The following is a 288,358-nucleotide window of genomic DNA, read 5'->3' on the forward strand; positions in this document are numbered from 1 at the left end:
GATTCTCTCGTACTTTCGTGCCTCCCAAACTCTTAGCCAAAAGCAGCCCATCGGCAAAACTGCAGGGTTCTCCTCGGCCCTCATCAAAGAACACTGCCAACATTCAAAGACAACTTCATTGCGCCAGACGATCAACAAACAATGTCTTTTTGACTCTCTGCTCCTTCAACAATGCAATACACTCTGAACAAACTTCAACAATACCGGTCAGCCTGAAGCTGCCGCTGCAAACAACAACCGTCACGAGACCAAGCGTCACAGACCTTACTTGACACACACAAAGCCTTTACTGCAAACCACAAATTGAGAACCTTTTTCCTCGGGTACCATTCTGTATGGGCGTCACTTTCACGAGTCACATCAGCTAGAGCAGCTTTCCCCGACAGACTACTGCGTTCAATAAATGGGCACGACTCGTATTTACATTTTTTTCACATGCAGAGCCTCAACAATAGCATTCATAAAAATAAACAAACAGAGCATCAAAATAAAAACTCTGGCTCCGTATGAATGTTAGTCCAGCCGCATGTGTTTCAACAAGAACAAAATAATTAATGATTTTACACGTGCAATGTTCAATTTTTGAATCACACCTTTGCTTCGCTTGACAAAGCTTAGTTAATTAGGAAAATGCTGATGTGCACGAGATCCAAATTGCATTAGAAACTTGCTTGAACATGCTTATCGTGTGAAACGAGAAAACACAATTAAACATGACACGATTCATAATTGCTATCAACTGTTCTGAAAGCTGTGTTATAGCACTTATGTCCTTAGTGACATCGATTCTGAATTACAATTTCGTTTTAGACCGTATGATAGAGCTGCCACATGATACTCGGGGGAAAGTCGGTAAATACAGAGCCAATCACAGGGGCACATAAGTGCACCGTCATCCCTGACTAGGAGACGTTCTAGGCTTAGCAACGTCGAAAGAGCCATCCTACGAGGAACCCCACCTCGCGCGTGCCTACAAGGGCCTGTGACGCCGGGTCGCCGTGCCTTCCTTTGAAAAAACTTGACCTACACACCTCTGTCTCTCTCTCACACCTCTCACTCTGTCCTATATCACCGGGCATCATTGACTGGCACGTTTTCCAGTGGCTCGTAACGACTCCAGGGCTCACAAAGATACTGACGTGACATTTTCAACCGTTGTCGGTCTCTTGTGAAGCAGGTCCGCACTGTCCCGAATAAGATCAACCCCACTGGTTCGCAGTCATGATTGCTCCTACCAACCGGTTTCAGCACAGCTGATACGAATGAGCCTCTACACTTTCGCAAAGCGACCAAATCGGCGCACACCTGAAGCAACACGTGCAGCACCCTTTTCAAGATTCTTAACGACTAATGACATCATAGCTGATATTTATTGCTGCACAGTGTTGAAAAATTTTCCTTCGTGCCACGATGTTTCACATTCAGAAGCCAAGTTTTCCTCAAAATTAAGATGTCTAGAATGTTTCCCGACCTTAGCTGCCTAGTGTTGTCCTTTCACACGCAAGAAACATGCAGCAGAGTCGCTACAACTTTGAAAACGCTCGTCCCTATATTTTTTCGACGTCTTCGGGGTGCCCGTGCACAGTACATCTTTCGGGACCATTCAAGACCACCCAGCTACCCCCGAGCAGCGATTCTCAAACGTGCATCTGCTGACCCTCCAAGCACTTTTAACTTGCGCAGCAAAGAGCCCGAGATGGCAAACTTTCAAGGCTAGAAACGCCCTACTGACACACTCCTCATGCCATTCCGGTAAGTCCACATGATTTCAGAGCAACTTTATGGAGCCACATGCACATTCCACATAAATTCCATTAAGTTTCCACAATGTAATGGACAACATATGGAATTATCGGAATGCATATGGAACTTCTCAATAGAGATAACGAGAGTGACAGCTGTACAAATTAGGGATCGGTTTGTATTCTATACACTGCCTTCTGACGTTTCCAAAAGTATCTCTTTTAAGAACGGCAGATAATTTGACACATTCCTTATAGGCTACTTAATCTGAACACTTAGCAAAATAAAGTAATGCAGAGCACCCCAAGCAACTCCCATGCATAAGTCGGTATGATACTTTTATTTTATCCAAACAACATAGATAATAACTTTAGATGAATTCTCCACACTATTCTTGCATTGGACTTATTTTGTACAGCTATTTTGCTCTTTCAAAATTTTTGAACCTTGGGATGTGTCCTTTTAGCTAAGCAATACATATTGTGATGCCTTTCTGCTTTGTGTGGCCTTCAAATCAGTCCAGCGTGGTCTTTCCTAAAGGTGTGAGCATAGTGTGTAAGCTGATGTTAAGTGCTTACTTTTTAAACGTCCTGCCATCACTTTTCAATGCTGCACGCAGGATCTTGAGCACAAGCACATCAAAAAACGCTGTCCTGGGTCGCAAATGCCACATTTCGGCAGCACAGGATCATCGAATACGCAACGCGACCAAGGCCTCGACAAACAAGCAATGACTGCTAGGATCTTGAGAGTTCTAGACGACACACTGATAACTTTGCACAGAAGCCGGTCAGCCCTGGAGCCATGACGTGCCACCGAATATTCAACTCTCTTTAAAACCTTCGATTCTCCACACTTCTTTCTCTCACTTGGAGTCATCACAAACCCTGTCTCGCCAATGCTCCCAAAGTCACGCATCCCTCCTCGCCATCTAAACTCACTCGCTCCCATTCTCTCGGCTGTGCTTCGTATGAGCGTCGCCTCCACAGGCGTGAGACCGCACGGCAGCGCAACATCACCGGGACGTCAGCCGTGCGTCACTCATTCATTGCGGACGGCCAGAGCCCGCTATCACTTTTTTAGGAGCTCATTGCAGTTCGCACAGGAAGCATTGGCAAGGGGGAACAGCGAGAAACAAAAAAACAAAAAATAAAGTACAAAACAACAGATGATGACAGTCTTAGAAAAATGAGAACAGTAAATATAATGAAAAAGAAAGGCGAGCTAAGACGCATTTTTTCCCCCTCACGTCGCCGGTAGAATTCGCCGACGACAGCGAGAACTGAAGGGCCGGCTTGGGGACCATCAGTTGTCAAAGCTTGCCGGACTTTGACAGCACCATGTGGCCTTTTGTGACGATGCCGACCGTCGTCTGCCGGTGCCGGGCAGCCCTCGATGACACGGGCCGCCAGACCTCTGTGCCCAACATGCGACAACGTGAAACGACCTCCGAAAACAGCCGGACGACCCTCGCCGATGCAGGTGCGACGATTCGCCGACGAGTGGCCTTTTGGTAATGCGAACTGGCCTCTCAAACTACACACACACACACACACACACAAACCAGCCCAGGGCGATGCCAACTGGTCACCGTCAACCACAGTCTTCCTCCTCCATGCAACCACCACCAGTCTTCTCTCTCGTCCTCCCCATCCCCACTTCCCATTTTCTCAAAAAAAGTTCTTGTCCCCTAAGTCTTCCGAGCTCTTCTCTCCCCCAACCCCATTTTTTATCACCGGCATTATTTTGTCAAAAGTCCTCGCAGCTGTCCGCCGTGGGGCATGCTAGGAAGGACCATCAAGGGGCTGCACCAAGGACGGGACCGCCGCGTGGCTCTGCAGTCGTGCCCCATCGTGGAGAGATGCCGCAACGGTCGTGCTCACCCTGGTCGGCCGATCGGTTGGTCGTCGGTGTGCCGATGCTGAAAGGCCGTGGGGCGGCTCTAAGGCGATGCGGCGTGTCAGGGACTGCGACAGTGTCAGGGACTGCGACAGTGTCGCCGCCACCCCTGGGGCGCCGCCGGAGGGAAGGGTGGGCGGTGGCTGCCTGGGAGGGCGGTCGGGCGACGGCTCTCATTTGCCACCCTCGGCGGCCGACTTCTCCGTCAGCTCCTTCATCTTCTCGACATAGTCTGAGAAGGAGTCCCTGAAGCGCGACCACGACTTCTCTGGAATGGTGATGGCCGCCCGGAAATTGTTCTTCACCTGCAATGACATCACAATTACGACACAGCCTTTTGTTTGCTTCATGACTGCGGCAGAGCATGTAGAATGAAGACACAGGAGGAAGAGACAGAATGGCCCCTTCAATAACAAAGCACCACTTTTGGCACAAGAAGATGCGCAGTAAGGGGAAAAACGCACAAAATGAAAACAGCAGTGCAAACGCCACTTTGCAATGCAATTCTGTACCCGTTTTATGACAGAACACAACAACAAGGACCATCAAGAGGCCGCAAGAGAATGTTACAAGAGAATAAGGAGGAGTCAAGAACTACCAAGTCAAAGCGAAGTGCCTCGAAAGTACGCATCTCATCTCGATCATCTGCTCGGGGACATAACGAATTCAATAATGTCTTTAACGCATGGAGAAATGTAGAGTTACTAAAACTGATTCGCAATAGTATTTGGGGAAATTGTCTTTTGAAAGATTTGAATTGAAGGAAACGATGACCTCAGCAATTTATTTGTGTTAATGTCTTATCTAGTTGCTAGGTGGCATTGCAACTCCACAAGACCTTTTGTGGTAACCCTCGTGGCAATTTTTGCAAACTGTCGGCGTAAGAGTGGATAAAGCAAGGCCGATTGCAGGCGAATTCTCTTCTCTGGCCACAACGCTTATGCCTCAATCCAATCCAAGTCACCTAGAAAGTACTCTATATCTGTCCTATCAAACGAAAAATTGGCCCCGTATCTGCATGTAATCTGCAAATGTCGTCGAAAGACAATAGTCTTGCGTGTGGAGAGAGTGAACAATTAATTTGTTGTTCTACCCAAGAAAATCGGTGAATGGTATTTTGGAGGCGCTGCATTAGAGTGCTTCGAGCGTGCAGCGGAGGCGAACGAGCGCGTCAAGTCACGTCACACTTGAGACATGAGGGCCACCTGGCAGTCTTCTTGCAAAACGAAGCGCATGGCTCTGAGACAGGAGTGCGCGCCCGTCTCAGAGGTGATAAGGTGAGGAACGCAAGGCGATGGGTAGGTGCCACCAACATCGCGTCTTAGCAAAGCGTTGGAAATACTAACCTTTACGTGTAAGCGTTGCGTGGTCAGTGCAGCGTGATAAGCGCTACGTTCTTTAAAATTACTTATGTATGCATTTTCCAGTAAACGATGCACATGTAGAATATATACGTGTTGTTATGGTGCCCCAGACTTGCACAATAATTGCTTATTATCTGACAAGTGCACAAGTATGAACGCTAAACCTTGAGCAACATTGGTGGGCGCTGCGGATGGGGTCAGCCGTTTCAAGTACCCGGTGCCGTTAAGAGTGAATAAACAGACAAATGTACAGACAGACAGACCAAAATTTTTGCGTCGAAGGTCCCCAAGAAAGACTATCATCTTTAAAAGGGTGTCTCTGTCTGTTCTCTTCCAAGCAGATGACAAAATGATTGACAGCACTGCCTTTTACGGTTGCTGTTCTCACTTGCGATCAATGCACAAGCCTCAATGAATGCCATGCTGAGTGACAGAATGCTTTATCACAAAATACGCACAAGATTGCGCCCACGAAGGTTTCCACACCAACTTGCCATGCATTTTATACAACCTGATGGTGCCATCTAAGGCTTTTGTAGTAGTAGTAGTAGTAGTAGTAGTAGTAGTAGTAGTAGTAGTAGTAGTAGTAGTAGTAGTAGTAGTAGTAGTAGTAGTCTTTTATTTAGCCACAATTTACAGGCCGAGCATTTCGACCGCCTGTGCGACCAGTCGACGCTGTTCTTCTTCCCCTTCGGCCCTGATCCAGTTGAGCCAGGAGGTGATGGAAAGGGATGGGAGAGGGTAATAGCTGGATTGCTGAGCAGTTGGGCAGTAAAACAGGCAGTGTGACAGGTTGGCATATAGGGAGGGGCAATTAGGACAGCAGGAGTTAGACCTATATTTATGAAGAAAATGGCGAGAGGGGATTATCAGGCAATTCCTTTGGATGTGCCGTAGAGTTCGAGCCTCGAGCGCAGTGAGTGATGGGTGAGGGGGAGGGTAAAGACGCTTGTCGAGCCGGAGCTGGAGATATACCTCCTTGATAGTGTCACGCAAGGAGATCTGCCCATCGTTATTCGCAGAGCTCTCACTGTCTTCCGAAAGTGTGGGCCAGGGAATGAACGGTGCCCGGTGCAATATATCGCGGACAAGCTGATGAGCTAGCTCATTGCCGTTAATACCTGAATGTCCAGCAACCCAGCGGAGGAAGACAGTAGAGGGTTAAAGAGCGGAGGCCGCTCGCTTGACCGCCTGTTGAAGAGCAGGGGGCAACGTGTTGTTCTGTATGTGACAGATGGCAGCGTGCGAGTCGGAGTAAATTGTGTACTGGGGGAAAGAAGGGAGTGAGGAAAATGACTGCATGGCGTGGACCATGGAAAGGACCTTGAGCGAAAGTACATTTGGCGGGTGCAAGTATGGCCCACTGGTGTGCGTGTCAGGTGCCGAAAGGTGTGGATGGTAGATAACGTAGCCACACGAGCCCCGAGGAGCCATGTATGAGGCATCCGTGTAGACAACTCCCTGTGTAGAGAGAGGAGGAGAATGATGATGTGCCGCCGCACGGCGCCGGCCGGCGTGAAGAACGAAAGACATATTGGATGGGTGGGGAAGGATGCGAAGGTTAGAAGCAGCGGTGCTAGCGGCAGAAGGCAAGGTGGGATTGGAAACGGGAATGTGAGGGATACCGGCTTGGGCCAATAGCCATTGTACCTTGACGAGTGAGAGAAAGACGGGCAATTTGAGAGTCGTGGTGCAGAGAAATAAGAGAACGTAATGGATCGAAGAGGCCTGTGGCGAAGAGCTTAGTGGTAGAGGTAGTGACAGGGAGGTTTAGAGCTGCCTTCCTCGTAGAGGCCTAATAGAGCTCTTTCGAGTGTGTTGAGTTGGATTTGGGTGAATTGAACATAGGGTACAAAGTACAAGAACTTGTTAAGGGCGAGCGCATGTGCATCCCGGCACGCATTAACCTCGTGGAGCCCCGACTGCTGAGTGACAACGCGTCGCAGGAGGTGATGTAGCGTGATGTAGGGCCTGCACGTTTTTTGTCGCGTGCAAAGGGAAGCCAAGAACTTTGCATTGCTGAACAGTGGGGATGAGAGAGCTAGAAAGATGTAGGGAGATGAGGGTGTTGTGGGAGCGCTGGTACGCAGACCGGTTTAGCAAAAGTAGTTCACATTTCTCCGGTGCAGGAGACAGGCCAGCAATAGCGAGAAAAAAAGCTATAAGGTCCAGGCCACGTTGCAAAGTATCCTGCACATGGCCGGGACATCCAGACGTACACCAAAGAGTGATGTCATCTGCATAAAAAATATGGTGGAGGTCAGGTATTCGGGACAGTTGGGAGACAAGGGGGGCCATAGCCATATTAAATAGAGTAGGGGATAGTACGGCACCTTGAGGAGTGCCGCGGGTGAGGGAGTGTGGGTTAGAGAAATGAGTATCGACTCTAAAGCGAGCAATTCGATTTGAAAGAAAGGATCGGATGTATAAATACATGCGGGAGCCACATGATAGGGAGGAGAGCTGAGAGAGTATCTGGTCATGACTCACGCCATCGAATGCCTTCCGTACATCGACGGTTACAAGCGCATGGATCTGACTGCGAGAAGGTGAAAGAAAAGTATGCTGAAGAATAGGGAACATGTCCTGTGCACATACGTGGCGTCGGAAGCCAATAAGAGAAGGAGGGAAAAACTCTTTCGCCTAAATAAAATCAGACAGTCGAGTCAAGGCTATTTGCTCAAGAGTCTTGCCAACGCATGACGTCAAAGAGATAGGGCGAAGGTTAGAGAGAGATGGAGGCTTGCCCGGCTTCGGAATCATGCAAATTAGAGAGGATATCCAAGAGCTTGGCAGGCAGCCGCTGTTCCATGCTTCGTTGAATGTGTGTAAGAGAAATTCCTTCGCGTTGTCGGGAAGATTACGTAGTGTAGTATACGTTATCTCATCCTCACCGGGAGCCGAGTGGGTAGATTGAGTGGCTAAGGCAGCTTCCAGCACCCTGAGCATGAATGGGCGGTCCAGGTTTGGGTTAGCTTCGCCCCAGTAATCTGGGTAGGAAAGTGTGAAGGGGGGTGGGAGATACAGAGATTTTAAATTGTCAAAAACATCAGATGGATTCCCTTGAGTGAGAGCTTTAGCTAGAGTAGGAGCAACGGCAGGCTTGGTACTTAAGAGAGACCTAAATAGAGACCATGTAGAGCGCGAGTGCAGTGCAAAGTCAAGGCTGTCACACAGCGTGTTCCAAAGAGAGTGCTCGAGGGAAGTGCCGTAAGCGATAATTTCAGCCCGCAGACTATCAATGCGGGAGGAAAGTTGGACGTTGTGTGGCTGGGAGCCGAGAGAGCGTTTCAAATGTTGATGACGTCGCATTAAACGGAGGAAGTGAGGATCGGTGTCATGAATGGGGAGTTGAAAACGAGTGCGGCGACTACGGGATGTTATTGCTGTGGAGATCCGCGACGTCCAGTCATCATGAGTTTTAAAGGAGTCAGACAAAAGGTTATAACAGAATGCTTCCCAGTCAGTGTGAGCGACTCGTTTCCGCCTGTTGTGGGAAAGAGGGGTGGTGATGTGTATGAGAAAGTGATCACTGAAAAGGTTTTCAGTGGACATCTGCCAGTGAAAAAGAAGGGAACTCTGAGAAAAAGTGAGATCAGGTGCAGTGGAGCGCTGTGAAACAGTGCCCGCTCGAGTAGGGGTGTCAGGGGTATTTAAGAAGGGTGAGATGGCATTCCTGGGCGAGGCAGTGGAGAAGGCAACCTGGTTTGAGTGTTCAGGGGTAACACGAGAGCCTATAGGAGCATTAAAGTCACCCCCAAGGAGGATATGGGTGGTCGATGGAAGGGAGTGCAGGAATTCGCCAAGAGCACTAAACAAAGAGGGCGTGACAGGGGGGTTGTAAAAGGACATCAGAGCGAGAAAAATACGAGTAGATGGTTCGTAATAGACCACACCAATTAAATATTTCAGGAGGGGGGAGGGTACGTCTAGTGGTTGAACAAGAACGTCATTGCGTACATAAATGGACGCAAGTGGCGTTCCTGTCGTAGCGTGATATGCACAGCAGCCCGGGACGGCAAGGGCCGTCCAAGTCTTCTGTATAAGGAGAAAATGTGGTAATGTGGGGCAGGTGAGAAGATATTGGTGGAGATGGGTCCTATTATGACGACAGTTGAGGCAGTTACACAGCAAAATATCGAGGTCCTTTTCACGCGCCATCTAGGTCTTTGAAGTAGAGGAAGCACCTGCACGTGCGCGTTCCTTCTTTTTTTTTTTTTGCCGGGGGAAGCGACTCTTGCAGGGAGTTAAGCATATAGGTGAAATATTCCAGTTGCTTAGATTGGGTTTCGAGGGTCGTAAGAATTCAGACAATGGAATTTTCCAGCTGAACCAAACGAGCGTGATGCGCAGTGGTGGTGGTTTCGACCATGTCGGCCAATTTGGTTACATGGGAGCTGGAGGTCGGGGCGGTGAGTGTGGTGGGCTGCTTATTTAGCTCCGTGAGTTGATAGGTAAGAGACGATGTGGTAGTTGCGAGTGTCTGCATCAATGCGAGTATTTTCTGTTGTAGCTCATCTGATATGCGCTGTTGCGCACGCTGGTTGCGCTCCAACATAGCCAGTCGCAGATCGAAGGAGCGGCTCTCGTTACTCAAGGATGGTGAAGGTGTGTTTGATAAAGAAGTGCACATGGGAGGCGTGCCCTTAACCTTAGCGACGTATGAGCCCAGGGGGGATGCTGAGGGAGGTGAAATGAACTTATGCGCTGACGAGGAGGGCGCCGAAGGCTGAGTGGCTCGGCGCATGGCTGTGCGACGGAGAAAAGCTGCTTTAGCGCAATCGCGTTGCTTAGCTAGAAAGTAGGGGCAGGTGGAGTAGAGAGATGAGTGGGTGTTGACCTGGCAATGAATGCACCAGGGTTGGGCGCAAACGTTAGCATTGACATCTGCTGGTAGAGGAGACGCACAGCGGCGGCACTTGGCCGGAACGCTGTGTTGGGGGCATTGATGAGCACGGTGCCCTATAGCAAGGCACCGAGTGCAAGTAAGGGGCTTAGGTTTATGCAGACGGCATCGGAAAGAGACGCGTTTAAAATACACAAAGCGAGGGATGACGGTTCCAGCAAATGTTATGATGACGGATTCAGTGGAGCCCATCATACGTGCAACGAGTATGTAAAAAAAAAAGGATTCGAGGTCATGCAAGAGCTGAGATGGTGTGAAGTGACAACCGACATTTTGTACGACGCCGAGACATGTTATTGGAGAACTGGGGGCATAGGGCTTAATAGTGATCGGCTTACCATTAAGTTCCAGACTTGTAAGGGACAGTAGGAGATGGGCAGTGAGAGGTGAGTGCGTTTTTAGAAGCACAAGGCTTTGAGCAGGTTTGGCTTGAAGGGTGACCTCCACACTGGTCTTGGGAGAGAGACTTGCGACGGCTATGATGGTAAAAAGCAGGTCATAGAAAGACAGTTTCGGCGTGAGTGTTCCGGGTGAAAGTTGGATTCCGACGGTGATGAGCTCGGAGCGAGGGCGGGCAGTCGAGGCAGGTTTTCGATTGGCACTAACCGTGTTCCAGCTGCCTTCAGGAGATGGCGTATTGTCTTCGTTGACCTGCGACGCCGTGAAGTCCATTTCCGTCGATGAGTCGTCAGCTGAAGTGATGGAAGGCAAAACTTCGGCGATGAAAGGAACGATGCTCGTCGAAGCGCGCTTGTCGACAGACTCGGAATTCCCAATGGGTAGGCCAGACGCAGATACGGTGGGAAGAGTAGCAGGCGTGGTTGATTGCAACGCCAACGCTGCATTACGGCTCTCGGGCTCCGGTTTTTGTGTTGCTATCAAGCTGGGAGTAGCAGAGACGCCACCAACGTTGCACGTTGCTGGACAGTGCACGCTGTTGAAAAACGCTGCCTGTTGCTGTATTGTTGTCGGCGGAGGGCTGGTGACATTGTCAGATGTTGACAGCAGAGGCACGGCTGTATCAGCGGTACGACCAGAGGAGGCTGGGCTTACCGACAGGGCGTCAGTTGTCGTTGGTGTCAAGTGCTGGGCGGCACGCTGCATCGCGGAGGTGCAGGTGCGGCGCCGCGCCACTTTGTACTTTTGAAGGGGCCTGGAGGGCAAGCCTGGGGTCGAACCGGGGCCCGGATGGTGTCCGCATGTCCCAAAAGTCTTCTAGAAGGAATAGTGAGTTTGTCCAGACACGGGCGAGGCCCGGTAACTAGCCAAGAACGCGTGAAAGCGGAGCACTGTATGCAGCCAGTCAAACGAAATGGCGTCACCTGGTGGTCCCTTTGTAGTACACGGTCAAAGGGAATTCGTTCTGCTGTATTCTACCGGGGTCACAGACTTCACGCGGCAAATTCAAAGAAATCCGACTGAGCTCATTCGGCCAATCTACTAAAAAAAGTACATTGAAATTGCTTACATTCCACTGACAGACTGCTTTTGAGGTTTCGGTGTGAAAGTCTATGATGAAATCTCCAACTCCACATTTTTATCCCAATAAAGAGCCTAGTTAATGGCAGTAGAGTTGCCAAAGAATTGATACCTCTTGTCTTGCCCACCTACAGGCTGAATTATATAAACTTGCCCCTTGGCCTTTTTAAGAGAAACGTACAGCAACTCCACTAATGCGATACCTGAAGATCTTCATAGCACGATCACCCACCGATTCCCATTCGTGCTCCATTTACCAGACTGCCGATAGCGTCAGCGTTTGAGGTAAGCATGCAGGGTTTCCTTCGCACGACCAGAATTGGTTGGGCAGATTCGCAAGCTCAGTGTGTGACATGTGCGCTACCTTGTGCTGAACTTTATAGACTTAACAGCTACAGATTTCAGTGGCAGCATTGTCGTACGCACGAAACCTGACGCTAGCACTGGAAAGAATTGATAAACGCGGCCTCCAAAGGAGCGTTGGTCACTTGCTCATTCGTAGGCGCAGTCTTCCAATAACGAACGCTCTCTCAATCATGGGCTCAGTGGTGGTTAGCTGTTCCCAACATGGAAGTCCGATATTTTAACGGCGAGATTCATTTTGATAGATTGATATGTGGAGTTTAACGTCCCAAAACCACCATACGATTTTGAGAGACGCAGGCGCGACTCAATTTATGTTGTCGCATTTCATTGTTGCCTGCACATGGACACACGACCTCTCGCTCCAGCACCAGGACGCGAGTCCTAGGGCACAATGCCAAATAAAAAGAAGTAGTAGTGCAGGCATGCACACGCCAAGCTTTGCTCGCCCCCATTTTCCCAATAAGGAAAGGCCTCCTTAAAAGGGCACTGACACAAAATTTCATGACCAAAATAGCCTGCCGAATCGAATTCCATGAACATGTATATACCGTATTTACTCGATTCTACTGCGCCCTCGATTATGACGCGCACCCGGTTTCCATGACGAAAAAAAAAAAAAAAAAGCAAGACATCGATTGCAACGCGCACCCATTTTTCTCGTTCGCCCGCACAATCACACCACTCGGGAAAACGACTCCTTTCGGGAGCGTCTTCCTTTTAAATATGAGGTACGGGGGAAGCTTGTGCCTATCTGACGTCCAACAGAGCATTGCCGTCACTCTAGTTTTACCATGGCCCGATGTCAGCACGCGAACTTGCTTTGCCCCCTTCTTCTCGCCAGTTGTGGTGCCAGGCATGTCGAAGTAAAGAGGCGTCTGATCGGCATTTCCGATTTGTCCAAGCAGGTAGCCGTTGTTGTGCCGCAAGTTTAGGACGAACCTGTGAAAACTGTGAAGCTTTCCTTCGTACTCCTCCGGCAACTTTTGGCATATACCCGTTCGCCTTCCAAGGGAAAAGCCTTTCCTCTTCATACAGTTAGCCAGCACCTGCTCGCTTTAAACTGGCTCGGCATTAGCCCCTTTTCTAAGGCTAACTGCATAGCCTGCACTTGGAGCAGTTCTGTCGTCACGAGCCGCTGTGCCGCTCGCTGCTCAAGCACATACTCGCCGAGCAGCTCTTCAATTTGCAGAAACCAACCCTTCTGTGGTCCACTGAAGCCTTTACGTGAATATTTGTTGTCGACAATATTCTGCTTTTGTTTCCGCCAGTCCCGCATGCACATTTCTGGAACTCCGAACGACAGCGATGTGGCCAGATTTCCGTCCGTTTCGGCACACGCGATGACTTTTCTTTTAAAAGCGGCATCGTGGTGCACTCGTCGAGTTTTCAGAGTCGGCCCTTCCATGCCGTCGATGCTAATGCACTACCAGATGACGAACTCCACAGCACACGTACGAAGTGCCGCACATGAGAAATACAGGCACAAATGGCCAACGTGCCATGCCAACGCACGTAGGGCCATTTTGGAAATGCCAATAGCAATACAATGACCGTATTCATTTTTTTATCGTACTCGATTCTAACGTGCATGTGATTTATGAACTCGCTTAACCGGAAAAAAGGTGCGCGTTAGATTCGAGTAATCACCGTACCACGTGCGAAATAACGTGAAGGTATTTTACAGGAATTTGGAAGTTTTTATGGAGAATCAAGCAGTCCCCCTCAACGGTGACCCACGGCGACCCCCTTACTTCCCCCAAATCACCACGCTGTAGTCAATACAAGAAGTTATGATAAGCTCAAAGCTGCTATTTTTTTCTCTTTGCTGTGTTTCCTCCAGCAGACTTCTACATGGCGGCTGCATGCGAGTTTGGGGCCACGGCGCACGCATTCAAAGTTTTATGTTTGGCGACACTGCTGTCCTGTTGCCTGTTCAAACGGACTTCTTGACGCACAATGTGAAGAAATGCGTCGCAGTTCTGTGTGCTGACGTGGCTGAGCGTTGCACCCGATGAGTAGTGATAGTTGCACCCGGCGGCTTGTCATTTTTGTTTGGAGCTCTCTCCAATCAAAAGTAAGCCCAATTGGTAATGAGGAGCCTGTACCTAATCATTTGTCGTGCACTGAACCGAATGATGTGCTGTGTTATGACTAACAGGGCCCTGGTACCACATTGCAGCAAAAAAATGAGAGGTCATTATTGTGTGTCAGCGCCCTTTAACATTATTCGGCTGCCAGGCAAGCCGACAGCTCTTTAAATTGGCTCGCACTCTCTGCCTCTCATTCTGGTCCACAAGCGTGCAGAGTATTGAAACATCAGCGATAATGAAAAAATGCCTGCGTGTGTTCCAATCTGAGCTACCCGCAAGCTAGGCTACACTGTATTTCAAATAAACCCTCTGTTACTTGTTTTAACGCAAGGAGATACGTGCTTTCCCTCAAGTGGCACCGAAGCTCGTCCGAACAGCGACCCTCGTCAATGATTTTAAGGTAATCGAGTTTCTGCCTACCGCAATCATTGCCTGCTCACCGAAGAGCCCAAGCACGGAAACACTCAAGCTCAAGCGCAAAGCCCAGATATTGCAGTTAATGTTTCTTATCAATAACAATTGAACCAATGCTTGGTCCAGACGACTTTACAAAAGAGCAGCTCGGCCTCCTCAGTAAATCCCTCAATCACCCTTGCATTGGCTGGATCGCTACTGACTCTCGACGTCTTCCACTACTATTTACTGGGAAAGCTCAAGCAAAGTTTGAGCAGGTGGTGAACCGTAAGGATAGAGCCACAGCAACATATGCGGTGCTCACAACATCGTAGACATTCCTCTTTAAACCACTCCGATCTCAAAGACAAAAAAGTGGTTTCCTTCTCATTTTCACTACCCTTCCTGCAGGTGCAATCTTCTCCTTGTAACTCATTTCTTCCTGAATCACGCAAACAATGTCTCCGTTAAGCGTTGGGACTATTGGAATTCCGCGCTTTTTGGCTTCATGCTCCCATCTTCACTTGAGACGTCAGGAACACACAAAGAGAGTGAAACCAATCAATCATGGGCTTATGTGTGAAAAGGCAGAACGGGCATGCGACCACACGGCAAAGCAGGGTCACAGACAGTTCGCTACTGATATTCCTTATTATGGACCAATCAAGCACTTATTTTCTTGAGACTTCATGTGAACAGACTGGTGGCACTCCAAATCGTGCCAAGAAGACGAAATGCTAGAATTTCACGCTCATGCTTTGTGTTGTCGGCGGTTGTTTAGGGACCCTTTAAAAATCACCAAACTGTACACCACTGGCTATGGCAGTCGAACCCATGCTATTCACATGCCAACTAACTCATTGTTCAACTTCTGTAAATTGACAATATAAAGTTTGCACGCCAACTATCATTGTGGACACCTTATCCGGAAACAATTCAACGAGATGAGCAACATTAATGGCGGGCTCATTGACGTGGACAAGTTTGCCTATCTACGTTGGGTCTTGACTGACGATGTGGCACGGGCTATTGCAAGAATTCCATCAACTGCAAGCTGCTACTGTGAAGCTTTGGACATTATAAAACAGTGCTTTGCCAATGAAGAGACAGAGTTCAGACTCGCAAGCAGCAACTCATTTACATGCAACCAGTCCAATTCTCAAATGACCTTCGACGACTTCGCTGCCTCAATGACACTGTACAATGCCAGACAGGTGCCCTCGAGACTCTTAGTCCTGGCAGCTTCCTCAGCCCGCTCGACAGCCCAAAGTTGATCTTCAAGGGCAGAGCTTCACAATGCATTTTCCAAGCACACACACCAGTGATTGCTAGAGGCTGCATTCCCATCGCTATTTGTTATCCCTTGACATTTCCATATTGTCAACAGATGCGAGACCTCTACGCTGGTGTGTCTGACCCCGATTTTACAAGTTCTGCAATGGTCCTCTTATCGCCGGGAACAATGCTAAAAAAAGCCATCAAAGAACAAATACTCTTAAACCTTATTATAACAAAGTTGCATCTTCCATGAAAATAACTTTGCTATATCCGAATACTCGTTATAAAGGTTTATTCCTAACACTGTATTTATTGCAAGACCATTTTTATTTACTTCGTTACAACAGGTATGTCATTATATCCAGGTTCGTTATATTGAGGTCTGAGTGTAAGATGAAAAAGATGACGATTTGGATGATCGTTTTGTGCCACTGTTTCAGGGTGATGTGCCCACATTCTCTTCAGTAAACAAACTGTACTATCACCTTTTGTATGTGCCTCTTCGCATAACATTATGTGCTCTTGAGTGGATCTAAAATCACAGTCCTGGCATTAATCTGTCTTGCTTATGTTAGAGTATATGAGGTGCAAGATTGCAGCATTCAGATAAGTTCCAATCAGTAACTGCTGCCAGTCGACAGGCGTGTTTAGCCCCCACCTCAGCCAAAGTAAAAGTAAAAAAGCAGTTTGTCTTCATTTCTTGTCCGCTTTTTTTTTCTTTGTCTATGTACGAATGCGAGCTGCCCCGAGTACTGTACCCCGTAGTACAATGCGCTAGAAGAGACCAAGAGCTTAAGTGTCACCAGAACTGATTTGACAGGCAAGGGCCCCTTTGCACCATGAATCTGACAATGTGTGCATTCATTAAAGCAAACTACACTTTTCTATAAAAATACCTTGAACAAGCTAATCACTGTTTGACCTATGCTGCAATCAAAAACTGCTGTGACAGTCCTCAAAAAAAGTGGACACATTTTTTTTTTTTTTTTGCAAAAAAAAGTAGCCACTGCAGCCCAGAGCTTTTTGAGATGCTGAGCAAATGTGCTGATGTCATCTTTTGTATGGCGCGTCATCTGCAACAACTGCACCGTTAAAGCGTGCACCGTTAAAGATACAGGACGCAGCTGTTTGTCATTATGACAGATGTTGTAACCCAGCTGCGGAACTTTTATCGTCCCTAACTTAGTTGAACCTCAGGTAGATAAATAGCGCTGTCACAAGTCAGATCAGTCAGTGGTGGCAACCTTTCGCCGCAGCGCAGCGCAACTCTGCTGCAGCTGCCAAAGATGCCATGGTTCGTTGCCACTTCAACACTTTCGGAGCGCTGGCGTAGCGAAGTAAGATAAACGTTTCTTTTGTGTATTCTAAGCCTCCTGCGGCAACAACCACTGAAAAAATTAGGAAACAGTTGACAATAACGTCGGTCCTTGGCAATCACAAAGTTTTACCAAATTGAAAAACTACTTAAACATCCCTTTAAGCCGGCAGGAGAGCCAGTAGCATGGAATGTTGCACACACAAAAGTGGTGTCTTTGAGAAACCCCTTGGCAAGCCACTCACCTCTGAGATACGCATGTAGATGCCTCGGGTATTCTGCCCAATGTCGAAATAAAACGTCTTGTTTTCTACACGCATGTGGCGCCCTTCAGGTAGTTCCCCTTTGAAAGCTGCGAGAGAGAATAAACAACAGAAACCCAGATCACTACTGGCTTTGATAGTGCAGCAGCACATGTAGATGACCTATGGTCGAGTCCTTACTCGTGTGCAAACACAGATCGCAAAACGGGGACAAATAAGAATCAAGCATTTCTGGGCGCCACCCATCTTTGACGCAAATAGTCAAAATAGATCGTCTGCGGCTCGGAGATGTAACAATCGTGTCACTGGCGTAGCAGAGAGAGGGACTCGACACTGCCTCCCGCAATCATATTTTTTTTTTGTATGTGCATATACAGTCGAACCCCGCTACAACGAAACTGACAGGGCACGAAAAAAATTTCATTGAAGCGAAAATTTCATTGTTGTGAAACCGAAAAAAATATAGCTGATCTGAGCTAGCGAAACAAAGGAATGTTTATTCTCAAAATTCAAAAAAATGTCCGCTGCTTTCTATTCTTTCCCAGCAGTGTCACGACATGATTTTCACCCATGCATAGTGAGGCCATGGTGAAAAGCATGCTGAAACAACGCCTAAAACTGCTTTTGTGAACGAACCGAATAGTTGCATTAACACCTTAACACCAGCAGCTGTCTGTCGTCAAAAGTATCTGACAACGCCGAGATGGAGGCAGGGTATCGTGGAGCGGCGACTTTTGCATTATTCTATGCCATCCTTATCATCCATCACTCGCGGCTAGCTGATTTTGTTGATAATACGGGCAAACAGCCACTCTGATTAGTTACCACACTGGCCAAGCCCGAACATAATGATAAGCATTGGAATTGGAAAAGGCATCGTGCTGCGGTTGCACCCAGCAGCTGCAACAGTTTATTCCTTCCTCCAAGAGCTACGAGAAGGAAACCATGCACTGAGCGATTGATCTTCAGCTCTGGATCGTCTGCGGCTCAAAAGCAAGCCAGTGGCAAAACAAAAGCAAGGCAGTCTCATTGCCATCGCTATCGAGCAATGGCGGCGCTCATGCTTGCTGAATGACGGCAGTATAGCGGTGGCTTCTGGTGGTGCCAATGTGTGTTTCAGACTTCGTTGACGCATTTTCAGGCTCTGAAAATGCATCTAAATGTTAAAGATTGGGTTTACAGCACAGCAACAAGTATCTGAGCCTGGAATCATATCATAAAATTTCGTTAGAAGAAAAAGTGTTTGTTGTGGCGACAATATTTACGCATTGACTCCTATGGACGGCTGACGGGGAATCGTGAATTTTTTGTTGTAGCAGAAATTTCAATCAAACGGCATTCGTTTTAGTGGAATTCTACTGTTCATGTACAAACACAAATGCACACGTAAACCTACGTAAAGTATAGTTTAACTGCCCCCTTCAAAAATTTCCGGCTATGCTATTGAATGGCCTGCATGCCATAATAATTCACAAGCCATGAACAGTAAGTAAGGTCACACTGCTGTAAAGATGCCAAAAAAGAAATAGTTTTGAAATGAAAGCTTATTTTCAAAGCATTACCTACAGTATAGTGCAGAAATATATACAGACACCTTTGACAAAAGACGCATACGGCTAAAGAGAGTATGTGTCCTAAATTGAAGTTTAAAACAAAAGCAGACAACTTGGGACACAAGGTGATACCGCATTCTGCAAAACACAAGCGTAAACTTGTCAGCACGTGTGCCTCACAGGCGTGCATTCTTGTCACCAGCACGAGATATGCTGGCAGATATGCTCGATTTTGGTAGCACCATGACGCTATCATCTACAATACAAAGGTCATATACGTTTTCTTTCGTTTCAAATGTAGCAATCGCGTGCCTAGTCGAGAATGAGACTGAAGATTCTCGCAAGTTAATTACAGTGCCATTAGCTCGCAATAAATCCATGCCGATAATCAAGTCTCTTGAGCATTCCAGCAGCACAATAAAACTGGCGACATACGCGAAACCACGTATTCCGATTCTTGCTGTGCATATTCCAGTAGGGTCGACGAGGTGCCCTCCTGCTGTGCGAACTTGTGGTTCAGTCCGAGAAGTCAGCACTTTCTTCAGTATTTTAGAAAGTTCATTATTCATCACTGAATAATCTGCGCCTATATCTAGCAGTCCGATGACTTTGTAGCCGTCAACGAACACATGCAAATCGGAAGCAACGTCACTATTGAAGCACCGGTTTCTGAGTCAGTCGTCGTTCAGAGTCAGCAATGGAGGTTTTTTTGCATTAGTGTCGACAGCGGCCTTGCCTCGACAGGTTGCTGACTCTAGTTTTCCCGACGCAGGCTTGTGGAACGAGACCTTGGGGATCTTGCTGGAGGTCGGGGGCTAGGCGACCTATACCTCCCCGTTGTTGTTGCACAAGGTTGGTGTTGTTGAAAGCCACTTGAACATTGACGACCTGACAGGTATTTTTCAATTTCGAATGGACGTTCACCATTTCGTGGTCGAGGTGCATCGACAGGAAAACCACGTAGTTCTGCCTGGCGGTAGAGGCACGTTCGGTAGAGATGACCAGCCTCCCCACAGTGGTAACAAAGCGGTATCCTGTCAGGAGTGCGCCAGACATCGCTCTTCCTTAGTCTCTCCTCTGGTGTTGGCTGCAGGGCGCTCGGCGGCATCCGGTACTGCATAGGTGTAGCCGCCACGACGTCCACACATCCTGGAGGTCCTCATAGTAGCACATCGACATACATCATTCTCGTCTTCTGTTGTAGTGGCGGCTCTGGCTGTGCGTTGCTTGAAGGTTCACGTACCACCTGCCTGAGCTCCTCACGGATCACATCGGCTAGAGACGAAATCATTGGAGTGTTCTGGTCAAGGCGCTGCTTCTGGAGCTCTTCTCACAAAACAGACCACACCGGCTCGCGTAGTGCTTCCATGCCGTTATTGAAGACTGGTGGCAACATGTCCAAGGAAGTGATAATCACATCCCGGTTGTATAACCTTGCTCGCTGTTGTAGCGTTCTTTCCATTGTAGTCGCCTCGGAACGAAACTCGGCGACGGTGTGCGGCGGGCTTCAAATTAGTCCGGCAAAGAGTTCTTGCTTAACGCCTCGCATCAGATGACGCAGCTTCCTGTCTTCGCTCATATTTGAATCCGCTCGGCAGAATAGGCCAGACATGTGTTCCGCATACATGGCGACAGTTTCATTCTTTCGCTGAGTTTTTGTCTGGAGCGCAGCTTCAGCTCTCTCTTTGCGGTCTGTGTTCAGGAAAGCAGCGAGCAGCTCCCGTCAAAAGCCATCTCACGACCGGAAGGTAGCTTCGTGGTTTTTGTACCGTGATCGTGCGCTATCTTCCAGCGCGAAGCAAACACTTCCACGTTTGCGCTCTTCCCCATATCCGTTAGCCTTTGCGACACGTTCAAAGTGTTCAAGCCAGTCCTCTGCGTCCTCGTAGCTTTCGCCGTGGAGAGGCTTTGGTAGCATTGGCTGGTTCACTACAATGTTGGCTGGAGTGACCTGAGCTGTCATGTCGGTTGCGTACCCGGTCACAGCCGTTGAGGTTCCAAGGGAAGTCGATAAAGGTGAAAATTCAGGACTCTCACCACATAGGCGTCGACTGCAGCGCTGATGAACAGGCGTCAGCTCGTTGGGTCCAAATCGCTGTGGTTCCGGACTGTGCTCAGTCACACGAGAAGGGCTTGGCTTCGCACCCAGCACTTCCACGAGATTTGTAACGCACGGTTCAATGAACACTTTTAATAAGCTAACGTGGGCAGGGTGAACTTGAGCCCGAGAATAATAACACAGCTGGAACGAAATCTTTTGGTTGTCTCGAGCATTCACTTCTGCCTCTTCCTCCACGTTCTTCTTTTTTCCAACACGGGTCGCGCACAGCTGTGCCCCGCAGGCTCGTGTGTCGCAAAACATCTGGAGGGCACAAGTATCAGCTAGCGCGCGTAACTTTAAGTCACATTGTGTCAATATGTAGTTTGTTGTACCCCTTTTGCTGCACAGATTACACCCTACAGAAAGCAATGTGAATGATGTAACAGTAAGGCTAGCCCAGCTTACTGCTCCGGCAACAGATTCCTCTACTGAAATCTGCATTTGCAGAATCTTCATTATCCTAGTAAAAGATATTCCACTGCAGTCTCGTTACCAAAACTTTATTAACAGGAACTGTACTATCCTGGCAGTAGAGACTTCGTTATATATTCACCATTAACAGAATCTCGGTTACTACAGCAACGGAGATTTGGAAAGTAATCATATGACATTCCAGCTGCCATGTTCCATGCATCAGTTGTGAAAAAAAAATCTCTGACAAAGCATTTTTCACATATTTTTTTCTTACACAAGCCGGCAAGCAGCAGCGTTAAGCATCACAAAAAAATTATCAGGGTAACCATGCTGCGAAATTCAAGCAAAATCAAAGCAGTGGTTAGCCTGATACTTGAAGTACGAGCGCGTGACTTTAACAGGGATTTAGTAAGGAAAGTACGAGCGCATACTACCAACTGAAACCTTACTCTGAATGCATTGACACATGTATTGAAAGATAAATATGTTCTGTAGTAACATATAATGACAGAACGTAGCAATAAACATACAAGTGAGGAGAAATAGAAAAATAACCACCTCGCCTGTTGATAAGGAGCTCGGGTTCTTGGAAAGGCTTTGGCAAGGTGCGGCACTTATTTTTTATTTCACAGCATTTGTATTTTCGCTGGATGTTATTGCGGAACATTCACCTGTTTACATATATAGGTCAGTGCTTTCTGAATATACCTCCAGCTGGTAGCACGCATTTGTTTTTGTCATCCTCCGTCTCTGTTAAAGTCACGCACTTATATTTTAAGTACCACGAACCACTGGTTTGCCCTATCGGTTATATTGACAGTGGTCAGCTTTACTTTATAGTAACCTCTCCAGTTTTACGTGTCTAAGCCATGACACAATTATGAGGCATGCATCTGGTAAAGGGTCCTTGGTTATTTCAACCGCCTGAGGTTCTTTAACATTTCAACATCATGCAATATGTGGGCCTCCAGCATTTCACCTCCACTGAAATGAAACCCGTGTTTTATGGTTCACCAGCCGAGCACCGTAACTACCGAGCCAGAGCGGCAAAGAACACTCCTGTTCTTTATTCATGTTTCAAAGCAGCGACGGCCCGAAAACACCTGTGCATTCTCTGAAGCGCACATTTCGGAAGGTGAACGCAAATTATCCACTCTGGTCTCACGGTAACCTCCTAACACTGAAACAAATCGAGGGCTGGGCTCGACGACATAAGTCCAGCCAGGGTAGTCGTATTACAGTTAAGTCCAGCCAGGGTAGTCGTGTTACGGTTCTCAAGTTGAATTTGAATGGCAGAGTCGGAGGAGCAAGCTTTTCTGCTTCTTTTGGAGCAAGTGTACTCCAGTGGCAAAGCGAGGGAGGGAGTCGAGTGTTCAAACGATGGTGGCCAGCATGGGAAAATTGGCAAATCGTACAGCATTGCTTTCACTGCTCTATAGCAACCATTCCGACTCTGAGAACTCCAGAGAACAAGTGATTCATCAGATAATGACAGTGACACCAAAACTGTCACGTACGAGAAGGAATTTGACAGAATTCAACAGAGGAATAGAATTACTAGATGCAAAATATTCTGAGCGACTCGACCACTTCCACTTTTTCCTTGCTCCCATGCTTGCTATGGAGGCAAGGATTTGGAGGCATTGCTCTGCGCCAGGGTCGAGCGCTCGCTCACAGAATCCATTGACTGTTCCAACTCTGCCGCTGAAATTCCACATCAGGTACGCTTCTAAATGGCGTAATTGCCTCCATGCCATGAAAATGTTATCGTTATAACCTTTAATTGCTATAAGGGTTGCACAAAAAAAGCAAAAAGTAGGGAAAGCTGGCTGCTCTCAGAAAACTATATCAAACTGGATATATACGAGGTCTGTTAGAAAAGTATTCAACTTTTTTTTTTTTTTACTTTCGTGCGCACGCGTGAATTTTTTCCCACGTGCCAATAGCGTCAGTTTCTGGGGTGCAGCGTTTGAGTGAGGTAGTGCACAGTGCTTTGGCCGGTTTTCCATTGCAAGAAATATGACGGACTGACTGGAGCAGTGCTACTGCATCGAATTTCGCCAGAAACTAAGGGAGAGCCGAGTGGAAACCACTCAAAAGAACAAGACGGCTTTCGGTGACGTCGCTATGAGTTTCACACAGGTTAAGGAGTGGTACAACCAGTTTAAAAATGGTCGCACATCGATGGAGAGTGATGCCACGCTCCGGTAAGCCATCAAAATACCAAAATGACCAGGTCACTGCCGAAGTAAACGCTGTGGTGATGCGGGACCGTTGTGTGACTATCCGGGAAATTGCGGAAAAGGTGGACATCAGCACTTTCTCTGCAAATTCCATTATGAGTGAAGATTCGGCCATGAAGAGTGTTGCGGCGAAATTCGTGCCAAAACTGCTCAAGGTAGAGCAAATGCAGTCTCACAGGACATGTTCAACTTCACAATCAGTGACCTTACCTTCACTAACACCATTATTACTGACGACGAGTCTTGTGTGTGCGGGTACGACCCGGAAACCAAATCCCAGCCGTCACAGTGGAAGCATTTCACGTCATAAAAAATAAATGCCCGCCAAGTGCGCAGCAACGTCAAAGTGATGCCGAGTGCTTTCTTTGACTCCGACTGTGTAGTGCACCACGAGTACGCACCACAGGGTCAAACAATCACCAAAGAGCACTACAGGGATGCCCTCTACCGCCTATGTGATACTGTGCGGTGCAAGAGACCTTAGTTGTGGTCAACGGGAAATTGGTCCATCCATGATGACTCCTGTAGTTCAACAGGCTCCTTACTCTCCTGATATGGCCCCTGCGACTTCTGGCTGATTTCCAAACTCAAGAGGACATTGAAAAGAGAGTGCTTTTGGACAAGGGAGGACATTATGGCTGCAACGACTGCTGAGCTAAACTCCACTCCGAAAGTGATCTTCTCAGAATGCTTACAACAATGGCAGCACCACTGGGAGAAGTGTGTGGAGTGCCAAGGGCACTACTTTGAAGGGGATTAGGTTTCCAACGCTCCAATTATGCCAGTTTTTTTTTTCTTCCACCAGAGGTTGGATACTTTTCTAACAGGCCTCCTATACCGACACACATCACGATAAGGATAAGAAAGCTGCTGATTTTTTTGACAAGCTTGAAAATTTGGACGCTTCCGTGAGATCGCCAAAAGCCCCAGAGAGCCACTGTGTGACAAGGCCTGAAGTTTCGGACTCTGAGACTGCAAAGTGTCAATTTTTTACACGAATTTCACGCCTGAAAGTAATTTAACAGCGCCGTATCAATTTTTATAAGCCAGCTTTGCTTCAATGTCATAACGCTGCTCAGTGAAGCATAACAATAATCCGTAGGGATGCTGGGGTACATAGGAGTTGTGGTAATGTGTTCAGCAGCTCAAATTCCTTGTTTTATTCTTTCCTTTCGAGGATTTCACGTTCCATGATCTCTCAGAATGGACACCCAACAGGCATAATTCATTGTTATAACTGATAGCGTGGCGTGCGGGCATTGCTGTAATTGGGTTACATTACCACAGAAAATATAGAAATGCCGATGCTGTAGCGACTTTTCTTGGTTATAACCAGCATATATTGTTAAAAATGGGATTGTTATAAGTGGGCTAGACTATTTTTAGGGGGCTGGAGATGTGGTGACAAAAGTGAGGCTGTGCTAGGCGTCAGGAAAAGGCGTGTGGTAGACACGAGGTAATCAGCTGTGGGTATAAGAACGGGGGTTTGCGTGCTCGTTGCTCTTTCCGAACACGAGCACTACTTCTCGTACACCCAAGAAATTCCTTCCCCGCGAAGAGTTGGCTTGGCATGAGAGCACGTCCCTGTATCGACGGCTTTCACTGCGTGGAATTGGCTCATCTCTTTCAAGACGAAACTCTTAGATGCCTCATCAAATGTAAAAACTGACTGGCATTTCGCTTCAGCAGGTGTCGTCAGTGTCAAGACAAGAGATGCGAAAAATCACCGTCACGTCAAAATTATGCCACCGTGTGACAGCATCATAATGTCGCAAGTCGCTAAAATTTATAACATCATTATGACAAAGAAGCTGACTGGGCTAGTTGGTCGTGCATACTTGAGGTTAAGGGACAGGGAGCTCTGCTTATTGAAGTGCAGTAATTGTTGATGCTCTTGGTGGTTTTTCATCTTTGCATCAGTTTTCCTGTGAGTTTTCTTCACTGCGGCTGTACATGACTGCCAGGTGCGCAGGCTCGGTTCAACGCAGTAAAGGCGAGACCACACTTACGAGGTGCAATTGATCGAGTGGATCTAAAGACGCGGCCGACACACAGATCACTACGACAAGCGTGTGAATACAAACGCGGGAAACTCACCTCCGTCGTCCGTGCCAAACTCTTCTAGTAAGTCCGTGAGCGCGTCGCGGAACTCGATCATACCCTGTGCAGGGATGGCGATTTGGGACCTAGGACCACCTCGTGCTATCGTCTGGGACACCTGCGGAGATTTTTTTTTTTTTTTGTCAAGTTCATTTCCAAAGACTGTTGGACGACATCTCAGTCGTAACTGCATAGGGAACAACAACAGGCATGTACATGACAAAAAAAAAATACGACAAGGTAAGCAGGACAGGAATCATTGATGACATAATTATTACAGACAATAGATTGGCTAAACAAGCATTATTTGTGATATTGAGAAAGTGATATCACCTACGGTATGAAAAAAAAATACTGCAAAATGCATTCTAAAGGAGGATGACGGCATTAGAAAAATACTGGCATATTATACTCTCCTAAAAGGTGTTTCGTGCATTCTTCAAAACTTTCAACGGCAGTTGAACGCAACCGAGATAGACCCAGGTAGACGACACCTCTCGTTTGCAATTTTTTAGAAAAAAAATGCAACCATGCATTTCAAGATATGCATTTAGAGTTGAAAACTCAAGACTGCTTGAACTAACATTTCTGGTCTACCTGAAAACAAGGTCGAGTGTGGTCTCCATAATGAATCGTGATCATGATAACGAGAAATATTGGCTTAATAAAAAGTTTTCGGCATAGAGAGAGTTTAGAACAAGAGGCTCCTATTCTCAATCCGAGAGATTTACAAAAAGCACACAGGAGAGGTAAGAAAATAAGTGAGTGCTGTCCAGTTCTAACTTCCATTTTATATAATGCCATGCAACACTATTAGCGCACCAAAACAAAAGTGACAGCACCAATCGGGAACATCCAACTCGCTCATCAAAGGTGAAAGCGTGTGCAGCCTTTTCGCCTCACTCATCCATCATACTCATTTGCCCTCTCGCCTCTACCTCATTCCTTGTATAAGAGTACACAGCGTGGGAAACATTTTCGGGACATAGAAGAAGCCATAGCTCAAATCAAACTCCTCCTGAACTCTCAAAACGAACAGCTAAATACTGCAGCATTACAGGCTAGCCAGAAGAATTTATTTGCCAGCTCACTCCAGCCTGACTAGGGCAGAGGCAGTAACCCTCAGCCAGCCAGCCGCAAACGAACACCTGCATTCATGGTACACTACTGCACCGCGTCTCAGCAGTAGAATACTCATACATCTGCAAGTCCTTCGACATTCCGGACACCCTATTCCATATGGTGTGGGGATGCAGACAAAACCCTGGAACCAGTGCACTGACCAAAGAGCAGTGGGAGGCCAAGTCATGGGACCCAGGCCTGAAGGATCAGCGAAGTCTGGCTCGAAAAGTGCGGGAGATGGCGAAGGCTCACCACTACCTGGAATAAGGAGGCTGCCCACGTTGGGCGGACAGTGCGCTTGCTCAAAATAAAAGTTTATTCTCTCTCTCTCTTTCACACGGGCCTGCGGCAATGCATCGTTGGCAGGGAGATGGGGCATTGGGAGAAGGTTATGCAGTGAAATAACAAATTTCTGCTAAAATTTTGCCCTATTGTCTTTTTTTTTACTGATGCCAATAGTACAAGCTCCATGAAAGCCTGCCCTCGATCATGCACCTGCTTTAAGACCTTTCAAACTTAGTCATGTTAGCTGCTTCCTGCTCAAACCATAAGAGTGCTCTTTCTCAGCTATCGTAAATACTATGCACGTTAAAGGCGCCTTGCAACACTTTTTAGCATGGACAAAAAACACTGTCGATCAATCTGTAATCCACACTCCAGATATACATGCAAGCCAAATATTACAACGCAGCATGTGGCACCTAACTGTCAACTAATTCTCAAAGCCAGCCCGAAATTGCTCCCTCTTCTCTCTACAAATGATGCTGCAAACCCAAATCCCCACGCCATGGTCAAAGTGTGCAGCCATTGGCTGATTGCGGCATAGTTACAGTGGCTGCCGCTGCATGCCGCCCCGTGCCTGCGTCCGTGCTCGTCATCACACCTGAAGGTAAGACGCATTTTTGAAGAAAAATAAAAATAAATGCTCATGGCCATAACACGCTGATGAAGGGGCATCACATCTTCCGCACTCCTTGTCGTCCTTGCCACGCGGAGCTTACAGGGCGCTTGCGGGTACAAAAAGGAGAAAGAAAGCACTTGAAGCGTGCGGCCAACCCCTCAAACTGTGCTTGTAGTTGACGTATTCTGAAGATTTTTGCGACAGTCAATTCATGAGGCAATGAGCTCTTTTAATGAAGCCATTCGACGATAACTCTGAAAAGTGTTGCAGGGCCTCTTTAACAAGTGCTCCTAGCACACAAGATCAAGGCCTGTCATTTTGAACCACTGCCCTTTATAAATTCAATACTTTTTTTTTTCTCATTAGGGCTGCAGGTGTATTTCGAGAGATTTATGGCCATGCCTGTACAACTGGAAAAATTGCCAAAACTTCGAGAGTCTTCACTACAGACCGAAAGAGTTGGAAGGTATGCTTCTCGATATTACCAGCCACTGGCATAGGCGGTGTGAGTGTCGTCACTAGGCTTGCGCAAATAGTGAATGTTTGGTTTGAAGCAAATTCAAATCAAATGGTGATTCGGTTCAAATCATTTAGAATCGAACTCGAATAGTATATTGTAGCAAATAAAGGAGGTAGAAGGAATATGGGCACAAGCAACGGCCATCGCCGCTGGCTCGTTCAGTTGTTCAAATACCTTCGATGTAGCCAGACGTCTGGGTCCAGTTCTCTCCTCGGCATTTTCTACACTTTGTTCTAGTGCTAAAACCCACCAGATCGTCTGGTTGTCGACTCTCACCCAACGATCAACTCCACACCAAGCGCCCCTTTGTCTGAGCAGCCATCTTGCAACATATCTCAATGCGTGATACCCTGCTGAGAGGCTCCAGGAGGTACTCGCCCTAATCATGGCGAAGAACTCCAAGCTAATTTTTCTGGAGAATGAGATCCTAGCCCGCTTTCACTTTGAGGAGCTGGAAGTGGACCTGGCTACCACCGACAAGCACTTGAAGAAAGTCATCTGCGCTGAAATGAGACTTCGCCGTGCAGCCAAGCCCTCGCCCGAATTCTGGACTCTCCTCACTTCGCGTTCCAGCTGGCCACGACTTTTCTTTTGACCAGTCTCTCAATCCTTCTCACGTCAGTGTTGCGGTGGGTCGCAACTTCGCTTTCAACCAGCCTCACAACTCCTCTCCCATCAACATTGCAGCAGGCTGAGACTTCGCCTCCAACCGACCTCCCCACTCCAACGCCAACTACAACACCAACGAGTTTCGGGTGCACGGTGAAAGACCTGTAACTTTCCACGTGACCCATGGTGTTTCGATGCAAGGACTCGATCACAATGTACACCGTAGAGAGGCCGATGGCCAAGGGAAACCCCAAGTGCACCATTCGCATCGACTACGGACCCGGTTTCCCACAGCCTGAGCTACAGCTTGCCAAAGCGGTCTTATTTCAGAAACCAAGAGAGCGAGAGCATGCACGGTTCATTCCACAGTACAGTGTGCCTCCAAGACTTGTCCCAGAAGCAACAGTAGGCAAAACTCTACTTCAACAATACATGCTCCTCAAGCCTGATCCTAGCAGTAGGATCTAGAGTTTGTCTTCCTTCAAGCCCAAGCAAGGCGACCATCGGAACGGCGAGCAGCTGTACCACAACAAGCAGCACTCAACAGGGTACATGCACCCCATGACCGTGTTTGACGCTGCCGAATACCACAAGAAGATGGCGCCTAACACTAGAGACATGCGCTGAATCAACAATTGCTACACTGCACAGCTCTAGCACTGTGCCTCGTGCATCACGCAGGAAACCGGCGGAAACGAGGACTTTGGCAAAGTGGGACACACAGTGGTAGACAAGTCGTCGGTAGACCCGGGAGATGATATCTCCTAATACGCAGCCATGGCTCAGAATCTTGCACCCAAAAATGTCAGCGCAATGTACGTTACAGTTCGCAACGCCGCGCGGGACGAACACTACCAGCAACAGAGCACGTGGGTGAATAACTGCTGCCTGCGAACGCTGACCAGATTCCCGTCCTTGGCGAGGTCATCGCGCGACGAAGCCAGGATGGTTCGGCATCGACCTCGTCGAGCAAGGAAGAAGAATCGTCAACGACCTTGGAGTCTTCATGCAGATTGAATGCACCTGCGAGCCTGGCACACACTCAGGACTAACTGGCACCAAAAGTGATCGAGCGGGATACGTTCGAGCAGGACCTGCAGAAGCTTGACATGAAACGCCAACAAGATCTTGAGCACCACGCGGATTACCAGGAAACCTTGCGAGTCTACAAGAGCAGGCTAAAGTCAGACTCTTTCTACGCGCAAAGGCCACCAGCACGAGTTTTTGCATTGTGTCATGGGAACCAGCAGCGCCAAGCAGGGAAGCAAGTGAAGCGGGCCACAGGATCAAAAGCTAACGGTAACACAAAACGTTACTGTGAAGTCTTCTGGAGACCTGAGTGAGAACAGCCACCTCCCCAAGCTTGAACATTACAGGCAGCAGCTTCCATTGTTGCATGATAACCCCTGCTGACAGACTCGCTCAAAGTGTACGCAACTTTGCTGGCTGTGGGAATGTTGCAAATAAAGGTGGAAGAAGGGTTCTGGGCAAGAGCAACAGCCACGGGTGCTGGCTCGCTCAGTTGTTTTAATATCTTCGATGTAGCCAGACATTTATGTGCAGTTCTTCCCTTCCCGTTTGCTACAATATATATCACATAATATGAAGAAATATCTACACATTTCTGATGACCCAACTAATCTCCACAATGTATTTTAAAATTGAAACAAGGCATATGCTGTAACGTTCACGGTGCTTGCCACATTCTACGTTGAGGCCTTCAGATGAGATTGGCATGCTTGCTATGTTATTTTGTTTTCTTTCCTGCCACCCTCCGATTAGCTGTGCAGCGTTGAAAAACACGTTGCAGAATGAATAAACTGGAATTTGTTTTCCAGGCACAGCATGCATCCATCTGTTCCTTGGGCTGGCGGTTGTCCAGCTGCCAAGTAAATAACATCGCAAATGGCAATATTTTCGGTTCAAGGAAAGTGCGAACTACTTTAAATTGTAGCATGATTTGGCTTTTGGTAGAATGTAAGTGACAACCTGTAAAAAATGTTACATTTTACATTAACGCTACACTTCGAGCTTATAAGGCAGCACAACAAACTTCAAAACTTAAAAAATGATGAATTGTTGAGGTCGTCATATATTCGTTTAAACTTGAAGTGGGGCTCCATGACAGTGTGGATTTCACCTCGTATAGGTGTTTTCACAGCTTAGCAACCTTATGCTGCATTGAAACTATTTTTGCAGAAACATAAATGCAAACTAATGCTCACTTCAACAGGTGTTTTTATGGCTTAACATATCTCCACTGCAGCAAAACCACCTTTACAGGGGCTACATGCAGACCAATATGCATTTATTCATTCATTTTGAATACTTTGAAATTTCTACAAACTTAAATTCAAATCAAAGTGAATCCGAATACCATAATATTTGCCAGATATTCACACAAGCCCAGTCATCACACCTCGAATTGATTGTATGCGTATAAACGCACCATCACACGCTCAGAAAAGGTTTTCTGGCTGGTGGCACCAGCCGAACTCACCCTTAGAAATCGCCCCCTGGAGTTTTCCTTGAGATCCAGGTAGTAGCGCCTATTGTCCTTAATCATTATCTCACTTTTCAACTTGCCATCCTCAGGCAGGTTCTCTGGATTGGGGGGACCTGCAAGACAAACACAGCTGCAATGACTCTTGCCAATCGGAAACTTGAGACATGTACAATGCTCGCAGATTCAAACGCGACAACAAAACTCTCTGCACAACAACTGGTATCTCTCAAAACAGCCACATTATATGGCGACGAATCTAGTCTCTAGAGGCAATATTGGCTCTGATCTATGCATTAGTGTCAAAATTGTGTCGACATGACCCAAAATGAAGAAGGTGGACACGGAAGTATGCGCATTACTTAGCCCTAAATTGTCCCACTTCAATCCGCACGTACTGTACACTGCGCTCACACAAATAGTCTATGCACGTTTGAAACTGAGTGCTGTCAGTAAGAGCATGGTAACAATAACGCCAGTACACACATTTGCTGCATTCTCTCATCTATTTACATGCTTTACATACTTTTCACCCTATTTTATTTTAAGGCACGGAAAAAGAAATGCAAACACTATGGAGGACACGGTACAGAGGGCCGCTAATTACTGATTTATTTGCAGAAATCCGCATACATATATATCCTTGTCAGCGCATGTGCAGAGAACATGTTCACATCGACAGTGGACCAATAGTGCGTGCTCAATGAACATTTCCTCACATTTAAATAGCACTGCAGGTGTGTCACTAACACACACGTCACTTTTTATACTGATATCAAACGCTTTCATCAGTTCTCTGGCTGTTTTGTCTTTATTTCTGATGATAACCCGCACGTCAGAAAAGTGGGGTCCACAAGAACTTGATGGGCAGTTTCTGACTCGCTTAGGCAAATTTGGACTCTTCTTATCTTGCTCCCCTTCTTGCTCATGCTCCCTGATACACTCAAACATCTGCCAGTTTTACCTATGTAGGAGTCTTACCTATGTCTAGTCTATATAGCACATGATACTACATGCTGCTCTGATGATTAGGGGGGATGATGACGACAATGTTTATCATGCTTTTCCATTTTTCGCTGCACATGTATTGACGACACCAGAGGGTCACATTCTACTTCTCACTTAAGACACACTAAAGAGAGAAAGAAACGACTTGGTTTAGCTAGACAAACTGCACTCTCAAAACTCTAGTACCATATGCTTCACCATCATAAGATCATTATTAGCGGAGAAATTCAAGGTTGTAGTTTCCTTATTAAATCTTGTGCTGAAATCTCTGTGCATTTGTCAAAATTTTCAGAATGTGTTTTTTGTATTTTTGCAATATTGGCTCAACAAAATTTTCTGAAAGTTTGTATGCTAGGTCCACGGCACCTAGAGATGACAATGGACCTTGTTTTTATTGATTAGAAGCTACATAGGACCCAGTAGATGGCTTCAACGTCTATGACGTCACAGCGTTTGGTGCCGAAATCTCAAGGTGGTGTCGCCGCCCGCATTTCCTTCTCCCATGTTTCCTCGCTTACCAAGCGTCATGCCGCGGTAAGAGTGGCGTTTTCGAGATTGTGAAATTGTCCTTTAGATGAATAACTGTTTTCCTCTTTAATGTCCCTTTAAACGTTTCTTAAAGCTTAAGTAAGGTCGTGAGCATAGCGTTTCCTACAATGTATACTAGAGAGAACTCTGGCACACCAATCATTCAGCCACCACAGAAGTGACGAGCAATGCACAAATTTGCCTAATCTTCATGCTTGCAGCTTCGAGTGTGCTTGTGGCTTTGTTTATTGTTGTCTTTTGGCTGTTGTTCTGAATAAAAGAACGACTGAATGTGAGCCGATTCGACTCAGTTGACTTATAAGGGTCAAAGTGGTGAAGGAAGAAGTGAACGTATACATTACAATTGCGCCTCATAACATCTCCTATAGTTCTCTTGGCACCACTGTCTTAGTTCTCAATAATATTTTGTCTAACAAAAAAACAATCCCCTAAGTTTACACTTCTTTCCTTCATTCATAGCGAGTGTCTCGTTCTGGCAGACTCAATGCTTTGAGGTGGTATGCAAGGGACAATTGGTCGGCTGCCATCTCGTATTAAGATCCTGTACTACGTCACGCCAAACACGCAAGAGAAAGTGTTCCACAACCACCGCCTTGGCAACAGGTGGTGCTAGCTGATGTTCCCACATTTAAATGCACGTATACATATACTCTATAAATTGGACGGGTGAGGGGGGGAATGACGGCCATCGTAGCTCAGTGGTAGAGCATCAGACGCATTATTCGAAGGATGCAGGTTCAGATCCTGCCGGTGGCAAGTCATCTTTTCGTCCACTTTTCTTTGTTCACATTTACATTACAACTGCTCCTAATAACGTCCTCTATACCTCTCTTGGCATCTTTCTCTGTTATTTCTCATTAATCAAAGTGGTGAAGTGGGATAGCTCAACTTTTGCTGAACTTTGCCTCGCAACAAAGCAACTGTGAGACACACGAAGCCAAATGGAGCCATAAGAATGAAGCTTTGACAAATCTATACCACCATTTCTGAACTGGCTGAAGTGGTACGTGTTGCAGCTAATGCCAGATTTCCCTCTAGTGCATTATTATTAGGAAACTCAACGGTCATTAGTACAACGGCACGCCTTCCTTCTGCACCTCTGTCAAAGTGCAAACTAATCAAGTCCCATCTCTCATGAAAAAAAAAAGCACCGTTATATCAATTGCCCGTTACTACATGGTAACAGTAGCAAGGCCATTTCTTAGTTACTAAGTTGTATCTGAAAATTTGGTATACCGAGGAGGTGTACCTTCATTCTCGTGAAACACAAAGATAATCAAAATAGAGAGGGGAGCCAGACTCACCCAGGGAAGCGTACAGCTCACTGAAGGATGTCAGGTGGTCCCGGAACTCAGCCGCTGTTGACATGGCGAGGAGGAGACGACTTTTCCTACCCACTACCCCGACCTGCAACACATTTCAACAACATGCGCCATTAATGACAAATAGTAATGAACAAAGTTATTGCCAGCTCAAACATAAATTTTTAAGATATCAGAAAGATTTACATAGAGACAAGAAGAGCATCCTACTACTCAATTCAGTCCTCAAGTCAAATATACATGCTTTCATAACATTGACAACTACCAAGTTGTTTTGAAACTTCTAAGACAACTTCGATTTGGCAACTGCATGTGTTTGAACCCGAAACTGAGGTGCAAGTATGATACATTACACAGTGCCTCGAAACAAGTGCTTAAATTTATTTTTTTTCCTTAAGCTGTGAATGAATAGAAGGGACCACCAGATATTATAGTGAAGCAGACATCCTTACGCGATTTCCCAAAAAAAAATCGGAACTGAAATAAGTAATATTTAATAGTTGTATTTGTATGAACTGGATTACACTAGGCACACGCATTATCACATCAACTAACATATTCATCTGTATAAGAATCTATCACGGACTAATCATCAACAAATTGTTCGAGGTGCTGGACTAGTGCTGTTTACTTTGCAGTTTTCGGCTCTCCAAGTAGTCAGGCTCTGCATGGCAGCCCATATAAGAAAGTGCCTCACTTAGAGTGACATTATCAGTTGTGGGCATCTGTGTGTGTCGGCAATGTAGACCAAAGTAAATGTCCTTTTTCTGTATTACTTGGAAAGCAATACTGACGCATTATTTCTCCTTTGCCACTTGCAGCTCGTTTGCTTCAACGTCATGTAATGAATTTAAGGAAACAGGAGAGCTCTTCTGAAACTATCCAGTGGACATGACCACTTTGGCCTGATGCTGTCAAAGCATGTTCAGTAACAGCAAAAGCCGAAAGACATGACATAATCGTGAAGGTGATTTAAGCAGCAGGCCACATTAAACCTAATTAGAGAGCTAACACAACCACAAAATCAGAGTTAATAGAAGGCCGCTGAGATTCCCTAAGGGGAGGCTGAGTTAACTGTATTGAAATGCCCTCTGTGCCACTTAAATTTGTCAAATGTTGTGGAAGCTTCAGGACGTCAAAACGACATCAAGGAAGAACAACTGGTAACAGGGCACATGGCTCGTAAAGCTACGGCCGGTACAGAGTAGACAAAATGAATAGTTCACTAAAATTTAAAATAAACAGTCCACAAAAATTTTAAGTGAACAGTTCACGTAGAGCTCCTCTGAATACTCTGCCAGAGTAAAAAGTTACGAAGTAGCCCTGGCTTGGTGAGAAAACACATCCTGCAGATAGCTAGCACTGCTACGAACATCTCGGCCAAATCTTGCCACCGTGCATGCCAAAGAGAGTTCACAAAAAGCTGAGAGCAAATTCATCATATTATCAGGCACCTTCTTTTAATACAGAGGCTTACCCTCTTTTGAGCTACCAGCGCCTGCTGTTTGATGTCAAACAACAGAAAGCATGTTATTGGCTAAAACCTGACAAATCAAAAGCAGAGTTTGGATCAGACGCGCATCGTGCCATGGGGTGACACCACCTGTTGGCACTATGCTCCACAGTCTGCTAACATTAAACAGTGAGCCACACACCCGCACAAAAATAACAACGGGAAAGAGCGATCGCGTCTCACCGTGCACGCTCAAGGTCACAATGCACGCTGATTGTAACTGCGTATCCCCCAGGCATCCCTCCCTGCCTTGACTTCGAGCATGCTCATCGGGATGTTTGAAAAAAGAGAGCAATTAGAGTGCCCAACAAATCTCAGTAAATTCAGTAAATGTAGGTGGATTGCGGAAACTTTTTTTTCAGCAATCAACTTGTTAGGTAATGAACTCCGATACTGAGGTCCTTTGCTCATTGATTGCAAATGTGGTTGATGACCTCTTTAAGTGAAGCACATGGCTGATAAACTTGGTCTTTTACTGTATAATTGGCTATATTAACGTTTTTATTATACTTACTTTATTACTGCCTCGAACCCACTAATCATATCGCCTATTTGACACCAGCGGCCTCAAAGGACATTTCTGCATAACGACTGCATTTAAATTATATTTTCTTTAATGTCGTCATCAAGGAATGGACTAGCACACATGAAACCATCATTGCATAGTGCTACTCATACAAGAAAGTACTCATGCAGTTATACAATAAAAGATCATTAATTCAAGTTTTATGGGACTGTAAAAAATGTCTGAATTTGAAATAATCTGAAAGACAATCAATAAAACAATGAATACATAAATCTGGCACTTGCATAGGAAGAGAGCAGAGTAAGAACTGCAATTCTCGTCATTCAATATGTGACTGTGGCTCAAGACCTCTGCATCTTCAGTCGAAACATGCTCTAATCCCTTCATTCGCACCCCTGCCAGCAACTCCACCCCACACATGTGACCACAATTTTTTTGCCGAAAAAGTGGCCGGCAACCGATAGTTCATCCCAACGTAGCAAGCGAATTTTATGCCACTATGCAGATTGCAGCAAAAGCTCTTCATCTTCAACAATGTACATCGTATTTGAGTTTCGTAACATTGCACGCACGCTGCCCAATGCTGACATGTGCTACTGAAAGCTGCATCCATAGCAGATGAAATGCACGGGCGCTGAAGACAAGAACATGGCGTCCACGCAATTACAAAGGCATACCCATGCCCTACGTTTAGTGTTGAAACGAAACTGCTGAACACTGCACCTGATGTTGAAAAAACCTGGCTCGCTAATGCTCAATCACAGATGGCAACTATGCACTTCTGAAGGGACGAGGCAAAAATCAAACTACTGCTCGTCGCAGCTTTGACCCTAATCACCATGGACACAACCACAGATAGTGCCTACACAGCCGCGTGTGTCAAGAAAAATTGAAAATGAAACAAGTTTGCTGCAACCAACTCAAGTTCTGGTTGCCAGAAACGCAATTGTGGCAAAATTGTGGAGTTCAGTTTTGCTTTTCTAAAAACCCGCGACTGTTTCAGTTGTCCACGAAAGATGTTCTTGAGCCTTTGCGTAACACACTTGTCACTCTTTGTGCACGTCACAACCTAAAGACCATCGAAATCAACGACGTTGTGGCCAAATATCCCCGAATGAGCCGGAAGCTTGATGCCACTAAACAATAGATATTCTTGCTGGGACAAAAGAACACGCCTGAATTATCCAGTTTTTCTAATTATTACATCTCGAATTACCCACTTTTGGTGAACTAACAGCACACTTACCATTGAGAACATTAACACACAACCTACATTGCTTTATTCTTTTTATGTGTACGTTTTATGTGCGTACATTTTAAGATGCCTCTTTATGATTGTTCAGAAGTTTGAACTTTTTTTTTTTTCTTGTGACGTGTTTACTGCTTGTGCCACCCCCATCCCTCTTGTAATGCCCCACGAGGGACCCTTAAGGGGCCCATATATCATGACTATGATAATGATGAAACCACTCGCAATAAAATAGTCACTTAATATTGCAAAAAGCAGAGTTTATAATAATATTTAATACCCCAAAAAGACACTGTATATGAGAGACACTGTAGTGGAGGCCTCTGGATATTTGGACCACCTTAGGTTCTTTAATGTGCACTTAAAAATAAGTTACATGAGCCTCAAGAATTGTTGTCTTCATCAAAAATGTGGCCACCATGGCCGAAATTTGATCCCACAGAGTATGTACGATTAAAATATTATGCTGCTTTGATGCACTGAAAAAGTGCTGCCATCTTTATACAGCAAATAAAAGAACACAAAAGAACACCAAGAACACTAAATTAAAGGATCACTTGTATACGAGGAGATGTCGTTCAATGCACTCTATGAATAATCATCGCCGATACTAATTACCCATCATGAAATGACTGTCAACGATCGCTTTGTGTTGTCTGGTTTTGATTATGTGTCTTTCCCTGTCCTAATCCTGTCTTCTAACATTTTTTAAGCGCATGCAATTACACACACCTTGTCATTTCCTGCACAATTATCAATTTGTGCCACGTTTTTGATTTCATACAAGAATTGAGGTTACATGTATGCCTTTACAACATTATAAAATATGAGCCATTCTCGGTTTCATTACATCACACTCCACAATGCAACACGAAAAACCAAACCAAACTCAATTAATAAAAATCACCTAGGGCAAATTATTGGTACAGTATACTGAAGCAAATATCTTGGATGGCATTCTACATTAAAGCAGGAATGTTTGATAATCAATGTTTTACGATTGTTCATTAGTGAGTTTGTATTCACTGCAAAGCGATGTACTCTTGTTTTGAATTTTTCCTCCACCCCCCCCCCCTTTTTTTTTTTTTTTCAAATGAACATTCCAATAGCCAGTTTGTGTGTATTTTTCTCTCATCTGCTCTTCCGGCCATTAGCAATTATTTTCCACAGTTGTAGTTGATTTTCTTGCATTTTCATATAACAGTCTCACATACATACTTTTTTTTTAACAGGCACTGTACCAGCCAATTGCCATGGGACTTAACAGTTTGCATATAACAATCAAAATTAAATGTACTTATAACAAAAATTCAGGAGCTCCTCCGCCAAAGCCGTATTCACACGACAGACAAAATTGCGATTTGAGCCTGCGGATTGCGCACGAGGACACAATATGAGAGCCGTTTCCGCATCCCAGCTTCGGTCAGCGCGGAGCGGTTCGTGAAACGGAGGCCCAAATCACAGTCGGGATACTCTGAGACTAATGCTGAAATCTTCGTTTGTAGCATGAATTCTCCCGTCATTTGACTGCGGAAAGATCTGAAACACGTCACAAGTCAAATGACCGATTTTTCCGTGATCACGTTCGTCATGTTATAAGGGGCTAAAGCTTTAAGGCCTAGGCTACAAGAGCAAGCGAAGGTGGGCGTGGAGCTGCCCAACCTACCAGTTTTCTTTCCTCCTTTCTTTTTTTCTTTTGCATTGTGCAATGCTCCCTCCCAATATAAGCATTCAGTTTTATCATAGGTAGCAGCAATCTCTGGAAGGCCGTTTTCAAGTTGAATCAGCAAGGCGTATTTCATACTCTTTCTGGCATTCCTAATGAATCCTCAAGACTGGCCCAACGGAAGGACCGTAACACTATCACAGAAATTGAATTTTCTCGAGGTGGGAATTTTTCATAAATGTTAAATTTCAGATATCGACCTAATGCATTTTCCGTCGTATCCCTTTCAGTCCATCAAAACGACGTATTGCAATCAAGCACTTGTAGCAGGTCTAACTGATTGATTTTAAACTGACTTTCATATCATCGGCAGAACACATTTGTGTGCGTCAGTTCAATTCCCATCGGGCAACTAACTGTGGGTGCATGGCCTAGCGGCAAAGGCACTTGCTCTTGGGAGGGTTCCCACCCCAGCCCCAGGAACAAGATTTCTTACCTTCATTTGTTTATTTATTTTTATTTACAATACTGCCAGCCTCTCGTACCTTAGCAAGTGGGTGGTATGTGCAATTAGTATTATGAATATTCATCATTTTAACCATTCAGCAATAAAAAAATAGAGTATCGTCAACTCTGCACTTTGTACATAGGCAATTTGCACTACACGATAAATAATCCAAATATACAAGTGCATATAAAACGGCTACTTAAACATTATAAGCGGCATCTAGGACTACATGCACAAGGTACAAGTAAATGCTGGATGTATAACTGATGGTACCAGCAATGTGAACACACCAGATTTTTTTCAATTGTGAGAGGCGTTAACATGTTCTATTTTGTACACTGATTGCAACCAGAAAAATGGAATATTTAGGCACATAACTATTGTATTTATACACTACTAAAGTGCTTTAGTTATATTCATTATCTTTCTGGTGCCTGGCGGCTGTAGGTGAGGAAGGTTTTACACCAAAAGCTGTTATGAGATCACTTTTTGGGTCACGCACAGTCGCTGCTGTCCGCCGCCACCGCCAGTGTCCGTAACCACATTGTGCAAAAGTAGAAAGAAAACCTTGCACCAATGACACAGTGGGGCTTGAACCCGGCTTCGCTGAGTGCCAACCCAATATTCTGCCACTGAGTTACGCCGGTGCTTGTAACTTGTCAAACTTGCCTTAGGCAGGCATAAACTAGCACCAATGGCACAATGGGGCTTTAGCCCAGGTCCGCTGGGTGCCAGCCCAGTATCCTACCACTGAGCTACACCGGTGCTTGTGACTTGTTGTCAAACTTGCCTTAGGCAGGCTTGATGTCGGGAAAGCAATCGCGTTAATATCACTTATAAAGCATTCTACAACAGCGACAGAACAACCAGTCGTCACACGATGCGAATAGCGTAGCGAGTGGGCCGTCCAATGCTCCAAATCATCACAAATGCTTGTTCTTGTTCCCTTATTAACTGTGGCGCATACCCACTTCAGCCATAATTCCTCACCGTCGTCAGCCACTGCATGAACAATTGGCACGATATTCCTTGCAAGTGTTTATCAGATACCACGCTTCTAAGAACGACGAAAAATAGCATAGCGAATGCCGGTCTACTACCCCAAAGTTTATTATTAATGCCCTAGTGGGTACCAAGCAAGTGTGCTTGCAGTAGTTACCCAAAGAGTGTTTTGAAAAGGCTCTGAAAGGCCGCTCTTCTAGCTTTCGCTCTGACTGTGCAGCGCCTACCGTGCAAGCCTGGCTTTTTTTTTTTTTTTCCAAACACTGCCAGGTTCACAAGCCAGTCGGTACAACAGGCTTCGCCTGAAAAATTGTGAACTGCACATCGCTAGTAGAGACGTGGCCAAGGGCGCGCGTACAGAACGTACCTGTTGCACCTCGGCCACCTTGATGAAGCGGCCCCGGCGGTTCTGCTTGACGTCCAGGTAAAACCTCTTGGACTGGATCTGGAGCATCTTGGTGGCCAGCTCCTGCTCGCCCTGCGACATGAGCTGTCCTCCTGCAAAGAAAATAATTCATCAGTCATTCATAGACAGAACTGCACATAACTTAATTACAGCTCTAGAGACAATTCAAAACTCTGCTGCACATTTTATACTCACTCATTATTGTTGCTTAGCAACTGCCATAAAATCAAACCTTTCTCTCCCGTCATTGTTAGAAAAGTGTCTCACATTGCTTTATTTTATAAAATGTCCCAACCTCCAGCACTACTCAACTGCCTCATCTCTCGACCGTTTTATGTATCCCAGCCTGATGACTATGTCACAAAGTCAGATTTGTTTTATGTGGTACAACAATGTACAAGAGCAATGGAGAGAAACTCAAACAGCGCGGTGCGCTGTCTTCCTGACGCTGTGACCTAGAAGGCAATAAAGAGATGCTGGCACGGTCGTTGATTTTATCATGAATTACAGCAGTCACCTTTTCTTATAATCCAGTCAAGAAGCACTTGAAAAGAAATGCGAAACTGCAGGCAATGTCGATGCGAAACTGTACTTGTTTACTTCTATCACCTGCTGTACTTCTACCAATCATTTTTGCTAGACAACTCATGTGGCACGAATAACATGCCTGGCGATAGACTAGACATTTAATAATCATGAGCAGCTCCGAAATGCAATAGGTAGAATTGTGTGCTCGGGCTCTATTCATTCTGTTGCTTCTACTTATTTTTCTTTTTTTTTTCTTGGGCTTTGACACTTTTAACATCACCGCTCTGTAATGCCTCTGGTCCTGAGACGAATCTCTTTTTTGTGAGAAAGAAGCTTCCCGCTAGGATTACACACAGCAGTGATAAGTTGGCAACTTTCGGCTTTTAGAAATGAGTGACTGTCCAGGTTGTATATTATTCTCATCTACTTTAAAATTTCCATATCACATGTTCAAATCAAGAAAATTTGAGTAAGTTTGATGCTGCAGTTTTGATGCTGCACGCAATTGTCATTGTCATGCTGCACGCAATTGAATAAGTTTGATGCTGCACGCAATTGTCACACATGGCCAGGACTTCAAAGAATATTATCGGATGAATATGCAAACCCACGTAATTTTTTACTGTATGTTAACTCTAACACATCACTGATAAATAAATGCACATGTCCGTGACATGTCTCTTTGAACAGCCACAGGATGTTAAAACAACATATACTATGAACATCCAGTTTGGCGTCCAGGAAACAGCCACACAAGACAGATTTTTGCAGTATGCCCCACGGCTATCCATGTTGAATATCCGACCAGCCAAACATTTGGACACATAGTGGACATTTGACAGTTATCCATGGCTACTTGGATATCTGTCAATTTATAACAGTGTGTCGCCAGCACAACACGACGGCTGAGGAGCACCACGCACAGGCATTTCAGAGAGCACCACACTCGCCCGCATTGATATCGGACCATAAGAATACTCTAATTGATTCCTCAAGCACTTCTGCTGCGTACCATTGGCTGGTATTATATTTTCGTCCACACTGAAACACAGAACACGTGCAAGAGTGTTGGCAATGTCACCATCCATGAGCGTGCACAGCTTGGACACAAAGTTTCGCTGTGACACCGTCGGGTGTACGAATGAATCGAAACCACAAACATGGCAAAATGGGGCCTGTTCCTGTTAACCCTTTCATGACCGCCGATAAGTAGAGTCACAAGAGACTTCGCAGCAAAATGATTAATGACAACTGCATGTGTCATCAATGAAAACTTGTCCCACATGAAACCAATGAAGACTACACTCGTCATTCTTGTGTTTCTTGATGACAGATAGCCACATTTGCTGTGTTGGGCCATCAGTGCCTTGATTGCAACTTTTCACTCCATTGCCATGCAGTGAAGACACCTTTGAGTTTACATTCTTTACTCAATTAGTGAAATGAAGGCACACCACCGAATTGAAAGAATGGTGCTATTTTAATCACAAAAAGTTCTACTGGCTAAAAGGAAAACAAATTTTGAGTAATATTGACAAACTCTTCTTTCTGAATGGATAATAGTATCATTTCGCCCAATAAGGCATATTTAATATTGAAGTGAGTGTGCTCTTGAGGAAGCGTTTTTTCAGGAGTGAAAATATCCTGTCACTATTTGTTACTTTGCTTTACAGTTATGCAGTGAACAGAGTTAGCCACCAGCGCATCAATAGAGGTGGTAGTTCGTTATACAATCCACGTCATATGTTTGCTCTGTAAGTTAATGAAATTCAAAACCTCGACAAAAAGACACGAGGCCCTGTCCCTGGATGCTACTCTGGTCGCTGTCAAATCCAACTTTTGACACGGCGCATGCGACTTTCCCTTAGCAAGAATGTTTTGAAAAGCTTCAATCAGGCCTACATGTACTTTTGGATCTGAAAGGTCTTTGTCCTGGCCTTTCCGGTTAATTAATTGCACAGGATCACCTAACAAAGGTCTGTAGGCTCCGCAGAAAAATTGCGGAGGGCAGAACAGGAACATGTAAAAAAGGCGGATTTGGCATATTATCAAATTCACCATTTCATTAACTCAGATTGGCTCAAAATGCTGCCATTACATTTGATAGTAAGACGTAATTGATAGTGCCCAGAAATGAACGTTCCACACTTCTTATCTGGGCTTTTACATCTCAAAACCACAATATGATTATGAAGGATGCAGAGCTAGAACACTTGCTACAAATTCTGCTTTGCTACAAATTCTGCTGTAATGATGGGCACAACACTTGGAAGGCGAAGAGAAAACGACCACTGCTAGCAATCTACTGCTTATAATTTAAACCGGGCAGCGAGTGAAGGGAGCTTACCTTCCGTATACAACACGACCATGGTTTCCACTAATTGCAGAAGACCTAAGCATAATCTCAAAGCTTGTCTCTCGAGGACTATGAGAGGATGAAGCTTATAGGCCAGAGCTCTGGCATATAAAATGCGCTTGAATTTAAGCATTGGGCAAACATCCATGCAGTGCGAGCGTCCTATTTACTCCCTTTGCCTCCTTGTCTCGGTTATGACTTCCCAGCGATTTCCTAACCTTCGGCCATGCTGGACGTTTCTAGTGCATCCTCTCTCCCTCTTTTCTTTCTATCCTTGTGTATCTGTGTACACATACCTAATAATAATAACAACAATGACTTCAACCAGTGGGGTCATCGAAAACGCCTTCAATTTCAATACGCTCGAGTAGGCAGGCTTTGAGGAAAGACAACCTGCTGCCGAATCGTCCATGCATAATGGTCACAGATTTTTCATTTCGTGGCATCACTCCTTGACGACCGCTCACCTGTGTCCAATGGACGAAAGTGAAAAATTTTCATGAAGGCGCCAATGTGCACATACGTGATCTCTAGTGCGTCTGATAGAAAGGCTTCGGGCGAGATCAAACAAACAATGCGTTCACTTTGGTTGATACAGCGTACACGAGAGGGGACGGCAGAGAATGAGAAATACAGGACAGGCACTGACAGGTTCGATGGTTGGTTGGTTGGTTCCTCAACACCTTGGCGCAACCCACTTAGGGGGATAGGCCATGAATGGGATGGCGCCTTGCTTTTTAAATTGATTCATTTTTTGAAAGGAAGGGTTCGATTAATAAGGTAATATAGGTAATAATATAAAGGTGTTAGGTTCCTAAACAAACAAAAAAAACCATGAAAAGAAAAATGGAGCAGGCAAGCTTCGAGGGCAATATGTTTCCTATTCTTCGTCCTCCTCTCGTGTGCGCTGTATCAACCAAGATGAACGCATACAAACTTGTTGCAGCTTTCATTCTTATACAAACAATGCTTGTCCAGCAATAGGATACCCTTTTTAAAGCACCTATAAAAATGTCGATTAATCAACAAATGAAAAACAATTAATCGATTATATTTAAAAATGATACACGATTGATCGATTAAAAATTTAATCGACCGTTTTTGACAGCGATGCTGGCGGAGTCACTTGATTTCGGCGTAGCGACGAAGGCACCGCAGTGCACTGACGCCAGAAGATCGGATGGATGGATCATGGAGGACGGAATGGGATGAATGGACCGAATGCTGCCACCGCAGCATCAGCGTCGAGCCGCTGTGCAAGACTGAACAAATGGCGAAGAGAGAGAAAAAAGAAAGAAAGCAGTGCACCGTCAGCGGGGAAGAGGCTGTCAACGACCAGTATAGCGACCGCGTCGGCCTCAGAGGAAAGGTCAAGCGACACATTCGAGTGACATGGGGAAGAGCGGTGAAGTGCGAGCACGCTCCCCAACTGCATCGGCTGGCCGTTGCGCGCTGCTGTAGCGCAGCTGTTCAGCCCTTCGGAAAAAGCGCCGCAAAACTAGTACATAAACGTGAAAGGCGAGCCGGAATTTAAAATTGAATACATCTAAGCTTTTTCGCGCTAATAGCGCGACAGGATCATGAAGTACGTCGTAGCAAAAATGGGACGCACTTTGAAAAAGGTGCTGTGAGGGTCACTTTTTTTTTTTGCGTCGAATGAAAGGCCAAGTCTTGCAGGAACGTAAAAAGTGTAAAAAGTCTAAAACACGGGTACAAAGAGGCAGTGACGACACCACGTGTGTTCTTGTGTCCGTGTTGCCAGCCCTGACTTTTATAATGAACGCTTGACTAGTTCAGCTCTCTTGCACCCTGAAATGTCAATCACGGTGTGTTCTGTTTTTTAAGCCACAGCCTCACTTCTTACTGTATCCCGAAATTATGAAACGGTTCTCGTCCCGCACACGCGCAGTGCCGTGAACGCGCAAGATGTCGTGACGTTTGCAAGGCCGCTCAGCTCCATCGGTGACGCACAAAGCGTCCACCTCGTTTCGGTCCCTGACGTCATTACGACATGCCACACTAAAAACACTGGCGCATGAAGTCCCCACGATTGGTGCGCCATGATCAGATCGACTTTAAATAACAAAATAAAATATTGTCACGTACGTGGTTGTAGCGGTGAAGAATACTGCAGCAAGAGCGGGTAATACGTAACTTTTTATGTAAGCGAAGTCGTGCGCGGTAAAATTTTAATTTTTTGAAATAAAAGCGATAGACGTTGTACACTGATAGCGGCGAGAGGTGTCGTCGGGTAATCGGTGGAACGCGTCGTTTTCTACGCACCAACTATCGAAACCTTCCAGAGCTATCGCTGGTGGGCGTGTAAGCTCTGGAATAAACGTGATTATTCGCATCTCGCGCGTAATACACACTATCCACGCGCAAAGATGACAGACACAAGCTTATCAAACATTGCGGTGCCATATGCGTCGAGCTTTGATAACAGTCTCGTGTGTGTGAAAACGAAAAGTTACCGGATGAATACAGCTAACATTACAGTACGCGGAAGCAAGCGACACGCGATGCGATAACGGCGGAGTTCACGGAGCCTAATATACCCGACTCAAAACCACAAACAACCTTAATACTGGCGCTTTGCAGTCGCTCGGGAAGCTTTGAGCCACGTGCAAGCCCCGTTTAATTTGTATGGCTCCTCTAGTAGATTGGCCGCTTTTCCTGCGCTTTGCAAGTCTCCGTACAAGCACTCGGGCAGCCCCGCCACGGTCGTTTGCGCCTCGGGTTTGGCTTTGCTTCGTGAAGCCCTAAAGGCCTGACCTCATGCATTCGTTGCAGCGCGCGCCTTTTCGATGCATGCGGCGCCGCGCCCTGGGAGAGGGCACGCCGCCAGCTGACGCGTTGTAACGCGGACGTGTGGTTCAGGCTCAAGTTCGTCGCAATTGCCAAGCACAATGAGTAAACAAAAAAATGAAGCGAGAATCAAACCCAGGCACGCCGTGTGGCGACCCCGACCATTCTATAGAATACCACAAAACCACGCGCTTTTTTTTTTGTCCTCGATGTGTTTGCGGTTGTACGCCACGCAAACGGGGTCAATAGAATCATTACTAGACGCAACGGAAACAGCTAGCCCACACCTACCTTAGAACAGTAGGCGAACAACATGTTCCGACGTAATCTGGTAGATGTGCAGAAAGCAATGCGAAGAAAGCGACAACTTGCCGCGGCAAGCTGTCAAGGGCCTTGCTACACACGAGCTTCATCTCTGGCTGCCTCAAGCGCGCGCAAAGACCTTCGTGCGCTCGAAAGGTATTCGCGAAAGTGACCTTGACACTGGCTCTATCGAAGGGCCTTCAAATGAGTGAGATCTCAATTCTCCCTGACCGAATCAAAGTCCCTGAAGCCGGAACAAAATACTGTTTGTTTCCTCCGAGAAAATGAACTAGCAATATTCATAATATCTGACGTTTTACGCCCCAGAACCATGATATAAGAGACGCCGTAGAGGAGGACTCCGCAAATTTCGACCAGCTGGTGCTCTTGCACCGACATCGCACTGTACGCAGGGGCCTCTAGCATATCACCTCCAACGAAATGCGACTGCCACAAGCGTGGTCAAACCCGCAACGTTCGGGTCAGCAGCCGAACACCGTAAGTACTGCTCCACCGTGCCGGCCCAGAAAAAAAAATAAAGAAAACCAACACCCAAACACAGGGGCGGAAAGAAACGCTGCACTGCCACCGCGCGCTGGTCTGCACAGCGGTGGCTGCCCCCGGGGTTCGCCCCCGCAAGCCGAGCCACAGATCGATATTTCTGTCTCGGCGTCGCGACGGGGGCCTTGCACCGCGGGAAGGGGATGCGGAGGCTCCTTTCCCGAAATCCCCCTTTCCCCCGACGGGAAGGGCGTTTTCCGTCTGGGGTCACGACCTTCGCCGAGCCGGTTCCCACGACGACCGACGAGAGCCAGCCGGTGTGCGTGCGTGTCGCCTCCTCCTCTACCCCCCCCCCCCCCTCCCTTCCCGTCGCGCCCTGCGGAGAATGGAAGCGCGAAACAGCGTGGCAGCGAGGCGGCATACACTTAAGTAACATAACTTCTGATCGAAAGAGCGCTAACGCTCCTGCTATCTTATGAACAGCAATAAAAAACATGAACTGTTTCATTACGTTAGGGATAAATGTTGCATTGGGGAGAGGATGACACGTGGCGCACTTGCTTGTGGAAAGACCCGTGTTCTCGTGTTGCCCCTCCCCCTTCTTTTCTAAGCGATATTTTGTCGTGATATTGGCGAGTTTTTCTTTTTTTTATTTAAGTACACAAGCTCGCCCAGAAATAAACCTTCAGTTGAAGTAAAAGCCATGCTGTGTCTCATTTGCACCTTGCCATGCACGACGGAGTCGTGGACATCGCGCATCGCCGTGACGCCAGCGCCGATGGCTCAAAACGACGCGAAAGGGAGAGAGATGGGGGAGGAGCAGGCGACGGTGTTGCAATCCTGCGGCAGTGGTGCCAACGCTCGGGAGGACAACGGCCCGGACGCCGCCGGCAGAGCCCCCTCCCTCCCTCGTTTTCCACCGCGGGTCGTTCCGAAGCCCGGAGTTCGCGTGGGCCCCGGCCTCCGGCTGGAGGTTGCGACAGCTGGGGATTGCGACAGCTTCTTGCGCGCACGTCATAGGGCGCCCGAAGCAAAGTAGTCTCGTCTCGTCGAGAGACGCAAGGCAAAGAGAAGTGTACAAAAGCGACGATCGAGGAGTCACGCTGTTCTCGTCGCAAACAACTATCCCGCCGACGTTTTCTTTAGCAGCGGCGGATACGATTAATCTCGACTCGACGCACAGGAGTTCGGAGGACCAGCTTTTTGTTTTGTGGCATCGACCCCGGCTCGATCCGCTAGACGCGTCAGTCGACGAAAATGTCCAATGCGGTTCCGCAAAGAGCAAGACGTGCGTCGCTTGTACGGCTCAAGAGCCCTAACCACACGCATGCGTTACAACGCGCCAGCGCGTGACGCGTAGACTTGAGCCACGCCCTCTCCCCACAGAACAAGTGGGAAGGCGGGCGCGCGGCTACACGACGCTCCTCTCCCTTTTCCTCCGCAGGAAAAAAGAGCGCGTATTAAGAGAGGGTACACCAGGCGCTGTAACGCGCGCATGTGGTTAGGGCTTAACGCGTCATTGAGTTAAATGCGCCAACGCGATAACCCATACAGTAACGGCTTTCTCCGGTGTTGCGTGCCAAAACCGTGCCTACACTAGGGGAGACATGCCTACACTAGGGGAGAAGGGGGGAAGGATTCGTATTTATTTTGGCACCTTGACGTCTTCATTACTGCGCGAGGGCTCGTCTAGCAGAGCCCTCGGACTTATTCGCCTGCAAAAGACGTTTCTTAACTATGTTATGGCCAGTGCAGCATGCACACTACGTGTATTTGACAAAATGAACTGGAGCCAGAGAAAACAGTGCAAGCACTTCTCTTCGACGCCCACATTGTGAAGAATTATGCAAAGCATACTTGCACCACCTCAAATGGGTTTGCTCAGCTTTCTCGCGAGAAAGAACACACATTCAACACCTGCCACGCGATGACGTAAGAAGCTTAAGCATTATGTTACAATCTAATGACGAATCATAAAAAAGCACTAGCGACCTATGCTAGTATAAGTGGCCTGTTTCGAGTGGTGTAGAACAGGTCGACCATCTCGGGCGATAGCGACTCTATTGACCCTCTACTTAAATCTGATTAACACAAACTGATGTCAGTTTCATATGCTTATGCTGTACACTCAACAACCCCCTCCCCCCTCCACCCCCCCCTATTCCAAAATTGCGGCCGGGAGCCGTCCTCTTTCTTGAAATAATGGTCCAATTCATTCATTACGTCAATTCGTTTTTTTAATCTTTTCGTCCACATCGCAATGCGCAACTTATTCGAGGACTCGTACAGTAAGAAAAGCGGTGGGGTGGATGGGAAAAAGGGGTAGTTGAACAGCTCTAGTGGTCCATCTAGTTACACCGTATGCTAACGCTCCCTGACTTCCAGTTGGGAGGTCCAGTCGACAGTTCTTACTACGGCGAATCCGGCCTGAGTCAATGAATATATCAGAGAGAACACTTTTCTTAGGATCTCTATGAAATTGGCCAACTCCAGTGCGGGCTATACCAAAATACAAAAACAATATTTAACGTTGAGTGGAGCTACAAGATGGGCTTTATATATATATATATATATATATATATATATATATATATATATATATATATATATATGAGAGAGAGAGAGAGAGAGAGGGGGGGGTAAGAGTTGCCCCCCACCACACCACTGGCGAACTAGTTGATACGCCACTGAATATATTACATGACTGCACTACACATATATGCCTTATGACGCCCATCACGGATGTTTGGCCCATCAGAGGAAATAGACCGATTTAGTATCGGCCTCCGCAACACCCCTGCGGACGCAGCCTGCCAGCCGTTTCCTCGAACAGACGGCGAAAAAAAAAAAGAAGAAAACATGGCTGCACCCGTCGCCGTTTCTGCCCTCCGCTTCGAATTTATCAAGTCATTCGTGCGCAGTGTGACCCGAGAGTTACAACCCGATGCTTCGACGCGTCGCTTCGACAGCGATGTACTCGTGACTATATTCCACCAATGCAAAGAACCACTGTCGAATTCTCGGCGCGTTAGACTTATTCTAGCAGGCGTGGCTGAGCAGACAGATGACCTCGCAAATTAAAACAAAATGTACCCAATGCTTTGTCGTCAGCGTGAGATGGCACAAAACGATGACTCAATTCGACATTGATTGGTTGGTGTCATCGCAGTGGGCAAATAGCAAGCGAAGGTTCGGATCGAAGTCGGCGGTCGTGTCAGCAAGGACACTGCCCTTACGCTTTGTAACCACATTTAACGATACAGCAATTAAGTGCAAACGGCAATGGTCAGATGGAGTATATAAACAACTTTCATACCCTATCAAAAACCCAGCAACGACCTAGCAGCAACGTGCATCACCTAGCTAAGGCCTACAAACAACCTCGAAGCAACCGCACTATGGTCTTCAGAATCGCCCACCAGTTTCGCTCTTGAGCGGCTCACGGCAAGCATCACCATTTTTTTCTTTTCCTTTTTCGGACTTGGCCAACGTGTGGGGAAGGGGAAAGGAAAGGCTTGCCTTCCCTGAACAGAGAATAGAAAGCTGCGCATGCACACAACGACAAGCACACACAGGCATCACCACCGACACACAAACAACCACACGCAAGCAACCACGCACACACAAACAGTGGCACCACACACAAAACCCCAAGCACACGCAGACACAGCCACACACACACAACCACACGCACTCACACGCATACACACGCACAAACACACACACAATGAACACGGAGGGATACAGAAGCTTCGACACCGGCGAAAGATGACCCTTGCGCAGACTGAACGAGACGTTCGGCTGCGATCCCACGCTGCCGAAAACTACGCAATGGCGCGCGCTCCCGCCACGCTATAATTGCAGACACCGGAGAGCGACGTCCGACAGAGAGCGCGGTGCGGCGCCCGTCTGGCACCCGATCCTCAACAGGCACGGCGGTCACATGTTACGCACACGTACACCGCGAGATTTGCATCGCGAACTCAGCCGTCTGGCCTGCAGCCAACTAAACGCACCCGCGAGCCACTCGCATTCGCCGAGCCGGCACATTCCAGCTGGAACGCGCTTTTTTTTTTTTTTTCCCACAGCGAGAGCACGATCTCTTTGCCGGTAGCCAAGTACTGGGCTAGTTGGTTTGGCGTGATTGGAAAAAAAATGCGCTGCAATAACAAAGACAAAAGAAGTTAGGGAGGCCAACGTTAGAAAGTAGACACGACAAGCGCGAACTGTCAACTGGATTCATTCTTAAAAATAAAGCATGATGAAAAATGAAGAACTCGAAGAAAGGAATTATAATCATTTGATTACGATTGGGGCGACACAATCCTGTGAAACAGTCCTCATATTACACGCAGCAGAACGGGGTCTGCTAACGCCGCCAGAAATTGACTGTTATGCGGCAATACTGATGTTGCTATATAATGCGACTGAAGGGCTTCAATACTGTCCTGGCTGTCTCACTCAGTAGGACTGTCCACGTCGCTCTTCAGTGCGCATGGGTACGCCCACGCAGATTTCTGGCGGTAACGGCCACCAATGAACTCTGGTGTCGCAATACGAGAATAGCCGCCGACTGTTTACTCCCGGAATGCCGCCGACCCGTGTCAGGGAGCACTGAGAGGAACGTCATTGCTTCATTTCATGTTGGATTCGGTTCCGACATGGTTTTCTCCCAGATGCGACCGAGTGTGTATGAGAGCGGGGGGAGGGGGGGGGGGGGTCAAAACTTCGCCGAGAAGTGACCCCCACGCAGGCCATCGGCAGAAGGGGGGGGGGAGGAGTGGCCCTTCATAGAGTTACTGTAATGCTCCCTACGGGAGCATTAACAGTAATTCTAGCAACCCCTTCAGATAGATATACCGACGTGTGGACCTCCCCTCTCACATTACGACGCAGCACGGCTTTGCCGCCCCCAAGACAAAATCCTGCCGACGCCCATGGGTATAGATATTCATGTCTTCGCAAACTATGGTTATTCATATGCCCCCAGGATACTACGTTAAAAAGCAATTTCGAGCTTTTTTAGGAACGAAGCTGCTTATGGTCTAGGGCAGTCTATCCCTCCGGCGTAGCCAACACAGTATATCCACAGACAGACAGACAGACAGACAGACAGACAGACAGACAGACAGACAGACAGACATATATAGACAGACAGACATATATAGACAGACAGACAGACAGACAGACAGACATATATAGACAGACAGACAGACAGACAGACAGACAGACAGACAGACAGACAGACAGACAGACAGACAGACAGACATATATAGACAGACAGACAGACATATATAGACAGACAGACAGACAGACGGACAGACGGACGGACGGACGGACGGACGGACGCTTTGCCCTGTCATCATCATACACTACGTAAATATGCTGTGATTAGTTTATTTATTTATTAAAATATTTTCAGGAATGAGAAAAATTCATTACGTTAATTTCCACTACTTTTGGGTTTAGCAAAGACCACGGTTCTTTTTTTTTTTTGAGGGGGGGGGGGGCTTTTTGGTTTGACTATTCGCTCATGAGCTCGGCGGCATCTGGCAACAGTGGGGTAACATGGAATGTGCGAGGGGAATCCCCTCTTCTTTCCTTCCCCTGCCTCCCTCGCCACCCCCTCCAACCCGCCCCCTTTGTTACGTGTCGAGCGGGAGCACGGCGAGAAAACGGCGTGGTAGCTAACTAAACACCGGGCACCGTTTGCAGCAGCCGCGAAATCACGACGGCTCGTTCCGGTCTGAGAGGCTCAAAAGCGTGACAATGGACACTCCGAAACAAGAAAAAAAAAAGAACTTTTCAAGTTATCTTTACACACTCTATCCGCGATGTGAACACGCTGTCTGAACTCGACTTTGCGCCCATAGACTGTGCTCATGCTTTATACGCCCTATATTGTACACAGTGTTGATTCACCCGATGCATTCGTCAAGCCTTAATCGCCTTTTGTGACACGATAGTTAAACTGATTGACAGATTGATTTTTCTTATCTTTTGTGTGCATCTTGTGCATGACTACCATGATGTTGGGATATCCGGCTCTAACGTAACCTACTTTCACATATTTTAAATATATAAACAAAAAGAAATTAAGAGGAGCGTTTGCGTGTCGGCAACTGCTGCTTCTGAGGATGGCGCCCAACATTAAAGAAAAAAAAAATAACAATGACACGCTAGTGGGTTAGGAGCTGCAAATGCATGATGGACGTGCGCGTTTTGAAATATGAATGAAAAATAAAAGAATAAGCTGCACTTTCAGCTGCGGTGTTGTATCTTCATATTTCGTTTGCACATCTCACAGTGGTTCTGTAGCGGGGAGCACTTAAAATTGTCAGTCTGAGTCTACTAACATTTTTTTCTCAATTTGTGACGTCCACGCGTGATGACATTTCGCATCACTCGTATTTGACGCCACTGATACGGTGCACTCCAGTAAATTTACACATTGATAAATCATTTGAAGCGTTAGCCTTTGTAAATATGATACGAGGGTTAACCTGCGCGAAGCGAATGGGCGAAATGATCGATAAAATTAGGTAATATTTCATTCGGCAATAATTTTCATACTGCCCTAGAACAACAGGTCAAAAACGGGAACGCTGACACACAAAGAAAACGCAGAACGCTATACTTTCGGCTCAATCAGGCATCTATCTGGGCGACATTGTCTTCGGCTGCTACGTCGATGTGTTCTTGTTTTTTATGTGTGGACGTGGCCAGGAGACATCGTATGCGCCAACTAAACCGTTTTCATGCACATACGTCTATCGTGACACCATTTGTTTAGTTGTTCGAGACAGAAAACGCAATTAAGCCCAGTGTGGCGGCACTCGCACCCATCCGTAAAATAGTCTACACGCTAGCATCGGTCAACGCTTTTTTTCTTTTGTTTTTATTGCCCCCATACGAATCTACACACGAGCCGCTTCCGGACGCGGCGTTCCGGTCTGGCTGTCGGGCAGCGCCAGATGCAACTTTCTCAAGCACGACGCCAGACGATGGGAGGATGAGGAGGAGGAGGAGGAGGAGGAGGGGCTTTACGACGCCACCGGCCACGGCACGAAGAAAACAATAATTAGCGGCAGCCACGTGTGGTGACTAAGGCTCGCCGCGATTCGGCCCATATACTTACCCCGCTCGCATGCCTGGGCTTCGAGTGGCGCTGGCCAACACTACAGCGTACTGAACACACTCAAGTAGTACAGTCGGCCGAATCTTTGACTAGCATGACTAACGCTAACAGCTCATTCTGAACTTCAATACACTTTCCCGCGGGCACCAGTGTATTGCGGCGAAGGTGGCTTAAGCAGCGTTCTTTGCATGGGTTAGAGCACGGTGATTAGAACCAAGACCAAAAAATTTTCTAACCCCTACACTCCCCCCCCCCCCCCATTTTTTTTATTTCGTTAGGTGCCTCTTCAGCTCGCTTGCAAGGCGCGTTCAACCAGCTAAAGTAAGAACGGCGCGAGCCCGTTGGCCCGGCGACGGTACCGGAGATCTATCGCCAGGACAGTGGCCGAGACAACGCAACAGCGATACAAAAAACTTTTATGTGTCACTGCTAGGCAATCAAAGTGTTCGCTGGCAACGCCGGCGTTCGCAGCACAACCGAGCTTGTTCGCGCGAAGAAAACGCGGCATACGCTGTGTGGTTGTTCATTCGGCACGACGTTGACTATTTAATCAAGGCATGCACCAACTAGCCCAACAGCGAGTTCTACCATATAGCTTTTAAAATCATGCTGCAATTGATTTTTCAGGGCACACTTACGCTTACCGGTACATCTCCTACGCTTTCAGGGGCTTGACCTAATATATGTGACGCAAAAAAAAAAACGATACATGAAAAATTTCGTGTCAGCAACCCTTTAAAGCTTTATTCTGACAAATTGAATTATAGAACCGATGATATAGCCATCAGTCCAGATCCCCTGTGGTCCTTGCCAACTTTCCAGCACAATCAATCGGCTTCAGGCTTCGAGCAGCACAGCGCAGCCTGCTCCAATGTTGGCCTGTTGTTTATAGGCGCGCCACCATTGAGTGTTAGCCATTCCACGCAACATGGTAAAGCGTTGGATGTTGCCCGCATAGCGGGAGTTTGTTGTCGGATGTTGGCGGGTATATTCCGCTACAAGTAAAGTCCAATTTGGGTTTGTATTAGGTTGCAGCTGTCTGGAGGCAACCGATTGATTGCTCCCCACTGAGGCTACAGTGCAAACCATTCGTAGGGACAGCTCGTGAGGCGCCAACACCTCGGCAATAAAACACACCTGACCACGCTTCGCAGGAACGGTAGACGCGGACACGCGATACACGGCGTCAATACAGGCCTGAATGCTGCACCACCTGCCCCCCGACGATGCTAGTGCGCGCGCGCGCGCAGGTATGCAAGCACGCCGGCATCGCCAGCAGAGAGAGAGAGAGTCGCAGAAAAAAAAAATCGTGCTACCAGCGCTGCACCTTTCCCGCGAGACTCTTGAAAACGAATCACGCAATTGAGGAGGGGCCCCGCCCGTGTTGCACCGCTGAAACGTGTGCCAAGAGCCTCGTCAACTGGCACGGTGCACGCGATGCAGGCGAACCCTGAGAGGAAGGAAGAAACAAGCGGAAGGACAGAGGGGGGTTACAACCAGTTCTCACACCGGCTGACTACCGTGTACTGGGGAAGGGGGTAAGGGGCACTAAAAGATGATAGAAAGGAGATGTTACAAATAGAGGGGTGACAATGATTGATGATATGTGGGGGTTTAGGGAAAGAGAAGACAAATGACGGCGAAGGAGGAAAAACAAAATTAAAGAGAATACGACACTAAAATATAAGGTCGGTTGTCCGCAAAAAAGAAAAAAAAATGTAATAAAGCTTTCGAAGCCTTCTGGGCCGAGGATGGACTCGGCCACTGACCCAGAATTCTTTGTCCCGACAAAGGGCGATCATCTAGTCTATCGAGAGCTTCGGTAAGTTCTCGTCTCGACTCGTTGGAACGGGTGTACGCTCGCCCCGAAAATGGGGGATCATTTCTTCGCGGCTGCAGTTGCCGCACGCCGAGTTGGTGGCCATCCGAAATCAGAAAGAAGTATACGCGTTTTCGAAGACCACAACAAGCCACTGGTGGAACAGAAGAGCCCCCTCAGATGGAAACATTCCTCACGAAAGACGAAGCTTGAGGTCGGCATGCGAACTGCGTAGTACCGCCCATGGGAGAGGGCCAGCTGTGCTCGCAAATAGTCTAAGTATATAACAGACAACATGAAAAAAAAAGTTTTAATTTTTTTTTTTGAGGCTGGTGGCACACATGTGCAGAAAGGAAAGAGCCATTAAAGTGAAAAGCTTTTTCTTTACTCGCGTAAATTACTCATTTATCTTACCAAAAACACTTCCTGACAGAAGTCACTTGGCAAGCGAAAAAACGTGCAGAAAGGAAATTCAGGTGGAGACGCCACCTAAAAGATGGCGCACCAGTCGCCATGACGTCACAGATTTCGACGTCGTCTACTCCATGAGGTTCTAAGTAGTTCCTAAATAATGAAAATGAAGTGCACTGCATTCTGAAAGAGTCCGAGGAAATTTAGTTCAGGCAATGGGACGAAAACACGACGGGGGGAAAAAATAACTGAAACCTATGTCGTCACCATCGGAGTTTCCGGCGGGAAGTTCAAAAGTGAACCTTCTGACATTCACTTTTCTTTATCGTCCATCATAAAGCTACGGTGGTGAAATTAATAAATAGTAATATCCGGGGTTTTACGTCCTCAAACCACCATACGATTATCAGAGACGCCGTAGTCGATTGAGGGCCGCGGAAATTTCGACCATCTAGTGTTCTTAAAGGTGCACTCGCATAGCACAGAACGTGGGGGCCTTACCACTTCACCTTCCCCTAAGTGCGACCACCGCGGCAGCAATTAAACGTGCCACCTACGGATCAGCAGCCCAGCACGTCACGTATTCATCGTAGCGAGCCGGTGAAACTGATTTTACTAGACTTTTCAAGGCATAATCTATTGGTTTGATGTTAATTTATTGTTATTTCTTAGGGTCGTATTGAAACCGCAACGCACTCGGAATTACACCTCTGCTGACAATTTGCACAAGCGAAGTATCCAGAGTGCACTTTGTGTACACGATTGCGAGTTTTAGTGCTGCGCATGTGTAGAGTCCTTAACGCCGCTGAGTACGCAACAACGCCGCTGCGTTTCGCGTACAACTTCTGCTTGAGCACACTATGGTAAACGTACTTTTCTTATATTACTATTACTATTACACACTACTAAAACTCGCTACTGTAATAGTGATTCCGGGCTTGCCTGGTTTACACCGCCAGTAGGCGTCGTCTGTCCAGTCGCTCACGTTTAAGGTTACTTCCTGTTCCTCGGTATCCATGGCGACGCTACGAATACGCTAAAGAAATTGGAGACAAACTAAAGCTCCCTCCGATACACTCGAGGCCGCGCTCGTGCTTACGGGTCTGCGCAGTCGCAGGTGCACAATTAAAAAAAAAAAAGCTGGAAAGTGCCCTTTTATCGTCCGAAGCTCATTATGCGAACGTAATAATATTAGTATCGATAAGGTCCATTTGGGAACAAAACTTCAAGTGCGGCGTATAAGCGCGCGCATCTTGACGAACGGCACACAATAGAACGGTATATTTTGCATTTTTATTTCCTAAAGGCAATGAGCAAATGCACCTGCGGTTGTAAGGCGAACATCAAGCGAACACGCGCGTTCACTTGAAAACGAGAACATTTATTGTTCGAGCTGCTTTTTTTTTAATGCGTTGGCAGAAATTATCCACCCTAAACGACTCAATTCAAAGAGAAATTAAAATAAAGGAGGGATTTCTTTCTCTCGTGTTAATATGAATCACATATCCTTTCAAAATATTTAAAACAAACAGAACACTGGACTCTCGAAGCTCACTTCGCACAATTGTGAGCAACGTGAAACTGTAATTTTGTTTGTGCAGGCTTTAGGGATTACCGCAGAAGTATGCGCGCTAAGCTGCACTGCTAGCGACACCTGATCATGTGTAACGTTACCAGAGGTACTCTGGGCTAATGTTGCAGCGATTTACAAACTTACTTCAACTACGGATACAAAGCCTTTCCATTTTAATAACCATCAGTCGTCAGTGCTTTCATCTATTTGTGTCCGACGCAAATGAAAATTTCTGCTGACGTATATTTTTCCGCCTCCTTTTCTGGGAATCCAGTCAGTTGCCCTTAATGACCAGCGGATACCCTGCCCACGCGGTATACGTGCCCGGCCTTTATTTCTTATTCTTGATTTCAACTATGGTATCCTAAAACCCGTTTTTTTCCTGACCCACTCTCTTGTTGAGTGATTCTAGAAAGAGGAAGAAGGCACCTAATTTCTGTCAGCCCCTTGGGCGACACGGCGCAGTGCCTCCCCACTCTCTTTATATCTCTTGAGGTAACACCTATATCTCTCTTTATATCTCTTGGGGTAACACCTATCATTTCCTTTTCCATCGCTTGCAGCGGGGTAGACAGAAAATTAGGTGGACAGATGAGGTTGAAAAGTATACAGGTATAGCGGACAGCAGAAAGCACAGGATTGGGTTGATTGGCGGAACATGGGAGAAGCCTTTGTCCTGCAGTGGGCATAGTCAGGATGATGATGATGATTGTATATTTTTACAAAACGCCTCAATACGCTGCACTAGAAGGGAGAGGGGGTGGCTCCGCGGCTTCGGCAGGCACGGCGTACTTCGACCTACCGAGTGCGATCAACCACGGCCGCGCTCTAAACATGCGCAGGGAGGACGCTCATACCTTTGCACCAGCTGTGCTCTTACCGCTCAGTCGCCATCGAAGCCATAAGCGGCGCAAGTGTCATTTCGCTAGCTGCAGCGGTCCTATATGGTTTCACGTTACTACGGTTCCTTGAACGACCGATTAATGACCCACATAACCTCGTTGAAACGGGCAACCTTCTTTTAATCTCTGTGTGCATCGCAAAGGGTGTAAATGTCATCCTTCACCAAATAAAACCGAAGCGATGTCAAGGCTCAAAAAAATAGTGTCGGCCGCGAGAGATTGTTGACACCTTCCGCATTAAAGTAAGTGCGGTGACACGTGTGAGGCAAGGCCATCGGTGAGCTTGCGTAAACGTAAGATTGACTATGTCTCCACCAACCTGTAAAGTTTAACCACGCGTCTACGCACCTCGTTTATACATGCGTATTGCTGTCGATAAAATTTCAGTTAGTAGTCCACGCTCGTCTCATGGTGTCTTTCGTACGCGTCTTTTTTTTTTTGGGGGGGGGGGGGGGGATTTTATTCACAATCGAAACGAGATACAGAGAAATCATTGCTTATCTTGTCAACGTACAAAAGTAAAACCGGCTGGGGGGAGGGGGGATATGGTAAGAAGCGCAAACAGCGCAGCACACTGTCTTTTTTTTTTTTTTTGCACTCTGACCTTGGCAATAAAAAGACGCTAAAATATGGTTATTGAGTGTAGCATGGATGACCCGTGGTTGATTTTATTGAAAATAAATACGCCAAACCAGCAGAGAATGTACATGTTGCAACGTTTGCGTTTCTGTCCGTCCCCCCCGCTGCTTACATGTCACGTGACTCAGTCGTCCGTCATAACGTCCATCGCATGATTACCTTGGAAGATACACTATAGAGGGAAACGCTAAGTTGAGCGCTACATACTGAAAGAGCTGGACTATGTAATAACGAAGTCTCCAGTCCTGAGGGGAACAGAGCATTTTGCGGGGCAAAAAAAACGACGAAATTGAGAAATTGAAGAAGCACCATAGCTCTGTCATATATACTGCGTCAGCGCCTCAATGAACGATTGATTGATTGTTTGATATGTAGGTTTAAATCCCAAAACTACCATAAGACCATGAGAGACGTCGTAGTGGAGCGGAAATTTCGACCACCTGGAGTTCTTTAACGTGCACCCAAATCCGAGCACACGGGCCTACAGCATTTTTGCCTCCACCGAAAATACAGCCGCCGCCGCCGCCGGGATTCGATCCCGGGACCTGCGGCCTCAATGAACGACGTGAGATCTTCCATTATTTCTGATCACTCAAGTACAAATACGATACAAAATACAAAAGTTAGTAAAAAGTCACGTTACACTCTAACGAATCAGTATGGGCAGTCGACGTAACAAGTCGCACGACCTCGATGGGGCATCACGCCATCGCTGACGTCACAAGATGACATCACACGAAGTAATCGCACGAAATCTTCAAAACGGTCAAAGGCAGCGCCCGATCCCGGAGGCTGTGTAAAACAACTTTAGGTTCAGAAAGATTTCGTAGGCGGGATGATGACCTTCGAGTCCACTTTGGCCAATTTCACAAGAGACCCTGCGCGCAGAACGCGGCGATAAATCTGAACGCAGGTAAAAAAAAAAATTGTCTCCTTAACTGAGTACCCCGTCCGCCGCGGTGGTGCAGCAATTCGGTTCTCGACTGTTAACCCGAAGGTCGCGGGTTCGATTCGGCCGGCCACGGCGGACGTCTTTCTATGGCGACGAAAGCGCTAGAGGCCCGTGTATGCTGTTTAAGAAAACCCTATTGTCGGAATTGTCAAAGCCCTTCACTACGCAGTCCCTCGTATTCATATCGTGGTCTCGGGACGTGCGTTACGAAACTGACTCCCTCCTTCTAGGCGGCAGATGGCAGCGTACGCCGAAGACGAGCGCGGGAACAAAGACGGCGGTGCTTGGCTGCCCGTATGCACTACGCGAGAGTAGCGAAAAAAAAGGGGTGCATGCATGCACGCAGCAGCGATCGGCCTTGGCTGGGGTCGACCGTGAGACGAAAACACGCGCCACCTCATTCTCTCTCTCTCACTCGCGCGGGGCGACAACCACAGACACCGGAGGAACACCCGCCACAGTTATCGAGACACCGGTCACGTGACGTCTGGGCGCCGTCTGCTACCGCGAATGCAGACGAAAACTCGTTTGAATGCAACAAAGAGGAAATACCCGCGCAATGAGCTTAGCTTCGTCGAACGCCGACGTTGGCTTTTTTTTTTTTTAAGTTGAAGTTTGAAGTTTCCAGTCATTTTGACGTTACATCTATTGATACTTCTAGGGGCCCAACAGAATCGATAAAGGGCCCCTAACGGAATCATCATGCCGTTAGGGACAACATGATACTGTTAGGGACCCTTTGTTGTCTAGCACTGGGCTTGACAACATATCGGCGTTTCATTTAAAGCCTGTTGCTCCAGATATTTTAAAGGTATTAGGTGATATATCAAATGTCATTTTCGAACTTGGCACACTTCCGAAATCACTAATCACTAAGATCACTAAGTTAATCCCAGTACACAAAAAAAGGTGAAACGACAGATGTCCGTTATTATGGTCCATATCGATGTTGTCTTCCATCAGCAAACTTACTGAAAAATTATTTTTTAAACGTATTAACTAGTACCTCAACAAATGTCAGTTACTAAAATAAAGTCTTCTCAATTCGGTTTCCTTGCTGCTAGTTCTACGAATTTAGCATGGCTATCATTAACCGATTTCTTGAAGTCTTTCATCAACAACGGTAATTTCGCAGGGTCAATTTTTCTCGATTTCACGAAAGCCTTTGACACCATCAGTCAAAATATTTTATTTAGCAAATTAGAATCCTTAGGTATCACTGGTACATCCTTAACATTGATAAAATATTACCTACTTGATCGCGAACAATCAGTGCGCATAGGGGGCGTTAATTCTAGAGTTAAAATAATCAAGGGGTACCACAGGGCTCTATTCTAGGGCCCTTACTGTTCTGTATGTATAATAGTGATTTGCCTAACTGCCCTAATGATTCTAACGTTATTATTTATGTTGACGACAGGAGTATTTCCATGTGACCTGAATCGTTCACTACACTGATCAATAAGCTTAACAACTAACTGACTAATGTTGTTAAATGATGTCGTATGAACTTAATTTTAAGCTCACATAAACTCAGTTCATAATTTTTTAAAACCTCTCAAAAATGCTTTCTTTTATACCACAAGTGTCTACTGACCATCAATTCATCCCTGCATCTCATTGTGTGTGTTTTCTGGGCATAAAATAGACCCTTACTTGAAGTTCAACAATGATATACTTTACGTCAAACAAAAAAAACAAAATTTGGTATAAGATCACTCATGAAATCTCGTCTATTTTTTTTTTTTCACTTGAAGCCTTATTGTCTTCGTACTTTGCCTTCATACATAGTCACATCACCTATGACGTTAATTCATGGGGAAATACCTATAACACTCATCTTTCATCCATACAGCACATTCAGAACTAGGCCATTCGCATTATTACCAGCAGTTCATTTTATTCCAATGCTGGCCCACTCCTTCAGGCTAACTGCACTCTTAGTGTGTATGGCTTGTTTTATTTTCACTTAATCATATTGTTATTTAAACAATTAAACAAACGACTTGTGTTTGATTCAATCGATGCTAGATTACTAACACCAACAGCTCTAGGTTCGCCCAAATCACAACTTTACTTTACCTTAATGTAGCTATGGCAAAATGACATGCTCTTTCACGGTGATTAAATTTTGGAATTATTTGCCCTGCTCACTAAAGCCATTGTCATGGTTACATGCATTCAAACATGAACAATAAAAATTTATAATGTAAAAGTGTAAGTAATTAAAAATTAAGCTGTGTTTTCTCTACGTTTTGCTTATTCCACTTGAATAACTTATTATTATGTACTTGAATCGCATTGAGCGGGTTCTTTGTTATTTTGCTTATTCGTTGTAGTATTCTGGTGATTCCACTGTTATATTCCACTTAGGTTGTGTAATATTACGTGCTGTTATAATTAATAATTTTATTGTTACAGTTAACCTAGGGTCCCACCGCAGTCGCCCGACTTTGGGACCTTCATCTACATACTTCGAACTGCGATATCTGTATTTTGAATGAATAAACTGAAACAAACTGAAAAACACTAATTGATTGATATGTGGGGTTTAACGTCCCAAAACCACCATATGATTATGAGAGACGCCATAGTGGAAGGCTCCGGATATTTTGACCACCTGGGGTTCTTTAACGTGCACCCAAATCTGAGCACACGGGCCTACAACATTTCCGCCTCCATCGGAAATGCAGCCACCGCAGCCGGGATGAGATCCCGTGACCTGCGGGTCAGCAGCCGAGTACCTTAGCCACTAGACCACCGCGGCGGGGCAACTGAAAAACACCAAGTGGAAACAGTATTGGAAGAGGATAATTAGGAATTGCTATTTTCGTTTTGCATCAAATGAAAAAGAAGCAAGCCCTCATTAGCCTAGAAAGTGTATTGTTAAGCACACCCGCAAAAAAGTAATTACAATGTATTTTGAAAAGTTAGTTTCGGTTGCTATTGTATTCCATAGGCTACGACACGCTATCGCGCTTCTGCTTACATGCTCGCGCGGGATATCGTGATGTTCACACGGACGCTCCGCTTCGTAGTCACGATAATGACGCACAGGCGGACATTTTGGTACCTATATCGTCATCACAACCAACCATACTGAAGTCACCAGACTCGGGAAAGTGTAGGCTGACGTCACTACACCTGTCAATGTCGGCGGGTGCGCAATGCGAAAATCGACTTCGACGTCGGAACAAAACATCAGCATTTCATGGGCTTCACACTTGCTCCGGGCCGTGTCTTTTGTAAGCACGAGATTTGCACGGCAGAGTAAATTGGGCTTTGGAAATTGGGGGACAGAACCCCTTTAATCTTGCGCCTATGCACTGTCGCGTGGTTGCGACAAGAGAAAGGCGTGGTAACATCCTTTACAACTGGGCCATCGCCATTAAGGCAAATCTCGAACATTTTTTTTTTTATCTAGATATCTGTTGTCTTCAGGGCTTAATAAACCTCCCATGATTGGAAGGAGGACCTGCCCTCATATGGCAACGAGAGAGAGAGGGTTGGGGAGGGGTTACCATGGAGTATCCTATAAATACATTAGAAGGCATTTTGGCGCAAGGGCCTATCGGAGCTGTAATTCACGGCGTTTCAGTCAGCATGGGAATGATAGGTAGTAGACAAAATTTGTCTAGTCTTTGTTTTTTCGGCTCTCTCTGGCTTCGCATAGGCTCGGAGCTGCTTCGTCACGAATCGACAATAAAAAAAATCAGCAAATGTTCGGCGACTGCACTTCCCCACTTTGAACTTTTTTAGGCTGACCAATTGAAATCGGGTCACGAAGTTCACGAAAGTCCGTTCTTTTATTCGAAACAGAATCAAAGCGCAACAATAAACAAATCCGCAAGAGCGCTCGAAGCCCGCAAGCACGAACATTAGGCAAATCCGTGCACTACCCATCATTCTCACGGTGGCTGCGCGATCGCATCGAGTCGCTCTCTCGTTAACTGTATGAAACTCTAGGGCATTTGTGACAGTCAGCTTCGTCCCAGCTCTCGGCTATACAATCACAGTGCTATAGTGAAGCAAACTATCGCTAGAATCGATCAAGTGCTCACAAGTGTTATACTAATAAGCACGTTACAGTAACAATTTCTCCGCACAAAGCAATACTCTCAAGATATCAACCCACGCACTTGTCAAATTAGTACCGTGGTGCTACCATTCAAGCCAGGGGCAGGGTTTGGAAAGTGGGGAAGGCGCCTCTTAAAAAAAACAAAAAAAAACGGAAGGGGGCCCGAGCACACCATTTAAGCGCACCTCGAAGTTTCTGGCCCAAGCGGTAGTAAAGACCTCGCGTATTGCAGCACATTAACTAAAACTTAACAGAACTAAGTTCCCAGGTAAAGAAATGTAAGTGTATAATCAAACCCGAGTTACGCTCTGTCAAGTACCGCTCAGTCCCCCCCCACCCCCCATCACTTTCTGTTAACAAAGAAAGTGTATAAGGAGCCCGCAATGACGGCACGCAAGTGGGCATGCATGTCGCATGACATTACGTTTAAAGATGATGCATTTATCGGTTATCGGCTATATAAGCGCCGAGCCTGGACTTGCTTACACCACGATTATTTAAAAGGACAGTCTATTATCCTTCACTGCTTTTTCTGTTTTTTGTCTCAATAAAGTGAGTACCATCTGAAGTGTCTACAACCTTGCAGCGGTTTTTATGAAAAGTGTGTAGAAATTTTTAAAACAGAATTTTTTTATCTGCGTTTGGTTTCCTTCCATCGCTGAGATGAATGTCCACAACCCCAGAACACTTGTAGGTGAAGGCGATGGCAATCGGACTGCCGATGCAAGTCGAAAACTGGAACAGCGTACAGACTATGCAGGCTTCATCAAAATTTGTTTATTAATAAAACAAATACCTTAGGGGTCATTTAAGTCACGTACACACAATAATGTTGTTCTTATATATATGGGAGGCGGCGGACGCCATGCTTGCGTTTTTCCGCCGGTAGCAGGCAGACACGTATAGCCAAGCGAACACACCGCCGGCAGCGCCACCGGGCGCCTATTCGAAGACGTTAGAAAAACAAAGCAAACTACTGTTTCTGGCGCAACCTATAAGCCTTCCTCAAAAGCGTAAAATACAACTTCAAGCAGTAAATGTTTGTTTTTAAGCAAATTAAGTCTACCTGCGGGGATCTCTTGTCCTATAATAGGCTGACCACATCGCTGTTGGGTGACGCCAGCGGTCGTTTTTTTTTTTTTTTTGTCGACTTTCAACATCAAGTTAACATAATTCCTTTTTTTTTGTGAGACAAAAGTAGGCCCGTTACCGCCGATACAACAATCGATCTTCTCATTTGCGCCACCATCAGAACTTTTTTTTCCCGAATGTTAGACAGTCTCTTTAAGCGCTTTTGCGTTAATTTGGGCCGTCGAATCCACGTCGGTGTGGCTGCCAAAAACCTTTTCACGAAATCGACTGTCACCACCGGACCCCCTAGCAGGTGCTTCGCCCCCTCCTCGCCTCATCTCCTTGCTCTCATCCTTAAAACGTGCGCTGATACGCATCCATCTTCTTCCGAGAGACAGGTGAGTCCACCATGTTGTTGCACCCTGCAGCTGGCGTATGTATATCCGCCACACTGATGTCCACCGCGATTACGCTGCTCGGCTGCTGACCCAATAGTCGCGGGTCCGATCTCGGCGGCGGCGGTCGCACTTCGGCGGAGGCGGTATGCTATAGAGGCACGCGTATACACTGTGCGATGTCGGTGGACGTCGAGGAACACCAGTTGGATCGAAATTACCGCGAAGCCCCTAAACCAAGGCTTCCCTCATACATATATCGTGGTTTCTAGACGTCAACGAATTTAGGGGACCCGAGGCAGCATGACGCGCCCGAAAACATTGGCACAGCAATGCCTGAAACTGTTAAAAGAAACGAGGAAAAAAAGCTTTGCGTCTCCCAGCGCGGAAGTATGGTGACCTATCTGCGCTTTCCAAGCCGTCTGCGTACTCTGGACCAGCTCTCTCGAATACACACTTTCTCCGTCGAATTTGCCGCCAGCTTAAGACACGTCCGAGCGACGTAGCGCACCTCCTGCGACCGCCTCTTCTGCTCCTCAACTTCCACCTGAAGGTGATAGAAAGAAGAAACCTGCCTCGTTTAGAACAATGATCACTTCAGATCTTCCTGTTACTCCACGGCCAACGCGGTCGCAGTGGTCTAACGACACTTTTGTTTCTAAGCAGAGCCCGGACACCACTGCTGCTTTTCGTGGGGTGCAGCACGACGACATGCTTCATTCCTCTGAGCTCGTGCCTATAGTGTCGAAAGTGCTGTGTAACGTGGACATTCTCTACCAGAATGATGGCAATCAACGAACTAAAACAAACAATTGTTTCACTAACATTGTCTTCACATTTTCGTCTTGTTGATATTACCGAAACTTGGCTGGGCCCTTACCTCAATTATCTCATCTGGCTTTTTCCCCCAACCTTCACCACCTTCCGCAGCGACCGAGATTTCAGAGCAGCCAAACAAAAAGGCGGTGGCATGCTGATTGCCATTGGCACTTCACTGAAGTCTAAACTACGAGCTACAGCAGTCACGTTAACCAACATCTAAGATTTGCATTCAAGAGACGGGACTGCACGGGCTTTTATCATTACCTAACAGCCATAGATTGGTCCCAGGTTCCTGACAAACCAAATGATGATGAACAAGCATTATTACGAAAAAAGAAATACCCCATAACCCCGAAGGGAATCGTGAAAAAATGCGAATGCATTTCTTGCCCCGAGAGAGGGTACCGTTGCCATCATACATTAGCCGTCACCGACTTCTGCCATCACCCAGCCAGCGAACGGTCGAGAGTGAGGCGCGAGCGGACAGGAGAGTGGGGCGCGGGGAGGGGAGAGAGCGAAGAACAAGCACTGCGCCTACACTCTCACACCACATGCTCCGGTTGCTAGGGGCGAGGATAAGCGCGCGCGGCCGCAACTGTTGCTATGGAAGAGGGAGTGAGAGCGGAGGGAACACCTGCCGCTGCGCGGACACCACCGCCGACAACGCCGGATGTCTGACATAGCCCGACTAAGAAATGCATTCGCAGAGAAAATACGTGGCGCGGTTCGGACTTGGGTCGAGATGCACGCGCCACACATCACACACGGCGTGCGTGGGTGCGCCTTGAAGTGGAGGATCTTCCAGGGCATAAAGTTTCCTACAAATAACCATGGAAGATGAAACTCTGGCGTTTCCATCATTCCGTCACCATGCGAATGGTGGTTATAGGGCACGGATTTGACAAATCTTTGTGCTTGTGACTTCGAATGCACTTGCGGCTTTGGTCACTGTTGTGCTTTGACGTTTGCTTCAGATAAAAGAACGAGATCGTTGTGAACTTCGTGAGCCGACTGGAATTGATGAGCCCCACAAAAGGTATAGGTCGTGTAGTGGAACTGCGCTGAACATTCCGAATCGCGACAAAAGCCGCTCCCAGCTGGCCACGCGGATCCAGATGGAGCCGAAAGTAGGAAGATTGGACGAATCCGCGTGCCACCCAGCATTCGCACGACGGCTGAAGCGTCACGCGTTGCAGTTCCCACAGACATTAGCGCCATTTTTTCCCACTGCACTGTCAAGAAAATGTATGTCGCAATGAACGGCGCTGTGAGTGGACAGAGGCGTCCCTCATCTTAAATCCCCCCCCCCCCCCGCAGCTAAGAGCAAGTATGGTCGAAACACAACGCCTCGGAACGGCTGATTGGGCAATATGGAGAATCACGCTAGCTGATATAAGATCGGGTAGCTTGAAAGCAACAAGCACACGGGGACGAGCGCACGCTACCAAATGAAAATTTATTTGAAAAGCCGTCACATATACACTTATAGAAGCGGTTTGTTTTTGCTTTTTGAAGCAGCGTTTGGAGCAGAAACAATATACCACTCTCGAACAGCCACAAATGGTTTTGTCGGGGAAAATACTATGTTTGGAGCAGCCATACGTGTTTTACGAGCAGGCTGCAAAATATGCCATACAACTCCCAAAATTTGAAGAGTCATTGAAGTGTATGGCACAAATATTATATTTATTACGAAGTACGTTTAACAGCATATACGACCAACGCAAATTGCAAGGAACGCACGATTAGGTTGCTTATCGAATGCGTGTGGTGTGATCTAAATATTTAAAATATACTATAGCTCTGTCAATTTTACACACCACTAAATTAGAATGCGCGTAAAATTTAAAATAGCTAAACGATCTGAAAGCTCTGTATGCCAGTTCCTGTTGCATAAATAAAAGCTAACAAAGTTGCATATTAGAATGCTAGGATGTTATAGTATACAAATTGTTTTCAGGTTTTTTCGGAGCTTGCAAGTTGGTGACACAGTTAAAACTACTCGCCTTTTCTGAGTGCCACTCCGGAGCACGTTTGGAGCAGTTAGTAAACAAAAACCACAATTTGGAGCGGCCCGGAGCAGTATTTATTTTTTAGAGCAATCGGGGCAGCACTTCCACTTCTGCATGCATGTATACCCTGTCATGAAAGATGAATTTTCCAGCATGTTGAATCATTGTGCAGTTACACGGTCGTGTTTGAAGCAACAGCGCATAAGTTCCCCTTTATTTACATGGCCTCAAGAGGTAACATAAAAAAGCGAAATTATTCAAAATATTTAGCAGAAAAGCCACATATTAATAATGCGATTGCGGCACTAAAACGTTGCACAGAAGGGTGCTTGCAACCGTATTTAAATAAATCTGACCGCAGGCCTTTGTTGGCAAACAAGTTTTGTTCAGTTGCAATACGCCGTTGTCGTCGTGTTTCATTCTGCTTAGTTTTATACGAGCAGGACAATGCTATCAAATTTCACGTCCCAAAACCATGAGATACACCGCAGTGGAGGGCTTTGGATATTTCGACCACCTGGGTTTCTCTAAAACGTGCCTTGAAACTGCCCAACCCACGGACATCTACCATTTCAGTTCTGTCGAAATGCGACCGGGATTCGACCCCGCAACCTTCAGTTCACCAGCACAGCGCAATAACCAGAAGACCAGCAAAGTGCGAGGAAAAAAATTTACGAGCTGGTGAATGAGGCAGAAACGCTTCCACTCTAAACTGCACAATCGGTGTGCCAGTCATAGCCATCCTCCAGCGAAAGTATATATAGTCTCACTGGAGGATGGCTCCTTTCTGGGCTGTTTTCCTTAAAAGGGTGTCGACACGAAAATTTGCAGTTGTTTTCTTGCGTCAAATGAAAAGCTAAGCCCTCAAGATCCTAGAAAATGTGCTGCAAAGCGGATGTGCACCGTGAAGCAGCAATATTCCTACTCTACCCTGACGTCACGACAGGGTATCAGCTTGTCGTCGAGCAAGATATCGTGCCATTCGTGTATATGGCCACTCCGCACCGTGGCTCCCATGGTGAGGCACTAGTGGCTATTTTCAATGTTTTTGGCAGCTTGCAAGCAGCCATTTTGGAAGCTTTGGTACCCGACGTGCACACAAAAACCTTAACTGCTGCGCGAAATCACGAGAATTAGCATTTTATAGCCTCACGTTAAGCCAATGTCAATGTAGGTGCGCCACAAGAAAATTGAGTTCCGTATCAAAACATAATATGTGCGCGCATTCTTACTCGGTAATCCCGCGCTCATGGCCACTCCCGTCACCAAATCATTCCAAAATTGGCGATCTCAGTGCAGTCGACCGCTATTTCAGTGCTGCTTGCATTTTAAGAAACTGGAGTACAGGCCTCCATTCCATACTTAGCGGGCAGTCCGACCTACCGTTGCCTGTCATTCCGAAAGGGCGTTTTTTGACGGGCCGTAACTCCAAGTAAAACCATATAATGCAACATGTTTTCATTGATTTTGAAAGCTGATGTGCAGTAGAATAAGTGGGAAAAGTATGAAAAATATCCAAAATTGCTTTTTTTTATAAATCACCGTCAGAAGCTTCCCTTGCATGCTCTTTTGTTTTGAGGTTAGCACGATTATCTTTTAATAAAAAGGTTCTATTAGTATAACCTTTAGCAGCTTTATAAATAAGCATGTTGAGAAAACCTTGCGATATTTTCACCGCTCTGCCATAGGCACTTTGCGAAAAAAAAAAGGCCTTGCAAAGTAGGCAGAAAAGCGTTTTTAGGTAAAAATTGAGAATTTTTATTAAAAAATCTACACTGCGCAGACAGCTTCATGGCGTCCTGAGTCGAGAGCCCCGACCGAAAGCCAATCATGTTGTGGGTATAGCATTCGTTAGACTCGAGGTGGTCAGTGAGGCGGTTGAGCATGGCGTGCTCGGCCACCTTCCCGACGCACGACGTCAACGAGATTGGCCTAAGATTCTCGATGCTCGGTGCCTTACCCGGCTTGGGTATCAGTACTGTGCAGGCCGCTTTCCAGCTCTTGGGAATGAGACCGCTGCGCCAGATTTCGTTGATCTTGTCTGTAAGAAACTGTAACTGTAAAAAATTCGAAGAATCGCTAACAGGCACCGCGGAATCAGGGAGGACAATCTGATCCGGATTATCCACGCATTCGTGCTATGCCACCTCGCTTATTCGGCGGCTATGCACAACTGGCTCGTGTCGGAGCGCAACAAAATCAATGCCCTAATCAGAAGAGTCTTCAAGCTGGCCCTTGGCATTCCCGTTCGAACGCACACGGAAGACCTCCTGAAGTTGGGAATCCACAACACGTTCGAAGAAATTGTCGAAGCCCAAGAGTTTGCACAGTTTGTCAGACTGTCTGGCACCCCAGCGGGTAGAGCCATACTCGGCATGCTGGGACGAAACCCCATGGTTGTCGGTCCTGACGCTGTGAAGCTGCCCAACGACGTAAGATCCAAGATCCAGATTGCGCGGATGCCGCGCAATATGCATCCAACCTACAACGAAGCACGAAGACGAGCCAGGGGTAAATCTCTGCTCGCCAGTGCCCGCTTGGACAAGGATCGAGCCTGCTTCGTCGATGCTGCTTCGTACATTCAAGAAGAAGCCTTCTCCTCAGTGGTCGTCGACTGTGATTGCAGAGTCATCAGCTGCGCTACCATCCGCACTTCTAGTTCCAGCGTTGCAGAACAGGTTTCCATTGCTCTTGCATTGACGGACGGTGTACATGACACAATTTATTCAGACTCCAAGGCCGCTATCAAGGCCTTCCAGATGGGCATGGTGGCTCCCCAGGTCCTACAGATTATTCAAAAAGTCAAAGACCTCAAAGATCACTCATTGGTCTGGTTTCCTGCGCACCTTGGAACCATTGAGGGTGCCTCGCTCAATCCCAACGAGGAGGCGCACTCGGCTGCATGAGGTTTGACTGACCGTGTGCCGGGTAACGCGTCATCTCCTGGGCGACCTGAGCCTCTCTGCTCGTACAACGAGATATGCAAGCACCACTATCTGTCAAGAAGACTGCTGCCTCTACCACACTCCTCGCTATGCAGGGCCCAAGCTGCTACTCTCCGACTGCTACAAACAAACACTTACCCGAGCCCTGCGGCACTGCACACAATGTAACCTGAACGGTTTCCAAGCCCGGACTGCCCCCTGTGTGGTGGTTATGCGGACTTCGAGCATGTACTGTGGGGCTGCGCCTCGGCCGGTCCCCCTTTCACCCAAGAGGAAATGAAGCGACTCATTAAGGCCCAGGACCAGACCTCTCAAATCCTGGCCGTCCAGAGGGCCCGCGCGAGGGCCGTCAGCTTTAACCTGATGGTCCCCGAGTGGGCCTAGCCAGGTGACGCTGAGTTTACTCGCGTCTATTGTGGACCGAATAAAGTTGTTTCACTCACTCACTCACTCACTGCGCAGACAATCGACATATGATTGAACGTAAGCGCCAGTACGCCTATATGTAGTCAAGCAAATTTGTGGTCCGTAAGCTTTCATACATTTTGTGTAATTCGACGCCCAATTAAAAAAAAAAGCAGCAGAGCAGGTAAGCGTGGCACTCCGCCTCTCCATCGTTATTGATTTACTGTGCCTCAAAAAAACACTTTTACAGCAAAACCAATTGCGGATCTCTTCTTTCCACTGAACAGGCAAACAATATATAGAATTTCGAAAGAAACATGAGAGGTCGACTAGCCATGCTTTGTTCGATCTTACGTGGAATCACTCCGCTATAGAATTACCGAATTCATAAGTACAAAGCGTGTGTCAGCGAGCAATATACGCTGGGCTCAAAGAAGATAAACACGTCTTGCAGTGGACAAATACATAGGCAGATACAGAACAAAGTAGGCGAAGCCTTGCGTGAGCACCAACCGCGCACGCGCCATATCGCGCATACTCAGTTAAGGTTACTAAAACATCTTATCGTATAGCGAAGCAACGCTAACGCTACAAACACTATTCTAAAACAGTCTATAGTGATGACGGACTTAAATTGCCCAAACAACACTGCGCGGTGTTTAGAGCGTCAGCCCGACTCTGAGAGCCCTGCTATACATGTCTAGACCCAAGAAACAACAAAGTATAGTCGCTTACGGGCGTAAATGAAAAAAAAAAAAACGCAAAACCTGCACGGAACGCGCAGCACTGTCACAGCGAAAGCTAGAAAAGCAGTCTTTTGAAGGACTCGTCGGATAACAACTGCACGTTTGCAGAATAGCCACTACGCCATAAATCATCACAATTTTTGCGTAGTATATATAGAAAAGCACTGACTATGCCATTCTTCGGAGATATATAGAAGCATGGTACCGGCAACATGCATGTGCACCTGCAAGGAATTTTGTGTAATGTTTTTGATGCAGCAGCTGAGCACTATGAAAAAATATGCAAGAGGCTCTGGTAATGGCTTGGTGCATTCGACTACCTCCTCGTTACGCATTTCACGTTGTGCGACGTACAGTTGTTCTGCTGCTGTTCTAAAACGCCTCATTACTCCCAGCAAAGCGATTCCTTTCCCGACACGAAGCCTGTCTAGGGTCATTTCGCAGCGGAGCCTTGGCTGCAATGAAGCACCGGCGTGGCTCAACGGTAGAATACAAGACTGGCATGCGGGGTACTCGGGCTCAAAATTCCACAGTGTTTCTGTTGTTGGTTTTTTTTTATTTATTTATTTAGCTTTCTTTAGTTTTTCCGGGCACCGGCGGCGGACAACTACGGCGCCAAGAACGTCCATTGTTGTGATCTTATAACAGCTCTCGCTGTAAAAAAGAAGGCATCTCCAAGATGGCGTCGTCGCATAGGACTGACAGTCGCAGCGAACCAAAAACCCTGATCTTCAAACGTCGTCACAGTAAATACCAGCTAGATACGCTAACAGAGCCCCAAATTTTGTGCCAAGCGAGGGAAATTTTGAACAGCGCTGATCGCACGCTCCGATATTCAAGCCGTCAACCGGTGCAAATGCGCGCCAAAATGGCGGCCAAGCTTCCTTCCGAACGTTCATCGTCCCGCTATTTTCGAAACTGAGAGGGAAGCCAGCTACAAGCAAATTCGTATACTTAAATAGGCATTTCGCACAAAGAATCTGTAGCAGACGGCAAGAACATAGCATACGCTTGACGTCGGCCCCAGCGAACAATAGACAGACGAGAGTCGCGCGTAATTCCAGGAAAATGTGGCCAAAAAGATGTCGCGAAGACGACGTTCTAAGGGCGTATGATAACTAATCAAAGTACTCGTCACACGGGCGCCCGTTATTCGTACATCCACGTAGCCCTGCAGACAACGGAGAACAGAGCCGGGGCAAACCGCACAAAGTTCGTCGACATGACTGTCAGCGCCAGCAGTGTTGCAAGAGAGACGAAGAAGCGCAGTGCACAGAGTAAAAGCTTTGCTCTCTCTCTCTCTGCGTGTGTGGGTGTAATGGAAGCGAGCGACGAATCAACGCTTAGAGAAAGAAATTTTTTACACGAGCGTTTTCGCTTGTAGCTATTTACATCGTCTGGCTCACACTCGCCCTCGGCGTCTGCTAACCCTCAGCTACGCACCTGCGCAGCTGAACTGCGCACGCTCTCGTCTGCGCGTGCGGCCGTCTCTGGTTGGTGGTCACCATTTTGGTTATTTCTTTACTCCAGTCTCTAACCAAAAGCCGTTTCTGTCAGCCATTCCCCGCAATCAAGATGGCGGAACCTTTTTTTTTATTTTTTTCCCCTATCTGACACGCGTCGGCGGGCGAACTGCCGGTACACATGTGCACCACTGCATGCAGAATTTTGTCTAGAAATTATCGTGGAATCAGTACAGGACAGATTAGGCGCTCAAGCCGGCGACGGCGCCACAGGATTGGACAAGCAGCGGCGTATCCAATCGGTCCGGAGCCGTTCTCGGATACGGTTTCACCGATAACATCGCGTCCATTCGTATAGTATACAGCCAATATCGTTCACTATACGGGCAAGATCTGGCAGTACGCAGCGTCATCATCGTTAAGTCGCATTCTAATCACGACGTGCTTGGGCGTGCGACTCGGGGAAAAGCCAGAGAGCATGCCGGAAGCGAGCCGTCTAAACGTGACGTTAGCGTCATACGTTAGTAACCGTAGTCAAGCGAAAGCTGCGCAACTAACCCGTGACGCATGCAGCTAACGCGGAACGAGACCTCGCCGAAGAATCTCGGAGGGGGAAGAGAAGTGAGCGAGAGATCGCGCGACTTCAGCTCGTCACCAGTCAGGCATTCCCTCGATTCTGGGAGTCGTTTAACATTAGTTAGGGGAAGCGGGGGAGGGGTCTCGTTATAATGACTGCAGAAAGACGATGACGCAGCGATTACGAAACACGCAGCGCGAGCCCACACGTTACTAAGACTTAACAGACCCGAGTCGGCGGCGCCTTCGAAGTCGTCACATCGGCACATGGCAACTTTGAGGGTGTGCTCGTTTTTTTTTTTTTTTTTATATAGAAAATTTCGAACGGGTGGTGCGCGTTACGATTCGGAGCACCCATGATGTCAACTTAGAACAAGATTTTAAGCAAAAAAAAAAAAACAAGAGCGAAAATTACTTACCGAGCTCACTCGATGAGGAATGGCGGGATATATCCATCATGAATCCGGCCGGCATCAAGACGACTTCCGAGAGATTTTTTTTCGAAAAATTGTCCGATTGTGGTCTCAGAAAAATACACAACACTGTTCTCGAAACAGTTCGCGGAAGAAACAAATGAAGAGTGTCAGTTCGACAGCGTTGCTTGTTCACACAATATTTTTTTTTTGCTTTGTTCACTTTCCTATGTGCGTTACCCGTTCTAAACAAATGGCGCTGGTTCCCGAAACGTCACCGACAGTTGTCAAGAGCTCCTTCTCCTCCACACCAGACGCACGATACATAAAAGGGCGCCGAATTACGTTCAGGTTTCGAAGCCACCAAAATCAATCACACCTACTTGCAGATCCGCTTCATCTCCTGCAGCATCTCTCCGAATCTTAAAACAGTCCTCAGTGAGCACCGGACCGTCGTTTCTTTTCTGCGTGGTCGCTGAAACACAAATCGCAGAGAGGCGTTCCGTTACAGAGGTACTGCTTCGGCCATCTTTAAATGCTTTTTTGTTCTTGTTTTGTTTCTTCGTTCAAGTAGGCGCCTCCGCGTCGTCTGCTACAGCTGCGTCGTCTGCTACGTGCGCACCGTAGCAGTCCCCGCAATCTTCGCGCACCGTTGTCCGGCTTCTTCCCCGCTCCTGTTGTAGGCGTCGTAGTCTACCGCTTTTTTTCTCCAACGGTGGCTGGTTTGCACGCTCCGCTTCTGTTTATGGCGGGATATCTCGACGCAAGACCTTCCCGTTAGCGAGGTTCGGGAACGTCGTCTTCTCTCTGAATTCAAAACCAACGAGGCAGCCAGCCCCCGTTCAGCGGCAGCTATCCGTCGATAGCAGCCACTCAAAGATAGAAAACTCTCGCTCCCAAGCTTTTTTTCTCCGGCAACGTTAGATAAACGTACTGCGCGGACAGCTACCTGTGCCAGATGTGGCCTTCAAAAGCTCGACACCACGACGTGCCCGAAACAAACGACACCAGCCCACTGCACCCAACTAATTCCCAACACCACCAGCCGTTGTCCAGCAGCCAACCAGCACCCGCGAGCCAGACGGACCAAACGGCCGCGCTGCTCCTCACCCCTTCCCGTCGTCTGCTTCACGCCCTGTCGTCTGCGAACCCGTCTGCGCCGGCGGGAAGCAAACCGCCAGCGTCGGGCGCGCTACCGCAGCGCCGCATCGTCGGTCAGCGGACGGGGCCTCAACTACAGCCACAGACGCAGCAGAGAGGGAGAAAGAACGGCAGCAGCTGATTTGTATTTGTTTGATGCGTACCGCCGCCGGCCGCCGCTTTTCCAGACGCGCATTTGCTTGTTTGACTGCAGCCGCCGCATCACGCGCCGACGCCGCAGTCTCGCGCCCGGTCTCGCGGGCGGGACGGTCCCTTTTCAAAATGTTTCGCGCCATCAACTCCCTCCAACCACCAGCTACTCCAACGAGACAGTGACCTCATCAACCTCGCAAAAAAAAAAAAAAATCATACCATCCACCCGCTGACACGCTCAAAGCATGACAACAATGCGTGACGTCTGAAAGCAGACGTCCGTCGTACAGCCGACAACGGATCTCCCGAAGCTGAGTTGCACTATCGTAGCCACCATATAGTTACACCCAAGCAGACGAACGCAAAAGCAGCAGGCAATCACCGGAAACAGACGACCAATCTTGAGCAACCCCGGCTGAAACAGAAAATCTGGCATATTCGCAAACACCGCACTTATGAGAAAGTGGATGCGGCCCCAGTACTGCAACACGAGCGTATACTTGTTACGTTAAAGCTGCACCGCGAATTAACGGCCGCCAATACTATTAATGGCGACAACTGACGCAACCGCCAGTTCCATCTTTCATGAAAACAATAAATAAACAATAATAGCAATAATAATCGACAAATAAAGAAACGACCCCTTGACGCATGCAGGCCCGGGAAAAGTTGGCAGAACGATCATCGAGCTGCTAGAAATTTCGGAGCGCCAAAAGCAACTCCCTAGGGACTCTCACAGCGCACGCAGCGGAAATTCAAATTATGGCGTGCACATTGCTGTAAATAAAACCCACAGCCTTGGCCGGTCAGCTGGCATCGTCTGCAACAAATATGTGGTCTGCTTCACGGTGTCCGTCTGCATGAACGCGTCTCGGCGAACACGTGACCAGTACAGCGGTCCGATGGCGGAGAACGTCTCCGAAGACTCGGCACCAATTGCGCTCAATTGATCCTTATGGTAGGCATTACGGCACGCATGCGGTGGCCGGCCGTTTGCTTACGAAAGAAACAACAATGGCGCAGAGTCTCAACGACATCGTACCGATGCCTGTCACTGTCCTGTCTGTGGTTAAGCAAAGAAAGAGTGGAATCGTCGCTCAGTATCATGAACGACAGAAGTGGCGCCGGGTCGCTGCAACAAGGCTATTAAAACATGCTGCCAGCAGCACGGTATACTATTCGGAAAACGAGTCCTTCCACTAGGTCTTTGGAAAGCCGCAAGACACCCGAAATGTCAGGCCAGAAGAGAAACAACAGGCAGCATACGCAATCACATTCCGTATTCTTTAGAACAGTATTGGTCCCATAGACAAGAAACAAAATCGGTAAAATAAGGTAAATGTGTCGCGACAAAATAGCAGTGGACGCCGACATCAAGCAGTTAGGCCTTCCGGAGGTCGGTGGCACGTGACGAAGCGACCATTTAATAAAACGAAAAAATAACAGCGAGGGTTAGAGAGCGAGAGTGAGGAAAGAGTTCTTGCGCTACCTTCAAAGGACGGGCTATTTGAATGAGAAAGAAGGAAAACTGAAGTAGATGCACTTCCACCCTGCCTTATACCTAACGTGCAACCAGAAAAATAAAAAGATGGCGCGCGGGAATCGGTTGTGAGAGGACGGGAATGACCTCAACCCTTCCCAGCGGCGCGCTGAACATTGAGCAGCGCACGATGCGAGCGCCAGTCGGCGAAAGCGGCGGCGGCGGCGTGCTGTTATTATTATTAGTTACGTCTGGCGGGCAGGGATAATTTGTCGGTAGGCTGGTTGGGTGGGTTTGGAGGAGGTGACGCTGGTTTTGCTGGCCTCCTCTCAGCCACTCCTTTGAGACCGACGCAACGAACCAACCAGCGGCGGGCTTCGCACAAACGAGAGGAAAAAGGGGAGCGCAAACGCCGAGATGGGCAAGGAGGGCGCGACGGCAAGGTTAGACGATCCGCAGACGACGGAAGCGCAGCGTGACGTCAGTTCCGCAGAAGGGCGAACCCAACCAATCGCGCAAAAGTGCGCACACGCTCCAAGCCAGAGCGTCGCTCCTTCCGCCATTTGCACGGGTGTCTGCAGCAATCTTCTATTTTTTTTTTTTTGTTTCTTTCCACGTCGTCCGGCAATCGAATCCAAAAATAAGGGGGAGCAAGTAACAGCGACTCGCATTCATTTTTTTTTTATACCCCCCTCCCCCGATACGCTTTTTTTCGATGCAGTCTTGAAAGAAATTGGCCCCGTCGTACACTCTTGCGTTAGGAAGAGCGATAGCAGTGCGTTCGACGCAAGCTTGGGCCGATCGACACGGACCCATACACACTTTTCGTCTCCTCCGAGGCGTAGCGACAACGCCGCACGGCGCTTAAAACGCGCAGGGTTCCAAGCGCGCAGGCATTCCAGCTCTAAAACGCCCACGCGCTGCTCCCTGGTGGTCGGTAACGCTGGCATTGACGCAATTTCTAGTCCACGCGGCAAGTCAACCGTCCATAGCGGCGCCTCTCTTTATCGCACTGATTTTCGATTAGAAAGCTACTGATGCACAACAAAACATAGATCAACGCCGTAATATACTGCGCTGTCGAAGTTTTTACTAAGTAACAGCAAAAGACCACAAATAAAAGAACACAGGGGTATATTGACAGTCACAACTAATACGATTAGTGACACCAATTTTTAAAGCTATATGTTTCATCCACCATGCAAATATCATAAATACAGAGACGGCTCTGGCCAAGTAAGACGCGCAGAATGCTGATATTGTATTTCATTAATGTCAATTTTTGTACAGCACACCTACTGACATCGACAACAGCATGACGACAGACTAGAGCATCAATACTAGTGATTCAAACAAGAATACGGCTAGCTGTGATGACGCCATGTAACAAAACGCAGTATGACCCCTCGTGTGTTACCAACGTATACATAGCCACAAAGCGAAGCGGCCATAATAACGTCACTTTACCTGGCGCAAAAGTACGTGTCAAGATGATCATACCACGCCATGACGTAAGGAGCCGAAACGAGATTTTTTTTATGTTGTAATTGGTCTTTCGGGGTTCATTCATTCTTACCCGCACATTCACTAACTTCCTCCGTGAGCTTTCACTGGACGCAGTAAAATAGCAATCGAAAGCTTGCCTGCCAGTGCTCTTTTAATACAAAGCAGTTTCGAGCTAAAGCAAGAACATGGACACTAATTTAAAAAAAAAAGAAAAGATTGTCGAAGTTAGCAATAAGCCGTACAAGGTTTGAAACAGAAAAAAAAGGACAATTGTGAAGGCTAATCTGATTGTTTCGATGTCGTTTGTAGACATTAGCTGCAGGTTGTTGTTTCTATAGGTCGTTCTATAGGCTTTAGCTAGGAGATGCTATAGGGTGTTTTCACGTTGATTCTCAAAAGTAGAACCACAAGAAGTCACAGCCACTACACGGATGTCCCAACTCCCAAGACTTCTAGAAACTCGCGCTGAAACCAGGCGATCGAAGCTCTCGTACTTATACGGGGCGGTCGCCGTCAACGTACGCCTTCCATCACTTCGGCGTCTTCGGCTCGCTACCGTTGCTTTGCAGAAATTTGTTGTTGGGCTGCTTCGTTCTCCGTTTTTACAGGCCTGAATAGTGGGATTTAGCCAAATTACGCTTCACATACACCCGTTTAGGTGGTGTGAGCTTTCAGCGATCCCTTCACAAGAAACACACCTATATATATATATATATAATGCTTACGCGAAGTACTCCATACAGCCCGAGATACGCGACGTGGATAGTAGCTTCGCACGTAAGCTTACCTTGAGTTTACGAAGATAACGATGAATCAACATTTATTGGGCCCAACATTGTTGGTAGTGCCCGCAGGCACCATATACGGGGCGGTTCCCTATAGTTCACGCAGCTCCCGTATGTATCCAGCAGCTCTTGTCTGTCAGTGCACGCTGAGTCGGTATGGCGGGGCTGGATAACAAGGTCTCCCGAAGTGGCTTTGAAAAGAGGAAAAAATGAAAAGATAGGCGCTGTTCGGTTACTGTTTCTCTCGATGAGGGCACCGCCACAGATTAGCGCAGGGAAGGGGGGAAACCCATCGCTCAAGGGGTTGGGGATTCGGGGTGTCGGGAGGAAGGGACGGTGGTGGGTTCTTGAGTTCTGTGAACTCTGCCAAGATGTGCGGCAGGGTTCCATTTTCTACTTTACAAAACGGACAGAGCATGCCGTGTTGTTCCGCAGGGTACATGCGGTTCAGCAGTACGGGATGCGCAAACGATCCCGCCTGCGCTCGACGCAATATCGTCTGTTGTTGCCTGGCCAGGTCGGGGTGCGGTTTGGTATATCCTGCACCTTCCCTCTCGGTACATCTGGGTAATGTCCCGAAAGCTGGTAACCGGGTGTGGTATAGTTCTTCTGGTTCATGCTCGTCCCGGACTGACATTTCTCGAGTTAGATTCTTGGCAGCTGCATTTCCGTGGAGGCGAAATGCAGGAAACGTTCGTGTACTCCGGTTTAACCCATATATGCCGAAACCTAGAATAATTAACAAGACTAATTTATTTTTAAAAATTGATTGCTTCTACATCTTCAAAAACACAGAATACGATTTTTATTTTAAAAAATACTGTTTCGAACAATGGTTTTGGAGCCTCCTTTATGTGGGACACCAATGTTTGACACACCGCAAACAAAAAACATTAAAGCCTATCACTGTCGTACTAAAGTTACTGCACAACCAATAACTGACGAACAATTGATAAAAATGTCAGCAGCATAGCGAAGATTTTGACTCTAAATTATTTATAATTTCTTTGCGGTATGGCGCTCAGCTACATGCACGCAATATAGCTATTTTGTGACTGAAAAGACGCGGCTATTTGTAACCCAGCGATTATCTAGACTTGCATGTGACGAGAACACGTTATTATAAACACACCTTCAGTGCCGTTAGCTTTTTTACACAAAAAACGTTCAAGTTTCCCTGAAAAGTTTCTGCGTCCTACATGTAGGACACTGGGTATATATGGGTTAAGGTGCGCAATCAAAATTAAAAAAATCCCATTGGTGGTAGAACGTGATCTGCGGAGCCCTTCTCACGCGCCTCACAATGACGTCGTGGCTTCGGTATGTTAAACCCGTTTCGCGACATGGGCTCGATAAAACTTTTTAAAACTTGGTATGCTATGTATATATTACGACGTACTTCGTTTTTATAGATTGGAAACTATACGTACGGCCCAGCAGACGCCTTCGAAATTTCTTACGTCACCGTGCGGGAATCTCAAGGTGGCGTCGGCAACCGCATTTCGTTTCCACGCATTTTCTCGCTTACTATAAAGCGTCGCGTCGCGGTAAGAGTGGTGTTATCGGGATGGTGAAATTGTATTTTATACCAATACGCGAAAAAATCGTTTTTCTCTTTAGCATCCCTTCAAACCACGGAGAGGCGGAAACGCTTCGCCGTGCGATCGCGAACGTGACAGGAGCGAAAGCCACCGATCGAGTCGCGAAGCTTTCGTGCGGGTGGGTTGGTTAGTCGGTTAGTCTGCGCATTAGTTTGCGTCGCAGTTCGCCAAGTGCGTAGGCGAGCCTCTTCAAGGCTGAATCGCCCGAGTAGGCGCGCAGTCACCGTTTCCGCATCGCTGCACGCACCGTTTTACCGACGCTGCTGTACTAGTAGAGGTTTATAGTTTCACCTGCGCACGGAATCGTCCTGCTTTGGAAACGCGAAGAAAAGAAAAAATCACGCGCCCTTGCTCTTTCTGCGAAACGAGCGCAAACGAGGCTCGACGAGTGCTTGTCTGACGTAATATAATGTTCTTTCTCTGCTTTTTTTTTTCCCCTTCCTTTCTTTCTTTCATAACGGGGACTGCACCATCATCAACGTCCTAATACTTCAGCAACAACATCCATTAGATCCATGCATAGAAAGAAATGTGGCAACGCCAAATTGTAAATTCATTTGACAACATATCGAATTGCCCATTACGAACAAGCCCACCATCCGCAGAGCGAGACTTCATCGAAAAAGGCGCACAGACACACGCGCATGCGTGCATGCGTGCGTGCATGTTTCGCAACAATTCTGACGTCGGCGTTGGCGAAGAAGGAGAAGGAGTATAGGAAGAAGGAGAGGAAGGAGAGAAATTGCGTTCTCAATTGTAAAGTTCAAACCCAGGCTAGCGAATGGTATGACTAAAGGTATTTTCCTTAGCGATCTGTACCGGCTGTATCTGTACATGTATGTATGTATGTATGTATGTATGTATGTATGTATGTATGTATGTATGTATGTATGTATGTATGTATGTATGTATGTACTATATCCCAGTCGAACTGATGGCTGCTGTGTCCATGTTGCCATCTGTCAACTGTCTAGAAGAGGGTTCTTCTAGAACCCACCCAGTCCGCGATTGTATATCTATGGGATGCATCGTACTTTTCACACACATACACACACTATATATATATATATATATATATATATATATATATATATATATATATATATATATATATATATATATATAATTGTAAAACGAAGCGCTCGGCCAGAAGATGCGCTAAAATTTTGCCAACTTATTTGCGAGTGCTCGAAGATGAACCCACACAACACCCTTTGATTAAAGAGAAATCGGGTGCCCAGGCCTTTGAAAGTCGAAAAGCTGCAGCAACACGACACGCCATTTCACCGGAGAGGTACCGCGGCGATTACGGTGCTCATCTGCCGACCCGAAGGTCACGGGTTCGATGCCGGCAGTCACCTTTTGATGGAGGCGGTATCCGTGAAGTGAAGTGAAATGATCTTTATTTCGTCCTGGAGAACTGGTCAGACACCCCCCTAAGAGGTGTCCGCCGCAGTTGCTGGCCGCGTCCACGCCGGGACTGGAAGACCGTGGCTCTCCGCCCGTTCGCAGGCCTCCTGGACTGCATACTGTGCCATCTAATTGTACGTTAAACCCCACCAGTTGCTCACCATTCACGGAGCAGCCCTCCACTACGGCGTCCCTCGTAATTATAGCGCAGTTTTGGACCGTAAAACCCGCGCAACACTCGCTGCACCCCATAAACAAAGGGTGATCGTGACTTTACAAACGTGGGAGCGGCCCGCTGAGCGCTGAGTCGAGCACCTCAGGGCTATAACTAATCAAGCTTCGCATCCATCCATCCATCCATGGTGGGATTACTTAAGCAAGGGTAAAAAAAAAAAAGTGTCGCGAGATCACAGATGACATCATTGCATGACATCGTAGCTTGGTCAAGAGTAGGTAGATTCCGGAGTGTCAATAGAATAGAATGAGAACAACAACAAAAAAAAATGGGTTTCGCGTTCGATACGACTTAGGCGAATGCATGAAAAAACGTGTAGTTTTTTATTGTTTTATTTATTTGGGGGGGGGGGGTATAATACAGCTTTTATATACATTCGTGCATGCGTTTGTACTACGTTTATGCGAATGTGTGAACAAAAACGAAATAACAGCATATCCACGAAGTGGATGATGAGCGAGTGAAGCACTGGAATCGTTCGGTGTTACCGTATAAATCACTCGTAACGTTGCCCACTCATGCATGTGAATGTGTGCCAAGCGGTGCACAGTTATGTACAATGTTGTTTTTTTTTGTCACAACTGGTAGGATGTGTTGAGCAGGTAATTTCGTTTTGCCTTCATTAATACTACTTCGTGGTATCGGATCTAACGAAGATGGCAAAGACGAGATCTGGGCACGTTCTGCTGGTGGTCGTCGGTTGTTTGCGGTCATACTAAATGCGTCGTAGAGCTGATCGTGACGTCACCTGCTGCACAAGCTAGTCGTATTCCGTGATCATCATCATCATCAGTGTCATCGTCATTACGTATAATGGGTACCATGCACGTGCTGCGCCGTGATGGCAGAAAGAGAACGTGTGGTCTGGAACACGCCCGTTGCTCATCGTCATCAGCATCATCGGCAGCTACGGCGCACAACGCCCACAACGAACAAGCCTCGACCCTAAGGAGATTTGCCCTTGAAACGCAAGAATTCAGGGGGAGAGAAGGGCTTCACCCGTCCCACTCTGGTTCCACTGCAGTCAAAGCCGCAATGTGTAATAGCGTTGCTTGCTACGGCGCACGTATGCACGAACTTATTTCGCCGAACGTATAAACACATAAACGGACGGAGCTGCATGTGTGAGCTGCATGTGTGAAGAACAGAGCTGCATGTGTGACGAACGCCGCAATGCGCACATCGCGACGCGACATACATTCGTTTCTGCCTCCTTCATAGTACTTTTCTTTTTCGCTTCCACCGATGAGTTATCTGTTTTGCATCAGGAGCACGCCCCACGCAAAATTAAAATAAAAAACACGCATACGAGCTTCATACTTACCTTGACCAGCAGCAACCTTGAATAGGCCAATACCCCACGCCAACCATCGCACCGAACATTTTGCACTTTTCTTCACGACATCATTTATCGTATTTATGTTTTTTTTTTCGATCGAAATATATGCTCGAAGAGAAACCGTATTTCAGACCAGAATGGCAAAACAGGCACGGATCGTGCGCGCATTTTGTTGTTGTTGTAGAGTGTACTTTTATTTTTTCGATACTTCGGTTCTGGTTCTACAGCAAAAGCATCATTACCTGAGCTTACGCAGAAAAGACAGTAAGCGCCAATGCCTCCCTGCTTAATTTACTTAGCCCTTTTTTTTTTAATTTGATTTCAGGCAGTCAAGGGTGAGCTTGCGAAATGCGACGCTAGAACACGAAGCGAAAATGAAACACGACGCAAAAAGGTAACTATATATTACCTGCGAGTGTCTATCGTGCAAACACAAAATTCAAATGGAAGCAACTTCTTAGTCGCATATCTGATCTTCAGTAAATTACTCTGCGGTATTAGCAACCTAGTGTAATCATGTAGATAAAGCTGCACCTAGTTTTCTGTGTACTAAAGCAAGTAAAATTATTGTTTCTTATTTTTCTGCGCGTTATAGTGATGTCATAATGCATTGTCATGCGTTCTTTTATTTTTCTTGGTTTTCCTGCTTTTGTTTTTGTTTTTACCTGAAGAGAAATGCAATGGTCTTCAATTATTGTATTGTTCCTATTGCATGTTCGAATGGTGAACTCATGTAAGGCTGCGAGACATTATATGTATTAGCATCAGTTTTATTTCTTCGTGCACCGCTGTACACGCGCGTCTATGTATTTAATGCATATGCGAAAAAAGAAAAAAAAACGTCTCCATCTGTGCGGACTCGGACAAATTAATCCCTGCCCCGCCGCGGTGGTCTAGTGGCTAAGGTACTCGGCTGCTGACCCGCAGGCCGCGGGATCGAATCCCGGCTGCGGCGGCTGCATTTCCGATGGAGGCGGAAATGTTGTAGGCCCGTGTGCTCAGATTTGGGCGCGCGTTAAAGAACACCAGGTGGTCGAAATTTCCGGAGCACTCCACTACGGCGTCTCTCGTAATCATATGGTGGTTTTGGGACGTTAAAACCCACATATCTATCAATCAATCGATCAATCAATCAAATTATATTTTGTTGTATGCTATCTGTCAGTTCTGCCCTTCGAGGTGAAATGCGCTACACGCACAGGTGATATACAGTGCTCCGCAACGTACGTCGTAAAGCACCTGGATGTGATACGCACCCTCGCACCTGTTGGACGACATATAGAATGGTCGATAATGAACATTTCTTTCTTTTTCTGTTCAAGTACGACACACACACACACACACACACACCCGTATATATATATATATATATATATATATATATATATATATATATATATATATATATATATATATGGGTGTGTGTATGTGTACTTGAACAGAAAGAAAGAGAAATGTTCATTATCGACCATTCTGTATGTCGTCCAACAGGTGCGAGGGTGCGTATCACATCCAGGTGCTTTACGACGTACCTTGCGGAGCACTGTATATCACCTGTGCGTGTAGCGCATTTCGCGCTGCATATCACGACGCACGGTTGCTTTTTCTACTTTCAGCCACTGTAGCTGTTTTCTTTTATTTTTTTTTTTTGTTTCACCGAAGGCCATCACCACCGTCATCGATTCGTCGGCGGACCCAAGAAGCACCTTCTGCATGCGCAATTTCTCAAACACCATCCGCATTTTTTTTTTTTTTTTTTGTCATCAGGTTCCAGGCAAGCAGCATCGCGTATTATCAGGGGTGGAACAGCCGAAATAGGATTCGGAGCACTTTTTAGAGCAGCAAAATGCGGTTTCTTGGAGCACGAAAATCCAGATTTCGAGCAGGTTACGTTAAAGGAAAAAACTTTCTTCTTTTAGCCAGACATTTATATTTTGGAACAGTATAACAAACAGGGTTCACTTCTAAAAAAAATAACAAAAATGCACAAATCATTCAATATCGGCCAACTAGCGCCCGTGACGACTGCTTAAGTAGTTTAAATAAAATCAGTTGTTGAATGAACGCCTCTTCCTTAATTAAAAAAAAAATAGAAGATGCGTTGTCCGAAACCCACCACCATGTGAGCAATGATGAAGCCCATATTAACATTTGCAGTACCTGCCTAATAATTTGACAGGGATTGCAAATGCTATACGGACCTGTCAATCTGGCGAACTAAATATTCGGGAAGTTGGCAAGCAAAAGTGAGGCGGGGGAGGGGAGGGGGCGTGGCAAGAAAAAAAAACTAGCGTATATATTTTTTTTCTCAGTTTCTCAAGGCCAAGTAGCTGTCATACACAGTTCTGAATGATTACCAGTATTTTTTTTTCGTCGTCGGCGATCACGCTCCCACACGCCGCGTACACGCAAGCATGACGAAAGAACAAAATGTGTAATGTCCTGCGACAGCTAATACTAATGGCCCATTTCAAATTGTAGTGCGGTTTTGCGAAAGGTACCGGCGTGGTGTAGCGAATGTGGCTTAAATGGCATTCTGCACGCGATAAAACACAACGTTTCAGAACCACCGTCTCATAGTTTTCTTTTTTTTTTCTTTTTTGGTGGTGAGGTTGGGGTTAGGACTGCACTTTTGCATTGGATAATCAATAGTACCCAAACTGCAGGACAAAAGCAACTGAGTGCTGAAAATGGTCAACAGGCAGGTCGCAACACTAGACATGGTTCGCAAATAAATCAAACAATAAGTTTACATCGCACATTCGAAGAATTAAACGTCACTAGCAGAAATACACGACCAAACAAAATGGAGCAAGGAAATTGCAAAACTTAGATACGTGAGAACTAAAGAATCACCGAAATGACCATTACTTTTTTTTTTCCCCTCGATGTGCACTCAGCTCGCGGCTAAAGTGCTCGTCAAATGTGGCTTCCCTGCAATAAGAGGCTTTTTGAGGTGAAGCCCACTTACTGAACTAATCTCATTGGATAAACGCACGGGCCCTAAGCAAATACCGAGCGAGGAATGTTGACAGGCTAATAATATTCCATGGATGTGAAAGATAAAAAAAGCACATGATGCCTTACGAATCCCCCAAAGAAGATTCGAAGGCGATATCTAATTCCATGTACATAGCCATCTTCAAGACACATAGGCCGCCTGTGCTAAGAGTGGCGCTGGCTAACACTTCCAGGCGTTAAGCACACATAAATATTCTACATAAAAGTGGACGGGGTAGGACGTGGGGGGGGGGGGGGGCTCCGTTCTAGTTAAATGGGTTGGCTCCCACCAACGACGCGGGTAATTTTTCGTCCACTTTAGTTCCTCACAGGTTTAGTGAGAATCATTAGAGCACAGTTAAGAAACCAGAAATAATATCCGTCATGATTTACTTGGTTTGATGGGAAAGTTCAGCTATTTCTTTACGTTCACCAGTTCGATTACACTCTTAGCATGTGTTCTTTAGAATCCTGATATGTGCAAGGTTATACAACCGTAAGTGATCTGGTTTTTTTTTTTTTTTGAAATGTAACTTTAAAATTGGTAGCCAATCGTATAATCACGTTCGTAAACGCGGGCCACCCTGGGTATGTGACGCACGTGTCAAGCCTTCGTGCCCCACCTCGCCCAGCAGACGGATGCAGAGCACGCTTTCATCTACGAGGTGACCACGACGCGAAAACAGTTCGGTTTTGCCAACTCCATAACGTGTTAATCATCGCTCACACAATATATTAGAGTAATATTGAGCAACGAGGAGATCGATTCGGTGCACTTCAGATTCTTCACGAGCCGGCGAGTCGAATTCGAAAGGCGATGCTTACGGATTGGAATAGTAGCTGCAATCGTCTCTGAACTGATCACTAGTGCATTCAGACGGGCTGGCACCACTTGACTGCGCGTCGGATGACATCGGCAAATAGAAGAAGCACGCGTGCTACGTTTATACCTCAGCCAACCATGGTGTCAAGTACCCGTGGTTTCGGGACGTCATTGTTTTTATTCACACGGAGCAGATCCCTGTTTCGGTTTCGACTACAGTTTCGACTCCTCGTTTATTGATTATTTAAAATTATTGACGTGTCTCTCGGCAAAATGAACCACGCTAGCTGTTACATGGCTGTTGACACTATTTGAAAACGACATCAGGGAGTTTTCGAATAGGGGCCCCAAAAGTTTGGGGCTCCAAAGTATTTTGTGAACGCTAGGATTAGGTCAAGCAGGGGGTAAGGTTTTTCGAACAGGGTCTGCGGCGCTCTGGAGACTCACCAAATTCTCGGTCACTCAAGGTTTAGAAGAGAGCCACCACTTCAGTCGGTATATCGTCACGTTTGTCTGACGCAAGGCTTTTGGGGCAGGCTTTGGGAATCCCGTTAAGTTAGAGAATTAGCGTCCCCAACGCAAAACCCAAATGCGGTTTGGCTTTCGCGCGTGCGCAGTGGCCTCGACGCTATTTCTTTGGGGCCCCAAACTTTCGGGGTCCCTACTCGAAAACTCCCTGTCATCTCAATATAGTGAAAATGCCCCGGAGTTCCCTTTTAACTGCACGTCGGTTTCGTTTAGTTGTGTATAACAATAAAGAAAACGAGCCTGACAGACAATTCCCGGGTTTTATTCTTTGATTTCTTTGTAGGTAAAGGCTGCGCTGCAAAGTTAAGGACGATGACAAACTGAACCAACACACACAAAGCGCGTCTAACAACTGAACTTATCGATTTTTAAAGATACTAGTCTTTCTTGGGGATCTTCAACGGAAAAATTTTCGTCTGTCTATCCATCTGTCTGTCCACCCTTAACGATATCTTAAAGTCTAAAAGGCACCTAACGATAACCCAAACCGCCAACGCCATCCGCAGCGCCCACCAATATTGCTCAAGGTTCATCGTTCATACTTGTGCGATTGTCAATTAAAAATCAATTATTGCGCATATTTGATGCACTATAACAACACGTCAATAGTCTGCATGTGTGCATTTTTACTAGAAAAGGCATACATAAGTAATTCTAAGGACGCTTATCACGCTGCGCTGACGATGCAACGCTTGCATGGAAAGGCGAGTGTTGCCAGCGCTTTGCTAAAACAGCACGGTAGTGGCGCCTACCGGTCGCCTTGCATTCTACACCTTATCGCCTCCGAGACGGGCGCGCACGCCGCGCGCGCTTCGTTTTCTAAGATTACTGCCAGATAGCGCTCATGCCTCACGTGTGACGTGACTTCATGCGCTCGTTCACCTCCGCTGCACGTTCGAGGCACTCTGACGCCGATTAAAATACAATTCACCGATTTTCTTGCGCATAACATCAAATAAACGTTTGTTCACTCTCTCCAGACGCAAGACTATCGTCTTTTAGACAGCATTTGCATGCAGTATATCATGCAGATACGGCGCCATTTTTTTTCCTGGTTCTTTAACAGACGCTGCAAGCTTTGTGCGCTTGGAGAGATTTTGCAGTGCATCCAGGCTCGACTCACCCATGACCAAGCGATGACGTCATTTAATGACGTCATCGTGTGCTGTTATGTTATTTGAAATCCCAGTGACGTAACAGATTTTGGCGATCTGTGACGTCTTCTCCGACATTAACACGGGCAATGTTCAAATTCTAGACAGCATCGTAGACAGTCTACGCTGACTGCTTGGAATACAGCTTCGAGCCCATGCCGTCCGAGAAATGGAGCGTGTCTGGGTGGCGTCTACGCGACGAGACGCCATCGGCATCGAGAAAAAGATGGCTAAACGAAAAAACGTATTTGTTACTATTTTAGCTTATATCGTTTTCACAGCCCCGCTGCGGTGGTCTAGTGGCTAAGGTACTCGGCTGCAGACCCGCAGGTTGCGGGTTCAAATCCCGGCTGCGGCGGCTGCATTTCCGATGGAGGCGGAAATGTTGTAGACCCGTGTGCTCAGATTTGGGTGCACGTTAAAGAACCCCAGGTGGTCGAAATTTCCGGAGCCTTCGACTACGGCGTCTCTCATAATCAAATGGTGGTTTTGGGACGTTAAACCCCACAAATCCATCAATCAATATATCGTTTTCACATATAAAAAAATTAATGTTGCTCGGAAACGTACGCAAGTGTGCAGACGACCATTCCAGTGAGATCCAATCTATTCGAGCAATTCGCTGAGCCGCCATCTTGATGCGTTCACAAATATACACGCATCTTGCACAGACCCGTTCTGGTTGTCGTTTCTAGGACCGGCTACACATCAAACACGGTTAACGTATTGTGGAAATGGCAAGAGTGCCAGAATTTTGGATACGCGCCCTCCGGGTCCAACCCGCGCTACATGCCCAGAGAAAGCCAGGCGCGCGCGGAAGCGTTGCAGTTCAAGAGCAATACGTGTGCTACGCGGACGCTGCCGGCCCGCACCACGAGGGGGACCCGCAGTTATACACAACACAAACACCATAAACGGGCTCACTTTCAAAGCCTACAGCGCTACACACGCGGAGGAGATTGTCATCGCTCCGGCTCTTACCTCTTCTAAACATATCATCGCCGACTCGCGAGGGGCCTGTCGGAACTATGAGTTAGGGTGGGCTCTCCGACTTGCTCATCGCATACTGGAAACTAGCCACCTGTACGGTGATCCAACTCCGCGTAATCTGGTTTGGGAACCCGGTCACCAAGGACTCCAGGGAAACGAACAAGCTGGTCAGGCCACCCGCGCACTCTCTTCCCGGGCTACCGATCTCCCTGCCTTTGGAAGCCTACTCTCAACCAGACAATGCGGCCTATTCATTCGAAGATATTACCAATCACTACAAGGAAGAGCACCGCCGCTATCCGTACACCCTTGTAAAGAGCTGCATTGCGCTGGCGAGCGCCTTCTTTTAAAACTGTGCCCGGCGGTGCTAAAACACTTCAGTTCATCCTTTCATGGCACGTGCCCGTTTCGTGGAGAGGTGACTGACACCTTCAACATAGTCTGGGCGTGCCAGTCAAATCCATCTATCCCCTACCCCAACCCCACGAGAGTGGGGGCCCTGTTCCGCTCTCAGGACCTGATTCAACGGGCACGGGCGGCGTTGCCTGCCAATGGAGCTCGGGAATAGGGTTTCCACCTAGTTCTGTGAGGGGAGGAGGCCAATAAGAGCCCAACCCAATAAGCTTTCTAATAAATGTTTTGACCACCTCCTGCCTCAAGGTTCCTACAAGACTTCGCCTCAGGCACACGCAGCGTGTGCACAGAAAGACTGGGTGCCTCGCTTTCGCCCCTCATGTCGACAGCCGGGCTCCAGCTGGCCCCGCTCTCTTCTTATCTTTCAATTTCCCCGCCATACAAACAGTCCTAAAAAGCAAGCGCGCGCGTGGCGACGTATAATGCGCAGTCGCACCGCGCATACCCGGTTACATTCCGTCTCCCGTTTCATGTGCAGCGCAGCTCTTCCGGCTTCTCCCTCTTTCCCTTCATCATCCTCCACAGTGCAGCGAGCAGCGAAGCACTGCCACACCGCTGTTACAAGAGGCGCGCAGGCCCCGGCCAGACAAGAAAAACAGGGACACGACAGAGTGAGAACGGCAAAAAAAAAAAACGACAGTCAGCGAGGCAGCCTCCAGAGAAAGCGGGATCAAAAGGAACGTATAATTGGGGAATGATGGGGAACGAGCTGGGGAGAGAGTTAGGCAAGGCTGGGAGGAAAAGAAGAGGCCAGCACCGAGCACGGCGATGAGCCACGTTCTATGGAAGCTGCGAAAAAAAAATACTTCGGGAAAGAGGTAGTGCAGCAGCCCAAATGAAATATGTTTTAACTCTTAACGAAGGGACGGAGCTTAGTGGCCCTATTTGACGCGGAAACGGGAGCCCGAGTGCGGAACACACGCAGGGCGAAAGAAAAACGGGGAGAGACCGCGGATAGATGGGGGGAAAAGAGGATTACCGCGAATAGGGAGAAGGCAGGTGCCCACTCCTCCCTGGGGCGGTGTTGCACTGCGTCGTTCCTACCACCATCATCATCGAGAACGCAGTCTCGGCCGCCGCCGATGGATCGATTCCGGCCGGCTCTTTCGCAATGTCGTCCAGACAGTCGACCCGGCCCTGTCTGGCTGTCTCTTCCCCCCGAGCTATGTACAGTCAGTGGGCCGTAACAGGACTGAGCCATAACGCGGAACGGTGTACGCGCTGGCGGATCACGGTCGCCACATATGTGCACGATGTACGGATGCGTGTGCAATGCAGCGAACACGCTAGAATCGGTCGTTGCGGGCACAGATGAGGCTGCTGCACACTCGTGCTGTACGGCGTCAAACGAAACACCAACTGCGGCACCACCACGCCAGCAACGGTAAGCGCAGCGCGTCCTCCAGTCATCACCACTGAGAGGCGCGAACATCCGGTTCGGCAGCACTGCGCGCATGCGCGCGCCTGTCCAGGGTTGTGACTGGACGGCAATCACTAAGCCGTTCCTATATAATGATTAACGCTGTTTGCGCTTCATTTAAGAATAATAAAAAAATAGAGTCCTTTCTGTACCGAGAATATGGGGCAAACGTAGCTTGGCGTGTCCGTGTTTGTATGTGTGTTACTTTTTCTTTCAATCCTCGCCATTTTTCCTTCCTTCCTTCCTTCCTTCCTTCCTTCCTTCCTTCCTTCCTTCCTTCCTTCCTTCCTTCCTTCCTTCCTTCCTTCCTTCCTTCCTTCCTTCCTTCCTTCCTTCCTGCACTTTTTGCATTGCAGACTGCTCCCTCCCAACTTTCTCCTCCATGCCGGGAATCACACCATCACCGACGTGCTCAGCTGTGCAACACTTTCTGCTGCTGGCAGCACGCACGGTCGTGCGTTCTTATCCAGGCAACGACCAAACGCGGCAACGCCAAACACGAATTCCTTGCCGTAATAACGTCAGGTTGGTGTTTCAGAAACGACCGATCACCGACAAGCCCACGGTCGAGAGAAACCATTTGTAGCGGCGAGAGAAGAGAGAGGCGTGAGATGACGTCGAAGGCGGCCGATGGGGCCGTGCCGATCTCGCCACTTTATTGCAGGCCTGAAGCGGAGCCACGTCGGCTACCAGCGTCCGCCACGCCAGGCGTGTCAGCTCGTTCTAATTCTCGCGCAGCTCGAGCTCGCGCCAGCTGCGCGAGAGACGCGGCGCGGTGATGGAAAAAATGATGATGGTGATGATGGCACTACACATTCATTATCGGGCACACGGCGCACACAATTACGCACGTGGCGCAGGCACACATTCAAGAGCAGCGACCTCTGTACGGTCGCCAGCACCGGGTTTTCCGCGTACAACAACGCCGCCATCGGAATCTAATTCTTAACAGGCTTCGCAAAAAATATTACCGAGTTCTTTCTAACAAAAAAAATGCGACAGCGAGAAACCTCCAGCTTACTTCCTACATGAATTATCACCTACCCACCCCGGTGGTCTAGTAGCTATGGGACTCGACCGCTAATCCAGATGTTCCGTGATTGAATCTCGGCAGCGGTGACCTCATTCCGACGGAGAAAATCAGGCGGACATAATTTTCGGAGCCCTCTAATTACGACATATCGCGTTTTGGGATGTAAAACCGCAAACTTATTCGCCGCATGGCGGTGAATAAGTTGTGTTAGAGTGCTGGAATGCTGACCCAAAGCTGTAGCAGAAACACTCAACAGGTGAGACTTCATGGGATGACGGCCGCAGCGGCCGCATATCCGTGAAGGCGAAATAGTAGAGGACCGTATACTGTGCCATGTCAGTGCAGTGTCGCGAAGGTAATGTCTCGCGGAAAGACTTTTCTTTTTCAGCTACAGCTGGAGTACGTTCCTTGCCAGATGCTCTTGTTAGAGGCGCTATTTAACGACTTCTCTCCAGGAGGGCACCTCGAGAAAGAATGAGAGTCTGAACATAAAAAGCTGCATCCGGTCGGTCACTGTGCGCGCTGCGCCCCAAACCAGGCACTGCACCATCCTTCCGACCGGGCTGCAGAAATCAGGCACCTTTCTCCTTTTCTAACCAACACCACCACCACCCTAAACAAGCGAGCCGCCGCTTGCGCCCTGCGGGGCTATCAGGGAGCGACATTTGAGCACTTGTTTCCGCGTCAAGGCCATTTTAGAGAATGTGCCCGTTTCAAAAAGCTGCTACAGTTTTGTTGCGAGGCAGGCTTCACGCGGCCATGAAAACTCATGTTGGGATTGGTTATCCTCGGCTTGCCTAATTGGTTCGCGCACCCGTGCACGCTGGAAAACCCTATTTAAGCAGCGACTCGGGCCCTTTTTGGTGTGAGCGGACTCGGGGTCAACAGCGCATCTCACCACCGGAGACCAGTCATGCAAGCCGAGGGGTATGCCATCATTTTACATTATTTGTATTTGTGACTTAGTACATTGTGTAAATTTAAGTTGTATTAGATAAATAAACCCCCAATAAGTGCTCCACGAAATCATCGTGTAGACTTGTCATCGCTTGCCTGTGCGAAATCGCTCCCACACTTCTTCGTCCGGATGGTCATCAGATGTGTCTTGCTTAAAGAACCCCGAAGTTTCGCTACAGCAGGTTAAAGGGGCCCTGAAATACTTTTAAGTATCCATGGAATGAGTTCACTGGAAAAACTGATTTCCTGCCTCACCAATTTAACGCCGCAAAACTTTTAAAACAAATCCGTCCAGTGCAAGCAAAATTACTGAGATTTGTCGCCACTCTGCAATTACCTTCTCTCTTCTCTCGTCGCAACGAAAGCACAGAAAGCAAAACAGGGAGGGATGGCAGGGGTAAAGAAAATACGTCACACACGCCTCGTGATCTTGAGCAATTTTTTTTTCTTTAAATACGCGGCTTTTTCAGTACGATCGCTCGCGCACGCGTGGACAAGTCCCGGCCTCCCACGGCGACCTCTGTAACGACCAAGTGCGCCGTGTTCAATTTAACCAATGGCTGATAGATGGCCTTCTACGAGTGTTTTCTTTAGCGTATTCCGTCATCTGTCGAGGGAAGAGAAAGCAACTTTTAGCTTATTTTGATGATTTATTGTGAATTCGAGGCCGCATGCTGCGCTATGTAACATTTGGCTCGCGTGTTGTCGGGAGCCTCTACTACCGATCGGCCGTGTTTTCTGACCATATTCAAAAAGTGTTGCAGGGTCCCTTTAAAGAACAACAGATGCTGGGTATAGGGTAGCCCTCTACTACGGGCTACCTTGTATTGCCGCGGGTATTATTATTATTATTATTATTATTATTATTATTATTATTATTATTATTATTATTTCTTTAAAAAGCGTTACGTAACCGCATAGCTCACACCCCACCAAGGGCAACTTCCGATAAGGACACTTTGCGAAACAAAGTCGATATTTTACCGTATCTTCGAGTACGTTCCATCTAAACGAACGGCGCTTACGAAACTAATGCTCTCCCCGAAGCAAATGGCCCACGCGTTGCGTCATCCTGCAGATGCGGGCGAGGCTAATACAGAGGCGAGACCATAAAGCGCAACGCCGAGCAACGGACGATCTCAGCGCCTCGAAATCGGCAGGCACGCTTTGATCGAAGAAAAAAGAGAGAGAGAGAGAGATGAAAGACGATGAAGCGACGCGAAAAAGGCACGCAGAGGCATTACTCGATCCCCCCACATGCCGAGATGACGCAACGTCACCTATGTACCCTCGTCCAGTTTCGTGCAAATTTTAGTAGAGACGAGCAATGTGGTAGACGCGTTACCGTAAAATATAATGCATTAGCATCGTACTTTGTCTGAACGAGCGCACGTTCAGGTATTCCTTTTTTTTTCTCCTCGTACTGGAACATAATGAAACTGCGTCATTCTAATCATATTCACGTAATTGTAATCCACGGCCTAAGCTTGTAATAATACTGTTCTGTCTTGTTTGCGCCAGACTGCAAACAGTGATGAAAAGGACCTCTCGAAGTGAGGGGAAAAAAGCCGGGAGGAGGGGGTCATAAATTAACGCAACTTACCGCGTTAAATAGGCGCCCTTAATTTCTCCTGGGTATTCGTTGGCCTCTATGCTTAGGCCACACGTCTGCATTGAGCAATAAATAAATAAAGTAAAAATAAGAAAGCCTACGCCGTCCTTTATAAAACTTGCGTAAGACGATTCAAAAGCGAAAGCAATATGTTCGTTTTCTTCTCAATCAATTGTATTGATCACGCCCCACCACCTTTAGGCAGCCTGCACACAACGTCATTTTGCGCTGCGCCCACCACAGTGGACCAGCGACGGAGTGCTAGACGCTCGTGTACTGTGCATTGTCGGTGCGCATTAAAGAACACACCACGTGATCGCGATTTCCGAAGCCCTCCACTACGTCGTTTCTCACAATCATATCGTGGTTTTGGGACGTAAAACCCTATAGACATTATTAGTGATTTGAGGCACTGCCGCTCGCAATTCAAGGATACGAGGCATCGGGAGCATTTTCTCGCATTTCAGGAGGTTTCTGGCAGAGCCTCCACGATCGGCCCACCTCAGAGCGAGCGACGATGTCATGTGACAAAGTAATCACGTGAAGTCACTTCCATATCACGTACGGTGAGTAACATCATGTTGACATTATCATAACATCTTCATAAAGCAGCAGTATTTCGGTCGCGCGTGCCTGCCTCTGTATGCGTGTTGAGGGCGAGGTCTTGAAGGACAGGGAAAAAAATGAGCTCATTTGTCAAAAATTAGGTTGGGCAGATTTACACCACCTCATTTGTACTTACTCTGCTTTATCGCGAGGACGAACACACATCGAACACCTGCCACGTGACAGCGTAAAAAGCTTACGCGTTGTGCTACAATACAGCTCAAAAGAGCACTAGTGCTCTATGCTGGTACAAGTGGCCTGTTTCGAGTGGTCTAGAAGAGGTCAACCAACTCGGGCGACAGCGACTCTTACACAAGGTCTACTGCAACGAATGAACGCGAACTGGTGGCATCTTGATATGTTCACGCTGTGCACCTTATAATCCCTTCCTCCCATATTCCCGAACTACGGTCCAGGGCCGTCCTTTTCTTCGAAATAAAGGTTCCAATCATTCATTAATTTCTATCTGACTAATGTGGCGACACGGCTAAGCTCTTTCCCGGGGGAAGGGGATAAAAAAAAAAGAATAGTAGAGAGATACAGGAAAGGAAGCATCACCACACCGCAGCGACCGGAAGAAAGTGGGGAAAAGAGATGGGAAAGACGGGGTCGAAGCAGTCCGAAGACGGCGGCACCGATCGGCGAGAGCTACACGGCACGGTGGTGCAATCAAGGGCGCGATCCCCCACGCTGCGGGGACTTGCTGCCGAACATTATCCGCAGCTTATACCCCCCTCTCCAATACGAACCTGTTGTGGCGATATCGCCAAATACCGAATCGGAGCTCATTAAAAGCAAACGGAACAACAATGAAGCGAGAAAAAGCCTCATTCCAACGAGGAGATGCCGTCACCACGAAGAAATCGCGCCGGCCATGTCATCTCTCTCTTGGCACTAATTGCGTTTGAAGTTACTTGGGCTACGTTTATTAATCGCGTGGTCGCGGAATATGCTTTTAAAGAAACTGCGGGTCAAATTAATGAACGGCACGTGTTTCGCAAAGCACCGTTTTGCAGAGCTCGACGAGAATGTTCCAGCATCCTGAATTCATCGAGCTTTCTTCTTATCTGTCCTCTCTCTCTCTACATATATATATATATATATATATATATATATATATATATATATATATATATATATATATATATATATATATATATATATATATATATATATATATATATATATATATATATAAGGGGGCTCGCGTTTCCGTGTTTTGACACAATATTAATGAGATCTAACAGACAAATATGCCAAGGAAAGTATAGCGGAAGATATTAGACCGAATTGTAATGTAAATATGAAGAAAGAAAAGTGGGTGAAAAGATAACTTGCCGTGGATAGTATCCAAACCTGCGACCTTCGTAACCACTGAGCTATCAAGCGGCCTTCACCTTATCCACTTTTTTGGATTTATATGTGAATTTAGAAGTAGGAGTGTCAGTATATATATATATATATATATATATATATATATATATATATATATATATATATATATATATATATATATATATATATATATATATATATATATTCAGAGGAAGAGAAAAAAGGGCACTATAATTTTTGTCTGCCTGTTGGCAGCACGTCTAAGTGCCCATACTTGTATGCTGTTTTTCTTCCCATTCCTTCCCTCTCTATGCCTTGCTATCTTCGTTTTTCTTTGTTTTCTTTCCTTTTGATATACACGACTTGGCCAGCATTACGCCAAGGTGCATGTGACGACGCCAGCGCACGACAGATTGTAGTTTTTCTACGACAGTGGTTCTCAGCCATGAACGTTTGGGGCACGCCTAGTGGACCGGTGACAGTGATGAGGAAGACCTCTCGCAGTGAAGAGCCGGGGGGAGGAGGGAGAATCATAAATCAACGCAACTTGCCGCGTTAAATAGGCGCCCTTAGTTTCTCCCGGGCAAAGAGTGGTCGAAGTAGAGTGCCTCACCAATTTGGTACGAAAAGCTCGTCAATAAGTTGTGCAGTCTGCGGACGCATTCAACTTGTTTCTAGCTACACGCTTTTGCCCTTCAAATATGCGAGGCTAGAAAAACGAATGCTGGCGTGGCATGTATCGTGGAAAATTGCTACAAAAGCGTCACAGTTTACTTGTGACAAAAGGGAGAAACAAAACCAACTCCGCCGCAGGGCAAAAGTGTTATGTGGTGAAGCATACTTGATATCAGAAAGGGCCATTGTTACGAGACGTGGTACTTCTACGAAAATAAATAAATTGATAAATAAATGCAAACAAAAAAGTTTTTTTCAAGCGACTTATCAATAAACATTTTCTCTCTGGGGTCGACGGGAGCCCATATGCGGACCACCGCATTCTACCGCTTTTCCACAGCAAAAATGGGTGCGCCTTGCCGTATCAATTAAAGAGACGCCTCCGAATTGTATCGCGGCAGGCAGGCGGTCAGTGGCGACTTTACCCCTTCCGGTCCTCTCCCGCTTCCGCGGTGCCTTGACGCGCATCCCCGCACCTGGAGGGTAATGACGGGCGATGACGGATGCGGTGACCACCAAGACTGGATATTGCGTGCAGCAGACTTACAGCCGTTACGTTCCCAGAGAGCGAGTGCTTACTGTACGGACGGCAAAAGCTTAGCAACCAGATCGCCGAGTGGCTTTGGAACCATTGGAACCAGGTAGGAAGGCGCTCGCTAGGTGAATGAATACTGCGACGCCGACATTTCATCTCGGTTAATTTGCACCCGCAGCGAATCAGAAGGGCAGTGCCTTTCCGCAGGGGCCTTGGCAGAATTTTTTTCTGGGGAGGGGGGACACACACACCACCTCGGTCTTAAGTGGTGGGCCGGGCAGGCAGATGTGGTTCCACTTCATTTTGCGCTCTGCATCTGATAGCAAAAAGCAAAAAAATTAAAAGGGGGGGGGGAAGGCGGGAGGGGGGCGCTGTGCCACACCCTGGCAACGCCACTGCCACCCCGAAACCCGCGCCTTCGCTCTGCGACGTCGTCACAGCAAAAGTTAAAGAGATGCCTTGTTCTTATACCGGGCATCAAACATACCGCAACAGGCGTCTTCTTTCGAAAAGCGTCGACACGGCGCCCGACAAGAATTGCGCGAAGGCAACGAAGCTTTCCCACAGAAGAGGCCGAGCACGCGGCACACGAATGTTGTCGTCTTTCCTCTCGCTGGCACAGAAGCGGCGCCGATGTGCACCAGGACCCGGTACAATACGAATATCTGTCTCGCAAATCGCAAAGGAAATATTTTTCGGCATCACCAATGAAACAAAGTACAAACTTTCGATTGATTTGTGGGGTTTAACGTCCCAAAACCACCACATGATTATGAGAGACGCCGTAGTGGAGGGCTCCGGAAGTTTCGACCACCTGGGGTTCTTTAACGTGCACCCAAATCTGAGCACACGGGCCTACAACATTTCCGCCTCCATCGGAAATGCAGCCACCGCAGCCGGGATTCGATCCCGCGAACGGTGGGTCAGCAGCCGAGTACCTTAGCCACTAGACCACCGCGGCGGGGCAAAGTACTAATTTTTGTTCTCCGCGCTACACCAATGGGTAACTGAAATTTCGCTTGAGTACTGAGCCTCGCGGCGGTTGCGATGCGCCTTTGAACTTAGCACGCGAAGCTGTTACGCAAAAATGCTTAGCTCTGCCATACACCGCGCGACTGCTCCTTGCAGGGTCAGTCTCGATGTTCAAACGACTGCTGGGTGGACTATACACGTGCGCTGCAATGTTCACGCTTGCCTTGTCCACGTCTTTACTTTTTTTTTTTTTGCTGCCGTTATGCCACACCTCCTAGGCATTCGTTCTTGGGTTGAACGGCACGTAAGCGATAGACATAAAAAAGTAACCAATAAACATAAAAAATACAATGAGAAAATATTGATTTAGGTGCGCACCAAAGAAACCAAGGAATATTCGGATCCCTCCTCTAAGTCCCTCAATCGTACCTTGGTTTTAGGACGCAGAAAACCAGCAATTTATTATTATTATTATTATTCATATTCATATTATTATTATTATTATTATTATTATTATTATTATTATTATTATTATTATTATTATTATTATTATTCCTCTTTAAATAACAATGTGAAATATTGGGTAAGTTTACATCAGCATCAGTACCGGCAAGGAGCGTATCGCCCCCAAGGATTCGAAACTAAGAGAGGGTGTCCCCATTCCCCTCCCATGGGGTAGAAATCGATGAGGAGGAGAGAAGAGTCTTAATGAGAGGAGGAAATGAAAAACGCGGAAGACGACCAAATCGCACCACTGGCGTTTGCCAGAGGGAGACAGGCATAGGGTGAGAGAGAAATGGGCAGATTGATTCGAAAGTCTGCCGGTGTGAGCGCGCGCGCGAGGGAGAGGAGTCGGAAACCAGACATGAGAAAAGAGAGAGGGGAGCATCGAAGGAGGAGAGAAATCCGTCTCGGTTTATACAGGGGGTGTCGAAAGAGGGGAGCGAAAAGCGTCGGGCTCGTCGGAACAAGCACGCTCCTTCGCGGAGGCCAGACAAGTTACAGATCCAGAAAACAGCAGTAGGTAGAGAATCAAACGAGCGTCTGGAAAAAAGGCGATGGGAAGCGCAGGGGCAGACGGGAGAAGGGGGGGTGGGGTGGGGGAATCACAGCGAATGACCTCTCGGTTCAGCTTCCTTAATATCGACAGCGTCTGGTCAGTGATCGAGTGATCAACACCATGTTGGTACTGACAAGCGTGCGTGCGTGTTTGCGTGTTTGTTTGAAGTGGTTATTTATCGGTGAAACACGGCGAACGAAAGTTTGACGACACTATACGATTTGAAAAACAGATATTCGTATTGTACCGGTGCACATCAGCGCCAGCTCTGCGCTAGCGAGAGGAAAGACGACGACGCTCGTGTATCTCGTGCCTGGCATCTATCTATCTATCTATCTATCCATCTATCCATCTATCTATCTATCTATCTATCTTTCTCTCTCTTTCTGCGTGCGTGTGTGTGTGTGTGTGTGTGTGTGTGTGTGTGTGTGTGTGTGTGTGTGTGTGTGTGTGTGTGTGTGTGTGTGTGTGTGTGTGTGTGTGTGTGTGTGTGTCGAAGCATTCCGCACTAGTCCGCTATGAATTGATTTGTTTCTGTGCACATGCGCATACCACACCAAAAAACGGGCCTGTTGGTCCCCACGTACACGACGCGATTTCGTCCGGGGCCCATAATCCCCTCCCACCCAGTGACAAGCCCCGTTCAGCTGTCACACCGACTTCCTAGGAACTCGACATAAAAGCAATCCTACTCTACAAGTGAGCCATACCGCAGCGTCCATCTATTGTACACCACAATAGCACGCGGCTCTGGCGCACACGCCTAACACGCGACCGAGAGGACCGCACGACAAGCGCGTAATCCCCGCGACGACTGGCCGACCACGTTATGACGAACCGCCAGCTCGACCGCAAGGCTGCCATCTCGCGTAGCCGCGTACACGCTTGTGCGGCTTACGCGCACGAATCATCTATCACCATGAGGGACAGACATCCATCAGAGCCCATCAGTATACTTACAAGGATTATGCCTTCATGGACTGTGTGAGTGAGTGAATATACATTATTTCATGATCCGGCTTATTTGTGATCCGGGCTAGAGCGCACAGGAAGCTAACAGCCAGGCGACCTTGTCTCCGTACAGCCTCACTGGCTGGATAGCCCATTTTTGGTCTTGGACGTCCGAGTTGAGCAGCACACAGCCGCTACCGCTGCCGGGGGGCCTCCAGAGAACATGTTATGTTGAGACATTCCCACAATGTGTGTTTAAAGACGTCCTTTCTGTTATGCATACTTTTCATTTATTGTCCGAGTGTAAGTGTGGGTAGCTCTTGTGAAGGTGCACAGGATTCGGGTAGGAGTTAGTCTGTAGCTGTCGGTACTGAGATGCTTGTTGCCTGTCTAGACTCGGGTGAGGTGCGGGAAAGACGCGCGTTGCTTCTCTGTATACTGTTGTGTATATTCTGTGTAGCACGTAAATCGGTCTTTGTGTGGTACGTCGACGGCACCGGGGATGATCGCCGAGCGAATTGGTTGGGTTGCGCGGCGGGTTATTTATCGAGCCGCGACAACTCAGAAGCCGTCTCGTTCGGATTGAATGTATAAGTCTCTGAGTGCGCCGGGAACCATACTAGGTATTTGGGTTCATCTACTTTTTTGCACTTCTTGGCTGTTAACGAGGATTGTGAGCGCTTGTTGTGAAATCCGTCCTTGCATGAAATTTATGATAGCTACTTGCGAATCGCTCAGTATGAATGTGTGTTTGTTGGAGGTGATAGCCATGGTTCTGGCAACCTCCTCAGCCTTCGCTATATTGTTGGTTATGACAGTGCACGCATTAATAACGACAGCAGTGTGAGCATTTCGTACAGGGTATGGGCTAGCATCTACTGATACTTTTTTTGTCCATTCGTGAGCCTCCTACGTGCCGGATTAGGCAGGCGATACAATGGTAGAAGGCCTCCATTCAAATTATAGAATAATAACTCAACTATATCAGATCCTAAACACGAAGAACAACACCACCATCATCACCCTGACTACGCCCACTGCAGGACCTCCCCCATGTTTAGCCAATGAACCCGGTCCTGCGCTTCGTGCTGTCACGTTATCACCGCAAACTTCTTGATCTCCCCTGCCCACCTAACCTCATGTCTTCTCCTCACGCGTTTGCCTTCTCTTGGAATCTAGTGTGTCGCTTCTGATGAGCAGCGCGGTTATCTCGCCTACGCGCTACGTGCTCGGTTCATTTCTTCTCGATTTCGGCTAATATGTCCTTAACATTCGTTTCCTCCCTGACCCACTCTGCCGTCTCCCTGTCCTATCCTTTTCCTTTCCACGTCATCCTCAACTGAAGTTGAATTCGTAAGCCTCTCCAGTGTGCTGCTCGGTAGTTAAGTGCCCGTAATAAGCAGCAGTTATATACCTTTCTCCGAAGAAATAGCGGTTAACTACCATTCATGGTCTGAGAATACCTGCTCTTTGGCCACCGTTGGCCCTTGCACCTTAAGACGTATAGAGTCAGAGAATGCGTGCATGAGCGAACGTGTCAAAAAGCGCGACAACGATTATGAGGTCGCAAGTCCAATCCACGTCTGTGTTGCACTTGCGTAGTTTTTGCGCCGGTTGACCGCGAACATACCAAATGCGCCCGCCCAAATTCCGATACCGTACCACAATAAGAAAAAAAAAACTTTTTCCGCGCTGATGCCCGTAATGATCGACATTTCACATGCGTCACCACACATTTGTGCAATATCGCGTTGTCTCCATGCGCATTTTTTTTTCCGCGACAATGCCCCCCCCCCCTTTCAAAAAAAGAAAAAAAAACACACAGCATGACCGAGTTTCTTTAGGAGGCCTCTATTGGCTTTTTTTCTCATTGCCTAATCAGAACCGCGTAATTCCCCGCGACCATTCATCACTTTACGATGCCTCAGCCGACTGAATAGAGGAAATGAACCGGCCTGCGCGGCACATAATGGTTTACTGCGAAAATTAAAGGCGCGCAGTTTACACCATGGGCGATCAGCTCATTGCACGCTCGTTTGTCTGTGCGTTAGTTTTGCTCCTTTCGCTGTGTCTTCGTCGCAGAAGCGAGAAAGAAACGGAGTGCGAAGAGGAAGCATATACACCCGAAACGACAGCTCACCTCCATTACTCAGCCGCGGAAACCATTAACCATAACAACCAGACAGGAGGTAATGGAGAAAGCGGGTGGTGGGGGCCAGTACGCACCTTGCGCGTCATATCGCTGGTCGACGGATAGACGCGCTTCAATGGGCGAGCGCCATTCACGGGGGAGATGGACGAAAAAAAGGTACGGTCACACCTGTCTAGAGCGCCAAGCCGGCCGCTTTAATTGACGTTTTCGGCAAACAAATATGCGCATAGCGATGCTGAAACAATAAGTAACATACGGCCACACCGCATGCACGCTTCTGCTATAATTCAAGCATAATTGGAAGCTAATGTGAAGTAACAGCTGCGGGCAACGGAGTCTCCAGCCACGCGTTCCACTGCCCTACAGACGAGTGTGATTACGTTTGCGCGCAAATCGCTGAAGGTATATACTGCGCTTGCAGCTACAAAAGTATACCAACGACAAACAAAGCACCGCCGTTCGCAGACGCGGAGCTCATTGTTGCGTCGAGGGCGCGAATGCGCGCCGCTGAACGCTCTACACTTTGACAAGCCGTGCCCTTTCTAAGCCAGCATTGTCGGCCCAACACGTGACATTTTGCGCAAAATCGCGCCAGCAACGAGACTTCGGAGTACGGCACCCGGTAGCTTTTAATCAAAATGCGCTGGTTCGGCGCAGACTAACCGGCTCACGCAGGTGTTTCAAAGACTGAACAGCGCCGAGAGTATACTAAAGCTTACCGCAAGCTCTGACGTTTTGATCACGTGTTGGGCCGGCAAAGTGGGCTTCACTCGTGTGACGTAATGTTGCCTCCTTCCTTTTTGTTCCTCCATGCCCCCGAGCGAGACATGTTCCACATCTAAAAAATCTAGGGCATTTACTCCATTTAGATGGTTAACGAGTGAAGCTACAACGTGCCGTCCCGGTGTTTATCCCAAGCTGGGATCGATGGAAGCGCATTCAGATGTCTAGTGATGCTCCTTTAGAGAATATCAAGAACGGATTAAGAGTATTACGGGTAGCGATTCGTGTTGCGTCGGGTGTCAGGCCTAGTTGTACATGAATGTGCTGACAAACCCGAATGAAGAGAAACCAGTGCAAGTTCGGCCAGCGTTTGAGATGACATACGGTAAATTGCTCATCCGCGAGTCTATACGCACTCACGCAACACCACACTTTCCAACCTGGACCTATCCATATATACAGTCTCACTGTCAAAAAAGGAAAAAAAAATAACAAGACCAGTTCTGTCACAGATAATACAATAATCTCTGAACTCCAGCACCAAAACGTTCAAACCTCGCTTTTGTACTTCCGGTAGAAGCGTCGGTTGTTCGTCGCTCGCACTGGGCTCCTGCGGCGGTGAAATTTGGCACGGCAGCTGCGCTGAGTTCTATTTTGAAGGTGCCTTGTTTGTATAACTTCCTCTTTCTTTTTAGGTACAGCACGCTGCATCGCTGGTTTAAATTTTCGTGAAATTTACTTTGCGTTTGCCGCCTTGTTGCCAACGTTAACATCGGAACGTGAGGCATTTTCAAGTTGTTTCATGCAGCTTTTTTTTTTTTTTTGTCTTCTGTACCAACCATTTGGTATAAAACTGTACGCGGTGCATAAACTCAATAACCCAACTACTCTTTCCAACCTCTTCCTATGCCTACACTGTAGATGGCTTTAATTTGCCTCCTTTTTTTCCTCATTTGCCCCCTCATCACTCTCACTTCTCTTTCCGACCAGCTCCAAAACTGTGAAACGCTTTGCCAAGCTTCGGCCTCTCTCTCTACCCTTTCTTGCTTCCCACTTTCGCGTCGCCCACTTGCCTTTCCCAGACAATACATGGCTACGCTATTCTAGCAGCACACATTCTGGGGCGAATACCTGAATACAAAGCCCAAACTTAGGCAGCCCCGCTTTAGAAAGGAGGACCGATACGACGATGCGAAACCAACGGTGCTCTGCCGGCGATCATGCTCTGCAGACTCCCGAGTCATTTCTGTAAGCTCGGACTATACCTGACTCGCGAAAGTTAGTTATCCCGATGACAAGTTGCTTGCGCAAATGACGAAACTCTCAAGCCGAGTTGCGCCGGTTGCGTTTGAGTGCACACACTCCATCTTTTCCCAGCTCGCTTCGTACTAATTACTTCTTTTTTTTTTCTTTTTCGCGCGCTAAGTTTACAAGCTGCGACAGGGCTGAACATGCAGACTGACCGTTTTCCGAAGCGCCGTCATCTTCACTGGAGGACCCGTGCCCTGCGGATTTACCTGTGTGGCAAAAAAAATACAGAGAAAATTAGTACTGCACAAGCGATATGATATCTCATTTGTGATAATACTGCAGTAACAGAAACAAAAAGTTGCTGCAACCACCGACCATCACAGAGAAAGGGCTCGTCGAATAGGTCACAACCCTGTTAGTATGTGCACATTGGTACGGTAGCGTTAAGAGTTTCGCAATGCCACCAAACCAACAAGCAAATAGTCGTCACAAGAGACACCCCAAGGAAAAAGCGTATCGACTTTCACGGAAACAGCCAGCCAAATCGGCTCATTTAATGAACTTTTGCATACTTCAAAACATTCGAGGTCCTCGTGATTAACACGCGCAATGACCCATTCATAAATATCGCCACCATAGACCTGCTCAAGAAGAAGCACGAGTATCTTGACCAATCTTAGCTCATGTGTCGTGAGGAGTTGCTGCCTTCATATCATTTTCGTTCATTTTTTTTTTCGAAAATATACACCGCAGTGACAAAATAGAACTCGTTGCTGTTATTCAGAGCTTGGTCTTGTCGAATTCTTCCTGTGTCCAGCGCTGTTTTTCAGAAGTTTATTCGTAGCGAGTCGATTGCACAAAAATAAATAAAATAAATAAAGCACGCGCGGCAATATCGACAGCATCGCGAGCTTAGGGGACACGGGCCCCTGTATTAGAGCTGCTGTTATTCAGCCGTGCAACCAACCGCAGAGTTTCAGAATCGTACACAAAAGGGAAATCTGGCGCTACTCTCAACGGGAGCTGCAGCACAGAACGCTTCAGTCAGCAGCACGGGAACCACGGGTGATACGCGGATTCGTCTAAGCTTCGTTCTTTTCGGCTCGCAGCCGCTTCGCCGCAAAACGAACTTGAAGCGAAAGTTTAGCGGTCCCACTCACCAGTTGAGGCCTACCATTTCAAATCAGCTCGCAAGTTAGAAGTGTGGCAGCTTGGGCTGGTTGGTATGACATGACGATAGTTATAGCGCGAGAACAGTACGACGACCTTCGTGTCCTTGTCTCTGTGTCGTCGTTCTGTTCTCGCGCTATATAACTATCGCCAGCTCGCAAAGTTCAAAATGAGCCGTTCTTTCAGACGAATCGAAAGCCGGCCGGACCCCAATTATGAAAACAAAGACGTGACTGCGTTCGAAGCCGCAAATAATGAAGATTGGGCGCATCCCGTGTACAGTGGCAGAGGCGACTTTACACTTTTTGGGAGCGAATTTCGGAGCAGAGAAGTGCAGCTTTGGAACAGTCACATTCGGAGCGGTAGAAATGCTAACTTGAAGCAGTTTGAGGAGCTTCGTGTGAAGGTGGCAGGATATTCCGTACAACTCCTGGAGTTCAAAAGCGTCACCGTATTGCTTCATAAATATCAATCACGAAGGACATTTCAGAGACATCACGCGTGAATTTCGAATAGTGAACACGACTGGCTGGCCCGCACGTTGTGGGATCGAATCGCGGCCACGACAGCCACAGTTTCGATGGAGGCGCGAGTGCTCGCACGAGCATTTAGATTTATGCGCATGTTAAAGAACCCAAGTGATCATAATTACTGGAGTCCTCCACTACAGGGTCTCTCGTGATTTTATCGTGGTTTTGAAACGTTGGAGCCCGTATGTTATTCATTAATTTAAATTAAAACAATTAAAAATGGTTGGTTATTAAACGCTCCGTGAAATAAGCTATACATTTCAAATGCCAGTACTTGCGTCAGAAATGAGATCAAACCGACAAAGCTGGGTGTCACATATAACTGTTGCCAAAGCAACAGTTTAACGATCGGTACGAGATCAAAGCAATCTTGGTCATTTTCGGGTTCCAGCTAAATAAATAACCTGCAAGTCAACTTCACAAAACGAATAAAAAAACTGTCAAATAAGCTATACGCTCGATATGCCAGTTGCACAAATGAGATCAGAGCCGATAGAGCTACACATGTGATGATACTATACATAATCTTTTCTGGCGAGCTAAAGTATTGCCAGTTGGTCAAGACAGCGTTCATTCTTTTCAGTTTTCAAACACCGTTTCGGAACAGGCCCGGAGCACTTACGACCAAAAAGAACAGTTTATATAGAGCAGCACGGAGCAGCATTTCTCTTTTGGAGCAGTTTTGAGCAATTAAGGCCGCTCATCAGTGGGTGTACTATGCGAGTCATTCCTGGAGTAGCCGAACCATCGCCACGCCAGGGTTGCCCCAGCCCTCATCGTTAAACTATTTCTGCATGCGGGCACACATACTGCAAAAAGTCTCACTAGAGCCTCCACAGCGTAGCACGTGATGTATGAGACGGGTATAATAAATATTGTCGGCAACTCTATGCAGCGAACTACAGACGTCTGCCGCCACACTCTCAACCACCCGTTTTCTTCCCTCGCCCAAACCCGGACGTGCGCGCTGGTTACGAACGCAGCGAGGCGAAAGAAAAGATATATATATACAACGAGCTTCGATGCACGTTAACTAACTATAACCATTATCAGAGCGTGCAGCGCGCGGGCTTTCTTCCACGCTCGCTCGGCTAACGAAACCACGCCGACTGCTCGTCCAGCGCAGTGCACGCAACTGCGGTAGTCGGGTATTGGCGTCGCCGGTGCGCTTCCATTAAGGGCAACGGCACGCAACCGAAGAAAACGCAGCAGGGCCACCGCCAGGTAGCGAGCCAGACGCGATCGCATGACTTTGATATACAAGACTGTGCACGCCTATGCATCAGGTGCCGTCCTGGTGCAGACCCATTAGTCATCGGCCATTATGCAGAGGAGAGGTATGAAATAGAAAGAAGACAAGCACCCGTTTGCATTCCCTTTCTTAACCAACGCCTGCTCCGTTTAATCAATGCCAGCCAGATGCGCCCGATCCAGATGTTCACCAGCCTCACCTTTAGCCCTCTGCTACTCTCTCCCATCGCCTAGCCTTCACATGTGCTTCGCGGGGGAGAGAATGACGAAAATCATGTGAAGTAAATTTTTTGTTCAGTTGTGTACAGATCCTCAGGGCGGCGTTTTGCACTCCTCGTGTTCACAGTAATGGCAGTCACGTTGGCTCTGTGAAAGATACCGTGTTTTGAGATAGCGTGTCGCCGTTCGTGGCGCTATGCGGGCAACAAATCTACGAGCACATCGAGGCACACCAAATCATTCAATAAGGAGGCGTCGTTGCAACGCTTCTGCTTGCGCTGCTCGGTGTCGCGGCGGTGGCATTGCTTCGAGTCGCAAAGAAAAGCAAGACGAAAGAACAAATCTGACAGACGTGAAAACACGTCTATCGCATGTTCGGGGGAAAGTCATAGAGTTTCCTAAAATTAACTAGAGAGTACTCTGGCACTGCGATCGTTCAGCGACCATGAGAATGATGGGTAGTACACAGATTTGCCTAGTATTCGTACTTGCGGGCGGCGAAGCACACTTGCAGCTATGTTTGTTGTTGGTTTCGGTTTTGTTTTGAAAGAAAGAGGGAATACTTTTTAACTTCGTGACCCGATTCGAAATAATAAGCCTAAAATAATAAGATAGTGGTGCGCCACCGCTGAACATTTGTTGATTTTTTTTTTGTAAGAAAACAGCTCCAAGCCACGCGAACACACATGGAGCCAGAAGCAGGCCAGAAGTACGAAGATTAGAGCAATCTGTGTACTACCCAACATTCCCATGCTCGCTGAACCGCCGTGTGTTGCAGCTCCCATAGACACCAGCGTCAGAGTTCCCTCTAGTGTATATTAGGAAATCCATTGGGGAAAGCGCTTCGAGAGAGAGAGAATAACACATTTATTTGCGACCAAGGAAGGAATGTCGGTGAGTGGGATCCTTAGGCCGGGATCCTCGCTCGTCTCACGAGGGCCTCTTGGGTCTTCGGATCCGAGCTGGACAGAGCTGCCTCCCACCCTACAGTGTTGTGTTGTGCTCTGGGTTGTATTGTGTGAGCATTCCCATACCGTGTGGTACAGGGTGGTTGTTTTATTGACGCAGAACCTGCACTGTGGTGCGTATGTGTCGGGATCTATCTTGGCCAGTATGTATGGATCGGGGTAAGACAAGGTCTGCAGGCGACGCCACGCTACCCGAGATTCTTTACTGAGCTTTGGTCCCGGGGACGGATGTTTTCGTGGCCTCGATGCGCTCGTTCGCCTCTGCTCCGTGGGGGGCGCGCGCATCTAAGCCCTCTAGCGCTACCTAAAGCCCCTTTACATGCCTTTACCATCATCTATAGCATCGCATCACGACCACTCCCTGAGCTAAGGCGGACCGACGGCTCCCGTTGACAAGCGCCCGTTTTCAGTGGCCTTGAAAGAAATAAAGGAGGCGTGGTCTTAACCCTTCCGCCATCTTGCGGGTTTCCCCAGAACTGATTTGCAAATGGAAGGTGTACACTCGCTTCATGATCAGGCCACGCTGCAGTGTACACTCGGCGGGAGTAGCCGAACGACGAGTTACGCCTGTGCAACGAAACTATTCTTTTTTCTTTTCTTTTGTATTTTGAAACACAGCTAAATGTCACATTGACTGGTTTGATTCGACCACTAGCCATTATAAAATGCTCGTACTGGCCCCAATACTCAACAAAAAAGAAACAATTGTAAGGCAGAAAGAATATGTGGACGTTTCGAATGTCACGCGAAGAATGCAGGAAAAGAAATGACACTAATAAAAATGTGCTCGTCAACAAATCGATATCATTGTCAACTCGAGTACTATCTAAACGTGCGTTTTTCTTTTTCGTGTGTCCCATTTCAAACAGTAGCAGTGGTCAACTGCAATCGTCACACTGGTTAGATTAGGTGCGGCGAACTTATTGGGCCCCACGGGGACTGTCGTACGCTGTCGTCGTCTCACGTAACTTAGCGTAACGCGGGCAGAACCACGAATAAAAATAGAAAAGGAAAAAAGGAAGCAGGCAGAAATAAAAAGAGAGAAGAAACAGACAAAAGAAGGAAATGAGGATAGAAAAAAAAGAGGAGAAAAAAAAGCAAAGATAAACAAAAAGAATGCTCCCCAGCTCTGCAATTGCTTTGAAGTTCGGCAACAACCAGCGCGAAGCTGGCTGAATTTTTTTTCTTTCTGGCAAGTATTGAAACATGAAAATGCCACTGCAGAGCCAGTTTCGATAGTAGTCGTCGCTGTGTAGGCCAACAGCAACTTTTTATCGAGAAAGAGAGAGAAAAGACTTTATTCACAGGCACCTACACCACGGAGGATCCTTTCTACCGCTGAGGACGGGCCCCTTGCCACCCCTACCCTTGCTTCCGGACTGCTGTTCGTGCTGATGACGACCGTGCCACTGCTCACTTAATCTTTTGTCTTCTTTCCACTTTTCTCCCTTTTCCCTTCCCCGCAGGCACTGCACCGTGCTCCCGACCGGGCTGCAGAAATTAGGTGCCTGTTCTCATCTTCTAACCACTACCACCACCAATGAAGTCTTTTCTCTCTCTATCTCGACAAGGAGTTACTGTCGGCCTACACAGCGACGACTACTTTAGTATTGTCGAAACTTTAAAAAGTTCCTTCTGAAAGGAACAGGACGTAACGGGTGTGGCGTCCTGACATCCGTCATGTGCACGTGTTCGCACGTCATATCATGTTTAGAATGAATACGTAACCGACTATGGCTCAGTTCTTTGTGATTCTAGGATTAAAAAAAAAGTTCGCGTCGAATTTCACGTATCGACGGAAACGCCAATTAACAGGAAGAATTCCGTTGATTTGTCAAATTGAACGTCACAGCCGGTGCGTCCATCTCTCGCAGGCTCAGGGGTCACAGCCGAAACGGTCATCTCGTGCTCTCCAGAACAGACACCGGGTCGACTAGAGACAAAAGACTGATTGATCGAGATGTGGTGTTTAACGTCCCAAAACCACCATATGATTATGAGAGACCCCGTAGTGGAGGGATCCGGAAATTTCGACCCCCTGGGGTTCTTTAACGTGCCCCCCAATTTGAGAACACGGCCCTACATCATTTTCACCTCCATCGAAAATGCAGCTGCCACAGCCGGGATTCAAATACCGCGACCAGCGGGTCAGCAGCCGAGTACCTTACCCACTAGACCCACCGCGGCGGGCCAGAGACAAAAGATTACAGGGCCCTCGAGCGATTGCTTATGACGACTCGAAGGCGACAACGTCCGTCTCGTTCGTCTTTTCTTTTTATTCTCCTTCTGATGATGATGAGGAAGCCTCAAATATGGCTCATCCGGACTGGGGGTGGGGGTGGGGGTTCAGCTAAGAATCGATTATGTTAAGTGAGACATTTTCGGTACTGAATATTTGTGCGAAAAATAACGTACATAAAACAAAAAAGAGTGCAATAATTGTTTTTCTCCCGTTCAGATAAGACGTGCACCCAAATCTGAGCACACGGGCCTACAACATTTCCAAGGTATCGCGAAGGTAGGCACAAACGGCATCAAAAGCTTTATCGCGGCTGAAGCCCAAAGCCGAAGCACCGATGGTATAGTCTATAATCACCTCTCAAGTTCAGCCCCAGCTTAGAAAATGGGATAACAATAAGTATTTTTCGTAGTAATCTGTACCGGCGACATAATAAAAATAATAATCTATTATTTCGGTTTCCAAAAAAGAAGTTGCATAGACGAGAGTTGACGTCGTCATGACATCACCCGATAACGTCATAACGTGATTTTTTCAGCACCACTCCCGAGACTGACAGTCAATTTTATCTTCTTTTTCGTCTTCTTCCTCCTCTTCTTCGTTATCGATGAATTCAACCTGCGCCGCCTCCCCGAGAAAGTTTTGTCACGTACCGTGGTTTCCCACTGCCTCCATGATCGGCCCACCGATGAAGCGACGGTGTTATGTCATAGCGCAATCACATGCCACGCACGATGTCATAGTTACTCCATGCTGACGTCATAACTTTTCCCGATTTCTGACGTCGTTATGACGCCACACGATTACGTCATAACATTTTTTTTTTCTTCACCACTCCTGACAGCGACAGTCAATCCCGGCGTTTGGTGAGACAACTACGGATTTAGCCTTGAAACACACACAAGTATTTTACAACTACGCCCAAGCAGCACTGAGCACCTACCTGCGCAGCACTCAGGGCTGACGCATAGCCTGCCTGCCACAAGCATATACGACCCTCACTTCTACGTCCACACAGCCAGCATAAGAGAACCTATCAATCGATAAATCAATCAATCAATCAATCGTTCATACAAACAGTCACGCGGTCTGTTTTGCACTCGCCTAATACGACGTGGACACGGAGGCCACCATGTTTTATCAGAGGAGATCGTACGCAATGTCAGAACAAGATCCGCGCTCTATTGAATATTTAAATCCGGCCTAAGCAACAGTCGTCTATTGTTCTTCTTCTTCTTGCGGTATTCTGAAATTAGCCGAGTTTGTCGACCCTGGCCACTGTGCAAACAAATAAACCGCCCAATCCGCGACGAACGGATCAATACGAGCGCCTCGGCGCTCCGCCTCCGCACAAACAGCCGAACTGCGCGCCCATAGAGAATCCCCGTTCTCGGAAACGAGCCAGGGACGCAAGACCCGTGTAAAGGGCGTATAGCAACAGACGCACGCCAACGAAGCGATCGGAACCTTCCCGCGCTGTACAAAGGCCGCTTCGTGACGTGTGCAGTGACATGACATGTCGGGACACTTTCAGTCACTTCGGCGTAATGCGGGTACATACGCTGCCAGAAGCACCGTGTATATTTACCAGGCATGCGCAAAGCGTATAAGTACTGGTGGGATCAAAAGTTACAAGGACCAGGGGTGCTATTCCGGACATTGTCGAATTCCGCCACGCTGTCAGATTCCACCATTGATCGATGCTAATCGGCCAAGTGAGTTGCTACGACCTTTCTGATTGGCTCAAAATGTTTCCATTACAAAATTTGACGATATGGCGGAATTAGACAGTCCAGAATAGCACCACAGGCTGCCATACGAATACACGGAATAGTGGCCAGAAAAATTTTGACCAGCTCTGTACATTCCTTAACTATACCTTGGGGTCATTTCGGTCCACTTGCCTGCGCATTAAAAGCTGCGAAGCACGAAAACCTTCGGAGCCCGCGCTGTGGTGGTGTAGATAGAGGTTACGTTGCTCGGCCGCTGACGCGGGTTGTTTGATCTCGGCAGCGGCAGTCCACGGAGGCGAAGTACCACGCGATGTCGTGCACGTTAAAGAGCACCAGATGGCTAAATTTCCGGAGTCTTCCCATGCGGCGACTCTTAGAAACCTGCCGCCGTAGTTTTGGGACGTAAAACCGTAGGTATCGTTACAAAACAAAAACCTTTTGAAAGGTTTCAGTGTTCACACACGTCATTCGCAGTGTGAATCTTTTTTTGATCCCTGAACATATTCTGATCTCTGGACATAGCCGCGAATTACAGGTGAGAGGAAACAAGATTTCCTACACGATGCGCAAGAGCGGAGAGCGTGCACACTCGTGCGCAAGATGGCTCCCGTTTTGCTGACACTGATAAAAAAAGGGTGCTCCACACTCGTCATGGCTGCGAGCAGCACTGGCTGCAGTGGTTTGCATGCAAGCACACAAACACACCACAAAGCGCACTACCCAGTCTCGGTTTAAGATCACCAGCCGCGTCAGTCGAAGGTCACAGGTTCGGTCCACTGCCGAAGGCGAGTTGTCCTTTTTCCCGCTTCATTTTCTTCCCACCCAGAGACGTCACAACTACTTGGAAACACTTGAAACCGAACGATCCATCCGCTATACTTCCCTTGGCTTCGTTATCGGCAGGTTTCCCGCCAACGTTTTGTCAAAGAAACGAGTCCTCAAACGTATCTCCCTTCATACGCACCATTAGCGTCGTCCATGCGATAGGGAAGCCGGCACGAGATCGACCGTCGTGTCGCAAATATAGTTGCTTCTCGCCGAGTTTAGAAACTACCGCATCCTAAAAGTGACGCTATTGGACGACATTTTTACAAGAAGGCAAGGCTGTACTATAAACGATACGGCGATCTTCGCCCCTCAGTGTTCCGACTTGAGTGCGGTAAACGTCTCCCAATGCCCGCATACCTTACAGTGCTGTTGGTCTACTCGAGACAAGTTTGAGGATCGCACATCTCAACAAACGATAGCGATTACTTCATTACTATTACATATGACGCTTCTAATACAACTTTACTTTTCGCGAGTGCGTGTGTGTGCGTATTTGCGTGTTTGTTATCAAGTGCCGAGGATTTAGAGGCCCGGGCTGTCATGTCCTGTCGTCGCTTGCCGTAACGCAAGTAAAATCACAAATAAATACACAGACAAAGAGAAGGCAAGCCACAAATAGAGAGAAAAGAAAAATAGTAGAAGAGAAAATAGAAACTCCAAGTGATTACTTCATATCCTGTGGGCGGTTCACGTCATGGAGAAGATTCATAGCATTACCTCTTCGATATATGGGTCCGTAAATATCAGAATCAGTTGATCTTTTTTTTTTTTTGCGCCTCTTCTCTGGGTTACAGCCACAGGGATGTTTTCTACGCCATAGAGGAATTCATCAGTCAGTCTAAAAAAATACCGAGCTAAATTCTTCATCCTTTAAATATTTCGTTACTAATATTTCCTACTTAAGTTCGTTATCTCACTCAATTGAGCTTATACGAGTAGTATACCAAAGAAAATACTGAAAACATTAACGTACTACCCGGCCAATCCCCTGCACTGTGTATGAGCCATGGGAGGAGGAGAAGAAGAAGAAGGCTTCGGCACCAACAGTGCGAAGTTGGCTTGAATACAGCTGGCAACATAGAGGGATACTATATAAGTGAGAGGGTGGTACTGATCATAATTCAGTTTATCTTTTGCAAATGTCGGGAACGCGTGGCGAAAAAAAAAGTAAAAGAAGACGAAACTATACATGCAGAACTTCCCCGAGATGTGGAAAGAAAGCAAAAAAAAAAAAACGTGTGAAAGGCGTGTTTATGTCCCGGTCTTTACGTGTCCCGTATGTTTACGCTGCCAAAAAGCGTATGTATTGGGTAGCGGCAACATGCTCCTCTGAAGAATGACGAATATTGGCAAAGTCAACGAGTGCCTGCTACGCAAAAGTTACGATTCATGGCGCATAGTCCGCGCTATGCCAGTGTGCTTGTAGTGGTTGCCCCAAGAGTGTTTAAAAAGGGATCTAGAAAGGCCGCTCTTCCAGCTTTTACTGCGACTGTGCTGCGCGTTCCACGCAGGCCTGACAGTATTTATTTTTTTTCTTACCCTTCTGCTTTGCTGTTTACTGTAATTGCAGAAAAAGGAACAACTCTGCAGGCATTGATTCAACGTAGAGTATTTTTGGCGACGGTTACATAGCCTGCTTCAAGGTAAGTCTACATCACCCAGGCCAGGTTTTCCAACATTTCCAGACATGTCCAAACTCACTGGAAATTCGAACTTTCCCGAATTTTCTAAGTTGATAGACACGTAGGCATCTTATAAAGTAAAAGCTCGTTAATGCGGCCCTCGTTCATTCGGAAAATCGGACAATTCGGACGTGTTCACTGCCCCGGCCAACTGCTTGATCGCATCAAACTCCTGCTGATTTGGTCCCGTTCGGCAGCGATCGGTTAATTCGGACGTTCCTTGGACCACGCCGAGCGCGAAATGCCGCATATGTGCGACGCGAAGGTACGAAAACGACATTCGCGGACAGCCGAAACCGCCGCGGGTCTCCAGAAAACTGATTGATATGTGGGGTTTAACGTCCCAAAACCACCATATGATTATGAGAGACGCCGTAGTGGAGGGCTCCGGAAATTTAGACCACCTGGGGTTCTTTCACGTGCACCCAAATCTGAGCACACCGGCCTACAACATTTCCGCCTCCATCGCAAATGCAGCCGCCGCAGCCGGGATTCGAACCCGCGCCCTGCGGGTCAGCAGCCGAGTACCTTAGCCACTAGACCACCGCGGCGGGGCGTCTCCAGAAAACTGTGATCGCCACCAACAATGGCACCGTTCGTGTGTTATGAGCTTCAAAGCACGTTTATAATTTAAACACGGGGTTCTTGAGCCACGTTCCCATTCTGAACAAAGTAACAAATAACAAAAAGTGCGTCTTTTACACTGCTCTAATGCAAAGTAAATGTTTCATGCATTCATCAACAAAATGAAAACGTACTTAGACGTAGCAGACATTTATGTATTGCTTTTTTCATACTTCAGATAAAACGGCGCTCGGTTAATTCGGAAAGCTTTTACGGTCCCATGAAATCCAAGCTGACGAGCTTTTTACTCTGTAAAAAGCTCGTCAAAAATAGATATTTTTAGCAAGCTAAACCAGCTACGAGCCAGTTCCGTATTGCCGCCTTTCCGTAACGTGTTCCCGTAGCTTGCTTAAAAGCTATAATGTCATCATCGTAGTTGGTTAGCTGAGCCGTCCTCAAAACCGCCATTTCCCTGCAACGCACGCAATGATGCAGAAGATAGCAATCGCGCAACATGGCGTTTTCGATGACGTCACGCGTTCAAGTTAGCAGGAAACACGGGCGCATACATCGCTTAGACGAGTGCGAACATCGCCGACATTAATGCGTTCGTATTTAACACACACAAGTTCTGGCGTGAATGCAGATCACGGAACCTGGCCGATGGCGTAACGACTCTTCTTAGGCCTAACTCTCTTGCAGCCGGCTGCTTCTCTCCTCAGTGCAACGCACAGAAAAGCACGCGTTTCACACCACTAACACATACGCGATAACGCATACCGAACAACACATTGCTTAGAGACTTCTTTATTTCCTTCTTTTTTTTTTCTTTCTTGGAGCGCATTGCCGGTACAGGAAGCATGCCGTGGGCGGACGCAAAATTCCTGACTACACCAAAGACAACACCTTACTAGCCGAGGCAGAAAGTGAGAGAGAAAAAAAAAACGCCCGAATGCCATCAGTTGCCGTTCCTAACCCTACAACCCACGAAATAAAAAAAAATATATTCGAGTGGTGGGGTGGAAGGTGGAGAGGTAAGTGCAGAGGGGAAGAACACGGCAGACATCTCAGCGGATGTCTCCCGAGTCAGCGGCCGCTTTATAACCAAACCGGACCTGGTTCGAAGCGCCCTCCAAACCAGCGAGGGTAGACCCAACCATACGCACGCACGCATCGCCGCCGCCCCTCGCATACCGTAGGCAGCAGACAAATTATAACAAAACCAAAGCACGGCGAACCTAACACGATGGCTGTCTCCTCCTCACCCTTATTCCTTAATTCTTTCTGCCCCGACGGCGACTTCGTGAACGCCGAAAGTGCGCGAACGGAGCGCCCTCCTCCGAAGGGCCCGAGCACACAACTCGGCTTGGCAAAGCGACTACGGTCCCGAGGCTCGCTTATACTATATATAATGTGTGCATGTGGGTGTGTGTGTGTTCCGGCTCCGATGCCGTCCTAACGTCTCCAGAGCCGAAAGAGCCAGCATAACCAGCCATGTCCCAGAGCGCGATAAAGTAGTGCCGCCCGGCACGCACGCTTGAATTGTGCGAGGGCCATGTCTTCTTCGAAGGGCCGCACGTACGTTACGTCCGTACGCAAAACACTCATATTGCCTTCAAGATATTTGGCATGGGAACCTGGAGAATTGTGTGCCTTGTGTGCAGAGGGCTCCGTGGCCGAGGCTATGCCGCTGCCAAAAGAGAGAGAAAAAAAAATTGGCCCCGTATCTGCATGTCACACTGAAAACGTCATCGAAAGATCATAATCTTGCTTCTGGAGAGAGTGAACAAAACGTTTATTTGATATTCTGCGCGAGAAAATCGGTGAATGGTATTCTGGAGGCGCTGCGTTAGAGCGCCTCGAGCGTGCAGCGGAGGCGAACGAGCGCATGCACGTACACGTGAGACATGAGCGCTATCTGGCAGTTATCTTGGAAAACGAAGTGCGCGGCGTGCGCGCCCGTCTCGGAGGCGATAAGGTGTAGAACGCAAGGGGACGGGTAGGTGCCACCACCGTGTCGTCTTAGCAAAGTGTTGGAAACACTTGCCTTTTTGTGCAAGCGTTGCATGGTCAGCGCAGCGTGACGCTGTTCGGTCGTTAGAATTAATTATGCATGCCTTTTCTGGTATAAAGGCATACACACAGAATATTGACGTGTTGTTATGGTGCCTCAGATATGCGCGATAATTGGTTCTTTAACTGACAATCGCGCAAGTATGAATGCTGAATCTTCAGCAATATTGTTGGGCGCTGCGGACGCGGTCGGCCGTTTGGGGTGTCGCCTGGTGCCTTTCAGGGCACCGTTAACAGCGGACAGACAAAGGTACAAACAGACAGGGAGCCAGCCAGCCAGCCAGACCAAAATTTTTGCGTCCAAGGTCCCCAAGAAAAACTATTGTCTTTATAAAAGAATCCCGAAGAACGCGCGTACCACGCATGCACGTCACTGTCACGTGACCAGGCGCTTCTAACCACTTCCACCACCACGTGACCTCTGCACGGGGCGCGGAGTAGTATCATGGGGGCGTTTATCACGCCGAGCTCCCACCCACCAGCCAACTCGCTCGTTTGCAATCAGAGGCATAAAAATAAATGTGCTAAAACAAATAGGCTGCGCAAAGGCTGGGATTATTCAAAGAAGGAGAAAACAAACACTAGCTTTAAAGTTTTATAGATTAGTACGTGAACAAGTAGCAATGTAAGGATTTCTTTATTACTATTTTTAAATAGAGCTAGCCTTAATGTAGTCTGATTTTGGTGTAGGCAGTGGCACCGACTAATACCGCTGTCCAACTGGAAGTTTTAATGACATTCGCATCCAATGACATTATGCGGCTCCCACACAGCAATATATGTCACAAAAATCGAAGGACTTAAGCAATCGAATGAGTTGGAGAAACACATTCACCAACGCAAGCAACCGAATGTGTACTTTCTACACCAGAGACTACTTGGAAGGCGGCATTCGGCGTTCTGAATTACACCCGCATTCCATGAAAACACGCTAATTAGGCAGCTTTTTTTTAAGACATGCATCTCTTTACCTAAGACAGGAGTACGGAACGTTGTCGTGAAATGTATTTTCTCCACCTCAGTGGCATCTGGGCGCCGGTGCTGTCCGCCATGATGCAAACTAACAGACGCCTTTGTGCCCGTGTACGCGTATATAAGCAGCATCAGCCGCAACGAACTCAGGCGGAGATGTTTCCTTTCATGAGGCTGCGGTAGTTCCTTTGCAAGCTGTTTGCCCGCATGGAGGCATGCGAGACGGTGTTTTAAAGCGAACAAACGTGAAACGCACCGGACATTTCAGTGTGCGGGCGCACCGCAAACTGCATGACGTGTGCATCGGCTGCTTCACGTTCTAGAAAACCTAAAGAGACGCGACACACTTCTTACTCCCTTTGTTTGTTTTGTTTGTCGCCTTCCAGCGGCGCAAGTGTTCGTTCTATCGGCTATTGGCCAAGCAGATCGTCTTGGCTACGGTGGCTATGTATTCTGCACGTTTTTTTTTTATTTTTCTTACGGCAGCAAAAACGTTAACAAGAATCGAGACAAGCTTGAAGATGGCCGCTTGTCTGTGCCCACCCCTGCCACTCGGCTTTTCACTCCAGTATTCTTTTAGGAAGACATTTACAACAGGTGTTTGAGATACCAGCTTTCCTTAGCGCAACGGAAAGATCACCAGTTAGAAAGTGTCTAAGCACGGAATGGTTATGCATAAAACGCCGTGAAACAATTGGTATTTTTTTTTCTCTCGGTCAGCGACGACTAGTAGTCGTGTGCCGAACACACACGCTGCTAAACGTGAGATGGGAGCGGGAGAGCGGTTCCCGTCGGTGCGCCGCGGTTTTGCTGCGCATATGCGCCACGCGGCTCGACACATCAGCCACCGCGAAAGGAGCGCCGCTAGTGAGCGTGCAGCTAGGGTTCCCTCGTATGATGCGCAAAATATAGCGACAGTAATATGCATGTCCAAATATTGAGCACTGATTCCGGTGCGCATCAAAACACCTATCTTCGTGGAGTAAAGTAAACGACTGTATATTTAAACTTCAAGGCTCTCCCGTTGCGCTCGACGACGTACACGTTTTTCTTTACTTTTGCCTACTAAAATCTGAAGCGATAAACAAATGGTACTTTAGATATGTCACTCTAATACACGTTCTTTCCATTTCCACCAATATTCATATACAGTCGAACCCATGTATAACAACACTCAAGTGCCACGTAACTTACGAAAACGATAATTGATATAAAGGAGTTGCATGATAAAAAAAGCAAAATATCATTACGGTAGAATGTTGTGAGAAACTGTACTATCGGACGTGATGTGCCAACGAATATATTAGTGATGAAAATAATTTTTCAGACGTGCTTGAAAACTCAGGCGCTTTCACGCGACCAAGCCTTAGGCCCAACGTATGACAACATCTGAACTTTTAGACGTAGAAACTTTTTCAAGTCTCGACCGTTGACTCAAATTGCACGTCCGAAAGTGCGTTTGATGCTGCCGCACTATAACGCACTTTGAAAGTCAGCTTTGCCGTAGTGCTACAACGCCGTGCGGTGAAGCATACCGCAAATTCGAAGGGGAGCTGGTGGACATTGATTGGAGTAGCGGGCGCGGCCGGGAGTTTAGTAGCTTGACTTTCTCGTTTTAAATGCGAAATTATCGGAATTCAGCGACTTTCAGCGTAACAGGTTATTTATCTATCTATCTATCTATCTATCTATCTATCTATCTATCTATCTATCTATCTATCTATCTATCTATCTATCTATCTATCTATCTATCTATCTTACGACTTTTAGCTCTCCTGGCTGTTCCAATAATGCTGTCGATACCAAGCTTGGTATGGCATAACATGCCTGTATGACGAGCATATTTGACTAGTCATAACATGAAAATCATGACATCTATGTCATGAATTTTCGTATTTACATTTCATGGTATTGTTGCTCATGCCGCGATTTCGTTCACACGACTTATTGCAAAACTGGTAACATACGACATGACTGTATGGTGAACATAAATGACAGACCCTAACGTGGAAATCATGGCATGCATGTCATGTAAGTCATGACTACACGCCACGCTCATGGTGCGCTCGCGGTCATTTCGCCAGCTTCACATCTACCAAATTCGGTATTACGAGACACGAACCGACGGCAAAGGTAAATGACACGTCCGAACATGATAGTCATGACATGCGTGTATTGCAAAACATGACTACATGCTGCGCTCATAGTGCGCTAACGGTCGTTTCGCTAGTTTCACATATACCGAATTTGGTGTTACGTGACATATTTGGATGGCGAAGGTATATAACATGATAATCTTGACAAGCACATCATCTAAGAACATGACAACATACCACACTCATGATGCGCTCGCGGCCGTTTCGCTAGCTCCACATATACCAAATTTCGTATAACGTGACGTGAATGAACGGCGAAGGTAAATGACACGTTAAACAAGATAATCATGATATGCGTGTCATGTAAAGCATGACTACATGCTACGCTCATAGCCTGCTCGCGGCCGTTTCGATAGCTCCACATATACCCGTTTTGGTATCACGTGCCGTGAATAAACGACGAAGGTACATGACAGTTCCTAACATGAAATCATGACACGGAAGTCATGTACGGCATAATTTACGTCCGCCTCATAACGTTGTGATGATTTTAAAGTGACATTTCAAGCTTCCTCATTCGTGCTTTGCATATCATTGGTTGCCACTGTATGTGGGATCTACCAATTTTTTTTCATTTCTTCTGTCTTTCAAGGATTTCGCGCCCCAGTGTACCTTTCTGCATAGACACGCAACAGCCAGGATTCGTTGTTGTAACCGATAGTGTGGCATGCGGGCGCTGCTGCTGTAAGCGGGTTATTTCAGTAGGCGGGTCATTTCATCACAGGAAACACACAAAGGTCGACTATGCAGCAGCTTCTCATTGTGATAAACGATATATTGGACAGTTACCGGGCTTACCAGGATCAAAGTGCGCATGCGCAGTAACTTGCGTGGTCCGCACCGCTCAGCGTACGCACGTTATTTTTCAGATTTAACTTTAGCACGTTGGCGTGGTTAACGTAGTGTACGTAAAACATGGCGGCGGTTTCGGACGCCCGCTTCGAAGTGATTTTGGCGTAATTGTTGCAAGATTCACTTCGTTCGCACCAAACGACTGTTTAAAATGGCTTCGCTTCACTTCAGTTAACTTCGATGAGCGAGTATTACGGATAAGCTTGAGTTGAGATAGCTTCCTAATTTAAACGTCTTTAGGTTAAATCGTCAACATACATGTTCTCGCATTGGGTGCATGGTTCATATTTATTTAGTTTTATTATTACTAAAAAAACTTGTAACAATGCTTCGTCCGGGACACAGGCAAACATTGTCGTTTTCTTTCTTTTTTATCACTATTCTTTGACTTATTCACCCTCAGACAGGCAGCGTCACCGCCCAAGCTGGGGCACGTAAGCCACGTAAACGCTATCCCGCTAAACTATAAGGCGCTGTCTGCAAAGAACGTTCGCGGCACGGTAACGCTATTCCCTAAATCCCCGCTATCACGATAACGGTAAACTGTTGTGAAAACCGCAATAAGCAAGTTGGACTGTACACGTGCTGGTAGGCTGTCAATCCCTTTAAAGCGACAGTGGCGACAAAACCAACTTATCTTGTATTAGTGAATTAACATTTCACAACAGCAAAATACCAACGCGAGCCGCAAAAAGACGCGCCGAAACAAAATGCTGGTGGCGACGCCAGCTTGAAATTTCCGTACCAATCCCCGCGGCGTCATAGACTTCGACGGCGTTTACGTAGCACCTAGTCGGTAAAAATTAGGTACATTGTCTTCTGAGGTGCCAGAGACCTAAACACGTCAACTTTTGATGAGTTTCGTAGTGGTAATGTCACCGATACCCGAAATTGTTAAATTTAAATCCGTGACGTCACGCGCGAAGATATCGGCGAGAAATTTTAAACACGATACTTTGACCACGATTGTCACCCGTATCCATAAACCTATGACAGCGAAATTAACGACGTTAGAGCTCTCCGATAACACTTTCCAAAAACAGATTTATTGGTTCGCTTTATCGTCACTTTAAACCTGCCTAGATGCACCCGAGCTGACTGACCAACAGCCGCCGAGGAAGCGCGGCCACGACTGCGCACTGCTGGTGGGCGCGTTCCCGCGCAACCTTCACCCAAATATTCGCGCCAGACGGTGCGTACAATGCCCCCGACCGCCCCATCCAGACGGTCTCGAACCCTTTCTTGTCGAGACGAATTCCGCCGCCGCAACCTTCCAGCTGGGCGATCGCAGCACCGCGCCCCGTCCTCGCCCCCACCTCTCGACCCGTCTGCGATCCCTCCTCCTCCTCTTCTCTCAAACGACGTCTGGGAGGTGGGGAGGGGGGGAGGGCTTCGACGTCTTCTCATACCGGTGTCACACGGGAAATTTTCGATCCCGATCAGGGCACATCTGGACTAGGCTCGATTCGGATCAGGCGCCACCTATAGTCGATGCCATGCCCGATCGTAATCGAGACGATCACGAACTGAGCGTCACGGTCTGGCGTTTGCGCCACCCGCCACGATGGCTATGGCGCTCGATTGCTGACCCGAAGGTCGCGGGTTCGAATCCCGGCCACGGCGGTCGCATTTTAGATGGAGACCAAACTGTGTGAGGCACGTGTACCCAGATTGAGGTAACCCCAGGGGGTCGCCATTTCCGGGGCGCTCCACTACGGCGTCGTTCATATTCATATGGGGGTTTTGGGGCGCTAAAGCTTAACAATTATATGGCGTCTGCGCCAAACTCGAACTGGATTATTAAGGCGACAGCTTTATACCGATGTCACACGGTCACTTCTGATCGCGATCCGGGCCCACTCGCATCCAATTGCTCTACTACGATTGGCTGCTCCACGCAATACACAAAGAGAAGTCAATCCCTGCTGAGAAGTTTCCTTGTTAATCGGGCTTAATCACGATCAGCAGTGTACCGTGTGGCACCGCAATGAGATGGCTCAAACAATGCAAGAATCGACCGGAGTGCCGCGTTAGCGGCGTCAACGCCAGTTATGCGAAAACTTATCATCGAGCGATGGCGTCACTAATGACGTCACCGTGACGTCGAAGATCGCCAAAATGCGTGACGGCCGTCACTGTGATGTCATATCGTGCGACGTTACGAGGTGGCACCACCACACGACAACACGGGCTTTGTCCCAATTCTAGACAGCATAGTAGACAGTCTACGCTGACAGCTTAGAAAACAGCGTCAAGCCCGTATTGTCCAAGAAATAAAACGCGTCGGTATAGCGTCTACGCGACCAGACGCCACCTCGTGTCGAGAAGAGAAAGCTAAAAAAACAAACGTAAATGTTATTTTTTTAGCTTATTTCGTGTTCAAATCTACGAAACATTGAACGTCGCTCACATCGAACGTCTGGAGAAGCGTGTGCTTGTGTGCAGACGATCATTCCGGCGAGATACGATCTATCCGAGCTATGCACTGGGCGGCCATCTCGCTTGGACAGCATAGTAGCCTGCATAGTTTTTGCTTACGATGCCGTCTTCTCAAGCTGTCTATTTTGCTGACTACGTGAGAATTGGAATGGGACTTGGGATGGGCGCCGTCCACTTAGCTGTCTATTTAGACGTCTACGGTGAGTATTGGAACGCACCCATGCGCAAAGGTGAGCCGATATCGGAGGCTCACCTTTGATTGTGATGAGGGACACCGCACTGAAGGGCTTCGTAAAATTCTACAACCTCGCGACCCTTAAAGCGGTACTGACACCTTTTTTTCGGAGGCGAGTTAACTGTTTCATACAAATCTCCTGTATACAGAGACTGCTCTGACCAAGTGTGACGCTCAGTGAATGCTGATAAGATATTTTATTATAATAATACAGTCAACTTTCTCGCAACGCACCTACCGACATCGACACTGAATCGACGTCAGGCTACAGTATACTAAACCCGGTGACTTCACGCAGCAGTCGGGCTATAGTTGTGATGACGTCAAGTACCAAAACACACACAAAAAAAAGCAGGTTGCGCGTCGTCTTCTCGGTAGTCTGCTCGTGCCATGCGGTCACTGCAATTCAGCGTACTTGTAAAGCGAGCTAGCGGAGTCTGGAATAGCGTACGTGCGCAAGAATACAAGACGCTTATTAGAGGGCAAAGCAATCGTTTCATTTCGAATTTGTCATCATGGCGTCCAATATTTTACCCCGCGAATACGTTCGCCACTGAAACGGGTGACAACATGCGCAGGTTACACAGCTTTCAGTTCGATTCGACGCTGAGACAAAAAGCGTGGATCGACTTCGTGCACCGCGGCCAAGGCGGAGACTGGACGCCAACCAAGCGGAGTTTACTCTGTTTGCTGCGCTTCACTGAGACAGCATGAAAGCGCAACACGCAGTTGCTGAGCGACTTCGGATTCTCGACGAAGAACATAGCGCCCCTCTGCCGTGACAGTTAATTGCCACACGTGCGGCGCGCAGCAGACGATCGAAGAATCGACGCTTGGGCGAGGATACGTCTCGAAATATTGCGCGTGAACATACAACCACCTGATGGGGCTGCTCATACATTGCACGACGTCAGGGAACAGCAGGAACCGAAACCAGCTTTCAAAATCATGCTGTAATTAATTTTTCAAGGTGCACTCACGCTTACCCTTAAACTTCCTAGGCTTTTCGGGGGCTTGACCTATCATTTGATGCGACTACACAATAAGTGAAAAATTCCGGGTCAGTACCTTTTTAACGCGTACCTAAATCTAAGCGCACAGGCATCAAGCGCTTTGGCCTCCGCCGGAAATGCGGGTATACCACGGCCGGTATTCGATCGCGCGAACTGCGGGATCGAATCCGGACTGGCAGATTCGTACGCGCAAGGCTTGCCACTCTGTTTTGCGACTAGCCCGCTTCCCCAGTTTGCCTTAGAAGTGTGGCGTCTTCGGCTAGTTGGTATGGCATGACGATAGCCATAGCGCGAGAACAAAACGATAGTTATACATGACGATAGTTATAGCGTTCGTGTCTTTCGTGTCCTTCTTGTCTCTGTGTCGTCGTTTCGTTCTCGCGCTATAGCTATCGCCATCCCAGTTTGCCACTCTGAATAATGGGTTGAAATCGCTGTCCCTCAAACACGGTGTGTAGGAAACTGGTGTGGCGATAGCTAGGCGGCGGTGGCTTGACTATCTTTAGCACAGGTGTCGCACAGCTCTAGTAGTTTCTATGACAACGGTGTAGAAGGACTTTAGCGTTAACAGACGTCTCAATGCCACACTTAAAAAGCCAGTCAACAGACCCCTACTTTTTTTTACACCCCTCAAACAAGTTTGCACCATTTTTCCTGCACCTGACCAACCTCCCTCCACGCGCATGCAGTGACGTCAACTCGGCGACGTGACGCAGCACGCAGCTCGTCGATTGGTCTAAACTAGGTCTCAACAAACAGTAATGAAGTCAACGTCACCGATCACCGAGTTGACGTCACTGCACGTGATGGAGGGAGGTCGGTCACGTGTAGGAAAGATGGTGCAAACTTGTTTGACGGGTGTAAAAAAAGTCGGAACCGGTTGAGAGGCCCTTTAATACCCCTGTCACACGGCCACCACTAAACTCCGTTGAACACCGTCAACGTAAATCTCCCCTAGGTGGTTCGACGGAGAAGGAGTTGTGGCAGTGCACACGGCAATCAAAAGGTTGTAACAGTTGGCGCGAGGGGGCTCAGCTGGCCCTGTTTGATTTTCGGAAAAGTATTCTAATTTCATCTCTCTATTAATTTTTTGTAAATCCTCGTTCTAGGGTTTTTACAAAAAACCACTATTAAGGAAGGAGGTAAGAGGCTAACAAACCATAAAAATATTTTCAAAGAAAAACGAATTCGCTAAATGTAGCGATGCTGCTAGTGACGCTGGCCACATTATGCTTTTAGTTGTTTTGTTGCCTGTGTTCATGTTTGTGTACGAAAGTTCTTGTGCTTCTTTGCCTCGTGAGCACACATTTTGTGTTCTTCAGCCATGAGTGACACAGCGACGACCACAACCACACGCATCGACGAAATATTTTTCAATGGCGCCAGCCGGCCCGACGCGCGAGGCACCACGTGCGAGGCACGGAGTGTAGAGCATCGGTGTTTAGAGTAAGTGAACTCTGGCGGGCGTAAATATATGTAAACAAACACGTGTTGTGAATGGGTACTGCAACGAAAGAATGTTTAAGATTGGCAAAATGTATTATTTTTTCACTGCGGCCACTTAGTGCTCGAAATTTTTCTCTGACCTCTAGACTGCTGGGGACGAGAGTACCTCGTTTCGCTGCGAAGGGAGATCGTTCAACGTCCTTTGCGAAGTGCTCCGTTCACCTTCGTTTGCGTAAGGGTGGCCGTGTGACACGGACCGCATCTTCGTTGTCGTAAGGACGAGGGAGTTAAACGGTCTTCGCGGGTGCCCGTGTGACAGGGGTATAAGAAAGTTGCTATTCGATTTTTTTTTTGTGGGGAGGGGGGGGGGCACCCCTTATGCTAACCTTCTCTTCCCCCACTGCCGGCTATTCCAATGGTTTGAACAGTGTTCTCGCTATCCAACGGGCTGCCGCAAGTCTTTCATAAAAGTCACGGCAGTCGGCTTTCAGTAAGTTCCTGCATCTTTGCGGCGGGGTAATGGCGCTAGAAGCGGAGTATCAACGCCCAAGAAAAAGTGTTTTTGAAGAATTTTGATTGCATGTACCATTCCGATCACCACATTTTTTAGCACACCCAGCCCCAGTTTCATTACAGTAAGGACACACACACACTACATAAGCATATATTCGATGGTTGCAAGTTCGGTCACTGCCAACGGCATGTTGCACTTTCGTCCCTTTCACTCTTTTTTCGCACTTATATCACAACTACTACAATACACACAAAAACGTACGACATTAACGTCCCCTATACCGATCGATCATTGGCTTCATTACGTGCTACCAGCCCTTAAGATCCGTCCCACTCCGCGCAGCACCTGTATTGCCTGTTATCACCGCGCCATGCAGTGACAATGCGGAGCGCCAGGAATTTTCCCGGATATTGTCTGAGAAATTGCTCGAGCCGCCTACAGTCACACGATTCTCGTACATTTCGAAGACGCTGTCTAACACAAATCGGGGCACACGCAAGAAACTTTTAATTAAAGTGATCGCTTCACTTCCGGCCGTTATTTTTAAAGCCATATATATATATATATATATATATATATATATATATATATATATATATATATATATATATATATATATATATATATATATATATATATATATATATATATATATATAGATAGATAGATAGATAGATAGATAGATAGATAGATAGATAGATAGATAGATAGATAGATAGATAGATAGATAGATAACACCGAGATAAAGTTAACACCTCAGGATTGATTAATGCTCCGAATGACCAGCTGATTGACTGGCCTTTTAACCACACATAAGCAATCACAGCTTTGTAAATAGAGCAACGCAATCAGTATCCGCGCACGCATGCCACTCCATGGCGAAACGCCTCAAATATCAATCAGCAGTTTGATAAAAATAATGAATACACTACAGCGATCACAAAGCTGAAAAAATGCAGTTGATATTCGCGCCTTCTACGTACGAGATTACTTCTTGCATCTTGTATTAACGCTGACACCACCGATAGTCAGTTTTTGCGCGTAATGATGCATCTAATTATGAGGATTTGGCCTCAATAGAAGGCATCGGCGGTGAAGGCGGCACAGGCGCTGTTTAGAGACTCAATGTCGAATACAGAAACACAAAATATTTGAGCTAACCGTTCTTATCTCTTCTTGCGTTTGCGCCAGCCATCGTAAGTGCATAGATTCCAAAAATCACCCCGTTCACCACGTTACTACGTTTGAGGAAAATACACGTCCCCCTTTTGTTTTTCAAGGAACCGCCCAAGGTGGCGCCACCAACTCCGCCTTGTGAGACTTGCACGTTCGTCTCCAATATTTCGTAACTCTCGATACATGCTATGGCCAGTCTAAATATAACATATGATCAGTACAGAAAGGAAAAAAATCCTGGAAACCAACAAGTCCGAGATTAGGCGCAAAAGTACCACGTGGTGTACAGAGCAGAGATCCGCACGCGTTGGAGGGAGGGCTCGACGCAGACGACGCCTCCGCGAGCAGACTACGTCCGCGCAAAGCAGACGGCACAGGAGGAGCAACGCACAAGCAGAGAGCATCTGTCGACGTACGCAGCGATGGCAATCAGACGAACAACGCACAAAGAGCGCAACGTTACTAACTCTGTAATAACGTACACCAGGGGAGGAAGATGGACGTGGTGCCCCCTAGCGTGAAGGGGGTGAACTAAAAATACACAAGAACGCCGAGAAAAACAGACTGAACGGAAGGCGATGCCTCGGACGGCAAAGATAGAAAAAAAATCGCGTCTACCAAATGGACAGATGCACGGCGAGTCTTAAACGTTACGCGTACGCGACACCCCTTCGTCTACGCACTGCGGCAAAGCCCCGGGGATACTTTCTGAGCGCAGACTAGACGGCAAAACAGACGACAATGGCCGATATACGAAATAAAATAGCAGGCCGAGTAGGTTGGTTGCTGTGTTAGTGGACGTCGGCCGTATATAACGACAATGACCACAACAACAACCAACGACGACGGCGGCCAAATGAGTGGCCCTCACCCGAGGAGCAATGACACGGAACGGGCGAAGGCACACGCGGTCACGCTATCTATACCCCGTGTCTTCTATTCGCCTCTCGGGGCTTTCGACTGTCACACTGTCGAGCACTGATAACGCTGAAGATGAGCTATTGAGCACGCACTTCGGCTACAGTGTACTACAGTGTATTGGCCGAAGTACACTGTACTTCGGCCAATCGAGGTTTCTGGTACGGCTTTCAATTGGTAAAAAGAGCGATAATTAAGCTAACGCCAACCAGACGTGGCACAGATGTATGAAATATTGCGGCGCAGTTATGCGGAGACAGGTAACCAAGAGGCATTAGGCAATTATGCAGTCCTAATATTGTCCATCAATAATAATGTGGCACGTGTCGTCACGTTTCAGCAGCCATAAATCATGGCGCTTGCCTCCTCAAGGCCGGTGCGCATGCGCAGACTACCTACCCGGACAAGGCCCATTGACCTCATTTTTTTTTAAGGACACCTGCTTTGACAGCAGAAGCGTTTTATGAGCTTATAACAACAGCCAATTCTAGGGGCGATTCTGGTGCTCGCCACTGCCGCCCGTCGCAGCCATCGCGCAGAAAAAAAAATGTAAACAGCTACTCACAAAAGTGATGCGAAGACTGAAGAAACGACAGTTCTGGAGCCTCACCTTCCGGTTTCCTTCTCACCCTCAGTTTTCCCTTCCCAACCCTTGCGATACAAGACCATGCTAGGCTAACCTCTACCCTTCACATTTCCCTCTCCTCCAGTCACCCTCCCTCAATTACCACACATGCTTCACCTTCTCGGTTTTTTTTTTTGTTTTGTTTTTTAGGCACTGCGCCGTGCTCCCGACCGGGTTGCAGAAATTAGGTGCCTTTTCTCATCTTCTAACCACTACCACCACCACCGCCTTGTCGTTTCCTCCTCTCTCTCGCATTCGCACGCGTAGGAGGGAAGGCTCGACGCAGACGACGTCAGTGCAAAGCAGACGACACGAAAGGCGCACTGCTAAAAGCTATAAAGGTAATTCCATATCGAGTGTACCCGGTCAATTTTCGAACATCTCCGATCATGCTGAAAAAAAAAACGTGAAAAGATATGTGAAGATGAGTAGTAGTTAATGAGGCGTTATATTTCGGGACAAAATGTTTTTGTTGCCTAGAGGGCGCCTTCAACTTTGGGCAACCAAAGTTGAAGGATGGGATTCCCGTTAGCCTCATTAACGAACTAGGACATAACACTAAAGAAGCATTGTTAAAAGCAGTAGAAAAAAGCTTAAAGGACGGACAAATACCGGACAGTTGGCGACAAAGTAGAATGAACTTAATCTATAAAGGCAAGGGAGAAAAGGACAAGATTCGCTCGTATAGACCACTAACCATTACATCGGTACTATACAGGATGGCGATGCAAGCAGTAAAAATGAAAATAGAAACATGGGCCGAACATAACGATATTTTGGGAGAACTTCAGAACGGATTTCGAGTCGACAGGCGGTTAGACGATAACCTGTTTGTTCTCACTCAGTGTATAGAAATATCCAAAATAGAGAATAGGCCCTTGTACGTGGCTTTTCTAGACATCACTGGGGCATACGACAACGTTAATCAGGAAATTTTGTGGGATATATTGAAAGGAATGGGCATGGGCGACGACTGTATACAGCTTTTGAGGGAGATATACCGAGAAAATACAGTTTGCATAGAGTGGGAAGGAATGCGTAGCAAAGAGAACGTTGAGGTTAGCAGGGGTCTGAGACAGGGATGTCCTTTGTCCCCACTGTTATTCATGCTGTACATGGTGAGTATGGAAAAAGCGCTAGAAGGTAGCAACATTGGTTTTAATCTGTCACACAAACAGGGCGGCATGATGATTGAGCAGAAGCTTCCAGGTTTATTTTATGCGGACGATATCGTCTTATTTGCGGACAGTCGAGATGATATACAGCAGCTGGCGAATATATGCGGAAGGGAAGGTGAAGCTCTTGGACTAGGATTCAGTGTAACGAAGTGTGGATTGATGGTATTCAATGATCCCTGTGATCAGACGGTGTCCATACAAGGCCAAGAAATACCGAGGGTAAGTGAATACAAGTACCTTGGAGTATGGGTAAATGAGAGTGATAGATACATGGAGGTACAGGAAAAAGCCTCGGCAGCAAAAGGAAAGAGGAATGCGGCAATAATGAAGCACAGAGCGTTGTGGGGATACAATAGGTATGAGGTGCTTCGAGGTCTGTGGAAGGGTGTAATGGTTCCAGGGCTTACTTTTGGGAACTCAGTGGTGTGCATGAGGGCAGAGGTGCAAGCGGGAATGGATGTAAATCAAAGGACTGTGGGACGCCTCGCGTTGGGTGCTCACGGGAAGACGACAAACGAGGCTGTAAAGGGCGATATGGGGTGGGCAGGTTTTGAGGCGAGGGAAGCGCAGAGCAAAATAAGGTTCGAAGAAAGGCTAAGAAATATGAAGGAGAGTAGATGGGCAGAGAAGGTGTTCCGTTATTTGTATAGGAAGAGCGTGGACACACAGTGGAGAAAAAGAACTAGAAGACTCACTAGTAAGTATACGGCTGGTATTGTAAGCCGTATGTCAACAAAGAGCGTTAAGGGAAAAGTCAGGGAGGCGGAGAGGATTTACTGGATGGCAGCTATGGAGAAAAAACCGGCTTTGAGTAACTACCGAAAGGGCAAAAATGAAATAAGGAGGGAGGCATTTTACGATAATTCAAGGGGAAGCGCTTTACTGTTTGAAGCGAGATCGGGTTGCCTTAGAACGCGCAGTTATAAAGCAAGATTCAGTAAAGAAGAAGAACAATGCACATGCTGCGGGAAAGATAAGGAAACGGCGGAGCATGTTCTGATTGAATGTGGAGATATCCACCCAGGTGTACGTTTGGGCACGAGCCTACAGGAAGCCTTGGGTTTTAGGGACAACAATGGAAAGCTGAACACACCCGCGATTGAAATAAGTAAGAGACGGTTAGAGTATTGGTGGCAGAAAATTAGAGAGAAAGGACAAAAATAAATATTGGAAAAATAAAATATGGACAGTGTGCCGTAAATGGCCGAGAACTTAAGCTGAAAATTTACCTTTTTTTCCATTAAGATAGAATTTATCGAAGTAGAGGCATTAGGCCAACATAAAAAGAAAAAAAAGGTTTTTTTTTTTTTTTTGTCGAGCCTGGTGGCATACTTGTCACCACCCCGTTATAAAGGGGACGCTCATAGCATCCATCCATCCATCCATCCAACCAAGTGAAACTGTGCCAGGCCAAATAAGTTATAGTATACTGGTTTCAGTAATTAATACGAAACATTTTTTTTTTCATTAATCTCAAGGCACTACTCTTTCATAACTATGATAGTTTATTCATTTGTCTTTCAATTTTCTTTCTTTTTCGAATTGGCGAAAAATTGCAATATGCCACATCTTTAGCGTTCTTTTTATAAAAACCACACATTTTTTGCCAGTAATATATTTACATTTTATGCTGTATATCTCCCTATCTAAATGATTATCTAAATGAATATCTAAATGATTAAAACACTTCAGGAGCAAACGAAGCAAAAATAGTGCCAAAATATTGTGACTAATTTGGGAAGAACCGCATTTCAACTCACATTGCGGCTTAATTTTCACAATGTAGCGGTCCAGGTAAAAATACGGCTTTTCATATTGTTGCATATAGTATATGCAGTGCGTCAGCAAGACATGCAGAAAGTTTCAAAAGAGTATATTTTGTTTCAAGGGAGACACAAATTTTCTATCGTAATAACCACAAGGTAATACGAAGCTTGCCTTTGCCTCGCCTTCACTGCATATCACGTCGCCACGAGGTTATACAGCGGGGGCTTTTCGGCAGCCAATAATGCATGTCGTACAACTGCATCTTACTGGTTCTAGTAATGCTGCGGTGTAGAACGACAAAAAGGGGCAATATTGCTTGTTTTCTGGAACGGCATCTTCGCCCTTTGATCATCAAAGAGCAGGTTATATTGAACCGATGTTGCGAATTTTAAAGTGAACTTAGATTGGAAAGTGTTCTTAAATGACGAAACACGCGTGCTCTTCGTTACCGTTTATGGAAACTTGATAATAGCATAACGCACAGATCGCTACGTTACATATGAAAAATGCTGCAGTGTCTGTCACCTGCGGCAAGAAACGTTGCCCGCTGCGACAGTCACAGAGCGACAACCGCAGAGCATGGGCAATCCACGTGAAACGAAACGGCCATTGGCGGCGGCTGCGAACAGAGCGCATTGAGCAAACGGAACTACTTTTCTTTTCGCTACAATCACGACATGCGCCTTGAATGAGAACTTTACGGACAAGCCGGTATCCTCCGACCGTACGAAACCGCATACGACAGCGTAACTGACGCACCGAGCGTGGCTATTGGGCCGTAAGATGCTACGGTTCGATTAGAATTTCAGCAGGCCGCAGACGCTGTCATTAAAGCAGCCGTCTGCACCGCTGGCGGCCTTCACCTCGAAAAGGGCGGCGAGTGGCTCTGGAGGGAGAGAAGGAGAGTGTGACGTCGCGCACTGCCAGAGAGACGGGAAGGCGGCAACCTCCCCCTCTCCCAGTGACCCGCCCTCGCATGGGCGCTTCTATTGTCTTTCAGCCGATGCCATTCTCAACCATGGAAGGTGGCGGGGGCAACCGTCTGGGTCACCTGCAACCCCTCTCTCCATGCGAGGCCTTGACGGACGCCGCGCGATTTCAATACTACTGCCGCCGCCGGCCACATGTCAACTCCGGTGCGCGACGCATGACGCGCTAGTATCCAGGCCACTATTAACTTGGATGCGTTGTAGAACGTTAAAATTGGCCGTCGGCGTCCTGCGGCGGCGACGAGTGAGACTATTCAAACTGAATAAAATGAGTGAATAAAATATTCACCGGAGAAAACTGGAAGTGGAATCAGTGCTATGGAATAGATTGGGCGCGTCGCTATTTCCTGACTCCGATGGACTGAGCTGCAACCCACGGCCGCCGCTACACGAAACTCCGCTGATGCTCGAAAGCTTCGCTGGACGAAGCCTCTTCCCACGTCGGCTGAGTGTTGTCCGCGGTATACTTCCCATCAGATAGGCAGGGCTAAGCCACGTGACACAGGTCAGCGGGACTGACGCAGAATTTACACACCGCGATAAATTGTTGTCGGAACCGAGATTATTCAACGAACTCGACCGATAACATCGACTGAGAACTATCTGCGTTCGCGTCATTTTGCGTTCGCGTCCAGTTGCAGGTTCATCAGCCAACATCAACGTGCTTTGGCCGATCGACTGACAAGGACAAAAAAGAAAGATGAATTTTGGCCTTCGAGCCATGGTAGGGTAATGCGTAAAGGACCTTGCGAGTTCGAATGATTGATACTGAAGTCGCGGATTCGACCCCGGTCGCGCTGAGTCGATGCGGGCGAAAGGCAAAAAACAACCGAGTACTTTGATTTAGGCGCACGTTAAGGGACACCAGAAGGTCGAAATTTGCGGAGAACCCTTCCACTACAGGACGTATACCTCGTCAGCATATTGCGGTTTTGGCACGTAAAACCCGACATTAAATTCGTCTTATTTTCGTGAGATCAGTGAACTTTTTTGTATATATCTAAAGACAACAGATTCGCTCGCAATACATTTCAAGTTGAGTCCCGTTTCGTGCGAGGCAATATCATGCCGTTAAACAATCCATACGGCAAAACAAGGGACAAGTCAAAACAGATGGGACAGCTGCTACGTTGGGCCGTTTAAACGAGGGGCGTCGCAAGAGCAACGACTGCAAGGTCGAAATGACCCAATGTCACCAGATAACAGGAAAATCTCGCTAAAATAGTTAAGTCAGGAGCAGCGAAAGTAGCCAAAAGGTGCCACGCTCCCGTGAAAACAGCAAGATTTTTTGTTTTGTTCAAGCGATGGATGCAGCACTCATTTGACATTTGTAGGCTTCTATCCTGTAACTACCCACTTCAGGGCTAACCGCATTCATAAATGAATTAAATCAACGAATGAATGATAGATCGCCTTTTGCGACGAAGGTATACCTGGTTACGATTGTCTCCAGCAGAGAAGCGGTCGGGGTGAGCGTCGTTTGTTTGTTATTTTTTTTTCGCATCTGGTATGGCACCGCGCGGACCACCCACGTCGACAAGCACCCCAACACGCTCCCCTCTCTGCATTGGCGGTTATGGACGCGAAATAGCGATAAATTGGGTCTAACCACGCTTATTCGTCTTTCATATCGAGGGATCAAAGCCATTAATAAACTGAACTAAAAAAAAAAAAAGATGCGCCACTCCCTCCACTTGTCCGCGTATATAGCTGGGAACAGCACCCACACGCAAAGCCCCATAACCTACGGAGCACCTCGTCGAAAAGTTGACTACACCGACCTATCTCGTTCGATCGCTTCTGACGATCCTCGTTTAATCCAACTCATCTGGGTCCCAGCGCACGCAGGAAACCCGGGCAACGAAGCCGCCCACAGACAAGCTCGAGGACTCGTATGCCGAGCGGTGGGCCAGACTTCGGACCACGATATCGAAGCAACTGAAGCACTCATCACCTTTCACGACATCACACAGTACTACAAGCTATCAAGGCAAACCAGACCACCCCCGCACCCGGAACTAAACAAAGCTCAACAAATCACTTGGCGGCGGCTTCAAACGAACTCATTCCCTTCCCCGTACATATACAGGCACATATACCCTGCCTTATTCACATCTACGTGCACCCTTTGCAAGACCCAGACCGCAACCTTGGATCACATCATCTGGGGATGCAGCAAGGACCCTCCCCCACCAAACCTCCTAGGACAGTCACCTTCAAGTGAGGCCTGGGAGAGAATCCTCACGACCACAAGCCTGGACACCCAGCTCCGGGCCATCAAACGCGCTGACGAGGTGGCGACCAGGCATGGCCTGACAGCCCTCGCCACTTAGGAAACCGTCAGCTGCCTTAATAAAGTTGTTTACTACTACTACTGCCATCGCTGCAAGCCTATAACTAACCCTTGGCATGCGAGCCCCCTTACTTCAATAGCCTGCGACGCTGTCTTGCCCGCTCAGACGATGCACCATCCGCGGAAGCGTATCCATGGCGTGGAGCACGTGGTGGAAAGAGCATATCGCAGAGCCCATGCTGTGCGTGTGCGATGTTTCCGGCGACAGGCCTGCTTCACGCTATAGTGGCAAGTCTGCCCTGGCGGCGCAGTGCCGCAGACCGGCCCGCCGTCCGCAGGAGAGCTGTTCGAAGTGCACGGCAAGCTTCGGCGGCGAGACATTAGAGCATCCGACAAACATGGCCGCTCTTCCGAATGCAGTTGTCGACCGTCTCGGATCTATCAAGCAGCCGCCGTACGCTCTGAAGCTCGTATTAGCTCCGAACTGATGCTTCCATTCGCCTTAGACTAATCTGCTCAAGCTTAGAAAACAAAACAGTTGAATAGATTCAGCACAGCTTTTGAGAGCCATACTCAAATAAACAATGTTCTAGGCTTAGCGAGCTTTTCCGAATCTCGGAGAGCATATTACTCGTTTGTTAGTTGTTCGCAACCGTAGATAGCTGGCGCCACTTGTCGAGCCGCCTGATTTGTGACGCGTTATCTGGCTTTACGCTGCGCTTTTTTTTTAATATCGAAGAGGCTGAAATGCTCAATGAACTGGTGGAACCAAGCCTTGAAAAAAAAAAAAAACTCCCAAGCATTTCCCCAAGGGTGAACATGGTTAAGTGCGAAAGCACGGGGTGATGCTATATATGAATATGAGGGGAGTAAAGTTACAATCCCTTGGCATTCGCCAGTGAGTTAACGTCAACTCCCCCGTGTGATCGCATTGCGATTCCCAGGAACCACTAGACCCTCTCGGGAAATCTTGGTGAGATTACGCGTATATGTGTGAGTAAACTCGCACTCTAATGATGTTTATGTCCGCGGCCCGCTTCGCCCGCTGGCGCTCAGCATCACGGGCCTTTCGCCGCGCTGCCTTGTCTTCAACCGGCGCGACATCTTCAACGACGCGTGCAATGCTCGCATTCGATTGCGTTGTACTCGTTGTTGGAAGTATCGCAGTCGACGTTGATGCCTGTCATGGATCCATACCTATGACGACTTGCCGATCTCTAGCAAGTCGTAGCTGCGCGGGCGCGCGCAGCCACGGAACGGAGGGCGGAGCGCGCGCAATCACGTGGTGTGTGACGTCGCTGCGCCGTTGTTACAGACGCTCCTCTCCGCTCCTCGCGCCGTTGCTAGGGGAGAGGAGGAGGCGCACCGCGGACGGCGGATTCAGGGTCGCTTATAAAGTGCATTCGCACTTAAAAAAAAACGTACGACATCTACACTTGAAAACCGCTGAGCAAGAAGCAAGCAGCTCGAAGTATTCTGCGGCAGACGCAGACGACGCGGAGAGCCGGAAGCAGACGACGCGGCTCACCCATGTCGCTTCTAAGTCGCTGATTGGCTACGTCGTTCTCCGGCAAACGGCGCAAAAAATGGTTCTCGGACCCATTCTTCGAACGACAAAAAACGGCAGACGTACGCAAAGCAAAGAGCCGCACACGGCTGCCTGAGAACGTCAAACGGCGCGGCATGCTTCAAGTGCAAACAAGGTACCCGGAGCGCAGAAGCTGTCCAACGCTGGCTCATATATACATCGAAATGCACGAAACCTTCGATGGTGTAAGTGAAGGCATACCGCTAACGTTCCTGCCCATCTGTAGTCAAGATGTCGCAACACCTCGTAGACTGTTTGTTTTCTGGTTCGCGCTGCCACCTAAAGTGCTTCAGTTTCTAAACTTGAACGCGTTCGCACTATTCATGCTTCTGAATGCCTAAAATTAAACGAGAAACAGTTTATGCGTGCTATTCTCAAGTTTTACAAATAAAAATCGTCAAGAAGAAAGGCTTAGATGGCGCTTGGATTGCCGCTGCCGGCGGTGCGCTGTCGTCGTTTCGTTGGAGGCGACGCCTAAAGGCCCAAACGGCAACTCCTCAAAATTGTTGATTGATTGATATGTGGGGTTTAACGTCCCAAAACCACTATATGATTATGAGAGACGCCGTAGTGGAGGGCTCCGGAAATTTAGACCACCTGGGGTTCTTTAACGTGCACCCAAATCTGAGCACATGGGCCTACAACATTTCCGCCTCCATTGGAAATGCAGCCGCCGCAGCCGGGATTCGAACCCGCGCCCTGCAAGTCAGCAGCCGAGTACCATAGCCACTAGACCACCGCGGCGGGGCTCCTCAAAATTGTTGACTGGGCGACTTCGTGATTCATGGTGGTTTGAAATACGAGCGTCCGTGTCTACGTATCACGCTCGTATTTCAAACCAGCAGACGGGAAGCACGCACCATGCCACTGGCTTGCTTCAACCACCTGGGATTATTCAATGTGCGCCTAAATCTAACCGCCTCGAGAATTTTTTTTTTTATGCAATGGCCACCACGTGTCACACCAGCAGTCATCGTTCGACAAGGCGGTATGCACTTAACGATTAAAAAAAAAAAAAGTCCGAGCTCTAGGACCAAGTGACGCGACCCGACCTGTCCTCCGCGCGGCAGCGACAGAGAGGCTTTTACACGGGCGACCTCTCCCTCGAATAGCTAGCGGATTACTACATTCCTTCCAGTGCCTTTTCGCGTACCGCGTTGCAGACGACGAGGCCTTCTCGGCGTTGCAGACGGCGCCCCGCCTTTGGGTTCCGCGAGGATACGTAACGTGACGTCGGGCTTTCTTCTTCGACAAGGCCTATGCATGAGGCCGAATACCGTAGAGCACGCAGGTTCAACGAACCCTTCTCTTCCTTACCGCGAGTCTTGCTCTTTTGTAGGCGCACTCTGCAGAAAAAATAAAAAAAACAGACGGCAGAGGGCGCCCCATACCGAGGACGAAACATTCGAGAGGTGCGTACATGTCTGATGTACGGTATATTCACAGTCGACGGCGGCGCTCGACGCGGGTCCGATAGGGTGTATATGCGTGGTTCGCAGCGCTACTAGCTGAGAAGAAAGCAATAAATAGGAAGGAGATAGTTGAGGTATGGGAGAACGTTCATTGTCAAAGTGGTATTAATTAAAATCTTAACCACAATACGAAACGTCAAAGACGTAGCCGATTGTTTATTTATTTTTCTGGGAAGGCCGGGGGCAGGGGTATCCAGCACCCTTTCCGCATGTTCGCGCTTGTACTTGTACTTGAGCGCGTGTGCAAATATGTACATATGCAAAATTAAAGAACAGAAAAATGGCCCGCAAGAATCTACCCCTCTCCCGGCTCCCGGCTACACCAATGCGAAGCATTGTATTGACATAAGGCGTATCCTATACGCACGACGACGAGGTATATGAAACACACTAAAAGAATGAAAATGGAATTTCAAAATATATATATGGAATGTACAGTGGCCAAAAGGCGTTCTTTTTTACCGAGCGGGTAGCCATGAATGTTTCGTGCCACTGAAAGCGAAAAAATAGCTATAACTCACACAAAAAGAAGGCGAAGTCATTTGTGTTCAGCGGGCTACGCTACAAAGAAAACAAAGAGAAAGGGCGGGATTCGAAGCCTCGGGTCGGCTGAAGTAAGTATATCAAAGTATGGAAGCTTAAGCACAGAAAAAGGTCCCTGTCGCCGCACTGTCGCAGCACATTTTATGATAATTTAAAGAACGCATCAACACTGCTTCATCAGAAGAGGAAGAAAAACACAGTCAGAATAGAAAATACAAAATGAAAACTTGAGGTTTGGTTGCCGTCACCACGCAACCTTCGAGTCTGATTTTTATGGCTTCCGACATCAGCGAGTTTCAGTAGAGCGTAGGTAACGGCCACAACACCGTTGCGTACGTAATAAGGCTGCGTTCTGCTTAGTGTGCATGGGCAGAAGTTGCGCGCACGCGCTCTATGCGAAACGCAGTGTTTTTACGTACGCTATATCGTTACGGACGCTACGTATACACAGTACTAAAGCTCGCTACTAAAGTGGTCTACACAAGCCATCCGACAACGTTTAAAAGGACCCACAAATGCCCAGAACGTGAAATGAGATGACTGCACGGATGGAAAGATTGTCCCTCATAATGACTGAAACCAAGCCCTGACTGAATAACTTAATTTGGTCCAGAAGGGCCTATCTGTCCCAACGAGGGAGCAGTCAGCATCAGTCCTGGACTGATCCTCAGGACCTTAATGCAGTTCTTCATACCATATCACACAATTGAGGAGGCAATGACCCCCTAAGGGGCCTAGTCTGCGGGCCACGCCCATGACGGGACCGGTTAAACTCGACGGCCAGGTGATGAGCCCTCTGGACGGCCGGAATTTGGTCGTCCTCGTGGGGACTTGTGGGGAGAGTATCCCAGACCTTTTCTGTGATTGGAGACCCGCCGTCCGCCGGCAACTCGGGGCATTGCCCCAGCATATGCTGTAAGTTGTATCGCGAGATGCCGCATCGGTGACACCCCGGCCCTAGTTCGCCCATGAATCTCGCATAAACTGCCGGTGAGGGATATGCTCCTGTTGGTAGGAAACGGAAAGATAGCACTTGTAGTCGCTTTAGTCGAGGGTGCGGTAACGGAAGCTCTCGCCTTTCGACAATAGTGTTGACAGATTTCATTATAGGTCTGTAGTTGCATGGTTCAGGAGCCATTTCTCGCCCTTAGGCCGTGGGCCACCTGACGCGGCGAGTAAGGTCTCGCGCCTGGGAGTGGCCAAGCTCGTTGGCGTTTGGGACTAGGGGCTGAGCATCAGAGCTCGTATGGCCCGGGAACCAAAATAAATGCTTGGTGAAAGTCCACGCAAGAGCACGCAGGCTGCTTCTTTACAGACTCGCAGCCAACACGGAAGGCCGCGCGGTTCGGGAATCAGTGTTCATTGTAGGACGGGTTGTGTTCGCTCTTGCTAAAGCGATTTCTACCTGTTATGAGCGGTCAGGGTCCTAGTTTAGGACCACCCCGCTTTTGTCGAAGAAGTGGAAATATATATTTATTCATTGAAAACCGCGAAAAATGGTATGTGGCACCTCTGGAGGCAAACACCTCAATTAGTCAAAGTACCCTGTCACCTGACCGTAAATTAGCGTACGTGATAAAGAAAGTTTTTGTTAATGTTGAAATACTGTTCACTTCTTTGCAGCAATAGATATTACTCCATCAAAAAAAGGTGCATCATTAGTACGCATCAAAATGCCGCCGGCTTCGCTTGACATAATGATCCCGTGCTCGTGAGCACTGATGATGATGGTGATATGTGGGGTTTAAAGTCCGAAAACCATCATATGATTATGAGAGACGCCGTAGCGGAGGGCTCCGGTAATTTCGACCGTCCACCTGGGATTCTTTAACGTGCACCCTAATCTGAGCACACAGCATTTTGGCCTCCATCGAAAATGGAGCCGCCGCAGCCGAGAATCGATCCCGCGACCTGCGGGTCAGCAGCTGAGTATACCTTAGCCACTAGACCACCACGGCGAGCGCTCGTGAGCGTGTCTTGAGCAACTTTGCTGCGTGCTTATGAAACCGCGCGCAAAGTTTGCGGGTCGCTAAGGTTTTTGAGCGACGTGCATTTTTCTACCAACACTTTGTCTCAGAAATGACGTGTACTGTATAGTCGGCACAGCCGCGCGTATGTGCAGTGACGTTTGCGGCGACTTGGTTTGGCTAGTGAGTCGAGAGAGTAACGATGACGGGACAAATACAAGGATGTATTAAGCCACAACGTCTCATTGTAACGGCGTATTTTCAGAATTAGCTGTAATGCTAAAAATAAACGTGGCTAAGCATATATTTACAAGAACTCCTGCGAAAGCAGAACAACGACAGCATGCACAAGAGGAGAACTACCAGCATCGCTATCTATTCTCCACGTTGCTGGACAAAAAAAAAAGACATTTATGTTCAGAGCCTTTCAGATAAATAAATGCTGCTTATAAAATATGATACATAATATCAAAACACATTGCATACAAATACAAACGACTATGTCTACTTAAAGCAGGTAATAACCGCGGAGCCGAACCACGAGATTGAAGTAACTAGAAGAATAAGAATGGGGTGGAGCACATTCGGCAAGCACTCTCAAATTATGACAGGCAGATTGCCACTATCTTTCAAGAGGAAGGTATATAACAGCTGCATCTTGCCGGTACTTAGCTATGGAGCAGAAACCTGGAGACTTGCAAAGAGGGTTCAGCTTAAATTGAGGACGACGCAGCTAGCAATGGAAAGAAAAAATGGTAGGTGTAACCTGAAGAGACAAGAAGAGAGCAGAATGGATTAGGGAACAAACGGGGGTTAAGGATATCATAGTCGAAATCAAGAAGAGGAAATGGACATGGGCCGGGCATGTAGCGCGTAGACAGGATAACCACTGGTCCTTAAGGGTAACTAACTGTATTCCCAGAGAAGGCAAGCGGGTTAGGGGGAGACAGAAGGTTAGGTGGTCAGATGAGATTAAGAAGTTTGCGGGTATAAATTGGCAGCAGCAAGCACAGGACCAAGTTGACTGGCGGAACATGGGAGAGGCCTTTGTCCTGCAGTGGACGTAGTCAGGCTGCTGATGACATACAGATACTGTTGCGCAGTTGAAGAAAATTGTTGCTTCACACATCACGCGCGCGCATCAGAGAACAACATTCGCATATACACATCATAGCAACAATGAACTTGGACGTTTAGCGCTGGCAGTTGCCTCCGAATGTTATCGATCTCATCTCAGCGATATTAAAGCCAAGCCGAGAACCGTTTCGACACCACTGATAAGTGGGCATAAATATGATTGCGCCAGCGATAAAAGGGAGTCTACAGTTAAACAATGGATTGGATTTGACTTAAATTTCGCTATGAAAGCTCTAATGGCGTTAATTTCACCACGGATGGAGGAAGAAATCAAGGTCAAAGTGTTCGTGTCGAAATATTCACGCGTGACGTCGCGGATATCAACGTGTACTTTTCGCATTTCGGTGGCACTGGCTCCAAGCAACGCGCGATGTAGGGAATGCGTGCATATCTTTCAGGGGCGTCAGGCGGACGGCGGCGTTAAACCTAATTCAAGGGCTAACGCGATTACAGTCCATGCACGGCCTCAGAGATGTGCGTCCGAAAGCGGATCTCTGGGGGCAGCATTCTTTGTGGCCAAACGCAATCAGTCTTCCTCATTTGTGTCGAGAGTTGTGAAAGCTGCGTGGCGTCAAAGTGTCGTTGCGAAAAAATAGACGGGAACAGGCGGCGCGCTGCCTGCAGCTAGAGCCAATCAGTGGAGTCCGAATCACTGCGTTTCGTGTCGACCGATTGTGCCCCCGCGATCTCCGACGACAGCGCAGCTCTGACCGACTGGCTCGCCCTACGCCATCTCCTGACGCCGACAAGAGCTCTCGCTGAGTGGTGCCCCATCGTCGCACCCCTTCGACCGTGTCAATCTTTCCTATCTTCTCCTTACTTCTCAATGTCGCTGTCCCTGCGCCACGCTCTTTCCTTCCCCCTCTCTCTATCTCTATGCCTTTTAATCCCTCCTTACCCCCATCCCTTGTGAGCTACTGTAGAGGTGTCCTCCCCCTGAGAGACAGTTACGGGGCTCACTTTTATCTTCACTTCATTTAAGAACCACTTACTGGACATGTCCACGACACCGCGAGACTATATATCTGCCCGTGTAGCCGAGCTTCGCATAACTTTTCCTTGCGCCGCTCGCGCCACTATTGGGCAAGCGCTGTCACGTGGTACAAAACGACGTCTAATGCTCAATTTCAGCGCGGCAAGGCCAACTTTACGGACACGACGGCGCGGTATGTCGTCACTTCTTCACGCATCTGCGCATGCTCGGAAGTTTACTAGCCTTGCAGCCTTTGGTGTCAATAAACAGTTAATAGTTGGCGCTCATCTGGCTTTCTTCCTTTCCCGTCTTCATGTTCCAAGCATTGCGCCACAAAAAAGAAGTCCCGCCAATCCCGCGCCGACTGGTTTCCGTCAGTTCCATCGTTATTGTTTGTTTGTTTTTTTCTTCAGACCGAAACGCAGTTGTTTCCAGCGGTTAACGACAAACGTTACTTTGTGAGTGATCGCCAGCGCAAACGTATGCGAAATGGTAATTTGGCGACGGTCACTCATCAACTGGTTTAGGCGGTTAAAGTACACCGATCCGGTAGACCCTTTTCATAATTCGCAAGTGCCCTTCTGTGCACTGCATATTTGAGCCCGTAATGGCGCTCCTCTCGTGCTTCAAGAGGAGAAGCGGTCCCAGTTGAACGCACTGGGGCTTCTCTATTATGAGTGTTTAATCGAAAGAGCCGACTGAATACTTTTCAAGTCGTTGCGTAAGCAAACCGCGCGCTGAACAGACTGTTTGCGCTAAATAGCAGGTTGTCATTTGTTGTTCAAACTGCATAGCAACAACGCTAACTTTACAATTTCGCAAAGGGTCTGTTATCGATTTTATATGCGTGTATTTTCTTTCAAACTACCTCAGCGCCACTTTTCGGCCAGGCATGCAGAGGTCGTGAGAACGCTCAAAACATTTGTACCATTTTTTGTTCCAAGGTCACGCACGGCGACCTTGGAACAAGAATGGTACTATACTATTGAGCTCATTGGTCGTAGCACGCATATCGGAAATACTTTGCCGACGGGATAGGCCTGTGCTGTTATAGTCTCTGCTCGTGACTCGATCAATGAACGCACTTTTGGCCGGAGCCTAGCGATATGCAGCTTCACTAAATGCACTATACCTTCGCTCCACTTAGGGTATACCTTTGAACAAACAATGTTTCAGTCGCTTAATTCACGTTTAATTAACTCCGTCACCCCAATCCCACTTAGTGGGCCTTCGTTTTACTTCATTTTCACCTGGTTCGCTCAACTCACAATTTATTTGTGCGATATAGGTCACAGCTACACGACGAGCTGCACCGATCCCCGTGATCAGCCGAAGGCTGTAAAATTATTGTTGTACACGTCACTTCGTGCACGGACGCTATCTGCTAGACGCTGTCGCCTCGAAGAGCTTCGCTGTAAAGGTACGAACTTGCTCAGAGCGTGCTTAATTTAAGTCTGAGGCACGCAGCCCGTTTGGGAACATCACGCCATATTTGTCTCCTGCGTGCGCTACGAGTGTCTTCACTGCAAACTCGTTGAACACAATGGCGGACCTATGCGCAACTATAGCTCCCGTTAGGAGCAGAGTAGCGCTACTCCGCTGTCGATCGCTTCCGGGGTGACAATATCGGAACGCGGATGAGAAGGAAAAACGTTATTGAATGGCGAGTGAGTTTGGGTCCGTTACGGACCTTGGCTCACCGTACCGTTATCACATCGCACGTATGTGTCCAGACCACGCAAGGTCAGGGCACTGGCCCCCCGTTTCTCACAGCGAAGGAAAGGAATCGAGCTTCCCCTGCTGTCTATTCTTGCTCCGTGGCCGAAAACTCATATTTGACGATGAAAAGAGGCGAAGTTCACTTGAAATAGCTCTCTGCGAATTTCAGAGAGCGATTCTTTTTTAGGGGCGAAGCTCCTTAGGGCGTGGGCTGTGCGTCCCCTGTAGCCTGTATGTAGCCACCTCTAGTTTAGTTCTTGCAGTGTTCACTAGATGGCGGTACCGTCCCCTGTATGTAGCCACCTCTAGTTTAGTTCTTGCAGCGTTCACTAGATGGCGGTACCGTCTCCTGTATGTAGCCACCTCTCGTTTAGTTCTTGTAGTGTTTACTAGATGGTGGTACTTGTAGCTGATGATGAAAAGATGCAAGATGTTATAAACTAGAAAGCGGTAGTTGTAGTTGATGAAAGACGCGAGATCTTATAAAATAGGAATGATGTCACATATGGCGCGTGTCATTGGTTGAAGGCAATCGTTCGATTTAGTGCGGCGACGTACGCTAGGGGGAGCGTTGTAATAAAATCCGTTCGCTGTTGGCGCGCGCTCGGAGTCGCCGGATGGATAAGGCTGCACAGCGGAGGGAGCGCAAGGCGGCAGCAGCGCGCGCTCGCAGACAGAATCCCGATGTGCGAGCGCGCGAGGCAAGGGACATCGCAAGCCATCCATCGTCTAAGAACAAATAAGAGTTGATTTGTGTATATACACACACAGCGTTTCTCACGTCTTTACATGATGATCGACTGGGCGAATTGCACGGAAGATTCACAGTTTACCGATGAATCCCTCCGGAGCTTCGCCCATTCATCATCATTCACCCCGTGAATATGCCGTAATTGTTTTTTTTATTTTCAGTTTACATATCGGTCTATGGCCTGTATTACTTCCAGAATGACGTTTCGTTTTCCGCGCACAGGTTCGCCCAAATAAGATGTTCACTGATGATAAGAGCGGCTGCTGCCTTCGTCAACATCACGACCCCATGACAGTACAAAGTCTGACAGCTATCCTTTTTTGGAATCGACATCGCGACGCTGAGCAAAACGCTGGTGTAAGAGCTCTTCAAGCATCTCGACACGTTCATGCGCACGTTCAGACTTGCCAAGTTTGTTAAAGAGTCACGTTGTTGTACATTTCGTCCACTTATAGTTTCTCTTTACGCTGGGAATGTGTAGGCGGGTTCGGTGTGCCGACGTGGTCAAGAGCGCCATGACGTCACGACTCACCACTTTTCTTTCCTTTTTTTTTGCGCTACTGAACGCGCTTCGCCGAAATGGACATGTCCATACCGCGAGAATCGCGTTCTGAGGCAGCATATACCTCCTATCCCTTGTTATGCCAGCGAGTCCTCGTCAAACGACCGTGCCTCTGAAAAAGGCAATCTGGGTCAAGGCCAGCCCGCAGTCTGCCTGGCGCGATCACCTCGACGGCGTGAACACGCGCGGCGCTCCCTGGCCCACGTGCAGTGAGTCAGTTGCGCACGTGACAGCGAGCCGGCGTCCTCGTGTCAGGTGGTCTGACGCATGGCGCGGCGGCCCCATTGGCGGAATCTGCCCGGACGACCAGCGGCGTTTCTGATTGGACATTTTGGTTGGACCCGGTGTAAATAAAAGAAGCCCTGCGGCGCGTCGCGATCGGCGGTCCTAGAGAGAGGAGTCCCCATGTCGGAGGGCCGACATGTGTGTGAGTCAGCGGTCTTAGGCGAAAGGCTGAACTATGTGTTAGAGAGAAGAGCTCGGCTCTTCGAGTCTCTGTCGGCCCCAGTGCCGAAATTGTAACGCCTCTGTATATATGCTGTACATAAACCTTGTTTGACTCACCGTCGTCTCGTCCGCTCGTCTGATCAGCTCTGCGCAGAAGCAGTCACGAGCTGAGAAACATACGCTACCAAACGGCTGGTGACCTTCCCGGCGGAGTCGGAAGCAGTGGCGCCTTCGGCACCGTGTTGGCGTCGCCGTCTTTCGCAACAGTGGTGGCTTCGGCGGGATCGGTCCCTCGTTCGCAACAGTGGTGGCTTCGGCGGGATCGGTCCGTCGTTCTCAACAGTGGAGGTCAGCGGCGGGATTTCGGAGTCCGCTTCTCAACAGTGGTGGCATCGGTGGCAGCCACGGAGGCAGATGCGCAACAGTGGTTGGCAGCTGCGGGATCGGCCGGCGTCAGCGACATCGATGCGGTGAGTGCCTGATGTTTTCCCCTCAGTTCACCAGACTACTCTAGCTCAGGTTGTAGTAGTTTAGAGAAAGGGCTGTGTGAAGCATTGAAGTGAGCTTTGATCGTTTCAAGCCAAGTTGAAGTGCTTTGAAACCAAAGTTAATGCGGAGGTGGTAAACACGGGAGTGTGAAAAATTGCTTGCGCGTCTTGCTAGTAGGCTTATAGTGGGTACGGCAAGTAGATTCTTAACAGGGGCAAACAGCAAGAGGCTAGTGTGAACGATGGAGAACCTTAAAGTGAAGGAACTCATCGAAATTTGTGAGGAACTCGGCATTACTTTGGGCCGTGCGAAACGAAAGCAAGCGATCCTTGATATCATGAAGGATGAGGGAGTGTCGGCTGAGGAAGTCGATGAGGCCTGGGTGGATATTAAAGCACGCCGTGAGGAGGCTGAAAGGCGAGAAGCTCGTGAAGAAGCTGAAAGGCGCGAAGCTCGCGAAGAAGCTGAAAGGCGCGAAGCTCGCGAACGTGAAGAAGCTGAAAGGCGCGAAGCTCGCGAACGTGAAGAAGCTGAAAGGCGCGAAGCTCGCGAACGTGAAGAAGCTGAAAGGCGCGAACGACGCGAGGAGGCCGAGAGACAGGAGCGTCTCGAGTTGAAACGACTAGAATTGGCAATCCTACAGTGTTCGCAGGCGCCTAGCGTAGCTTCTCCAACAGCTCAGGTCAGCGGTTTTAGAATTCGGGACCAACTGCCACCGTTCGTAGTAGGCGAGGACATGGCGAAGTACCTCGTCAAGTTTGAACACGTCTGTGAGCGAAACGCTTTGGAGCGGTCTCTTTGGGCGCAGAACCTGTTAGCTCTTCTTCCCGGCGAAGTGTCCGACGCATTAACTTGCTTGTCGAGGGAAGCGTTTGAGAGCTATGACGAGGTTAAGGAAGTGCTCTTGAGACGTTATAAGTTGTCACCCGAGGCTTTCAGGCAAAGGTTCCGGTATGCTGAAAAGGGGAATGAGTCACACGTTGACTTCGCGTTTCGTCTTAAAGCCGATTTAATTGAATGGCTCAAGGGCGAAGGTGTTTATGATGATCGCGATAAAGTGGTGGAATGCGTTGCACTGGAGCAGTTCTACCGCTGCATCGAGGATAATGTCAGACTTTGGCTGCAGGACAGACTTAGTGAAGTACAGCTAAACAAGGCAGCAGAGTAAGCTGAGGAGTATTATACTCGCCGAAAGTTGCACAGCAGGGCAGTGCGCGTTGAAAAAGATGAGAAAAAAGAGGGCTTTTCAAGGAAACCTGATCAACGGAAACCCGTTCCGCACCGTAATTTCAAGAAGGACCCGTCTCTTACGAAGGACAGTGTAGGGGAAGGGCAAACAGAAGCGGAGAAATCGAGTGAGGTTTCTACCACACAGGCATTAGAACCGGAAAACAAACGGAAGCCGCTAATCTGCTACAACTGTAAAAAGGAAGGGCACATCGCGAGAAACTGTCAGGAAAAGTTTGCCTTCGCAACGATCCGAGAATCAGAAAAAAACATGCGGTTGTTGGAGCCGTATCTCCAAGAAATTAGGGTCAATGAGAAAACGTGCCGAGCACTTAGAGACTCAGCGGCAACCATGGACGTTGTCCATCCTTCATTGGTGTCTCCGGATGACTTCACAGGAGAATGCGCGTGGATCAGGCAAGTCGCCGAGGAGCAGAGTGTTCGCTTACCAATCGCCACCGTTGTCATTGAAGGCCCGTTCGGTAAGCTTTGCACCGAAGCGGCTGTGTCTGCCGCGCTGAATGGTCGTTTTTCTTATCTTTTCTCCAACAACTCGGAGCAGCTTCTCAAAGAGCAGGGCAAATCGTTCTTCCCCAACTTAGCGTGCATGGCTCTCACGCGATCGCAAGCGCGAAAGCTTTCGCGGAAGCTTGACCTGGTTCCATGCGGTGAACTCTCAAGTGACCTTGTCGGCGGGTCGACGGAACCCCAGAAAGGAAATTTTCCGCATGAGTCATGTGAGCAGTCACGCGAGCGGCCCGTCGCGGGAGCGGCCGGCGCGGTATGCGCTGGGGGAGACGACGTGGCGCCATTGAGTCAGAGCGAGAGGGTTGCAACGCTCTAGCCTGTAGCGGAAAGTTGGAGCGAGCTGCCGAGAGTTGATCGAGAGACGCTCATTCGAGGGCAGAGTGAGGATCTCTCGATTGAAGCGCTAGTGGAAAGCCAAATTGAAGCGCTCGTGGAAAGCCAGAAAAACGCGGCAAAAGTGCTGTCGAAGGAGCACTACGAGAAATCGGGGAAGAAGCGCGCTTTTGAAGTTGATAATCAGGTAATGCGGCTGCAGCCACCCAAAAGGAACAAGCTTGAGGTTGATTGGGAAGGGCCCGCCACAGTATTATCGAAGCCTTGCGATACAACTTATGAGGTGCAAGTAGGAAGGCGGCAGAACAAAATTTACAACTTGATGAAACCCAATGTTCAACATCAAGCGGTCGTAAATCAGCTGTTGAAGGCTTCAGAGGAAGAGGGAGCAGAAAATTTGAGTTCTAGTGAGGTGATCGAAGGGGGATCGAAAGTAATTTGGGAGCAGATAAACCTAGAGCCTAGCTTAAGTGAAGGAGGACCTGAGAAAGAGGACCTGAGAAAGATTGGTTCCGAGTTTGAAGACGTGTTTTCGGACCGCCCCGGAAACATGAGGGTGATCGAACACGATATCGAGCTAAGCGGTGAGGAGTCAATCAGTAGCAAGCCGTATCGTTGTTCCCCTGTGCAACGTCGCAAGTGTGAGCCGCTCTTGGTGCCGCATAGGTATCGTCGCCTAAAAGTGGCCGGTTACTGAGGTGGAGCATGTTGCTCCACAGCGCAACTTTGACGTTCGCTAAAAAAAAAAAAGGGAAAGGTAAACGCTAATGCAGGTGCATTGAGCAGTGCGTTCCAGCTAGTAACTTCTCAACCTTTCGGTTTCTCGCTGGCGATTCGGGGCAAAATTTTGACCTCATCACGACCTGGACTGAGCGCTCTCGTTCAGAGTGATCTCAAGGGGCCAACTTTATGTGGTATTCTAATTCGTTACGTTGTTGTACGTGGAAAAAAAATTGAGTTGTCATTTTAAGAGTCTTGTGTCCCACATATGCCTCTTGATGTAGAGGGAACAAAATTCCGATAGACACGTAGATAGGTATATGTTGTACTATACTTTGTCTGGTGTTCTGTCGGGTGACCGAAGGCACTTGCGTGTGTCGTGTGTTGTCTGTTGTCGATCCGTTCTTGGCAAGTTGCAGAACCATCGACAAGTGCTGAAACCGAAGATGGTCAGAAGAGACGAGTGAAGCTGGTCAGCAAGTTGTGGCGACAAGCCAGTGGGGCTGGGATCCGTCGTCAAAATGGGATGTGTTCCCGGAACAGTCTGGAGCTGTATTCTCCCCATGGCCCTGGAGGCGAACCTGGAGGGACCTGGCGAACGAGCGCACCTGACATCCGAGCCCCGTGGAAGCAGCTCGTCTTTCCGGTGCATTGTCTGGCGGCGGGGGTGCTGTTATGCCAGCGAGTCCTCGTCAAACGACCGTGCCTCTGAAAAAGGCAATCTGGGTCAAGGCCAGCCCGCAGTCTGCCTGGCGCGATCACCTCGACGGCGTGAACACGCGCGGCGCTCCTCTGGCCCACGTGCAGTGAGTCAGTTGCGCACGTGACAGCGAGCCGGCGTCCTCGTGTCAGGTGGTCTGACGCATGGCGCGGCGGCCCCATTGGCGGAATCTGCCCGGACGACCAGCGGCGTTTCTGATTGGACATTTTGGTTGGACCCGGTGTATATAAAAGAAGCCCTGCGGCGCGTCGCGATCGGCGGTCCTAGAGAGAGGAGTCCCCATGTCGGAGGGCCGACATGTGTGTGAGTCAGCGGTCTTAGGCGAAAGGCTGAACTATGTGTTAGAGAGAAGAGCTCGGCTCTTCGAGTCTCTGTCGGCCCCAGTGCCGAAATTGTAACGCCTCTGTATATATGCTGTACATAAACCTTGTTTGACTCACCGTCGTCTCGTCCGCTCGTCTGATCAGCTCTGCGCAGAAGCAGTCACGAGCTGAGAAACATACGCTACCAAACGGCTGGTGACCTTCCCGGCGGAGTCGGAAGCAGTGGCGCCTTCGGCACCGTGTTGGCGTCGCCGTCTTTCGCAACAGTGGTGGCTTCGGCGGGATCGGTCCCTCGTTCGCAACAGTGGTGGCTTCGGCGGGATCGGTCCGTCGTTCTCAACAGTGGAGGTCAGCGGCGGGATTTCGGAGTCCGCTTCTCAACAGTGGTGGCATCGGTGGCAGCCACGGAGGCAGATGCGCAACACCCTGCAGGGTGACATTATCGCAGCGCACGCTCGTGCTGGCCCGGAGTTGCCCCTGCAGTCTTTTTCGCTCCGTGGTTTCGACAGAAACGACTATACGTGTGATTTGTAGGCTCAATTTAATAGCGTGCATAGAATACGGCAACGCGACGAACAAAGCGGAAATCGACGTAACGGAACGGAAATTAGATCGGAGAGATACCAACTCGAACGCTTGTCAAAACTCGGGCTGCGGCAGGAGAGAAATTCGCGACGCAATGTTTACACAGTATATATACTCACGGATTGAAACATGACAATTTAGGGCTAAGTAACGCACATCGCTTCGTTTCCACTGCTCTCGGTTCAGGTAATATCGGCGTATAGTACCCACTCGAACGCATACACACGATACAACGTTACTGTTAGAGGTCAGATTCGTCAAGACCTGATGTGGAGGCTTGAGCAGTTGCGTGCCGTCCTCTTTCGTAAAAATTTAATTTCACGTTTGAGTCCATGAGCACTGTATGTACGTCGACCATAGAAATCTTCGACTAAAGAAATAAAATAAAACCAGGAAACACAGAAGCAAAGGCCAAACATACAAGGCAATCTCCTGTTCGGCTTACAGCGGCCCAAAGGCGGCCGTTTCGCCATATGTCAGCTCCGCCGCGGTGGTCTAGTGGCTAAGGTACTCGGCTGCTGACCCGCAGGTCGCGGGATCGAATCCCGGCTGCGGCAGCTGCATTTTTGATGGAGGCGGAAATGTTGTAGGATCATGTGCTCAGATTTCGTTGCACGTTAAAGAACCCCAGGAGGTCAAAATTTCCGGAGCCCTCCACTACGGCGTCTCTCTTTTGGGACGTTAAACCACACAAATCAATCAATCGCCTTATGTCGATTAATATCGAAGGTCAGATTCCGATTATACATATCTTGGGGGTGCTCTTCACGTTTTATAATAACATGCGCTGCCTTCAAATATTTACCGTAAGCAAGGCAAATGTCATTTGGCGACATAGCCATCAAAATAATCAAGCATAGTGCTCATAAGTAACTGGGTCCAAAAAGGGGAAGACGGGAAAAGGGGGCAGTCATGTGGCAGAGCATCATCTAGACGCTAGCGACAAATCGCATCACTGCATTAATGGCCTCTTGCAGGCAGCCACAAAGGGTGGCGTCATCGTCTCGACACCGCAGCACGCGTTTGGAACGGGTCGACGCATATTTAAAACAGACCCGAAAGTCGTATAATGACGGCGCCAAGAGAGCATTGATTAGTTGCATACACTGCATGTGACAAAATACGTTTTACATCAGAAAAGTAGATGCGGGAAGTGCTCTCCCTCCCAGGGTCATCGCAGGGAAGGACGTTTACTCTCTCGTCGTGCGTCACTGCACATGAACAGCAGTCAGGAACACGCGATTTACTTCGAGAAATTACGTGAATACGATAAGTGTCTTGGAAATTTTAAATAGTAACGAGACGACTCAGACGGTCTTTACGAAATTACTGAATACAGTGAACGGGAAGCGCTAACAGACCCCTTGAAATGGCTCCCCATAAGCGATTTCACGGTCTTATCGCGCATGCGCAGCGGCACGTTGTGTCCTGCATTTAGGTCCACGGCTTTTGAAGTCACGGAGCTTACGTGGGAGGCTGCGAGGGAATTAACAACACGGGGGCCCGTTTTGCGGGCAATTGGTAACTGCATGCTGTACAGACGCGTGATTACACGCCAATGGAAATGCATGCGCCCTCTATTGGGTGGACAAAGAGTACGAAAAGAAGGGGACTCGCTCGCTGGATTCCGTGCCGGCCGGTTGTGCCCTCGCGATCTCCGACGTCAGCGTAGCTCCTCTGGCCTACTGCAAGCTCGCCCTACGTTATCTCCTGACGCCGACCACCGACGACAGTGTAGCTATGACCGACTGGACTTGCTCTACGCCACCTCCTGACGCCGACAAGAGCTCTCGCAAGTGGTGCCCCGTCCTCGGAATCCTGTGACCGTACATGTTGCCATCTTTCCTATCTCTCCTATCCCCTCGATATATCGTCGCTCTCTCTGGCTTACCACCTCACGCCTCTTTCTCTCTCTCTACACCTTTATTCCTACCCTTTCAATCCCTCCTCCCCGCCATCCCTTGTGAGCTACTGTTGAGGTGTCGCTCGCTGAAGCAGACAGTTACGGGGCTCACTTTTCTCTTATTTTCTCTCTTAGAACCACTTACTAGAAGTAAACAATGACGACGCTGGAACCGACGCGGGTTAAATGGTATGTAGTGGTACAGTATAGCAGTAGAAGCATTATACCTCCCCCGCCACCGAACCGCTATATACTACTTCTACTATACTATTCCAAGTAGTAGTAGTAGTAATCGTAGTAGTAGCAGTAGTAATGTCGGGGTTTTGCGAGTCAAAACAATGATATGATCATGAGGAAGGGCTCCGGCAATTTGCCAACCACTTCACGGTGTTTGCAAAAGAATTGAGGGAGAGGATCTATATTGTGTAGATGCGTAAGCGGGCTGTGAAAGATTGTTTCAGTGCAGAATGAACCCCAGAAGTCACCAGCTATATAAAACGCCGCCTTCCACCGACGACCGTCATTTTGCATGCCGTGGCGTTTGGGACATCATGCGCCGCATGGCGCGCAGCAGTCGTCTTCTAAACATGAGCTGCCGTAAATCGCAATCAGCTTGTTACGTCTGCTGACATTCGATGAAATTCGAAGGTTGCGAGTCCGAAACGCGCCGACGGAAAAGGATCACTTTTCATCCAGTTTGTCTTCAGTTTCAATGAGACGCATTAAAGTACAAAAAAATTATGGTGAGGCAGTGATAAAAGAACAAGAATAAAGTGCCTCTGCCCGTGCCACCGTGGTATAACAGGATTTAAAGTACAGTCAAGAAACCCCCATAAATGTCCACTATGCTTCAATTGGCTTAATTGTCCATCGTTTTCATTAGTTATGTTATAGTATATTTATAGCCCCGCAGCGGTGGCCTACAGTGGCTAAGGTACTCGGCTGCTGGCCCGCAAGTCGCAATCCTGGCTGCGGCGGCTGAATTCTCGATGGAGGCAAAAATGCTGTAGGCCCGTGTGCTCAGGTTTGGGTGCAAAGAACCCAGGGAGGTGGAAAGTTTTGGAGCCCTCTACTATATACGGCGTCTCTCATAATCATATGGTGGTTTTGGGACACCCCACATATCAATCAATCAGTATATTTATAGAAAACAAAACCGCTCGGACGATTTCGCATCTTTCGCACTTTTAAACAGCCGCATACGTAACAACTAAAGGTAACAAAAAACGAGCCAAATGACATTTTTACACAGTATAAACGTCACGGAATACACGTAGCCAACGAAGCCAAATGCCACACGACTGCGTGCATCGCGAAGAAGCCGACAGTAGCCACAATAAAATGTCGCTCACGGCCACGATCTCACCGTCAAGTTTAATGTCTGAACTGAATTCATGACGCACTATAGCAGTATGGCAGCGGCGAGATTCGACGGTGCCGCAAAAGGTAAACAAGTCGGTTACTGTAACGTGTAATACGTCACACCTCCAACCTACAAGCAGGCAAGCGACACAAAATATTAATGAGAACGGGCGATGATGCCAAAGAAAGTATGGGGAATGTTATTAGCAGTAATTGTAATGTAAATGTGAAGAAAGAAGGGCAGCAAAAGATAACTTGCCGCCAGCCGGCACCGAACCTGCGACCTTCGAATAACGCGTCCAATACTGTACCACTGAGCTACCGTAGCGGTCATTCCCCCCCCCCCCCCCCCCCCCCATCCTCTTTATAAGGAATGTATGGGAATTTAAACGTGAGAGAGTCAGTTAGCGCCGCCTGTTGCCATTACGGCGAGTGTAGAACGCTTCTTTTTTTTTATTGGAGTCAAGTAGCACGCGATCTTATTACGAGCTGACAGCTGACCGACAGCCCCTCACATACCACCTGAAGGCATCACGTTTACGAGAACGAGACAATGGCGTGTGCCTTTGGAGCCGCCGCGGTTGCGTGTTCTGGCAGTAATGGCGGACGACATGGGAGTCTGGGCTATGGTCACGCGGGATCGCTTCGTCGGCTCGATAGCGACAGCTCCGAGTGACCGAGTCAGAAAGCTCCAGTTCCTGCACGAGCAGTTCATCTGATCGTGTCACCGACAGTAAAAACTACAACAGAATTCGACAGCGGAATCAGTGGAACTAAACACAAGGTATTCTGGGCAGCTCAAGGACTTCCGCTTTCTCCTTGCTTCCATGCTTGCTCTGGTAATGCAGATTGTGCTCCAATCGAGGATTCCGAGGCGTTGCTCTACGCCAGAGTCGAGTGCTCCCCCACATCGTCCATTGGCGGCTCCGACTCTGCTACAGGAATTCAACACAAGAAATCGCAACGACTCTTCCGATGACTTGTTGAAACAAAATGACCTCAGAACCTTCCTTTCTCATGATTCTTCCTAATCCAAGCACTTTTAGAGTCGCTGTGTCTTCCGCCGAATGTTTGCGCCGAAAGGAGCGACTTGGCGGCGCGAATTTCTCCCGCATTAGCCACGCGAAGAACAAGGCGCATTCTCGCCGCCTCAGTTTCTATTCTCGAATGCTGGGCGGCCGGCCGGAAGCCAGATGGACGACACGCGGCGGCCCGCAGCCGTCATGCAAAACTCTGCCGGCGACGCCGCCATGACTGCAAACGCACGCGCGAACGAAACCGACACGATATTTCCTGCAAGAAGAACCGTAGGCGTGCAATACCACTGCATCCGGTTCTTATACCAGGAGGTATAGTGCACTGTACCCCCTGGTATAGTGTACTCGAATACTATAGCAATGGGAAACGCCGGCGACACAGTGGCGTCAATAACATCACACGAACATTTAAAAAAAAGACACATTTACGTGCTGAATATCTAATTAGAAGTGCTGTAGTTCGGGCGAGTCGTTCATCCGTGAACTAGGTTGTATTAGCGCAGTACATATAAGATAGAAAGACGACACAGACGTAAAAAAAGGTATAGGCGCTAAAGTTCCAACCATTTCATGGCATCCACAATTATCTTACACATGCGCAAAAAAAATACACACACAGAACTTATATGCACGAGACCACGATACGTCATGCGCGAGTTCACCAACAATTACTTTAACGGAAAAGGAAATGACGTAAAGTTGTTAACAGCGCAACACTTGAAACACAGGACAGGGAAGGAGGAAAATAGAAAAGATGGCGCTGTCTTTTCCTCTTTCCCTGTGCTGTGTTTCAAGTGTTGCGCTGTTAACAAGCTCACGATGGATCCCAACCAACTGACCCAACTTTACGTTTTACGGAAATGACGTATCTTGAAACGAAAACACGCGCTAGAAGAGGTTTTCTTTCTTTTTGCGAATTGCACGAAATAAACTGCTGGAAGTTTTTAGCGCCTTTACGACTGTGTTGTCTTTCCTCATACGTGTAGCGCTAATACAAACTGTTCATAACTAATGAGATTTGATACTTGGTTGAACGTGTAAAAACCCGGAGTAAACTTGATTACCGCCTCAATTCAATGGTAGAACACCATAGCCAATAATCGGGACCTGCGCCTTCTCAAATGCTATAGCATGTCTCCGGTTCTCGGTTCAACCGTGCCGTCAGGAAACGAACGACTGTGCTCGTAACTTTGACCATTTCAAAGCATTTAAGAATGCCTACTGCAAGCGCAGTAGTTAAGTGCCCGCTACGCCATAACTCTTCCTTTTGCGAATCAGCGAAGGGTCCACTACGCGTCCGTAAGGCCACACTCCAACCTGCTCACTTTCGTCATACTTGTTTCGCCACAGCGTTAGAGAGCTCGTGTCCCAGAAATTCCGCCGACGGCACCGTTGCTTGTGAGCGAAAAATCGAGGAAGAAGCAGAGAAGATAAAGAATGAAATTCTCGGTCCCATTGAGGATCGCACCCGGGTCGTTCGCGTCGCAAGCAGGTGCCCTATCCACAAAGCTACAACGTCACTTGCAGCTGCTTCGAAAAAAGAAACACTACACAAATTCCATGTAGTGGAAGGAGTCTCCTGAACGCATTTCGTTCGACAAATGTCACGACGAAACCGAGCCCATTCGGCGATTTGTAGGCGCATTTGGGAGGCCATCAAACTACGTCCGAAAAGGTCCGGGATAGTGCAGTCATCGCCACTAAAAACACACAGGAACTTTCAAACAGCTCTAGAAATGCTCATATAGCGGAAAACTTACGCTTTTCCAGAGGCGTTCATTAAGCAAACAGCAAACGCTAGACAATGTGTTACTATCTGTGAGGCATTGTGAAACTTGCTATGGCCTCCGAGATCGCCAACACGCGGCCTGTGTCTTGGAGGCTATGCGACTCTTGCTTTAGATCAAAAACCTGTATGTACCATTCGCTGTAACCAAACATTCACTACAACCGAATATTGTTATCACTTCATTTGCATTTTTCTCTACAACGAACATTCGCTATAACCGAATTCTCACTATAACCGAATATTGTTATCACCTTATTGGCATCTTTCGCGGCATTTCGCTCACAACCACCGACATCTGGCAAACGAGCTTTTCAACACTCTCGCGCTAAAAGCGCCAGGCCTGCGCGGCACACGCAGCCGTCGCAGCAAAAGCTGGAAGAGCAGCCTTCCTAGAGCTCATTGTAAGCTATATCGGGGTGAATTTAATTCAAGTCCACTTGCATGGTACCGATTACGACATGAATCATCCCAATTTTTTGGGAAAAGCCGACGATGCAATTATTCATCATCCCTACTTGATCGGTACCTGCGGCTCAGGTCTTTCCTCAATGTGCCGAGCACGTTGACGCTTCTCAAGGAAGACTGTAACACAAAGGCACGCGTCGAGCACTATGTGTCATAAACAAATTGCCCATGTTAAAATTGTATTCTAGCCACTGGTAAGACGGCGGATTCCTGGATTCACTTTCGAGGCCTATCCTCCACTCCAGCAATTTTCTACATCCTCCCTGAAGTGACTAAAACGGCTGGAAGGCGTAATGAATTTACATTTCTGTATGCACTTAATGTCGCTCAATTTACATTATACGACGCAACACTCGGGTAACGTACGGCTCCGCACCGATACGATACCCAGAGCTTCACCTCGCCCACTCGTCACAATTCACTACGTAGAGATGCGCGATTTTTTTTATAAATAAAGTTTTGAGGTAGGTAGGCTGGCAACTATATAGTGGCCATTTTGTTTGCACGTGCCCCAATTATTTTCTATCACTCTACTTTTTGCAGCAGCATGATTGTCATCATCTGGAAATGACATTACATATCCGGCCGTGTGTAGTAGCGCGCAGCTCTTGACGTCATTTTAACACTCCGAATGCCCTACATAGAAATGACATTTAAGCTTTCTCGTATCACAACATTGTTAGTGGATGAAGTAAGGGCTCGTTTTTAAGTTTGGCACAACCTTAATATAACAGTGAGAGCGAACAGATAATGTACCGTTTTCAACGCTGGTCAAGTAAGGATCGATGCAACTACATGATGGCAGGAACAAGACTGCCCCCAGGGTTTATTGTCACGTTCTTATATTGGCGAAATGTGTGATAGCGGTGCTATCGTGATAAGGTAGGCAGCGCAGAAAGCGCATGCCTGATACATCCTCAGAGGAGTAAGGAATGAGTTCAGGTTATTTGATTAAAGACCGCATCGTAACGAAGCCGCTGCGGTGGCTTAGTGGTGCGACCCAATCTTCTTGGGACCAGTGTCAGCCTGGGAGGAGACTGCCCGTGGTGTGGTGTAGCTGGTACTGGAACACCACCGGCGGACACCACCTGAGTGTGCGGTGTAGGCCGGCCCAATGTAGCATCAACGGAGCTACTCAATGCAGGTGCCCCACATTTAGCCGACCTAGTCTCGGAGGGACCACCATCATCATCACTCACGTCTGCTGTCCACGGTTCACGAGTCTGAAGGAGATGCCGTCTGTTACGTCTAAACAACCGACCATCTTCCGTTTCTACACCGTAGGACCTCGGAGACGTTCTTCCCATCACAATACCTTTCGGAGACCATGTTGAGTCCCTAAGCTGTACGATCGCCCCTCTACCCAAGGGTGATAAGGGCTTTCCGCTGTCGCTCTGATGATGCTTTTTAACTGATGTCGACTGTAGGCCGCCAAAGTCTGGTACGTTCGACCTGAGACGCCTACCTTGAAGGAGTTTTTCAGGTGATCGGCCGTCCACAAGCGGCGTAGAGCGGTAGGCCAACAAGCCTAACCAGAAGTCTTTGCACGAATCTCCACTTTTCTTGAGTAGGCGTTTCAGGATCTGTACTCCGTTCTCAGCCAAACCATTTGACTGTGGGAAGTGCGGCCTTGATGTGACATGAGCGAAGTCATATTTTCTTGCGAATTCTGTGAACTCGTAACTTGCAAACTGCGGCCCGTTATCCGTGCATTCCTCCAGAGGCACGCCGTACCTAGCAAACATAGCACTCAGTGCTGCAATTGTTCTTGCAGTGGTGTCATGGACTTTCTGGACGTCCGGGAAGTTTGAAAATGCGTCGAACGCGACGATGTATGAACTTCCTCCAAACGAAAAAATGTCCACGCCCACATGGATCCATGCTTATACTGGTACTGGGCGCATGAGAAATGGTTCTTTCGGTTGCTTGTAAGAAAACTTGCAACAAGTAGGACAGCTCTGAATCAGCAGTGTGATGTCATTGCTGAGCCCAGGCCAAAATACCAGACGTCGTGCTCTTTATTTGCATTTCTGCAATCCTAGGTGCTCGGCATGAGTACGTCCAAGAATTTCAAGTCGCATGCTTTTTGGTATGACCACTTTCGTTCCTTTAAGCAATACGCCCTTCATGACGGAAAGCTCTGACAGAAACGGCTTCAGTTCACCCTGCATGTTCTCACCGCTTGACAAGCTGGAGATGACAGTGCTCAGGTAACCATCATTCGCAGTTTCTTGCTCCAGCTTCCGTCGAGTCGCATCTGTGACGAAATAGCCCAGAACTTGCCCTGCGTGCACCTCCACGTCGCCCACGGCTCCAGCGCTGTCCTCGGAACTAGCCGGGCATGATCTTGACAGCATGTCGGCCAAGACGAGATGTTTGCCCAGTACGAACTGCAAACAGAAATCATATTTCAGAAGCCTCAGAAAAAATCTCTGAAGGCAGGGAGGCATGTCACAGATACCCTCCGCAGCAATAGATAAGAGCGGTTTACGGTCAGTCTCAATCAAAACTTTGTGACCGTACACGAAGTGGTGAAACTTGTCACAGCTGAACGAAATGCTGAGCGTCTCCTTCTCAATCTGCGCATAGCACTGCTCAGCTTGCGTTAGAGCACGGGAAGCGTATGCCACTGGGCGCCACTCATCACCATCGTAACACTGCAAGAGTGCGGCACCCATGCAGTCTTTTGATGAATCGCATGTTATTTTGGACTGTCTTTGGGGATCAAAGATAGCGAGGACAGGTGTTGTGGTTAGAGCCTGTGTGATATTTCCACTCTCTTCTGTGGTTTTCAGTCCACTCAAATGCTCAGTGCACTTTGATAAGCACCCGGAGAAGCGCAGTTCGCTCAGAAAGGCGCGGCACATACTTGGCGAAGTAGTTGAGCACACCGAGCATGCGCTGAACATTATTTTTGTTCTTTGGCTCTGGCATTTCAAGCAAGCTTTTCACAAGTTTTGGGTCTGGCGAAATGCCTTCACGTCCAATGATGTCGCCAAGAAATTGAATTTCCGTAACACCAAACCTGCATTTTCTAGCGTTGAACGTTAAACCAGCTTTTTCGGCTGCTTTCAAGACAGCAATCAGTCTGCAATCATGCTTCTGTTTGTTTGCTCCCCACACCAAAATATCATCTATGTACACGTGTACACCTGTAAGGCCCTTAAATACTAGACTCATTGTTCTTTGAAAACTTTCAGGCGCTGAAGAAATGCCGAAGGGCAATCGAAAGTAGCGGTACCTGCCGAAAGGAGTTGAAAAAGTGCAGATTTTGGACGTCTGTTCGTCAAGTGGGACCTGGTGAAAGCCGGAATATGCGTCCAAGCAGCTAAATATTGTGGCGCCCGCCAATTCCCCTTCCATATCTTCACGCCTTGACTGCTTGAAGTGCTCTCTTTTTATGTCCTCGTTGATTTTTCTGGGATCCATGCAAATTCTAATTCTGCCGTCCTTTTTTTTTGCCAGTAACCAAAGGACTTACCCAGTTCGTGGGATTGTTCTCTTTTACGATGATGCCCTCACGCTCCAGCCTTCGTAGTTCATCTTGAAGAGGGCTGCGCAGGGACAAGGGAATACTCCGCGCTGGTTGAACGACAGGAACCGCTGTTGATTGCAGGATCATGCTGTATGGTTTTTTCAAGCAGCCTAGTCCCTGGAAGAGGTGCTGGAAATTCGTCAAGGCTTCGTAGTCTATTGAGGCACTTACGGTAGCTACGGTGCGTTGAAAAGGGCCTAAGGCTTCACTCGCGTCCAGTCCTAGTATTGCCTGATTGCCATGCTTGACGACAAAGAACTGCACTGTGCTGCAAGCATTTGCTACTTTTATTTTCTGCGACTTCACTCCGCAGTGTGTTATGACGCCTCCGCTGTAGGCCCGTAGCACTGAGGTAGCAGCAGTCAAGGGTCCCGCAGCACGTATTTTCCGGTACGCCGAAAATGGTAACAGGCTGGCCTGTGACCCTGTGTCAACCTTGAAGGAGACTTTCTTGCCCGCGACCTCAGCTTCCACTATCCAGTTTATTGCCAACGCCCACTTCCAGGATGTCGAAGTCATCATCGCAGTCGTTTTTTCTGACCTCAGCGATTTCGGACATCCGTTGACAACACACGGCAAAATGATTGGGCAGGTGGCATATGTTGCATTTCTTGCCGTACGCAGGACACTGCCTTGGTCTGTGTCGCCGATCGCACTTTGTGCAGCGGTACTGCTTGTTGCCATCTTGGGCGCTTCTGCTTCCCGGTGGTGGTGCACGCCCCGCAATACCGTCAATGTGGCCGTCCGTTGCCCTCCAAACATCGTTTCATTGCACCACAGATTCTGCAACCTTGCAAAATTCTTCTGCTTTCCCTAACATCAGCTTTGCATCGCGAAGCATTTTTTCCCGCAACCTCGAGTTATTCGTGCCGAACACTATTTGATCCCGGATCATTGAACCCTGCTGTTCTCCGAAATTGCACTGCGCAGCTTGCTTTTTCAGGTCTCAAAGAAATTTTTCGAACGGTTCCCCTTCTGCCTGCTTCCTTGAGCGAAACAGATACCGCTCATGCACTTCGTTGCTTACCTCAAAGCAATACGCTTCGAACTTTTCAACGACTGTCTTGTAGTCTTCCTGTGTTTCGAACTTGAACGTGTTGAACACGTCGAGAGCTTTGTCACCAGCGACACTAAGAAGGAGTGCCGTTTTTGCGGCTTCACTTCGGGGTTGGTCCTTCGCTGCGGTCGCCACAAAGAACAGGTCGAACTTTTGTTTGAAGCGTTTCCATTGCTCGGAGAAGTTGCCGGTCAGCTGCAGGCGTGGTGCTGCCTTGAGTGCTTCCATCGATGGGGTTCTACCGAGACCGGACAAAGCTTTGACCCGAAGTGACCACTTCTGACACCATGTACCGTTTTCAATGCTGGTCAAGTAAATATCAAGGCAACTACATGATGGCAGGAACAAGACTGCCCCCAGGGTTTATTGTCACGCTCTTATATTGGCAAAATGTGTGATAGCAGTGCTATCGTGATAAGGCAGGCAGCGCAGAGAGCGCATGCCTGATACAGATAATGAAGCAGAGGATGGTACAGGGACGTTAATTGTATACCATTTTTACGTGAATTGCAGCAATCGTGATGTATGGATGAAGAAACTAAAGTGGACGAGAAGATGACTGCAGGGAGCGAACCTGCGACCTTCCGATGGCGAGTGGGGAGCACAATGCAAGCACTACAACACGAACGTCGCAGGACCGGTGGCAAGTCGGTCTTTTCATCACTTGACATCACTTAACAAAAAAATTTACGCCCCATACACTTTGCTTGCCTTGGTTATCCACCGGTTATAATTGACGTTCCAGCTGACAACATTAGACATTCTCGTGTCACAACACTGCCACCGATCGACAGCAACTTCTATCATTGCGTGTTGATCATGCAAAGCCGTTGCAATTTTCAATAGATTTCGCTATACTGTGCTACTGAGAAAAAATAAAGTATACAATGCCTAAAATATTTCTGACATGTTAGATGTCATTTCAAATGTTTTCCGCAGTGAGCAAACTCTGGTGTCGAGAGTATGCGTTCATCAGTCGAATGGGCGAAGGCTTTAGTTACAACAAATATCAGATATAACGATTAATTATGACCGCCACACTGCTTTGTTATGACAATATAAGTTCAATTTTTTTCCAAAAGGTACATGTCTCTTCCTTCAAAACCTCAGAATGCGCAGACGAGGCATATGTGCTAGCATCTGCGCAATGTTTATTTATTTATTCATTTATTTATGAGGTTGACAATACGTGAATTCTGTGACGTAGGAGACGAAAGGTGACGTTTAAGGCCACCTGACGAGGTTTCTAGTACCACAACGTAGGCACGACAAAATTTGGAAGAATAAAAGAACAAAATAGCGTTGCCAAACGGCTCGCACTTCGAATGATACAAGAAACAGCAGCGAGACGACAGAAAAAGAAACGGATGACATAAAATGAACGTTAAAAACAGGAGTGGCATTCCAGTAAAGGAAAAAGAGAAAAAGGATAAATTTAAGCTATCACACGCAAAATAATCGTTAACATAACCAGATACCATAAAATCCCGAGCAAGCACCCCCCTCCTCCCCACTTCTTCCGGTAGATTTGAAATATGTACTAACACTTGCTCGTCAAATATGCAAGCCTAAACAAATTATGCTAGCCTGCCATACGTCGTAGAAAATTACAACAAAACTTCCACAAACATCTCACAAATAACGCGAAACACAATAGCTTCACCGCAATGCAGGGGTGCCATGCGGTGAGGCATAGCTAACATTAGAAAAGGCCGCTGTTACGTAACATACTGTGCCTCAAAAATCGCGTTTTTTTTTTTCTTCTCGAGAATGGGTATCGCGAACACCCTAAAATGACTTCACGGACCACTTGAGAACCACTGGCTGACGACGGTACGATACTGCAACACGCCCCGCTAGCTCGTTCCCGCGTGTATTCGTTGATTTTTATGCCTTTGTTACAACCCAAGAATAGATCGGCCAAGACTAAGGGAGAACTCCCATCACACGTTTGCTCAATAAATGTTTACTGCCGACGCAAAACGCCCAAATATGGCTTAATCGGCTATCTAGCGTTTGAAATGCGAAACCTGGCGCTAACTGCCCGCGGCATCATGGAGTCTAGGTTTGAGTTTATGGAACAAGGGCTTCAAGGCGAGCTTGTCGACGCATAACACTCAACATCTTAAAAACTGGCCAATGATGATGACGTCGTTTTCAGTGGCGTAAGGGCCATGTTTGGCCAAAAAGCGCCATGACTGAGGATGTGCTAATTGTGACACTGATTTAGGATGGTACTATGTAATAGGGCGCAAAAATTGCCAAAAAACGCGCACTCCAATGAAGTGTAAAAAAAATGTAGAGTGCAAAAATGAAGGGTGTTGACTGTACAAGTGATAATGATAATTAAGACGCGAGATGCGCTAAATAGCAAACGCCTCATCATGGCCCTCGAGCCCAACTAAAACGACCCAAGAAAAACGAGAACGCAGCGATACCGATCACACTTTGTGTAGCTCACTTCAACAGGCTTTCAACGAACTTCTAGAGGGGGAACAAAAGGGCCGGTGTCAACACACAACGTTTGTCATAATTTCTGACGATTCGCTAAAGCAGTTCGAGCGAGCAGACGACACACAGCGCCATCAGTGCGCACATCCAGGGGAGGTGGCGCCATGCCGTAGACGCAACGCGAACTACCCTGTCAGCATGTCAGCAACACAACAGCCAGCCGGTAACGCTCTTTTATTCCTTCAATTATTTGTTTTCCCACACCCGCTTGTCTGGCATAGTTAGAGCGAGAGATAAAGAACTTCTAGGCTATTCGTGCAACGTTGCAACGAACTCGAACGAACAGGCCAGATCGCCACTTCCAAAGCACATATGCAAACGCGATGCTCCTACCCGCACCGACTCAAGAGCAAGTGGCGTCTACTACAAGATACGATAGCATGCACTGTTGAAGGACGCGGCAACGGTCTGCTCTTAGGTTACTTGAGATTGCATCCGGCACGCTGCCGATAGCGGCGGCGCGATCACAGGAAAAAGAACGATATGCTAGCAGCGCCAAAGGAGCCAATTAAAATGAAAAAAAGAAATAAGATTTGGACTCCCTCCCACCATGCCGGGTCCGCACTCCCAAAGTCAACCATCACATAACACACACAAAGCTCCTTCGTCCGGTATGTGTAAACACAACTGCTTAGTAAAAACTTGATAACTGAGGCTGACGGATCATACAGCACCGCAGATGAGAGACTGAAAGCGAAAGTTTTTTTGTGTGTGTATTGACGCGTGCGACCGTCGCAGAATTCTCCGCCGGTGGCGCGCCGATCGATTTCCCCGGCGAGACGGCGTCGAGACGACACATATGAATGGATGCTGAGCGCGTGTGTTGCTATGCGAGGAGGCTATGATCGCTCGCATCGCAGCTGTGAAGCGGCGTGGCCAGCAAGTGTGGCGCGCCTTCCGTGCGCCTTCCAAGTTGCAAAGGCAAACCGCATCGGTCGAGGGGCGGCCTAGACGACAGGACAAGCGCGGATCGCAACCCGACACGCGATCTCTGGAAAGGAGAGGAGGGAGGGTGCCATTCAAACGCGTTCGCTAACAATCGCAGCCCTACTGCAGCGTGCTCGGCGGCGATTGTGTACCTCGTTTGAAGGCAACACTCCCCTGGACAACAATAAAATGTCAGACACGACGTTACATCATTCGCCGACCGTTCAAGACGCTTTCACAGGCGCGCACGGTAGCTTACTACAAGACTGCGAGCACGACGCGGATTTGGCCACAAACCGGGATATCTAGCCGATCACATAACGCGGTAACGTCGAACCAACTCGTGCACTCGCCACAGGAATTAAAAAAAAAAAAAACACAAGGCCACGCTTGTTCACAAACTCCCAATTCAAAATGCAAAGCGCGATCGGTTGGCACCGCGGATGCATATGCGACTCGTTCCTCACGCACACTGCGCCCGTTCGTGTCAATTACAATTGCAGCATGTAGCAGGCATCGATAGCAAACGGGCACGACGCCGGCAGCGTTCTGATTTGCGTCCTGAACACACGAGACGGCAGGGCAGCGATGAAACGCAGCGTACTGCGCGAGACGTCTGCCCCTCCGATGCCGACGGCCGCAAAGTACGGGTGTTTTAGGCTTAACGCCTTCAACTCCGGCGACGAGGCGTCTATAGCGGCACGAGAGCCACGGGACAGTGAAGCTGCCTGAGCCCGGGCCCCGGCAACGACGCGAAAGGCGTCAAAAATGACAGCGTTTGCGAGAGTCCGTCGCCAGCCACGCTCCTATCTGACACGGCCATCTTACCGCGGCATCGTACGCGGGAGACGGGAGCTCGCCGCCCGGTCGAAAAAAGAACAGCGCCGGTCGGGCAGTCGGCGAGCCGAGCGGTGCCATGGCCGTGCAGCCGAACGCGAGGCGGGCGGCGGATGAAGTAAAGAGAAGCCGTACGTACTTTGGGATTGATGTTGCTCATCGACGCTTTCCCGATCCGACATGATGCCCTTGCAAACTGCTGGCGCTCCCCCCCGGCTGCACACACACACACAGAAGCCTCGCCGTGGGTCTTATGAATAATTAAGGCGCCTCGGCCAATCGCAGGCCAAGGTAACGGTGTCCGGTCTGCTCTCGGTGTCGTCTGCTACCAGCCGCAGCACAACGTGCCGACATTCAAAGCTCCACTTTCGGCACGAAGGAAATAAAGAAACAGAGCACAAATGGGGCGAGCTGGCCGCTCGCGCAACGAAAAGATCAAGAAGAGACGCGCTCGCTTCGGGAAGCGAACCTGAGAGGCGCCGACCACTTGCGCCGCGTAGGAAAGAGAATGTCGAACGCCGACGACAGCACGTGCACACGCCGTATCGAACGCGCGCCGTCAGCTGTTTCTGGTTTCGTCGCCTCGCGCCGTGAGGAATGCGGCTGGCCAAAGTGCGCATGGCATCCGCAGAGCGCGTCTCGCCGTGTCCATCAGCCTATATATCTGCTCGTTTCTGTCTGAAGACGTAGTTATAAAGTATCATGGCGCCGTCGTCTGCTACAAGTCCGTCATCAACTTATTGATGTCAAACTTCTAACGCCAATACAGGATAGCTGTTGACGAGCGAAAAGGCAAAATGTACTTTCGCTTTGTTTTTTGTTTTTGTTGTTGTTGCTCTGTGCCTCGCCTGTTAAAAACACTTTCCAGTTTCGTTTCTTACTTGAGTGGAAAATTTGTGAGAGAACTGCACAACTATAGAAAATTTGCTGCCAAACTAGATTCTGCCAACACAGATGCACTCAGGAAAGCACTGGAGCTGCAGCTCAAAAAGCATGTGAAAAAAAAAAACAATTTATATTAGACAAAATGATGTTATGTTCCAAGCTATACACCTCGAAGTCAGATACCTGTTTTATTTCTCTGTGTGGCAGTTTAAGATTGTCTATAATCGGTTGCAACCTAAGAATAAATACACGCTCTGCCTCCAATACTACAGCTCGCCTGTCATTTATCTGCGCAACAAAGCAACAACTTTCGATTTCCGTTGTACCGATAAGGACGTTTCCGATGGTAATGTACACACTACACATATTGCAAATTGAAAGTTTGTTGCTACTTGTGACAACGTTATGTTTTGCAGTGGAATGAAGTCAAACTTTTTTATAAAATTTGCGAAAATGTAAAATTTTAAACCGGAAACTAGGAAATGAACGCAGGCCTGCACGGGAAAGTGATATGTCTGAAATTCGTGAAATCGGTGAGACGTACGACATGTATGCTGATTCTGGCATGGGTGGGACGTTGACCTCTGTGAGCTGAGCTTGCATTTATTCTTAGGCTGTAATCAACTTTTCGTCAATACCACCATGCAGAATAAAAGATCACAAAGCTCATTTAAATGCTTAAGAGTGCAACAACTACACATGGCAATCTGCAAGTTGATTTTCGTAATCTGCAAATTGATCCACATGCATGGGCCATGATACGAAGTTGAAGTATAGATGACACGGGACGATGGAATACAGGAACAAGCGTGACGTACAAATAAGTGCTTTTGTGTCAAGACAGCAATATAGGCCAGTAATCAGGCAGGGGTGCAGCAAAATGTTGAAGCGCTTGTTCCAATCTGCCATTGTCCTTGTCAGACGTTCTTTGCATAATAACCAGTATAGAGTACCTACCAACCTAAACTTTCATCTTTTTAAGTTACACTTCTACGATACTCGCTCCAATTGTCAGACTAGCAAGTGTTTGCTGGGTATGGCTTCATAAATGTTCCACCGGAAGCGCCACTGTTTAGCAAGCGTGATATCTTGGTATGTATTTTGTCTTGTGCCAGAATACACTTTCCCCTAGTCTTCCACTTCATTTTAGGAGCGAAGCTCCTTAAGGCGTGGGCTGTGCGTCCCCTGTATGTAGCCACCTCTCGCTGAGTTCTAAGTATTACGCTAGCCACCGCCCGATCTAAAGGGTACAGCCATATCCGTCCATCCGTCCGTCCATCCATCCGTCCATCCATCCGTCCGTCCGTCCAAAAGATCCAAGATGTTATAAACTAGACGGCGGTACGTGTAGCTGATTATGAAAGATGCGAGGTGTTATAAAATAGGAATGATGCCACATATGGCGCGTGTCATCGTTCGATATAGTGCGGCGACGTACGCTAGGGGGAGCGTTGCAATAAAATCGAGTGGGCAAAATGTACGGAGGATTCATGGTTTACCAGGTTTACCTCCGGAGCTTCGCCCACTCATCATCATTCACTTCGTGGATATGGCGGCATTTTTTCACGTAGCCCTCGGTCTTTCTTTGTCCAGTTTCTTCAGATGTTTATCATGTCTTTTCTTCTCTCAAAGCTATGACAACAGCCTGGATTCTACCCAGCCTTCTAGAATAAAACTGATTGCTGCATACGTATCTTTAGAACTTGCAGATATTTCTAACAAAATCTCCAGAACAAGAATATTTCCAGAGTTGTTAAAACATGGCAAAATAATTCCTCTGTTCAAAAAAAGTTCTCGTGGTAACGTTGACACCCACTTGGCATTTAGGAATTTTTTAGCAAAGTCCTTCAAAAGGTTCTCTCCAGTTGTTTGATGTACTATCTAAACAAATTTAATTTTCTCTCTCTGTCCCAGGAATTGTCATTTAATGAAACAGGTATCAATTACCTTCATGGATAACATTGAAAAATGTATGGGCAAATAGTTTGTTTCGGGAGCCATATTCATTGATTCAACAGAAGCATTTGAAACTGGGCATCTTTGCATCCTACCCACTCAGCAGTTGTTTTATCATAGACTGTTGCTCATCATATACAGCAGTCCCAAAACATTCATCGCAAAATATATATTTCATAATGGCAAAGAATACTATCTAAGCTAATATTCTATAATTCTCAATAAGCTCCAGTATTTTTATACTCCTGGCACACCTCCGAAACTTCTTTGCAGCTACCTGTCTAACAGGCCGCAAGGAGTATATCTTAATGTCTGAATTTTGTCAACTAAATTAGTTAACTGACACACTACCCATGGCTCTATATTAGGCCTGTCGTTTCAACTATTCATAAATGACTTACCTAATATGCTTACCTCTTCTAAGTGCTCACTCTATGCTAATACAGGTGAGTAAACGGTCGTGTCGACACGACTATTTACTCACATAAATCGCCGAGTGCACTTCTAGAAACTCTTAATTCGTATCTCAACGTGTAATCATGGTGTATAAGTAAACTTCTTCAACCAGACCTCACTAAAACAACTTTTGTACTGTTTTGTAGCCCACAAACTGTAATTTCTTTCGTCATAACTCTCTCATTAAGTAATTATATGTAGCACTGGCATCTGATAATGTTAAATTCCTGGGTGTTACTCTCGATAAATATATTAAATACAATATTAATGCTAACTCACTAATAAAAAAGGTTTCATTTGATAACTGCATTATCTCAAAACACATGCATTTTTTCAACCTAATATTCTAATCTCAATTTATCTTGCTTTACTTAATAACCATGTATTATACGGCTTATCATCATAGAGTAATACATGTGCCATTAATATAAAATCACTTCAACGTTTACAAAACCAGGCGATAAAAGTAATGACTTTTAGCCCATTGCGTTATCATTCCCTAGCTATCTATTGGCATCTTCGCATCCTACCCACTCAGTCACATATACAGTCACATTAATCGCAAAATATACGTTTCACAATGGCAAGGAATACTATCTAATATACTACCTAATATATTAGATAGTATTCTTATTCTCAACATGATGTTAAACTTTAACCTTTGCCAAATCATGGAAAGCCTCACAAGAGAGCAAAGCGAGTGTCAGAGTATACTCGACCTAATTTTTTGCTAAGCCAGTAATTTTCTTTTAGAACTGGTGAATGTTGAGGTAATAGAAGGAATATCCGACCATAATATTCCGATGTGTATTTTACCTCTAGGCTATAAAATATCGGTGCAAACTGCTGCCCAAACCATAATCCATTTCGATAAAGCTGACGACGACCACATACAAACCTATCTAGCTAATAAATACCAAGAGCTTTTGGCACTGGCCTAAGATCCTTTCACTGTTGTAAATGCTGTCTGGTTGCGCTTTAAAGACATAGTGTCACACAGTGTAACAAATTTTATTCCTGTCAAACTGAAAAAGACATTAAAAAACAACTCGTACGTGGATTTCTCGTGAAGTAATACACGCAAAGCGCCAACTCAAAAGATTACGGAAAGTTAACAAGGCTGCCGGAAATGACTTAGTTAGCACCGCCAGACTTGCACTTGCTGCAAAAAACTTTAAGCAAAAATCCAAGGAAGCCAAACAACACTATTTCAATACTGTACTCCCCAGCTTTCTCAAAAGTAATCTACAAAAATTTTGGCACCACTTTCGCCGAAACAACACACTCACCACTCAACTACCGTCACTTGAAAAATTTGACAAAGCCAACAGATATAACCAGTTCTTTCATTCAGTTTTTTACAAGAGATAATGACGTCTTGCCAGAATCGGTACCACGTGCGATGTCTGTGATGGACACTCTCGTTATCACAGACACTGGTATTCTTAATCTTCTGCTTGCTCTGGATACAAAGAAAGCGTGTGGTCCGGATAATATACCTAACTAATTTCTGAAAAGGTACGCAGAATGGTGTAGCAGATATCTCAGCAGTATTTTCCGTAAATCACTTTCAACATCAAGACTACCAGAAGATTGGAAAATAGCAAAAATTATTCCAATTTATAAATCGGGAGATAAATCCATTGAATCCAATTTCAGACCGATATCTTTAACGAGCATGGTATGCAAACTACTCGAGCATATAGTCTTAAAACATTTAACAATTTTTTTTTAAACGAGGGCATCCTGTCCCCTAACCAGCATGGATTTCGTAGGGGTTTATCGACCACAACGCAGCTGACTGAGGTCATACACAATCTCGCACTAGGTATTGACAATCACAGCCAAACGGACGTAATCTTACTTGACTTTTCAAAAGCGTTTGATTGCGTTTGTCACACCAAGCTTATCGCTAAACTACAAAACATTATCGGGGACGGAAAAACTGTTGCTTTGGTGCGTGAGTTTTTGTCTAATAGGTCTCAGTTTTTTGTTGTCGAAAACGTTGCATCAAATATTGTACCGGTTACGTCAGGAGTGCCCCAGGGTTCCGTGCTCGGGCCCTTGTTATTTCTCATGTATATCAATGACATATCTACTAATATTGACTGTAAAATAAAAGTTATTTACATGTGACTGTATCATTTATAGAAAAATTAGAAATGACGAAGATCACTATTCGCTCAACAAATCACTCTCTGCTATTTCTGAATGGTGTTCAAATTGGCAGATGACAATCAATGTAAAAAAATCTGCTTGCATGACAATAACGAGAAAGAGAGAGCCCTCAAACTCTTGCTACACTATATATGGCACTGCTCTGAGCACAGTACACAAACATAAATACCTAGGCTTAACAAATACGTCCGACTTAAGGTGGGATGAGCACATTAGAAACATTACTTCATCTGCCATACAAAAATTACTTTTTCTTCGTAGATCACTTCAAATGGCAACATTGCCAACAAAGCTCCTAGCCTACAAAACATTCCTCAGGCCTATCCCCGAACACAAAAGTACAGTGTGGTTTCCTCACATCCACACAAGCATAAAGAAAATTGAAGCAAAACAGAAGAAGGCCATAAGATTCTTCCACAACAAACATAAACGTGAACACTCACCCACTAGTCTGCTAACTCTTTCTAAACTTCCTATGCTAGAAGTACGAGCAAAACAGGCACGTCTAAAATTTTTTTACCAACTCCTGCACAATTATTTTAAAATAGACATTTCAAATTACGTATCTTGTTCACAAACACGAGCCACAAGACACAAACATACACACACATTAGTACAATACAAATGCAAGACTGATGTGTTTAAATATTCTTTTTTCTGGTTGCTATTCGCAAATGGAACATGTTGGCCCCTCACATCACCAACACTAAGTCACTGCCTCAGTCTGAATTATAAATTGAAAACAATTCTTAGCTTTTTTAAATACCCAGTGACAATGGTAATGAAACGAGTATGTACTACTTGTATGTTCTATCAACAGCCATTTAAGTGCCCTTATTGTTAAACTTGCCATTTTTGCATGGATTTGTATTTTGTTTATTATGTTGTGTAAATATTGCTAACGTACAAAGTGCCATGTTGCTTTTATGTTCTGTATTACAGTTGTTTTATTATGATGAGCAATCTTAGCATCTGTACAGAGTACCCACCTGCTATGGTCTCAGTAGAGACTGGCAGTATTGCAAATAAATAAATAAAAATTCCTTGTCATATCCTCAACAAGAAGAATATACCTGACGTTCAGAACATAATGACCTTCTTTTACCTAGAATCAGACTGAACTATGGCAGATTTACTGCTCACTTCTGTGGTGTTCATCTTTAAAATCATATCCCCGTCAAGTCATTTCGTACATTTCATTATTTTAAACTTAACATGATAAACACACTGTTAATGAAAAGATTGTTGATAATTTGTGATTTATTTTCATCATTGCCTCATTCTTTTTTATTATTACAAATTTTGAAATTTGGTATCATGTTTTGTTCTCGTAAAATTACTTTTTTTCTTTTCACCTTTCATTGTGAATTGAATGCATTTTTTTACTTCTTTGTTTACACTTTTAGCTCTTCCTGCTGTGATTATCCTGCTTTGTAACGAACTAACAACAGGGGGACCCCCATCACAAAAATTATCGCAGCATTTCAGATTACAAAGAGCGTAAAGCGTTGGAGCAATCATCGGCCAGACCCGACTTGACCTCGTGGAAAATGAAATGGGCCTTTCAGACGGCATTTAGGATGTATAATGTAATTCTCTGGCTGAACTTAAGCAAACCATCACTAGTTTGTAGCCTACAGATACGGTTATGTTGTATCGTGCGATGATCCTTCGTCGAACGCTATATGTTGTGTGCCGAATAGTCAGTGCTCGTCTCGTTTAATTCTTTCTTTTCTTCCTCGCACATGTGCGCCATTTTATGATGAAAATAAAACAGGTTTGTGCAGTGCTGGCACACCAAAATGCAATAATTTCGCTAGGTTTAAGCGATGCACATACTTTGGTTTCCATCATCTTCAGTTTGTGTTGTATCAACATCATTTCGAATCAAACACTTACATCAAAGCAAACCTGGCCTTTGGTGGCGACATTCATAGCGTGTTTGTGTGATAGTTTCCTTAGTGCTGCGTCACGTGGTTAATGTATGAATGCATATATAGGTGCCTATATTTATGTATGTGCATATACTTGTTTTAAATATTTTCTATTGAATTATGCATATAAATTACTATTGATTATGAATTGCTTTATGTACACGTGTGCGTTTGAGTATGTCAGTTATACGTGTGTGCATACATTTCATTCACTACTTATTTTGATTTAAAAGCTTTCTTTTTTTTACTCGTACAAATGATTATGATTCATTCACACTTGATATCACTTCTGCAGGGGCTCTGTTCTGAGCATGCAGTATCTTGTAAATAAATATATAAATAGTAAAACACGACAGTTATTTCGACAAATTCCACGTATGAGTGATCATATTAAGAGTTTCAACGTTGTGTTTCAATCTGTGGGTGCCGTACACACTGAACATGCATCAAATTTGCTTAACTTGTGGCCTTCCAAGATTTGTCGCTTGCTTTAAAGTACAGGAACTCCGAGCAAAATGCATCACACGTTCAGCCCCACACCCAAATCTTAACATTTAAGATAGAAACTCTCACGCCACCTCATAGTTTCCTACAATATTTACTGGAGCGAGCTCTAGTGCTGCGATTGTTCAGTGACCGTGAGAATGATGGATGGTACATGAATTTGCCTAGTCTTTGTGTCTCCTGCTTCAAATGCAGCTGTGGTTTTGTCTATCAATGTGCTTTGGTTTTGTTTCTGATAAAACAATAGAACATTGTGAACGTCATGGCCCTATTTGAAATGGTGAGCCTAAAAGTTCGAGGGGTGAAGTTTAACTGCTGGACATTTGCTGAACATCATTTTGTGACAAGGCAGCTGCAGGCAACAAGGAGCCTAAAGAACGAAGCTCAGATACGTGTAATACCCATCATTCTCACGTTGGCTGAAGCACTGCCTATGTGTTGCAACTCCCATACACAGTTGCACAAGATTTCCTTCCAGTGTATTATTAAGAAAGTCTGGGTTGCTTCGTAAGGAAGGCCCAGAAGTGAGCCCTCAGGCTTTCCCCGCTGTGTTGAGGTCTTGAAAGGAGATGGGATTACACAATATCGTGTGGAAAAGAACAGAAGCACACCAGATGCGCCAAGCTGAAGGCTGAGACGCATCTGAACAAGATCTATCGTTCCCAGGATACACATGTTACCTTGTGCAAGAGGTTTACGAACCTTCTGGAGTTTAAGATCACATTCAAGGGCTTCTATGTATACAAATGGTATGCAGAAATGTGAACAGAACCCTTCACTATTCAAGAGGGCATATATGTTAGCTAAAATATACGAAATTAATGCCAGCTTTCTAGACCAACCAGGTGTGTGATGGGAGAAGTCAATACTACAACAGTAGTTGGTGGCAATTCGATGCTTCAAACAAGGATAGATGCAGCAAAAGTCGCCAGAGCATTAGTGATCACGACCAGACCACAATGTAATTTAGTTGTCCGTTCTTATGGCGCAAATTCAATTGAGGCTACGCAATGCCATCCACAAAGCGGTAGGTCAAACAACAGATCAAATTTCGCAGTTTAAAAGCTTATTTCAAAAGCCACAATCTCCAGAGAAATAAGCACACCAGACAAAGGTGCAAGATCTCCTAGAAGTAGAGTGGGGTGGAAATGCATAAGCCATTAGCAAAGTTTGCCGAAATATTTTTCTCTCTGCCTAGCAAACAGGAGCCTGTTCTACTTGTATTCGACTAATGAGCAGCCTGCAGAAACTTTTCCAGCAGCCAAGTTACGTAAGCTGCCCATCGTTCGTTTATATGGGGCATGAAAAATCCTACCGGCACATTCTTGAGTTTGGATCCAAGTTCTTAGCTGGCCACTGGGTGATCAATGACTTCATATCAGCACACAAAAACAAGCCAACCAAGCGTTTAGTGGAAAATACAGTTCCCTCTCAAAATGAAAGCACTATTATAACTCTTCTTGTGCATACATTTTACAACACTACCAACTGTTGATGAAGAACACCACAAAAAAAAACCTTATGACAGAAGAATCAGCCGTACAGTTGAAAGACCACACTGTCACACATCTATATTTGAGGCTGCATGACACAATACGTTTTATATGTACAGTACTCATGAATTCAGATGCAAGAATCAAGGGCTATGTAGAGCACATGCTTTCACTTCTATCTTCAGTTCATGACATATTTGCATATTATGTATCGGCTCCTGCCCTGATATCAGAGCTAATATAGCCTCTGGTCTCTAGATTCGCAGCAAACTGATGCAGTTATGTCACGAAATCACTCACAGGAGTTACGATATTGAAATACTTGATACTGTATTTCAACTCATGAGTACTACACAAGTCTAAAGGGAACACTGGGGATGAAAAATCACCCAGCATATCACGTTCACAGCCATGCCACTAGTTTGCTTGGCATGGCTCGCCTATGCTGAATGTTAAATTATTTTTTTGTTTCTCTCTGCATATTGCTTTAATAAATAGCTTTCAGGTTTTAAAAGGGGATAAGCTTCTACGTCAATAAGCTCATCCATTGCTAGAATCAATGAATGACATAAAACAATTTGTCACGAGTTGTGCAAATCTCTGATTAAAAAATTACACCGTCTCCCTCTAAAGAGAACCATGAGGGGATGTGAAACAGCATTGGGAGCGCACACAAAGTTTCCGTCTACGTTCACTCGGCGTTTCGGTTAGTGTGTGCAGTTTGTATTTAGTGTTTGTGTTATCATTGCATTGTGTTTGTGCGTTGTTGAGAAAGTCTCGCGTGCGGTCGCTCCGTCAGTTGCCAGTTGCTGCAGTTGTCTCGAAAGCCTTGCTACCCACGCCGCAGACTCGCGTTGTCTCTCGGTAGCCGAAGCTGCAGCTCGACACAAATGCTGGGCTTCGACATAAGCGTTCCGGACTTTGGGGTGAGCAGGTCAACGCGGACACTTGGCTTGCACTTCCCTGACACGGAGTTCAGGATCACCTTGTTCTGCGACGATCTCGGCAGAGGCTGGAATGCTGCTTCGACTGGTGCCGACGTTGCTGTTGCAACTCATCTGAACGGGAGCGAAGCAAGAGTGACAAACACAGACCAAGTACACGCGCTTATATGGAATGGGGGAAGGAGGAGAAAGAGAGGGTTGGCTCTGATCTACACGTTCAGAGTCAGAATCACACCAATGTGATCCAAACAGAAGGCAGTGGAAACGAAAGTATGCGCATTACTCAGCCCTTCATTGTCGTGTTTCAATCAAAATACCATACGTAATGTAGCAGTTTACACCGCACACACTGCATACATCACGTGTTTACATACACTGCATTTTTAACACTTCACAGCACAGACGTAATGAGTATGGAAGAAAAAAACAGAACACGCACAATGGTGTAGCTGGGGGGATCGAAACCTACCCTCCAATGTTGAATTTTGCATCTGCATATATACACACAAACATGGACAGTGTTTAAACCCTACACCCCCCCCCTCGAAAATAATTTCTGGCTGTGCTATAGAACAATAAGCAATAACTTCCAACTACGCTTTGTTAATGAAGGTGCCAGAAACATATACGCAAGATATGAGCATTGTCAGACAGTGCGCGTTTATAGCAAAATCATTTTGTCGTTGCCGAAGGCAACGGACAGCACACAGATACCGAGGCTATAGTTGGTGTATCCTCACCAAATGGAGAAATTATGTATTCGGACACAGTGGGACAAGAGAACATACGAGTGATACCATGTGTGGGTTTTACTCATTTCTTGCAAACACAATCCAGGCCGCTAAGCAAATAAAGCTTAGTTGAAACCAGCAGCTGTGTAGTGCTCTACACTTGCTCCATTAGTGCGAAGCAATCACTCAATCGCCAAGTTGCCCCAACTACCACTTCATGAACCTAAGTTATTTGGACAGTAAGGTATACTGGCTACTTGCAGGGATAAAAGCGACTAAATAACTGTTTTAGAGCAGACTCGAGTGTTTTTGAAGCAGAGAAAAAAAAATGCTTGTTTGGAGCAGCTATCTGCATTTTAGACGACAAAATATGCCATGCAAGTCCCAGAGTTCAGAGCATTGCCGAAGAATTTCATTCATTATTTATTACGAAATGTATTGCACAGATGACCATCAATGTAAGTTGGAAAAAAGCAAACATTTAAAAAGATGTTTATTTAATGCATTATGAAGTGAACCATTCAAAATACCGATCGATACTTGTGGCAGAAACAAGACCCAAGTCACAAAAAGCGGAGCACTGCATTGTAGAAGCAATTATTGTTAACATTTAACTGCTACTAAAACTGAAGTTGAAAATCAGTGTGAAATAAAAACAATGTAATTCTCAGATTTCACCAAAACATTCAGATTTTGACTTGCCCAGACTGCCACTTTATGTAAAGTTACTTGAACAGAATCTTATTGCATAACTGAGATCAGAGTCAATAAAGCTGCATACTAGAACTATAGTACAGATTGTTTTTGGGTTCTTTATGTCTTGTGAGCCAATCATAAGACTAAAGCTCGCCTTCATTTTCTCAGGGCTGCTTTGTGGCAGTGACTAACAAAAAACACTGTTGAACAGCACTGCTGATCCTCAAGGAACACTCAAACAAAATAGCGCCAATGGCTCCAGCCTCAGAGTGGTCTGGTAGTAGCTTACCTGCAACTGTTCAAACAAGTTCTTCCTCTAAAACACATCTGAAACTTCCGGTTAATTTCCAAATTCCTTCGACCATTCGGGCGTCCGTGCTTTTAACGAGACAAGTCGCTGTAGAAACAGCAGGGAGTATTCTATTAAATGGCTTGGACTTGTTCCCCCACAACGACCTAGCTTTTCACCTCTAAATGTGCATCCTCTCAGCCTGGAGTCAGCGAGCTGCAACCACCAGCACAATATGAGAACACGAAAAAGAATGCCTCAACGTGTTACGTGACAGGAATGGGCGTATGCATTTGTCATTGTTAGTTCTACTGGAGTGACGGTGCGGAGCTTTAAGGTAATCATCCTTATTTAAATTTACCAGGTTGTTTGAAAGAAGAAAAAGAAATTTCAGGCTGGCTAATTGTCGTCGGCTAGCAAGAGTTGCGACATGTGCTTGCAAACGCAGCGCAGAAACATTCTCCCGTCTGGCATACTTTGAAAAAATAAACCTAAGAGCCCGGTTTTGAATCTTTCCCAATGCATCAATCATGTTCTTTTGGTGCGGGTTCCAAACTATAGCTGCATATTCCAGGATGGGTCTAATGAGCACCTTGTACGCTGTTAGTTTAACTTGAGGGGAAGTTCCGGTTAGTTTACGCCTTAAAAACCTAGTTGTTTAAATGCACGTGCAGAAATTTTATTAATGTGGACATCCCACTTTAACGATGATGTTATTGTGATCCCCAGGTACTTTACGGTATTTACGTGCTTGATGTCTGCCCCAGAGAAGTTGTACTGAAAGTGAAGTGGTGTTTTTCTATAGGAAATTGTAATGCACATGGTTTTGTCTGTATTAATTTGCATACCATGTTTTTCACACCATTGCCCAATATTTTCTAAAGATTTGTCAAGTTTCACCTGGTCTTCTGTAGTGCTAGTGGGAGAGTATATGACGCAGTCAACTGCAAAAAGCCTCATTGTAATACCTGGTTCTATCGCAGTGTAGATGTCATTGATGTTATTGAGAAAGAGTGTTGGTCCTAGTACGGACCCTTGGCGAACACCAGAGAACACGTCGGCACAGTCGGACTCGTCATTGATTGATTGATATGTGGGGTTTAACGTCCCAAAACCACTAAATGATTATAAGAGACGCCGTAGTGGAGGGCTCCAGAAATTTAGACCACCTGGAGTTCTTTAACGTGCACCCAAATCTGAGCACACAAGCCTACAACATTTCCGCCTCCATCAGAAATGCAGCCGGGATTCGAACCCGCGCCCTGCGGGTCAGCAGCCGAGTACCTTAGCCACTAGACCACCGCGGCGGGGCCGCCATTATTAAAAGAAACATACTGGGTGCGGTTGGAAAGATAAGCGGCAATCCAATGGACGATTTTTGAGTCAACCCCAAATGATTCAAGCTTTTGTATGAGCAACGAGTGCAGAACGCGGTCAAATGCCTTAGAAAAATCAATAAATATTGCATCTATTCGCAGTCTAGAATCAATAGCTAAAGCAAAGTCGTGAGTAATTTCTAAAAGTTGTGTAGTGGTCGAAAGCTTCCTTCTAAAACTGTGCTGGTTCGGATATAGCAGATTATGTTCCTCTAGATAGGTCATAAGTGCTTTGTTTATTATATGCTCCATTAGCTTGCAGCATGTACTTGTCAGTGATATTGGCCTGTATGTGTTTATCAGTTGTTTGTTCCCACTTTTATGGATAGGAATAACTTTTGCACACAACCAATCATCAGGAAGCACAGCTGTTTCTAATAAGGAAAATATCTTTTGCAGAAAAGGGGTTAGCTGAGTGGCATAGCGCTTAAGAAAAGCATTTAATTTCTTCAACAGCAAAGCAACCCCCACTCTCCTCGATTTCTGTTGCTCTACATTAATAAACTAAAAATTGTGAACGTCACAATGTACAAGGATATGGCATTACATGCAAGATACAATGGAGGTTATTCTAAAGCTCTGCACTGGGTTCAAGAAAGTTCTGGGATGGCAAGGTGGATGGTGCCCGATCTTGCACGTTTCATGACCTGGTTTAGCGAGCCAAAAACCCCAATATAAAAACGGATGTGTTTACGACTTGCTGCGATCAGAGCTGTGAATGCGAGCACACACGCAATTGCATAGAACAACTGTAGTGCCCACAGAATGCACCTCTCGCTCCACTTGTCAGTTCAGTGGAATGTGCATCCACTCACTTTTGGTGTCGGTACGCAGCAAAGCTGTGCACGCCTCTCTACGACATGCTCGTCAAAAACGCCAAATCTATGCAGCTCCCCACACTTGATTAGGCTATGCTCATGCAGAGCGGAGTGTAATGATCAGCTAATACTGTATTATGCGGCATAGCTGTAGAGTAAGGTTCTTGAAATGTCAGCCATCTGATGCTGATGAAAAGGTGGACTGGCATTGCACTGCATACTGTCTCTTATATCACCTGCATCAAAATACAACCGTCTAAACAGGGTGCGAACTTGCGACCTGCAGGTCGTCATCTCAGCACTGCAACAACTGCTTTTATGTGTTACGCATCAGAATGTTCGTCCTCACTTCACAATCACTTGAAGCTCGCCCGTCTATGATGTTTTACACATGCCTTCACTATATAGAAGTGTGGAGAGAATGAACAGTCCATTATAAAGGCATATTAAGTTGTGGCCCTGCTGTGTGAACTTCTAAGGTGGTGACAATTTGTCATTTCTTGTCCTTCCAGACTTTCCTCATTGCAAGAGTGGTGCAACATGTGGTTGCATAAACACTGAAAATCGCTACTCAAAGCTATCTGATCCCTTTAAATGTGCACTCTAGACCAAAAACAATTGGGGCAACTTCACAAAAGTGGTGTCAAACCTGAAGAAATTTCAAAGCTTGGCCCCGCGTTTTTTGCTCTATCTTGTTTGTCGTTCCCATTTCAGGTTTTTTTTTGTTTGTTTCTCCCCGTCTTGCTGTTTATCTCGCCCTTTTGTTTCTCTGTCTTGCTGTTCTTCCTACCTCTTCTTTAATCTCCCCCTCAGTCTTTCTTCCCTTTTTATTTCTGTATTCAGGCTCTCAACCATCAGGTATGGTGTTTTGGGAATGGTAATGTTTGTACACAACCAACCAACTTCAGGGGAACTTCAACAGCTCTGCTGCCAAAACGGGAGCAGTGCAATTGGCAAGCATGAAAATGTGTTTATTCGTTCTCTTCGGAGCGGAGCCTTGCATTGGCGTTCGTCACCCTGATGGAAAGCTGCTGAGCCCGTTCGACGAGCGTCTTGCGCTTCTTGGACGACACGCCGTGTGCAATCTCTGCACAGTACCGCCTGTTCATCATCATCAGCATTTCCAGTTCCTGCAAGAAAAAAAATTGCAAAAGCCGTGCATCAGAACCTGTCAAGAACTTTAAAACTAACTTCTCAAACCACTTTCCATGAAACTCCTTAAAACAAGCCCCAAGTGACTCTTCAAGATAGCAAAAATTCCCCAGCATACACTAAGCACATCTTCAAGTTAACATTCTTTCAAGGATATTTTGCACACGAACGCTCTCATTCCTCAGACTGCCTTTCTTAGTCTAAACAAAGTTCACCCCTTCACATTCCATCCAGCCAGCACACACAGTCTTTAAAAAAAAATAAAAATAAAAACTGAATTTCACACCTTATTGTGAGCTCCCCAGCGGATAAGAAATGGAGAAACCAAACAAAGGAAAAACAGAGGAGAGGTGAATGAAAAAGATGGTTGTGCACATGTAGCAACTAGAATAAAACCTCATTATTTCGAGCTATCAATTCATAATTCCCACTTAATTTGAAGAATCACTGCAGTCTCGCATTTCGCAATGCAAATTTGAGTAGAGAATTCAAAGCGGCAGCCAGTACCTGCCTGGTTAATTTGGGTGCCCCATGCAGATTCCCAATGATGATTTCGCCACTAATATGTGGACACAACAGCTGTTAGTAGCCACAAGGCGATGAAATGTAGGGATACTAATGAGCGACAGGTCAAGCACCCAGCCTTGCTGCTTCCAGCACACACACACACAAAAGAGTATGCTTCACAGCAACACAGTGGTGACACCCATGCAGCATGTCACCTGCTTTTCGCAATGTCAGCGTGTCATAACTTACCCATTCTTTTTTGGAATAAAAAAAATCAATAAGGGACTGTGTGACAGAACTTGCATATGCACACCTACCATAGGCAGTTGCTCCCGCAAATTTCGCACTTGGAGTGCTGGGGAGTTCTTGCCTGCTGCACCCAGTTTGATAACTCAGTTCGATACCTTCAATGATGTTTTTCAGCCAAGAACATTGCTAATTCCATCAAACTAGCCATTACTAAATTGTTTTGCCAGAAAGAATGGGCGAATGGTGGCATCATGACACGGTGATGCCGCGAGGTACAACAGGTGACATGCTGCCCCCGTGTCATTACAGTGTTGCACTGAAGCCGGTCTTTTCCACAGGCGCACATATTGCTAATCACGAGAACACTCCCCCCAACTGCGCTGGCAGCAGCAAGGCCAGCTGTTCGCATACGTTTGCAGCAAAACTGAGACCAGGTATTGCTGGAAACTAACCCTTGGCTCCATAAACTGGCCAGCACAACAAATGACCGCCTCCGATACTAACATACCTGCCAAGTTCAAGGATATTGAATCGGTGAGATTCCTACAAAAGGAAATATGGACCCCCTTCCATCCCCACCATGTAGAATCTTGGTGTTCTCTGGGCCAATCTCCTAGGGGATTGAAGGTGCTACCCAAAATTTTGTGTAATACTAATAATAATAATAATGAAATACTAGCAAAATTGGTTTCCAAACCACAACATAAGAAGAAAAAAAAAACATTTCTGTCAAAAGAAGTCGCATAAGCTTTTCTGGGACAAACCCAAACAGACATACAGTAAACCCTCGTTAACTCGAACTCGCATATCTCGAAATCTCGGTTAAGTCTTTTTTTCGCCGTGCATTAACCTCCCATAGGTGCTATGTATTTGCCACCTCTTATCTCGAAACGTTTTCCGGAGGGAACAGTGGATATCTCGAAATCTTGACAGGGAGGGCAGAAGGCAAAGTCTACTCCCAACGGGAAACGAGGGCTCCGTGCGAACGCTTAGCTCTTACTATACGTGCCGAACGCAGTCGTGAAGGGCGAATTTGAAATTCCCGCGGACGCAGCCGTTTCCTATCAGCCTTGTCAGGCAACTGTGGGAGTGATCACGTGTGCGCACCTGCGCGCGACTTATGCGCGGTGGGCGGCGTGTGCAGCATGCGCCCGTCAGTACGCAACCTAGCCCTTGCATGTGCGAGCTGGTATTCTTTGTTTTCCTCGCGATTTGTGCACGACGCATCTTGAGCTCAGTTTTTCTGAGTAGTGAGTGGTCTGTGCAACGGACGCTTCCGTATCGACCAAGATGTCCCGCCCAAAGCAGTGCAAATCTCTGACGTTGGAGAGAAAAGTAGCGCTAATCAAGGAAGTGGAAAAAGCAAGTCGAAGCAAGTCGTGCATCGCCAAAGAATTCGGCATCCCTTTGTCAACCCTCTCGACAGTGCTTAAGAACAAACAAAAGGTTTTGGAAGGCTTCGAGCAAAGCTTCTCAAGCAAGCGGAAGCGCATTCGAGCGTCCAAATTCCCGGACGTCGAAGCAGCACTTCTGTTGTGGCTCCAAAACGTTCGAGCAGCCAATCTTCCCGTGACAACCCAAACGATGATGGAGAAAGCAGACGCTTTGGCACTGCAGATGGGTCACGCGGATTTCAGTTGCAGCAATGGCTGGTTCGAGCGGTTTAAGACGCGAAATAACGTGTCATCGAAGCCTATCCACGCGAAAGCGGCATTGTTGACGAACAGGCTGCAGATGCATGGCGCAAGCTACGCCTAGCCGAGCTGCAAAAGGAGTACGCGGACAAGGACATCTTTAACCTAGACGAAGCCGCTCTCTTTTAAAAGATGCTGCCTAACCGCACATACACACCAAAAGGCGAAGCATGCTCAGGCGCTAAGCAACGAAAAGACAGGATAACAATTCTTTTTGGTGCCAACGCTACCGGCGATGAAAAGCTGCCCCTCCTCATCATTGGCAAGTCGCTGAATCCCAGGTGTTTCCGAAATGCACGGCTCCCGAGGGATGTGACCTACCGCGCAAATAAAACAGCCTGGATGACGGCGGCGCTTTTCGAAGAGCATGTCCGTGCGCTTGATCAGAAGATGGCAAAGGACGGTCGGAAAGTGTTGTTTGTTGTGGATAACTGCCCCGGCCACGGAAAAATCGACAACTTGGCGGCTGTTACGCTGGAGTTCCTGCCGGCGAACATGACGTCCGTTCTCAAGCCAATGGATCAGGGAGTCATTGAGATGGCCCGCAAGTATTAATCGAAGAAGACATTGGCGCAGAATTCAGCGGCTGTGATGAGCTGTGCAATGAAGTGCGCAAGGCAACTGGCTGCGTGAGCGATACTGAAGACTGCGAGATCGCCTTTGAGGAGTATGCGCTCTACGAGGCCGACGTCCCCGTTACCGGAATGCTGTCGGACGCAGATATCGTTGAGATGGCCGTGAACGACGCAGATGACCATGCAGATGAGGAAGAGCCTCGAAAAGTGCCTACGACGACAGAAACACGTAACATGCTGTGCTTGCTCCGCAACAAGGTCGAATGCAGCGGTGGCGACCAACGGCTCATGCGATGTGTTGAGCAACTGGAGAACGCCTTTCTCGGACCGAACGCTAAAGCGAAACAGGCGAGCATCACGCAATTTTTTGGTCCTCGGTAAGAAATTTTTTTCCCCTCCGAATTCTTGTGCCTTTACTACGGTAGCTGTTTTGTGCAGTGGAGCTTTTCCTAGCAGCACTGGCTTTTCTTTTACAGTGACCTGGGCGAACATTTTCAGCGTTTAGCTTAACTCGAAATACCGCCTATCTCGAAATTTTCCCCGGATTTGATGGCTTCGAGTTAACGAGGGATTACTGTATCTGGAACTGCACAGCTGGCTGTCGCGAAAGCACACGCCAAAGCTTCCTCCACTATAGTCATAAATGAAGGTAGACATGAGATTTTAGTGTAGCGCATGCAATGGTCTTGTGCACGAAACGGGCGAGAAGAAGCAAGACTGCGCACGTGCTCAACCCAAGAGAGATGCATGCACAAACGCATGCAGGGGATGCACATGCTAGATCATGACTATTACGTTGCGCCTGCTATGGCCGTTGTGCATCTTTCTGGCAGCTTTTTAGGGAAATCGCAACCTGCCAAGAGCAAAACAAATGGGGCTACCTTGTACTTAGTGTTTAGCATCCCAGTTGGGCTCTCTTAACCTTACAAAATACCTCTAGTGAAAAATAAACGTTCAATTGTCGGTAAGCACTTGTCTTTGTCGTCTCTTGTGTCCCTCGTGCTGTTAGTTCACCCAGCCCCAACAACAGAAACTAGTATTTGCGCACTACTCGTGGTCGGAAAAACTTGGATTGTCTCATGCCCTGACTTGTATGTTGAGTCTACCAATATAGTTTATGACAAGCCACTAGGTGGCACGAAGCAACACTCACAGGCTGCCCAACATAAACTGATGTTGTAGGAGGCAGCCTCAGATGCAGCGTGTGTACAGTCTCCCATACATTAAACTGAAATTCTCCATTAACACCAAAATGATGCATGCATCTCCTCCTACGCCATCCACATGCCTTCTGAGGTTGCTATCAACAATCGAGCCGCAACAATGGTTTCGCGCACGGAAGTTACGGCAAATGGTAATTCCATTTTTGAAGGGTTACTCACGCAATAATATTAGCCTCGTGTTGTTGTTTTTTTTGCTGTAATGTATTGCTGAGGGTCAGTCAGTTTTAACAAGGCACATTGTTTTGTAGCACACAACTAATAATTACAAGCTCCTCATTACAGACAAGTTTCAGTTTCGGTTTGAGGGTGTGCCAAAATTGACAAGCCACTGGGCGGGACTATTACCCCCAGCGCGTGCAGTACTCGACCACCCCAGCACACAGAAACAAGGCACTTCCACCCGCTCGTCATCAAAAAGCCCTTGCGAACAGGAAACGGGACAGCAGTGTCACAAAACAAAACTTTCAACAAGTGCACCGCCACGACGGACTCATGAGGAGCCGCTGAGAAGTAGAGATTATGCCAAGATTCCACTGAACTGCAGCAAGATGTACATTGGCCAAACTGACAGGTGTATTAGTGCCCACTCGCCGTGTGTAAGGCTAAGTGCGCTGTCGCCTGGCAACTGCCCATACACTCTCATGCCCTCTTGCATAATTAGTGGGGTTGGGGTGTCATTGCAGCAGCGTTTTCGAATTTTTGTTTCGTTCAGGGTTGCTTCCAATGCCATCATTTAATTATAACTGAGACTGCATCATGAGAGCATCGTTATAAGCGGTTTATTTTGCCATAGATTACAATGAAAAGCTGACGGTGCTGCAGCTGTCCATTGCTATATCCGATATATTGTTAAAACTGCTATTGCTATAAGTAAACTATTGCTATACAAGTGTAGTTGGGCAAATATGCAGCACAGGGAAGCACACTTGAGAATTCCGAAAATAGCCTGTTCTAAAACGCGACCTGTAACAAAAACTTTGGCATAGCACACTTTGCACGCATGCAACAACACATGTCCCATGTAAGGCATTGTCGAATTGGGCCAGTAACGGCGGCACCAATGATTCTTGCCCGATGGAGATTTTGTCTCGAGCAACCATTAGCACCAGTGGCGCGGGAGGAGGCGACACACTGGTGACTCTTGGCTCGGCGGCTAAGGTCAAACGGTGGCCATCAAGCGTGGTGCAAAGCAGTGGCATCACACTTCCGCGCATTTTCTAGACAGCTCTTGAACAAACACTGAAAAGCAAATTACTCGTTACAGGAAACTAATTATGAACTTCCATACATCATGCTTTCAAATCAGGGACATTTATTCTTGCAACACCTTGGTAACAAAGCAAAATAGCGACAGATGCTGTGATATTTGCTGTAACAAAAAATATTTGATTCAAGCAAGGCTCAAAGCTCAAGATGTAAGATAATGAGTAATCACTACACCAATTACTCTACGAGTGCTGCTGCATGAACTAGCCTGACGTCGTTCACTTTTGACATTCAGAGTTGGAATTGTCAGTAGTTTCTGAACATAGGCCTCATCTGAGTCTCACACTTGTTGCTTGACATGCGAAGCCTGACCTGTTAAAGGGGAACTCTGGCATTTTTTCGATATTCGCTGATTTCAATAACCTTTGAACATGTGTTTTTTGTCGGTGCCGTGGTGATATGTGCCGAATTGTACAACGGTAAGTCATTTAGTTTTTTAGAAAAGGAGTTAAAATTTGTAGCTGATTTTGGAATCACACCTGTAAACGCAGGCCCCAAATTATATATGACGTCAGGGCCTACTCTTTAGAAAACCCCGCCTTTCTCAGCAGACTGATGCAGCAAGCGCTTTCTTCTACGAGGCGATGATAACGCGGGCACTGTTCAGTTTTGTCAGCTGCATACTGTGTGTTAGTCGTCATTGGCGTTGGGTCTTGCAATATTGAGCAACGAGGTAATAATTTGAGGCATGTGAGATGCTTCACACGCCAGTGGGTAGCAAGCAAAAAGCAATGCTTCCGCCCCCAGATAGCAGCCGCAATCATCGCTGAACTTGTCACTAATAAGTTCAGCTGAGCTGTCACAGCTTCATTACGGGTCTGATGACATCACCAACTCGCTTTTCGAGCTATGTTTACACTCTGGCCAGCCGTGGCGAGGTGCAGCGGGTCCCATGACGTCATCGGCGATGGATCTCATGACATCATCCAATACCCACCATAGACGATGGAGCGGCTCCCAGCTTCAGTTTCCATTTCGACTCTCCGTTTATTGCCTATTAAAAATTTTTGACTGGTGCCTGGACAAAATTAACCACCCTAGCTTTTACAGGACTGTATATACTATTTGAAAGCAGCATTATCTCAATATGGTTGAAAATGCACCAGAGTTCCCCTTTAAGTGGCTCTGATGCCCCACACTCCATTTGCATCGTCAGTACCAATTAAGAAATGAAAGAAATGCAGCAACTACAAGAAATTCACGGTAGTGAAGACAGCTGCAATTATTTTCCAGGTGAAAAGCGGCCAGCCTCAATCCGATGTTGCCATGAGCAACCTGGACAGTTACGAGATCATCTGTGAAGGCCTTGAACTAGCAACGCCCACAGAATTTCGAATGCAGATTCAGTGATGGCCACCGCAATGCTGGTGACAGCCTACAGGGGTGGCCAAACTCCTGCTGAAATACAGGCAGACTTTGTCGTCAATGAGCCTGTTCGTTTGCAGACGTGCATTGACAAGATTTTCTGGCTTATGGGCTAATCAAGGCTCTTTTTTCCTGCTGAATGGTTTTTTTTCTTTTTCTGGGGGGGGGGGGGGGGGGGATTACGCGGAGCCTGAATAATCGGTAGAGGCAAACTAGGTCTATTTCCAATAGGAATTCTTCAAAGAGAAGATTCTGCATCAGGTGAGACAATGATGGCATTCTTACATGGCAGTTCATCCCTCTTGCTCATTGTTTTGGGGGAAAATGCCAACCTGAAGAAGCTCGTCCTGTATCTGATCTCTCTCATCTTGCAGGCATGATAAGGTGTGCCGAGCACACTCTTCCAACTATGAGCTGTTGAATATGCTTCACAGCATTCAAGTTATGCACCAGGAAGGCGCTACAGTGTCGAAGCTTACATCCACTTTGGAGACTGCATAACGAGAAGCTTGAGAAAGCTCTACACCATTGTGAAACTCTAGAAAACACGTCAGCTCCACCCACAAAATGTAAATGACCGCCATGATATACTTTGAGACAACTTTTCTGAAGAGCCAGCCTTATGGAAGCTATAGAGCCGAAGTTCATGCTTGCTACTTGAACCAAAAATAGTACTAGAGTCTACTGAAATAAATGCTCCTTTGCTTATAAGACGAGACCCAAACATTTGCGAAAAATCGTCAGTAAAATGGTTATTGTTCATTTTGCAAGAATACCTTTTTCTCCCCATTTGCTTGGCAACACCTTTTCAGCATGCCTATTCTTTTATGTACACATGACGCGTCATGTAAACATGAGCGGATCAGTGTGCTGCTGAAAATGTGCAGTTTAGTTCTCAAAAAAAAAAAAAAAATACTGTAGAATACCAATCAAATGCCACTACCCATATAAGTAAAGATTTCCAATTTTTTCAAGTCGATGATGCTTGTTTTGAGTTCCTTGAGTGGAACAGGACGGGCTGTTTAGTAACAGACCTTTCTGAGGAATGTGTCAAAATAGCTCGGTTCAGTGAGCCAATGTATCAAGGGGTGGAAGCACCGGTCTGGCACGACAATGCGCCAAGCCACAAATGAGTCGGAATGCACCCGACAAATCGTCGGAGGCAACCAAGGCATTTCGCTCTGCAGAGAATTTTCGACAAGCACGCCCCAAGTACACACAATTGACCAGAGGATGGTCAGAATGGACTTTTAGTCGTGCGAGCAGGACAAACAACGCGGTTGGAGAGAGCACCGTGCTCATTGCAGACACTGGCTGCGGCCACCTGCAGGGGCTCCAAGTGGCCACAAGTTTCTAACTTTTATCATCCTGAATGAATCAAGCAAAACAATACCAGCCAAGACGTTCATAAGCCTTTGTAGACCAGATGAGCGATGAAGTTTACGCATCAGGTTTATTTTTTCTAGTTTTCTTTCACGGCAGAGAAATGTGCTGCCACAATTAGAACTGTGCTTCCTCACAGAGACCTTAGTCGACTGAAATTTTTATTAGTAGCAAATGTTTACGTCACCACATCGAAAAACGGAGGGACAAAATAGGATGAACTGTAGGAGTGTCTGGCAAGGGTGTGGGGGCAGAGACTGTGTGAGTGCTACTTGCGCTGGATCAGGTGCCTATACACTGGACTCTAGCAGCAAAGGACGCCTTAGAGAAACTCAGATTGCTCGTAATATGACAATGAAATGAACAGTGAGCTATCTGAATGTCTCTCACATTTAAATCTTTCGCTTATATGTTTTTCTGAGCAACATTAATGATGCAAGCAAGCAATACTGAAACCAGCCACAAGCTGCCGTACTACTTGCGGAGCAACACAAATGTGTAGAAGCCCCACTTCCGAAGCGTTCACTTTCCTGCCAAGATGAGTTGTCACAAAAGTACACCTTGGTACTTTCACAACACTTGTGCAACAGCAGAAAACGATTCCTGCCATCAGTGCAGTTTGGGTGCCCTGAACACTGACATTGTCAACTTGAACATGTTCATACTCAATATCATCTACGTGAAGTGATAGGCAATGCAGCTTTTGGAGGGTACGCCAATGCAGAATGCCTCTTGGTGCCATAACGGACGACAACATCGCCAGAGTAGACATAACCCCAGAATTCAGTCAGAAATTTGCAGCCAATCATTGTTGAAGATGCAGATTTTAGATAAAATACAGAAACACGTTCTGCCATGCTGGAGTAGATGAACCACGTAGGCAAAGAATCGCTCACCCTCATATTGTGGACGAGGACTTTGCGGAAGCCGTTGGGCAGAATGTGCTTGGTTTTCCTGTTGCTTCCATAACCAATGTTGGGCATCAGGTATTGACCCTTGAAACGCCGCCGCACTCTGTTGTCAATACCTTTTGGCTTCCTCCAGTTGGGCTGTGTGCACACGAGAGAATACCATGAATGCCACGGGATTCAAAAAAAGATAAGCACAATAGCCTACAGGTACTTCCCAAAGGAATAAAACTACACACAAGAAAGGTGACGCTGCTGTGCGAGGTTACTGGTGCACACGCTGGGAAGTGATATCTAGACCCTTTCAAAAGTCCCATATTGGTTCACTCACACGTAAGCAACTGGTCTACCATTAATACAAGGCATCAACCACCCAATAATATAATATCTGAACTCACATTTTTCAATCAAAATTTATTTTTGACTGAATTATTTCAAATTCTGAATTACTGTTGTTACATTTAGTTTAAAATTACCTGGAAGGGTAGGATAAACAAGTATGTTATCCAACTCACCCCTATTTTTGAATGAATATAAATCCAATTAGAGCCAATACACGAAAACACATCTCAGTGTAGAATTAGTATTACAGGAGATTGTGAATTACGCTCCCATAAGCACTGCATCTAGTCTCATGGTGTACTTTGTTAAGAATGTAACGTGCGGAAATTCAATTGACGCCTCACGTTTACCCTTATGTGATTTCTTATAAGCTAGACGTTCACCCTAGGGCTAAGACGTTTCAAACCCCACGACTCAGTGGCTGCAAGAACGCACGCAATTGTTTCAGCAACCAATGCACTAGGCAATCCCATCCAATTTACAGCCTCAACCAATGTTGGCCGTATTGTGACCGGTGGATCTTCCAAGCGATACACACCAGCGCATATTGAGCCGTTTTTGTTCGAGCATATTAGCACCAACCAGCCAAAAAAATGCAGGCAGGTGACTCTTAGCTCGACTTTCTCAGGCATAGGGCACATTTGCAGTTGTTTCAGTAGTAGACATAAAATCAGCACAATGCTCATGTTAAATGAACTGAAGCAGCAAGTTATTCCCCTAAGCTATAGGATTTTGTTAACTGTTTCGTATGCAATATTCAAACCAGACAGAACGTCAGTGAGACATACATTTACATAGCCTTGGAAACAACATTTACAGGTTATGTTGTAAATGCACTACATCTATTCTTCCACGATGATTACCAGCTAGGCCAGGGTTACTTGTAAGGATCCTACCACAGCTTTTATGTTTGCACGTATAAACTAACTTAAAGGCAATAGCTCAGCTTGCAACAGAGGGTAGCATTCAGCTTTTCCTGTTACATTCATCACTCATTCGTATCAGCTTAACTGTTCTAAAATTGGTTTTCGCGGCTGCCTAGAATTAAAAAATCGAAATGCCACCGCAGCCTGCTCTTAGACGTCTCTATTTAGCGATTTACGACCACTACGAAAGCGCTCCAAGGGGCCAGCCAAAACATTCGATTGAAAATTCCCTTTCGATGAAACTCACCTTCAGCTTCACATATCGGTCACTCTGGTGACGGATGAACTTCTTCACCCGCTTTTTGACGAGGGGAACGGTCTTCAATGGCTTGATAGCCATTGTTTAATCTGAAACAAGCGTGAAGCAGAATCACTCGTTAGACACCACGCGTTGTCACACGCGCTGTCGCGAATGCCGCGAGTGGCAGCCAACATCAACGCGCCTGCAAGCCACCAAAATACACAATTCTTGCCGAATCGACGTACGCCGTTGCAGCGTAGGTCAATGAATGTGCCTAGTATAAGGAACGTTGGTGTAGGCAGCCTTGTGATCGGTGAATCATTTTCGATGGACGCCACCGACGCATAATGATGCCGTCTTTCTACGAGCGTCTTAGCACCCGCTGGCCATGAGCGAGCCAGCAGGCAACTCTAAGCTCGCACTACGATCAAGCATGATTCCAACCAGCACACTCAGCGTAAACAGCGGCCACGCGCTACCGGAATGCGAGGATACCTTTCAGCACTCGTGGAAGCCATGACAGTCCCACACCGAGAACGGCGACGAATTTGCAAAATTTTCATGGTTACGAAACGGAAATATTAATTCCGAAGCAATGGCTATCTAAACACACGTACTACTACCTAGCAAAATAGTCTGATCGAGCAGAGTTGACAAAAGATCAACAGGATTGCGAACAGCGAGACGAAATACGCTTACCAGTGCTCGCCGCGAAGGCAGGAAAGAGAGCACTGGACGCATGCGCTAGAAAACTTGACCACGGTGATGGATGAATAAACTACTAAAGTGTTATTAAGCGCCCTCTGTGATAATTGCTTTTTTTTTAGTATTTTATAACACTATTTCAAATTTATAACATTTTTGCCATTTTTTGCCCCGTTTTTTTATTATAAATTTATTTTGGCACTTTAAAGTATTGTTTTGTTTTATTTCTAATGAACTTGACAAGTCCCGTGTAGGAAGTACGGTTTTGAGGTGCGTCAAACTTTTTATGTAATGCTGGCAAGAGACCATTGGTGGTCTAGAAAATTTTGTACTATTTTGTGATGCTTAAGTGAGTAAGTGTGAAAAAAAAAGAGAACAAGCACAGTTGATGGTAGTATGTAGCTGTTCTGTGATTGCACTGCTTTCACTTGTGGAGATCAGTGGTTGATTGTGCATGCAATTATGCACCTTCACATGAATAGAAGCCAGAAAAACGATCGACCAAAGAGTTGCGATTGACATCTGTTAAAACAAAGTCTTAGCTACAAACCATCCCAAAAGTCAAAGAGACATAGGACCAGACTACAGTGTACTAGAGTCTAGAAGGGGGCACTAGAGTGAACGAGGCGGCCGCGCCGCATTTTGGCTGATTCTCCGGCAGGTGACAGTAGCGGCGGCGCTGTAGTCTTATGGTACTGATGATCTCAGAAGCGTCTGCATTGGGACTAGCGCCCGAGCGTGCGAAAGCTTGCAATTGCTCGTTTTTAGCGCGTTTAAAGCGTTTATGAGCCTTTGGCAGTGGACGCACCCGCTACGCGCCATAGTGCACGAATGAATATGCAGGCACGCTGAAATTTCTTCGATACATTCACTGTTTCAAGCGCCTGATGACCCCCCAAAAAAAAAAAATTCAATCGGAATTTGCACGGATCCACCTAGCTTCTTACTCAATCAGCGCTTTGAGCTGTGTTACATCTTAAGTGGCTACTGGCGAACTTCAAAGAGGGGAGAAGTATCAAAACTTTGATTATAACACGCGCTCGTTTTGTCAGCAGTCTCTACGATATCCAGAGCACAGTGTTCCTCATATGAGCCTGCATGCGCTCGATTGTTTCAAAACCCGAGTGTAAGCAACGTTGTCACAACATTAATTGGTGACGACTCTTTTGATGATGCCAGTTTTGTGGAAGATAATAATTATTGCTTTCCGAAAGACTTATAACATTATAAACTGAAAAAAACAACACTCAATTTATATATATATATATATATATATATATATATATATATATACATATATATATATATATATATATATATATATATATATATATATATATATTCACTATATATTCATTATTCATTATTATATATATATATATATATATATATATATATATATATATATATATATATATATATATATATATATATATATATATATATATATATATATATATATATATATATATATATATATATATATATTTATATATATATATATATATATATATATTGACGCGCGTATGTGCCAGTGGTGAGGACAACGAAGCAGCGCGAGTGTCCTTGGCCGAGGGCAAAAGACGAAGAAGTCGTTGCAGTCTGTCGACGAAGAAGTCGTTGCATTTTTAAAATTTTATAGCTTACCGGCAAGAAGATCTCAATATGCTTTTATCGCAAACCCAGACGCCTTCTTTCTTGCTCATTGGCCACGGTTTCACACACCTCAGATAATGTTTGTACAAAAAAACCTACAAAGTATAAATGTGAACATTAGAAATGTAATTGAGACTAATGACTCGAATTGTCATGTTATTATTGAGTATGATGATATATTCCCGCAAAACGCCAAATCACAATCCCTCAAATTTTTAAATAGCATATTATTAGATTACTTGGAGCATGCAAAAACTAAAAATATAATAGCCACAGATGCTTCCGTAAATAATCAAAAGGCAGGTGTAGGCATTGCCTCTGATTTGCTTGACTGGTCCTTTTCAGTGAGACTGCCTGATTTTACTCCAGTTTTTGAAGCGGAGCTCTTGGCGATTATTTTAGCTCTTCGAAAACTTCCATCAAATCAAAACAATGCAGTAATAATGACGGATTCTCTTTCAGTTTGTGCAGCTCTGACAGCTTCAGAGAACTCTCGAATTCTAAGCACATTCAAAACATTAGTACCGCCGCAGTTGAGACTCCTGAGATTACTATGGGTTCCGGGTCACTGTGGATTAAGATTAAATGAATTGGCCGATTCCTTAGCACGAGCCGCACTTGATGGGCCAGTTTTGTCCATACTGCCAGATGTAGAATATATCACGGCTATAAGATATCGAAAATCAGCAATCTACACTGATACGATAGAAAAAGTAATTACATGGACAGACTATAACCACCTCCTGTTTCCATGGCAACCCCACTGGAGTCAGTCCAGAAAGATCGAAGTCTTAATCACTAGATTTCGATGTCGTGTCCCCCCCCTAAACCTATATCTACACAGAGCTGGTCAGACAACATCACCCCTCTGCGCATTCTGCGGAGAAATGGAATCATTAGATCATTACTTTTTGTATTGTCGCCGCTACGAGATACTTAGAAAAAGGTTACTAGTTATGCCATTTCAGAAAATAGGCCTTACATTGACGGCGGAAACGGCGCTAAGCTTTGGCGCCTCAGCTTTGGGACATTGCCACAGGGATGCTTTCAATGCCGTTTGCAATTATATTCAGGCAACCAAGCGTATACCGTTGTGATCTTCAATCAAAAAAAAATATTTATTACTCCCAAAGGCAGAGTGAAGTAAACGCAGCTAAGTGGTAAACATGACACCTCAAATCTCAAAATTGCTCAACTTGATTTTTTTTTCGTTTGCTCTTTTTATGTTGTTTTTATTTTTACATTAGTCTTATTATAATACCAATTCATTACACATAGTTAAAATGATTACAGAAAAACTGCACTACACTTTCTTGGCCAATCCCCCTGAGTGGGTATGAGCCAACCTCCCAGGGAAACAAACAAACAAACTGTTTCCTGCAATCGATAAATCGTATTTCTTTGAGGCGCTTTGTGTGCTCGTCAATCTCGCGTCGTCACACTGGTCGAGGTGCTGGGTACGTCTTCATGCTTGGCACCCCTTCGCGGACCCGACATTCAAGCCCGGAATCACTACCACCCGTCGATACACCAGTCCACCGTTCCAGCCGCCGTCTGCGAGGCCTAGCTCCCGAGCTCAATCCCTTTCCAGAAACTGCCAGCAATCGCTTGCCTCTTTCAACCACCATGGCCACTGCAGCTACATCGCACATGACGCTTCAGAATCCCATGATTCCTGACTGCTTTCATGGTGAGACCTATGAAGATGCAAAAGACTGGCTGGACCAGTTCGAACGCTGCGCGAAGTACAACCAGTGGGCCACCCCAGAAGACAAGCTCGCGAATGTGTACTTCTACCTGAAAGACAACGCCCAGACGTGGTTCATCAACAGGGAAAGAAGCATGGCTACGTGGGATGACTTCCGCAACCAGCTGATTGACACCTTTAGTAGTCTTGGCAGAAAGGAGAATGCGCAACGTCTCTTGGAAGCTCGAATCCAAAAACCTAACGAGAGCGTCGCTATGTTCGCCGAGGACATGACCCGTCTTTTCGGCAGGGCGGATCCCGAGATGCCGGAAGACAGGAAGCTGCGGTATCTAATGCGAGGCGTGAAGGAGCAACTGTTTGCTGGGCTTGTGAGAAATCCGCCAACAACAGTAGCGGAGTTCACGAAAGAAGCTACAGCTATTGAACGGGCCCTACAGCAACGGTACCGCCAGCAGAACCCGGTCAACGTTCGAGCGAGTAGCCCTGTTACGACTGCGGCGAGCCTCTGCGATAACGACAGGCCTCTGCGGGAAGTCATCCGGGAGATTTTGAGGGAGGAGCTTCGGCAGCTTGGTTTAATTCCAGCAACTGAATTGACGCCGGCATTGTCTTTTGTCGCTGATGTTGTCCGGGATGAGGTCCGCCAGGCTCTCTCTTCACCCGGCTATAATGGTGTGCGACGACATTTTACTTATGCTGATGCCGTCCGACGCCCCGTCGTCGCTCCTTCAGTGCAGCAGACCCCAATGACTGGACCACCACCAACCCTGCAAACACAGCCACTGTCTGCACCGACCACTTTCGCAACCTTACCGATTCCTCCGACAAGACGAATGCCGTATAACCAACATGCCCCACAACGTAGCCCCACAACGTGGCCCAATAGTGAGTCTCCACTTACCTACCAGCGTCGGAAAACCGATTTGTGGCGTACCGCTGACCGTCGACCGGTATGCTTTCATTGTGGTGAAGCTGGGCACGTCTACAGAGTTTGCCGGTATCGCGACGCTCAGTACAAGAGATTTCCTCGCTACCATGATTACATTGCGTACGACGATCAACGCATGTACAACTACGCCCCTGTGAACACACCGCCGCAGAAGCCAGTAATGCCCAGATCACGTTCTCCATCTCCTGCGCGGCCCAGTTCACCTAATCATCGCAGTTTCGCCGACGTCACCAGGGGCAGGTCCCCTAGCCCGCGACGGGGAAACTAGACGCAGCGACCTCGGGGAGTGGGGTTGCCAATATTCTAAATTCCGAACAGCCCCCATTGCAGACAAGTGACAGCTCGAAGCCATCAAAAACGAAGAAGACAGCAACGACTAATTCGACGAATGAGACAACTGCCGACGTAACCGACGTTATCAGCGCTGACCTCGTCGTTCACATTGACGGCCACCAAGTGACGGCACTTGTGGACACTGGCTCCCACTTTTCTATAATAAGCCTACAGCTAGCCGAAAGGCTAAGGAAGGTGAAAATGCCATGGCAGGGACCCAATATAAGAACTGCAGGAGGTCAGTTGATGACACCGGTTGGAAAGTGCACGGCCCGACTCTTCATTGCTGGTTCCACCTTTGTCGCCACCCTCGTCATTCTCCACGAGTGCTGTAAACAGCTCATATTGGGAATGGATTTCTTGCGCGAATACGGGGCTGTGATTGACATCCGTGACAGAAGCGTAACGTTCACTGTAGGCTCGGAGACTGCTACAGATAAGGAACACCAGCCACCTCGCTTCCGTATTGCCGATGACGACGTCATACTGCCGCCACGAAGTTGTTCTCTCGTATCCGTGCACTGTGACAAATTACAAAATGCTACTGGCATCGCTGAACACATCAAGGAGCTTGCATTCACTAGCGGCATCTCTGTTGCCAGGGCTGTCATCACTGTTACTGACGGATGCGCTGTACTGCTAGTGACAAATTTCAGCAGAGAACGCCGACACATAGTTAAAGGCACGGCTATTGCCTATTTTGACGAACTCTCGCGAACAGAAGATTGTCATTTAGTGGAGGAAGCAGCAGCGTCTACTATCACTACACCGACACCTGTAGACGTTGGTCCATATGTTATCTCCCATTGAGCGAGACCGCCTTCTCACGCTGATCAACAAGTTCCACGGCTGCTTCTCATCCACATCAAGAGTTGGTCAAACGGCACTGACGAAACACCGCTTCATCACGGATTCCGATGCCAGACCCATCCGGCAAAATCTTTATCGGGTCGCCCCAAAGGAGCGTGAGGCAATTCAAAAACAGGTGAAAACGATGCTAGAAGATGGTGTTATTCGGCCGTCTAACAGTCCTTGGGCAGCACCTGTAGTACTCGTCAAAAAGAAGGACGGTAGCTTGCGTTTCTGCGTCGACTATCGTAAGCTTAATCAGATCACAAAGAAGGACGTCTACCCTCTGCCGCGTATTGATGATTCATTGGATAGACTACGAAACGCACGCTACTTTTCGTCTATGGACTTAAAAAGCGGCTACTGGCAAATTGAAGTGGATGAGAGAGATCGTGAGAAGACCGCCTTTGTTACACCCGACGGACTTTATGAATTTCAGTTTCTTCCTTTCGGTTTGTGTTCGGCGCCAGCAACATTCCAGCGTCTCATGGACACAGTTCTGTCGGGACTTAAGTGGCAAACCTGCTTGGTGTACCTCGATGACGTGATTGTCTTTTCAGCGACTTTCGAGGAACACTTACGAAGGCTAGAAGCAGTTTTAGATGCGGAGCATCTAATACTCGAGGCTTGTAGTGCGGCGCCGTCCGCAAGCTTCCTCCTCCTTCTTCCACCATCTGTGCATCCCTTCCTCCTCTACACACCGCGCGCGCTTCACTCCTCCACCATCTGTGCACCCTTCCTCCTCTACACACCGCATGCGCTTCTCCTCTTCACGAACATTCGCTAGCTGTATAATGTAGCGCGCATGCGCCGTCACGCTTCGAGAACATCGGCAGCTGACGCGCGCGCATGCGCCGTTGCGCTTCTCCCCCTTCTCGAACATTCGACAGCTGACAGTGCATGCGCCGTCGCGCTGTATATATACTCAAGGTCGGCGCTCGCTCGCTCAGTTGCCGCTCGTCGGTTGGTTTGTACGGCGCGTCGACGTCCAAGGTCGCGGTGAAATGAATTCCAACGAATCCACAAACACAATGATCGACGTCCCTTCGACCAGCGCCGCCCTTTCGCATACGTGTGTACGTGTTCACTCATTTAACACCCCCTCCTACAACCACGTTAACCAATTTAGCCATCGACCCAAGTAAGTCGCACTTTAACACCCCGTTAACCAATTATATGCTCCGCATCCTCCTCAGTGTTCCCCCGAGGGAAGCTGCGGGCAATTTTTTTAAGCAATACGCTTGGCCGGTCTTACTCTCAAACCAGAAAAGTGCCACTTCGGCTTCCACGAACTTCGATTCCTCGGTGACGTCGTGAGCAGCCAAGGGATCCGACCCGACCCGGATAAAATTGCCGCCGTGGCAAACTTCCCGACGCATCAGACAAAAAATCAGTGCGACGTTTTTTAGGACTCTGTGCCTATTACCGGCGGTTTATTGCTAATTTTTCGCGCATCGCATGGCCATTGACACAGCTTACTCGGGAAGATACCCCCTGCAGATGGGGCGAAGACCAACAGCAGGCATTTCACGAGCTTCGTCAGCGAATGCAAACACCCCCCGTACTGGCCCACTTCGATGAAGACGCGCCGACAATACTTCATACAGACGCTAGTAATGTGGGTCTTGGGGCAGTGCTCGTACAGTCGAAGGACAAGAACGAAAACGTGATCGCCTACGCCAGCAGGACGCTGTCCCGAGCTGAAGCTAATTACACTACGACAGAAAAAGAATGTCTTGCAATGGTATGGGCAGTCCTGAAGTTTCGTCCTTATTTGTACGGCCGCCCATTCACCGTTATCAGCGATCACCACTCTCTCTGTTGGTTAGTCAACTTGAAAGATTTGTGTGGCCGCCTTGCACGATGGAGTCTTCGGCTCCAAGAATTTCCCTTCACTGTTGCCTACAAGTCGGGAAAACGACACACCGATGCCGACTGTCTTTCTCGGTCTCCTGTTGAGACGGCATCCCCGGACAACGACGATGACGACACGGCCTTTCTCGGAATTGTGGACACTGCCACCTTTTCTCAACAGCAGCGTGGCGATGCTGAGCTGCTACCACTTATAGATTACCTACAAGCGCGAGTGAATAGCGTTCCGAAGTTATTTGCGAGAGGGCTGCAGTCGTACTGCTTGCGAAATGACGTTCTTTATAAGAGAAACTTTTCACCCACCGGCAGCAGCTACTTGCTCGTCGTTCCTTCTTTGCTTCGCCGTGAGGTACTGCAAGCGTGTGACACAGTATTTGTTTTTTAATCTCACAGCTTTCTGAGCACAGCTCACTTCCAATAAATCAGCTCAGTTATCTTGAATATTGTAGACGCCTATCCAATGAAGAAAGAGTTAAGAGAGAAGAAATCAGTAAAAGACCACCCTTTCTCAATTATTTTTGATCTTTCACGAGAGCTTTTATGGAGCTCAAATTCAGTAGCTGGGCGTGTCACACTTCAAGGGCTATGGCATCATGTGCTAGACATGAATGATGGGCAGGTGCGAATAAATCTGCATCAAAAAAGCGCGACGGAAGAGCCGAAGCGCATAGCAATTCCTGCGCGTGGCTCTTTCAGTACTATTCGACTGCAGCGCCGCCGCTGCGGGCAACGCGGAAGGGATCAGGCGGCGGGGCATGGTCACGCCGCTTAAACTTCTAGTACACTCTACTATGGTGGCTAGAAGGAGCCACCATACCTATGCCTGCAGTCAGATTGGGCCGTCAGATTGTGCCCAGGCTACGGTAATGTCACGTGACTGAGCGGTATGAAGCCGCCACCATACCTATGCCTGCAGTCAGATTGGGCCGTCAGATTGTGCCCAGGCTACGGTAATGTCACGTGACTGAGCGGTATGAAGCCGAGTGGTCTCACGCGGCGGCTGGTCGCAGCACAAGGCAGGAGGCATGGCCTCCGAGATTTTGTTTTTGCAGGAGGCTCCCACTTGATGAGAGCGACGTTCCAGGCATAGTTTTTCTAGGAGGCGTTGGTATGGTGGCTAGAATTGGGAGGTGACGCCAACGGGAGCTCGGAGCCGCTCCTTCGTTTCGAGCAGCGCGGCGGTGGCGCTGTCGGCGGAATGGTGATGCTAGTTACGCGCGCGCGCCTTGAGCGCGCGGACCTTTCAAAGATGCTGTTGCTGAAGCATGATTCAGATAAATTGGCGATTCAGATAACTCACTGTGACGATGGCTGATAGAACGCCATTTCAAGCATTAAAAGAAATTGGCTGCCGCTGCAAGACTTCTGTGACGTTGAATCTGCGCAAATTAAAGCTTTCGTTCGCATATCCCTGCAGTGTTTTGGAGTGCAAGGCGACGGCGTTTTTTTAAAAAAAATATTACCAAAGTTCTGGGCGAGGAAAATAAAACAAATATTTATTGCACATCATATTATTAGGAAGATCTATTGCACATCATGGAATACAGGGTAAAATAAAATAAAATGAAAAAATACGCACATTTACATACGCTCGGGAGTAGTTAAAAACATTGAAACATTGCACACAGACAGCGCATCGCTTGGCACTAAGTAATAAGAGGCATACAATCACTTTCCACTCGGCAAAAAAAAATCAATAGAGCTTAAAGTTACAATATCAAACTCAGAGCACGCGTCTAAGCTTCAGCAATTTCATTCTTTCCTGCTTAGCGTTTCGTTTGCTGTTCTGGGCTTTCACATGAAAGTGGAGCCTAGTAAGAACATAAAACTTGATAATTTTGTTTGTGAAGGACATACTGTGGTCAGGGCAGCCAACAAGTGTAAGCTTTCTTAACTGCAAGAAGGAAACCAAGTCCATGATGCTGTCAGGTTTGACTTCTGTAACACTGAAGCAGTGGGTAAAAGTGTTCTCGAGAGTGGTCACGAGTTCATTGAGCTTGACTGATGGGTACAGCAGGCCTCCTCGGTCAACAGCAGCCGTGAGGGATGCTGCAGCTGGAGATGGATCGTTCTCGCCTTGTAGGAGCTGCTGGCTGCACTCTGCACATTTGGTGCTTGCAACGCTTTTTCTTGCCACATATCCAGCCATGTAGAATATGAGTCTGGCATCGCTGCTTTGCACGACCATGTCTGCATGCTCGGTGCCGTGGCCGTATTCATTGAGCACTTCATGTGCTTCGGCAAGGTTTCCTACGTCAAGAAGCTCGTCTAATTTCCTCCGAGGAGTGAGGTCCTTTCCGTTGTCAGCTCCCAGCAGACTTCTCAGCAGTCCTGAGGACACATTGCTTCCTTTCGGTGGTTTTGCCAAATTCTGGAAGCTCAAAGTGTTGACCGAGATTAGGAACTGGGAGGCAGTCGGATGATCATTGCATCCAGACATTTGTCGGACGATTCCAAACAGCCTCTCCAGGGGGTCCTGACTCAAGCGGCATGTCATCATATAGCTGAAGTTCAACTTCATCGTCAGGTAGCGGAGAAGGTGTAGCGTGCTTGATAAGGTAACACGAAGCCCCTCGGCTGTACTGCGGCTTAGGAAACCTCCGGAGCCAGCAGCTGTTTCCCAATCGTCCAGGTAAGTCAAGAAGTTTTGAATGCACTTCTCGTGCATCCCTCCAGGCTTAAGTGCACCCGAACTGCACCTTGAAGTCATGGCCTCAATGAGCCTTCTCATTCTTTCCACAAAGCTGACTGTCGCCGCTGTGCTCCCATGCTTTTCTTCGATGGTTGCATTGTACAAGAAAAGGCCTCTGAGGACTTCATCACTGTAAAGCCGCACTGCATAATTTACCCTCATTTTCTCAAAGCCATTGGGATGCACAACCGATTTGCTAATATGAGGCATGGCTTTGAGAGTCGTGTCATGCTGTTCATCAAGCTTCCGGGCACAGTCAATAGGGTCAACACTGGCATGGCCTTCTGGCAGTTTCACGCCCGTTCGAACAAAGGTGTTCCTCACACATTTAAGAAGGTGTGGGAAGTCCGAGATGAAGTGCAGAAAACGTTCTGGGTCTGTAGGGTGCTGCCTTCTACATACTGTGTTTTCTTTCCTGCCGTGTATGCCGAATGAGTGCCACATGCTTCTGTTCCACGCAGCTCCATCAGTGGTGATAAAGTCTACGTGCAGACCGGCGTTTTCGCTCATGACTACTGCTTCGAGGATTATTTTGCCTAACGTCTCGGACTTCACATTGCTGCGTGATGCGAACACACCAATAATCTGGTGCCACGTGCCTGTAAAAGGCACGAACAATACTACAAGGCCATGGTCACATGCTACGGAGCGCTCACTCTCTGGTGTGAACTTCCCAAGGTCCACAAAACCTTCGATGGTGCCATCGGTTCCCAAGCTCAAGTGTTCAGATAGCTTAATCTCATCAATTAACAGCCCACCATGGCGCTGGAACAAGTCCATAGATTTTGTTTTTTCCGCCACAGCAGCAAACACTTTTTCGCTCAGGCCGAATCCACTCCTGTAACGCTTGAGATATCGACGTAGTGATGTTCGAGAAGGCAACGCCATGATGTTGTTTTTGCGTATATGCTCATAGAGGCGTGGGCTTTTCATGGACATAATAAGGCACTCTAGAGCCCATTCACTTTCATACTTCATCCCTTTCGTGGATTTTCTTTTAGCCGCAGCAAAGCACGCCTTGACTTGTTGCTGCTGCTTAATGGGTAGGGCCTTCACCGCTTCTTCAAATGCTGTAGAATCATTCCGTGCATTCTTTTCTTTCATTTGTTTGATGAGTGATTTAGCCTGCAGGACACTCAGGCGACTCCTTTTCGCTTGCGCTGTTCGCAGCTTAAGCCTGTATGAAAGCTTTTGGGACTGGGCCACATTTTTGCCTTTTCTTCGCCTGTAGGACTCGCGATTCAGGAGTAGTCTTCTGAGGTGCTTGCATTGTGGGCAGGCTTTTTCTGGCGTTGGAGCAACCCCACGGCAAGATGGGCTGAAGGTTCTGCCATCAAAAGTCTTCTCCTTGTACTTTAAATTCACTCCAAATTCACCAGTTTTACCAAACCCTCTGCATGGTATCATGGAGTCGACGTCGCGAAGCAACTCTTCTGCCATTTCGATGTCGGTAATGTCAAGGGTCTTTATTTTTGTGGCTTGCACAAAAGCTGTCGCTTGAAGTTTGTTTTCATCTGATGTCATTAGCACATACTTGTCAGTAGTCAACTTGTCACCATCTAGTGCGCAAACTGTAAACACCGTGGCGTTGTCGGCTCCAGCAATTAGATGTCGAGCCCAGTAAGCGCTGGGAAGACCACACTTGCGGACGTCGGGAATTGCGGGCACATTCGGAACAGGTATTTGGTTACTGTCGCTTTCTGTGCTGTACGAGCCAGCTGTCTCCTCGCAAGCAGACGTGCTTGGTTCCTGACGCCGAATTTTCGATGGTAGGCCGCAAGTGGATGTTCTTGACGTCCTTTTCTTCGGCACTTTCTTTGAAAGATACGCAGGAACATTTGGGAATATGGTTGGCACCGCGTCAGATTTCAGCACCGGTTTCCCTCGGGGAATCTGAACAGTTTCGCCGTTTATCACATGCGTGTAAAAACGCTCAATAAACTGCTCGTCGAAATGAAGCTCACATAGCGCCGACTTCACGTCCAACGACTTGTCGGCACGGGGTACGGCTCGTTGCCAGGCTTCGAAGAGGGCAGGGTCTTTGGGAACAGAGAAAAGAGAAGCACGCTGACCTTGCTCCCTCGATGACACATAGCCGCTCGTGCAGCCAGGAGCAAAGCAGTGGCGTTGCCTCGCTTTCGTAGTGCTGGAGTTCATCCTAAGGTCGGCACTCACACTGTCATGTCAGCAACTAAATACATTTTGCCATAAGCGAGACATCAACGCGGAAAACTGCACACACCCAGACACGCTTCCAGAGGCGAACCAGCGAACCCAGCGGCGAGTCGCCGAGAGAGCGCGGAGCGCGCGCTTCGCCCGCATCACTATGCCGACAGGAGCGCCGTGGTGGCCGTCGCGGCGGCGCTTGAAAACGAGGATCGCGCGCGCTCGGCGAATATGCGGGCGCTGGCGTCACCTCCCAATTCTAGCCACCATAGCGTTGGTTCACCCCTTCTGTGAGGCGCGCGCATCGATGCACCCTACAGGACGTAACAGGGCGGCGATGAGAGCGCTGGTGGAGGTGTGTTGCGAAGCGAAACACGTTGAACCAAACGAAACACATTGAACAGCGGTAATACGGCTGCTGCGGTGGGCGCTTGATGATTCGTTTACTCGAATAAAACTTTGTTTGAAACACAGACACCGAAGGCGGGTTAGGCTTACTGAAGTTTCATCGAAGATAAACGAGCCGAAAGAGTAGACCGATTTAGTTGCGCGTCCGTATAGCAATTAACCGTACGGACGCAGCCTGCAAGCGTCCGTACTGCTGCTGCGGACGCACAACTAAATATGTGAACTGTTTCCACTCCACGTGCGGTCGAGCGTTGCAAGCTGTGGAGAGAGTGAAACGAGAGAAGTTTGTTGCGAGCAGACAGCGGGGCCGGCAGCTGCTGCGGGTGATGGAGCAACGTCAACGCGCAGCTGTGACGACCTACTTGGCACCGCTCCAACACCTGCAGCGAGGGGGTTAATGTGGACGTACGGAACAGCGTTACAAGGCGCTGCACCGTGCTCTCCACCGGGCTGCAGAAATGAGGCACTTTCTTCCTCTTCTAACCGCTACCCCCACCACCAGGCTAGTCAAAGAGCTGCTTCGCATCTAATAGGGAGACCCGCGGGTGGTGAAGAGTGAAACGATGTAGGGGCTTTCGTGTCACCCTCGGAAAAAAGATATGTGGGGTTTAACATTCCAAAACCACCATATGATTATGAGAGACGGCGTAGTGGAGGGCTCCGGAAATTTTGACCACCTGGTGTTCTTAAAGTGCACCCAAATCCGAGCACACGGTCAGAAAAAAGAAAAGCATTCCTGGTTTCGTAAACCACCTTGAGAGCATGCCGACAACAGAGCGAGAGAGGTGACGAGCAATAGCCCTGACAAGAATTCAAGGACCCCCCCCACCCCAAATTACGAAACTCGAGATGCGTGTGTTGTTTGATATTCCGGCATGCGGAGCCATTAGTGCTCAGTATTGCCAAGAAAATATTTTAATTTGGTTTTAATGTAAAGGTCCGTGCTCTTCTGAGTATTCAAGTACAATCAACATTTTCTGCAATTTCACGTAGACAGGGGATCTTCTTGTGACATTTCAGAGGTCGCTTATGGACACTTTAAGATTGCTTATGGACACTGGAGGTGACAGGCAACTATGGCACTGTTGTTGTGATCTCATTAGAGCTTTCTCCATGAAATTCACTTATAAACGTGCCTTTGCAGCACTATAAAGGGCAACACAATTCTTCGCAAACATAACTATAACCAAGAACTAGTTAAATTTTTATTATGTTGACATTTGTATTTAACGTACTACAGGAATAGTTGCTCTCGCCTACTTTGACTAACTCCATTCGAATGTTCAGAAATTTCAGAAGCTTATCTCCAGAGGTGATTGTTCAAGAATATTGCACTGGAATAAAAATTCTCCTTGGCTTGGCAAGGCAGACCCTGGCAGCTGACAAGTTCAAGTTGCACAATATCTTAGCAACCAAAGTCAGTGACCAAGCAAAGTAGGTGCAGGTTTGTTGCAGACGAGTGTCCCAGCCACTGCTTTATGGCATCAAACTCTCGTTAACTTGGTTATATTTGATCGCAACTCAGTTACAATTCTGATAACCTCCTGAGCGCGCAGACCGTGAACCGCCATTCAAGTGCGTTGCAAAGGAATGAAAACAGTGTTCGCAGACAGTCGAAACGGCCACAGGCTTTCAAAAAGACTTAGTGTCCCCCCAAAACCACATTTGTAGCGTATGTGTTCAGAGAATGTGTTGGATGAAGACATGGGGGTCATTCGAGCCAAGCTCACACAGTAAACGAAATCCTAAATGACAAAAATTGCAGGTTCTACGCTGCTGTCGTGCAAAATATTTGCTAGATTTTTAGCATTTATGAAAACAATGAAACTGTACTGATGCAATAGAAATTTTTTTGTTGTTTTTTCGTTACTTTCGATAATTCAGCATTTGGCCCATTTGAAGAGTTTTTGTTTTCCAGTCACGTGAAGAACGAATTAATGAGTTTCTGATGTAGTACTTACCTACTTTAGAAGGACATGAAAACTCGATTATGCTTGCGATCAAGCAACCAGGCCCCGAGGCGCTCAGAAAAGCACGAGTCTCATTTCAGAATAAATGTTCTTCAATTTTATTGGCTAAAAATGCAGCCTTTTGTGAAATCATCCCCACTCAACAGAAAACAAAAATATAATCCAACAATGGCTTGCAAGTCCAGCTCAGCGTAACCGTAGAAGCACCGAATCATTGGACGCGAGTCTCGGGGGAAAAAGATGGGTGACAATAATGTTGAAGCGGGGGACATTCTGCAATTAAAAAGCACAATTACTGTTTAACGAAAAAGTTGATAAAAGAAGCAGCCAAATGGCATAAGTATTAAAAAAAAAACGATGCACGAAATTATGTAGCATAGGCAAAGGGTGGGCTTAAAAAATAACGCCATTGCTTGGCCACCAAGAGTTAAAAAAAACTGTGAGAAAAAGAGAAAGCGAGAGTATATAAATAATTGTTGCATGAACAGTAAAGGAATCACTTTTTTTTCTTTGGCTCCACGCGGAACAAGTTTTCAACATTTGGCGACATTGTTAGCCGTCCATTTTTTTTTTTCCCCTCAGCGCAGCTGTCGTCATTTAAACAAGCCGTCCGTCACTTCCTCGGGAAGGAGGGAGAAGTGTCACAGCAGTCCAATACGTCGAACTAACGCTGCGTCAACTTTAACGCCGAAACAAACGCTTTTTCGTTGGCGACGCTTCGTCGACAAGACCACGTCACGTGCACGGCCGAAAAAACGGTGAAATGCGATAAAAAATGAGGTTAGCGGCACGCACTGGCACAGGGGGGGGGGGGGGGGGGGGGGTTGAGTAATGGTGAGACGATGCAACAAACAGCAGATGCAAAAGGCCAGACTTTTGTGAAGCCAGCGAATTTCCTCTGCACACTTTCAAGATGTGGCAAGCCCTTGCATACTTGGTCAGAGTTTTTGTTCTTGCATTCTTCCTTGGCTCTGAGATGGAATTTTTTTCGGTATGCCACCAACTACTTCTTGATGAAACAAAGGGGCGTTTCTTAAAACATCTAAGCAGGCAAAGGTCCAGTGGTGCGTCACGTGGACGCAGGCATACATCATGGCAAACTCCAGGCAGCCATGCCAGCAGCTTGTAAACCAAATTTTCTTTCGCTGCTGCCAGCGATTAAAAAAATAGAAATCAACACGTTGGACAACAAGCTATGATTAGACGGGCCGGAAGACGAAATGACCTCCGATTTCCTTTCGGCAAAAGAACTTGGCATCGATATGCCGAAACCACTTTCCGCAGCAGGCTCTTGCTTTTCCATGCCTCCGTGGCTAAGGGCGTCTGTTGACTCGCTAGTTGTCGGCTGAACTCTTCTCAAAATCACGGAAATCACCTTCACTGCCTAAATGCAGATGCACCGAGATAAGAACAGGGGGCGACGTTGCAGAATGTCTTTCAGACAAAACTGACAATGCAAGTTGAAGTTGGCAGCCAACCATTCTTCAGCAAGCTGACGTCTTGATGACCTCCACTGCCAGCAACAATGTGGTGTGTACAACTTGTCGCACTTGAGTACCGCTTTCTGTCCTATGATCCTTTCAAGGGGAGAACGCGGCCCCTCTAGTGAATTCCGCAGCACCGATGAATGTTAGCATTGTGAGGGTATACGTCGATACTGCTGCCCAAAAGCGCATTCATTGGCTCGCGCCAGGGCAGCCAGCACCAAAAGTTTGTGCTGCTGCGTTACGAACAACTGGCCTGACCGAATGTGCGTGTGTGTATGCCTCGGTGCTTGCGCAGTTTCTCCCACATTTCAAGCGCTCATCTGCCAGTTTCGTCGCAATGCATCGGTGTCTGCATTAAAGCTACAGCTGTAACAAGACGTTCTCTATGCTGGGAGCCAGAAAGGTCATTGACCCAGAGCACTTCCATCACCCATGCTTGCACCATTACCATGTAGTTCCTTCGGTTTCTAAGAGCCACAAGCAGGAATTCCGGCAACTTCAGGCAGGCTCTAGAGAGTGTCGCAATTGGCACGTTTGAGAAGTTAAAACGAGCGAGCAATCGTTATCGGCGAAAGGTCCTTCAAGCGAGTCCTTTGCGCTGCACCCACTGCCGTAGAATAGGTCGCAGAAGCACTGGCGGCAGAAGCCGGCTCTCAGAGCTTCAACAGCGCATGGCGGATGCACCTGGCTCCCGCTAAGAGTGCGGGCCACCGGGTCCCGACCAGGCGGCGCCACCGCTTCTTGCCACCGGTGTGGTGGAGACACTTGCCACAAGGGGCGGTCTCCGTGTTGGATGGATGTCACAGCGTCCGGTAGGGTCCCTTCATCTTGAGGTACTGCAACGAGAGACAGCGACAGCTTGCACAGAGGGACGAGGACTCCATATTCTTCTGTGAAATTATTTAGGAAAAGTGCACTAGACAGGGTATCGTGGTACTTCCTAAGCACATGGCACTGATGTGCCTAAATGGCAGTTGTACAATAATTAGCCAAGTAAAATGCATCAACTCATCAAGAAAAGGTAGTTAAAGAGATGTGCTCACGCAATGCTTGTAAACCACAGGCTCATTGCCCATCAATTCATTGCTGGTCATTTTGGTTATTAATTTGCTCTTACATTTTCATATACTCCGGAGTGAAAATTTGGCATCATGAAAACATGAAAAAATACTCTGACTACTATATGTGGGTTTTTACAGTACATGCAATAGTTATCTGACAGCAGAAAGCATTTCTCATAAAGTAAACAAGTAATATAAAGAAATTTTTGTTGAAATCCCTCATGTCCAATGCCTCGTTACATAGGCTAAAGATTATTTGTCTGTCACCAAGCTGGGTCTCTCAATTAGAGCTTGATACCACCGAATAATGCATATCAAAGTTCAGCCTGGAAGGATAGTCTTCATTCTACAATTTTTCTGAATTAACGAGGGTCAAATTGTCGAGACACATCACGGCTGTATTATACCTGGATGACAAGCGAGGGCCCGCCGTTGACAATCTCGGCAGGTATCTGTGACAGGGGGCAGTTCTCGATGCTCATGATCTGCAAGTTGGTGCACAGGGCCAGCTCAAACGGTAGACTATGTAGGTTCGGGTTGTCGTTGATGTACAGGGACTCCAGATTCTCCAGGGTGCCTGCACACACACACAAAGTTATGTTGCATTACACGCACGTACAATCCTATATGAAGTGCATTCGCCGAAGTGAAAGCATTCCGAACGCCATCCAATAATTCCGTATGCAATTCACCGTATTAAGAAAATTTATATCCCGTAAAATAGGGATATCATACTAACTTCTTAGAATGACAGATGAAACACTGTGATATGATAATACATAATGAAAACTCTGATGGTAATGTACAGGATTCCATAATGATCAAATATAGTTCGTTGAGCACAGCAGTGCACAGTGAGTAGATGCTGTGGAGATAAGAATTGTAATATTAAAGACACATGAAAATATTACTGGAATTACACTCAATATTTGAGTGCATTTGTTACTCATGTGTAAAGCCCTGTAATCACCTGAGATAAAAAAAAAGTGTGCATTTTACAGGAGGTCATACAATATACAGAGAGTTTTAAGGAATGTGTCCAAAAAATCTTCGAGATATGAAAAATTGAATGTTTACACACTCCCTTCATGATTGCTTCTTCTGTAGCAGCAGACATACCAATCTGGCAAGAGGTATCAATTACGGCAGTTATACAAGGAGCTACATCAACTTTTCCGTTAGTGGATACATGTGGTCGGGTTAAATGGGACAACTGAAGTCCCTCATGCGTAGAGCCAATCGCTGCTTTGCGATTAGAAAAAAAAAAGGGGGGGGGGGGGGGCTCTGGAAATAATTGCGGAGTAATGAAATATTACCTAATTCATCAGCTATGCTTAAAGCAAAGCCCGAGTGAATGGAACTAGCAAACGATCACAATGACGTCACTGTTCACTACATCTTACATGAAAGTAAGTTAATTATATACGAAAATTCAATATAAAAATAATTTTTAACATTGTATCTATTGCAAGACTATTGTTCATTTACTTTGTTGTAACCGATATTTTGTTATATGCGTGCTTGTTATATCCAGGTTAGAGGGTACAACGATGCAGTGGTGTTAGTTCTATTATAATCTAACCATGAAGGCAGTGGAAACACTTCTTGAAGCAACCATAATACGCAGCAAACAAAATCAAGGAGGCGACACTGACCAATCTCCTCGGGAATCTGGTTCAGGTTGTTCTCCCCAACGCTCAGGTAGGTGAGGTTGCTCAGGTAGCCGATGGCGCGCGGCAAGTTGGTCAACTGGTTGCTCTGGACGACCAGCTTCTGCAGCTGCCGCAGATGACCTGCAAATTATTTGAGAGCAATGAAGAAGTGATTTACTGAAATGCCATTAAGAAAGGCAACTAGCACAACAGCTACGGTTACAGGGTTTCATTAAAGTGTTAGCAGGAAAAAAGAAAACGCCAGGCCTGTGCGGTAGGCGCAGCACAGTCACAACGAAAGCTAAGAGAGCGGCCCTTCAGAGCACTTTCTAAACACTCATTTGGTAACTGCTGCTACCACACATGCTTGATGCCCACTATGGCATTAATAATAAAAATTTTATGCTGTTTTTCATCATTCTTCTGAAAAACGCGGCATCCGCTAAACTATTCATTCTTGTGAGAAACGTGGTATCCGCTAAACTATTGCGAGGAATTTTGTGCCAATCGTTCATGCAGCGGCTGATGACGATAAGGAATTATGCCTGAAGTGGGTATGCGCCACAGTTAATAGGGGAACAATAACAAGCTTTTGTAATGGGTTGGAGCATTGGACGACCCACTCCTTATGCAATTTGCATTGTGCACTAACTGCTTGTTCTTTTGCTGTTATAAAATGCTTTATAAGTCGTATTAACGCAATTGCTTTCACGACATCAAGCCTGCCTAAGGCAAGTTTGCCAACAAGTTCCAAGCACCTGCGTGGCTCAGTGTTACAATACTGGTCTGGCACCCAGCGGACCCGGGCTCGAGCCCCACTGTGTTCTTGGTTCTAGATTTTATTTCTTAATTCTGCGATAGTGGTTATGGACACCAGCAGCGGCAGCGGCGGACAACTGCGCGTGACTCGAGCTGTGATCTCATAACAGTTTTCGCTGTAAAAAGGCGGTGTGCTGGCCAGTAATCTCGAATAAGCACGTTTTTACTGGGATTTTTTAATCATACATCAGTGTTGCGGAGTTGCCACTCATGAATTCGAATGACTCCAAGATGATACCCAACTTTCATGACCCCGAAATGGTGTGGGAATGGAATAGAATTAAGTGCTTTTTGCACAGAATGGTGTATCCTTTTCCAAAAATAGAGCTCGTTTTAATCTATGTGCTGTTTTTCCAACTTGAAACATTAGTAAGTCTGAGCAGGGGCGTAGGCAGAAACATTATCAGAGGGGGGAGGGCACAGGCTTGGAGTGCTACTTCTTGGCTATATGACCGAGTCAGAGCCCCTCGAATTTAAAGAACTAGTGACATTAACTTCATGCATGTCTCGTTCTTTATGTCACTGTGTAGCTATCAATCCCCTAGTAATGATTCGGTACTAATAATGTAAAAGAGACACGAAATATTATACAGTCGAATCACGATTATTCTAACTCGAAGGGACCCGGAAATTTGTTTGAATTAAAGAAAGCTAAATACACGGAGAGCTCTCCATGCAGTGGCACATGTGCATTGAGCTAACACACAAGGGGGAAGTTTCAGAAGCCTTACATTTATTCACAAATCACAGGACATCCGTTATTATTTTATCCGTTATTATTTGAAGTAATCGGTGATGTGCGTCTGCACATGTTTGCCTTGCAGAGGGCTTGCAAAGCATTTCTACTTTGGCTTCAGCATTCTGCTGGCAAGAGAAGTTGCGCGCGGAAATGTCCAGTGCCGACACTTTCCAAAGACGACAAAAACGACTGTGTAGTGAGGTGTAGCCTCTCTGCTACGCAGCCGCAGCATGGCTACACGTGACAAGAAATGAGGAACGTCGCCACGCGGAGAGAAGCAGATCGGCATTTGAGAAAAAGCCAACACTCCACAACAACATTTTTTTTTTCTTTTTTTGCTCCTTCGAGCGCATCATTGAAACGAGAAGGGTTACATGGCAGGGACGGGAAAGGGGAAAGCGTAGTACCGGCGCGTGACCCCACCCCTCAAGGCGCAGAGCCGTGCTCCCGCAAGGGGCAAAGGCTGCAGATTTTAGTGCCTTTTCCCTTTCCTTCAACCACACATTCATTCAACCCAGCGACAGCTTTCTTTTGTTTTGCCTCTCTCTTTTCGCGCGCGGCGTCGGAAGGAGAAGGGTCTTTACGTGGCAAAGACAAAAAAAAACGAGAAACGTGGCAAACGCGTGTCGCAGATCGGCAATTGAGAGAGTGCAAACATTCTACCGCAGCCTTTTTTTTCCTTTTCATTTCCTTCGCGCACAGCGTTGAGGTGAGTGAGTGAGTGAGTATGAACTTTATTAAGGTCCTGAGAGGAAAGAAAGCGGTGCCGAAAGCCCCGCCATCAATCCGGCGGCTCCACCCAGGTCGGGACCGGTAGACAGAGTCTCTCGGCGACGGCCCGGGCCCTCTGGACAGCCTTGAGCTGGGCGATGAGCTCTGTGCTTCGAAGGGCGGAGTCCCAGGAGGACTGGTCAGAAAATTCTGTACCCACGTTGGCAGGGCACAACCAGAGCATGTGGTCGAAATTGTTATACTCGTTTCCACAGTGTGGACATGCAGTGGAAAAGTCCGGATTAATCCTGCTTAGTGTCGTTGGTGTGATGTATGTACGTGTCTGCAATTGTCTGTAAGTGATTGCTTGTGCTCTGTTCAGATCTCTGTGAGGAGGAGGAAAAGTTCGACGTTCTAATCTATGATGTGAGGTGAGTTCGTGATATGATACAAGTGGGTCTTTGTAATCGAGGTTCCTGCAGGCTGCATTTAAGCGAGGGGGCGAACCACTGACGCGGAAAGTGAGCTCTCGCGCCAGTGTGTGTGCCCGCTCGTTTGGGTTGCCAGCAAAGCCGGAAATGTTTCCCATGTGGGCTGGGAACCATGCGATGTGTGTAGACCGAAAGTTTTCCTCCTTCGTCTCGTGGTTGAAAAGCCTGTTAACGACCGCAGCTGCCTTCGAAGAGACTAGGGCCGCCGAAAAAGTTCTTATAGCTGTTCTAGAGTCCGAGTAAATGACAGAGGCTTCAGTGCAGCTTCGAAGGGCTAGCGCAATGGCCATTTCCTCTGCTTCGTGGGTGAAGTTGGTAACTACCGTGGCTGCGTTGACGAGCGAGCCGTGGGCGTCCACCACAGAGACTGCATAGGCACCTCGATTCCAATATTTTGCGGCATCAACGAAGAGGACCTGCGTATCGTTGCACATGATCTTGGCGAGTATTGCCTTGGCTCTCGCTTTTCTTCGTCCTTCATTGTGGGTTGGGTGTATGTTTCTGGGAATCGGGTCAACTGTTATCGCTTTCATGGCTTGTGTGCAAAGTTGGGACTTTTCTGGCGGCATGAAGAAAGGCTGAAGACCGGCTTCAAACAATATCTCGTTGCCCGCCTTTGAGAGTGAGAGCCGACTAATCTGTGCATGCCGCTGTGCCTCAAAGAGTTCGGTAGCTGTATTATGCAGGCCCAATTGTAAGAGTCGTTCCGTACTAGTGTTGCGAGGGAGGCTCAGGACCCTTTTCAATCCTGTTCGAATTAATGTATCAATTTTGTTGAGCTCTGTCTTCTTCCAGTTGAGGAAGGGGGCGGCGTAAGTCACGTGGCTGATGAGAAAGGCGTGAAATGCTTTCATGAGGTTGTCCTCTTTCAGACCAGCCCTTCTACTGTTGACCCTTGATAATACCCTGGTGAAGTTGAAGACACTTTTCTCTATACGTTTGAGGGCCTCCGCGTTGTCACCGCTGTAAGCACCAACTACCATGCCCAGGACCTTGATTGTGTTACATATTGGGATACTACCTCCGTCCTTGGTGTGTAGGTGAACGGGGAGGGAGCTAAGGAGCTGTCCCTTTCTGGGGCCGTGTTTACACAGAAGGAGCTCTGATTTGCTCGTAGATAGCTTCAGCCCCGTATTTTGTAGGAAAGCTTGTGTGGTGTCTAGGGCATGTTGTAGGTTCTGCTCCAGGGAGCCTAGTGGGCCACTTGTGGACCAGATGGTAATGTCATCTGCGTAAATCACGTGTCCTACCCCATGAACTTTCGAGAGTCGGTTCGCCAGATCGTGCATTGCGATGTTGAAAAGAAGTGGCGAAAGCACTGACCCTTGGGGGGTGCCGACGTTTCCCAGCTTGTGCTTACGGCTTCTGATTTGTCCGATGTTTATGGTAGCCGTACGGTCCGCCAAAAACGATCTGACATAGTTGTGAAATTTTTCTCCGAGATGTAAACTGGAGATTTCGTTGAGGATATGTTCGTGCCTGACCGTATCGAAGGCCTTCGTTATGTCGAGCGCCAGGATGCCCTTTACGTCCCGTGATTTATTGTCTATCACAGCACTCCTGATAAGGAGCATGGCATCTTGTGTTGATAGTGATTTTCGGAATCCTATGAGATTGTGGCGAAAAAGGCTGTTTGCTTCGATGTGCTCTGCAATTCTATTGTGAATGACATGTTCGGCGACCTTTCCGAGGCACGAAGTAAGGGATATTGGTCTCAAGTTCTCGGCATGGAGCGGTTTTCCGGGTTTGGGGATGAGAATTATATTGGCAGTTCGCCATTCATCCGGTACGCGGCCCGCCGTCCATACCTCGTTTATTTTCTTTGTAACGATTTGTATGGCTTGGTTATCTAAGTTTCTGAGAAGTTTGTTAGTTAATCCGTCTGGACCAGGGGCCGAGCGGCCGTTAAGGCCATGAAGGGCGTGCACAATCTCTGAGACCTCGAATGGACGATCCAGTGAGCGTTGAGGTGTCCCCTTGTACTCGCATGCCGGGTCGTCCCAGGGGACTGATTTGCTTTCTGTCGGCAGGTATATGTCTGCCAGGGTGTTAGCAAAGTCCTGAGGACTAGTGCCTTCAATCGTGTGCAGATGGACGAGTCTGTCGAGCATTATTCGAGCATTGCTCTTGGTCGGTTTGTTGCTGTCGGCGAATAGGTTTTTGAGGAGGCTCCACTTGCTTCCCCGTCTCATTTTACCATCCGCCTCATTACAAACCTCATCCCATTGTTGCGCACTCAGCTCTCTGGAATGTTCTTCGATTTTTTTGTTTATTTCCCTTAGTTTAGATCGCAGCCTCCTGTTTAGCTTCTGCTTTTCCCATCGTCGTCTTAGCGCATTCTTCGCCTCCAGGAGGTGTGCGAGTCTGGAGTCCATGACTGGAACCTCCAGGTCCAAGGTTATTTCTTTAGTGGCTTTTGCCACCGTACTTTTCAGATTTTCCAGAAGCTCTTCAAAGGTTTCCCCTTGGCTGTCCTCGCTACCCCTTATTCTTCGGAAAAGGTCCCAGTCGACGTATCTGTACGTCTTAGGTGGAGCGGGTGTGATACGGACGTTGATTTCTAAGATGAAATGGTCGCTGCCAAGGTCCTCTTGCAGATTGTCCCATGACCCTTCCGCGTTTCCGAGGAACGTCAGGTCGGGGGTGGTGTCTCGCTGAACAGAATTGCCTCTGCGTGTCGGAAACCTTGAGTCCGTGATTAACTTCAAGTTGAGGTTGTTTGCACACTCCGCAAGGTTAAGACCTTTCCTGTCATTGGTACTGTAGCCCCAAACGTTGTTGTGCGCATTGAAGTCGCCGGCAACGATCAACGGCCGGTCCTTGGCTTGCGACACCGCCGATGACAGGAGTTTGGTAAAGTTCCTGAGTCGGTCGGTCGGAGAACTGTATACGTTCAGTATGTAAAGGTGAGCTTTAAGAGTTCGACTCGGAATGATTTCTGTTATCATGGATTCCAGGCCTTTCTTGTATGTCGGGGTGTCCCTTTCCATAAAGCTGATGTCCTTACGGATGAGGGTGGCAATGCCCCTGGCTTGTTTAAAGTCGGGGTCCAGGGTTGGCCTGGAAACCCTGTACCCCGAAAAGGACATGTTTTGAATGTACTTTTCCGCCCCGCACTCCTGTAAAATGATGACATGTGGTTTTTCTTTACATGATCGTACTAATTGCGTTAGGTTAGCTTTCTTTTTGTTGAATGAATTACAGTTCCATTGCCAGATCTTGAAAAATTGTGGTGTGCTATCCATGGTGCTGACTTGGCATGACCCCCTGTGTGTTCGCTTCACCTATTGGACCTGGTGGCTGAGGGGATGTCGGCAGCGCAGGTTGGGGTCCCTGGGAAGACATGGACCCCGGGTCCGGCGTGGGAATTCTTCTCGTGGCTCTGGGTTGAGCAATTGGTCTTTCCAGACGATCGAGTCTACCGCAAATTTGTATGAGTGCCTCTTTAATGTCGGCAATTGGTGATTGGAATTTACTGAACTTACTCTTCGTCTTGCGGTGCTTTTTGGCTTTGTTGTCACTAGCTAAGGCGTTAGAAGGAGCTTCGCTGACGTCGGACATAAAGTCGTCTACGTCTGATGTGTCGTCATCTGTCTCGGTGTTTACGGCTCTGCGTTTATTTGGGCTACATGATGCGACCACAGATCCTGATGATTGAGGGATGGGTGGCGGTGTGTCTTTTAGGATACGTCCTTCTAGCCTGGCGAGAGTTGCCTTCAGTTCAGCTAGTTCCTGTTTGAGTGCTTTGTTTTCCCGTTCTAATGTGTGTATTCGTGGATCTGCCACATGCTCTGGCTGTACCTTACCTTGCTTTGAAGTTGTCGGTGTTGTCGGTGCAGAGCCGCTGTCGCGAACCATGTCGGCCCAGGTCATTTTCTTGCCAGGACATCTCGACCAGGATCGGCCCCTGGAGCAAGAGCGCCCGCTGGATTGAGAGTGCGCTGTGGAACGGGAGCGCCGTCTGGAACGGGTGCGCCGTCTGGAACGGGAGCGTCCTCTGGAACGGGAGCGTCCTCTGGAACGGGAACGCCCTCTGGAGCTGGAGCGCCGCTTGGGAGTGGAACCATCTGCCATCTCCGGTTGCATGTCCGCGAGGTCGTTAACCTCGTCAGCGTTGGCTTCTTTCTCGGAGCGGTGGCGTCTTTGTCTTCGGCGTCGTCGCACGACATATGGGATGTGGTATCTTTTGCTGCAGCAACGGTCACCTGTTGGGTGATCACCTTCACAGAGCTTGCATTTCGGAGTGCAACGGTGGGCTTCTGCAGCATCGTTTGAGAGTGCGTCTCCGCAGTTGTGGCATTTACTTTTCTCTGCCTTGCTCTGGTGGCATACGTCGGCCCGGTGCCCGACTCGGCTGCAGGCGTGACAAACATCGACTTGGCGTTTGTAAAGGGAACACGGCACTAAGGCCGTTCCGCACATGACGTTTTTGGGAACTCGAAGCCCATCAAAGAGTATCACAACAACGTGCGTGTTTTTGATTCTCTTGACTTCAATGGCGGTCGGGTTTCGTTGGTTGACAATCATGCCTCTGAGGGTGTGCTCTTCTATCGAGGGGTCAACATTCCTGATGACGCCTTTACAAGTGTTTTCCGGGGCGGCTAAGTAGGCAGAAACATCAAATGCGCCGACTTTCGTGTGAAGTTTCTGAATTCCAGCGTATGCGACTGCGTTGGATCTGACCGGAGTCGAAATAACAAGAATATTCTGTACCTTGTTGGGGCAGACTGTATCTTCCGATGCTTCTTGGTCAGTGAGCCCAGCTGCCATAGTCAGAGCTCTCGACAGCAGTACCATGTCCGTCTTCGAAACGTCAAGCCCTCCGCGGGGCCGCACAATGACCTTTATCTGGTCTCTCGGCAGCCGAGGGAGTCGCGAAGCGGCTACAACCTTCTGCACTGTTGAGAGGGAGCGAGCGTTGAAACCATGCTTCTTTGCTGTGTTTGCCGTAGACTTTGCAGCGGTAGCAGACGCTGCGTTCCTTGCCGGATCTCGTTTCCGCCGGGCGCCAAGGGCGGTGGTCCACCCCGCTCCGTCGAAATCTTCCGGAGTGATATCCATGCCTTCAACTGTCACCATCTCGGGCATCCTCGCTGCCTAGTCAGGTGCGGCAGGGGCCTGACGAGGCCCGGCGCTGCCTCGAAGTGAACCCTAGCTCCGTGCTCGTAGCCGAGTGGTTAGTCCTAGAGACGCGTCCCTCGCTTCGCACACTTGAAGTTCAAAAACTCGCCGAAAAGTTCACTCACCCCAACGAGAACGATGTCGTGAGATAGCTTGCACAAAACTGGTTTAGGAAAGTCCAATGGATCGGTGGAGAACACAAGAAAGATGTCCGAAAACATTTAAAGAAGCGGGAGCAGACGCGGCCACGTCTGCACTCCCGGACGCCACCTAACGGACCTCAGCGTTGAGGTGTCGTCGGTTCCCGCATGGGATTGGGTGGGGTGCTGAGAGCATTTTCGGAGCGCGGCACGTTCGAATGAGCCGTCGCAAGTGCTAGCACGTTCGAATTACCGGGCGTTTTCGCCCATTGGAATACACATAGCTTTGGCGGTAACTCATCGTGAGTTCGAATTAACTGGAAGTTCAAATTAGGCGTGTTCGAATTAATGAAATTTGACTGTATATGTAATATCGAACCCAATTCAAAACGGGTGCAAATCCTGCCAATTTTCAGCCCTGCCAACACTGTCAAGCTGTCACCTTCCACCGCCCTGCCACATCTGATCATGTGGCCACACGAAGTGGTGACGCGAGTTTCAGTTGAGATTTCGTCTGCTCGCTGCGCACCTGAAGAGGCATGTCTTGCCACCCCCACTGCCGTTGCCGCCGTAATCAGTGTCCACAAGCAACAATGAATGAGCAATATCGAATCGCTGTGATTCGCAGCATGGCAAATCATTTTCGTTTGATCCTCTTCTGAGCAGTGATTCTAAAATCCACGCCCGACTGAGCAGTGACGAGGCAGTTGAAGATGCAGCTTGTGCCACGCTGGCTGGTAAAACATACGAACGCTGCGTGCACGTTCATTGCTCGCGATGATCGTAGCTTCAAAAATAATCAAATTCGCACTCGTGGCTCCACGACAAATCACCTGAAGTAGCACAGCAAGAACGCAGAATTCACACGAATGCGCTGCATGAACTAAGCAAAATAAAGCAAGTTGGCAGCCAGTCAGGCATCACCACTAGACGATACCACATGTAAGTACAGCGATGAAAACACTTATACTGTTGACGTCATTGCTGCTCGCTCATCGTCACTGGATGCCTGAGGCGTGGCCTAGAAGCCTACAGAACATGTCAAAATACTGTCATGTCCGATTGCCATTGCGCCTTTGGATGCTCTTTGAGTTAGAAATAGAATAACTTCTACGTAACGCACACCATTCATACTTCGCTAAAAAACTCATGCACACCAAGCAATCGAAAGAACACCACATCTCGAGTTTGAAATTTGGTGTTCCTGCTTCTTTAACAATAATGCAGTTTTTAAAAAATGGCCTGCCTGATAAACAAGCACGTCACGTTTATAAGCAACGCGCCTACTACAATTCTGTTCTTACATCTAATTACACAATGTTGCTCAAATTTTGTCTCTCTTCTTCGCGTAACTGCGACTCGTGTCGTTGGTATTCGTCGTGCAGAACTACAGCAGTGGCGTAATCCCTCCCCCTCCCCCCCCCCTTACTTTTTAGATGCAAAGCAGATATGGCGGAGTTCAATCCCGCGTGGCGTGTGACCACCCTAACTGAGCGTCCCGCCTCTCTCCTCTCTTATGCTCCATCCCTTTTTACTTGCGAAGGCAACGAAACGCTTACTCAGCAGTGGGGTGTCCACACCTTGGGACTCGCTTGTTGGATTTCGTGCTGAGCGGTTGTGTCGTCTGCAATCTCCTATGCGCCAGCACAGGTCTCGCCGACTGGTGCTTCCTCCTTCGACTCCTTCGACTGTGTCCCGACCTTTTTCTTTTTTCAATCTTTACTTCCCACTCTTTTAAACCCTCGTTAACCGATTCCTTCGTGAGCTACTGCACTTAGCTGCAGACAGTTGCGGGGCTCACTTTTCTTTACTTTTGTCCTATTTTAACCCCCCCCCCCCCCCCTGTCTCTCTCCTCTCCTACACCCTTCATAGAAATGCGTTCCATGTTTCTGAGACAGAGCGCGTCTGCTTTGTTTGTAGCCGTTGATCATCGGTCTTGCGGCATTCCACAATTCAGTGAGCCAAAGCGCATTGAGGGACAGGCTCTTTAGCAGTGCTATAGCCATGGTCACTGGCAGCGTTCACGGCAGCGGTCATCAACATCAAGCAATGGTCTCCGGCAGAGTTAGTCAGGTAGAGGCTCTGAATGGTGGTGTACTTACTTAAGACGAGTTTCTGAGGGTGTCGTTCACCATCTTCCCGCTGCTTCGCATCCCCACACGGTTCCCTTTCGCGGAGGATGGTGTAATTTTTTTTCCCCTCGGCAGATCTATATGGTTCTGCTTCCCATTAACAAAATCTTAGTTTTCTTCATATTCCCAACCGCTCCAGGTGCATGGCAAAACTACTTAGTTTTCCTAAGCACTACTTTTCTCAGCATAAAAATAATCTATGTCATCTGTATTGCATTAACGCATAAGCTAAAACAATATCAAATCATCACCATTTGTTCAAACATGCTGGTCATGCTAATACTATAAGTAACGGGAGAGCTACCCCTATGAAAATTAGCAGGGCAGTTGTACTGGCTGGGATGTGCAAGCAAGCTACTTTCCCTTCACCTTGGTTACGTGTTTTGTGTACTTTTGCAGTTCTTAATGCACCTGATTCACGTTCATTCTCAACTCGATAAAACTATCAAGATGTCATTGCTATATTGAGGAATTACAGGAATAGAATTGAACTGCTCAGCCATTCCTGCATTGGGGATGGGCTAAGTTTTTTCCTTCTGAGAAATTGAAAGGAATGGAATTGCTGCAAGTTCTGTTTTCTCCGATTAAAATTAGAATGGTACGACGGCACCCATTCCACTACACGGGTATATAACATTATTGCACTGAAGTTGGAGGGTGACCTGAGGTTACTTCACTATAATCATTATTTCATTAGATGCATTATTCTTTGTTCTGTAAGGAAGAACATAAAATGCACAAGAAAGAAATGGTTCTGTGGCTGGCGGAGATATGCATAAAGACATTGACAAAATTTTATGAAAGCAGCCATGAAAATGGCAAACCAGCAACACTTCCGCACAAATGCAAGTGCAAAAAAATAAAAAAAATGATCATAAGTGGAATCTCAATGATACAACTCTGAGGGAACCATGAAAAAATATTACCCCCCAAGCACTCTGTGCAAACTGTTACCCAGCAAAAGCTGAAACATGCGGCCCCGGCATTCAGCAGTGGGTTCAACCTGATGCTGCACTGAAGCCATTCACAATTGTTGGTTACATGTTTGTGCTCCTTAATGAGGTTAGACACACATTTGGCTAGGGCTTACCATGGTGTCCATTTCACATGCCGCACACAGACCTCACAGCCAAACCCAAACTGCCACTGGAGAGACTTCCGCTGAAACTCCTGCAGTTATCACGTTTACACTGTTGTGGCCGTAACGCCGCTTGTTCAGCACGCCCTTTTTGCAAGCGTTTGACATCACGAGCTAACTTGGCGGTGTGATTTGCAGGATCCACCTACCACTAGCACTTGCATTCCCATTTGCTATTTAGCGCGGCTTGGAAGGCAGCTGTATCATCGGTACGCAGTTGCTGCCGGCACTCGGCCTTCTGCGCTTGTTTTTGTGCCCGGACTGCAGCATTAGCACAATAAAAATTGATGCTCGCATGCTCAGCGCCATGGCTGCAACGAGATAGACGTCATTCACAGCGCAGCCAATGGCGCACATACTTGAGTACGGTGCTGAGAATGACGTAGCACGCCCTTTTTGCAAGCGTTCGACATCACGAGCTAACTTGGTGGTGTGATTTGCAGGATCCACCTACCACTAGCACTTGCATTCCCATTTGCTATTTAGCGCGGCTTGGAAGGCAGCTGTATCATCGGTACGCAGTTGCTGCTGGCACTCGGCCTTCTGCGCTTGTTTTTGTGCCCGGACTGCAGCATTAGCACAATAAAAATTGATGCTCGCATGCTCAGCGCCATGGCTGCAACGAGATAGACGTCATTCACAGCGCAGCCAATGGCGCACATACTTGAGTACGGTGCTGAGAATGACGTAGCACGCCCTTTTTGCAAGCGTTCAACATCACGAGCTAACTTGGCGGTGTGATTTGCAGGATCCACCTACCACTAGCACTTGCATTCCCATTTGCTATTTAGCGCGGCTTGGAAGGCAGCTGTATCATCGGTACGCAGTTGCTGCTGGCACTCGGCCTTCTGCGCTTGTTTTTGTGCCCGGACTGCAGCATTAGCACAATAAAAATTGATGCTCGCATGCTCAGCGCCATGGCTGCAACGAGATAGACGTCATTCACAGCGCAGCCAATGGCGCACATACTTGAGTACGGTGCTGAAAATGACGTAACTGATGGCACAGTCAATGGAGACTGCTCGAGCCACCAATGCCAAATGGCTTTTTGCTTCTTCTAGCCATATAGAGCTTGTGATTTAAAATTTGTATAATATGGGCTTTATATAATATGTATTCGAAATGAACGAATAGATGTATATTAGCCCGCATGAAACCCCCTGTAAAGGTGGTTTCCCTGCAGAGTAGGGGGCACTAAATCGTCAGGACACCTATCCAGAAAAATTTTGCACTGCTGTGAAGCTCCACTTTAGAATCAAATAGATGTGTTACCCTCCCAAGGATTAATCATCTTTTAATTTTAAAAGCTTGTCATACCAGCTTATATGCTCTAAGTATAGCAAATTTTAAAATGTAACATATTTGACAGCTTGTCGTTTGCTTTCTACGGAAAGTCAAATCCTGCTACTGTTCAAAGTTATTTCCACTTCCTTTGAACAAAAAAAAATGAAATTTGCACAGGCCTTCTTTCGATTTTTAAAAGGTGTTGTGCAGGTAAGTTAGGCCATAATAAATATGCCCATTTTTCTTTATAACATGTGACATATACTATTCGAATTCAATTTGAAATTACTCGACTGAAATCACTATTTCCTTTGAATTCACTTCAAACCTAAAATTCCCTATTTGCAAAAGCCTACCAAATATCTAACGAAGCGTTTTCCAGCTGCAGTAGAAGATGCAAATCTCAGAGGGGGGAAAAAAAATCTTTGTATCGCCCAAAATGTCATCAACAAACTAGCAAAAATGGTTTTTGAACCATGATATGCACAAAAGACATTTATTTACATCAAATGAACTCGCGTATGTCTTCCTTGTACGCACTTGAATGAACCATATGGACAGCACAGCTGGCTGCCGCAGAAGCGCAGGTTAAAACTTCATTTCTGCCCAACTGAAAACGAAGTAACAAAGTCCGCTTCACTATAGTCATAAGCAACGATCGACAGCAACGCTGAAATGCTTATAGTGTCCTTTACGTATTTATTGCCTCTAATCTACTGCTGCGTTCGCCATGTGCCTTCAGGGCTCGTAGATTGATGATCACATCGCAGTGGCCAGTTTCGTGTGCGGCAGCTGCGGCATACACAGCTTCTGTTTCTACATGCATGCGCTAGCTGCGCTGGTGCCTTAAAAATCACATCGTTTGTTGCCATTCATGATCGCATCTGCCGCGGTTTTGTCTGCAGTGCTTACGGAAAACAGCATCACTTTGACTGTTCGAGCGCTGGATGAGCACGCATTTTCGGAGTGCTGTTAGTTTTATTGTCGCCACACAGAATCGTGTCAAGAGCAACTGCGATTTTGTTTGCAGCAATTGTGGCAAACAATAACCGCGGTTCTGACAGTGCATGCACTGGCCGCATGCATACTTCTGAAGCTTTCGGCACGCTGCTCTCGGCTTTTGCTCGCAGTTTCGGTACCAAAGCTCTTATCACACGCTATAATCAGGAAAAAAGTTTGGACTATGTGAATTTTGGCTTCATGAACCAATTAGAATTTGGCTGGGAAATTTCATGAATTCGTATCAGCCAATTCTGTATCACTAAGATTCCACAGTACCTTAACATGAATCTCTCCTATATTATTTTTTGCATTAAAATGCTAAGGGTTCACAAAAGGCCTGGATTGGATTGGGTTGGATTTTTGTTGATGTGGCGAGATGATGCACAAAATTATGATATACATAACTTGAACATGACGTCACAGACGGGTTCTCTACGCTGGGTACCTGAAGATGGCGGCCACCATGACCTTGTATCGCATTCGAGAGTGCCAGTGCAAGGGGCGACAGAGAGTCGTTTACCCCTCGCATTCCTTTGTGCTATCCCCGCTTCCTTCTGTTCGCCAGCCGTATCAAGGGTGAACACGAAGAATTGGAAGGGGCACCAGCATTAACCTGATGCCACCGTTTCTTGCTCCACACGGTCGCGCAAGAGTTCACGCAGCATCTCAACCAGCTGGTACCTAAACATAGCGACCACAGTGACGTCAACGCAGGTTATGTATTAAAGAGATTTTCCTCCTAATCGTACAAACGTAAGGAAAAGCTAAAATCTGAGAGTCTCACACGGACAATCGAGGGCACTTGGCAGGCATGCTATGGCCAATCAGCAGCGAATGCAATGTCCACTGGGCAACGGTCCACTAAACGGTCCTCTCGTGGCCCAAAACTCACCGATCTCGTTGGGCAGGCTGTCGAGGCGGTTCTCCTCGAGGTCGAGCACACGCAGTGCGGCCAGGTTCCCGATGGTGCTGGGCAGGCGTCGGAGCAGGTTGTTGCTCAGTGTGAGCACTTCCAGGCACACCAGGTACTGGATGTCGTCGGGGATCTTGCTCAGCTGGTTCGTGCCCAGGTTCAGCTCAACCATGGTCGTCCACGTGCCCAGGTCTGCACAAATTGCGACTTTTGGTACGAGTACAGAGATTTCAGTGGCGATGATCGCCGTATTTACAAAATTTGGCATACCGCAGTCATTCGGGGAGTCAACGCCATGCCAAGCAGTAGGCGAGTAATGGCCTCTACTGCATTTGTTTTATTGATTTGAGCGTTCAGAGTTCAACTGACTTCTTTGTACTGTTTGAGAAGTTATGGGTATACAACGGGCAAGCTCGGAGAGAGAAATTCTTTCTGGAAGGTGTGGAGACCCTTGCAGAAGGTCTTGAACTGTATGAGGATGGCACGTATTTTCAGGAAACTGCCTATCTAAAGAAGGTACAACATGGAGGGGGGTTCCAAGGACTCCCTCTACCCACCTGGCCATGACACTGATTGTGGCTTTATTAGGCACGTTGACTAGATTGATGGAAAAGGGGTATCCCATGGTCCAATGTAATGACAGTACAGTGCACTCCCTTTAAGACGAACTCTGTTAAGACGAATTCTTGCTTAAGCAAACAACATGGTAGTGTTTGTTTGATTGCCCATAGACTCAATGCAAAAAAAATCTGCTTAAGACAAACCGCATAACACAACTAATTTGTTCAGACGAACTCTCGCAGCGAACAACAACGACAATGATTCTGCTAAACGAACATTATAATCTCGATGGCAAGCTGAGAAAGCAAAATGAAAAAAAAAAGGAGAGAGAGAGGACTTCTGGCACCAAAGCTCAAAGCATATCGAAAGCTAATTGTGACGTGGATAAAGAAAGCAAGATAAGTAGAAAAGAAAAGTCAGCGCATAAAGCTGGTATCTCCCTCACCCCTAGCCTGTAGGTGAAGAAAGGGTTGTGCTACAGTTTTATTGTTAAAATGTAGTGGAAAATTATTCATGAGCATATTTATTATTAAATCCTGAAATCGAGCACTCACTAGATTAGTCTAAATACTTGGAAGCATAGTTTTTATGAAGCTGAACCAAATAAATGCTTTTTCTTGTTTTTTCCCTCTCCATCGTAAGCATACTTCACTCAGTGTTTTCAAGCAAAATATTTAGGTGTGCTTGGCATGTTAGCATTTGGTTTTTGGGGGCACTTCTGATAAGACAAACTCCTGATAAGACAAACAAATGATCGAGGTCCCTTGAAGTTTATTTTAAAGGGAGTCTACTGTACTCACATTAGAGCAGAGTTTTATAGATGCACTCTATGGTGCGATTATGTGCACATCATAAGAGGTCATTTTCACTAGATTGCCCAGAGGATGTGCAATGGTTGGCCATAGCTTGGCGAACCATAGGAAATAGTATGTAATGCTTATTAATTAGATTGTTATAAAAGCAGACACTGAACACGGCATCTATATAGTTGATGTTGGTGTGGTATGACGCCATTATAAGGTTTTTCTCGTATTCCGTGATGAGCACTGGCATAGCTCTGTGGTGAAATACTACTTGAGTGCCATGCAGAATGCCTGGGTTTGTGTCACGGACGGCTATTTTCGGCGACACCGCGTCACGGCAATTAACGGGCGCCGTACTCCCCGACTGACCGTGAGAAACGGCGGCACATGAAAGGGAACCGATAAGTGCAAAATGGGGTGCTCTCCTTAGAACGTCGCCGCCGACAGTTAATCCTTTTATAACCGTGGCGACGTCTGCAAGGTCGTAGAAGGCCGCGGTATACCCCGTACAAGGATTAGACTACAAGACGCCCGGCTGAGAGCTAAGTGGTTGACCGTTCCCACGGAGAAAAGCGTGGGAAACGCTCTGGTGGCCAAGCCGTATGACAACAACCCGACAGGTTGTCACTCTCGCTAGTTGAGGCCCCTCTCCCAATTAAAAAAGGGGTGGGGTCAAAATATTTTTGGGGCGGAGTTTCCCCTCAATTAAACGCGCATGATTGGACCCAGGTTGAGGTCTCTTGTCCCCAAGGAAGAGAGCGAGGAGACACGAGGGGGATTTAAGCGCAGGATTTTGCCCTGCTAGGCAGACTAGTCGCTGACCAACATGGTGTAGAAACAGATCAACAAGCATCTCTTCTAGAAGTTTTTAGTGTGGCTCTGTATCGGCTGGCCACCTAAACTTAGCCGTTCGTCTAGTTGTGACGCGATAATAACGTCTGCAACGTAGACATCGGGACTTTGCCTCGAGTTAGCTCAACCTGCTCGAGGTCACCTGCAAGCACTAGCCTCCCGGAGCCACCAGCGTTGCAACACCGCCGACATCGCAGTCGTGCCAGAACTCTCTCCGACTTCTCGCATCCGATCGTCGGGGACACAACGCTGCCGGTCATCGCACGTATGCCTTCACCTGTTTATATCTTCGAACTTTCTCCTCCGTAGTCCATTATTGTTAGTTTGTGTAGTTTGTAATAGTTCTCTCTCGTAAGCTGATTTCTTGTCTCTGTTATATATTTCTTTAGTGTATCAAGTGTTGATGTATTTTGTTAGTTGTATTGAAGTGTTGTATTAGATCCCGTGTGCTGCAATATCACTAGAGTAAAGTTTGTTTTGTTTTCTCACGTCTCTGATCTCTTCACTGTCTCTGCTTGCGTACGGAACGAACCGACCTGCTGTCATTCCCGTCGCCGACTTCGCGCTGGCGACGCTAGAGTGGCAGCTTGTAACAGTTTGATTCTGGCTCTAGATGTCATCTTTTTGTTCCTCCAGTTTTTTTCTTCACCTAGCACAGTGCCAATGCGTGCCTTGCATTTTCTGCCTCACAAGCTCCATAATGCAATCGCTTAAGTTCTCGCATGGGCTTTCCTGGTTTTATACGAACTGTCAATTACCTGTGGCTCATACCCGCATTCCATGGTGCGGGGCGTGTTGGTATGTGCCACACATGAAAGAAGTAAGGGGTCTCACAACGTATGCATCAAGTACCTCATGCGATTGATGTAATGACCTGCTAATCATGTTGGTCATGCACTAATACCCTCCCATGCATACTTTGGTATGTGTCAAATTAAAGGGGCCCTGCAACACTTTTTTAGCATGGTTAGAAATTGCTGCCGATCGGTAGTTGAGGCTCCTGAGAACAAGTTAGGCAAATATTTTAGCGCAGCATGTGGTCTGGAATTCATAATCAATTCTAAAAGTCAGCTAAAAATTGCTTTCTCTTCTCTCGACCATTGAATGAATAAGCTAAAAAATAACTCGTCACAGCTATTGCATCAGCCATTGGCTGATTTGAGCATTGTACACTTGGTCGTTACCGGGCCCGCCACGGGAGACAGCGACTTGTCCATGCGTGCGCATGTGCTCGCACTGAAAACTCATGTATGCGAACGAAAAAGAGAGAAAGAGAGAGAAAAAAAGCTCGAGGTTAAGAAGTGCGCGTGACGTATTTTGTTTCCCAGAGCCATCCCTTCCTGTTTAGCTTCCAGCACTTTCGTCGGGACTAGGGAACTAGGGAAGAGAGAATGTGATTGCACCGTGCGACAAACTTCGTAACTTCGCTTGTACTGGACGGATTTTAAAAACTGTTGCGTTGGTGAATACATGAGGCAATAAGCTCCTTTACTGAATTCATTCCATGGCTCTTTGAAAAAGTGTAGCAGTGTTTAATGAGATGAAAACGAGAGCGCCCAGACAAAGACGGCCAGATAGGCAGATAGAAACGCTCAGGGTGCTTCAGGTTTGCAGAGAAATGCTTCGAATTTCTAACTCTGCGCGTAATTTACAACTGCTATGCAATACAAAATACAGAAATTACGGTAGCTTCGTGCCAATGGCACCGCACTGCCCACAAAAGCATGACTCCCAGGTCAGACGTCTGTATACGTGTCAAGCTCGGACTCACCAAGGGGTAGCGACGTGAGCTGGTTCTCCTTCATGTTGAGCTTGGACAGGTGCTTGGCGCGCGAGAAGATCCCAAAGGGGATCTTGTTTATCTGGTTGTGCTCCATGTTGATGGACTGAAAGCAGAGAGGGGATCACAAGAAATCCACATTCTGCCAATCATCTCCTTCAAACTATAGAGTTTCATACAATAATAACTTGAGAGGAATCTGGCGCTGCAATCGCGTACCCCCATGGAAATTATGGGAAGTACAGGCTTCGGATTGGATAGGGTTAGCTAGCGAACAGTCTATGGACTTTTTTCTACAGTTTCAGTTTCGTTCTTCGCGCAGGGCAGATAGTGGAGTGCAGTGAAAAAGGCTGAAGCAGTGCCTTTGTCGTTCTAATAGGCCGACGACCACTAGATGTCCTGATTTGCTGCGACCCTGGAGCTTTACAAGTCGTATTTGACAGTTTAAACGAAGCGTCGTCCACTCACCGCTGCAGAGATGTAGCGTCTCATGCCAAGGCAGGAGATTGTCTCGAGTTCATGTTCTTCACGAGCGCGTCTTGCCTAAGCTCGTTTTAAATCGACTGCAAAGCGATGACGAAACAAAGTAGATGCGCCATCATGCTTCGCTGACTCGACTTCAAAACCAGAAATGTGTTGAGGGCAGACCACTGGGACAGACGCACCTAGCGTCGCAGAAGACGAAATGATAAGTGTTTCACAGTTGATACTGTATTGTTATTTCCACAAATAGGTAATACATACTTTTTAAAGAAAAACAAGCGTGTTTGTTTTGAAGTGTTGTAAAACATAATTAATTAAATCTTGATGCCAAATCTGGAACGCAGATGGCACAGCGATGCAAACCTTAATGATTGAATTTGCCCAGGTTTCACTTTAGCCACCTGGTCGCAAAAACTTTTTGCAATAAAGTTTGCACAGAAATAATTGAAGCAAGTTTAAATTAAATTTGAGTTCACATCACTTTATTTTACACTCGAAAAAAAAAAAAAAGCGACGCGAATCTTAAGAACGTAATCCATCCAAAGTGGATCCGAAGCCTGTACTTCTTATAATTCCCATGGGGGTACAAGTGCCACCGAAGGAGCCCGCGTAGACACTAGCGCCTGATTCCACTCTTGGTATTATTGTATGAAAACTCTATGGCTTCAAACAATACTGGGATGCCCAGATGAAGGTGGCTCACAGTACTAGGCGTGGTACTAGAAAAGAGATTTGGCACTAACGCTAGACTGCATGAAGGGATAACACGAAGCAACTTGAGGTAACCGTTCAGCTACTAAAATTAAGGGCATGCCATTCCGAAAAGCGCAGGGTGTCAGAATCTAATGTTTTTTTGTTTTTGTTTCAGCTTCGTTTGACTGAAAAAAATTTCTTTATGTTTACATTTCGGAATAAAAGAAAAAAGGAACTCTGTAATGGTCTCTTAATTGCATACCAAGAAAGCGTCAAGTTAATGTAATGATAAAAACATGGTTTTTATTTATCTTCATGAGTTAATTATAAATTCTCTGAGCAGGCTGAATGCTTTGCATCGAGAGAGTGAGATCTCAGAAGAAGCACTTCAAGGATAATTTTCATTCTGGTACGGCTCAGAGCGCTTATAGCCGCTTACTGTGCAGGACTGGCTGTAATGCATTGTTTTTCTAAGTCCCAGTTTAACCTCCCAAACAACTCTTCGTGCACGCATGCTGCTTATTGTGCAGTTGCCCTAGATGAAAGACAGATTATAATGTGGCTGCCAAAAAATTAGTCGGAGAAGCAAGGGAGCGGGTATTTTTTATGCAGAAATGCACCAATTGGGGAGAGAGGAAGGATGAATTTAGGAATGAGGAGGCCACACTGACTGAATGAATAGAGCCCGGGAGGAGACAAAAAAAGAAGGCAGAAGAGGAGGGCGGGGGAATGGGCAGCAGTGAAAAGCAGGCACGGTGTGAGAGTGTGGTACAGCTCATAGTGTGGGTATTCTGAGACTAGCACGTCGCCCTTCACTACAAGTGATCTTATACTGCCCTACAGTGCAAAAATTGCGTGCTGTATCAGAATAGTAATGGCATATTGTAAATCAACCCATAAATATGTGTAAACTGTGAAAGTTGTAGAAAAATCTACTCAAAAGTAAATATGCTTCTACGACAAAGCTAAGTGTAAGTTTAAGCGTGCTTTTTATCTGTCAGACACAATATTAAGGAGAAGTAACAATGATTCCACGAAAAGTACAGGTGATGTTGTTAGAAGTAATTGTAATGTAAATGAGTAGAAAGAAAAGTGGAAGAAAGGATGTCTTGCCACCTACAGGATCCAACCAAGCCTTCAACCTTCAGATAACGGGTCCGAATCTCTACCACTGAAATACAGTGGCGGTAAACCCTCCCGTCCACTTTATAGGGTATACATGTGCATTCAAATATGGGAGCGTCGGTCAGAGCCACTTGCTGCACTGACGGTGAGTGTGGCTTTTTTGCCTGTCTGGCTTCATGTGGCACTAAAAATGATGCCAAAAAATAATAAATAAAGGTATCAATACAGCTAGCAACCTCCCCAACTTACGGTGACTGTAGTGAACTGGGCCGGACCCCCTGAGGGGTACGATGCAAAATTGTTTCGTGACAGGGTGAGGGTGTGCAGATTCGTGAAGCTCGCTAAAAGTCCTTCCTGTAAGAGGCAAATACAAAAGAAAAGAAAAAAGAAACGAAACGTGAGTTCATTGGTGAAGACACTTACTTTTATACTTAAATCAAGCAAAGGCAACAGCGCTAGCAGTGCTCAATTAAACCTTGATAAAAGTGGCCACAATAAATTCCAGACATGTGTCTTTCGTATCCTAAACAACACGGCAGTGAAACTTGCGGTTTTCGTCACATGTGGGAAGGTCAACTGACCCAAACATGAACGTCACTTACGTCACCCGATAGTTGTAAAATTCTAGTGAAAAGCACGGTTTTGCCTGGTGCTGCATAAGTGTTACGCTTTGCCAATGTCACTGGTTGGCCAAGTGTCACATCAATGCTGGCCATTGTCAAGAGGTGACAGCAGTGACCTACACCACACTGTTTTGTAGTTCTCAGTATTTTGACAGCCTCAGTACTCTCAGAACCAGAGTTCACAGCTATGTGCTGCTCAACCAACGACGTCCGACGTGACGTTTCTGCTAGGGTCATGTGATGATCCTCTAGCATGTGACGGTGACTGGAAGTTTTGACACTGAGCTGTTTAGGCTATGCAGACATTCATCCCTGGGTGATTTAAACAAGCATCCATGGTTTACGAGTCATAAGTAGAAAATGCACATCAAAATGACCTTCAGGAACACAACATACATAAAATGAACAGTCCATTTTTTTTTTCAGTGAGAAAAACGACGCATCTCATATTGTCAAAAAAAAAAAAAGAAAAACAAAACCAGCAAACTTTTTCATCTTTATGGTATGAAACATTATTTCGACCACCTGGGGTTCTTTAACGTGCACCCAAATATGAGCACATGGGCCTACAGTATTTTCGGCTCCATCGGAAATGCAGCCGCCGCAGCCGGGACTCAATTCCTCGATCTGTGGGTCAGCAGCCGAGTACCTTAGCTGCTAGACCACTGAGGCGGGGCAACGCTATATTTATTGCAAGACTATTTTTGATTTACTTCATTATAACATATGTTTCGCTATATCTGGGTTGATTATATCGAGGTTTGAGTGCAACAATATCTGAGTGTATCAAGAAAAAAGAAGGAAAAAGACAAAAGAGCGGTACTGACGGGTAGTTGGGAGACCAAGTTGCTCTCGACGTTGAAGTCCGTGATGAGAACACAATTGCTCAGGGACTTTGGCACGGCTGTCAGCTGATTATACCTGCAGTTCAGCCAAGGCAAGTGATCACATTGGGCTCCAGCGTTACACACACACATATCATGGCAGCACTTTTACTTGGGTGTGAATGCGTGACAAAGGCAAGCAACTCACAACACCTGGTGGGCTTATGGAAGTAAAGATTCAGTTTTAAAACATGGCAACCATAGGTTTCGGCAGTGGGGTGCACAAGCTGCACTTGGTTCCCCATAAGTGACACCAGCACTACCCCCTGTGGGGATGCAACACCACTTTGCACCCGTAAAACAAATTCCTGCCAGCGGCAATGATGATAGTTCATCAGCATTCTCATGAAAACAGAACAGCTTGAATCGTTCAACAAAAGCTTCTCCTAGGCACAACTGTATGTTCCTAAGTACGTAAAAGTCCTGTTATGATTGGACCCCCTGGCTTGGCTCCGCTTGGACGCATGAGACGTTGCGGCTGAGCCTACCGTGATTTCTTCCGGGTCAGCGCTCCCGGAAATGCACCAAGAGTGCAACAACACGAAAGTCGTTCTTGAAATTCTTCAGGGTCATTGGCACCCCTCGTAAAACCCTTTAGACACCCCTGACTGACTGACGGTTTAGGAAGAGCTGTTGGCCGTCGAGGCGGCTTGCTTTGTCATCAAGGTGCCCCGGGCAAAGGGCCCAACGTCTGACAACTGTCTCCAGATGCGTTTTCCATGTTCTGCGTGGTGCTGGCATGCCACCGTTTCCAAAAACCGTGGCCTAGCCTGTGCCGCATACTCAGCACTGCAATGGACTACAGAGTTGATTTCCAAATAGGACTCAACGTTTTCGTGCTGTGCCCTGTCATGCTTGGTGTGCAGTGTTTTCTCCCTCGCCATCGGACGATCTGGGCGTGCCTCTTTCCCTTTCCTGGGTTGGGAAGGAGGCCACGTTTCACCTCCCCGTTTTTGGGGCCGAGGAGGAGATGGCAATTGCATTGGACTGTACTGGCCTGCATTGTTCTTTCTTGCACAGAATTCTGGAAAGACCAGGAGATAAAACGCGAGTGCCAAGACGTTCCCGACAAGCTCCCAGAAGCTCCCATCATGCTTCCACCGAGAGATTCCACGATGTTGCTTTCATCATGTAGTAACAGGCTACCTATAAATAATGTAAATAAAAGGTACTGTACATCTCTGGGCTCCTCTCCTTGACATCTCCCCGAGACTCTGGCTGCCTCTAGTCCTAAGGGTAGACCCCGATTACATTAGTCCTGTTAAGCGGTTTATTGACGGACACTCAGCGATGATTCACGACAGCGACAGTCAATGCGGGGATCGACTCTCTGCCAAGCTGCTCTTCTTCTTAAGAAAAGGGCGACCCACTAGAAGGCGCTGAAGAGGATGACCCACTGTTCAAAGGCTTTACCACAACTACCCCGGGTACGAAAAGGGAGCCGCCTGGCGACCTAACAGCTGGTTACAATGAGCGGGTCATGGTAGGCCTTGAGGCGCTCCACGTTAACAATGTCGCGTCCTCGACGACGCATGTCCGAAGATTGTTCGATGGGTTCAATCAAGTAGTTGACTGGGGAAGTGCATTTGACGACACGGTAGGGGCCTTTGTATTTAGGCAATAGTTTTGAAGATAGGCCAGTTGCAGTAGTAGGGATCGAGAGCCAGACGAGCGCTCCAGGGAGGAATGTGGGTGCAGTAGTACTGGCGTCCGCGCGAATGCTTTTTTGCCGCTCTTGATCATGCGCAGTAAAGGTCTTTGCAAGCTCTCGACATTCTTCAGCAAGCTTGGCTGTAGCAGAAATAGGTGCCCACTCAGACGGATCTGGCCTGTACGGAAGTATCGTGTCGATGGTGTGGGACGGGTGCCTTCCATATAATAAAAAGAAAGGTGAAAAGCCAGTAGTGCTCTGAGGGGCGGTATTATATGCGTAGGTGACGAAGGGTAGAATGTAATCCCAATTTGTGTGATCGGCGGCGACGTATTTGGAGAGCATGTCGCCGAGCGTACGGTTGAAGCGTTCTGTGAGGCCATTCGTCTGCGGGTGGTAAGCAGCAGTTTTGCGGTGAACAACGTTGCACTCTTTGAGAATGGCTTGAACGACTTCAGACAGGAAGACGCGGCCTCGGGCACTGAGCAGTTCCTGGGGTGAGCCGTGTCGCAGAATGAATCGTTGGAGCAGAAAGGAAGCCACATTGCTCGCTGTAGCCGCGGGAAGAGCGGCCGTTTCGGCGTATCGCGTGAGGTGGTCCACAGCAACAATGGCCCAGCGGTTACCAGCTGACGTTAGTGGAAGTGGCCCATACAAATCGATGCCAACGCGCCCAAACGGCCTGGCAGGGCAAGGTAGAGGTTGCAAACCTACCGGCGACAGGTGCGTTGAAGTTTTGCGGCGCTGACATTCTATGCAGGAGCGAACGAATTTCTGCACGTAGCGGTACATGCCGCGCCAAAAGTACCGTTGGCGAATGCGGTGGTAAGTCTTCGATACCCCGGAGTGCGCACACTGCAGATCAGAATGAAAGAATTCGCATATGTCAGAGCGCAGACTGCGAGGTATGACTAGTAGCCACTGGCGGCCGTCACCGTTGTAATTGCGTCGATGGAGGAGGTCGTCGCGAACGGCGAAATGGTGGGCTTGACGACGCAACGCGCGAGTGGATGGAGTGGATGGATCAGTCAGCAAGTCTATCAGTGAGGCAATCCATTGATCCTTGCGCTGTTCAGTAGCAATAGCATGAATGCTAATCGAAGAAATGGCAAGGTGAGACACTGAGTTGTTGGCATTGTCGTCAGGCAAGGGAGAGCGCGACAGGGCGTCGGCGTCAGCATGTTGCCTTCCATTGCGGTACAGCACGCGGATGTCATAGTCTTGCAGGCGAAGTGCCCACCGGGCGAGACGGCCTGAGGGATCTTTCAATGACGACAACCAACATAGTGCGTGGTGGTCGGTGACGACATCAAATGGGCGACCATACAAATAAGGTCGGAACTTTGCAAGGGCCCAGACGATTGCCAAACATTCTTTCTCGGTGACTGTGTAATTAGTCTCGGCTTTAGTAAGCGTACGGCTCGCGTACGCCACGACATATTTTGGGAACCTTGGTTTGCGCTGCGCAAGGACAGCGCCGAGGCCGACACCACTGGCATCCGTGTGTACCTCTGTAGGGGCCGTAGGGTCGTAGTGGCGGAGTATGGGAGGCGACGTCAACAAACGACGAAGTGTTCTGAAAGCGTCGTCGCACTGTGATGACCACGAATGGAGAGGCCCGTTACTTCCGAGAAGCTTCGTCAGCGGCGATATGATAGTCGCGAAGTTTCGAATGAAGCGCCGAAAGTAGGAACACAGTCCTACGAAACTGCGCAGTTCCTTCACGGATGTCGGCTTGGGGAACTCGGTCACGGCCCGAAGCTTGGTTGGATCAGGGAGAATTCCGTCCTTGGACACGACGTAGCCGAGTATTGTCAGCTGCCGAGCTGCAAATTGGCACTTCTTTAGGTTCAGTTGCAGACTGGCGTTTCTCAGACGCGTTAAAACATGCCGAAGGCGTTGAAGGTGCGTCGAGAAGTCAGGAGCAAAAACGACTTCGTCATCGAGGTAGCACAGGCATGTGTGCCATTTCAGGTCACGCAGAACTGTATCCATCATGCGCTCAAAGGTGGCGGGCGCATTGCACAGCCCAAACGGCATAACGTTAAACTCGTACAAGCCGTCGGGGGTGACAAAAGCGGTCTTTGGTCGAGCGTCCTCAGCCATAGGTACTTGCCAGTACCCTGAGCGCAAATCGAGGGATGAAAAGAATTCTGCTCCTTGCAGGCTGTCAATCGCGTCATCTACCCGCGGTAGTGGATACACGTCCTTACGAGTGATCTTGTTGAGGCGTCGGTAGTCCACACAGAACCGCACAGAACCGCCCTTCTTCGTGACGAGAACGACAGGCGATGCCCAGGGGCTGCTAGAGGGGCGAATAACATCGCGGCGAAGCATGTCGTCGACTTGCTCGTGGATTACACGGCGTTCTGTGGGAGATACGCGATATGGACGTTGCCGCAGCGGTGGCTGTGCGCCTGTGTCGATGCGATGCGTAACGGTCGATGTGCGGCCGAGAGAAGGTTGAGCGACACCGAAAGAAGAGCGGAATTCTTCCAACAGGCTCAAAAGCTGGGAACGCTGGCCCTGCGTAAGGTCGTCGGGTATGCAGGGACCGAATATATCATCGGATGATGAAGCAGATGTCGAAACAGCACCAAGCGTACAGGAACTTGGGCAGTGCATGTCATCGGGTTGATCCATAACTTGCGCGTCTTCGATGGGTTCCACGCTGCCGAGACATTCTCCTCGCACCAACGTAACGCTGTACTGAGATGAGTTCACAACAAAAATAGTGGTGCTGCCGTGAGTGAGTTGCACGGTCGAGAAAGGAACCAGCAAGCTTTTTCTTATGAAAACACGATGAGATGGCGAGAGGAGTGCAGCGGAGTCAGAAAGGCTTGCGCAGTAGAGTGACACCGCAACGGACGAGTTTGCAGGCACTTGAGTGTCGTCTCTGACGAGTAACTTGCTTGCAGCGGATGGACTGTCGGCCGGCGTCAAAGAAGAGAATGGCGCGAGTTCTATTTCTGCTGGTGCGCAATGAATGACGGCGTCGTGGCGGGAGAGAAAATCCCATCCTAGGATGACGTCGTGAGAGCATGAAGAAATTATGATGAATTCGACCGCATACATCACGTCCTGAATCATAAGGCGGGCTGTGCACATCGCTGTAGGGTGAATGCTTTGGGCGCTGGCTGTACGGAGGGAGAGCCCGCAAAGCGGCGTGGTCACTTTGCGCAGTAATCGGCAAAGTTTTTCGTCCATCACGGATACGGCGGCTCCAGTATCTACAAGGGCAGATGCACGAACGCCATCCACAAGCACGTCTATCACGTTCGACGGGCTTTCCTGAGGGCTTCCGCAGTTCGACAGCGTCGCAGCCCTTGCCTCGTGGACTGCGACGACTAGTTTTCCTGGTCGCCCTCGAGTGGACGTGGCCGCATCGGTGACAGTGAGCGACGTCGTGGAGATGGTGAACGGCGGGTAGACGGAACGGAGCGGGACGACGGTGACATAGGCGGCGGTTGGTCATAAGAGCGGCTTGACTGGCTGGGAAAGTTGGAGGCGACCTGCGGTTGCTGCACACGATTGCAATATCGTGCCACATGACCGACGCAACCGCAAGCAAAGCAGATGGGGCGATTATCAGCAGTGCGCCATTGGTTTGCTGGTCGCATCCATGTCGCAGAACGCGATTGGCGAGCCGGCTGCTGATATGAGTGCATGGTAGGCGGCACTCGGGGCACGTGGGTGACGCCGGCGTATGTAGGCGAGACAGGTTCTCCAAAGGCCTGGGGCCTCGCGACGGTTTCGGTGTAATTTAGCGGAACAGTGACAGAAATCGGTGGGGGCGGCCTGGCAACAACTTGGGCGTAGCTGAGTGGCACAGATGCAGGAGGTGGCTGGTGGTATTCAGAGACGACCTCCGCGATTTCCTGCTGAATGGCTCGGCGGAGCGGAGGTAGAAGTGTACTTGATGGCTGTTGAGCTTGTTGTGGGGAAGCAAAAGCCAGTAGAGAGACCTGGCCGGCAACTTCCTCACGCACGAACGACTTGATTTCGGCGAGCAAGGTTGCGTCGTCTGGAACTGCTGACAAGGCCGAGAGATCAGCATCACGTGGTGGCGGGCGACGGGTCATCAAGCGCTGCCGTTGCAGCTCGTCGTAACTTTGGCATAACATGATGACTTCTGCCACAGTGCGGGGGTTCTTTGCCAGGAGCATGGTGAAGGCATCGTCGGCGATGCCTTTTAGAACATGCGTGATTTTGTCAGCCTCTGACATGTTCAGGTCGACTTTCTTGCACAAGTCAAGGATGTCCTCGATATAACTTGTGAAGGACTCACCGGTCTGCTGGGCTCGTTCACGTAAACGCTGTTCAGCTTGCAGCTTACGAATAGCAGGGCGGCCGAACACGTCGACGACAGCGGTTTTAAAAGCGGACCATGTCGGGAAATCAGATGCGTGGTTGTTGTACCACATGCCGGCCACACCCGCGAGATAGAAAAACAGGTTGCCGAGTTTACCTGCCTCGTCCCAATGGTTGGGGACGCTCACGCGTTCGTATATGGCCAGCCAGTCCTCGACGTCGGTGCCATCCGCTCCGGTGAATACAGGAGGGTCGCGAATGCGGGGGACACCGGGACATGGCGGCGATGTAGGAGGAAGCGTTTGCTGGGCGGCGTCTTGGTACATGGTTGAAGGCACGGTACGGGATCGAAGCTCCAAGGGCATCGAATGCTGACCGAAGGTGTTTGAAGGGCACAGCACTTTCAGCACTCTCCACCAAATTGTTAAGCGGTTTATTGACGGACACTCAGCGATGATTCACGACAGCGACAGTCAATGCGGTGATCGACTCTCTGCACGAGCTGCTCTTCTTCTTAAGAAAAGGGCGACCCACTAGAAGGCGCTGAAGAGGATGACCCACTGTTCAAAGGCTTTACCACAGTCCGTAGACAAGCTAGTTGGTCTACAGGTAAGGTGTTAATGCCTTCTCATCAGTCTTTTTGCTCAAGTCAGACTTTTAATGCGACAAACCTACATTTAAATAAAAGCTCTGTGTAATGAATTATTTTCATTTTGTGACCTTAGCTGCAATGAGAACTGCAGTACTTTCTTCCTGTTTAATGAAGCCATTTCATCAGGCAGTCTAAATCTAAAAATGCTTTCATCTATTACAAGCATAATGAAGCTCCTCCTGCGGTAGCTAACAAATTTAACAACAAAAATCTGATGCTAATGTATGAACAGTGCCTAAATTGGCTTTGAATGCTAGGTGTGGTTCACTACTGCATGAGTTTTGTGGCTGTGACATTCCTTACACAGTTGAGCCCAGCCTCACTGTAATGATTTGAATAATGAAGCTACCAATGAAATACTTCTTTATAGATTTGACTATACTACAAGTGTTTTCTGTAACATCCACACACAGTTCTGCCTTGGTTTCCCTTCCCCCAACTCACAAAAAAAAAAAAAAATTCCAGAATGCATTCATGTCTTTCTCATTCTTTTTACCTGGGCCATGGAGACTACATTTGAAGTAAAATATAAGCTAAATGTTATTTCTATTAAAGCACAGTTAGTATGATAATTATTTAACTAGTGAATAGTATTCTGTTTGTATCTATCGGTGAAACTTCATACCATAGGAATGGCCTCTCTGTGTACTAACTTCAAGCAGTGTTTGGAAGCATCATATTCAGCAGAGCAAATATGGAACAGCGGGCACTGTCAGGGCTAAAAATGCAGCGTACTGTACACTCTTGGTAAATAAAAATCACTTTAAATGAAAGTGCTTCCTGAAAAAACATAATAATATGATTTGTCTCATGCTTCAATTCTGCACCCCTGTTGATTCTCAGTAAACAGAACTCCTATTAATCGGAATTTCCCTGTTTCCTTCATTTTCCTTTTCATTAGAGTCTACTGAATACATGTTTTATGAAAACATGGCTTAAGGTTTGCAGGCATTTTTGCATGAATACTTAACGCGATACATACCAGTAGGCGCCAGATGTTTAAGGACTCTGAGGCATAAAGAAAAAGCCCAATATTCCCACCGCTCCACCAGGGAGTCTTGAATGCGGATTTTGAGCTTCTAAAAACGTGCTAACAGCATTTAGACTGGATAAAGCCACAAAATGCTGATGTCAGGTTATTGCAGACCTAGTGGTCTCTAAACACAACGGCGATGACATGTGTTCAGACATGAGTGTTGGCATGATTTTGTCTTGGGGAATGCAAAGCCGTGCTGCATTCCCCAAGCTGTTACGATAGGGGTACAGAACTGGTGTAGCTGGGGTAGGGTGGGCAAGTGCTGATGTGGCCTGAGGGGAGCAAGTGCCACGCCACTTTTGCACCCTCCTTGCAAATGGTCAAGTTATTTAGAACCCACTGTAAATAATATGGAACCCGAGATGTACATGTGTTAGTAAGACCTTGCTGTGTTCACATCTTATTGTCCACAAAAGGACCTGTGTGAGCTGCTTTCCAGCCTATTCATTGGTGCGATAGCTTTAGAAATTAATGAAATGTCAAAAGTAAGCACTGCGTCATTCTTCTCTCTTCTGTCTTGTTTAACTGTTCGCCACAATAGTAAAATCACCTCTAAACTTCTTAAGCCGACAGTACACTGCAGTGAAATGATAATGGAGTGAATGTTACGATAGTAGTGAATGGGTGGCAGTAAGCAAAGCAGGGAGGAGAGAGAGACTGACCTGATGCCGAACCGGGAAAGCACCATAAGGTTGCCTATCGTGTCGGGCAGGTCCACAAGCTCATTGTGCTGGACATCGAGCGTCGACAGCTGCACGCAGTTCCCAATCTCTGCACAAGATCATTCAGAACACCAAAATCCTGTTTAGGCGGCCTTGTCAATACATACCCTTGTTCCAAACAGTGCAGATACGGGATGCAGAAGCGACCACACAACACAGAAGCCGACTTCCAACAAGGATTTGCAGACAGACACACAGATAAATCCCCGTCGGAAGTCATCGCCGGTGTTGTGTGGTTTTTTCTGCGTCCTGTTTCTGCATGGTTTGGAATAATCATGTTTAGAACACTACAGCATGAAGGATGAGTTACTTCATCCACCCACAAAATACTGCAGGCCCACAGGAGGTATATCAAAGGTTAGATACAACTGCTGAGACAAACAGCAAGATAGAAAATCAGGTATAAGTCGTAATAAAATATATGTTGCATGAATGGTTGTGCAAGTGTTTTCTACCAGTACGTATACCGTCAAATCAACACATATCAAACCCACAAATAGTGAATTATCATGTAAACTGAACAGTTGTCAAATCTTCTTAAAATATTTTTTTTTTAATTATAAAAATTTATACAATTTGAGAGTGAAACTGACTTGCTTGGAACACGGAAATATTTTACTTTCAAAACTTTGACTATGATGCCCCACAATGTTGATGCAATGAGTGATGAACATCCAATGCAAAACACAACCTCAACTTATTATTTACATGTAGCTCAACAAAAATCTGTGATAAAGAAATAGGGAGCACCCTTGAACGATGATGCAATCGCTTTGTGCTGTTTCAGCCAGCTGCAACACTGGTGACCAAAGTGCTTTCAGATGGGCTTGGCTGGAAGCCAGCAATTCAAGATTACCACGTTTTATTGCACAGAGAGCAGCATGGTCCCGCCTGTTGCCAGTCCACGTCAACACAGCAAAAGAATGCTTTATGCGTCTGATTTTGAATAAAATAAAATAAAATAATGATAACAAAAAATGCCACTTATTTTATCGACTGCAGACAATAGTCTCTTGTATTGCGGTCCATTAAAAGCAAACCTCGGTCTATTAATTTAATACGTAGGTCCAAGTTTGGCTGAATAATGGTCTGTTGTATCTGAAAGTCTGCTGTATGTGGGTCTGTTATAATGAGCGTGAACCGTATCATTAAAAGAAGTTTCCCTTTCTCTGTACTTAAGTAGGCATGTCAAACTGTATGCTCGTGCACCCGACAATTTACTGTTTTTATGGTAAAATAGGAGTACAGAGTTTACTGTGCCTATGAATATATGAGAAATGGATGCAAAAGAATATCTCAGCGCAAAATGAGCTCTAGAAGTCGCTGGCTACAAATCTTGCACATTGCCAGCCACGGCATACATGGCACCTTGTGCTGCAAGGGGCAAATTTGTCGTCTCTAAGCATCAAAACTTCAGTCGATGCAAACCGTTCAATTCCAATGCCAAGCTGAGGAAGGCCGAGCTCAACTGCATGCTCAGCTAATCACGGAACAAGATCACTTGTCGGAACGCAGACACTCGCACAGCAAGCAGCTTGTTTGCGTCATAACTCGCAAGTGTGCCAAAAATAACCTACTGTAAATGAAAAAATGCACTGAAACTATGCCTGCTTGTTTAAATGTACAACACATATCATGATCGAAAATTTGGTGTCATTCGACGCAGCCCCCTCACCCGCAGGCAGGTGCTTGAGGTGGTTGTTGGAAGCGTCGAAGGTGACCAGCTGTGTCAGCTTGCCTATGCCCGCTGGAAGCTCCCGGATCTTGTTCTCCCGCAGGCTCAGCATCGTCAAATTCTGTGCACAGGAAAACAATTGGCCCACTGAACGACCAGTCACACTTTTACAGATGGCACAGCACAGCAATGTAAAGGCAGTGAGGCTTGTTGTTCACAATCTCTCTGTGGCCATTTTCCCGTCACTGGCGAATGTTGTGCAGCTTGTGCATTCAAAGATTTTCAAATGTTCAGATACGGTCAATTTTGACTGTAATGAAGTCATGTTCGACCTAACGAGTCAAACAGACAGCCTAGTGAGACCTACAGATGATAAACCCAAGGCAAGCACTGGGTCATTATTTGTTAGCTTGACACTTGGAAGCATTTCTGCCATACGATGGCCATTCTGTCTCACAGTGTCTTAGCCATGCAGGTACGTTTTCGAACCTCCACTTGAAATTCGCATTGTAATGACTATGCATGTTCAGTCAGACATACTGCCGCCTCCTATAGCATATAAAAAGACTGGAAATGGTTGTGCTACCTTTGTGTGAAGATAAATAGAACTGATTTCTAGCGGCAGCACATTGCACGGTCAGCGGTAATAGGCGGCGCCTTTTCGTGCTTTCGGTGCCGCCCACGCGATCGCAAAGGAGGCACGCGAAGCTTGACCGGCACCTTCCTAGCAACGGCAGTGGAAGTTGATTTCCACCTTTGTTTGCACTGCTCTTAGCACGTTTATCACTGACACACATGAGGTATTCTCAGTCCACTTAATAATTATCGAGCTTGCTATGCCCAAGGCAGCCGTGTGCAAAGAAGATGTTATGTGTGTGCGCCAACACAACTCGCCAATGCGAGAAGAGCAGACAGCTATAAGACACTGTTGCAAAGACCCATGTTTCAAGCAATACCATGCACTGAAATACAACTGAACATAAAGCAATGCTGAGTGACACTGCCACCAAAATATTGTTTCTGAATTTTGTAAAATAATTTTTTTGCCTGAGTACACATCTCGTGCATTAAGCCCCGCCGCGGTGGTCAAGTGGTTAAGGTACTCGGCTGCTGACCTGCAGGGCGCGGGTTCGAATCCCGGCAGCGGCGGCTGCATTTCCGATGGAGGCGGAAATGTTGTAGGCCCGTGTGCTCAGATTTGGGTGCACGTTAAAGAAGCCCAGGTGGTCTAAATTTCCGGAGTCCTCCACTACGGCGTCTCTCATAATCATATAGTGGTTTAGGGACGTTAAACCCCACATATCAATCAATCAATCATCTCGTGCATTAAAAAACTGCAACAAAGTCATTTGACCATCAGCCAAAAGTTTTTTTCGGAAAAATTTGACACTAGGAGGGCTCGCTGTAATGTAGTAAACATGACGCGAGTGTAAAGAAATTGAAGTGGATCCTAGCCCCTGGTAGGCACCGAGCTTGCAACCTTCGGGTAATGCGTCCAATGCTCTACCAACTGAGCTAAAGTGGTTTCCCTAGGTTGCACATAGCAAAGAAAACGAGCCCTTGATAAATTTTCCATGCTTTGTTCCCAAAATGGGCTTGGTTATAGTGCGCAAAAATTTGTTTTATATGCATATTCGTGACACTGTCTTAATGGCAAGACTACTCTCTGGTTACTGAACTGAAAGCAATAATTTTTCATATCAATGTCAACCTGTAGTACGCTGAATGCAAGCTAACAGGCATTTTTTTGGAATTCCCGCAAGCACCAGTGATTGCATTGGAACATATGATGACTAGCATATAACCAAACAGCGACTGCGTTTCACCCACAGGCAATATCTTTGATAGCCGGAAGACTGTGCTCCCCACTACCGCGGTGCCTGGGGGTTGCTAATTTTGCTGGCCACAGATTTGCCGTACGAGAGTTAAAATCATTTAGGCAGCTAAATCACTTAGGCAGTTTCTCCGGTGTTGCCACCACATGACCATATGACCCTGTCAAACTTCAACAGATTATGGCCACATCATAATCAAAGCCACATACAGTCGCAGTCAGTAAAGGCTGGCTAACTCGTACCTCACTTCGGTTTGAAGAGATTTGAAGATAGAAATGTCAGTGAGCTTTACACCACACACGCTTCTTTTCTTGTTTTTTTTTCCATGCGACCAGGTGAACCCGTTGCAATGTAACCACTGTTTGCGTGCCCCGTAACAGAGTGCGAATCATTTGATTGTTTAAAATCATTACAATAAGCTTGAACGCGCGACACAAACAGTAAAATTTGCTCTGGAACTAACTCGGCTGCCAAAATAAGCCCAGAGTCTTCGATGCCACATGTATAACTACCAATGAGCCTTATGGCTGAGCAGATTATTTGACAACTGACGACAGTGTGCACCTATATACTTTCTCCATACTTTCTCCGACTACTTTCTCCGGGCACAAATTCGGCCAACTAAAGCTTTACAGTCGAACCCTGGTACAACGAAACTCACAGGGCACGGAAAATATTTCGCTGAAGCGAAAATTTCGTTGTAGTGAAATCGAAAAAATATAGCTGAAAACAAAGTAATGTTTATTCTCAAAATTTAAAAAAAAATGTCCGCTCATGATGTGATTCTCACCCATGCGTAGCGAGGCCATGGTGAAAAGCACGCTGAAACAACGCCTACAATTGCTTTTGTGAACGTACATAACAGTTATATTGACACGTTAACACCAGCCACTGTCCGCCATCAAAGTGTATCTGACAACGCCGAGATGGAGTCAAATAAAGTCCAAATGAAGAACATAGTATTAGAGGCGTTCCATAGCAATGTGTTTGAGATGAAACACTTTCAGGACAAAACACAACTTGAAGGTTTGAAAGCCCCTATATCTTACAGCATTTAAATGTTGCACACTTTGATAAACTTCATGATGCTAGTAGCAAGGGCCTTTGTGCCAGGTCTAACTACAATAGCTGCAGTTTTCACAATGCTAGGCGTTGAAATGTTAAAAAGAAAAAAAAAAGATGAAAAAAGAAAAACGAAGAAAAAGAAAGAAAACTGCTGTCAGTGCTTACCGTTAAATTGGCTATGTTCTCGCTGACTTCTCGTATCCTGTTGAAGCGCAGGAACAATGTTGTCAACGATGTCAACTTGTACACAACTTCGGGGATCTGCAAATGCCAAATGTGGTAATGTCCATCAAAACAGGCTTGGCTGGTGCATAGGAAGCAGTATCATCAGCTGCAAACTCTACACAACCTGCACTTTGAAATGCTCAACTGTGTTACAGGTAGGATTGTACAAATAGCCTTTTAATTGGTTTGAAGCAAAGTGTATTGTATAATTATTATCTTTGAAGTAAATTCAAATTGTTACACGAGTTGAACTTCACTACGCCAAAAATTTTAGGTAGTAGAGCACATTATCTTGAAATATGCCACAATTGGAATATGTAAGCCTACAAATGCACAAATATCAAATTCATCGACACACAGGTAACTTGCACACCCAACGATGACGTGTGGCTGTGCGACAGTGCAAATTTGGCCTAAATGATGCAGTTTCACAGTACAGCACTCACAAACTGCAGTGAAACCACCTTTCCAAGCAGCTTACAAGCTGGAAATTGGGCACTTTCATTCATTTCAAGAACTTCCAAGATTTAGAAACCTGAAATTTGTACTGGAGCGAATTTGAGTACTTTAATACTTCTTCAAATACTTGAAACACTCCAATACACACTTGCCCAGGCCTACAAATGTGGCATAGATGCAAAGGCATATTACAAGTAGGGAAAAATGCAGTTCTTTAGCATTTTTTTTTTTCACAAAAGAAACATGAATTACCTTTAGAAAGAGCTTCTAAAGCGAACTGATGGTTGGAGGCAAGGAGTTAGGTCTTGAGCGCAATCTTGTCTATAAACTATTCTGCATCTTACGGCCTGAACAATGTGCTGATGTGTGGAGCTCTGCTTGCTTGTTTAAAGTATCCACTTAATTTCAGCTAATTTGATTTGGTTTTCTGAATATGCGCAAGCCCATAGTAGTTCCCAAGTATATTATAGTTTCAGTGCTTGACGAAACTACTTTCAGAAATGAACAAAAGAAAGGGAGTTTTTTCTGGGGCACTCAATTACGTGTTACAGACAACCAAGTGAACAGAGCAGAGCTAGAGAAAGCATGGGGGAACGCTAATTGTGTTTCAACTGCAGTGTACTAACTGTGACCCAAATAGAAATCAATACAAGCAGGTGGAAAATCACCCTTTCGGTTGTTAGGAAAGGGCAATTTTTCAGGGATTGATAGGTGTGGCCTCTCGCCAGGGCATGTGCAGATAAGTTTTCATGCGCACCGTCTTTTCTGCTGCTGTCCACCTTTTGAGTTGTTAGTTGGAATTAATATTGTCCTGGCTTCTTTCTTTTGTCTGTGTGTACAGCCTTTGAAGGTACAGTAAAACCTCATTAATTTGACACTCATTAATTAGGAAAATCAGATTCTTCAAGGATGTTCCCTGTCCCGGTCGCTGTAAGCATTGTTTAGTGGCATCAAACTTTTGTTAGTTCGATCACAATCGACCGCAATGCCAGTTAATTCATACAATTCCTGGAGTGCACCGAGCGTGAAACGATGCTAACGAGTGAAAATGGTGCCCAAGGACAACCCGAATGATGTGACACTGTCCGCATCGCTACCTTCATAAGCTAATGACCACGGTTCTGACCACATGTGAATCCGGCACTGACCAGCTTAGTTTCAGTTTGATTGCCGGATGTCAAAAATTGCGTCTTTTGCACTGCTATCACACAAAAGAAGTAGAGGATTTACGTATTTATCAAGAAAATCCAAGTGTACTAACTGAACCGACATTTGTTTACTGGTTTTTTAATGCCTCCGATAATTCGGCATTCTGTTGATTCTGTTATTTCTTCTCGCTCCACGAAATTCAAGTTAACAAGCTTTTGCTGTACCTCGTTGAGCTTGTTGTGTCTGACGTCGAGCACGCGCAGCTGCTTCAGGTTGGCGAGCGTGTCCGGCAGCGTGGTGAGGGAGTTCTCGGAGAGCGCCAGCGTCTCCAAGTGGACCAGGCTGCCCAGCTCGTCGGGCAACGTGGCCAACTTGTTGCCGTACAGGTAGAACTCCTCCAGGTGGCTAAGCTCACGCACTGACGATGGCAGCACCGTGATCTGGTTGGAAAACGAATTTAATGAAACTTTCAGAGTCTTGTGTGCCCAAACTGGGACAATATTACAAGTAATGCGTTGTGGAAAAATACGAACTAGTCTGGCCGCCTGGGGTCTCCCAGTGTTTCTTTTTTAGGTGCACCTACATGATTTCGTGCCCCCCTACAGCACCATCTGGACAGTCGGGCTATGCACTAACATTTTAGTTTTAGCAGGTTGAAATTGCAAGAAAGCCTTGTAAGAAGTAAGCTATATTTAACCTCATTATCTTTCAATTCAGCACAGCTATTAAAAACCAATTGCAGATTTGAAATTGGCATAAAGACTGTCAGAAAAGGTAAATTCAAGGGCTCATTTATTTTTTATGTTAGACACACTAATGAGATCTGACAGACAATTATGTCAAGAAAAGTATAGGGAATACTGTATTCGAAGATCGCACGTTTGGTCCCTGTCCATGGCAAGTTATCGTTTCTTCCACTTTTCTTTTTTCACAATTACATTACAATTTCCAATAACATCCCCATACATTCCTTGGCATAATTGTCTGTCAGTTCTCATTAATGTGTCCGAGGCAGTGAAGCTTAATTTACATAGACTCAAAAGTTGAAAAAAAAAAAAAGACATTTTTAGGACCCACGACCTGATCTAAGTTTACAAGTGTTCTTGCATTTCAGCCCCACTGAAATACAACCTCCATGGCTGATAACTTGTGATAAGCGAATCCACGAGCTAGAATGTTTATTGCACAGGCATGCTTCACAGTGAATAACAGTGCTTTATTTCTTGCCTGACCATACCTATCACTCCCTTTTGCTGAAAAGATTCCGAGAATAAAACTACCTTCCCACAGAAATGCAGACCGTTACAAACGGCAACAGACTGTAGATGATTCGAACTCAAAGGGGCCGCGATATTTTAATGTGATTACATTAAAGAGCTCATTTAGTTATACTCTGCCATCAGCGTAATTGGTAGTGAGCGATAAATCAGTGTTGTCCCTGACCAGAAAACTGAGAAAGATGGAAAATGTTGATGTTGTTTAACCAGATGCTCATGTTATTTAACCAGAATGCTTCAGTGACACACTATGATTAGGCTGAACTGCTCATCTGTGGTAGAAAGGAAGCCATTACATATTGTGGAACTGCATGTATTAATATTTATATAGCACTTCATGGTTTCAATGTGAAAATACCACGTATAGTAGTTGTCGGAGCTTTACATCTCAGCATAAAAATACGAAGAATGAAGTTTGTTAAATGTAAGAGATCACTAAATACTTTGGAATAAAAATTTTTTAGATGCCTATAATTCAATATTTTTGCAGCGAAAATAGTTTATTTCTTTCATAAAAATATTCTTCACAAACTTCGGTGAATGTTTTATGGATGTTCACTATCGTGAATGTGTTGGCAATATTACCAGCCAATAACGACATACCATATCTACTTGTGTAATGAACCCCCCCCCCCCCCCCACTTTATTCCTTGAAGAGAGAGAGAGAGGAAACTTTATTAGAACTTGGCCGGCAGCTTGGTCTTGGTGGCCTCAGATGGTGGCGCTGAGTCCCTGAACTCGGGCGGCATCTTCGGCCTGCCGGACAGCCCAGAGCTGGTCGTTGAGCTCCGAGCTTCTGAGCGCCGCCTCCCAGCGGCAGCGTCGCCGACGGAGAAGGTCCCTCACGGCTCCCGCAGACGGGACGGCGGCGGGAACGAGTGAGCTCGAGGCTTCCTGTTGCCTGGTATTGGCAGCCGCCATAGGCGCATCGCGAACGGCGGCCGTTTCTCGACCATTGTTATCGGCGCATTCCCAGAGCATGTGGCGCAGCGTTGCTCTGTGCCCGCATGCTTTACATAGATCGGTAATGTGTAAGTGCGGGTAGCAGTGGCGTAAGACGACCGGGCTGGGGTAAGAGTGGGTTTGTAGTAAGCGATAGCTTACGGCATCGCGTCTGTTTAATTTGTCATGCGGTGGCGGGAACTTTCGCCTTTCCAGTCTGTAGTGTTGCGTAATATCTCGGAACGTGATGAGACGATCACCCCACGACCATTGTGGTCTGTGTTGTCGCTGCGTGTCTGTCAAAGTGTCTCGATCCGGCAGATCAGAAGCCCCGCTCTCGGGAGCGGAGGCGGCGGCCACGGAATGTGCCGCGGCTCGGCGAGTGAGACCTCGAGCCGCGGCGTGGGCCGCCTCGTTGCCCGGAAGCGGGACATCGGTGTGTGCCGGGGTCCAAAGGAGGAAGACTGTTAAATTTTGTTGTGGCGATCGCGACGCTGAGTCACCATCACCGCATCTCTTAAGGATGCAGGCCGCTTCCCGCGAGACGCGGCCGCGCGCGAAGCCGCGGATTGCTGCCTGCGAGTCGCTGATTACGATCGTAGCGTTCAGCACCGTGGCGCTCGCGAGGCATTTGCCCGCACGGTCAACGACCGCAGCGGCGTGTGCGTGTCTCCCGTCCCCATATCTCTCGGCATCTACGTACACAACTTGAAACATTCCTTGAAAAAAAAAAAATTTTAATGTATTTGCTCATTTTACTTTGATGTGACAGCCAGTGCCATTGATGATTGAAACAATGTTTAATCACACCATTATAGCTCAAAATAATGATGCAATAAAAGTTAAAATATACTTTATTACCATGCTGAAGAGTGTCGAGGAGTGCAAGAAAATAAATGAACAAATATTAGTTTTGAGCAATGTTTTCATACCTGCAGAACTTACAAACACACTCGGCTATATACCCGATACCAATAAAACTGGCCTCACAGAACTGTCCCGATTTCATGGATAGATGACCTGGACACTCACACTGGATTTGCTGAGGTCCAGGCGTGTGGCACCTTGGTCCCGGCAGCGACACAGCTCTTTTGATACATCCTATGACAGGGAAAACAAAAAAAACATATATATAGTCAATGAAAGAAAAAGACGTCATCAGAAATGTTGAACGGTACACAAGAGCATAACTGGCTCAATTGATAACATGACTGCTGCAGTTTTACATCCCAGAACAACACTATATTTACGAGAGATGTCACAACAGACAGGTACAAAAATTTCAACCACCTGGGATTTTTTAAAAGGCACCTGAACCTAAGTAAATGGGCCTGCAGTATTTCGCTCCCACTGAAATCGAGCGCAAGGTTGAATTTAGAGACCGCCGGGTCAGCATTCAAGCACCATAACACTTAGACCACAGCTGTGGGTTGGGTTGGTTGGTAGGAACTTTATTGAGCTGCGGGTGAAGAGCCGAGTTCAATTGAGCAAGAGATGCTAAATGAAGTCGCTAAAAGACTGTCACCTTAATTCTTGTATCCAGCCCCCCCTTCTTTTTTCACCAGACTATCACTGCCTTCCAGTTATCTCTAAATAAAAGGTGCACGGATGATATTCAAAGCTTCTTGAACATTTTCCCCAAACGTACAGCAAAAGGGGTGCCTCAAACCACAGCTGTAACTCGACTCTAGAGATAAGAACAGACGAGAAAAGTCACTGAAACATTCTTTTCTTGTTTCTTGTTGCCTCCAGTACTGTATTGCACTCATGTTGAACTAACTAATCCAACGATATATGTCCACTTGCTAACCAGTTAACAGGGGTGTTTTTGAATTAGCCTAGAAGTGACTTATTCTGGCAGGCATGATGATAGATCAGCAAACGGTGTGCAAGCCTTGCCCGGTGAGTTTAGATCTGAAAGCCAGGAGCCACGTATGCTGCTATGTTCGTGATTCAAGTATCACTCGTCTTTTTGTGCACAAGTCAAAAATTCGACACTCACTTTCCACACTACATCCTGCTTCGGCGCACTGCACTGTTCATAATTGACTGACTGATAAATCAGCAGTATTAAGTGTTTAAATTGTGACGAAGATGGAGGGCAGCTGAGAAGGAGTAGCAAGCAGCAATGAAAGAGCTTTGTGAGCCAGGAGTAACACGTTAAAGTAAAACATCCGTGGTTTTTTTTCTTTTGCCGGAATGCGGAAGCTTGAAACTGAACCAATGATCCCAATTCAGCAGCTTAGCATCACAGGTGTGAGAAAGATATTGATGCACCTTCGAGCAGCAAAGGTACATTTACAGTCTTACGTTAACCATTTATAAAGAAAAGAGGTTTGGCAGTCGTAAAATAAGCATAAAAAGAAAAGGCATCAGACATGTTACCAGGCCACTGTAAGTTGTTACATGGGCGCTCGTAATGTCATGGCTTTGGACAGTGACTGCAGATGCCATTAATATTTCCGCAAGAATGAAGTTGAGACTAACAAACGTAGGAATCAAAGGCCACCACAAAGAAACGTTACATAAGACCTTTCCCTCCTATTTAAACACTCAAACTGAGAAACTCTTCAAACAGCCAGAAATACAAAATGCACTTAAGCTGATAAAGTTCCTTTTTTGTCGCTTATTTTTTTCGGTGTAAGTCTTAAGCAATGTCTATGACCGCATAAAGTGAAATAAATTAAATAATATCAGAGACATTACAAACAAATTATTTCAACAGTGTTGAGTGTGAAATTCCAAACTAGAAAACTTGAGCCTTACATTCCACATCTAGAAATAAACCATACCACACTATGTAAAAAAAATAGAATATCAGAAAAAGACCGCAGATGTTAGCAACAAACAGGTCTGCAAAAACATTTCAGGAGCAAGTAACAACAGAAAAAAAAAAAAGACTAAGATTTTACCGGCAGCGAGCTACGGACTCCTAAGAACAAAATTAAGATCTACACATTGAATGCCGTACAACTTCTAGTGCAGCTTCACAGAAAATGCTACTTCAAGGAGTAATGACATGATTTTGAGACATTACTAAAAGGACAATTTTCATTTTCACAGTATGCACTGTTAACATTCTTCACACACTGCAGTTAGAAAACACGTATAAAATATTTTACGTTTTATTTTAACGTTTTCGCTGCCGAGCACCTCTAAGCCCACCCCACCGCAATAGACGTTATTTCGACAATCAAAACAGTTCCGCTAGATTTGCGAACTCTGCGTCCTCCATGCAGCTTAAATAGCGGAAATCACTGTCGGGGTCATGAGACAACAATTCACTTGTCGTTTTTCACATGCGCCACGAGCAGACTATAGATCTGACGCTAATACAATTCAAAAAGACGTCTCCCTACGGCGCACTGCGATAACACGCCACTGAGAAGTCGTCCCTCATGAGAAGTTGTCCCTCAAAACCAAGTGTCTTTGTTTATTACTGCGGTATTAAAAACAACTTGACACATTTATAGACACCAGAATACTTATTCTACGGTCCTAAAAACCAGAATTTTTTATTATAGCAACAAAAAAAAATATTCGAAATTCGTGTGAGCACTCCTTTAAAAGAGACGAGCCCTTGACCACCAGGTGAGGCTCACCTAAGACAGACTTCAGCTTTAAGACAAACACACACCAAATCGTACACTAGGTCAGCACAACACGAGATTTCATGCAGCAAAGGAGTGAGGCACTGAATAAAACCAGCATGCGAGGCACATGCAAGTGCACTTGCGATCTGTTGAAGGCAAACTACAGTTAGTTAAGTCTAAGAATAAATGCAAGCTATGCCCACAACAATCACCGTCCCATCCACGCCGGACTTTGCATACATGTCTTACTCAATTATAGTCGGGTTATTTACGTGACGTCAGATAGAATTCACAGATTTTGGACATATCACTTGCCCATGCAGGCTCGTGTTCATTTTGCTAGTTTTTGGTTGAAACATTTTACTTTTTTGCAAATTTGATCAAAAATACCAACTTCACTGCACTGCGAAACGATGTTTTTACAAGTAACAAACTTCCAAGTTGCAATACGTGTAGTATTTGCATTACCATCGAAAATGTGCTTGTGGTTAGAACGGAAATCGTCAATCATTGCTCTGTTGCACAGATGAATGACAGGCGTGCTGCAGTACTGGGGGCAGAGCATGCATTTATTCTTAGGTTGTAACTGACTATAGTTCCTCCCACAAATACAAAGAAAGCTCGATACCACATCTGACACCCATGACCTGCGAGCACATTCGATTGCGATCAGGCCCAAGACAGACTGGACTTCTTGATCGCAATAACAAATGGGCCGCTGCTACACGGCACAGCCTAATTGAGATAGCGTGTGGCGTGATGCGTAAATCAAAGTCATCTTGATACCAATCAAGCCTGACTGCGATTAAATGTTACCGTGTAGCACGACCTGATCCAGATCTAGCCTAATTTGAATCAGCCCTGATTGCGATCAAAAGTTGCCATGTGACACCGGTATGAGTGAATGCACTTTGAAACACCGCGCATAATTTTGGCATGGTGGTGTTGCGCAGCAAGACTGAATGTTGTTCTAAATTTTATGACTGCAATGACTCAGTGCTGGAGTCATCCCATACTCAGCACAGAAAATTATAACCTTGAAATGAGACGCAACTATCTTTGAAAATGAGACGCAACTATTGCCTTGCTGACAAAAAAAATTAAAAATGAAAAAAAAAAACACACACAATTACGCCTTTAAAGAGGCAGTCAACAGGCTCCGACTTCTTTTTTTTATACCCCTCAAATAGGCTAGGTAATTCATAAAGTAGACCGCGGCGATCACGTTTTCTGAATATTAAAGCACTGCGCGCCATGCAGAGCCTCCATTTCGAAATACGATTCTCACGCTCCTTTCCCACGCCTGACCAATCCTCCTTTCACGTGCAATGATGCACAGTCGCCGATCGCCGACTTGACGTAGCATGCAGCTCGTCGATTGGTCTAAACTAGCCACAACGACGGGCTACGCCTTCCCCTCCCTGTGGGGGAGAAGGGTGGCAAGTATGCGTGAAAATTTGAAACCAGGTCAAACCGATGTTCTAACTTTTGTACCTTCCTTAATATAGCACGTATTCACAAAATTCTTGTGGCAGCATGTTCACGAAGTAAAAATGCACATATAAGTGCACACATTTCTTTTTCTATCAATTTTTTTTTTACCTTGGGATTCTTTACTGACCCTTTAAGGAGTTTTGCACAAATTTGGGTACACAGCTTGTTTTTGCTAGTTGTGTTGGCTAGTGGATAAGAAAAAAACATCAAAGTTTGGATGACTTGTAACAGACATGTAATAAATCTGTCTTTGTTCTAACTAAATTTTTTCTGCATAAGAACACATTTCTGAAGGCACACAAATGTTCAATGTGTTGTTTTTTGTGAGCCACTTCAGAAGTGCAATTTTTGTTTGCCCAAATTGAGCAAACCAAAAAAACACAGAATAGCACTTTATTTTTAGTCTTAGATTTGAGGGGTCATGAATCGTCTATAATTGTCGTGTGGTAATCATTTTGTAAGTTTAAAATATATGAAAGGACACTAAAGTCAAATAACAATATATGTCTGAGTAAAAGCTCAATGTCTGACATCATCTAAAACCACAATACTATCAACAGCAGTGCCCTACTTACAGAGAAATTAAGGTAAAAGCACAAGAACACATGAGCCTTGAGTAGGACATTCGCAAAATGATACCGATGATGTCAGTGTTACCGCCTACAAAAAAATCACCAGTAATCAAACTAGCTGCACTAAATAAAGAACCTTCAAGAGACGTAACAAAATGCTGCTTTTTCGTTTCTGTTTCATTCATGGACGCTGGACGTTACTACGGGGAATAGCACGAGTGGTTCAAAGTTCAATTTTCGCCTTGTTAAACTTGGTTAAACTGGGCAGGTCGTGCCATCTGGTGGGCCCCAGTTGAACCAAGCACACCTGCCATCTTGGAGGCCATGGCAGGAAATTGTTCAATGGCCGCTGTTGCTGCTGTGGCTCCCGCCACTTTCGATTTGCTGGTATTATGTCGGCGGCCACACAGTAAAGCCGGGCAACGTTGTGCACAACAACAGTGATGTGAAAATTTCCACTTTGAGGCAGGTAATCTGAAGTGTGCTAACACGATGCGGACCACTAAAACGTAGTTTTCATTAAAAATAAGCGCTTCCTTGACACAAAGGTAGCACTACGAGGTTTCTGAACCGCTATTTTAGCAACCAACATCGACTTAATATTTGCCTTTAGTGTCCCGTCAAGGTGGACAGAAAAATTGCCATTTCTACCAATGGGATCCAAACCCCAGGCCTTTCAAATATACCTACGATGCTCTAACCATTGAGCCATGATGATAGGTGCTTTCCTGTTCATTTTAGTGGGTATATGTAATCCCTGGGAGTGCTGGCCACACTGCTTGTAGCTAAAGTGTGTGTGTGTGTGTGGAACACTCCTTTTGCCAGAGGGCACCACTAGGCTCGCACCCCACCCATGGAAAGGGTGTTTTTTTTACCACTTTAACTGATTTAAATTTGTGTCATAATTACTACACTACAGTTCACGGTAATAATTAACATCCCTAATGCTTTTCTTGTCCTCATAAGCCCTTCTCATATTTGTAAAGCTAGCTTTCCTGCGATGCAGTTAGCCTTACTAGTGGCGGCGAGTCCATTTTGCAAGCAGCACATTCAAGCATGGTCTGCTTGCCCTATGACGTGAAAAATGCACACTCAGCTCTCTCACTATCAACACACATAATAACTGAGCCCCAGCATGTCTAACTAGGGCCTCCTCTCTGCTAGAGACGTAACAGGTGCCACCATTAATTGGACAAATGTGCAGTGCAGAAAAACGCACTTGCGAAGTATGAAAAGTGTCTATTGCCTGTTGAATTCATTTGTTTGTGCCTCACAGGATGATGAAAAAAAGAAAAAGGCAGGGGTCAGGGCAAGATGGAATGAAAAATTGATTAACAGGGCTTTTGCTGGAGCTGACGTTTCGACGAGCAGACCAGTCTTCTTCAAGGCTGCAACTAGTTTACTTAGCGCTGGTGTCTATATGCTTCGTGTCTTCTCCACGAGCATAGAAGGAGGAGAGGGCAACTGCAAATGTTTACGGTGGGGGAGAAGGAGATAGGGATGGAACAGGATACATGAGTTTTGGAGCAGTCCTAGAAGCAGCCAAGAGCGCCTCTTGTGGCAGGCTTGGATCACCCAGAAAGACATTTCGGAGCAGGCTTGTAGCAGCCAGAATGGCTTTTTCGAGCAAGTTTGTAACTGACAGAACATTGAGAGAAGATGTAGTTCCATTACACAGCATTTGTGAAGCAACATTTGCCCAATGCTGCATTTTTCAAACACTAAGCTTAATTGTGCAATAGCCTTATTATTGCAATCGCAGTTATAAGGCAGTTATAATATTATGAACAAAAGACAACTACAGGGCTCTCGACACGCTTTTGTTGTCGCTGTCATGTCCCATATAAAATCCAAATTAATAACATACCCTCGCGCACCGCATATTCTACCTGTGGGTTAAAGTGCGCGAGGCTAACGAACGCGGCTGAAGCAGATATCGAAAGAGCCGGCCCATCTCCCTCGCTCGGAGGGCTCATGCCAGGCCCGTAGCCAGGAATCTTTTTTGGGGGAGACCCACTTTTTGAAGGCCTTAAAAAACACCTATTTTTATTATTTTTCCTCGGTAAAACACCCCCCCCCCCTCGAATTTCGGAGGGGGGGGTAGCCTCTTCCCCCCCTGGCTACGGGCCTGGCTCACGAGGCAACATCACTCTGCTTGGGAAGCCTGCCATCAAAGCACAGAGAAAAGACCCTCGTCATCTTGAACGAGGTTGAAAAGGCGCGGGAGAGGGTCGCTGAAGCAGCAACTGTGAATTTTGCATCTAAGGGCAAGGTCGTGATCGCTGGCGCGCACGTTTACTAGGCAGCCATCAGCGGGAGGCTTGCCCACACTTCCCTAAGAGACTGCGAAAAGTGTTGCTCTCCCTGGAGTGGCTGTTTTGTGGATCTACGTGAGATTGGATCTGAAAGAATCAGCTGCCAGCATCACTTAATATAACTTTTCAACTTGTTTCATTTGCATTTATTGGTTTGCCTTTGCGGTGAAACTAACTTTTAAAGACTGTAGTCTTTCTTGGGATACTTCAACCAAAAAATCTTGGTCTGTCTGTCCGCTTGTCAAGCAATGGTTCAAGTACGGCCACATGCCCAGCGCCCACCAAAATTGCTCAGGTTTTGGAGTTCACACTTGTGCTATAGTTGAATAAAAAGCGAATATTGCACACACCTGAGGCACAATATCAACGCGTTGAGGATTCTGAGGTTTGCTCCTTTGTACTAGAAAAGGCACACATAAATAATTCTAGGAACTGTAGCGTTTAGTACGATGCGCTGACAATGTGACACTATGCACGACATGGCGAGTTATTTGCATTTTGCTAAGAGGATACGGTGCTGCCACCTACCTTGAAATTTACAAAATATGGTCTCCAAGATTTTGCACACATGCTGCGTTCTTGCTATAACAGAATTCATCCTTTTGTTTTTTGAGATTACCACGAGATGGCGCTCATGTCTCCCGCAGCACCTCCACAATCACATTCACCGATTATCTCGCACAAAACATCAAATAAATGTTTTATTCTATTCACTCTCTTCACACAAAAGACTATAGTCTTTCGACGACATTTGCTGTCGAACATGTAGATACGGGGCCAATTTTTTTTTAGCTATGAAGAGCCGCCCATTTTTTTTAAAAACCTGAACGCGCGAGTGTCAACCAGCATGTTGATAAGCGCCGTATAACCGAGCAAAGCGGCGACATACGCACGTGCTCTCACTAATAGTCCTATGCACTTGTCTTTGCTAGGCTGTTTCGGGAACCACCCCCACTTACTGAGCACTGTTACCATCATTCTTTTTTCGTTTTCTGAACACTGTCAAGTTGAAAAAATCATTCTCACCGCAAGGACGAAGCCATGAATGTGATAGGAACAAATAGTATGGTTACTCAAAGTTAAGCTGGCAACTGACTCCTTTGCATCCAATATCACATAACTCTAATAAAACGCTGGTGTGAGGGAATACAGCCACACCAGTAGCGCCAGAGAGACATGTTTTTTTTTCGCACAGTCTCTTCATGTTGAGAGTGCAGCACATGGAAGGGTTCAAAAGCCAATCGTGCTGATGTCTGCCGAGATAGCACGCACGCCAGCGCTTGCGGCCGCGCCCTTAGAATCAAACTTCACTGCTTGAGCGATAACAGGCTTGACGAAACCAAAAGTGTCCCTGTTTCGGTGAAACACTATGTTCCAGCCACATTTTTGAGCACGGGGCTCGATGGTTGTCGAAACTTGCAGCTACTGGGTGCTGATAAATGAGTTTGGCGCATCAGGGGTTGTTCGGCAAAGGTTGGCGCAGGTAAGCAACTTTTTCGCGCAATGACGCAGCTGTTCCACCCCTCAGGAGAGGCCGCCGTGACGAATGGAGTAAGCCAAAAGTAAAGAGTTATTTCTGTGAGAAATAATAAATGAATAATTCTTTTATTTTGACTCACACTTTTCATCTCAGCAGTCTCTCCCCCACCCTCTTTCACAGCTGCCCCTTCGTCCTCCTTTTTTCCGATAGGATGAGAGGGTACGAAGCATATACACACAAGCGCTAAGGAGGTCTTGATCGTAATTACATGTTGATCCCTTCTACACGGCACAGCCTAGTTCAGAAAAAGCTCAATTGAGATCGAACAGCCTTGAAGAAGACAGGCGTACTTGTCGAAACTTCGGCTCCAGCAAGATCCCTGGTTACGAGTTATTCATTGCATGCTAATGTCACGCTAAATGGCATGACACGGAGATGACACAGGTAGTGCTGTGACAAATGGTGGGACTTCTCGAAAAACTCTATGGGAAGGGGTGCAAAGGGAGTGGCTTACCGTCTTGACCTTGTTTGAGAGGTTGTTCAGCCACTCGTCCATCTTAAATTTCACTCCGGCCATGATGCGCTGCGACGAGCTGTGGCACTGAGCGTACAGCTACAATGCGTTCACATTTATTGGAGATTTTTTTTTTATGGAGGGTCAGGACCGGTGTGCAGGTGCGAGAGGAGGAGGGCACGGGAGGAGACGAGGGCAGCGTGCATGTGGAAGGAGACAAGGTGCAGGCAGGTCAGTGTGAACATAACTGGACGTTAACGAAAAGTAGGCAGCGCAAAAGATTTAACAAAAAGGAAAACAACAGCAACAAGCACAATGTCATCAGCCAGCCAGTACAAGTAGTGCAATGAAAGGAAGCTGCAGTAGCTTTAGTATTGGGTAAAACTTCACGGTTAACAAGGACTGACGTCACAGTTGTCGATTGCGTTATTTGTTTCCACGATTGTTGCAGAGGAGCTTCAAGATACTCGAAAGAGAAGTCTGTTTTGCTCCAACCACAAAGTGCGCCAAAAGCATGAACGTGGATACAAACTAAACAGAACTATATCATCTTTGGTTCTTTTGAAACTATACTGCACTCCAGCTGTAAGTACCCACCACTCAATGATCCAAACGTACTGTGAGAGCATTGTTTGTGTATTGCAGGCTCAAGTGAGCATGGACCTTGAGACTGAAACGAAACTGCGCCAGTGACGGAACAAAAGCAAAAGTGAGCAGGATGGACAAGTGCTCTGTCAACTTCTTCTACTTTTGTTCCATCACCCGTGCAGTTTTATTTCAGTTTCAATGTCGTACCAACTAGCACCCCAGTGGGCATTACTCGCACACGAGCACAGCCACGCTCGATCACATGACTGTGATTGGTCTTGAGCCAATAAAAAAGCCTTCGCCACACAAGCTGCTTGCAGCAGCATTAAGCATCTTAGACACTTGTGCAGCAAAATATAGTTCTATATACAGTTGTCCAAAAGATGACACAGTTGAGACATTTCCATTTGTTTGGCACTTACTACGCCGCAGTGCTACAGAATACATCTATTCTTCTTCACATTTACGTTGTATGCTTTTAATTGTATCAGTAACCACCAATATAGCCTTGGTTACAAATTAACGCGGCAGCACCCATGCAGACGCAACCGCGAATTTTTACCAGAACTTGCACTTGCTACTTGCTCGCTGTCCTGACAGCAATAGATAAATGGTGAAATCAGCCATTGCTTCGTGTCATCTTACGCTGCGGAAAAAGCATCAGGTATGCTCTGCCTTTATGACCGAGATTAGCTGACCATTCAGCCACGCTTATGGGTTCTAGCGTGACCTCAGATTTCACTGAAATTGAAAACCAGCCAGCTCATCAAGCTGTTAGTATCCACCAGCCTAGACCTCATGCCTCCTCAAGTGCAACAGTTTCGCATAGGACCCTCGCGCGACCAGTTTACAGTCAAGCATGTTTCTCGCAAACTTCCAGCCGCAGCAGACGCTTTCTCCAAAGATTCTGAACCCTAAGGATTTCCTGCATCTGCCAACAGTGTCAAGTTTTTGGTGTCACAAGTTGCGCAGGCTCTTCCTTCTACCCGGATGTGCACCCAAAGACTTCCAAGCTCATTGGCGATTTGATGGGGAATGCACTAAAGACCTAATGTGCCACAGGCTGGCCTAAATCAGACAGATTGTGCAAAAAGATGACTTACTATTGGAAACTCTGCAGCAACTTGTCCCACTGCAACGGCTCATTGAAAAATGTTTTGTACAATCAATACTGAGTCAAGACATAGTGAACTACCTCCACAAAAGTCACGAAGGTGGCAACCCGTGCTTGCCACTCGTCAGCAAGTCTACGTGGTGGCCAGGCCTCAGCAGCTATGTGAGAACTGCAGTAGACGACAGTGGTGTGTGCGCAACAATGCCTGTGCTTCCCTGGAAATACGTGGCCATAGACCTGTTTCACCTGGACAACGACAAATTTCTGATCGTCGTGGACTACTAGCCTAGGCACTGCAAGTCACCACACGCTCATCGGCATCTGCACAAATTGACGTCACAATGCTTGAGACCATCTTCACCAGGCATGGTATACCAGGCACAGTAGTTGGCAACAATAGACATCGATTTTTTCTCAAAGGCTTTCACCAAGACTTCCTGTCAAGGGCTACGAATTATGACATGCTACGTGTAGCCTTCACTTCCCCCAGTCGAATAATAAAGCAGAGTGAATGCTCCATAGTATGGATGTTCAGAGAAAAGCCAAGAACCCATAAATGGCTTTGCTGATGTAAAGAAGTACCTCAAGAATATATCACTACAGTCCCGCTGAACTCCCCATACGGTGCTCTTTTCAAATTCAGCAAGCAACATCTGCAGCCAAGCGAGCTCCCAACTGGCTGCAAGCCACATACTTCAAGGACAGAGACAGGGTGCAAAGGTAATGCCAGGCACGGGACTTCAACAGACACTTTGCAGTTCACAATTTTCGCACTCTCGATGAAGGGCAGGAAGTTTAGGTCCACGAGGCCAGCACACAGGCCACTATCCTCAGAACAGCCCACAGGTCAGTGAAGAAGACTTTGCCACACAAGCTGCTTGCAGGAGCATTAAGCCACGTGGTGCAGATGCCTATGGAAGTCCTTGCGAGAAATCATTGACGCCTAACTCCATGCACCAGTCAGCAGACACTACCGAAGCACAGCAGTGTCTGCGGCAGTTTGTAATCATCGGCTGTGAATGGTGAATGAATGGGTGGTGAAGTTAATAATGGTGATACTGTTAGAACCCTTTCAGTGGAGGGGTCGATATAACAGGCAACTGGGTATGAGATGCCCACATTGAAATGGGAAATAATAGGAAAACAAGAGCAAGGCTTGTAAGAGACGTCTCATAGAAGGAATAAGAACAGCTCCCTGATGCACAACTCTCGCAGTTGTTTTAACAGCTAGAGGCGAACCTCCTTGGCCAAACACAAGGATGGCACAACCGTTGTGGATGTTGTGTCAAGACCAAGTGGACTTGTGAAAGGCTGTGCATACTTTTACCTCGCTTGGAAAATGGGGATCCAGAGTTCTGCTACACAAAGGGACCAACTGGGGAGAACGTGTCATTAGATTCTGGCAGAAATGAAAAGACCGTGAAATATAGTGACAAATTCTAGCATTCTTTTTGCACAGTGAGTAGGATTCATATTGTTAAACTATGTTTAATAGTAACCAAAAATTGGCATGTTGCGCAACCTAGCGGAAGAGTCTTCAAGTTCAATCATGGAGTAAGTCACTTTGCTGTATGTAGTCACTTAGTTTGATGCTGGAATGTGCACTATAATTCGTCCAGAAAATTATAATATGTAAATAATTACCCATTCCTGCTCTATTTTGGCCTGCTTGCGAGGCAAAAGGCATTGCACAGTGAGAAGTGGCACTGCCTTCACGTGCCGAGTGCACACGCATGCAGCAAACTTCAACGCTCAGCCACGAACCGTTCTTGCACCAACTGTTCGCAGCCTGGGTTGTCATGTGTACACACAACTTCATATTTGCCCCAGATAAAAACGTTCTGACTACAAATGTATTGCGGCATTTTCCACATTACCATTCAGTGATTAAACACTCTGACCAGTGAGGTTTCCTTTGTGCCAAATATAGGTAGCATAAAAATTGGCTCCCAGTCTCTTAAAGCGACATTTGTGGCAGCGCAGTGCCGCTCTCGAAATGTCCCTTACTGGAAATTTTCAAATAAAAATATAGCAATTACTAACTTTTGCTGCCTTTCAATATGTACTGATATCAGCTAGGTAACAAACATAAAATAGATACACATGAAACATTGCTTCCTTCACCCAACGAAAGATATGGTACGGTGCTGTGGTTCACAATTACGGCGTATCATTTCCAGTATGACCCCCATGACTTTGGTCACCTCCTAATCAATGGCCGTGCTCTGCTTAAACACAGAGAATGGGGCAGCATACCTTAGCTGGAAATTCCGAAGGCTTTTAATTGGTTGACTCGGTACTAAAAGCCCCATCACGCTGTATCGAATAGAGGCTTTTCAGAATTACATTTCCTCTGATGTGCAAAAACCATGATCGGGTTATGAGGCACATCACAGTGCGGTACTCCACAACCGATTTTTACTACACAGTGTTCTTTAAAGCGCACCCTGTGCACGGTGTGCAAGCTTCTTTTTTTTTCCTTTCATTTATTCCCCCCTCCCAACTGAAATGTGCCTGACGCAATGAGCTATTTGACACTACAACAACATTCATCAAATTATAACTCCCGTCATTTTTTTTTCTCCTCATTGCAGCACACGTGAATAAAAGATCATGCATTGCTTGGTACGATATGAGGCACTTCCAACGTACAGAAATGGGGCAACCGCCAGCAGCCATGCAGATTCCATCAAGTGAAAATGAAGCAGCCATGCTGTTTTTAGCAATTACAGCCAATAAAAACATTTGCGCACAGGACTTTCAGAGGAACAAAATATCCTGGTAGCCATCTTTTTCAAAGCCAAGGCCATGAGTGAAAAAAAAAATGCATGTACCAAGACATGATGTATCACCTGATGTCATGGTGTATCAACCTTTAAGGAGTACGGAAGCGAAAACAACACTTTTTGTTATAAAAAAAAGCTCACCTTCCAAGAGCCCAGAAAATGTACTGGTAAGCATGAGTGCGCACTGAATAATTACACATTTTCAAGAGCTAGTTTCCATTTCTGCGACACCATGACGTCATAACACGTCAGAGCTCCTCGTCACATGCTCGCGTGAGGTATCATGGCTTTTCCATGGCTGCTCTGATCTACTAGTTATGCACATTTTTGGTTCCTGATGCCATCACAACTAGCTGTTCACTGCTGCGTTAAGTTACAGTAGCCCGATTTCACACTAGTGTAAACATCAGTAGGTGCTCCGTGAAAATCTACTTTAATGTTGAAATAAAATATCCTATCAGCATTTCCTGGACTTCTCAGTTTCTTGGAGCCATCTCTGTATACAGAAGATTCGTATGGATGAGTCAAGTCAGCTTCGAAGATTGCCATCAGTACTCCTTTCATTGACTAGTATGCATCCAGAAAGCATATCACACTCCAAGGACACATTAGATAGAACCAACATCTTACCACTGTTCATCTTAATGTGTATTGCCACAGGGAGAGGTGATGACTCGGGGTTAACTCACACCCACACAAACTGACTTGTATCTTTGTACATTAAGGGACACTAAAGGGTATTATTAAGTAGAGCTATACTGAAAGATTAGGCTTATGCGATGAGCGATTCACCATTCCTAATAAAAACAGAGCATTTGTTGGCGAGGAAACTGCAAAATTGGAAATTGGAGTGCATCCCTTTGCCATCTACTGCGGGTACCTCAAAAAATTATGTCTGATCATTTATCTTAATTACTGAGTCGCTTACAGGTAAAAAAATGGCTAGCACAAATTTTTACCATAGCTAAACGTGCAGCAAGCCTCGGTTACTGCTGCATATTAGAGCCGTGGAGCTCTCAGAGGCCCACCGTTTCGCAGAAATCAACATCTGAAGAGGTGGCGAGAAGTTACTTAATTTGCGCGGGCAATTCAAACTTAGCAGCTGCACTAGAAATGTCCGGTGACTGTTTCCGATGAGAAAAATTCATTTATTGACACATAAAAAGCAGCAATGTACTCCCACACAGATAAACAACCAATCTAACAAAACTTTGTACTTTACTTTAGTGTCCCTTTAACAGTGTACCCCACATTACGCCTTGTGCAACCTAGGCAAGAAAGGTTGACAATGGCCCCTGTCGCGCCAGTACAAGTTGCCACAGCAATAGCAGCGACTCACAAGATCTGCTTGGATGGAGCCCTTCTTTTTGGAAGTTGGCTTGGGCTTTGTTGTCCCAGGGTGCGTGACGGTCACCTGTTTCGGCCTTGCTGCATCGCCGCTTCCGAGCGACCCCGAGCTCAGCTTTTTCTCCTGAAAAACACAATCAATAAATAAATCAATCAATAAAATAACTTTTATTTTTCTAGGAATTTCTTGTAGAGACAGAGACTAAAGGCTTTAACAGCCTGACGACGCCCCTGCCCCCGTCAAGTCATTTAAGCATTCACCTAACAGTAAAATCCTGAGCAGTTGCCCCCCCCTTCCCCTTCTCCTTTGGTAAAAGATAATATGACAAGATATGGAGGGGGACACCCTTACTTGGTTGTGGAAAAAAAATTAAGATGGCCGTGAAAGAGCCGCAAAGAATAGAGAATGCACACCCACATGCTCCTTGCATGCTCTTAAAAAAATGCTTTATTGAATGCACATGCATTAACTCTATTTATTAAACTGCCAGGAATCCTTGTGAGAAATTTCATGAGCCATGACAAGGGGGGATAGACGTCCTCAAATGTTCTGACGATTTGAAAAAACTCAGAATGCAACCCTGAGGCACCCCATTGTAAGAGTACCGAGAAATTGCGCACAAATCTATTTAAAATAGACTCTCAGAACTTGGTTTCCTAGAATCCTGCAGCAGAGAACAGGCTGAATAAAATAATAATAAAGGTGGGAGGAGAGGGGGCACTAGCTTGGGTAAGGGCGCTTGCTCTAGGTTTCATATTAATGCATACAATAGGGTGCACGTTATATATAAAATTTGCAGTTCGCACTGAATCTACAGCAGAACAAAAAGGGGGGAATTGGGGGAAAAAAGAAGAAAAATAAATACAGCATGATCTATGAGAAAGTGTCGATCCATGTATATCTGAACCAGAGGCAGCAGCCGAAACGAAGAAAAAAAGGATGCCAAAGCATAGAAGGTCACGACATGGAGTGAGGTGTCTTCTGAATGAATGAATGATTGTTTACATGCACGTCACAAATCGCCTGGCACAAACACTTGATGGAACTGTAGTCAAAGGCTAGTTGAAGGTTCGATAAACAAAATGCAACTAAATTGCAAAATGGCAAGAGAGATAGGAATGAAAAAAAAAAGATAATCGAGAAATCATGAAGGAGGGTGAACTTTCAGTAACAAGCAAAAGGAACTCAAAGAAAATTCGTAGTAACATACAATGATCCAGATAAGGGCTACAAGCAAGTGCAAGGCATTTGCTGTGGCGATTATAAGACGTACAATCAGACACTTATTGCATACCCCATAAAGCTGCTGTGCGAATTTTAGTCACACATTATTGGTTTCGTGTATGACATAAAAATATTAAGACACTGGGCTGCTACACAGAGAGCAGAGGTTTGAATCCCATTCTGTCCTGGATATTTTCTTTTATTTCACACAATATCGGTTGCGGACACTGCCAACAATAGTGGCAGACAACTACGGTGCCAAAAACGGCTGTTGCAATCTCATAACAGCTTTCACTGTACAAAATGAAAAAGAAATACCCAAGGTACACATGACATGCACCGGAGAAGGGACGCATCTTCTTGCACCTTTGTCGTCCCTCTTACTAGATAACTTTATGCACACTCGCTTCTATGGAAGGAGATGGAAAGGTCTGAAAACGAGCAGAAAATCCTTATAACTCTGTTTGTATTTTGCGGCGGTCGATTCATGAAGCAATAAGCTTATTCAGATGCTCATTTAAGGCCTGTTAGATGATTACTTGGAAATGTGTTGCCGCGCCCCTTTTAAGTTACCACATTGGAGTCGGCAGTGAAGAAACGAGGAGATGCAACGGGGTCCTCTGCTTCTGTATGCATAAGCAGCGTCGACCAACTAACATAGCTACAGGCTCCCAGGACTCACGAGCGAGGACAAGCCAGGTGCACACGCATGCCACACCAGGGAGAAAGACAGAAAGAGAGAGAGAGACCTGGGGTGTTGGGGGCAAGGGTGATGGTGGCGACATGGGTGACACGTCCCGACCGCTGTCCTCGTTGGTGCCGGTAGAGGCATCCCCTCCGCTGCAGCATTCCACATGGCAGCAGCAAGACGCTCGCTGCAAATAGGAAAGCCACGCGCCTTTTAAAAGGAGGGGACAGCCTACGACCGACCTTCCTGCTCCCTCCTCGCAAATATGACTCGTGTCATACCATGGGCAAACCCAACAAATCCCTAATGAGAGAGCCATGTTTCGTGCACTGTTTATTACTGCAAGGGCCCCTACTTCACCACGAGTACTTCTCTGGCCTTAATGCGAACCCCGCTACTGTTTCTAGCTGCTACTGCAATATCTCTTTGCCACCTACTCTGTAAGCTTGTGACAAACTAAAGAATTCTTCCCGTCTATGAAGATACTTCATTGTTTGCAACACAAAAAGACACGGTCAAAGAGGACACCAGACAACGTGAGCACAGCCTTCGAACTGAGTGTTTATTGAAAAGCACATAAAAAATAAATATACCACTGACATTTTCTGAGCATGTTGGTGAACTGAATCCGAAACCTCTTACAAAAATAGACAACAGCCTTTCTGGTTGGCAAGTGTTTGAACAGATGTGGCGCCACTGTGTGTGGATGAATAGGCGATGTTTCCTAGAAATAATGTTATTGAAGTCGGCACATTGCAGTGTTGTCTCCCTTACGTCTTCATCTGAAAATGCTGAATATGTCATCATATAATTTTACCTGCACTTACAGAACTGTAAAAAGAAGGAAAATTCAAAACATGCTAGTGGTGGACTGATGTGTCATCTAGAAAAACAAACCCTCAACTAGCGAGCAAGATGGAAGTCTGAGAGACGCACGCAACTGCACGTGCTTTCCGATACGGAAGGCCTCAGTGATTTCATGGTTGCGCTGCCATGGATGATTCGTGAGCTGGTGTCTTTTTATATGCTTCTCAATTAATTTGGTTGAGATACGGTACAGGAGTCTAGCCTTTTTCCTGTCCATGTTCTTTCGGAGTATAAATCATGAACGTAATCCAGCTTGCCCAATTTTTTTATCGATATTCAGGAGATAGTTAGCAAAAGTGCATCAGCTAATGATTGTTACTAACTCAACTACAAAAGCACCTAGCTTTTGGTGATTAGAGCACGACCTTATCAGATTATCAATTAATTTCCGTTATTTTAGTCATTGTAATTATGGTTTTCAGACTTAATAATTATGACATCACCCAAGTTTCAGTTCTTTATGAAGCCAATTACTTTTCCCCTGGTCATGGAAGAAGAGAACTTGTTTGAATGTATAGATCTCTTGGAACCTACGTTTCCATGCGCACCTTGTACTACACGATTCCACAAAATTGTTCTTCTTCGCTGTCAAGGGTACCAAAAGATGGCAAACTCAAATACTAGTGGCCGCAGAATGACAGGCTAGGCGCCATCCTTGCGATTTCCCCACTTGCATGTCAGCAACACAAACAGAACAATAGCAAAACTCGGTGAGTAAGCTACCCCACAAGATTCCATACAGATACTATTCTTACAGGCTACATTGTCACTGAATCGTCCTGTTTCAACTTCTCAGAACTTCAGTGCGAGACGAGAGAGTAGCACATCCCGGACGTCAGATCTAGCACTGCTGGAGATCACTCCAAGAACACGGGCCACACATCACGGACGTCAGATCTAGCACTGCTGGAAATCGCTCCAAGAACAAGGGCCACTGCATTTTTCTCATTTGCATATTTCACCCAAGCACCTCTGTTGACCTGAGTGACTGCACTTCTTAGTTAAACAAGCAAGAAAGTACACCTGGACAATCTCACTTTGAGATCACGGATATCCATTATTCATTTTTAGTGAGGTTTGATCACCCTTTAAGTATGTTTGCACACATGTTTGATTGTGTGGTGTACACACAAACACATACAAAATGTAAATGTATTGCAGAGCGAGGGCCTGAACCCCTCATTGCCCTTTAGCTATCCAATGATTCGGCCAAAGTTCTCGTTCAGAATCAACTTTTTTAAACCATCTTGAACAAATACATGTATCAGTCATGCCCACCCATCCAATCAATGGGGCATTTTTCAAGAAGTGCAACAGTGCACTTGAAAGAGAACTACACAAAAATTTTGAAGGCCAAGCCCTGATAAGCATAGAAGATGTAATGCTAATCGTCAATGCACTCTGAAAAAGTAATTACAGTATGTTTCGAAAAAGCCCCTTTTCTGTTCCTACTGTACTCTGACGTCACAACTGTCATGAGCTTCTCATGATGTGCTTGCACAAGATAATGCGTTGTTTCCACAGCTGCTCCACAATGCAGTGTCAGTGGCACACAAGTGGCCATTTTGCATGTTTTAGTGCAGAAGTGGCTATTTTGAAAGTTCTGGTGTCTGACATCTTTACAACGAACCAGACTGCTGGGTGAACTCATCGTATTGGGACTATGGCCTCACGTCAAGCTAGTGTCGATGTCGGTCCCTGCACTATAGGAAAACTCACTTTAATATCAAAATAAAATATTTTATCAACATTTGCTAAGCTTGATGCTTGCTTAAGACTGTCTCTGTATAGAGGAGATTAGTGTAACAGAGTGACCTTGGCTTCGAAAAGCGATGTCAATACCGTTTTACCAAGACCTGCCAATGAACTGGCCACGAATACCTGTCCCTACTTATGATTATCCTGCTAACATGTCCGAGCAGTGTCGAAAAAACATTTGGCACGCCACCAACACGCTGTAGACAAACACCGTGATCACGCCAAAAAGTGCCATTTTTAGGCACCCCTTGTTGACAACATTTAGCATTGCCTCGTTGAGATGTTGCATTCGTGACTGTGCAAGTTACGGTACTTGAACGACGTTATTTCTATCACTAGAGTCGCATACAGTGAGAAGCAACAGACGCACTTACTAACCACTGAGGCGGTTTGCAAGCACCCCCTCTTTCTTTTGATGAGTATGGCACGCAAAAATTCTCTTCCACCGGATCACACTGCTATTTTATCGAACTTCTTTAAACAAGATGGAGAACAGAAGAATGAGAGGAAGAGGAAAGAAGTCTTGTTTAAACAAGTCTGCTAAAATATTGAAATAGCTTACAAACATGCCCACATCTACGCTCTGTCAAGTTAGATTTCTAATAGGCCAAGTCATGACTTATCTGCCCTCTGTCTTGTTTAGAAAAGTGTGCTTAAGCTGTAAAACAAATTGCCAATGTGCCCAAGCCAACACTCTCTCACTGTAACGTGCTTTGGCCCAATACAAGCGAATAAAAGCAGCTTAGGAAGCGCGTGCAAGCGAACGTGAGTCGGCAAAGTATGCAACAAGCAGCTCGCGTGCTGGACAGGAGGGCTCCCGCGCTCCCAGATTACCCCCCCCCCCTTTCTCACAGCCACATGGCGCGCCTAAACGACCTTGGCGCCCCCACCCCTTCTTCCCTTTTACCTCCTTCGCGCCGAGTCCGACCAGGGACGAGGACGCCGCGTCGCAGTCGTCATCCATGCCGCACTGCCGGTCACGGTGGACAACGCAGGTACGAAATGAGGGAAAATCGGGAAGAAGCTGTCGGAGAGGAGGCGCTGGGGGAGAGAGAAAGCCTTCTTCCACGGGGAGCACACGGCAGCCTGCAACCTCCGGTCTCTTCAACCGAGTAGCACCATCGTCAAGCAGCAACGGCAAAGACACCGGGACCGCACCACATGCACCTCACGTTGCGACGCCGCTTCGGAGAGAAGGAACTACGCAGCTCGACGCGGACTCCACTGAACCCCGGAGACGGGCGCCGCCATGCTCTCGGGTTATCGGACTGGGCGCCCGATACTGCTCTGCTGCTTCTCAGGAGCCGGCGGGAGAAGGTTGGCGCAAAGGGGTTCTGGCCGGAGGTTCGGTTCGCACCACTCCCCATCACCTCCGCACCGCTTCCCCGACACACACCGCGTTGCGCGGGATTGGTTCGCGCTCCCGTCACGTGATCGCGAAGCCTGGCCGGAGCGAGCCAGGCGTTTTCGTAGTTTCCCAGCAACGAGAAGAAAGTGCGGTTACTTCTTTTCGCGCTCCTTGTTTCACGTTTTTCTCCTATCAATTGTGTGTGGTTAGCAAGCGCGCCAGTAGCAGCACTACCATAGCACCACCGTTTGCAAATGCAGCGGTAGCTTCACACGGGCGAGATGACCTGCGTGAACATTCAAGAGCACCGCCGATTCAAAGCAGACGACACAGTGCGAGCTAGCAGACGACTTTTCAGATTCAACTTACTCCAACGAACCAACGCCAGGGCGACTTCCTCGTGAGTGGCAGTGAAAAAGTACCTCTTCAATTTTTTTAGATTAAAATGCCTACTCTTCAGCGCCACAGCTCAGTCCTGCCACCATTACCCGTACAATACATCCGGCCACATGACGCGAGAAACAACAACAGCTCGTCGAACTTATTAGGCGACGCCATTTTTGAGTTCACAGCAGACGACATCCACATCGACTAACGTCTTCTATCGATCAAAATTGGCCGGGTAATAAAAACGGCCGAAGGCCCATTTCTCAATCCCACCTCCCCACCGGCTTCATTCCTCCGTTTTTTCCATATTTTTGTTGCCAGATGTCTAACACACATATCTATACACCCTAAGATATTGTTGCACAGGTCGTCGCCCTATCACCACACGAAAAAAAAAAAAGTGAAAAACAGTAGTGGTTGACGGTGATATGCAAGTACGACGCACAGCAACGTTTTCAAGCGGTTTTTTTTTAACCACGGGAGAATTGAGCCGTATGAAACGTACGTACATACTCACAGATTGTAACGGGACCATGCAGTTAGGGCTAAGTAACGAACACGCTTTCATTCCCGGCGCCTTCAGGTCGTGTCGTCTGGGCGTAATTTCAACGCGAACCCGTAGATCAGAGCATACGCTATCTTTAGAGACCAGATTCATCGCGACATGACGTGGCTCTTTCGAGCTATCGCGCATACCAGTCATACAAAAAAAAAATGTCTCGTTTGACTACGCAAGTTCTGTACGTCGCAACAACACCGAAACTGGCATTCAGAGCCAGCACATAGAAAAGACCACAACAGGCCGAGCGGCAATGACCGTTTTAGGGAGTGAGCGGGTGCCTTAATAAGGAGAGAGAGCGGGGGTTCAAGGACGCCCGTTTCGACGTGACAGTTATAAACTTCCTCCATAACGGAGGACGTGCGCTGCGCGGATGACAGACCGCTCCGTCCTTCCCTAATTCCGAGGGGAGAGGCTCCCCCCCGTCACGCAGCCGAGCGCTCTCTATGAGATCACGCAGAGCGCGGTCGTTTAACCGTGGCCGCCCACTCCGTAGCGATGAAAAAAAAATACCGTTTTTTCTCGGCTCCATCCCGCAGAAACCTAAAATGGCTGAACTTGATTACTCAATGCGCTAAAAACGGCGAGAGTTGTGAAGCAGTTAACGAACTCGGCGTCTTAAAAGGAGTATACTGATACGAAATTTGATTATTTTCGGCTTGTTGCTTCAAATAAAAACACGCCTGTCGAGAACCGCAGAAACAGCGTCCCAGTGCCTGGGAATGCACTGAATATACCTTTATTACTGCTACGTTAAAAAAAAAAATCGCAGCATATCCACGGAGTGAATGATGATGAGTGGGGCGAAGCGCCAGACGGTTTCTTCGGTAAGCCATGAACAATCCGCGAATATCGCCCAGTACATCACCAAAGACGTGACAAACACAGTATACAAGAAATTTTATAATTCGTAGCTATAGACGTCAACTTCGGTCCCCCTTCATTAAAACGGCTTTGTAGTCGGTGAAGTGGGGGATCGGTGACAGGGCGTAGCGGGACGTTTGCGAGGACGAAGTAGTGGGCGGTCTGCAAAGGTGGAACTAGGCGGTCACGTATACGTACAAAGAATGGACGGCTTTAGAAGCTTCGCCCCTTACAAATGCACTTCCGGTTTCGGCACTGCAAACGGATAGGGGCTGCTCCGCAGCGACCTTTCAACGCAAGTCTGACGTCAGGGCAAAACTGGAACCCAAGAAATACTAGCACCAGCTCTGTCATACGGCGTCAGTCGCCCGTGGTTCACGTAAACAGCGATGACCGAATCGTCGTCCAGGGACTGCGATTTAGGCTGCCCGCAAGACACAAAACTCCGCAAATCCAGCGAATTGAGTCGCCTTGTCACGACAATGCTCACTGAGGTGGACCTGGCTCACAGATGCTGGGACACGAAAACATCTAAAAAATCCAAGTAAAATATTGCATACGAGAAGTCTGGCTCCTTAGAGTGTAGAGCGTTAATAGTGCACACTATGGAAACAAAATAAAAAATGTCCTCTATGGGATGCCCCGAAACGTAAGCACTGAAAACGTGCAGGTAGATCAAGGAGGCTATGGGTATACGTTCATTTTTTAGTAATATACATTTTTATTAATATATCATGACAGTAGTAAGGCCCCTGCCATTTTCGCACACGAATTTCACGTCAAGGGAGCAATCAAGTGGACTCAGCTGCAATTACACTGATATGTCGTTACTAATTAAGAAAAACTCGTTAATTTGCCTTTTGATGATTGAGTTGAGGGCAGTCGTTTATACAACGAAGTAGCAGTGCGTGCTAATTTATGGCATACATATCTTTATAGTATATATATATATATATATATATATATATATATATATATATATATATATATATATATATATATATATATATATATATATATATATATATATATATATGAGATCTAACAGACAGTAACGCCAAGTAATGTACAGAGGAAGTTATTAGAACCAATGGAAAGGTTTCTCGCTTGCGCAAAGCCGCGATGAGTGCCAGCGCCAACGTCGCCGCAAGTGTAACCCCTAGTGCCCTCTGCTTCTCTTCTAACCACGACAGATGAAATATTTTTTTGTATTTTTAACTGTTACTAATACCATCAGCAGAAGAACGTTACCCATCACAGCTCGAATGCTGCTCATTTCTGCTCAAAGTGAAGCCACTCATTTGTCCTAATCACAAACAAGAGGCGGACGACATGCACTGCAGATAGGGAGAGGGAAAATAACCATTGCCCCAGCCCTCCAGATACGCCACTAGTGCAGCGGATCGGCTTAATGCTTGGCAACCACGTGTAATGTTTCGTGTTTATCGGTCACTTTTGGGATGCGTGCACATGAAAAACCACAAGATCAAATTTGTCTGGGAAGCATTAAAATTCAGGGGCAGTCACTACCACACTTTTTGTGGTAGAATAAGACTAAGAATAAGACTAATACGAATAAGACTAATACGAATAAGACTATCTTTAAAGAGACCCGTTAATTCTTACTTTAGAGATCATCGCGTACTCTCGTAGAAATGACCTCGATCTCAACAAAGTTAACAAGTCTCTCTAAAAAAAGTCATTTACGTGGGAAGTCAATATTCTTCGAAAAAAGTGACACATACTATTTTCCTTCCTTTATAGTGCTTCTGAATGAACGAATAATTCAGAAAGTCATATATATATATCAGCATCACCCCCATTCTTTTTTTATTCGAAAGGTGCCCTTTGGCATTCAGACGCAACACCAGCGCAAAACGGAAGGCTAGGAAAAAAAAAAAAAAACCAGCGCGCTTTCAAATTTAGACCTCGCTGGTTTATTTTTAACGAGCACGAAATACCCTGCACGAACTATTTGGCTTTGCGTTGCGTTCCATGCAGTTTTTTCTCACCGACTCTTTGCTAGGCAATCGGCCTTCTCGCGCCCGAAATTCCACTGCAAACCGTTTTATTCATTTATTTCTTGATAAGATGTGAAAGGAGATGCTGGCGCACAAATAAGACGCCGGCTACTCTGCAACTCTGGAGCGGAGATTGAACATTCAACTCAAGAGCACAAACAGCAGTACATGGAATATAAGTACACTCGCACGCACTTGTCAAACAACGCCGTCTTAACTTATAAGAAAATGTCCAAAAGCCTATAATTAACGGCAATAATATCTCTGGCCATCGGTGAATCCTACCGGCACATATGGGTCACGTGGCTGTTACTAATACCATCAGCAGTTACCCATCAAAGCTCGAATGCTGCTCATTTCTGCTCAAAGTGGAGCCACTCACTTGTCCTAATCGCTAACATATGGGTAACGTGGCTGTTACTAATACCATCAGCAGAAGAACGCTACCTATCAAAGCTCGAATGCTGCTGATTTCTGCTCAAAGTGGAGCCACTCACTTGTCTTAATCGCTAACATATGGGTCACGTGGCTGTTACTAATACCATCAGCAGAAGAACGCTACCCATCAAAGCTCGAATGCTGCTGATTTCTGCTCAAAGTGGAGTCTGGTCATTATGAGAATGAATCCGAACGAGTGAAGATAAAAGCCGAGCACACCATATATAGGCTTCAGCACATAATACGTGTGGTATACATGTAATAAATAGGACGTACACATGACAGGGAACTTAATGTAATATGAACACAGATTTCTGAATGATTGCGATCAATCACGCTGTCTTATATAATCGTTTAAAGGTTTCTAAAAGCGTACGTCTGCAGAGCTGTGGTTGGCCACGGACCTAGACAGAACGACTGATTTGGGTGCACGTTAAATAACCCTAGGTGGTCGAAATTTCCGGAGCCCTCCACTACGGCGTCTCTCATAATCATATGGTAGTTTTGGGACGTTAAACCGCACAAATCAATCGAATCATCAAGTTTCGCGATAGCGCACACAAAATGACGCCAATATTTATCAGCTATTGCGTCATATCCGCTTTATTTTTGTTCCACCGGAAGTGTTCCTTTCTCACAGAGCCGCCGTTTTCTGAACGTACGGGCTTCTATGTAGCCTTCGCTGCCAGTTGTATGTATACCTTGGCCTCCCTGCAAGCCACCGGACTGCATGTACGGCCGTAAGGGTGCGCACAGAAAAGGGGGGGGGGGGCGCAAAATGAGCATCATACGTTGACGGACGTAATATGAGGGGGGGGGGGGGCGCTTCGACCAACCAACACCCCTCCCCCCCTCTTCTGAAAGGGAATCCTAAACATGCGTATGTGTACGGCAATATAATTTGGCCAACTGAAGGATTGTAACTCATTACTTTTTTTTTTTCTTACCCTATCCACTCCACCGGCGTACAGAAGTAGGGTAGAGCACGTCGCTCTCAGGCCGAGCTCTCGGCCTTTCTGCAAATAAACCTCTCTCAGTTGTTCTTTCTCATTTTCGCGCCAGCAGAACCCACCGCCATGAGCGCGAAGTTCGAACACGCAGCCTGGCGCCTGGTTAGCACATTTCCACGGGCCCAACGCGTCTCTTGCACGCGTGACCAAGAAACGCGCGCAAGAGCGACCAACAAAAGATGGTTGGATAGCGGGAAAGAGGGAGAGAGAGAGAGACAAGAGCCGCACAAAAACCGAGCGCGCTCTGTCGTTTTCCCGAAATAGCAACAGAGGCGAACCAAAATAGCGGCGGCCGCAGTGCCACGGGGAAAGGGAGATGAGCGGGCGGGGACATTGCTCGCCGGCCCTCGGTCAAGCGACCACCGCACAAGCGGAGGGAGACGAAAAGCCCACATTACGAAACGCCAACCCCGGCTGCCTGCAGCCACTCGGTTCATCGATCAGGACCGATACCGTCATCATCATCAGCTCGTCGCTTTCAGCCCATACTGTCACGTGGTCGGGACGGCGAAGAAGCAATCACAGCAAATGAATATTGCTCCATTGATTGATTGATTGATTTGGGGGGTTTAACGTCCCAAAACCACCATATGATTATGAGAGACGCCGTAGCTTCGACCACCTGGGGTTCTTTAACGAGCACCCAAATCTGAGCACACGGGCCTACAACATTTCCGCCTCCATCGGAAATGCAGCCTCCGCAGCCGGGATTCGATCCCGCGACCTGCGGGTCAGCAGCCGAGTAGCTTAGCCACCAGACCACCGCGGCGGGGCAATATTGCTTCATTGCGAAGTTTTGAAAGCGCGATAAAGGTTTGGTAAGAGACGGGACAACCAGACGCAAAGAGCGCTGATATCCCGTTGGTTGTATTGCGATAAAAAACTGCATATACACAAAACAAAAGGGGAAAAAAAGCTGCGATATAAGCAAACAACGGGTGATCAGATCTCTGCCACGTCATTTGACATGTGCTTCGCGCGCACAAACATTGACGCCCTGCGCGGGGTTCCCCATCAGGGGCGCGGGAGGGCGAAGATGCATCGCAGCACCCCGCTCCCTATATTAGGTCCTTGTATGGGGCTGTCTTTGTGTTTCCCATCTCAGGTAAGGCGCTGCCTCCCCCCGAACGCACGCACGTGGCCATAGCGCCCAGCAATAGGTAATCGAATTATTGACTTGACAGCAGAATACAGGGTTCGCTAACACACTTTTCACCGAGCTTCGAGAACTTCGCGAGTGGGCTGAACGCTATGGTCTCGCCAATACTCTGCTCTAATTAAAACGGGGTGGTCACCTCACGAGTCTCACGACCGTGAATGCCGATATGCCCCAGCGCTGCGTTTATGGCATCATTGTGACTTTTCGCGGAACCTGTCATTTAAGAATCTGCCCGTTTGACCGACATAACTCTTGCCACGCGACAGTGGGATTGCATTAACACACACCCTCGTACCCCACCCCCGTGAGCAAGATACGAAACGTGCTGTGTTTCAGAACAACATTAGTGATGATAATAATAATTCACAGGTTTCACGTCCGAAAACCACGACATCATTATGAGGGCATCGTAGTGGAGGGCTCCGGAAATGTTTAGTAACCGGCATTTTTTTTTTAACGGGCACGGACATCGCACAGCAGTACACTGGACTCTGGCATTCGGTTTCCAACGGACCACCGGAATCGAACCCGCGACCTTCGTGCGAGCAGCTGAGCCCCGCAGTCGCTGAGGCGGACGAGCGCGCACGTCGACGAATGCAAAAGAACTGGCAGCACTACACTCACTGTCGCGAACAGCGACGCCGTGTCAGTATAGTTGCGCTCACCCGCGGAACTTGGGTTTCGGTTTCGCCGGAAAACGTGATCGAATTTCATTACGCGATGATTGTCAAAGGGCGCATTTACGAAAAACAGCACGGTGACTTTCGCACGAAGGCCTTCAGTTGACACATTTCACCCAACCGCCTGTACCCGCTAATTTTATAAAAGGTTAGTTACTTTAGCGTCTTCATTAACTGCCGTACAGTAAATGATATCTCTAGTCATCCTAACATGTCTGCCGCTGCGCAAAATGTGATTATGAAGGCCGTGAGAAAATCTTCTGTTTCTCCTGTTTTTCACCCACCCCTCCGAAAATCGTCTTTTCCTGACGTGGTTTTACATTGCCTCCGTGATCAGTCCACCATTGGTCAAGCGACCATGTCATGTGATGACAACTCAAATTATCGATTTCCGACGTCATGATGACGCCATTACGTGATAATTTTCGCATTACTTGTGTTGACACCGTGGGACACCGACGACCCATTTTCGAGTTTGATGGGGCTTTGGATGCTTTTGCCTTACGGATAAAGTCAAAGCCCGATGACAACACGAAGTGACGTGCTAATCCCTGTCAAGATTACTAAGTTGCAAAAGTTAGCAACAATGTATCACGTGAAGCGCTAATTCAAACCCAAACTTCAGAACTCCGTGATCTAAAATGCCGTTCTACATGATTTGGCACGCGAGGTTCAACGTCCCAAAACCACCATATGATTATGAGAGACGCCGTAGTGGAGGGCTTCGAAAATTTCGACCCCCTGGGTTTCTTTAACGTGCAGCCCCCAGTCTGAGCACACGGGCCTGCAGCATTTCAACCTCCATCGAAAATGCAGACGCCGCAGCCGGGATTCGATCCCGCGACCAGCGCCGCCACGGTTTCTCCGGTCTACTTAATTAGAAAGCTCCGCGTCGTCTACAAACAGACGCATCGCCCGCTGCATGCGCTTCTATTCCTCCGTGATTGAGTGTGCCCGCTCGCACTGCTGTCAAAGTCTACAGGCCGTATGACAATGCGGCGCCCTCTTTCGAACGTAACGATCAACGAAGCCTGTCAGCCACGCTCACGTTCGCACGGTACTTCATCGATTCTCCGACAGACGGCGGAAGAACGGCGTGGTCTCGCCCGCCGACACCCCCCTCCCCACAAGAAAAAAAAAAAAACAAAAACACGAAAGCAAATATTGCCGAATAAAGTTTCGCCTAGCGACTGTTTCCCCGACGCACCCTCCGGCGGAGTGTTAATTAGGCCGGCGAGCAAGCATCCCTGGTTTCGCATCCCGTTTCGCAGTCGCGGCAGTTTCGCACGAACGTCGATCGCGTCCTTCAAGGTCAATGTCCCGTTTTCTACGCATTCGTTCCCTCTTCCGTCCAGCTCGCGCTCCTTTCCATTCCCCAACATCCGCCGCTTCATCCCTAGACTTTTCCCCAGGCTGGACGACGCCGCGGAATAAGCGAACAGTTAAGATGCGGGGATCGGTTCACGCAACTTGAAATCTTGAAATCCGCAGCTCGAATGACAGACTTATTCAGGCGAAGCTTGTTACAGATATCGGTGGCGTTCCCGGTAGACCAAAGAAATGCTTTCCTTGCCGGCCACACAAGTGCATGTACACGCTGATTTTCAATAACTGATGCTTCCCCGATCGTGGGCTTGCCGGCGATCAGCCGATTGCGATATGGTAATCTGATCATTGACAGATATCGCTTGTGTCATCTCACGTTGCCTGACTTATTTGTTGTTTGGATATGAACTCATGACGGCCGTTGTTCCCTGAGGCAGCTGAAGTGTCGTCCTGCAATGCATGTGCATCACGCTCCGATCCCCAGCATGGCCGAAGGAAACAGGGTGGGGGGAGCGTTGCACAATGTAAACGAAAAAAAGAAAGAGTACGCAATCGCAAAACACTACTTTCACACGCTTCTCCGATAGTGCAAGAGCTTCTGAATTTTCATCTATTCAACGTGCACCTTCAGGTTCATTCATTCGACCTAGTATGGTGTTCAAGAGGGGCACTAAAGTCAAACAACAATGTGAAAGCTTAAAGGCCAAAACCCATATGAGCGAAAATGCACGCGACTGCGACGAGCGACGCGACATAGATCGCCTTCGCGCAATCGGTCACTTGCATGGCCCAACCCCATTCACGCGACTGCCTGGGCAAGCGATCTCCCCTGTAGCTGCCGTGAGAGCTTCTACTCGCACCAAAAGTGGCACGTTGTCAGCGGTATGCAATGTAAAATACGATGTGTGAAGAAGAAAACGCATCGTTGGCAAGCAACATCGCCTCCGCTTGGGTACTGGGTCCTGGGCTTCGCTCGCTCGGCTCGTGCTGATCATCGCCGGCATCTGCTTGACCGTTGCTCTTTCCCGATCGTGTTTCATCGTAGGACCACCGTCGGAACAGTCGCCAATAAACCCTTTTTCAATTGGTGGAGGGTGCTGACATTCCCCGTCGCCTGAACCTGGGTGCTGCCATTCGCCGTCGCCTAAACCTGGAGCTGCGCAACCGAACGCTACCTCCCATCATGGCTACCAACAACGCGCAACCTGGCTCTTCCACTCCATCCCCCAGCAACCCCGGCGTTCTTCGTTTGCGAGAGCCCAAGGTCTTTAGCGGAGCTGATGAGACCGACGTGGAAGACTGGTTCGCTAACTACGAACTGGTGAGCGCAAACAACAAGTGGGATGACGCGGACAAATTGACTAACATCATCTTTTACCTCACTGACGTGGCCGAAATGTGGTATAACAACCACAAAAACGACATTACTACGTGGTCCATCTTTAAAACCTTGTTTGCTGACGTTTTTGGCCGACCCGCTGTCCGCAAGTCCAGAGCCGAACAACGCTTGCGTACTCGCGCACAAAAGCCAACGGAATCTTTCACCAGCTACATCGAAGACATTATTGGTCTTTGGAACCCTGTGAACACCACCATGCCCGAGTCGGAGAAGATTTAACACATCCTCAAAGGGATAAATGACGGTGCATATCAACTGCTCCTGGCCCGTAATCCTGCCACCGTTGCGGAACTTGTCACTCTGTGTCAAAGTTTCGGCGAGTTGAGCAAGCAGCGCGCCCTGACTCGGCCATTTTCCTCACACGCCGACTCGCTTTCCAGTCTCACTTCGTTCCCGACCACTCACCAACCCTGCAAGAGATTAAAGACTTTGTGCGTGAAGAAGTAGCTCGGCAACTGTCGTGTATTTACTTCTCGCAGCAGCCGCCGTCCTCTCATCTGCCCTCACCACTCCGCGACGTTATTGCCGAAGAGGTAGCTCAGGCTGTTCCCGTCGCTGCCCACCAGCAGCCTGTGGCCATGCCTGTTGCCCATGCGCCGGCTATGCAGCACGTAGCCGCGCCTCTTACGTATGCCCAGGTGGTACGCAGCAGACCCCGCCAGCAGCATTTGCCACCCATGTCTTCAGTTGCTCCCCACTCCACCCCTTTTTCGACACCTTGGGCCGCACCACGAGTCAGCACTTCCTGGCGCACTCCTGACAATCGACCGATCTGCTACGCCTGCGGTACTCCAGCACACGTGGCACGATATTGTCGCCGTCGCTTCCAACCACTCCACGATGCTACTCGGCCGTTACCGTATGACACACAGCCCATGCACATACCTGCTCCCCATCCCTCACCGCAGTATGGATACACTAACCTTCCTGAGTCTCGGTCACCCCAGCCCTCACCTCAGACTCACTCTCCCCGCTCCCCATCTCCTCG

At 47.0% G+C, this 288,358-nt stretch overlaps 3 protein-coding genes across 10 annotated transcripts in view; all 3 read right to left on the reverse strand.

Moving 5' to 3' along the window:
* Window positions 1–3,683: 3,683 nt before the first annotated feature.
* LOC142786485 (transcriptional regulator protein Pur-beta-like) lies at window positions 3,684–171,273 on the reverse strand. 2 transcript variants are annotated; one of them, XM_075884195.1, is made up of 8 exons: window positions 171,085–171,273; window positions 107,820–107,873; window positions 40,873–41,003; window positions 34,024–34,126; window positions 31,160–31,278; window positions 25,505–25,625; window positions 17,079–17,185; window positions 3,684–3,947 (listed from the first exon to the last, which is right to left on the reverse strand). In XM_075884195.1, exons 1-8 carry the CDS (start codon window positions 171,125–171,127, stop codon window positions 3,816–3,818), a joined length of 810 nt encoding a protein of 269 aa, XP_075740310.1. In that variant the 5' UTR covers window positions 171,128–171,273; the 3' UTR covers window positions 3,684–3,815. The 2 variants fall into 2 exon arrangements, with proteins under 2 accessions (XP_075740310.1, XP_075740311.1); XM_075884196.1 differs by lacking the exons at window positions 107,820–107,873; window positions 171,085–171,273 and adding an exon at window positions 75,774–76,218 and having other exon boundaries at window positions 3,685–3,947.
* A 14,882-nt stretch (window positions 171,274–186,155) lies between these two features.
* On the reverse strand, window positions 186,156–197,824 carry LOC119181396 (Ribosomal protein L32). 2 transcript variants are annotated; one of them, XM_037432625.2, is made up of 4 exons: window positions 197,736–197,824; window positions 197,043–197,143; window positions 195,516–195,668; window positions 186,156–186,335 (listed from the first exon to the last, which is right to left on the reverse strand). In XM_037432625.2, the coding sequence occupies exons 2-4, from the start codon at window positions 197,133–197,135 to the stop codon at window positions 186,177–186,179; spliced, it is 405 nt and encodes a 134-aa protein (XP_037288522.1). In that variant the 5' UTR covers window positions 197,136–197,143; window positions 197,736–197,824; the 3' UTR covers window positions 186,156–186,176. The 2 variants fall into 2 exon arrangements, with proteins under 2 accessions (XP_037288522.1, XP_075740256.1); XM_075884141.1 differs by lacking the exon at window positions 197,736–197,824 and adding an exon at window positions 197,532–197,702.
* Window positions 197,825–214,336: 16,512 nt separating this feature from the next.
* LOC142786497 (uncharacterized) overlaps window positions 214,337–288,358 on the reverse strand; it is a 116,259-nt gene continuing 42,237 nt past the window's right edge. Inside the window, exons 1-16 of one of the 6 annotated variants that reach the window (XM_075884221.1) lie at window positions 277,087–277,203; window positions 273,616–273,741; window positions 271,634–271,765; window positions 265,807–265,905; window positions 256,871–256,939; window positions 253,844–254,059; window positions 251,952–252,047; window positions 248,887–249,007; window positions 247,152–247,260; window positions 238,783–238,876; window positions 237,582–237,686; window positions 235,023–235,137; window positions 231,015–231,227; window positions 216,548–216,685; window positions 215,300–215,469; window positions 214,337–214,667 (exon numbers count right to left, since the gene is read on the reverse strand). In XM_075884221.1, coding sequence (XP_075740336.1) covers window positions 214,632–214,667; window positions 215,300–215,469; window positions 216,548–216,685; window positions 231,015–231,227; window positions 235,023–235,137; window positions 237,582–237,686; window positions 238,783–238,876; window positions 247,152–247,260; window positions 248,887–249,007; window positions 251,952–252,047; window positions 253,844–254,059; window positions 256,871–256,939; window positions 265,807–265,905; window positions 271,634–271,765; window positions 273,616–273,741; window positions 277,087–277,143 — 1,896 coding nt within the window. In that variant the 5' untranslated portion in view covers window positions 277,144–277,203 and the 3' untranslated portion in view covers window positions 214,337–214,631. Of the gene's footprint in view, window positions 214,668–215,299; window positions 215,470–216,547; window positions 216,686–231,014; window positions 231,228–235,022; window positions 235,138–237,581; window positions 237,687–238,782; window positions 238,877–247,151; window positions 247,261–248,886; window positions 249,008–251,951; window positions 252,048–253,843; window positions 254,060–256,870; window positions 256,940–265,806; window positions 265,906–271,633; window positions 271,766–273,615; window positions 273,742–277,086; window positions 277,204–288,358 lie in introns of those variants that run through there. The other 5 variants (XM_075884218.1, XM_075884224.1, XM_075884220.1 and 2 more) reach the window with 5 other exon arrangements.

Source organism: Rhipicephalus microplus, unplaced genomic scaffold (genome assembly GCF_043290135.1).
Source record: "Rhipicephalus microplus isolate Deutch F79 unplaced genomic scaffold, USDA_Rmic scaffold_24, whole genome shotgun sequence".
Taxonomy (NCBI): Eukaryota; Metazoa; Arthropoda; class Arachnida; order Ixodida; family Ixodidae; genus Rhipicephalus; species Rhipicephalus microplus.

What these genes read in the sequence shown, in the direction of transcription:
- LOC119181396 (XM_037432625.2), bottom strand. Translation starts at nt 197,135, where the DNA reads ATGGCTATCAAGCCATTGAAGACCGTTCCCCTCGTCAAAAAGCGGGTG. An exon ending in ACCGATATGTGAAGCTGAAG is followed by an intron (nt 195,669 to 197,042) that starts GTGAGTTTCATC and finishes GTGTGCACACAG; the next exon opens with CCCAACTGGAGGAAGCCAAA. An exon ending in TCCTCGTCCACAATATGAGG is followed by an intron (nt 186,336 to 195,515) that starts GTGAGCGATTCT and finishes TTTTTCTTGCAG; the next exon opens with GAACTGGAAATGCTGATGAT.
- LOC142786485 (XM_075884195.1), bottom strand. Translation starts at nt 171,127, where the DNA reads ATGTCGGATCGGGAAAGCGTCGATGAGCAACATCAATCCCAAA. An exon ending in TGACGGCGCTTCGGAAAACG is followed by an intron (nt 41,004 to 107,819) that starts GTCAGTCTGCAT and finishes TTTTCTTTGCAG; the next exon opens with GAGGACAGCTCATGTCGCAG. An exon ending in AGGTGGCCGAGGTGCAACAG is followed by an intron (nt 34,127 to 40,872) that starts GTACGTTCTGTA and finishes AATGTGTTGCAG; the next exon opens with GTCGGGGTAGTGGGTAGGAA.